Source organism: Anabrus simplex, chromosome 1 (genome assembly GCF_040414725.1).
Source record: "Anabrus simplex isolate iqAnaSimp1 chromosome 1, ASM4041472v1, whole genome shotgun sequence".
NCBI lineage: Eukaryota > Metazoa > Arthropoda > Insecta > Orthoptera > Tettigoniidae > Anabrus > Anabrus simplex.
In genome coordinates, this window is record NC_090265.1 from 586,996,222 (window position 1) to 587,284,579 (window position 288,358).

Genomic DNA, 288,358 nt, shown 5'->3' on the forward strand with positions numbered 1-288,358 from the left:
CGCATGACGAACTCGCTAGGTAAATATCTATGATAATCTTCTGTGAGTTTAGTACGAGCGTCAACCTCAGGGCGACTGAATGAAAATTTCATTAAAATCTGTCAGGACACTGCGACTGCAGACGAACACCTCTCATGCTGGAACCTACCTTGAAATTCCAGTGGGAGAAGCGATGTACCATAAGAAGGTCGTACCCAAAAATATAGCTGCTAGTTTGAATAGTAAGTCCCCCAAATAGGAGCCGGAATCCTGTAACGACAACTCAGCATGCAGTGCGGATTGTCGTCCCTGGAAGGCACAGTTCGAATGCACTACGCGATATGACGCGGCGCGGTATGGTATGCTCTGTCTCGCTATCATAATATCAGCGATAAAAGAAAAGTAAAAGTGACTAATGTTAACTGAAAAGTGAAAAAAATGCATCATGCACAACATATAATCACTTTATTACCACACTGTTCATCACGCTGTTTTTACCTTTGTTTCCAGGTAAGATTTTACAGGCACTATTGACTAGGGAGCCAGGTTTCTTGTATATCTGCTTGCAAACCAGGAATAATTTATAATGTTCAGGAGCCTTGGGGATAAAAATGATAATAAAAAGTTCAATTTGTGGATACTGTACGTGTGGAAAACCTCTTCGTGAATGTTGTCATCTGAAGATATTGCCACTTCTGTGAACCTTTATTTCAGCTCTTTATTTCTCATTTTTCCTGTTTTTGCGGCAGTAACAATAATTTTATTAGCTTTAAATATATACAGAATGTCCCAGGAGGAATGGTCACTATTCAAGGATATGACAGGAACGATCATTTGAAGCAAAAGAACTTCATATAGACATAAGCCCTAATCCGAATTGTTATGTGTCTTACCCAGCACATTATTACCTAGCCGAACCTACCTCGTTGCTTCCAACCTCTTTGCTCGAGATAATAAAATAATAATTTCGTGTAGCTATTTCTAGCCGAGTGCAGCCCTTGTAAGGCAGACCCTCCGATGAGGGTGGGCGGCATCTGCCATGTGTAGGTAACTGCGTGTTATTGTGGTGGAGGGTAGTGTTATGTGTGATGCGTGAGTTGCAGGGATGTTGGGGACAGCACAAACGCCCAGCCCCCGGGCCGTTGGAATTAACCAATGAAGATTGAAATCGCCGACCCGGCCGGGAATCGAACCCGGGACCCTCTGAACCGAAGGCCAGTACGCTGACCATTCAGCCAACGAGTCGGACTTTGCTCGAGATGTCTTTTTGCCACTAAACTAGACCGTTGAGTGTGAGTTGCGAGTGAAGTAGTGAGAGGGATCGAGAGTGTATCAGAGAAAAGCATCGATTACCTGTGTTTGTACATGCGCTGGCTAAAAACGTCTTCACTAATGATTAGTATGCAGATATGGTGTATGTTTACGGATTCTGCGATGATAGTGGTCCTGCTGCTGTCGAGGAATACCGTCGGCGGTTTCCGACATGTCGAATCCCTGTCCGTAGAGTGTTTACTAGAGTTTTCAGCACATTGCGTGAAACAGGTGTCCTTTCCAAGTTCCCATTTTTCTTCTGTACGTGTAGTTCAATAATCTGTGCAGGAACAGCAACACATTGTTGAAGTGGTGCAGAGTAGTCCTACTACCAGCACACGGCGACTTTCTGCACGTATCAGTGTCCCACAACACGTGGATGGCGAACAGTATATGCAGAAAACTTGTACCCATTTCGGAACGTCAGAGACACATACGTGTGCGCCGCTAGCCCGAAAACAAATGTACAGTAAATATGTTCTCTCTCGGAAACCATTCGATCAGCTCCTGTATAATTACTTTCAACCAGTTCTATCTTTCTCTTCCATGTTTGTATCTTCGGTAGAAGGAAAATGGTTTTTTTTTTTCCGCTGAAATAACTCAATACGAACTCAATGATGAGCCTTCCCTGGCAAGACCTAGAGCTTACAGTGCACTGTGTCTTCTCGTGTGGGCTAGAACAAATTTGTTACTTTCATTGAGCTGTCTCAGTCTCATCCTTGGCTTTGACAACATGAAAGTGACTGAGGTATGAGCGATGCTAGTAATGCCAATCCTTATGCAACCAGTCCCTGTTATGAATGGTGTGAAAATGTTGATGCGGGCATTTCAGTTGGTTTGGCAGACGGAGATGTAATAGCAACTTCTGGCTCAGTGAGTAAAGCAATGAGAAACTACCTCACTCCTCATTTCCATAGCACGACTCTTCAGTGACGCCTGGGCACCTATGAGGGTTGATAGCGTAGATGTTGAGGTCCAAACCAGCCTCCGGGCTGTGGGTGCTCAACCCACAACAACAACTTTTCGCTTGCAATCAGTGCAACACATTGTAACTGTTCTATCTATTTTAAACTACCCTTACAGTATGTATTAAAGGATTAAAGTTATTTCTCTGATAGTACTGTAAAATGAATGCCAACAAACGACCAATTTTTTGTCAACACAGCTCGCTCACTTCCTTTCTCCTGGGAGGGCATGGCTGATCTCTATTTTCCTCTGCCTCCATTCGCCGTGCAAACTTCAAGTAGGAGTCAGGGGATTCCAGTCCAGCCAGTAAGATGAAGTGCTATTTATCTGTACGTTAAATGGGCACAACTTTCATCAATAATATCATCCACATATTATTAGTATTCTTCTTCTCCTTATTCTTCTTCTTTGTCTTCTTCTTGCGTTAGGGCTTACTAGGCACCAAGTTCCAATTTCAGTTCTTCATTTTTTGTTGTTGTTTCTTCCTTTTCTTCCAGTATTCCTTCTTTGCTTCAGTATGTTTCTTCTTTCCTTCTTCAGACCACTTTGTGCCCGTTTTCTTTGCTTCCCTCCCTTGGAATTCTTCCATCTTTAAAACTTTCTCCCTGAAAATATCTTTCCATTACTTCTTCTTCTCTGATGTTGTTTCTTTCCAAGTCTTTTTTGATCTCTTTAATCCAGATGGTTGTTGACTTTTTCTTCCAAAGATACGTGAAGATCTTTTTGGTTAGTCCACTGTCGTCCATTCTGTAAATATGACCAAAATAGCAGTCTCCTCTTCCGTACTGTTATAGGTATGTTTTCTAAGTTCTGATAAATTTCGTTATTACTTCTTAATTTCCAAAATTCTGTCGTTTTTAGAGGGCCTAATATTTTTCTTATAATTCTTCTTCCTAGTACTTCCAATCTTTCAAGTTTATAACTCAGTACTAAGCATTCGCTGGCATATAAGCATTCTGGTTTCACAACTGTGTTGTAGTGCTTTGTTTTAGGATTTTTAGATAAACATTTTTTGTTGTATGTATTTTTTGCTATACCATATGCTCTTTCCATTTTGTGTATCCTTGCCTCTATAACATATTTTTTTAAACCATTTTCTTGGATTATTTCCCCCAAATATTTGAATTGCATTATCCTTCGATTGAACCAACATCTGTTCCTAGAATTTTGGAGCATATTTTATTTTCGTCATTAAGTTTGTTTTCTCTGTCAAAATTATTAAGCCTGCCATCTTGGCTGTCTCTTCCAAAAGATTTACTTGTATTTCTGCATTAGTCAGGCTTGCAGAGAATGTGGCAAAATCATCTGCAAATGCTAGGCAATTAATTGCAACACCTTTGTTCTTCCTCCCCAGCATAAGTGGTAATATATTATGGTGCTTCAGTTTTTCGTTCCAAATTCTCACAACGTTTTCCATGATACAGTTGAAAAGGAGTGGAGGTAAGCCATCACCTTGTCTGATACCTGTTTTTATTTTGAAAGGTCGTGATATCTCACCCATAAATTTAACTTTTGAGACTGTGCCTGTAAGGCTTTCGCGGATAAGGTTTGCCAATTTGATTTTAACTCCAAACTCACGTATGGTTTTATCTAGGATTTATCTATCAACAGAGTCAAAAGCTTTTTTAAAATCGATTAATGTAACGACTATGCCTTTCGAGTTCATTTGTCTGTGACGAATTACTGACTTCAAGTTGAATATCTGTTCAGAGCAGGACCAGCCCTTTCTAAATCCAGTAGCTGTGATTTTTCATAGGATCTTTTGACACTCCTTATAATTATTGCTGTTTCTTTCCTTTGTAGCTTAAATAATTCATAATGTTCATTCTTTCTAGAACATTTCCATATTCTCCATGTCATTCCACCAGACCTCTTTTTTTGTTTTAGCTGACCCAAATATCTTTCTTGCTGCGTTGTTAATTTGTTTTGACACTTCTTGCCAGTTACCACGTTGAGTTATTTTAATTTCTTTCTGAAAATTCTTAATTGCTTCTTGAGAAATGTTGAGTTTGTCTGTATTATATTTCATTAGTATTTTTGGTTTCTTTTGTGTTTTGGTTGGTAACAGTTTCAGCTTAATTTTTGAAGGAAAGTGTTCAGAGTCAAAATCCCCACTTCTTATTACTTTAACATTCATAACTTCTCTAATATTATTTTGAGAAATCGCTACATGGTCTAATTGGAATTCGCCTAATATCGGATTTGGAGATCTCAAGATTGTAGCTTTTCTTGGGAGTTTCTTGAAGAAGGTTGACATTAACTTCAGTTGGAAGGATTTAACCGATTAATAAGTCTTATACCATTCGTTTTGGTTTTTCTGTGTGCTGGATGTTCCCCTAAAGTTTTTCTGAAGATCTTTTCTCTGCCTATTTGAGCATTAAAATCACCCAGTAGTACGATAACATTTGATTTTGGGATTTTAGGTACTTCATTGTCCAACAGACCCCAGAATTCTTCAGTTTTACTAGGATTCTTCTTCTTATCTTCGTTTGTTGGTGCATGACAGTTGACAAATGTGTACTTTTCGTTCCTACCCTTAATTGTGAGAAGAGATAACCTTTCTGAACTTCATTTGAACTCTAATACATTATCAACTATTGTTTTGTATGTTGTATGTTGGGTATTCAGCCCGAAGGCTGGTTTGATTCTCTGCAGCTCCGCCAACAGCTGTCATAAATAACCTAGGCGTCACTGAAGAGGCGTACCTAGGGAAATGAGGAGTGAGGTAGTTTACCGTTTCTTTCCTCACCGAGCCAACAGCCGTTATTACATATCAGTCTGCCAAGCCCATTGAAATGCATGCACCAACCGACCCTATGAGCGATAGTTTCACACCATTCATAACAGGGACTGGCTGCATAAGGAATGGTATTACTAGCATCACTCATACCTCAGTCACTTTCATATTGTCAAAGCGAAGGATGAGACTGAGACAGGTCAATGAAAGTAACAAATTTGATATAGCCCATACCACAAGACATAGTGCACTGTAAACACTACATCTCGCCAGCAAAGGCGTACTATTGTTTTATGAACATAAAAGGCGGTGCCTAGTAGTGGCATTCCTTTCATAATTTTGATTGCTGATTTACCCTTAAAGATTCTATAGCTTTCGTTTCAGTCACATTCTCTTCCACAAAACTTGTTTCTTGAACTGCTAGAATTTGGATTTCATGTTCATTTAACCATTTTTCCAGTTCTTTCTGTTTGCCAGTTTTTAGCAAAGAATTTACATTCTGGGTTCCTGCAAAGAATTTCCTCTGAAATTTAAGGCCGGAAGGATTCCAAGGATGTCCCAACTCATCCTCATTACAGATGCTGGGACTCCCCATAACCCTAGGTCCCGTTGCATTGCATAGCGCAGTGGTGGATTTCTCATTCGAGCTGCCACCTAGGGTAGTGCTATCTTTAAGCGGCCTTTCCATTCTGCAATTGAAATTGTACATTGTACAGAGTGGGAACCGAAATTCCAAGTTAAGATCGGATTGTAAGTCCAAAATGGTTATTTTTTCGTGGTTTACTCCACTAGGTTCTTCCGCTCTGTCTATCGTTGGGAATCGAGATTCCTCCTCCGCCTTCAAGACCGTTGACCAAATATTATTATTATTATTATTATTATTATTATTATTATTATTATTATTATTATTATTATTACAAATGAGTATTAGCCTGTGGTATTGGAGCTGTCCTATCACGGGAAGTACGACATCTCTCATGCTGAAACCTACCTTAAAATTCCAGTGGTAGAAGCGAAATACCATAAGAAAGTAATGTCTAGAAAAGCAACTTCTCGGCATTCAGCTGCCGATGAAGCTGAAAAATAATTAGAAGACAGGTCTACATTGAACGAAAGCATTGATCCAGGTATAATTGTAAATACAGTGTGTGCATATATATATGTGTGTGTGTGTGTGTGTGTTGGTATAACTTACGTTATCAAAAGCTAAAATATTTAATTCCGTAAGAATATATTTTACTAATGGATCAGTTTTGGCCTAAACTGAAACAGTCCACTATTATTCCTAGACGACTATTTACAGTAGTTTCAACATATTATGGGTTGAAGTATCGTTTTAATAGGAACATCCTTAAAATGAATTTGTCATATTATGTTTAATCGAAATTTGATCAGGAGAGTGGATTTATTAATACCAATAAAAAGATTGTTCACCTCACACCTGTTACCTTTGAGGACGCTGGAGTCATCCTGGTTAATTTTTGGGTTTTGGCTGGGTGTTAAATGCCTTTAAGTTCTGGTGTTATCATCGTATGCTCAGAATATCTTGGTTATATCACGCAACGAACAACGTGGTTATGCAGCGCACGAGAAAACAATTAGAAGTAACAAAGGCCATAAGAGAAAGGAAGACAGCATACTTTGCCCACATTATGCGTAACGAGGTGAATTATCTAATTCAAGAAAAAGTAAAAGGAAGACGACGCCCTGGGCGGCGACGTATTTCCTGGTTGGGAAACCTCCCCCAGTAGTCCAATTCATCATCAGCTGGCTTATTTAGAGCAACTGTTAGTGGGGAGGCTTGGACCAGCTTGACCGCCAACGTTCACTGAGGATATGGCATTCCAGAAGAATAAGTTAACTCTAGATTCCTTTTTGACACCACGTCGTATTTTCAGGCAAATTCCACTCCGAAATCAAAAAGATTCGAACTTCAGTTGACAACTGGAAATCTAGCGGTTACGCGGCCCTCCCCTGAAAGCATTTCTTCCATTGTTTAAAACTAGCTTGAGTGCTGCAGGACGTTTGAAGCAGTCGCTCCTCAGCCATATATCACTACGGTTAGCAATAGTTGGCATTATCGGAGTGAGAAAATATGGAATATAAGCGGTTCATCTTTCATATGAATCCTGGATGAAATCAGTGAGATGGCTTACGGCTACAAGATTATGTTCACGATACACACCTATAAGGGTAAAACGTTTGAATTATTCAATTTATTTTTGTTTATAGAACGCACTTTCTTCCTGAATCCGGCGAAAACATCTTCACTACTTTAAGAGAGGAGCAGGATAAGATTACTTAGGAGAATAATGGAATCTGTTACGGAGGGTAAAAGAATTAGAGGGAGACGAAGACGACGATGGTTAGACTCAGTTTCTAACGATTTAAGAGGTATGGAAATAAACGAGGCCACAGAACTAGTTACAAATAGAGGATTGCGGGGTGGTTGGTAAATTCACAGAAGCTTGCAGACTGAACGCTGAAAAGCATAACAGTCTATAATGAGGATGTATGTATGTATGCATGCGAGATGAGTCAGTACGACGTAAAACCGATAGCAGAAAAAAAGAAAAAAGTCCCATTTTCGAGTCCCGGGAGGTCTTTTAATTTTCACATCTTTATTGGTCTTTCCCTTTCTCTTACCGATGTCTTCTCTCTTTCAGAGGTCGAACCTCCTCTTTTTCCTCTTGTGATTTAGAGTTAAGAGGCAATTGTTACCTAGTCGTACTGCTCCTATAAATACAAATCACCAGTACCACATAATCAAATGTACGTCTACCTCCCGTCGTGATCTCGTTGGACTAATTTCTGCTTTTATAAACACTTGAAAGTCCGTCTCTGTGGTGTTCGATTCCCGGCTCTGCCACGAATTTTGAAAAGTGGTACATCGGACTGGAACGGGATCCACTCAGCCTCTGGAGGTCAACTGTGTAGAGAGGGGGTTCGATTCCCACCTCAGCCATCCTCGAAGTGGTTTTCCTTGGTTTTCCACTTTTCCTCCGGTACGTAACTTAAGACCACGACCGTTTCTTCCTTCTTCCTTGTCTATCCCTTCTGATCTTCCCATCTCACACAAGGCCCCTGTTCAGCATAGTAGGTGAGGCCAACTGGACGAGGTACTGGTCCTCCTACCCAGGTATATCCCCGACCCAAAATCTCACGCTCCAGGACACTGCCCTAGAGGCGGTAGAGGTGAGATCCCTCGCTGCGTCCAAGGGAAAAACTAACCTTGAACGGTAAACAGAATAAGAAAGAAGAAAGAAAGAAAGAAAGATAAACAAGCAGAAAATAAACGTATAATAATATCCATCAAATTCTACAAATGATATAATCGACAAATGACAATTATAATTTATACGCGAAAATTGGCACTCGATAGTGAGGCAATTGACTTATCGACATTTTAAAATTACAAATAGATATACATAATATATCGACATTTTATGCTATCGATATTGGAATTCACAAATACCATCGATAATATATAAGAATGGCGGGCCGAGTAGCTCGGACGTCAGGGCGCTGGCTTTCTGAGCCCAACTTGGCAGGTTTGATCCTAGCTCAGTCCGATGGTATTTGAAGGTACTTAAATACGTCAGCCTTGTGTCGGCACGTAAAAGAATTCCCTGGGTATCAAAATTCCGGCACCTCGGCGTCTCTCAAAACAGTAAAATTATTTAGTGGGACGTAAAAATCGATAACATGATTATGATATTAACAGTCACTGAGCTATGTCATTCTAATGCGGTTCGATCTTTGATTAATTTCAGGTGATATGGCAGTTTCGATGTATTGAGAAATGCTCTGAATGTTTACATAAAGTGATGTGGAAGACGGAAAGGTGTTAACCGACCTAGGAGACACGACACAGAGTGTGACCGGCTACTGTATTGTATGAAGTCCAGTTTCCTCCAATTGTGACGCCAGCCTTCCGTGAGTTTCACTTCCTTCGCGTAAGAGGGAAGAACGACGAGAGAAAAGTGGAGCACGTGATAAGACAGGCAAACAGATTGCTGTTTTATGTTTATGAGCTTAACATAGAGGTCATCAACCCCTCCCGCCCCTTGAAGAATTGGATTAATTGGAACATTGTTTTAAGCAGTGGACATCGATGCCACTGTATTTGTATTCAGAAGAAATCCCATCGTATCCCCTTATGTAGTAGTCTACAGTTGGTTGAGCGTTTGACTCCCCTGCTCAAAGTTTTAGGATCAAACCTCGACAGTCGATTGCATATTTGAGTGCCTTTATGCGTGAGACTTCTGTCAAAATACTTCGTTGAATGTTAAAGAATGTTAAAAAAAACTTTCTCTCAGAACAAAATGTCGACACTTCGCTGTCTCTCAGGCAAATAACAACCGAAGAACATGTAATAAATAATAATAATAATAATAATAATAATAATAATAATAATAATAATAATAATAATAATAATAATAGTTTTTACGCCCCATTAACTACTTTTACGGTTTTCGGAGACGCCGAGGTGCTGGAATTTAGTCGCGCAGGAGTTCTTTTACGTACCAATAAATCTACCGACACGAGGTTGCCGTATATAAGCACCTTCAAAATACCACCCGACTGAGCCAGGATATAACCTGCCAAATTGGGGTCAGAAGGCCGGCGTCTCAACCGTCTGAGCCACTCATCCCGGCTATAATAATAATAATAATAATAATAATAATAATAATAATAATAATAATAATAATAATAATAATAATAATAATAATAATAATAATAATAATAATAATAATAATAATAATAATAATAGTTACGGGGATACCTGTAGAGCAGAAAGAGGCGAAAGAAGGTGCTGGGGTGAATGGGTCTATCTACAACATCAAAATTAATTTAAAACTTGGACTGAAGGTTGTATTTCTTCAAAACAACAAACTTAAATTTTCACTTGGTGAAAATAACAATATCTCAGGTACAACGCCAAACAAGGGTGGAACACCCCAGAATAGGGAATTTAACAATTTTGGGCTTCAAGCCCTCAATTTACAAGTTCTGAGTTACAAGCTCAAGTTTACAAAATTTACAATTCAAAATGAGGAATAATTTAGTCAAGGGCAGAAATCCCCCAATTCAAGAGCACTTGCTCCAAAATTTACAATTTCTAGCCTTCCAGAGGCACCCCTCACAATTATAGAACTACGAATAGAGCGTACATGCCCTCCAACATTAACAAAGTTCTTACAGCCTACTCAAGGCCACATTACATCAAAAATCGTACAATCTTAGGGCTCTCTGGGCGCAATTTACAGTTGACAAAAGTTAGTTAACAGGGGTATCTAGTACCCAACCTACTGGGCCTTCGTGGAAAAATAATAACAGGTAAAATTAATGGCCAGAACACAAAGTGAATAGAGGCGTATACTTGCACTCCTAAATGAAGAATAAAATCCCAACGGGGCCCAGTGATACAGGGGCTAATCCCAACCTACTGAGGTGACTCGAATGAAAGTTACTTCAAGGCATTACAGAAAAGAAGAAACAGTTACAAAGTCGTAGTCACCTCGAACCAAGTTGAGGGGGAACTCGAGAGGGTAATGCACTTTCTATCCCCGAATTACAGTTAAAGATTTTATGAAATTTTTACATTAGCCGAACGAAAATTTATATTTTAGAAAAGGTTAGTTACATAGTTAGAAATTCGGACCTTCCTCTTGGATAAGTTGCGGAGACAGCTACAGAAAACTAAATCTTGTGGTCATTACCTGACTGATGTTCTGCCTGCCGAAGAATGAGGCGTCCCGCCTCCTGCCTTAACACACACACACTCAGAAAAACGATCAATGAGACAAGGAAACTAGAAAAGCCGCAACTTACAGTATATACCCTCAGGGAAGGTTCGAGAGGATTCTGGAATAATCGGGACACACCCTCTTAATTTTTAATGGTTAATAGAAAATGAACAAGAAATGCGGGATTGGTTGAAAATTAATTACAAAAATTCGTGATTGGCCAGATTCAAAACTGGCGGAATGAAAAAGAAGTGTTGCCAACCCAAAAATAAATGAACATTGATTCAGTTATGAAAATCTAGAAATACAAAACTTCTTTAAATTACAAGTTCTTCCACCTTGCACCAGGGTGCATGACCTCAGTTTTTGTAATGACATCTATGGAGAAAAGTTCAAACTTCTTGAAGTAATCAAACACAAAGCAAATAAATTCAGTCAGTTTAGGCAACTTCACAATAACACAATTACTTAATACTTCGGTAGTGACATCTTCTGATTAAAGTTCCAACATTATATAGTAGCAGTTTCACATTTGTTGGATAGATAGAGTTCATTAAGGCGCTTGTTTTGAATGTGCGGAGTTGAGGTGTACCTCCCGGTACAACAACAACAACAACAACAACAACAACAACAACAACAACAACAACAACAACAATAATAATAATAATAATAATAATAATAATAATAATAATAATAATAATGGTTTTACGTTCCAAACCAAACACCTTGACGCTAAAGGCCTGATGGACCTTGGCCTACCAATAAACAGATGTTCAGCTTAAAGACCTGCAGATTACGAGGTGACGCGTGGTTAGTGCGACGAATCATGTCAGCCGATATTGACTTTCTAGAGCGGAGCCGCTGTATCACTGTCAGATAGCCTCTCAGTCTGTTGTTCTCACATTTGCTGAATGGAGTCTTTAGGTCGAAGTATAAAATATCTGACCTGGCCGAGAATGGACCCGTAGCCTCCCGGTAAGGGGCAAGCTCGCTATCCCTGGAGCGCGGGACCGGTGGTTTTACGTCCCACTAAGTATTTTTACAGTTCTCAGAGATGACGAGGTGTCGGAATACTGTCCTGTCGAATTCCTTAACGTGCTAGTAAATCTACTGACACGAAGCTGACGTATTTGAGCACCTTCACATCCCATCGGACTGAGCAGGGATCGAACCCGCCGGCATGAAGTAATCTTCTTCTTCTTCTTCTTCTTCTTCTTCTTATTATTATTATTATTATTATTATTACGGGGATACCCGTGGAACGCAGAGGTGAAAGAAGGTGCTGGGGTGAATGGGTCTAACTACAATGTCAAGAATTGAATTTAAAATTAAACTGAATGTTATATTTTTAGAACTTCAAACATAACATTCTTTTTCATGACAATGTTACAGGTACAAGTAGCAATCATTAAACAAGATGGGGAAAAATCCAAGATTCAGAATCTTAACACTTTGGGCTTTAAGCCCCTAGCTTTACATTTCCTGAGCTACTAGTTCAAATTTACAAAAGAGCACAAATTTATACAAAGGCAGAAATCCCCTAATTCAAAGATCACTTGCTCCCAAAATTACAACATCTAGCCTTCAAGAGGCATTCATAAATCTTACAAAACCTTGAAAAAGAGCGAACAGGCTCTCAGTTTTCCAAGCCTACTCGAGGCAACCTCAACTTACAATTACAGGCCTCTCAAGGCACTATTTACAAATGGAACTTATTTTTACAGGTGTATTAAATACCCAACCTACTGGGCCTTCGTGGGATAAGAATAACAGGTAAATTGATGACCCGAACACAAAATGAATGGAGGCGAATACTTGCACTCCTAGATATGGACACTTAAACCCTAAAGGGTACTAGGCCGATGAAACAGGGGCTATTCCCAAACTATGGAGGTGACTAGTATAAGGATAAATTGATGCATTACGGAAAGTAAGAAAAAAAGTTGCAAGACGTAGTCACCTCAAACCAAGATGAAGGGGAGCTCGAGAGGGTACATCACTCTCTATCCCCGATTTACAGTTAAAGATTTTATGGAATTTTTACATTAGCCGGCAGAAAGTTACATTTTTAGAAAAGAAGGTTACATAGTTAATGATTCGGACCTTTTCCTCGGATTAAACTGCGGAGTTAGCAAGAAAGAAAGATGTTATGTGGCCATTATCTTGTAGGTGTACCGCTGACCGATGAAAGAGGCCGCCCGCCTCCTGCTTTGACACACACACACACTCAGAAGATGACGATCGATTGGCCAAGAAACGTGAAAATCCGCAGTTTATAAACCCTCAGAGAAGGTTCGAAATCATTCAGGAATAAACCAGCCACACCCTCTCAATTTAATTGGTCCAATTCAAAGTTACACTTCAGGATCGAACAAGAAGCCAGTGATTGGTAGAAAATTAATTACAGAACTTAGGGATTGGCTAGATTCAAAACTGGCGGAAATAAAATGGAAATATTGCCAACCCAAAAATAAATGAATATCAATCAGTAAAAAAAAATATTAATATAAAACTTATTTGAATTATAAGTTCTTATACCTCGTACCAGGGTGCATGATCATAGTTTTTAGTAGTGTCATCTGTGGAATAATGTCCAAACTTCTTGATGGATAGCAAACAAAATTAGTAGAAATTCAGTCAGTTCAGGAAACTTCACAATGAGAAAAATACATCTTATTTCTGTGGTGACATCTTCTGAGTAAATTTCTAACTTGGAGTAGTTTCAGTTTCACCAGTAGAGGAGTTCATATAGGCGCTAGTTTTAAATGCGCGCCATTGAGGTGTACCTCCCGGTACAATTATAATTATTATTGTCGGTACCGCGGCGTGCTTGCTTCTTATTCGGAGGCCCCGGTTCGATTCAGGTCAGGGATTTTTACCTGGATCTCAGGGCTAAGGTCCACTCAGCCTACGTAATTATAATTGATGAGCTATCTGACGGTGAGATGGCGGCCCCGGTCTAGAAACCCAAGAATAACGGCCGAAGGAATTCGTCGTGCTGACCACATGACACCTAGTCATTTGCAGGCCTTCGGGCTGAGCAACGGTTGCTTGGTAGGCCATGGCCCATTGGGGCTGTTGTACCGTGCAGTTTGGTTTGATTTATTATTATTATTATTATTAGTAGTAGTAGTAGTAGTAGTATTACAGACTGAACGCTGAAAGGCATAACAGTCTATAATGATAATGTATGTATGTATGTATGTATGTATGTATGTATGTATGTATGTATGTATGTATGTATGTATGTATGTATGTATGTATGTTATTATTAATGAAATAATGAAGAAATGAAATGTCATATGGCTTTTAGTGCCGGGAGTGTCCGAGGACAAGTTTGGCTCGCCAGATGCAAGTCTTTCGATTTGACACCCGTAGGCGACCTGCGCGTCGTGATGAGGATGAAATGATGATGAAGACGACACATAGGCTACACCCAGCCCCCGTGCCAGAGAAATTAACCAATTATGGTTAAAATTCCCGATCCTCCCGGGAATCGAACCCGGGGCCCCTATGACCAAAGGCCAGCACGCTAACCATTTAGCCATGGAGCCGGACAATGAAATAATAATTGCTACTCAAAGAACATGAAGTTACGGTACAAGCTCGGCATTGAACTAGTTGTTGAACAGGTAAAGTTTGATGTAAGGTGTAAGGTGAAAGGTGAGATACTTTCGAGTCGGACTCTGTACTAAATACTGTACTTGCACCCCACTTGAAACACGGCTGCAGGGTTTATAACTCTAGGTACGGCTTAAATTATGAAGGTTTCTTCTTAAACTCTACTACATTACGTCAGCTCATACTCCTCAACGCACTTCCGCTTTACATCCACCGACTTTCTCTTGTCGCAGTCCATCCGACTTCCTCCCTAAGGCGTGGTCTGCTAGCTTTATGGTGATGAAACAGCTTTTTCTCCAACAAAGGAAGCTTTGATAGATAAACTGAAGTACAAAGGTGGTAAGAGAATGTCTATGAAATACAAACTTCAATCTCAGGCCTTGTCCTCTGACCTGGTCCCTGGTCCTCTGACCAGACTATCTGTTTGTATGATGGAATAAATCAGCCCAATGTAGAGTACTGTACGTGCATCGACTGAACATACGGGGGTTGTACATAAAGTAGTGGCAACGTAGTCCAGACACTCACAGAAGATCAGGCATGCGCAAATAGGATATGGGATCGGTCAGGCGGCGCAGTTGTCGATGCGCAGCATGCATTTGACGGGCATCGAGTTGCGAGTGTTGTTGCTGAGTGGCGTTGAAGTGAAGAGTGTCGATTTCACCGCTCTAAAGCATGTTTTTAAAAGGTGATTAGCCTTCGTGGACTAAAATCAATGCATCAGAATGTTATTGGCTGTGCGGCGCAAACGTCGACCGGTACGTTTATTGTGAGACGATCGCCCAATCGTGTTACATGACAACGCACGTTGTCATGTCGCAAACAATGTCAAGCTCTTATTGCAACGGTGGTATTGGGAGGTCCTGGAACGCCCTCCGTACTCAACAGACATGAGTCACTGTGACTTCGACCTGTTTCCGTAGATTAAGGAACCTCCGAGGCCGCCGATTTCCTGACGTGCTGTCTCTACTCCGCGCAGCAGGGCACTTCGTCGCTGTCATCAACAGAGAACGCCTTGCCAACGGTACCCAACGGCTTCCCGACATTTGGCAAAAGGCAACAGATTTTGCGGGTGACCACAGTGAGGGATTGCAATGCAATTGTGCTTGTTAGGTCATTATATATTGCGTTCTATCAACATTGCAACAACTTTATTTACAACCCTTGTAAATGTGTGCTGCGATGGACACTCCAGGGATGAATAGCGTGCCTTAGCTACTTTTACCGACGCCTAAAGGAGTTGTGAAATCAGATCGTCAGTATGTATCACTATAAAGACATGTTATTTCTTAGGTAGGGTGACCAGACGTCCTCCTTTATCACGACATATCCTCCTTTTAAGACCATCGTCACGGGTCCCGGTGGATTTAAAAAAGGCGAAATGTCTTCCTTTTTAGTGAATCTGATTTTTTTGTAATATGTTTTACTACTTCGTTTTTACAAGTATTCTTTATTACGCTACGGCACCATCGATATCGTATAGATATATAGAAATGTGATTATGGATATGCAGTACATACGACTTTTCTATGCGCGCCTTGTATTGTGATAACAGACGTTATTTACCATTCTGTATACTGCATGCTTCTGTCTCAGCAATACCACGTCAGAACACCGCTATGTTAAAGTTGACAGCTGACAACCTGAGAATGGATAGGAGATCGTCTGGATTTGAGGGAAATCTTTTGATCAGTTCTCCAAGTGGTGGTGGTGTTTATTGCTTTAAGAGGAAGTACAACTAGGCAACCATCATCTATTAGCACTAAAACCAAACCCCATGGTGCAACAGCCCCGAAGAGCCAGGGCCTACCAAGCGACCGCTGCTCAGCCCGAGGGCCTGCAGATTATGAGGTGTCATGTGGTCAGCACGACGAGTCCTCTCGGCCGGTATTCTCGGCTTTCCAGACCGGTGCCACCACCTCACTGTCAGATGGCTCCTCAATTGTAATCACGTAGGCTGATTGGACCTCGAACGAGCCCTCAGATCCAGGTAAAAATCCCTGACCTGGCCGGGAATCGAACCCAGGACCTCCGGGTAAGAAGCAGGCACGCTGCCCCTACACCGCGGGGCCGGCTCTATTAACACTAATCAGAGGAAAAATGGAAGGCGTCTAACACTTCAACGAAGAAAGACAAGGACCACGAAAGGCGTGAAAATGAAAGACTTCCTAGGCTTCAAAACCTAATACCGTCGGGGTTGGAAAAGAATAACGGTTGACCAAGAGAAGTCGGATAGGATAAATGAAAGTAAGAAGGCCGGCACAAGTAAGTGGAAGCTATACCAGGACTCAACTGAGGGCCCCGAGTTAAAAGCCCATGGGCCCCTTTTAGTCGCCTCTTATGGCAGGCAGGGACTACCTAGGGCGTTAAGGTAATCGCCCACTACACCGCGCCGCGCCGCGCCGCGCAGCCGAGAAGAAATTTCCGTGGTCTGCTTCTTGTGAAATGAAATGGCTTAACGCCCACTGCAGGGAGCCGCGCCGCGCCGCGCGGAACAAGCTTGTGGAATTTCCGCACCAGAAGCCCCCAGGTTTCTGGAACGGAACTTTTTCCTTTCGGCGCGCTTGTATGGGCGAGGGTAGAAGGAAGGAATAACGGAAAGAATGTGGTTTCGTGGCGTTTCGGCAGTCTTCGTGAGTCCTCGACTAGTGCCAGCACGCTCGTACCTTCACGCGGTTAGTGGTATTGTGCACTGTACGCCTTTCTCGGCGAAAGGTGATATTGTTTTCTTGCTCTACACACGGCTTTTTTTATTTGCTAGTTGCTTCACGTCGCACCGACACAGATAGGTCTTATGGCGACGATGGGACAGGAAAGGGCTAGGAGTAGGAAGGAAGTGGCCTTAATTAAGGCACAGCCCCAGCATTTGCCTGGTGTGAAAATGGGAAACCACGGAAAACCATTTTTAGGGCTGCCGACAGTGGGGTTCGAACCTACTATCTCCCAAACACTAGATACTGGCCGCACTTAAGCGACTGCAGCTATCGAACTCGGTACACACGGCTTAACTAGGTTCAATAGTTCATAGAATTTTTCTTGGGACATACGAAAGCAGTGGGAAAATTTACTTCGGTTCTTTAGTAGATCAGGAAATAAATGGTGAAACTCTCCGTACGTTTCCCTTTTCTCATAAATGTTGTGGACCCAAACTTTTCTTTCGCGTTTTTCTTCTTCCTCATTTGCAAATATCGCAACCGCAAATAATAAGTCCTCCTCGGAACTGGAACTCATATTTCTGTGTGAGCTGCAATTCCCCACTGGAGAGAGGCGGCGCGTTGAGGTGTGCTGTATGGGCGAAGTCTCGGAAAATGGCCCGTGGAATGTTCCACAAGCTTGTTCAGCGCGGCGCGGCGCGGTTCCCTGCAATGGGCGATTACCTTTATTCTGCCACCCCATCCTAAGGGGACAGTTGTGCAATTTCAAACAATTTATGAATGACAGTAGTGATGACTCTGAATATAATAAGTTACCTTGTACCCTAGTTAGAAATGGGCTGAGTTGATTGTAGTTCAGAGTAATTAAAACTAATAATAATAATTGTTACGGAGTTATCCGTGGAAGTCAGAGGTGAAAGAAGGTGCGCGCTGGAATGGGTCTAACTACAAGTTCGAACGATGAATTAAAATTTCAATAAAGGTTATATTTTCAAAACTTAACAATGGTAACATAGAATTTTGAGCGTACAACAAATAACAACAAGTTAAATCAGGTACACAATCAAGAAGTCCAAGATTAGATAAAAACTTAAACCAGTTTCCACTAGGGGAAATAACAAAATCAGGTACCAGAGTAGATTTACAAGAAAAGCCCGAGTTTCGGGTTCTTACAAGCTCTGGGCTTCGTGCCCCAAGTTACAATTCCTGAGCCCTCAGCTCATAACCACAAATTACCAAAGGGCAGAAAACCCTTAATTACATGGAGCATAAGCTCCCAACTTTACATCTCAAGCCTCTCTAAGGCACTTTTACCACAACACCATAAAGAGCTGACCCGCTCTCGATCTTTCAAGCCTATAAAGGCAATAACAGACTTTTACACAAACTGCCATCAAGCCATAATAAGGAAACAGGGGTATCTCGTACCCAATCTACTGGGCCTTAGTGTGCAAAAACTAGGTTAATTTAAATGGCCCAAAACAAAAGGATGGAGGCGTGAATTTGCACTCTTAAATCTACATTTTAAAACCTAAGTGGCTCTAGGCCGATACACAGGGGCTAATCCCAAGCTAGGGAGGTGACTCGTATGAGAAAACTTTAATACATTAAGGAAGAGAAGAAACGGTTACGAAAACGTAGTCACCTCAATTTCAAATGAAGGGGAGCTCCAGAGGGTAAAGCACTCTCTATCCCCGAATTAAAGTTCAAGAAAACTGAAGTTTACCAGGAAAAGGGTTTACATGTTGAATAGTTTACATATTAAAGGTTTCGAACCTTCCCCGGGAGTTAAACTGCTGAGCTAGCAAGAAATAAAGATGTTAAGAGGCAATTACCTTGATGAAGAGCTGCTGCCTGAAGAACGGGGCGCTTCCCGCCCCCTGCTACATATCCACACACTAAGCTAGATGTTACTGAAGTGGCCCGGAGACAAGAAAATCAGCAGTTTTATACCCTCGTGGAAAATTCGAGACCTTTCAGGAATGAGTAGACATACCCACTCAATTTTTATTGGTTGACTAAGAATTACACATGGAAATTTGAAGAAGAAAGCAACGATTGGAGGAAAATTAATTACAGAAATTTAGGATTGGGTAAATTCAAAACAGGCGGAAAGAAAACTTAATATTGCCAACCCACCAATGACAGAACAAAATTTAGTAAAGACAAAACTTATGAATAAAAAATTTCTTCAAGAGAGTTCATTCCATTGCACCAGAGTGTATTGCCATAGTTTTTAGTAGAGACATCTGTTAGAGAATGTCCACCCTTCTTGATCAATGAAAAACAAAAGCAAATCAAAAACACTCAGTGACATCTTCTGATAAACCTTAGAGTTAGTTCGGTTGTTAAAGTTGCGGGTTTCTCCAGTAGAGAAGTTTCGATTGGCGCAAGATTTGAACTTGCGTCGTAGAGGTGTACCGCCCGGTACAATAATGTTATTTTTTTTACGTCCCACTAACTACTTTTACGGTCTTCGGGTAATTAAAACTTGCAGAATATACAAGGGCACAATGAAAATGTAGAAAAGAGTATTTTCATTCATCTCAGCACAATGGACTGGTAATAGGAACCGTTCCAAAGTAGAATCGGCAAAAACCCTCTTAATGGTTCTGTATAATCTAAAGGAATTTACATCTGTATATGTTAGACACGTCAAAACTCCTAAAGGCAACTGAATCTTTTAAAAAAGTACCAGCGAGGTGTGTAAATTAAATTCACTGTTTAATTTTTTAAGAATTTACTGTATAATATGGAAATTGATAAATTTTGTTTATGTATGTGAAAAATCTAAGTCTAAATTCAGACTCTCAATGGAGGACTTTTGTGTCCTCTTATTTTCGTCATTGTCCTCCTATTTAAATAGTTTTGTCCTTCTTTATATCTATTTGTATCTGGTCACTCTCGTCTTAAGTAACCTTCTGGATTTTATAGACAGAAAGCCATGGAGCAGATGCTTCAGGAACAGATGGGAAAGCTACAAAGATGAACCTAATCCTGAATACATAATATTTCGACGGAAAACAGGTCAACACTGAATAAAATTGGACAAATGCAGTATTCCACAGCGTCACATTGCATGTCTCCTATGCTCAAGGTTATGGGATCGAAAGCAGGCACAATGGTTGCTTAAATGCTGTAGACTCCTATCAATGCATTTATCGACACGTTAACAGAACTCTTTTTCGAGGCAAAATACTAGCAGTCCGCAATTGGCAATTGAAGGGTTGTAACTTTAATACTTAAGCATAAAGGATATCCGTAAACGGCTGTTTTCTTCATACCAAAAACAACTTTGAATGCACATAGAACAATGAGGTTACATAGCGGGGACACATGTTTCTTCTTAATTCTCAATCCGATGAGGGTGGTCGGCATCTACCATGTGTAGGTATAGTGTTATGTGTGGTGTGTGAGCTGCAGGGATTTTGGGGATAGCACATTACCCAACCCCCCGGGACATTGGAATTAACCAATTAATGTTAATATCCCCGATCCGGGTGGGAATCGAACCCGGGACCCTCTGAACCGAAGGCCAGTTCGCTGACCATTCGGTCAACGAGCCGGACACCCTTTTCTTGTAATAGGCGATCTTTGCCTGTACAGTTTTGCTCTTTATGCTGGCTGAACTTTTTTCCATCTGAAGTTATTTTACTAGTAGGTAAAGGCATTTACTTGTCTGAGTGGTAAATCATTCATTCTTACGTCGACTGCAATATGTTAGCGGTTGTATACAATAATTTCAGTCTTCTTTGTATTAATTTTCATGTCATACTTCATTCTTATTATCTTGTTTTTTTGTTTTTTGTTTTTGTAATTTATCTTTGTTCTCCTCAATGACAGCTATGTAGTCAGAAAATCTTATCATTATGACTTCCACATTTTGACACATGTTTAGGATACAGGAAAAGCAAATAAAAGTCCACAGTTCTAGCCTTTCAGGCAAGCAACTCAATGTTGAAAACATCCTAGGGATATGAGCTACGAATTTTAGGTAAATAAAATAGATTATAATAAAGCATGAGAATGTATTCTTTATTTATTCCTAAAAATTACAACCCTTTTCTTAATCATCGTTATCTGGTCGATTAGATTAGCAATTTGCCTTTTTCTACCACTACGGGCGCTAATGTGAGCCAATGCAGAGTTTCACTTAAGCCCTAATAAGTACATTTGGTGTGGACATTTTTCAAAAACTCAAGAAACGCATGAAGGTTGAACCAAGGAACACATTACGCAAAGAATTATGTAATGAAGTTAATTTGGCTAGAAGTTGAATAAAAAGGAAAACGGGTAAAGAAACAAGCGATTTTAGGCTATTTTTTCCGGAACTGCATTTAGGCAAGAAGTGATTTTTGATTCTTTTTAGTTTGATAGAGCTATTCAGAACTCACAATTTGAAACTTTTCCGGGCCCTTTAGCCCTTTAGCCCTTTAGCCCTTCAACTATCGGCACAATTGAGGAAATTGCTTAATTTTACGTTTTTCGTAGTGTGGGGATCCCTACTTTGCCTGCTAAGAAATGTTTTCAGCATTGAAATGATGTGAAGCGATACCTGAAGTAGCAGAGAGGAGGGATCCTTCCTTTTGGTTTACCACGGACCCACCTGGAGAGAAGTTTTTTTTTTTTTTTTGCTTTACGTGGCACGGACACAGATATGTCTTTCGGCGACAATGGAATAGGAAAGGCCTAGGAATTGGAGGGAAATGGCCGTGGGCTTAATTAAGGTACAGCCCCGGCATTTGCTTGGTGTGAAAATGGGAAACCACGGAAAACCATCTTCAGGGCTGCCGACAGTGGGGCTCGAACCCACTGTCTCCCGATTACTGGATAGTGGCCGCACTTAAGCGACTGCAGCTATCGAGCTCGGTAGGAGAGAAGTTGACTTCGGTCTTCACAATGTGTTTTTTGAAGCAGAACTACATCTCCTTGATTGTCATTAAACGCTCTTACAACGTAGCCACTTTATGATCTGCTTATGATCTTGCCATATAGAGACCTACCAATCCGCTCCTAGAAGTATTCTTGCTTATGTAGAAGAATTAAAACCGAGACTGTGTAAATCTGCGAAATGCGACCATTTTGTGTGTTGCGATTGTGTAATTGGGATGAAAATCGCATAGCACGCAAAGAAATAAAATTAAATATTACGAGGTGATGCGCTTTCTAGACCGGCACGGCGCCACAATCCCATCAGATAGCTCCTAAATTGTTCTCACGTAGGTTGATAGGTTGATTGGCAAATAAACTCGAGGTACAAGGTCAATCCACAAAGGCTAAACCACGCTTCATCAGTGAAAAGCGTTCCGTCCTTGTCAACTGTTGAACGACAGGAACCTCTGCCAATATTGTACTCTTTTCTCATGATTTGCTTCTTTTAATACGTGGACAGCTGTAAGTTTATACGTTCCTTACGAACTGCTCTACGTGTTGACCGTACAGAAACATTCATCTCCTGTGCTAATTGCCGCACTGATTTGGTGGGGCTCCCCAACATCACATAAAAAAGTTCGTCCAGTTTTGCTTAGGTTAAATTCTAGGCCTACCGTTTCTCGGTGCGTCATGTACAAATCCGGTTTTCACGAAATGTACAAATTAAATCTCTTAACATGATATCGAATTTGGAAAATGTTGACGATAATTTTTTTATATTTTCCGAAAAATGCACCTTTCCGGAAGACATATTCCACTACAAACCCTCATTTCAATTGTTAACATAGTGGTATTTCCTTCAAAAGCGAAACTACCTATTAAAAGCACAACTTCCCCACTAACAGTAAGTTGGAATACTATTCAGTTCAAAAATAGTACTTTCCATTCGGGAGGGAGTGGGTTAGAACCCCACTGTCGCCAGCCTTAAAGATGGTTTTCCGTGGTTTCCCATTTTCATACCAGGCAAATGCTGGGGCTGTAACTTAATTAAGGCCACGGTCGCTTCCTTCCCACTCCTAGCCCCTTTTTATCCCATCGCCACCATAAGACTTATCTGTGTCAGTACGACGTAAAGCCAATTGTAAAACAAACAAAAAATAGTACCTGCTGGAGGTACAAATTCATTATTCCGTTGTCTCGTTGTTGCCAACTTGAGCGCACCTGCCGCGCCTCTGAGTTCACAGCGGAGACAGTTTCGCCACGCACTGTAAATTTCTAATGGGTTAAGGGTGAAATAATGATTCGCGGTTTTTTGTGAGCTACGTCTCTCGTTTCTTCTTTTTCTACCGCTTTTCCAACACCTGTGGGGTCGCGGGTGCGAACAGCGTCATACATGTGGATTTGGCCCCGTTTTAGGGACGGATGCCCTTCCAGACGCCAACCCTATATGGAGGGATGTAATCACTATTGTGTGTTTCAGTGGTGGTTGGTAGTGTGGTGTGTTGCCTGAATGTGGAGAAGAGAGTGTTGGGATATACAAGAACATCCAGTCCCCATGCCAGAAGAATTAATGAAGCGATTAAAATCCCCGACCCGGCCGGGAATCGAACCCGGGACCCTCTGAACCGAAGGGCAGTTCAGCTAACGAGTCGGACTGAGCTACGTCTTTCTGGTTTCGGTAATCTCCACTCTGTCACAATCTACTTTACTTTGCTTCCATACTTTCGAGACGGTCTCGTTCTGTGATGAGAAAGGTAATTTATAGTCTTTCTCCCTGTTATCATTTTAACCTCTAAAGGCCGATAAACACTATGTTAGATCCCTTACAGTAGCAATCATCATTCGTAGGCTTAGTTAATTCTCTTACTGTGGAGTCAGTTGTTGACATTGTCATTTTTTGGCTCGAATGGGACATATATTATCCAGATGAAACCTCCGTGGCTCAGGCGGCAGCGCGCCGGCATTTCACCGCTGGGTTCTGTGGTTCAAATCCCGGTCACTTCATGTGCGATTTGTGCTGGACAAAGTGGAAGTTGAACAAGTTTTTCTCCGGTTACTCCGGTTTTCCATGTCAACTTTTATTCCAACAAAACCCTGCTGAACTGGGTACTTGTTGGGGATGGGAAGATTGGAAGGGATAGACAAGGAAAAGAGAAGAAAGCGGCCGTGGCCTTAAGTTAGGTACCATCCCGGCATTTGCCTGGAGAAGAAGTGGGGAACCACAGAAAGCCACTTCGAGTATGGCTGAGACGGAAATCGAACCTCTACCCAGTTCAACTTCCGAGGCTGAGTGGACCCCATTCCAGTCCTCGTATCACATGGTGAGACAGACTTGTAGGTTTGCCTCGTTCTATGTGATATAGTGCTGTGTTATGTCCTTGTTTTGTATTGGGGTGCCGTGAGGCTCCGACCCCAGCTCACAGCCCGTGGCAACCTACCTGTTTGACGAATGACAGACAAGCGAGTACTAACGCAGCACAGGAATAACTGAGGTGGAAACGCTAGTCTCTGCCAGCTAACTTCCACCTCTCCGTAAAGGAGAAGTTATGGGAAATCTTCCTAAACACACCAGGCAATCCCATATCGGCACTGGTTACGCTGTCGCGGTCGTAGCAAGGCATCCCCGGCGCTAGACCACTCCCGCTCAAGCGCCAGTGTCGCCCCTGCAAGGCTTTCAAGGTGAAAATGCGAAAACCTACCATTAGGTAGTCAAAGAACAAAAATGTTGGCGTGCGGTCAAGAGAGAATTGATCCTAGAAAAGGTAGTCTTGCAAACGCCCATGTAGATGGCCAGTCATGCAGTCAACTACTTCGCATACCCCCTTCAAATTAGTATATTATTGCAGCCATTTCTTATAACATTAAGGACGAACCGCATGGAGAATGTGGTGCCACGCCATTGTTGTCACACATGCAAGTTAAGGTACCTAATAACCAGGGGTTACATCCGTATACTAAAGCTTCCACAACCTTTATATCCTGTAGAGAAGAAATAATTAAAATGGCAAGCATCACATCTCGACTGGTCTTCTTGATGTAATTCCCCGCAATATTCATATTGCACTGCTGGATGTTTGACCAGCAACTAACGAATGGCACAGCAAAAGGTATAAAACCCTTTTCACTGCCGGAAATTTAAAAGCTTCTCTTCAATAACGTTAGTGAGAAATAGAGTAATCTGAACTGAAGCATAAATGGTTACTCTTAAAAGACGTACAACTAGGCTAACATCTCCTCTTAACGCAGCTGTATTGCAACCCACAAATATAAGTCCGAACTGTGCGTAATACACGGGATGCAGACTTAGTTTATATTGCAGAAGTAATTTCCAATATTCAATTCTCCTATAATAGCTCCTTCGCCGCTTTCTCCTTGATTTTTTGACTGAAAGTAATCATAAATATTCTAAGGATATAAAGCGCTTTTTTTCTAAAGAAATGTGGAAATCTGTTAAATTGCAGGATAACAATGGCATGCCAATTCTTCTTCGAGGATGTAAAAAAAAAGATCCTTCATACTCATGTATTGTGTTGTACAGTTTATTTAGAATGTAAAAAAAGATCTAAATTTAGAGAAGAGGGGATAGTGAACTTTCACCGCACGCAAACTGCCGCGCGGTTAATAATACGGAACGGAATTCTCTGTTGCTACATGAAGCTACCTGTAAACCCGCACGCGAGCCTTCATTGTTGATGTACGAGTTATGCAATACAGTGTGTTCTGCTTAGTACACATTCTCGGCCACGAAAATCCTGACAGTCTTCAGTGACCACATGACGGAGGACTCTTTCATAAGCATGACATGATGCATTAAAAAAAAGAGTACATTTTCGAATGGCATGTTTCTGCTAACGATTTGTCATTAGTGTTCTTCAGTGAATTCATTAAAGGGATCATCAAACGATATACATAAATATCCATTTGGTGATGAGAATGCAAGTATCCAGAAGAACGAAAAGTGGGCATGGTATAATATGGTGCAACAAATGAAGAAATGGAAGTGGAAGAAGAATAAATAGAAACAGAAGAGCAAGAAGGTGACACGGCAAAACTTGTAGAAGATGGGAAAGCTGAAAGTAATTCTAACTATGAATCTGTATTCGAGATAAATGCTGTTACAGTGATAACTTTGAGAATTTAAAGGTGACGTTTATTTCCGAAACATACCATTTCCAAATAATTTTGCTGTTGAAATTACACAAAAATAAAAAAAGGGAAGCGTTTCTTTGCTTTCGGTGTTGCATAAAGATAAAATGAAAAGGAAAGTGTGCGTCACTTTCAAAAGACTAGATTTTACAAAGTGACGTCAGACGGCGAAAGAATTCTATGGTCATCTACAGTTGGGCATTGCAGAATACAATGTATTTTAGCAAATCCTGATTTTTTGAGGTAATGTGGATCAATGATGCGAGGATTAGGTCAAAAAGTAATTTTCCCTGAATAGGTGCCGAGTTATGCGAAGTCGCTCAAAAAATAAAGAAAAAATGAACGCATAATATCATATATAAGTTCTTTGCAGGTACGAGTACTCTCTTCTCTTAGAAACACACTTTCCTCAGAAATAATTCTTTCTTTCTTTCTTAATCAGTTTACGCCCCCACCCCCGGGTTTGTTTTTCCCTCGGATTCAGCAAGGGCCCACCTCTACCGCCTCAACGGTAGTGTTCTGAAGCGTGAGACGTTGTGTCGGTGGGATACAACTGGTGAGAAGAACCAGTAGCTCGCCCAGGCGGCCTCACCTGCTATGCTGAACAGCCTTGTGGGAGAATAGAAAGATCGGAAGGGATAGACAAGGAAGAGGGGAGGAAGCGGGCGTGGCCTTAAGGTAGGTACCATCCCGGCGTTTGCCTGGGGGAAAAGTGGGGAAAAACGGAAAACCACTTTGAGAATGGATGAGGTGGCAAAGGAAACCCCCTCTACTCAGCTGACCTCCCGAGGCTTAGTGGACCCCGTTCCAGCCCTTGTACCACTTTTCAAATTTCTTGGCAGAGTCGGGAATCGAACCCGGGCCTCTGGAGGTGGCAGCTAATCATATTAACCACTACATACCAGAGACATATTTTGATAATAATAATTACAATAAAATTATTCCGCGCCAACTTACACTTTAGATATCGGAAAAATATCCAGATATCAAAAAATCAGAAAAGGCGTAAAGCAGGCCTGCTCTCACTCTCACCGCACCTCTTTAATGAATTCATTGAAGAAAACATAATTTTTAAGGCAAATACAACCAATCCATTCGATTTTCAGATGACATAGCAATTGTAGTAGACTCCGAGAAGGAGTTGTTCAAGATGCTGAATGTATTGTCATCAGCATTGTCAGATTCACGCTTAAACATGAATGTTTTTTTGTTTTTTTTAACTGCTACTCTACAACTTGCTTTACGTCGCATCGGCACACATAGGGTTTATAGAGACGATGGGTAGGAAAGGGCTGTGAGTGGGAAGGAAGTGGCCGTGGCATAATTAAGGTACGTATGGTTTTCCGTGGTCTCCCATTTTCACACCAGACATTTGCCTGGGCTGTACCTATCTGTGTCGGTGCGACGTGAAGCAAATTGTACAAAAAAAAATATATATATATATGTGTCGATATGTGTCCTGTCGATAAATACTACTTAACAAAAGTTGTATGGAATACAATTTTCGGTCGTTTATATCTTACACAGTTTTACCGTACCGGCTATAATAACAGAGATATTCATGAATTTAGACTTTTGTTGCATAGTCCTTTTCAACGCCGAGCATCGCTAACATAGAAATATTGTTCAGTCGTGTTAAACTGGCGATGGTGGTGGATTTTGTCGTGTTTGTCTTAAGGTGAAAAACCACGTTGACATCAGTCTATATCGACATGGATAATTGTGAAGTAGATTATGAAAATGAGAAAAAATCGTAAAGGATCGATCACTCGAAGAACATGACAAGACGGTGTAGGGGGCAACGCGTACGCCTGTCACCCGGCGGCCCTGGATTCGATTCCCGGCTGGGTCAGGGGTTTTTAATTGTAAATGATTAATATTCCTGGCCTGGGGACTGGGTGTTTGTGTCGTACTTAACGTTCCTTTCCTCACATTCAACACTCTACATTAGACGCTCTAATATCACAGAGTTGAAAGAAGGCCTACAATATCGGAAGCCCATAAAACTGATCAACAATAACATTACATGAACTATTGCTTGTTGTGATGTGTCTTGTCTTGTCTGGAGCCACTTTTTTTTTTTAGCATGCCATTTCTCTGGCTCATACATGTTCAGATAATTATTGGCATATCTGCAAATAGACTACATATTTTTTTACAGTGTATATTATTATGTTATTGGTATTTATTTTACAAGTGCTTTACCTTCTGATGATGCAGGGATATCATGCCTCATGGAGTACACACATCAAAATGACCAAGTGGTTGCCAGCAAAGGAAAGCAAAAGAGGCACAAATTAAATCACTCAAAATTATTTTCTGGATCCATGCTTCAACATATCCAAACACTGAGTGAAGGCCAGGGATCATCAAAAGATATACACAAATACCCAATTGATGCTGAGAATGCAAGTATCACACGTTCTCCAGAAGAACGAAAAGTGTGCATGGTATAATATGGTGCAACAAATGAAGAAATGGAAGTGAAAGAAGAATAAATGGAAACAGAAGAGCAAGAAGATGACACGGCAAAATTTGTAGAAGAGGGGATAGCTGAAAGTAATTCTACAGTAACTATAAATCTGTACCTGAGATAAATGACATTATAGCGACAAATTTGAAAATGTTAAGTGATGTTTATTTCTGAAACATATCATTTCCATATAATTTTCGTGTTGAAATTATATTTAAACATGAAGTTTTTTTCTTTCCAGAACGAATTTGGTCCTTTTGATGTCGCATGAAGACAAAATGGAAAGGGAAATGTGCGTCAACTTTCAAAAGACTGTATTTTTGCAAACTGATGCCAGACGGCGAAAGAATTCTACGATCATAAATGGTTTACTTACTCGTCACTGAGAATTTATATTGTTTCTCCAGTCGATTTGCTATTAGCGTTAAAGGTACAAGGTAGACATCACTTTTTTTCTTGTAAAACAGAATCTAACATTTCGTAGTTATAGGGAAGGTGAGTCTTCATTGAATAAGGGAAACTTTCTTGATATCTTTGATATCTCTGAGATCTTGTCAAAGTGAGATCTAGCGTTGAAAGACCACGTAATTAAATTACAAGTAAGTAAATGTAAACTCGAATCATCCGTCTCATCTTTCACCTGAAACACAGAATGAGTTTATTAGTACTTTGGCAAATCATGCGAAAGAGAAACTTGTCATGAACATAGAATCGGCAAAGTGAATACTGAATATTGAAAGGAATACACCAGAATTGCACATCAGTAAAACAAGCAAGATGCTATCTAATAAAATAACTATACTACAGTTTTAAACTGCACTTAAGATAAAAATTCAACCACTTAAGCCTACGTCCGTACCAGAGGTGGCTTGCTCTGGTATGGACTCATCAAAATGGTCAAGTTAAGTAATCTAAGGCTAAATTCATCCCATTATTCTCCCTCAAACCAGCTTTAAATTATTGGAGAACCGAGAATCGAACCTGGCATAATATTGAGGAGTGGGTGGGGAGTAATTTATATTTTGGGTTAGTCTCTTCATCAGTACCTCCGGATCTTCAAGTTTTCTCATAACTCCACGGTGTATCTTGAGCTTGGAACCAGCCTTCAGGATAAGAATCTACACCCAGTTTCTCGTTAACATAACATATTACCTATCCTCAGTCTTTCAATCTTCGCACAATCCTAAGGTAAGAGTCTCAGTACCGTGGGAGTTTGAAGGGATTCTCCAACTCTTCAATGGCGTAATCAGTACATGTACAGCAACCACAAACATCAAAACTAAAAGCTTCATATTTCGTTATTGTGAGATATGTAATGGATAGCATTCACAATAACTTAATACCGTGTTAGAAACAGTTAGTTTTTCTGTAAACATTGTGTTTAATAAATCTATTTTTTTTTTTACATTTAACATATTGTTGTAAATCCATACTGACATTTAATTATAAATTATCAAAATATTCTAACAGCACAATCAAGACTTGGAATAAATAGTTAATTGATTTTCACAAACTGCGAATGATTATATTTGTAAGGGAAAATGAGGTCCGCCTCTGTGGTGTAGTGGTTAGTGTGATTAGCTGCCACCCCCAGAGTTTCGGGTTCGATTCCCGGCTCTGCCACGAAATTTGAAAAGTGGTACGAGATTTGGAACGGGGTCCACTCAGCTTCGGGAGGTCAACTGAGTAGGTTCGATTCGCACCTCAGACATCCTAGAAGTGGTTTTCCGTGGTTTCCCACTTCTCCTCCAGGCAAATGCCGGGATAGTACCTAACTTAAGGCCACGGCCGCTTCCTTCCCTCTTCCTTGCCTGTCCCATCCAATCTTCCCATCCCTCCACAAGGTCCCTGTTCAGCATAGCAGGTGAGGCCGCCTGGGCGAGGTACTGGTCATTCTCCCCAGTTGTATCCCCCGACCCAACGTCTGAAGCCCCAGGACACTGCCCTTGAGATTAAGAAGAAGAAGGAGAAATGAGAAGATCTATTAGAGAAAGTTTAAAACTGAGTTGAATTAATTAACAAGTGCCAGTTTATGGTGTACATGTACCTTAATTGTACAGTGCATTAATGCATTTTGTTGATTGTTCGAAGTGTAGTATGACATCCTCCGTATGTACCCCATGAGAGCATCAGCAGGAAAGTTCATACATAAATAACGAGCTTATTGCGTGTTTTGTTCCGGACATAACCTGAACATCCGCCAGCACTACACTATGCATCAAGATTAGGTAATATCTGCAAACACGGATCTCAAACAGACTGCAGCTCATCCGGAAGACGAGTTTTGCAAATCTAGGCCTCACATAATACCTCACTGTAATAATATGTGTTTAATGTTTCTTCTTTTGCTAACGATATTTTAAGAGACGGTGTTGTACCGAAATGTTATCACGCAGTTCTTTTGCGTACCGGAAACCGATGACACGGAGACATTCTCCAGTGCTACCGATCTCAGCCGGGAATGAACTCACTACTTTGAGCATAGAAAGGCAACTACTAACCGACTGTACCTATTATTATTATTATTATTATTATTATTATTATTATTATTATTATTATTATTATTATTATTATTACGGAGTTATCCGTGGAAGGCAGAGGTGAAAGAAGGTGCGGGCTGGAATGGATCTAACTACAAGGCCGAAAGATTAATTAAAATTTAAATAAAGGTTATGTTTTCAATAGACAACAAGATTTAACAAATTTTCACTAGGTGAAATAATAAAAAACACAGGTACAAACTTTACAAACGAAAGCACAAGTTTCGGGGTCTTTACAAGTTCTGGCTTCGAGCCTCAGTTACACAACCCTTGAGCTACTAGCCCAACATTACCAAGGTACACTCATTTATTCAAAGGGCAGAAAACCCCTTCATTCAAGGAGCACTTGCTCCCAACTTTTACCCTCAAGCCTCCCAGAGGCACTTTTCAAACACAAGAAAGAGCTGACCCGCTCTCAATTTTTCAAGCCTATTAAAGGCAATACTAGACTTTACAAAAACTTGCCATCGAGGCACAACTTACAAGAATTAAACAGGGGTATCTCGTAACCAGCCTACACGGCCTTAAAAGAAAAATAATAGGTTAATTAAATGGTCCAAAATACCAAGATGAATGGAGGCGTTGCTTGCACTCCTACATGAAACTTTATAAAACCTAAGAGGCACTAGGCCGATGATACAGGGGCAATTCCCAAACTAGGGAGGTGACTCGTATAAGAAAATGTTAATACATTAAGTAGAAAATCGGTTATGAAAACGTAGTCACCTCAACTCAAAATGAAGGGGAGCTCGAGAGGTAAATCACGCTCTATCCCCGATTTACAGTTAAATAATAAGAAACTTTTACATAAGCCGGCACTATGTTACATTTTTCGAAAGGTAGGTTACATTGAAAAAGTTTCGGACCTTCCCCGAGGGCTAAACTGCTGAGCTAGCAAGAAATAAAGAAGTTAAAAGGCCATTACCTTGTAGAAGAGCTGCTGGCGGATGAAAGAGGCACTTTCCGTCTCCTGCTATACTTCCATACACTAAGCTAGATGTTGTACGAGTGGCCGAGAGCCAGGAAAATCAGCAGTTTTTATACGCTCGGGGAAGATTCGAGACCTTTCATGAATGATTAAGACACACCCACAGTCGTTTATTGGGTAGGTTACAGTTACATATCAACATTGGGGAGGAAAGACGCCATTGGCTGAAAATTAATGACAGAAATTTACGATTGGCTAATTTCAAAACTGGCGGAAAGAAAGATTAATATTGCCAACCCACAAATGAAAGAACAACATTTAGTAAAGAACAAACTTATAAATACAAAATATCTTTAAGAAAAGTTCCTTCACTTCGCACCAGGGTGCATGATCATAGGTTTTGGTAGAGACATCTGTGAGAGAATGTCCACACTTCTTGATAATTAGTAAACAAAAACAATTCGAAATTAACACAGTGACATCTTCTGATAAACGGTTGAATTAATTCCGTTTTAAAGTTCAGAGTTTCAGCTGTAGAGGAGTACTTTAAGGCGGAAAATTCAAATGTGCGGCGTATAGGTGTACCAACCGGTACAATTATTATTATTATTATTATTATTATTATTATTATTATTATTATTATTATTATTATTATTATTATAATTATAGACTGGCTGTAGTACCCGGCGTTGCCCGGATAGTTTTTGAATGTTTACCTTTAAAATTTGTATTATCAGTTAATTATGTGTGAAATGAATTTTTTATAGAATTCCTTTTTGACATGCTGATTTCTTTTTAAGATCTATTATTGTGTAGTTTTAGAGTTATTTAATGTGTTTTATTGCAAGTTTTAGACTACTTAATTTGCGAGTCAAACTTTGTCCCTATGGAAGTTCGAATTGACTGGGAAGTATTTGATCCCGTCAAAAAAAATGTATATGTTACAACTAGGAACCTGCAGCCGGCCCCGTGGTGTAGGGATAGCGTGCCTGCCTCTTACCCGGAGGCTCCGGGTTCGATTCCCGGCCAGGTCAGGGGTTTTTACCTGGATCTGAGGGCTGGTTCGAGGTCCACTCAGCCTCCGTGATTAGAATTGAGGAGCTATCTGACGGTGATATAGCGGCCCCGGTCTAGAAAGCCAAGAATAACGGCCGAGAGGAGTCGTCGTACTGACCACATGACATCTCGTAATCTGCAGGCCTTCGGGCTGAGCAGCGGTCGCTCGGTAGGCCGAGGCCCTCCAAGGGTTGTAGTGACATGGGGTTAGTTGGTTAAGTTACTAGGAACCTGCATTTTTCGCGTTTGCGATAACACCGATTTTTTTAAAATATTCCCTAAAATGCTTGGGAAACAGTTACCTATACATAACATTGTTAACAACTCGAAAATTAGGCAGATTTATCTCGCGAAATAAAACAAAATGAACCAATAATGCGAATATCTCAACATCATCAATTTTATGTGCATAATAATGCAAATTCGTGGTGTTTGCCCTCTTATAAAGGTTTATCCACCGCCAGAATAGACCATCGTGATCATCACAGTTTTACATGGGCAACTTTTTCTCCCAGTTCATCAACTCGACTTATGCGTGTGCGTCATTCTGCTTAAAATTTGGTCAGTAACAGTCTTATTGTTTTCTCTGCGTGTTCTGTTACTGCTAGTATTATGCCCAAGGTGAGCGTTAGTGGGGCTCTTGATTAAAAAAATGACGGATTATATGTATCCGATTCAAAAACCATGATGTGTCAATACTGTAACTGTACATTTTGGGATAGAAAAGATACGTGTACCAAGCACGTGCGAAGTGAGAAATACCAACGAGTGAACAGATCATCTACAGCCAATACATCCTCTTGACATAAGAGGCAACAGAGCATTGTACAGTCTAATTTTGCTTCAAACAAAAGAGTTATTGCAAGGGATAATTTTGCCAATAGGACTACGGAGTCTTTTCTTAAAACGAATATACCACCAGAGATTTTGGAGCACCCTGCTTTTATAATTGATGCATGAATTCACTGAAGGTATGTTGAATAGATTACTGTCTAAAATATTATTATTATTATTATTATTATTATTATTATTATTATTATTATTATTATTATTATTATTATTATTCACTTCAGAAACAGTACTTTTTAACATTAATTCCTGACATATTTTTAACAGGTGCTGGAAATTTGCCGCAAGTTAGACTGTTAAGAGAGAATTATGCTCCATTGCTGAGAGAAGAAAGTGATCAACAAGTGAAAGAAGCAGTCTGTGGCCAGAAGATTATGTTACTATGTGACGAAAGGACAGATCGGTTGGGTCGATGTGTATTTGTTGTTTGCCGGGCTGAGTGGCTCAGACGGTTGAGGCGCTGGCCTTCTGACCCCAACTTGGCAGGTTCGATCCTGGCTCAGTCCGGTGGTATTTGAAGGTGCTCAAATACGTCAGCCTCGTGTCGGTAGATTTATTGGCAAGTCAAAGAACTCATGCGGGACAAAATTCCGGCACCTCGGTGTCTCTGAAAGCCTTGAAAAGTAGTTAGTAGACGTAAAGCAAATAGCGTTATTATTTGTTGTTTAAATTCACCTTCTTTGAACCAAAAATAGAGCAGGAGTTGTATGTTGCTGATGTACATGTTCTGGAAACAGTAGATGAAAAATCGTGCAGCAGGGCAATACTTGATTCTCTACAGAAGTATTCTATTAACTACGGCCATTTTCTACGTTGAGAAGCATCTTTGTGATATAATTGAGTTCGTGCAGTTACGTGCAATGCTGGTGTCGTCTTCATGACATCACTGATGAATGGTAAAGTAAGTATAATTTCAGCAGAGACAATATTCGTCAAGGGACATGCCAATGATTGAGTTGAATACATCCCTGAACTAGAAGGATCTTCAAATCCAACAAGTTTCTACACTTTATGGAGAACTCAGGAAAATATTGCAAAATTTCAAAGTAGCAAAAGAAGGGAATTTTTATAGTGAAACAGAACAGAAGCTAAATTGCATCAAAAGCGCAGATGTTCAAGGAGATGTTAGATCTGCTGTGAAAAACACTGCAGCATAATTGCAGTTACTGATGTTTGAAGACCGTGATAATAATTTGTATTCAGAAGTTGAAGTGTTTAGTCCAGTATTCATCATTAACAATAATGTCGATTCAGCACTAGTGAAAAAAGTGAAGTCTATTCCATTATTTAAAAAATGAGAAGGATTCAGTGATCACAAAAGGGTACAGTGAACTTCAAGAGCAAACCAATCAAATTATGTTGCGTGATGGTAAAATAAATATTGTGAAAGTTCTGATTAGTTTGCCTGACAGTCATTCTGAGCTTAGTAGCACAGCTCTCCAGTCAGTGTGGTATCCATGTGCTAATGTTGACTGTGAAAGTTTTTTTCTTGCTACTCAGGAGGTTTGAGCGACTTCCGTTGTAACATGAAAGAAAAAATGCAAACATTATGACAATGTTCTTGCTTGATCGAAAACACAACATAATGTACTTTTATTCTATTGTATTATGCTCATTTCACTGAGACTTAACAGTTAGTCATTGTAGTATCACTGTGTTAATGTTGACTATGAAATTTTATTTTCTTGTTCCTCAGGAGATTTGAGCGACTTGCGTTGCAACAGGAAACTGACAATGTTTTCCTTCGACAGTTAGAAAACTTATGTATTTTCCTTTATTGTATGCTTTCTTCAGTGATAATTGAATGATAAAAATATGTGTGTATCTAAACATAAAACTCCATATTGTTCTTCAATAATTTATTTACATGATAAAGTGCTTTTAAATTCCCAAAATATGTAAATAAAGTTATTAAAAATAACGCAAAATTCTAAAAAAAATGCGAAATTCTTCAAAAATAACCCTGATTTTCACCAAAAAATAAAACGTGTACCCATACCCATATGTACCCGTCGCACAGTAGATACGAAAACGATTTTAGCTGTCATTCAGACTGTCACCAATCAGCCTTGCGACCCCAGAAGCAGTGGATTCAACACTAATCTCTGTTATTTTAGACTATTTACTTTTAAACCCGTCTCAATGAAGCTGAACGTGGACTCAAACGCTATCCAGAGCGTCACAATTCATCTCAGCGACACATAAACAATGGATTCGACATTAATATAGGTTATTTTCCATTATTTTTACATGTCTACCCCTCTCAATCCCCACCCTTAGCGGGATTTGGAATGTTTCATCTCCATTTTTTTTCAGATGGTAAGTCATATGTACAGTGTTTCGTTGAGAGCTATTCTGAAACATACCCACATACATCCATAATCTCGGTCATTTTCATCCCTTCTCAACCTCCATTCTGATTGCGGTTGAAGTATGACTTAACCAGCATCCAGAGTGTCATAATTCAAATCAGCGACCTCGTAAAAATGCATTCGACATTAATATCAGTCGTTTATTTTATTTTTGTATTTCGCTCCCTCCCTTAGGATTGCTAGGGGTGTTTTCCCCCAAAAGTATTTTTTTCAGATAGTAATTCATATGTGTATTTGAGATTATCTGAAAGCTATACTGGAACATACCCACATACATCCTTAATCTCGGTTAATTTTACATTCATTTTTCATCCCCTCTCAACCTCCATTCTGATTGCGGCTGAAGTATGACTAACCAGCATCCAGAGTGTCGCAGTTCAGTTCAGCGACCTCGTAAACAATGGATTCTACACTGATATATTTTTGTTGTTGTTGTTGTTGAGGGCGAGTAGATGGATAGTCCCAGGGTGAAAAACTGTGCCCTTTTACTCATCTGTTTCCAAGGGCTACCCGATGAGTCGGAAAATCTCTTTTATACTACACTGGCGGGGAAGAAAACAATCTGACATGGAGGTGGTATTTACCTCCAGCCAGAGCTGAAACTCCCTCCAACATCGATATCAGTCGTTTTCGTTTATTTTTATACTTCACCCTCTCCCCTAGGAGTGCTATTGGTGTTTTTCCTCAACAGTATTTTTTCAGATAGTAAGTCATATGTGTACCCATACTGTATGAGGGTATGCTGGAAGAAACACACACATACCTGCGTAATTTCGGTCATTTTGGACATTTTTCTTTTCCCCCCTTCTCATCCCCATGTAGATGGGGGATGAACATAGACTTCAACGACATTCAGAGTGTCATTATTAACCCGCAAACTATGGACTGTGCATTAATATTCGTCGTTGTCTACTATTTTTATATTTCACCCCTCTTTCCGTATTTTCTATAATTCAACTCCGCCCCTAGGGGTGCTAGCAGTATCTTATCCCATAGTAATTTCTTCCAGATAATAAGTCATATTTGTGCCAAGTTTGGTTCGGAGATATGCTAGAACATACGCACATACGTCCATAAACTCCATTACTTTGGACAGTTTCTTTTCTTCACCCGTTCTCACACTCCTACCGATTGAGATTGAACTTCGTCTTAAACGGCATCCAGAGTATCACAGTTCATCTCAGCGATTCCGGAATTATAGTTTCGGCACAAATATCGGTCGTTTTCGATTATTTTCGCATTCTCTTACCCCCACAGTTTTTTTTTTCAGATAGTAAGTCATACTTGTATCAACTTTAGTTGAGAGCTATGCTGTAAAATTATCTCGGTCAATTTGGAAATTTTCTTTTTCACCTTTCCTCACCCCCTATGCAAAGGTGGCTGAAACTGGACTTTACAAAAATCCGGGATGTCACTATTCATTTCAACGACCCTAAAATTGATGGGTTCGACACTATTTTCGATTATTATTTTTATATCGCCCCCTCCCATCCCCACGCGTGCTAGGGCTGCCATATCTTCACATAGTTTGTCTCTTGATTGTAAGTCTTGGGTGTACTAAGTTTGGTTGAAATCACTCCCGTAGTCCCGAAAACTATGGATTCAATAATAATATAGGTCTTTTCTTGTTATGTTTCACCACTTCCCTAAGAGTTCTAGGGGTGTCTTCCCTTCACAGTATTTTTTCCAGTTAGTAGGTAATATTTTTACAAAGTTTAGTTGACAGCTATGCTGGAACATACACACAAACATCCATAATCTCGGTCACTTTAGAGATTTTCTTTTCTTCGCCTTTTCTCACCCCTCCTGCCGTTTGGGTTTAACTTGGACTTAAACGACATCCGGAGTGTCAATATTCATTCATCGACCCCGAAAACTATAAATTCGACACTATTTTCGATTATTTTCATATCTCACCCCCTCCAATCCTAACCCATAAGATTGTCATACCCCTACGCGGTTTATCCCCTGATAGTAAGTCGTAAATTTACCAAGTTTGGTTGAAATCACTCCAGTAGTCGCGAAACTATGGATTTATCGTTTTCAAGTTATATTTATATTTCACACCCTCCCCTAGTGGTTGTATATTTTCCAGATAGTAAGTCATACTTTTATCAATTGTGGTCGATAGCTATGTCTGTTATCTCGGACATTTTTGACAATTTACTTTTTACCCTTCCCCAACCCATATGCCAACGAGGACTGAACTATGACTTTAAAAAATCCGGAATGTCACTATTCATCTCTGCGACTTCGAAGACTATGAGTTCGACACTATTTTCGATTATTTTTGTATCTCATCCCCTCACCCCCACCCCTAAGCGTGCTAGTCTCTTGATAGTAAGTCACAAGAGTACCAAGTTTGGTTCAAATCTCTCCAGTAGTCCCGAAAACTATGGATTCGACACTATTATTTGTCGTTTTTTAGTTATATTTATATTTCACACCCTCGGGTAGTGGTTTTAGGGGTGTCTTGTCCCCATAGCATTTTTCACAGATAGTAAGTAATATTTGTACCATATTTAGTTGACAGCCATGCTGGAAATACACATATCCATCCATATTCTCGGTCATTTTGGTAACTTTATTTTTTCATCCCTTATGCCAAAGGGGGATGAACTTGGACTTTAAAAAGTCTGGAGTACTACTATTCATCTCAGCGACCCCGAAAACTATGGATTCGACACTATTTTCGATTATTTTATCTCACTCTCCCCTCGCCAACCACCCAAACGTGGCTGAACTTGGACTTTTTAAAAATCCGGAGTGTTACTGTGGATTCAACGCTATTTTCTATTAATGTTATACCAGACGCCCTTGACCCACCATCCCTAAGGGTGCTAGGGATGGCTTAAACCCCCGCAGTGCTCGTCTCCAGATAGTAAGTCATAAGTGCACAAAGTTTGGTTGAAATAGCTCCAGTGGTTTAGGAGATGTGTCATTTACACACGCACATGCATCCATTTTTATATAGTAAAATAATTCACAATTTTACAATTGAGTTTATGTGTTCCTCGGTACAATGTACATGGGAGAAGTACTATTTAGTAGGCCTACATGCGCACATATGCTCCATGGTTGCTGGAGGGTATTTACAATGTAGAAAAATAAATTTGACAGATATTTATAGGATACTTACTATACGTAAATAGTCAAAATAATTAGTACACGATTTTCACTAGTCCTCTGTATATGATGGATGGTGCATGCCAACAAACTTCCTTACTATATGGCAAGTGGGCAGGATTGCTGCTTTTTGTAATTATCTGTAAGTGAGAGGGTGGAGATAAGTGCTTCAATGCTGCTGTGAAGTGTCTTTTGTATAATACTATTACATCCAACTTCCTCATGGTTTTTATTTCTGTGTTCAGATTTGTGTACTTGGATTTATCTTCTCTCTGTGCGTTGATTGTAGATTGTGCGGATTAGGGCAGGCTATGTCAATTATGAAGCACATTTTTTCTTGTATCTACAAAAGTTATATCTGGTCTATTGCAGGTAATAGTTTTATCAGTGATGATACTTCTCAAAAAAAATTTAATTTTCACTTTCCGAGACTGATTGGGGTTTGTATTTCCAATAGGCTCTAGTACAATGGATTCGGTTTTCTTCGGGCTAATTTCTGTTGAATAATTTTTGCAATTTGGTCTTGTCTGTACTTGTAGTCTGTATTTGCAACCTGAGGTTATGTGCTGGATGGTTTCTGGAGATGTATTATTACATCGTCGGCATTGATTCGAGTAGACAGATGGATAATGCAGTATATGCTTTCTGTAGTTCCTGGTGGCAATGACTTGATCTTGTATGGCGAACATGAAGCCCTCTGTTTCTGGATATTGTACCAGGAACGCACGGTACATACCGTATTTATTAAGAGCTATGTCGTATAATCATCACGCGCGCCGAGAACTCCAAGCTCGATGTATTTATTATCCGCACACATCTTGGTACATTTGTGTACGGGGTGAGGAGTAAGGAGGGAGCTGACCCGGTATCGATAGTGCTGCCTGGTGCTGCCAACTGAATGAAAATGAAATATGAATTGAATCGAGAATATGATTGATCGATATGAAATTTCTAAACCGTTATCATCTTAAGCCAACAACTATGTCACATGCACATTATACCGAGCTCGATAGCTGCAGTCGCTTAAGTGCGGCCAGTATCCAGTAATCGGGAGTTAGTGGGTTCGAGCTCCACTGTCGGCAGCCCTGAAGATGGTTTTCCGTGGTTTCCCATTTTCACACCAGGCAAATGCTGGGGCTGTACCTTAATTAAGGCCACGGCCGCTTCCTTCCACTTCCTAGGCCTTTCCTGTCCCATCGTCGCCATAAGACCTATCCGTGTCGGTGCGACGTAAAGCAAATAGAAAAAAAAAACATACACATTATATAACATTATAAAACATTCCTCGATGCGAATCTTGTTCCTAGCATGAATTCTATACTTTGGCTTTGTTGTGTAAACAACAACAGTACTAGTACGTAAAGTGTACGCCAGATGTCGCACAACGATGCTTAAACGATTCATAGTTTGTGTTTCAAAGGTTGCCAGTACGAATCTCGAAGATCGCCGAGGTCGACCGATTCAGCACTAGGGTGTAAATGCACCAACATAAAGTGTACGGATAATACATCTGCCAGGATGAGCGAGCATGAGAGTGACGTAGATGCAGGAGCGAGGTGACTAACGCGCCCAAACTCATCAGCTTGCCTCGTGACAAGGGATGTATTTATGGAACCATGCTTTTTTGCTAGTTGCTTTACGTCGCACCGACACAGATAGGTCTTATGGCGACGATGGGATAGGAAAGGCCAGAGAATGGGAAGGAAGCGGCCGTGGCCTTAATTAAGGTACAGCTCCAGCATTTGCCTGGTGTTAAAATAGGAAACCATTGAAAATCATCTTCAGGGCTGCCGACAGCGGGGTTCGAACCCACTATCTCCCGGATGCGAGCTCACAGCTGCGTGCTCCTAACCGCAAGGCCAACTCGCCCGGTCTGGAACCGTGAATCACACATTCGAGAAGTTTTGATTTAGAGATTTAGAAAACTTATTTAATAATGGTCGTATCGTCTTGGAAGATACGCCATTCTGTAGCCAATTACAAGAACGTCTCCACTATCAAATCTCAAGATAATCCATCATGGGATTTTCATGAACATCCACCTTTAAATAATCACGTTATCTGATGATGTGTAGTCCTTGAACATATAAAAGGGAGGCTAGCCAGCAATAGACAAGCATTCTTCGACAAGGGCTCTCGTCGGTAGGTGCAGAGTGGGTCTCGACCCATAAATGGCCACGGCTGGTCCGTGGTCCAATACCTCTGCACTCTGACCGGCCAACCGAGCAGAGAAGGGGGTGGCTATGGCTCTACTGTGGCTCTACGCCTCTGCATTCGGGAGACGGAACAGGGCTGGACCTCACGGCTGGTCCCAACCGTCGGCTGTGCTGAGAATGGTTTTCCATGGTTTTCCATTCTCCTGCACTAAGGCGAATGCCGGTACAGTTCCTAGTATAGGCCACGGCCACCAACCCCACCCCCTCACCTTCTCCGAGCATCTCCTACACCATAACAAATCTCCCGGCCTGAGAGACGGCTTCACCGTCAAAGAGGCCCGCCTCCCCCTTCAGGAGAGGAATGAAAACATTGTAGTAGTAGTAGTAGTAAGGGCTCTGTATGGCCAGACCCTCTGTTATTCTGTCCGTCAACAGTAGAATCAAGTGACAACGTAGTAATTATCAAACGCGAGGTGTAAGTTCTCACATCGAGAACCGAACTCAGTGTAATCTCAAACTACGCAACTTAATTTTTCTTCGGTCAGAAACCAAGTGAAGAGTTTAACTTATTCCATTGCTATGCAAGCATTAGAAAATTATTTCAGTAACTGTGATATTAAAATGTTTAAAATATTTCATCGTTATAACACAAGTATTGGACTATTCTTTGCAATTCAACACTTAAGTTCTGCTTAGCTAGTGATGAATTTGAGTTCGATAAACTGTGCCAACCGCACTGTTAAAAGTGAGCGACGTAAACTGATAACTGATTTCTGCTCATACTTGTACATAATTACTTCTAAATATTCTTCAGTGACTTTATTATTTTACGAGACTCACTGTGCTAAGAGTGACTGACAAGTTATTTTTTTATTTCATAGCTATTAGCAGTGTCTTGCGGATAAACTCTTAAATAGCCTTTTTGTGTCAAGTACGGCAATATTATTATTCGTTGCGGCAAGTCACCACAGACAGTGCACTACAAGTGAACGGTATTTAGTTTCATCATTTTCAGTGGTAAATAACCATGAACTGTGTTCCCATCATTTCGTTTCTTAAATCAATGCTATTCGCATTTTCAACTTATGAAGTGACATTCAATAATTTCTATGTGCAAGTGTCAAGTGAAGTTTTGGCATATTTCAAATTACGTGTTGTGAGCCTACATCAATTAAAGTCAGTTTTTGGTGTCAGGTGATTCTGAACGTGTCGCGGGACTGTACGAGTGTGAACACTCGTATAAAGTTAAATCACGAGTGTTTACTCCGCGTCAAGACCGCCGCAGACCTTCAAGAAATTCGAGACCTTCAAGTACGAGCCCAATTCCATGGTGACGAGAGAAACCGGGAGTACGAGTTTGCCTAGAGAACCATTCGGGAGATGGCGGTTCACTGCATCAAGGTGATATGAATTTCAACTTGCCAATATTTTTGAATAAATTAAATGTTCAAAATACATCTTCACTTATTGTAGATAGAACCTAGCCTTAACTATTTTTGCCTAGGAAACTCCTTGAGAACTTTCATCCACGTTCTTTTAAATAATCAGTTAGGACGGGCTATCTTTTACTGGTACAGTATATTATTATTATTATTATTATTATTATTATTATTATTATTATTATTATTATTATTATTATTATTATTATTATTTAAAATTGATCAATTTTCCATTTTAGAACATTGAAAGAAACTCATTTTACAAACATTTAATTATAAATTACCCAAATACGTATTCTAACAGCGCAATAAAGATTTGGAAAAAAATACTTAATTGATTTTCAAAAATTATCCTTATGACTTCTAATATAAACCAACAGGTTAATTAAGAACATTTTGTATAGAAAGCAAGAACATTGGGAAGGGTTTCATTCTCGTTGTAGTGTCGTCAACGGGTTTCTTGGCTTCTACCACGAATACTGCGTGCGGTCTGCGATGATGTTGTAATTAATGTTTATTGTATTAGTCCATTGAGATGAGCTAAGGTCTCTTTTAATGGAAATCCAGATATAATGAAATCTGATGCTGAGTACTCAATACGTCTCCTACAGGCGAACAAAGCGCCAGGTCGTGATGGCATTAGTGCTGAGTGGCTATCATTCTTGACATTTGCAACAACATTTTTCGCACAGGCTGTTGACTCTACTGGTCAAGGACGGTGCTGAACTTTGGGATATGCTCCAACTGATCACTGGTCCATTTTTATTCTACTCCGCAAAAGAGGCTCCAAAGTGAAATAATGCCTGAACTATCGCACAATCTCACTCATATCACAAGCAAGCAAAGTTCTTCCTCAGACACTAGACAAGAGGCTGCAAAATTATCTATTTAGAGTACCTACCAGACACTGGTTGAACGAGCAGGATTTACGTTCCTTTGTGTCCAATGGATGATTGAGATGGGAATCCCTAAGCATCTTGTATACCCGATTCAAAAACGTTATGGTGCAAAAAAGTGGAATCGTCTGGGTAGAAAATAATAAATCAAAACCCTCCACCATCGAAAAAGGTGTATGAAAAGGCTGCATTCCATTGGCAAGAATTTACTGTATAATAAGACGAGCTTTTGAGATCTTTGAAGGGAGCTTGTTGATATGAGGTCAGAAGTTAACTAATCTACGATATGCTGACGATATGACTCTACTGGCTAAGAATGCTGCTGAACTTCGGGACATGCTCCAGCTGATCACTATTGAAAGTAATTTTGGACTGGAGATAAACATGGAAAAGCAAAGCTAATGATTGTCCACGGGGCTAATTCACTCCAATTGCAACATTTGCCACCACAAATTGAAGTTGTTAATTTAATTATTCTACCTTGGATCATTAATTTATATCCACGGCAGTTGTGAGGCAGAGATAATGCGGCGTATAGCAATTGCCCGACACGCAGTGGTCAGCCTTGTAAAGATATGTTCCGATAAAAAGATAACACAAATTGTAGACACACTGGTGTTCAGCATGTTTCTGTATGGACAATGAAAGCACCAGATATAAATCGAACAGATGCCTTTGAAATGTGGTGCTGGCAGAGAATAATCCGTATTCCTTGGACAGCCAGAAGAACTATCATCTCTATTTTAAATGAGTTAAATATTCAGGACAGCCTGTCCACAATTTGCCGACGTCGCATTTTGCAGTACTTCGGGCATGTGATTCGCTGTGAGTGAACCAGTCTTGAGAAACTAGTTGTCAAAGGAAAGGTAGAATGAAAGCGGACCAGAGGTAGGACAGCAAGTAGGTGGTTGGACCAGATTAAGTTTTTTGCAGACTTCTATTAGGGAAGCAGACTATCGGCTGAAATGGAGAGAGATAGTGATTAGGTGATTAAGTGATAGGATCACGATTCCCCAGCTAAGGGGATAACGAATCAGAGGAAGAAGCATAAGAAGAAGATTCACCACGACCACCTTTGATGCTTTCGAAATGAGGGTCTATAACCGAATGTTCCAAATTTAAAAAAAAAAAAAAAAAAAAAAAAAAAAAAGATTGCCGAGAAATTATGAAGAATAAGAACTGGGTTGAGAGTCATTGCAATGGATAAAATGTCGAAATCTGGAACATTTCGTTCACATAATGCGAGAAAACAAATAGCATCTTGTATAGCTTACAGCCTATTACGAGAGAAAATCAAGGGACATCGTAGAGTTCGACGCAGAAAGAAGCTAAATGCCTTCGAGGAATAGACAGACATTACCCAATATCTTTTCAACTCACATACGATCTCTCTGGTCAACCAACGTCTAGGGGATCAAGCACGGCACATGAAAAGAAGAAGAAAAATGTTCATTTTTTGGTTAATGAATATCACTACGGGTACAAATAAGAAAATATAAGTAGCCTACTTTTGTAAAACAGCACTTTTCAATTACGATTTGCTTGTGGGCGAGGGCGATAGAATAACACCCATGGTATCCCCTGCCTGTCGTAAGGGGCAATAAATGACGCCCCAGGGGCTCTCAACTTGGGAGCGTGGGTTGGTGACCACGGGGCCCTTAGCTAAGTTCCGGCATTGTTTCTACTTTCTTGTGCCAGGCTCCTCACTTTCATATATTCTATCCGACCTTACTCGGTAAACTCCTGTTCTTTTCTGACGCCGAAGGGTATTAGGTTTACGAGGCCTAGAAAGTCTTTCATTTTCACGCCCTTCGTGGCCCTTGTCTTCCTTTGGCCGTTAAATTAATTTTTCGAAGTGTCAGATCCCTTCTATTTTTTTCCTCTGATTAATGTTAAGATAGGATGGTTGCCCAGCTGTACTTCCTCTTGAAACAATAATCACCACCACCACCTTAACGTCAAACCGACACAGATAGGTCTTATGGCGACGATGGGATAGGAAAGGGCTGGGAGTGGAAAGGAAGCGGCTGTGGCCGTAATTAAGGTGTGAACATGGGAAACCCCTGCCGACAGGGGGGTTCGAACCCACTATCTCCCGAATGTAATCTCACAGCTGCACGACCGTAACCTTACGGAGAACTCGCTCGGTGGCCCTTTACAAAATAGAACGGTAAACCTTAAGGGTAGCAATAGCCTATGCTTTTTACTCAACATAGGCCTACACATTTTTATTAATTTATGTTAATATAAAGATATATTTTACGGGCACTCTTCTAAACGTTAAGAGACAAATCCCGCCTGCACGATGTAGTGCTTAGTGTGATTAGTTCCCACCCCCGGGGGCCCGGGTTCGATTCCCGGCTCTGCCACGAAGTTTGAAAAATGGTACGAGGGCTGGAACGGAGTTCACTCAGCCTCGCGAGGTCATATTGAGTAGAGAGGGGTTTGATTCCCACCTCAGCCATCCTGGAAGTGGTTTTCAGTGGTTTCCCATTTCTCCTTCAGGCAAATGCGGGGATGGTACCTAACTTAAGGCCACGGCCACTTCCTTCCCTCTTCCTTGTCTATCCCTTCCCATTTTCAAATCCTCCCCCCCCCCCCACAAACCACGAGGCCCCTGTTCACCATAAGCAGGTGAGGCTGCCTGGGCGATGTACTGGTTCTCCTTCCTAGTTGTATCCCCCGGCACAAAATCTCGCGCACCAGGACACTGCCCTCGAGGCGGTAGAAGTGGGATCCCTCGCGGAATCCGAGGGAAAAACCAACTCCGGAGGGCAAACGGATTAAGAAAGAAAGAAAGAAAGAAAGAAAGAATTCTATAAAACGATGTATATGATAGAACTAAAATATACCTGAACACAACAGAATTCGCACTAATGTATGAACATATCATAGTGTAGTAGGATATTAAAATTGGCTGAATGAGTTGATGAATAAATTACGGGTACTGTATAATGCTTATTATCGACAAATGTTCTTGCTACAACTACACGAGAACGTCTCGTTTTATATGGTTCAGTAACACCTTCACTAATTAAGACTTTGAAGGAATTTTTAAAATGTTAAAGTGTTGTCTTCTCCGGGTAGGCTACTCCGGTTTTCCCTGTCATCTTACATTCCAGCAACGCTCATTGTCGCAGAGGAGTGCGATAGGCTTCCGCACCCGACACAATTCCTATCCTCGCCGCCAGATAGGGGCTTCATTTCTTCCATTCCTGACCCGGTCGAATGACTGGGAACAGGATGCATATTTTTCAGTCGTTTGGGGAAGAGGAGTTAGGAATTGGAATAATTTACCAAGAGAGATGTTCAATACATTACCAAATTATTTGCAATTATTTTAAGAAAATACTGCCACCTTGGCGACTGCTCTAAATGCAGATCAGTGGTGATTGACGATGGGACTGCAACTGATATTTTCGCATCCATTCACCTTGTTTGCCTTTCAAGACATGGGGTAGGCTATAGTTACAGTTACAGTAAATTTAATTGACAACCGTACTCCACTGATCCGTTCATCACCGGATACCGCTGACGTGACTTTCAGGAGAGAAGCAAGGTTTGTTTGTTTGTTTGTTTGTTTGTTTGTTTGTTTGTTTGTTTGTTTTTTCTTCTTTCATTCCGTACTCTGAAGGAGTACGGCAAGCCACTTAGAGGGTAACCCTTCTCTGTGGGCAGGAGATGTGTTGTGATTTCCGATGCAGTTAAGGACGAAGGAGAAGAGATTGGTTGTGGCCTATAAATAGGAACTGTCCTACCATTTATTTAGAAGTGAGAATGGGAACCCACGGAAAACCATTCTCAGGGCAGCCGACAGTGGCGTTTGATCCACTCCCCTCCCGACTGCAGAGCTGTGCCACTCAGCTGCACATGTAGCGTAATTGTTCGAACTCCATGAGTTGTCATTCCAAGTATCGTGAGTGAGGCTATAGTGTTTTGTTACTAGCTGCTTTACGTCGCACCGACACAGATAGGTCTTATGGCGACGATGGGATAGGAAAGGGCTGGAGTGGGAAGGAAACGGCCGTGGCCTTAATTAAGGTACAGCCCCAGCATTTGCCTGGTGTGAAAATGGGGAAACCACGGAAAACCATCTTCAGGGCTGCCAACAGTGAGGTTCGAACCCACTATCTCCCGGATGCAAAGGCTATAATGTATACGTACACCCAACTATTCCAACTACAAAGTACTTTCCCAAGATGTTTCGTTTTACTATTGGTTCTGCGTCGCACTGACTCAGACAAAGGATGGGATAGGGCTAGGACTAACAAGAAAACGACCGTGACCTTAATTAAGATACGTTACCAGCATTAACCGTACGTCTCCGTAGGGTAACAGAAAATATTTTATAACAGTGCCACAAAGACTGGAATCGACTTAACATTCTGGGCTAAGGAGATGATTTATTATTTATCTAATCCCTTTACCATCCAGGGTTGATTTCCCCCCCCCCCCGGACTCAGCGAGGGATCCCACCTCTACCGCCTCAAGGGCGGTGTCCTGAGACATTTGGTCGGGGATACAATTTGGGAGGAGGACCAGTACCTCGCCCAGGCGGTCTCACTTGCTATGCTGAACAGGGGCCTTGTGGGGAAGGGAGGATTGGAAAAAATAAGCAGGGAAGAGGGAAGGAAACGGCCGTGGCCGTTGGCTGGAGGAGAAGTGGGAAACCACGGAAAAACACTTCGAGGGAGGGAATCGAAGCCCCCTATACTCAGTTGACCTCCCGAGGCTGGGTGGACTCCGTTCCAGCCCTCGTACCACTTTTCAAATTTCGTGGCAGAGCCGGCAATCGATTCCGGGCCTCCGGGGGTGGCAGCTAATTACACTAACCACTATTCCACAGAGACGGACGGGCTAAGGAGATAATTGAAAAAATAGTGACATTTCTTCAACATGACGAGAAATTATATATTTTAAATCATGTTTAGCTATATCGGTATTCCAGTCGTACACTTTATACAGATCTGAGAAAGTTTATTGTCAAGTAAATGTAAGTGAAGGTTATAAGTTCTGGGTCGTGTGTAACAGATCTAAACTCCTTGCGTGTTGCAGAAGTATTAGAATTGTTTGGATAATAGTGGAGGATCTGGAGCATGAAATTATAATATGCAATGCTGCAGGTTTCACTATCACTGGATCTCAAACAACAGTAACGCGCCAATGTAGGCATGAAAGTCACTACATCACTAGATATCGTTCAAGTGGCATTACTAAGCGGGACAAGCAACAGGGGGATCCACCCTTGTGTACACATGGTAATGTTATATGGTAATGGCTCAGTCCGGTGGTATTTGAAAGTGTTCAGGCCTCGTGTCGGTAAATTTACTGGTAGGCCTATGTAAAATAACTCCTGCGGAAATACACAAATTCCGGAAAGAAGTTAGAAAGACGTAAAAGCAATAATAATAATAATAATAATAATAATAATAATAATAATAATAATAATAATAATAATAATAATAATTGTTACGGAGATCTCCGTGGTAGTTAGAGGTGAAAGAAGGTGCGGGCTGGAATAGGTCTCAACTACAAAATTAAAGTTAATTTAAAACTTTAGCAAAGGTTATATTTTCTTTTCAAAATCAACAATTAACAGAGTATAACAGGTACCAAGTAGCAGATCAACAAATTAACAAATTACAGTTCGTTACAGGATTTGGGCTTCAAGCGCCAAGTTTAATTCCTGAGCTCTCAGCTCACAACCACAATTGCTGAAGGGCAGAAAACCCCTAAGTACGAGGAGCACTAGCTCCTAATTACAATGTTAAAAAAAAGAGCAGACCCGCTCTCAATTTTACAAGCCTGTCAAAGGCTACAACAAACTTCATTTCTATCTGCCCTTAAAGCACACAAGGAAACAGGGGTAACTAGTACCCAATCTACTGGGCCTTCGCAGGAAGGAAAACAAAACGGGTTAAGTAAATGGCCCAAAATACAAAATGAATGGAGGCGATAACTTGCACTCCTACACCAAGTTTGTCTAAAACCTATGTGGCGCTAGGCCGATCATACAGGGGTTAATCCCAAGCTAGGGAGGTGACACGTATGAGAAAACTTTACTACATTAAAGAAGAGAAGAACGGTTATGAAAACGTAGTCACCTCCTTTTTCAAAAATGAAGGGGAGTTCGAGAGGGTGAAGCACTCTCTATCCCCGCTTTACAGTAATTTATAGATTTTACATAGGCAGAAAATAATTTACATTTTAAAAAGGAAGGTTACATACTAAAGGTTTCGAACCCTCCCCGAGAGTTAAACTGCTGAGCTAGCAAGAAATGAAGAAGTTAACAGGCTATTACCTTGTAGATGAACTGCTGCTTGAAGAAAGAGGCGCTTCCTGCCCCCTGCTACATATTCACACACTAAGAAATATGTTACCGAAGTGGCCCCGAGACAGGAAAATCAGCAGTTTTTATACCCTCGTGGAGAATTCGAGACCTTTCAAGAATGAGTAGACACACCCCCTCAATTTTATTGGGTCGCTAAAAGTTATACATCAACATCGAAGAAGAAAGACACTATTGGTCAAAAATTAATTAAGGAAATTCGGGATTGGCTGAGTTCAAAACTGGCGGACAGAAAGATTAATATTGCCAACCCCAAAAATAAAATAAAATTTAGTAAAGACAAAACTTAAGAATACAAAATGTCTTCAAGAGAGTTCATTCCATTGCGCCAGAGTGTATTACCATAGTTTTTTTGGTAGACACATCTGACCCCCTGTGGGTGGGAGCGGTAGAATAACACCCACGGTATCCCCTGCCTGTCGTAAGAGGCGACTAAAAGGGGCCCCAGGGGCTCTGAACTTTGGAGCGTGGGTTGACGACCACGGGGCCCTCAGCTGAGTCCTGGCATTGCTTCCACATACTTGTACCGGGCTCCTAACTTTCATCTGTCCTATCCGACCTCTCTTGGTCAACTCTTGTTCTTTTCCGACCCCGACGCTATTAGGTTTGCGAGGGCTAGGGACCCTTTCATTTTCACGCCCTTCGTGGCCCTTGCCTTTCTATGTCCGATATCTTCATTTTTCGAAGTGTCGGTTCCCTTCCATTTTTCTCTCTGATTAGTGTTTTATAGAGGATGGTTGCCTAGTTGTACTTCCTCTTAAAACAATAATCACCACCACCACCAGAGACATCTGTTAGAGAATGTTCACACTTCTTGATACGGAGCAAACAAACACAAATCGAAATAGACACAGTTCAGAACATTACCAAATTTAGAGTAGTGACATCTTCCGAAAAACCGTTGAGTTAATTCAGTTGTTAAAGTTCAGGGTTTCTCCTGTAGAGGAGTTTCAACTGGCGCAATATCAGAATTAGCGGCGTGGAGGTGTACCGCCCGGTACAATAATAATAATAATAATAATAATAATAATAATAATAATAATAATAATAATAATAATAATAATAATAATAATAATAATAATAATAATAATAATAATAATAATAATAATAATAATAATAATAATAATCATAATAATCATAATAATCATAATAATAATAATAATAATAATAATAATAATAATAATAATAATAATAATAATAGCAACACCAATGCTCCACATCCATCGAGACAATACAAAACATTACTTTTGGATGCTGATTATTGGTAAACGGGGACTACAGATACAGGCACGATCAAGTAGCGAAAATCATTAACTCACTAAGTACTCAACATCTTACTGGTAGAACACACCACTGTCAGTCCTCGAAAATATGTCCTGTAGTCTTAATTAGGATAGAAGAATCATCACTGACAAGAAAGTTCCATGTAATAGACCACACATCGTGCTACGTGATAAGACCAAGACCGGGCGAGTTGGCCGCGCGGTTAGAGGCGCACAGCTGTGAGCTTGCATCCGGAAGATAGTGGGTTCGAATCCCACTGACGGCAGCCCTGAAGATGGTTTTCCGTGGTTTCCCATTTTCACACCAGGCAAATGCTGGGGCTGTACCTTAATTAAGGCCACGGGCGCTTCCTTCCCACTCCTAGCCCTTTCCTATCCCATCATCGCCACAAGACCTGCCTGTGATGGTGCGACGCAAAGCTGTTACATCATTGATATTGATTGCCATGGTTCCCACAACTTGCAACGCACATACAAAACATATCCAAGTGCACTTATTTGTCGGTGGAAATTAAAACAATGTGGAGAGCCAAAAAAGTTATGACAGTGCCAATAGCCATAGCGTGCAATGTTCTTATCCAAAGACATTGATTAGTCTTAAAATTCTCACTCTGCACCTCTTCATCAACATAGAGCTACGCCCTCGGACAAGAATGAACCCAGGAACAGAACTGAAATTAAATTTTGGAAAATCCACCGTAAATTTAAATACCAAATTGACTTAAATTGGGGTGTAGAATTACAAAATGTAGCTCCAAAATCAACTAAACATTTTCTTCAAAAAACAAATCCCGTATCTACGGACTCGAACAAGGTGGATCCAGGAATAGAATTCAAAATAAATTTTGAGAAATCCCCCGTGTTCATAAATGTTGTCTGCCTGTAGTGGTGGGTGTGAAAAGCTATCACCCCCAGAGGCCCGGATTCGATTTCCGGCTCTGCCACGAAAATCGAAAAGTCGTACGAGGGCTGGAACAGGGTCCACTCAGCCTCGGGAGGTTAACTGAGTAAAAAAAAAAAAGGGGGGGGGGCTGGTTCAGTTGCCACCTCAGCCACCCTCGAAGTGATTTTCTGTGATTTCGTACTTCTCCTCCAGGAAAATGCCGGGATGGTACCTAACTTAAGGCTACGGCCGCTTCCTTTTTCTCTTCCTTGTCTATCCCCTCCGTTCTTTCCATTACCCCGCACCCACAAGGCACCTGTTCAGCATAGCAGGTGAGACAGCCTAGGCTAGTTACTGATGCTCCTTCCCAGTTGTATTCCCCGACCCAAAGTCTGACGCTCCAGGACACTGCTCTTGAGGTGGTAGAGGTGGGATCCCTCGCTGAGTCCGAGGTGAAAACAACTCTGGAGGGAAAAAGGATTAAGGAAGAAAGAAAGAAAGAAAGAAAGAAAGAAAGAAGAGGGCCCGCCTCTGTGGTGTAATGGTTAGTGTGATTAGCTGCCACCCCCGGCCCGGGTTCGATTCCCGGCGCCACGAAATTTGAAAAGTGGTACGAGGGCTGGAACGGGATCCACTCAGCCTCGGGAGGTCAACTGAGTAGAGGTGGATTCGATTCTCACCTCAGCCATCCTGGAAGTGGTTTTCCGTGGTTTCCCAGTTCTCCTCCAGGCAAATGCCGGGATGGTACCTAACTTAAGGCCACGGCCACTTCCTTCTTTCTTACTTGTCAATCCCCTCCGTTCTTTCCATCCTCCTCCTCCCACCCACAAGGCCCCTGTTCAGTATAGCAGAATAGACAGCCTGGGCGAGGCACTGGTCATCCTCCCCAGTTGTATCCCCCTACCCAGAGTCTGAAGCTCCAGGAAACTGCCCTTGAGGCAGTAGAGGTGGGATACCTCGCTGAGTCCGAGGGAAAAACCGACCCTGGAGGGTAAACAGGTAAAGAAGAAGAAGGTAAGTTCATAAATGTTAAAACCTGGGAGAAGTCCTCGCCCTCAATGAGATTGAAAGGGAGGGACTAATCTATTTTTATTTTTCGCTAATGGTTTAACGTCGCGATAACACATCGAACGATAGGATGGGAAAAGGCTAGGATTAGAATGGTGCCGGCCGTGGTCTTAATTTAAGGTACAGCCGTAGGATCCGCCCAACATAAAAATACGATACTATGGAAAACCATCTTCAGGGCTGCCGACGGCGCGATTTGAGCCCACCACTCCCGAACGCAAGTTCCTTGATTGTTGTTTTAAAGTGAGGTACGACCACCTCTTAATTCTAATCAGAAGAGAAAAGAGATGTTTGACTCATCGCAGAATGATGGTATCGGGAAAAGGAATAAGATGGTGGTAGTGGTGATTGCTTTCAGACCGAGTGTGTTGGCCGTGCGATTAGGGGTGCGCAGCATTCGGGAGATAGTAGGTTCGAAACCCCTCCTCCCCCCCACACGCACTTCCAGCCCTTTCCTATCCCGTTGTCGCCATAAGACCTACCTGTGTCGGTGCGACGTAAAGCAAATTGTTAATTATTTTCGGAGGAACTAAAACAGGGCAACCATTCTCTCTCCTAACACTAATCCGAGGAAAAACAGGAAAAGATCTGATGACCTTCGAAGAATGACGATACTAGCAAAAGAAAGGAGCAGCTACGAAGCATGTGAAATGGAGGACTCCGCTGGTCTCACAAACCCAATAGCGTCAGGGCAGGATGGTCTTTTTTTTTTTTTTTTTTTTTTTTGCTAGTGGCTTTACGTCGCATCGACACAGTTAGGTCTTATGGCGACGATGGGATAGGAAAGGCCTAGGAGTTGAAAGGAAGCGGCCGTGGCCTTAGTTAAGGTACAGCCCCAGCATTTGCCTGGTGTGAAAATGGGAAACCACGGAAAACCATCTTCGGGCTGCCGACAGTGGGATTCGAACCCATTATCAAGGATGGTCAGATTGGAAGTAGTAGTCTAGTACAAGTAAATGGAAGCAATGCCAGATTCAATTAGGGGGCCACGAGGTCCCCAACTCACACTACCTGACGGTACGCCTTTTAGTCGTTTCTTATGACAAGCAGGATATGTTCTACCGTCTCCGCCCGCAGAGGGTAGAAGGAGTCAATGAGAGCTGTGAAAATGAAAGACTGCCTCCGCCCCCCAAACTTATTACCGTCGAGGTCAGAAAAGAACAAGAATTGACATGATAGGTCAAATAGGAAAGACAGGAGCTTGATACAAGAAATTGAAATCAATGCTAGGCGGGACGTGATCGACTCCCCACACCCTCAAGTTGAAAGCCTCTAAGGACACTTCATATTCTTACAAACATTATAGTGACTATAGATTCGAATTATTTAGTGTTGGAATATTTGTTACATACACAAATTAACGTAAGTCCTATGCACAGGGACTGTTTAAATTAAAAGCCTTCTGTTCATATGTTTATTCTTTCTTCCTTAATCCGCGAGGGATGCTACTGGGCAGGGGATACAACTGGGGTGGAGGACCAATACCTCGCCCAGGCAGTCTCACCTGCTTTGCTGAACAGGGGTCCTGTAGGCGGGGTGTAAGATTGGAAGGGATAGACAAGGAAGAGGGAAGGAACTGGTCGTGGCGAAAGGAGTCCTTAAGTTACGTAGGTACCCGGAGAAGAAGTGGAAAACCACGGAAAACCACTTCGAGGCGGGAATCGAACCCCCTCCACTCAGTTAACGCCCCGAGATTGAGTGGACCTTTCCAGTCCTCGCATCACTTCTCAAATTTTACTGGCAGAGCCGGGAATCGAATACCGACCTTCGTAGGTGGCAGCTACACCACAGGGGCGGACTTTGTTCGTATATTCAGAAGTAAATCTTACTGGGATGATCTTAAACTAGCCAGTGGACCACTAATTCAACAGGTGCCTCGAAGCAAATCACACCATCAGCCGTTTTAAATGGTCATTTGTCGTTTCCCATTCCAGTACAGTAAAATGTTCGTATTATTTGAAATTTCCGCAGGCCTCGACAGTTGTCCAGGAAGTGATCCTGGGTCAGAGCGATAGTGAAGCCGAGACTAGGGTGCAAACATATTAAGTAAATAATGAAGTACAATAGGTACAATGTACAACGAGCCAGAAACTTATATCAAAGTCCCACCCTATGGAGACCGTTGGTTTATACAACCCACCCAACAACGGAGATATTCAAATTTAAAAGAACGTTGAGTTAACCTACCTTGACCTGTAATTTCCTATCCTCGCTACGAGATGGCAGGCAATTTCTTGGCACCACAGTCAGCGACTGCAGCGCTCCTGCGGTTAAGTTCTTGTTTACTGTGTCGCTCCTAGATAGCAGCATCAACAGCGTACTTGCTGGCTGCGGCGTCAGCCTATGTTTTGGCGGCAAAGCTCTACTGCTGTGTGCGTAACTAATTTAAATGTAAATGAATACACGTGTGCTAACCCCGTGACAGCTGATTCCCCGGGCTGTATTTTAAACCAGTTAAAAGACAAAGACTTAGCAAAAACATTTAACCTATGGTCACCGTTTAAAAGTAATTCATATAAACTGACATTTTTCTGTCAATGTCAGCTTTTCCCTCGGACTCAATGAGGGATCCCACCTCTCCGCCTCAAGGGCAGTGTCCAGGAGCGCGAGACATTGGGTCGGGGATACAAATGGGGAGGAAGTCCAGTACCTCACCTGCTATGCTGAACAGGAGCCTTGTGGGGGGATGTAACTGGAAAGGAGGACGAGCACCTCGCTCAGGCGGCCTCACCTACTGTGCTGAACAGGGGCCTTGTGGGAGGGGGGGGGGTGGATGGAAAAAATAATAATGGAAAAATCGGAAGGGATAGACAAGGAATAGGGAAGGAAGCGGTCATGGCCCTAAGTTAGATACCATCCCGACATTTGCCTGGAGAAGAAGTGGGAAACCACGGAAAACCACTTCGAGGATGGCTGAAGTGGGAATCGAACCCTTCCCCCCCTCTATCTACTCAGTTGACCGCCCGAGGCTGAGTGGACCCTCGTACCACTTTTCAAATTTCGTGGCAGAGCCGGGAGTCGAACCGGGCCTCCAGGGGTGGCAGCTAATCACACTAACCACTACAACACAGAGGCGGACATTATTATTATTATTATTATTATTATTATTATTATTATTATTATTATTATTATTCCACCAGTCCCTTTGATTAATGGTGTGAAAATGTCATCAGTAGGTTTGCTTGGTGTGTACACATCTGTGGACTTGACAGACTTACTATATATTGTGTTACTGTTAAACAAGTTTAAAACATCTTTTCGTTCACCGAGGAAAGCGCACTTTCCAGGTACACCTCTTCAGTGACGCCTCGGCTGCCTCTGTTGGTATCTAGCCGAAGCCAGCCTTTTAACTGAGGACTGGGCAATATACAGAGGCTACTCAATGTTTCAAGACAAACACTGATTGACTTAATACGCTCAGTGCAGTCCTTTTTTATTTTGCTCAATTTTCGCCTTGGCTCTTTTATTATAAACCGAGACGCCAAATTTCACGATGAATTGTTTTCTTCTCCTATTTGTCTACGTGACATCAAACGTCACCATCTATCAAAAACCTATTCTTTTTAATCTAATATTTTGTCTTGTGTGTAAGAACGGTGCCATTACGTTTTTCGTTCGGGTTGGAACAAGTTACTGTTGTATGAACATTATGTACAATTTATAATAATGTTAGTGTTTTTACTTTTTTGACGGTTTTCGGAGACGCCGAGGTGCCGAAATGTTGTCCCGCAGGATTTCTTTTATGTGCCAGTAAATCTACCAACGCGAGTCTGACGTATTTGAGCACCTTTAAATACCACCGGACTGAGAAGGGATCGAACCGGCCAAGTTCGGGCCAGAAGGCAGCGCCTCAACCGTGTGAGCCACTCAGCCGGGCTTGTACAAGGTGATGACATTTCGAATACGTTAGTTACCTGGGAGGTGATGAAGATAATAATAATAATAATAATAATAATAATAATAATAATAATAATAATAATAATAATAATAATAATAATAATAATAATATACCATAGGCGCCGAGTTTTGTAAATTCTCTAGAACCACTCTTCTCATGACAAAAAAATTAAAGCACGTTGGATATAGACTATAGTACTGAAGTATTATAAGTATCTTTCACCGCAGTTAGTGTACATATGATATATTGCGTTCTGGGCACATGCAGCGTTACCTTCGTTATCAAGTTTAGCGCATAAATTAAAGTTGGGAACAGAAACTTAATTCCTCTGATACACAGCAAAATTGTTGCGGCGTACTGAACTCCGGTCAATGAACTTGTTACATACTTAGTCAATGTAAATGGAATTAGTTATCTTAGGCGAACATGAAGCATAGCTAGATTATTGACGCAATCGTGACTCATTATTGACCGTTGAAAAACAGAAATTGTAGACTTCTAAACTTCATTTTTACATCGCACAGACACAGATAGGTCGAATGACGACTAGAGTTCTAAACTGATGTAACCATTATCCATTTCACTGCTCAACAATTGTCATAAAAAAGCATTTCGTCCGCCTCTGCGGTGTAGCGGTTAGTGTGATTAGCTGCCACCCCCGAAGGGCCGGGTTCGATTGCCGGCTCTGCCACGAAATTTGAAAAATTGTGTGAGGGCTGGAAAGGAGTCCATTCAGCCTCGGTAGGTCAACTGAGTAGAGGGGCATTCGATTCCACCTCAGCCTTCCTCGGAGTGTTTTTCCGTGGTTTCCCACTTCTCGTCCACGCAAATCCCTTCCAGTCTTACCAACCCCCACAAGAACCCTGTTCAGCATAGCAGGTGAGACCGCTTGGGTGAGATACTGGTCCTCAATCCCAGTTGTATCCCCGACCCAAAGTCTCGCGCTCCAGGACACTGCCCTTGAGGCGGTAGAGGTGGGATCCCTCGCTAAGTCCGAGGGAAAAAACCAACCCTGGGAGGTCAAAAGATTAAGAAAGAAAAAGCATTTAATTAAATGTATTAGTGTACTTCACGCACAAGTTTAAAAAACTAACTGGAACGCGACTCTTCTACTAAGTGGCTGGTGTGTTGATAATTGGTAAACGTAGGAAGCAACATACTGGTTTTTCTTTTACAGACATTAAATTTCATTGATTCCAAAATTCGGCATATACATTTAAGACCTTATATTAGTCTTTCCATTTACTAACTTCGACAATTAATGTGTTTTTCACTCTTATCTACTGTGTTTTCATATCTGCGTCCGCGCGTAGATTATTTCCTGTGGTTGTAGGGACAAGAAAAATATGGAGGGCTACGTACTTAATCACACCCATCTGGAACTAATCTATCGAGTTAATCTGACTTTGTTCATATCCGCAAACGGTAGGTGAACAATGCACCGTCAAATGTTAAAAAAGTAACTAATGTGTTTATATTTTTACTAGACATAAATTTTGTTAAATGCAGGTCTCCGGTAACAGAAGTAAGAAACATCATAGGATTTTAAACATATGCACTGCTGCACGGTTCAAAAAAAAAAACAAAAAAAAAAAAACAACCAACAATCCAGGCATCTGGAACAATGAAGATTATAAATTTCAATGAAATTAGACAATTAATCGCTTTTGATGGAATTAACCGAGATAAATTGTAGGGTCTATATAGGCTATATATAGTTGGATTTGCTATTTCTTGTCTATTTTAACGATATGACGTTAATATGTAGATCTTATTTTCAAGTTCAGTTGCGATTTATCGGAAGCATGCTTTTTCCGTCGTAAAACAGATAGCAAAAAAAAAAAAAAAAAAAAAAAGCATGCTTTCGAAAAAGAAGTGAAATTTGTCACGTTTTATTTGAAACCTAATAGGCCATTTCTAATTCCACTCAAACTGTTTTTAACAGTTAGACCTTCGTCTTTCAAATGACTTCTCCTTCTTTTCGAAATCTTAAAAAATGATCAAATTATAGACGGAACACGGTTGCCAAAAAAATAAATGTTTCACGCGACCTTGCGCGGAAACTTCCTATACCCATGTACGGAAGGATGAATTATTTATCAAAAATATGGAATATGATATTATTGTCACACATTGCCGGCAGCAGACACGACATTTTGCAGCTTGTACTACAGTATATGATAAAATGAATCCTTCTTTGATTTTATCGTTCATCAGCACTAACAATGCTAAGTGATAAAACCAAGAATACAATATGAAATTATAACTTGATGTAATGCGTTCTTTTCACATAAAGTAGCTTTAACATTTGCAATACATAAATAAGTTTCTTTTTGCTTTTTCGAACGTCATGCACCCTAGCGACGAGGTCCTTACCCCCTCTTACCCCCATATAGTCGGCGGCTATTGTTGCCACGTCCCACTAACTACTTTTTTCAGAGAAGCCGAGGTGCTGGAATTTTGTCCAACTGGAGTTCTTCAGCATGTCGGCAAATCTTCCATTTTTTTTTTAAATTTTGCTTTACGTCGCACCGACACAGATAGGTTTTATGCTGACCATACGATAGGAAAGGGCTAGGCGTGGGAAAGAAGCAGCCATGGCCTTACCGTACTCTATACAGAATAACATCATCTGCAAAATGCATTATCTCTGATTCCATCAAGAAATATCTCCAACATTTGCCTGGTGTGAAATGGGAAACAACGGAAAACCATCTTCAGGGCTGCTGGCAGTGGGGTTCGAGCCCACTATCTCCACTATCTCCCTAACCGCACGGCCAACTCGTCCGTTCCGACATGAAGCTGACGAATATGGCACCTCCATATATAAGTTACTGCCAGACAGTCGGGACCTGGGAGGCTTGTCAACTCGGACCGGAGAGGCGTATATCAGTCTCCTGTATAAGGAACACTGTGATGTATTCGGATCATCGGCAACCTATACGTAATTTATGTAGAACAAGAGCATGGTCTAACCCGAATAAATAAGGTGATTGTCAACTTCGTTTCAGGAGGGCATAAGAACCCTTCCCTCATACTACTACTGTAGAGTGACAAGCACTGTTACCAAGCTTACGGAGTACTATTTCGCTGTCTCTCTTTTTATCTCCAGTGGGTCCTTTTCTTACAGTTCCTTACAATGCGCTCTAGAACATTAAGTGAAGGCCGTTGTAACAAGACCATTGTCCGCAAGGGAGAGTATTGGCAACGTTGATTTTTGAGAGGTCGCATTGCGGTTTCTTTGTGGTCCCCTTGCTATAATTGGTGTCACGCACCCGTCATATTTATAGCTTATTGTGAGACTGAGTTCTCTACTCATGAAACGAAGAATAGTTCATCAGACTAAGAAGGAACCTATCCATGGAAAGCACGATGTTGATTAAATTGTTCAAAGCTCCATACAACATGCACAGCGTTTTACGTGTAAAACCTGACCGCTCGCAGGTGGTTGAGCCAAGGCTGAAGTTTTACGGACAACTTCAGGGAATGGACAACGGCAGGCTTACGAAAATCTTCCCACTCATCCAAAGCTATAAGATTAGAAGCAGGTGGCTCAATGAAGTTAGAAAAGACTTAGCTTTCGCTGGAATTTCTTATACTGATGTCTGAGACCACCCTAAATTTTGTAAAATGGTCTCCTCTACCAAAGGCTGTTAAATCTCCTAAATCTCTTTCGCAGAAAAGAAAGGAAAAAGTAATAGCAGGACTCAAGACGTATTGGGAACAAAGACGAGCATCCAAAAAGAGCTAGTCATAAGCGCGCCCTAGTAGGCTTAAATCACTAATAATAATAATAATAATAATAATAATAATAATAATAATAATAATAATAATAATAATAATAATAATAATAATAATAATAATAATAATAATAATGTCCGCCTCTGTGGTGTAGTGGTTAGCGTGATTAGCTGCCACCCCCGGAGGTCCGGGTTCGATTCCCGGCTCTGTCACGAAATTTGAAAAGTGGTACGAGGGCTGGAACGGGATCCACTCAGCCTCGGGAGGTCAACTGAGTAGAGGTGGGTTCGATTCCCACCTCAGCCATCCTGGAAGTGGTTTTCCGTGGTTTCCCACTTCTCCTCCAGGCGAATGCCGGGATGGTACCTAACTTAAGGCCACGGCCGCTTCCTTCCCTCTTCCTTGCCTATCCCTTCCTATCTCCCCATCCCTCCACAAGGCCCCTGTTCAGCATAGCAGGTGAGGCCGCCTGGGCGAGGTACTGGTCATACTCCCCAGTTGTATCCTCCGACCAAGAGTCTGAAGCTCCAGGACACTGCCCTTGAGGCGGTAGAGGTGGGATCCCTCGCTAAGTCCGAGGGAAAAACCGAACCTGGAGGGTAAACAGATGATGATGATGATGATGATAATAATAATAATAATAATAATAATAATAATAATAATAATAATAATAATCCTCTACAGGAGAAACTCTGAACTTTAAAAACTGGATCAACTCATAAGTTTCTCAGAAGATGTCACTACCGTAAATTTTGTGATTACGAAGTTGTCAATACTGTGTGGATTTCAACTTGTTTTGTTTTCCATTGATCAAGAAGTGTGAACATTCTCTTATACAGTAGATGTCTCTACAAAAAAAAAAAAAAAAAAAAAAAAAAAAACTATGATCATGCACCCTGGTGCGAAGTGAAGGAACCTTTTTGAAGAAATTTTGTATTCATAAGTTTTCTGTTTACTAAATTTCGTTCTTTCATTTGGGGGTTGGCAATATTAACCTTTTCTTTCTGCCAGTTTTGAAGTTAGCCAATCAATTATTTCTGTAATTAATTTTTGACCAATCGTGTCTTTCTTCTTCGATTTTGTGTGTAACTGTGTACTGTAGCCAATAAACGCCTGTGGGTGTGTCTTAACACTTTCAGCCCCACGGGTATGGAAAGCACATTCCCTCCCTGCCCACGATGTTTTAATTAGCAGTTGCTCAGCGCCGTGTGAATCATTCTGATACACACCAAGTTAGGCGCTCAGCCCCATGTGCATCATATTGACACACATGACAGGGCCTTGTTCTTCAAAGTGTGAGGCTTTCAGATTCACACGTACATTGAAATAGCATAGTGTCTTCTTCTCCCTGGGGCTGTGGGACCACAGGACAATGCTGGGTCGTATATTGGTTTAGGGTTGGCAGCACTGCATAGCCTTTTCTTGTCTGCCAGTCTTGCCTCCAAATAATATTGTTTACTTTCAGTGCTGGTGTTTTATTGCAGGGATATGGATTCTGATGAGATAAGAGACGAAATAGAAATGTATTCAGACAGTAGTGGTAGTGAACTTCGTATTTTTAGAAATATGAGTGACTCAGAAGATCCGACAGTGTACTTGTCCAGACCTTGATTTCGACAGTAGTGATAGTGATAATGGCATTTTAGATCTATTGATCAATGAAACTAATAGGTATGCTGAGCAAAGTATTGTTGATGCCATATTAAAGTAAAAAAAAGGTTCTGTTTTAGAGAAATGGTATGATGTTACAAGGGATGATATGCTTTTTTAGGTTTAGTGTTATGGACGAGTCTAGATAAAAAAATAAAACTAAGGAACTATTGGTCTAAAAATGCAATTTACAAGAGTACATTATCCAAAGCTATTAGTCGTAATAGATTTGAAATGATTCTTAGTTACTTATACATTTCCAACAACTAGATTGCCCTACCAAATGACCGATTGGCAAAAATAAGACCGTTGGTCAGTGCACTAAATGCTAAATTTCAAAATGCTATGAACCCGCAGGAGGAAATATGTACTGATGAGTCAATGATTCCGTTTTGTGGTAAGGTCAAATTTCGCCAATACATCTCAAACAAAAGGCATCGGTATGGGATGAAGTTATACAAGTTACGTCTGGCACTTGAAAGTATATGCTGGAAAAGAAAACATCCTACGTGGCCAGTTAGCTTCTGCTAATACATTTATGGGATTAGTGCGTCCACTGTTAGGAGAAGGACGTACTTTGTACACTAACAATTTTTATACGAGTGTCCCACTGGACCACCAGCTACGTGATAAACAGACACATCTAGTTGGAACCCTTTGTAAAAAAAATGAAAAATGAACTCTAAAGTAGTCGAGAAAAGTAAACTTCACAGAGGACCGATGATTGTCAAGGAAAACAACACAGGAGTAATAATGGGAAAATGGAAAGACAAAAGGGATGTGATGTTCTTAACAACAAAACATGTTCCTGAACTAGCTGAAACTACTACCAAACAAGGTGTTACAAAGAAACCATACACAGTTTTGCAAAACAATGGAGGAAAATCATTCATTGATGTTTCAGATCAGCTATCATATTATGGTACATCCGTACGTCAAGGTGTAAAATGGTACAGAAAAATTATGTTTGAGCTCTTGACTAATACAGCTGTTGTTAATGCACACGCAATTTACAAGTCTACTGTTTTTGCACCAAAGGACATTGTATCATTACGAGAAGAACTTGTAACTTAACTGCTTTTGGAACGTATTCGCAACAGTGAGAAAGACGACCTACCGAAGAACCACAAATTCAAAACCATTGAAGATAGGCCCAGAGGTAGATGCACTTCTTGCTACCATCCGCACGTGAGGGGAGGAAACTAGCTGCTAAGAGATGCTGTCAAGTAAAAACAATGTGCTTTGGTTGCCCAGAATACAAGTACATGTTTATGGACTGTTTTTTCAAGAAACATAGATATGTAATGAAGTAGCACAAAGTAAAATGTTGCTTTTAGTAAAATGTAAAAGAAATCAGTTGAAGGAATCTACTGAGTATTGTATGTATTTACGCCAAATGCCGATTCCGATGAATTTTATTTTGGAGTAGTCGACCAATAGTTATTCCCTTCGTGTCATTTTCCCATGCCCTGATAATTTCAACCACAAGATTGAGCAATGACGGAGATAAGCCATTATTATTATTATTAGAGGACCAGTGCTGCTCCGTAGCATTCATTATAAATAGGTCAGATACTCGTCTTGATATGCTTGACATAGTCGTATTGTCTTCCTGCCCTTCTTAATGGTTTTACGGACACTTCATAAGATGCGTGTCATGGTATGCCGCAGTTCGTAGTCGGAATTCATCCATTCTGATGTCATCATGTCGTCTGTTTGATAAAATGAATGAATGAAAACCGACAACCTGCTTTCCAGTCTTTGACCGGGTCAGGGATGTAATGAATGAACCATATATAGGCTGTTAGTACGGTGGTGTCGCCACTCCCAAAGTGATTTAATAATGAGTGATAGATGTTATGAAATGAGAATGGAGAGTGTTGTTGGAATGAATGATGACAGGGAAAACCGGAGTACCCGGAGAAAAACATGTCCCGCCTCCGCTTTCTCCAGCACAAATCTCACGTGGAGTGACCGGGATTTGAACCAGGGTATCCAGCGGTGAGAGGCCGACGCGCTGTCGTCTGAGCCACGGAGGGTCCTCGTCTGTTTGAAAAATCTATCCATAATTTCGCTTTTTTATCCTGCATTCTTGATGTAAAGCTTGGTATTGTGCCGTAGAAGACAATGGTATTTTTAATCGCAGTTCTATATACTGTAGAACGGTTGTCTTGTGAGCTCATCGGTTAGTCTCGAGGAGCGTTTTTTGCCAGGCAGAGAATTTTTTTAAAGATGCATGGCCTTCACTCTTTCTGGTGTAGCTAGGTTATTCTTTGATAGGTGTTCCCAGATAATGTCTACGGCGTATGTCATGATGGGGTCTGTTTGTACGTAGACTTTTTCTCTTAACAGCATGTAAGTTATTAGGAACGCTCTGCCATCTGTTGAATATATTTGGAAGCTGGGAAATATTAGAGAATGAAAGAGTATCTAGCAGGGAATAGTATTCTTCCACGATCAGAGTAAGTGTATACTCTGTGGCTTGACAGGCACTAAATTAACATGGCAATGCCATTACTAAGGATGAAAATCACATGTACTGTATCAGAATATTAACGGAAGTGTTGGTCGCTTAGCAACCTACTAAGTACAGAATGTATTAGCGCAGTCAGTCATAGTAGAGGGCGATGGTTAGGGTAAGCCTTCACTTGCAATATTTTTGGAGTGATCATTTAATGATTTGATTTTATGATTACTCAAAGTTGGCTGAACTTAGAGACCTATCACTGTCTCATGACTCACCGGCAGGTAGTTCTGGAGAGAATAAAACAGAAATGAAGCAAATCTGTCCAGTAGAACGGACGGACGGATTTGTCAAATCTGTTTTAATGAACTCTTTTAATGTATAAATTATTATTATTATTATTATTATTATTATTATTATTATTATTATTATTATTATTATTATTATTATTATTACTCTGCCTGCTGTCATTTCTTGATGGATACAGTACTTTTGCATCCATCTCTTGGCACAGGCCAGAGTAAAGTGTAGCTTCCACCGAAGTCCCAGTCTACATCCATGGCTGTGACAATATGGAAGTTGCTGGGGTATGGGTGGTGCTGATTAATGACATTCAGAGCATGACTAGTGCATCTGAGTGTTATGAAAGGTGCTGCTCATAGGGTCAGTCGTGCTGCAATAGTACTTTCTGACCCAGTGAGGAAAGCAATGGCAAACTACCTCACTCCTCATCTTGCCTAGTACGCCTCATTTTGGTGCTGCCATTGGTTTTTGGGGTTTCCTTATAGCCGCATAACCTTTGGTGGTGCTATTTGAGGATCCAACCAGCCTCTGGGCTGATGACCTAACAGACAGATTACTATTGTTATTGAGCTAGTCGTTTAACCTCGTACTAACTCGTAAGTTTTCGGTGATGGTGGAATGGGAAAGGGCTAGGACAGGGAGGGAAGGGAAGGCAGGGGCTACAGGCCTGACGTTTCCGTGGAATAAAAACGAACGACCATGGAAAAATAATCTTCACGGCAACGTTCGGTAGGGTTCCACCATCTCCGAATGCAATTTCAGATGATGATGATGATGATGATGGTTGTTGTTTAAAGGAGTCTAACGCCTAGGTCACCGGCACTATGAATTTCTGAGCTATTGGATTTTTAGTTCCATGTATCAAGAATTATGAGGATCTATTCTAATATATTCGTTTCATATATTAGTGTGTACTGCTACTAATGACTTGGCAAGCTAAATAAAATAAAGACCGCACGAACGAACGTTGTATTTCCTCTCATCCAGCGGCCACCAAAATAAATTACAGTGGTATATTTAGATGCAGCATTTCATCAAATCAGTAACATTTGGACGACATTCAGGCGATGCGTATGATATATTACCTTATCTCTGTGTTTGTGTGGTACGTTTTATTAATTCAGATGTGTGATTTAGTTATTTATTAGCGATTGCTGACTGCATTGTGTTAACAACGCTATCCGGGATCATGGCCTGCCGGTTCATGATTATTATTCATTACGTGCTGCCGTGCTCGAGTTTTTGTTTGGCTTGCAAATCACAAGGGCTCTGGCAGGCTCTGTTGGAAGGAAGGATATCAATACTTCAGTCCAGCACGCCATGTTACCGCCCTCAGAAACAATTTCCCTCACAGGGAAAGAATTTGTCGAATGAAGCTTTTACTACGGATACCATCCATCCGTGCGTGTGCCAGTTTTTGTAAGGTCTAAGCATAGACGAATCCAGAGCTAACTAGTATTTCACTGTAAGCATGGCTCGTGATGATGGTGATGATTATAATAATAATAATGTTATTGGCTTTACGTCCCACTAACTACTATAGTTTCCGGAGACGCCAAGGTGCCGGAAGTTAGTCCCGCAGGAATTCATTTACGAGCCAGTAAATCTACCGACACGAATATGCAGATTAACCTAAGGTTCAGTGATGAAAGAAAATTTATTGTATTGCAGTAAGATTAGGCTACAGAACATAATTCAGTTTTGCTCTGTTGATCAATAATCACATGTATTATTCTTTGCATTTATAGAAGTGCAATACCAATGCAGAACTCTTGCAGTAATGGTAAATATGGACATTTGATGCACATTATCTACTCAGAAGTATTGGAAAACCTATGTTACCGTATTATATAGTAAGTTGTGGACGTAAAATACTGAAGTTCAAGATCATTATGGTGTTAATCAAAATAATACGAAGTACTCTACAAGTTCTGCTGTATGTAAAAGATAAGTAGTCCTACATTCTTGCCTACAACTACAGTCATGCAATAATTCATACTTTAAGTAGATTAATAATATTACTTGGTTCTCTTTATCGTAGGACCATCCAATTGTTCATGTTCAGCAACTATACAAAACTAATCCCATAAGTACTAAAAATATTGGAACATCATGTGTACTCTTCCGATTGAAATTCACAACCAGACAGGTTCTGTGATTTAGACTGACAGACCAATGGTCGTTGTTTCAGAGCTCGGAACGTCGAGGTTCACAAGAGGAGGCTGCCTTTCTGGTGCAGGCAGAAACCTTGCCTTGTTTGGCAGATGGAGTTGAACTTGAGCAGGAACAAACAGCACAGTTAAATATACATTTCAAGACTCATTTGTAAGAAGATGTAACACGGAAGAGGATGCAGTCGCCTGTATCCCAATCGTTACAGAGAAGTTTTTGTGCTCAAAACACTGTCACTGGTAAAGTCAGTGTATTTTGAAGACAAGTAAAATCCATATATTTAACCGAGCTCGATAGCTGCAGTCGCTTAAGTGCGGTCAGTATCCAGTATTCGGGAGATAGTAGGTTCGAACCCCACTGTCGGCAGCCCTGAAAATGGTTTTCCGTGGTTTCCCATTTTCACACCAGGCAAATGCTGGGGGCTATACCTTCATTAAGGCCATGGCCGCTTCCTTCCCACACCTAGCCCTTTCCTGTCCCATCGTCGCCATAAGACCTATCTGTGTCGGTGCGACGTAAAGCAAGATAGCAAAAAAAAATCCATATACAGGGTGTCCCAGGAGGAATGGTCGATATTCAGGAATATGACAGGAAGGATCACATGAAGCAAAAAACTTCACAAGGACATATGCCCTATTCCGAATGGTTTCCGAGATAGATACTGTACAGTACATTGGTTTTCGGCTAGTGGCGCGCACGTATCTGTCTTGCCCATCCAACTTCATTGACGTTTTATTCTAGTCTACCTCTTTGCTCGGAATGGTCTTTCTGCCACTTAACTAGCCCGTTGAATGCGCAGTTGTCCATGGTGTGTTGTGAGTGAAGTAGTGCAAGTAACTGAGAAGGTATCAGAGAGAATCATCGGTTAACTGTGTTTATACACGCCCTGGCTAAAATGCCACACTTCTACACTAGTGAAGAATATGCAGATAAGGTGTTATGTTTAAGGCTTCTGCGATGGTAGCGCTCCTGCTGTTGTCTAGGAATATCGTCAGCACTTTCCGACACTTCCAATTCTTGATCGTAGAATGTTTACCACAGTTTTCAGCACATTGCATGAAACAGGTATTCTTCCAAGTTCCCATTTTTCTTGTGAACGTGTTTAAAAACCTGTGCAGGAGCAGCAACACATTGTTGAAATGGTGCAGCGTTATCGTACTCCAGCACACGGCAACTTTCTGCACATAGCAGTGTTCCACGAACACGTGTATGGCGAACATTACGTGCAGAAAACTTGTACCCATTTCCAAACGTCACCGAGTTTGGGTGGGCAAGACATGTACGAGCGCGCCGTTAGCACCGAAATAAATGTACATTAAATGTGTTCTAGCTGTCCAGTGATCCCTGGGATCTACTATCAGTTCACCTGATGTACCCAACACTGTTCATTTCCTTATTGCCCCGCCCCCCTCTAAGATTCTTTATTACTGTCCAGAAAGATTTCCCTGCCGCTTGATCAACTCTTGCCAGGTTATTATAAAAATCTTCCCATCGCTTCATGGATTCAACAATTATTTGTTTCGCTGTGTTGCTTTCATCTACGTACAATTCCCTATCTGCATCAGTCCCTCTACACAATCAATCACTATTGATCTGCATTTAGGGCATTCGCCCAGGTGGCAGAATACCTATCTGTTGTTTTCCTAGCTTTTTTTTAAATGACTGCAAAGAAATTGGAAATTTCTGAACATCTCCCTTGGTAAGTTATTCCAATCCCTAACTCCCCTTCCTATAAACGAATATTTGCCCCAATTTGTCCCTTTGAACTCCAACTTCATCTTCATATTGTGATCTTCCCTACTTTTAAAGACACCACTCAAACTTATTCTTCTACTAATGTCATTCCACGCCATCTCTCCACTGGCAACACGGAACATATCACTTTCTTCCAAGTCTTCCCAGCCCAAACTTGGCAACATTTTTGTATTGCTACTCTTATGTCGAAAATCACCCAGAACAAATCGAGCTGGTTGGTTTTCTTCAGTTCTCGATTCAAGTAATCCTGGCAAGGATACCGTACACCGGAACTATACTCTAGTTGGGGTCTTACAAGAGACCTATAAGCCCTCTCCTTTACATCCTTAATACACGCCTAAATACCCTCATAACCATGTGCAGAGATCTGTACACTTTATTTACAATCCCATTTATGTGGTTACCCCAATAAAATTCTTTCATTATAGTAACACCTAGGTACTTACAATGATCCCCAAAAGGAACTTTTACCCCATCAATGCAGTATTTAAAATTGAGAGGACTTCCTATTTGTGAAACTCATAACCTGACATTTAACCCCGTTTATCATCATACCATTGCCTACTGTCCATCTCACAATATTATCGAGTTCATTTTCTTCTCACAATCTTGTAACTTACGTATTACTCTATACAGAATAACATCATCTGCAAAAGCCTTATCTCTGATTCCATTTATTTATTCATATCATTTATATAGGCTACATAAGAAAACATAAAGGTCCAATAATGTTGCCTTGAGGAAATCCTCTCTTAATTATTACAGGATCAGATAAAGCTTCGCCCACTCTAATTCTCTGAGATCTATTTTCTAGAAATATAGTCTCCCATTCAGTCACTCTATTGTCCAGTCCAATTGCACCCTTTTTTCCAGTAGCCTCCCACGATCTACTCTTTCAAATGCCTTAGATAGATCAATAGCGATACAGTCCATTTGACCTCCTAAATCCAGGATATCTGCTATATCTTGCTGGAAACATACAAGGTGAGCTTCAGTAGAATAACCTTTCCTAAACCAGAACTGCCTTCTATCAAAGCAGTTATTAATTTCACAAGCATGTCTCATATAACCAGAAAGAATAATTTCCCAAAGCTTACATGGAAAGCATGTCGAACTTACTGGCCTGTAATTTTCAGTTTATGTCTATCACCCATTCCTTTATACACAGGGGCTACTACAGCAACTCTCCAATCATTTTCTATAGCTCCTTCATGCAAACAATAATCAAATAAGTACTTCAGATATGGTATTATATCCCAACCCTTTGTTTTTAGTATATCCCCATAAATCTTATCAAACTCAGCTCCTTTTCTAGTTTTCAACTTTTTTATCTGATTGTAAATGTCGTTGTTATCATAGGTACATTTTAATACTTCTTTAGTATTAGTCAACTCCTCTATCTGGACATTATCCTTATATCCAAGAATCTTTACACACTGCTGACTGAATACTTCTGCCTTTTGAAAATCCTCGCATACACACATCCCTTGTTCATTAACGATTCCTGGAATGTCCTTCTTGGAATCTGTTTCTGCCTTAAAGTACCAATATGTACTCTTCCATTTTCCACTAAACTTTGTATGACTGCAAATTATTCTTGCCAAAATGTTATCCTTACCTGACTTCTTTGCTAGATTCAATTTCCTAGTAAGTTCCTTCAATTTCTCCTTACTTCCACAGCCATTTCTAACTCTATTTCTTTCCAACCTGCACTTCCTTCTTAGTCTTTTTAATTCCCTGTTATGATATAGTGGATCTTTACCGTTCCTTACCACCTTTAAATGTACAAACCTATTTTCACATTCCTCAATAATTGCCTTCAACCCATCCCAGAGTCCGTTTACATTTTTATTTACCGTCTTCCAAAGATTATAGTTAATTTTTAAAAACTCCCTCATGCCTGTTTTATTAGCCAAATGGTACTACCTAATAGTCCTACTTTTAAGGCCTTCCTTTCTATCACATTTATTTTTAACTACGACAAAACAACTTCGTGATCACTAATACCATCTATTACTTCGGTTTCTCTATAGAGCTTATCCGGTTTTACCAGCACCACGTCCAGAATATTCTTCCCTCTAATTGGTTCCATCACTTTCTGAATAAGCTGTCCTTCCCAAATAACTTACTTGCAGTTTATTGGTCATGCTTCCTGTCGTTCTCGCATGGATGCACCTCGATATATACTAACCCTTCCAAACAAATTTCCTAACTTGTACGTACCACTGCGGTTTAAGTGATGGGCATCTGAGCTCAGATCCCTATCTCCTACCCACCCATTAGTATATAGAGATTTCACTCCCAGTTTCCCCACATACCTACTCCATAGTCTCATTTAAATCCCCAATCACCTTCCAGTCAGTATCCTTCCTACACAGTATTCCACTGATAACAATCTCCGCTTCCGTAAACTTCACCCGTCCTGCAATTACCAGATCCCACACATCCCCAACTATGTTGGTACTTATACTGCTTACCTTACGTAGGTGGTACCAACGTGAAACACTGCCACCTTCTCCTTTCCCCATCAGTATCTTCTACTTTCCTTCTACTTTCTGCCTTAACCTAATTCCTGGATAACACTCTACCCTGGTTCCCTTTCCTCCATACACCTTCCCCACATGTCGAACAATGGAATCGCCCATGACCAGAGCCCCAACCCTATTAACCTCATTTGATCCCCTTCCCTTCTGGTCAGTCCTATCTTTCTTGACGGCTAAAGAAGCTATTTCCTACTCTCTTTTCTCCCTCCCATGACCCTGTTCCACCTGTCTTTTCCTATCCTTTATTCTACATTTCTCTTACCTACCTATTCCTTTCCTCCTACTTCCAGACTTCTCACCAAGAGTTCCCTCTTCCTCATCTTCCCTCTGTTGTTCTACCTGCAGTGACTCCCACCGATTTCTCACAGACACCTGTCCTGAATTCTGATCTTGAATAGAACCCTTAGCCTGCAGTTTCCTCGAACTATTTCTGATACATATTATTTTTACGTTTACAAGCTGCCCTCACTGCATCATTCCACCAAGATGTTCGCTTCTTCCCATCTTTACACACACTTGTTCATAGGCATTCCCTTGCCGTTTCTACTACAGCATCTCGGCATGTCTCCCGTTTTCTTTCCATATCCTGAACCTGCTTACTGCCCATTGTTTGGAACTTTTCACCAATGATATCCATGTACTTCTCTCTCGTTTCCTCGTCATGGAGATTCTATATCTTCTTCGTTGCAGACAACTTTCACATTTTTCCGTGGTTTCCCATTTTCACACCAGGCAAATGCTGGGGCTGTACCTTAATTAAGGCCACGGTCGCTTCCTTCCAACTCCTAGGCCTATCCCATCGTCGCCGTAAGACCTATCTGTGTCGGTGCGACGTAAAGCCCTTAGCAAAAAAAAAAAAAAAATCACATTCTCTATACTAGGCCTATATATACTTAGTTCACTGCAGATCGAACCCGCAACTTGAGCTCACAAGGCCTGCGCTGTTGCGCTCTACCATCTAAGTTACTCATCTCGGTGCTGCTGCTGCTGCTGATCTCACAACACACGTTGTCATGTATATTCTAGACTCTCTGGTACACAAGTTTGATGTCCAACGCCCCTTAATTCGAAACACTAACAACAAGTGCTGATATGTTCGAGAAAGTGCTTACTGTTTTCTGCATCCCTCTTCAACTCCTGACATTATGTTGCTATTGCCTTTCCACCCACCGAACCTCCCACGTGCGCTCTGTGTTGTGTGGGTGGCGTGATAGTCTTGCCTTATCGATCCCCCATACCACCTAATTCCTTGGGTGACATTTGCTTTAAAGGTTCGCACTCTAACTTTCTTCTCAAATAACGTTATACACCCTTCTGTTCAATACCAAGGTTGTTAGATACAGTCTAGTTTTCTTTAAGCAGCCTTGTTTTTTTTCACAGCAGAATACTCTGGTGTAGCTGAAGTAAATTTTGTCTGATGTAGACGGATGTGAATATAATTTTTAAAGTTCTCTTGAGTAGGGAACATGTACAGAACTTGCGGAAATAATCACTAACGTAGATCATTTTTTACGGCAGGCTGAGATGGTTCGAGACCTGAACCTGGCACCCTACATTCAGAAAGTAGTTCACCTTTGTGCGGATCTACTTTCCGATTTCTAACCCATATACAAAATTCACAATTCTAGGCCTTTGAATAAGCAACTGAACATTGAAAATATTCCTTCACGAAATGTGGAAAAGGGGACTTTTAGGACTTGAAGGAGAAGTAAACCATGAGATTGCTTACAATGTACACAATACTTATTACTATAATTATATACAAATAAATACGTCTTTTGTCAGACGTATATGACTTTCTTTCTCTTCAAGCGATTTAGCTTGGTTCTTGAACTCCTCGCTAATGTCTATAAACGTCAATTGTTCCATCATCTGCCGGACTCGTGATTGATACATCCTCAACATGTGATTTATTTTGTTTAAGTACCGATACACGTATCGCTCTGTGGGTGCTAAAGTATAATACATCATTTCGAGTGGTGTCATCTTGATGAAAACTACATCGAGAGTCGTTCCCTTACGAGTACTGATCCCCAAGTGTTTACTAGCATAGGCCTACGTTAAACGATGCTTCTCGTGTAAATAATTAATGACCGTTTGTGCAGCGGAATTCGACCCTGGTTCATCACTATGTTTCACCAAACGACGTTTACGTGTTGGCGGCATAATGGCGCACGACATACTCACGTGATTCATTGTTAGATAACATAACCTCAAACCTGAAACCCATTGGTTGGCTAACACTACCGTAGTAACGCTATTGTCACATTATATATGACCCCTTTCGAATCGAACTGGAGACCTTAGTTTTGCGAAATTAAGAAATCTGGCATACGATTTTTTAACGAAGAATCAATCTATTTATAGAAATATTTAAAATAAACATTGGATAATAACTGCGGGACAAGTTAATTTTTAAAATTTGCCACTTTTAAGGGGTTTTCGTGAATAATATTTGGACCGGATATTACTTCCAAAATTTTCTTTTACCATTTGATAAAGCTCTCCAAAACACACGTTTTGACACCTTCACCATTTTCTACCTTCAATACTTTAGTCAAAATTAAGTGAAATAGCTTAAATTTTCGTTTTTGCTAAAATGGGACCCTATGTGTGATCTAATAAACTCTTTCAATGTTAAAATAAAATCTGAATCATTAATGGATAATATGTACCGTGCTTTCTGAAGAAAAGTTGCGAGCCTTTGCTTATTCTATGACAGTATTTCTCTTCTTTTAAGAAAGGGGAACGGCCTGCTGCAAAATTCGGAACTGTGCCGTTACAAGATCCTAGGCACTATCCTGAGTGAGGCTATTTCTCGAGTACGTATGAAACGCACAGAACAAACCAAGAGTCCAGCACGGGAACAAGCACACACAGTCACTTGTAATAAATTGAATTCGGTCCTTTTACAGCCGAAATAATAATCGTGTACTGCACTTTCTTGCGAAAGAAACCCAACGAGATCTTTATCAACTTTGGATATAGAGAACATTGTAAATCACTCTGTGAGAGGGTAATTTTTTCTGTAAACCGTAAAATTATTTATTATTATTATTATTATTATTCTCACTGCAGACTGACAAAAATAATGTATAGGCTAATTTTCAAAGCATGACAGTGAAAGTAATAATAAAAATGTCTTATTGTACGCTTAATGTCAGAAGATCTGCTCTTAAAAAGCAGTTCACCGAGCGAGTTGGCCGTGTGGTTAGGGGTGCGCACCTGTGAGCTTGCACCCGGGAGAAGTGGATTTGAGCCCCACTGTCGGCACCCTGAAGATGGTTTTCTGTGGTTTCCCATTTTCACACCAGGCCAATGCTGGGACTGTACCTTAATTAAGGCCACGGCCGCTTCTTTCCCACTCCTAAGCCTTTCCTATCCCATCGTCGCCATATAATTTATCTGTGTCGGCGCGACGTAAAAGAAAGTGTAAAAAAAATAAGCAGTTCAGCTGGTTGGCTCAGAATCATGCAAATTTATAATGTGGATGATTCTTTGAGTAGGCCTAGTAATGTTCACATTTTTTTAAATCATGTATTTCGACTATCTGACATGTTCTTAGACAGTGAAAGCAATAACGAGAAACCTGCAGACTTAATACTAATACCAAATGTGAAACATGGAATTATCATTACCCCTGTATCACACAAACACAAACAACTGATAGATTTGAAATATTTCACAAGATAAGATTGCACACAGACATGCAGTAGACCTAAAGCATACAGCCCTATGTATCATAATTATTAAACCTCGAACGAGCAACACTCAACGTTTCCCACTGAAAAGCTAATCAATGCACATTCTCTGCATTTTTAGTACTCCCTCGCCCTCCAATGTACAATGTAGAAGCCGTAGTGTGGGCTGGCCTCTGAGATTGATTACCCGCTTCCGCAGCCACAGGGCATTGGGATTTCGAGTTCACACACTATGTCTTTGATTAGTCACTTTATCAAAGAAATCTCCTTCTTATATCCTCAGTCTCGGATTAGCGCGTGGCAATATTCTAGAGTCTTCAGAGCTTGCTGCCTAGCTTTCTCTTCTTCATTTTGCAGTGACGTCCAGCTACTTGTTCTATAGATGTTTTTCTTGACCGTCCTCTGTATTAGTCTAATTTCTAGTTTTAATTCTGTAATATCAATCATGCACTGATTAAGCCATGTTAAGTGTCTAATCCATTTATTCGTTCCCCACTTAAAAGTTTCCACAAAGCATATGAGCTTTTTAATTAGGATTCCATTAATAATTTCGTGTGGCTATTTCTAGCCGAGTGCAGCCCTTGTATGGCAGACCCTCCGATGAGGGTGGGCGGCATCTGCCGTGTGTAGGTAATTGCTTGTTATTGTGGTGGAGGATAGTGTTATGTGTGGTATGTGTTGCAGGGATGTTGGGGACAGCACAAACACCCAGACCCCGGGCCATTGGAATTAACCAATTAAGGTTAAAATCCCCGACGCGGCCGGGAATCGAACCCGGGACCCTCTGAACCAAAGGCCAGTACGCCGACCATTCAGCCAACGAGTCGGACAATTAGGATTCCATTGAAGATGATCATGTTCTCGTGTACTACTTCCCTCCCCAAAAAAAAAAAAAAACCAATACCAATGTAGTAGATGCAAAATAACTGCCTTGGTTCTCTCGTGAATTCCCAATCCATTCCATTGTATGTATGTTCAGTCTTCAGCCTTAAGGCTGGTTGAATCCTCAAAAGCTCTACCATCAGCTGTCATAGATGGCCTAGGCATCACTGAAGAGGTGTACTAGGGAAATGAGGAGTGAGGTAGTTTCCCGTTGCTTTCCTCGCCGAGCCAGAAGTTGCTATTACATATCAGTCAGCCAAGCCCACTGAAATGCATGCACCAACCGACCCTATGAGCAACATTTCCATACCATTCATAGCAGGGACTGGCTACAGAAGGAATGGCATTACTAGCATCGCTCATCCCTCAGCCACTTTCATATTGTCAAAGCCCAGGATAAGACAGAGACAGATCAATGAAAGTAACAAAATTGCTCTAGCCCATACCAGAAGACATCGTGCACTATAAACACTAGGTCCTGCCTGCAAAGGCATTCCATTCCATTCCATTATGTTATCATATTCCTGAATTGGTAGACTCTAAATATAAGGTTTGGGATAAGACGTGCGGGAGTATTCCCGTTATGAGTTAAATAAGGGAATACACAGATATACCCTAGAACTCTTCCTGATCCTTTCCTTTCCTTTGTCAATATCCTTATTCTGAATAATAATAATAATAATAATAATAATAATAATAATAATAATAATAATAATATGTTATGTATGTATGCCCCTTTAATTCATTTAAGGGAACCATGCCTGTAAATGTTGTCCCGCAGGAGTTATTTAATATTCTGGAAACCAACGGCACGGAACTGTCGTATTTAAATACTCTCCGACACCTCCAACCTCAGCCGAGATTGAATCTGCTATCTTGAAAATAGAAGGACAGCGTCTCTCCGGCCGCGACAGTATTGTCGAAACGTCTGAAAAAACTACGTTATCGAACCGGCATAGCATCTCCTGATATTCGACGCGAGAATATCATGGCATGAAGACCCAAAGTCCATCCTCTGTATGGTTATATCAGCCAACATGATCATGACTCTAATCAGGAGAGTTTGTTTGAAGGACAGACCTTGACGTAACACCACATACATTTCTTAATAATTGTTTAAAATTCGGTTTACGTCGCACCAACATAGATAGGTCTAAAGGCGACGATGGGATAGAAAAGAACTAGGAGAAGGAAGGAAGGAAGGAAGGAAGGAAGGAAGGAAGGAAGGAAGGAAGGAAGGAAGGAAGCGATCGTGGCTTTAACCATGAATGTAGACTAATGTAGCTTACAGCCCCAGCATTTTCCTGATTTGAAAATGGGAAACCACGGAAAACCATCTTCAGGGCAGTAGACAGTGGGGTTCGAATTCACCATCTTCCGAATGCAAGTGAACATGTTTTCGAATAGCTTACACCGGATGAAGGACTTCTCAGAGTCACGTACGAAAATGGATAACGTGGGCTTCAGTAGAGAATAGGCTCGTGAAACGAGATACATGACCAAGCTGAGCATGTGGGGTTTCCCATTCAGAGTATTTATGGGTCAGCGTGGCGTCAGACCACCGCCCCTCCATGTCGAGGCACACCGAACAAACTTGGCGAAACTGAACTATGAACATTTCATTTCATTTTGATTTTCTCTACCTGTGGTCCGGAGTAGTCTCACTTATTGTAGCACTCGTCTGAGGCGAATGTGGAAAAAAGAACAAAAGAACGACTCAGCACTGACGTTAAAATTCACCATGATCCTGAATGGTCAATTAACTTGGCCTCTATGATCGTCTTTCGGTATGTTGGCCCTATTAGGTGAAAGCAGGTAACTTCATGAAGGTTAGAAAATATCAATTTCCATAATGTTGTTTGTCGGTAAAAGAGCGACTTCGTTGGAGTACTTTTAGCAGCTTTGCTCAGTCGTCCTCGGCACCTGTACAAGTGCTCACCCGGCAGGAGGTGGGTTCGATTTTCTGCCAGGAAGTGGAGTAATTTAAGCAAGGAAACTTGTAGTTTTACGTAATTGTTGGTATCGTGATCTCCAGTTTTACGTAGAATCCGAACTACAAACGCGACATTTCAAAAATCTCACATGAATTGACCGAGATGAAAACCTTGGCCGACTTCTTGAGAAGCCAGTTGTAATCACGCCGCCTATTGAGAAGTTTAGAATTGAGACTATCACTTATAGAGATGTTTGAGGGGGAGAAGAGGACGCTTAGTCGAGGAAGTAAAGGCTAACATCTGGCAGAAACTAAAGAAGTTTACCCAGAAAAATATGGATTTGATTTTCTCTGTCAGAGAGTTGAGTAAAAACCGGGACTGCTACTCCTATAGAGGCACATGCTCCTCGGGTTCACTGAGCCTTCACCAGAAATGAGTTCCAGGTTAGTTCTTTGGTAGTAAAGATGGATAATCATAGAACTAAGGTTCAATCAATCAATCAATCTGTACCGGGAGGTACATCCCAACGCCGCCCATTTAAATCTAGCGCCTAAATGAACTCCTCTATTGGTGAAACAGCGAAACTGAAACTGCACCAACTTAGAAATTTACTCAGAAGATGTCACCACTAAAATATTATGTAATTTGGTTAATGTGAAGTTTCCTGAACTGACTGTATTTCTACTAGTTTTGTTTGCTATCCATCAAGACTTTTGGACCTTCTTCCACAGATGTCACTACTAAAAACTATGATCATGCACCCTGGTGCGAGGTATAAGAACTTATAATTCAAAGAAGTTATGTATTCATAAGGTTTTTTACTGATTGATGTTCATTTATTTTTGGGTTGGCAATATTTCCTTTTTATTTCCGTCAGTTTTGAATTTAGCCAATCCCTAAATTTCTGTAATTAATTTTCTACCAATCACAGTTTTCTTCTTCGATTTTGAGTGTAACTTTTAATGTGACCAATAAACGTCAGATCTCGAACTTTCCCCGAAGGTTTATAAACTGCGGATTTTCTCGTTTCTGGGCCACTTGATCGTCATCTTATTGAGTGTGTGTGTCAAAGCAGGAGGCGGGCGGCCTCTTTCATTAGTCAGCAGTACATCGACGAGGTAATGGTCACATAACATCTTTCTTTCTTGCTACCTCCGCAGTTTAACCCGAGGGAAAGGTTCGAATCTTTAACTATGTAACCAGCTTTTCTAAACTGTAAATCTTCTTTCGGCTAATGTAAAATCTTCACAAAATCTTTAACTGTAAATCAGGCATGGAGAGTGAAGTACCATCTCGAGCTCCCCTTCATCTTGTTTGAGGTGCCACGTTTTTGTAACCTTTGGTTTTTGCAATGTATTGAAGTGATTTCCATGTGTGCTACCTCAGTAGGTTGGGAATAGCCCCTGTTTTATCGGCCAAGCGCCCTATAGGTTTCTAAATTTTTGGAGCTCAGTCTTTGCCTCCATTCAAATTGTACTCGGGCTGTTTATTTAACTTGTTATTCTTCACTAAGGCCCTGTAGGTTGGGTACTGGATACCTCTGTGTAATAAGATTTCTATTTGTAAATAGTGCCTTGTAAGGCCAGAGATTATCAGATTTTCATGCAATGTTGCCTTGAGTAGGCTTGAGAAACTGAGAGCACGTTAGCTCTTTTTCAAGTGTTGTAAAAGGTGCCTCTGGGAGGCTTGATATTGTAATTTTGGGAGCAAGTGCTCTTTGAATTAGGGGACTTCTGCCCTTGTATAAATTTGTGCTCTTTTGTAAATTTGAGCTAGGAGCTCAGGAAAAGTAAAGTGAGGGCTTGAAGCCCACGATCTGTTAATACCACTAATTTGTCCTTCCTAGACTTGTTTAATGTTTACTACTTGTACCTGTAAAAATTGTTAAGTTTGAAGTTTTTGAAAATATAACCTTCAGTTTAAGTTTTAAATTCAATTCTTGACATTGTAGTTAGACCCATTCACCCCGGCACCTTCTTTCACCTCTGCGTTTCACAGATACCCCGTAACACAATCAATCAATCAATCAATCAATCAATCAATCAATCAATCAATCAATCAATCAATCAATCAATCAATCAATCAATCAATCAATCAATCAATCAATCAATCAATCAATCAATCAATCAATCATCTGTATTTAGGGTTGTCGCTCAGGTGGCAGTTCCCATATCAGTTGTTTACTTAGCTTTTTCTTAAATATTTTCAACGAACTTGGAAACTTATCGAACATTTTCCTTGATAATTTATTACAATCACTCACTCCTCGTCCTTCAAATTAATATTTGCCCCAATCTGTCCTCTCGAATGCCAACTTTACCTTCATATTATGATCTTTCCTATTTTTAAAAGCTCCACTCAAGCTTATTTTTCTACTTACGTCATTCCACACCAACTCACCACTGACAACTCGAAACATACCACATAGTCGAGCCCAAAGTTTGCAATACTTTCGTAACACTATTCCTTTGTCGAAAATACCCCAGAACAACTCGTGCAGTTTTCCTTTGAATGTTTTCCACTTCTCGTATCAAGTAGTCTTGGTAATATAAAGTAGTCCTGGTAGGTTACAGATAGTGACAACCAATCTTTACGTTCCTCTCCTCCAAGGCCCTGTTGTTGCTTGTTTTTGGTGCTGCTCGTTTCTGTAAATACATTTGTCTCAGTGGGATATATGTAACTGCCCGCCTCCGTAGCGTAACGGTTAGTGTTATTAGCTGCCGGTCCTCGGGGGCCCGGATTCGATTCCTGGCACTGCCAGAAATTTAAGAATGGCAGGAGGGCTGGTATGTGGTTTAAATGGTACATGCAGCTCACCTCCAATGGGGTGTGCCTCAAAAGAGCTGCACCACCTCGGGATGAGGACACGAGTTTTGTCCGACTTGTTCGGTTCAGAGGGTCCCGGGTTCGATTCCCGACCGGGTCGGAGATTTTAACCTTCATTGGTTAATTCCAGTGGCTCGGGGGCTGGGTGTTTGTGCTGTCCCCAACATCACTGCAACTCACACACCACACATAACACTATCCTCCACCACAATAACACGCAGTTTCCTAGACATAGGGGCTGCCTGGCCGAGGCGGTAAAGGCGTGCTCGGTTCACCCGGAAGGACGTGGGTTCGAATCCCCGTCAGAAAGTCGTAAAATTTAAGAAACGAGATTTCCACTTCCGGAGGTGCATATGGCCCTGAGGTTCACTTAGCCTACACCAAAAATGAGTACCAGGTTAATTCCTGGGGGCAAAGGCGGCCGGGCGTAGAGCTAACCACTCTACCCCATCACGAGCCGAGGTTAACAATGGTGGAAGCCTTTACCTTCCACTCCTCCAAAGGCCTTCATGGCCTGTACGGAGGTGACTTTGCTTTGCTTTTTTCCTAGACATGGCAGATGCCGCCCACCCTCATTAAAGGGTCTGCCTTACAAGGGCTGCACTCGGCTAGACATAGCCACACGAAATTATTATTATCTGTAACTTTTTATAATTTGTGTGACACATAGGTTTTGCTATACATTATAGGGTTACATCGCCATAAAAATGTGGAGAATTTTAGTTTTTGGGACCACATGCTTATCAGTCTATCGGTACTATTCCAAATGAATTTTACGGTAAGATTAATGTTTTCGATTTTGTGTGTTTGTCTCTTCATTCATCCCGAAGGCTGTTGGATCCCTAACAGCTCCACCACCAGCTGAACAGTTATACACACTGTAACAATAAGATATTGACCGTAATGATCTATACATAATCAGTAACCAGTACTGAAATCAAACTGTAGATGTTAAAACCGAGTAAGGAATTTCACAGACAGTTTCTATCAGGAAAGGTGTCCGTTAGGGTTTGTTTAACATTTATTCTGAGGTAATTTTTAAGGAGGATCAGGAAAGATCATAATATAAAGTTGGAATTCGAGAGCGTAGATTGGGGCAAATATTATTTTATAGGACGAGGAGTGAGGAGTTGTAATAAATTATCAAGGAAGGGTTCGATAAGTTTCCAAGTTCGTTGAAAATGCTTAAGAAAAAGCTAAGTAAACAATTGATATGGGAATTCGTCGGACAGTTCAGGATCTCTCTCATGTCATCATTCTCTCCTACTGACATCGGAGAATATTTTAATACAGAGGAATTGACTAATCCTACTGCACCAAACACATTTTTGATGCGATGAATGTTTGGACAGATCGGACTAATCCTACTGCACCAAACACATTTTTGATGCGATGAATGTTTGGACAGATCGGACTTATTCTACTGCACCAAATTCATTTTTGGACAGATGAATGGACTGATGCAGCCTCCGTGACTCAGGCGGCACTGCTGGATACCGTGGTTCAAATCCCGATCACTCCATGTGAGATTTGTGCTGGACAAAGCGGGGGCGGGACAGGTTTTTCTCCGGATACTCCGGTTTTCCTGTCATCTTCCATTCCACGAACACTCTCCATTAACATTTCATCTGTCAATCATTAATCATTGCCCTAGAGGAGTGCGACTGGCTTCGACAGCCGGCATATTTCCTATCCTCGCCGCTAGATGGGGACTTCATTCATTCCATTCCTGACACGATCGAATGACTGGAAACAGGCTGTAGATTTTCATCATCAATAGAATGATGCTTACTGAAATTTTTCACACCTTTTCGGCATTTTCATTTCCCACATACTACCTTCGAATGCACATTCTGCCGATCCGAGTGGCTCGAACAGAAGAGTGCTCGCTACTGAACCTTAGTTGATGGGTTCGATCCCGGATCAGTCCGGTAGTATTTGAAAGCTGCTGTATTATTTTAGCCTCGGTATTATCGGTTGCATTACTGATCTTTAAACGAAGTCCTGTGAGACAAAATTCCGGCACCTTAGCGTCTCTGAAAACTGTTAAAAGTAGTCAATAAGTCGAAAAACCTAACCTAGTGGTTTAACGTCGCACCACCTAAACAGGTTATTGGGCGATGACGGGATTGAAAGGGCTAGGGCTGGTAAGAAAGCGATCGCGGTCTTAATTAAGGTACAACCCCAGAATTTGGTGGTGTAAAAATTGGAAACCTTCAAGGCTGTCAATCATCAGGTTCGAACACGACTTTTTTATATATATAAACATAATACGAGTATAATCCATATTCTTAGCTCTCGTGTCAAACTCTTTGCTATCGTTTCGAAGACGTGTAGTAAAATGAAAGAGAAAAATAATTAATTAACAGCCTTCTACTCATACAGTATATACCTCGCTAATAAAATACAGGCATTAGCTTACCTAGAACACCGTAAAATATTACTTGACAGACAGGTATTTACCAAGCAAGTGGCCTTGTGGTTTCGGTCACGTAGCCATGAGCTTGCGTTCGGGAGATAATGGGTTTGAACCCCACTGTCGGCAGCCCTGATGATGGTTTTCCGTGGTTTCCCACTTTCACACCAGGCAAATGCTGGGGAAGTACCTTAATTAGGGCCACTCCTAGCCCTTCCATATTCCACCATCGCTATAAGACCTATCTGTGTCGGTGCGACGTAAAGCTAATTGAAAAAAAATCTTAAGATTTCAAACGGTTCCGCCAGAATAAGACCTAACTTGAACTTCACATTCCCTCTACATTACATTTCTTATCTTCAGATAATGAGAGAGAGAAATATCATACGGAAAATCTATCCCCTGTTTGTAAAACTGCCGGGACTTCGGATCGTATCCAACGTGGAGAAAAGCTTCAGTAAAATTCACCTTTGAACACAGCGTCTGTCACGCCTTAGAGATCTTCCCATCTGAGTGCCGCAGGTGTCGTTTAATTACTGTACCTTTCTACGAACGAGTGTCTCTCCTCCCTGACCTACTGTACAGCCCGAACCACCGCCCACCCAACGTCTCTGTTCCTTTCTCCTGAGTCAGGTAGAACTTTCGCACGTCTCTACATCCTGAGCATCTCTGAGGATGGTAAACATTGCCTCAGTGTGATACTTGGTTTCGACAATATGAAAGTGGTTGAGGTGTGAATGACGGTAACAGCATCATTATTTATAGATAATACTAGCAAATGTACCCGTGCTTCGCTACGGTATTCTACACTGTATACGGATATCGAAGTAAATTACTGTACATGCAGTGAATACGTTTTTTTTTAAATTGCAGGTATCTTAGCGTTATCCAGAAACAGCAGGGGGGGGGGTTCCCATACGTCGTTTCCAATGTAAAGTGTTAGTTACGGAGTTGTGATGATGACGGCAGGCTTACTTGCCTACTACCATTCACAATCGAGTAGGTAAGTTTTCATTATAATGGGAGGCCTCATTACCTACTGCGCGATCACAATCGATTTTGAGGAGTTTTCGTTACAGTGGCAGGCACTCTTTCCCACGCCCAGACAGATTACAGTTGAGGAGTTTTTATTATAATATCAGGCACCTTCCCTACTGCCAGTCAAAATTGACTTGTGCTGTTATCATTATAATGACAGACCCCTTTTCTTAATGGTAGTCACACCGAGTTGGTGAGTTTCCATTATAATAGCAAGGCCACTATGCCTAATGCCAGTGTATAGGCTTCGACAGCAAGGGAAATTACAAATCGGCACTGCCAACCTCAGAATTACTCCAAAATGTATGCAGCAAAAAGTATCCCCAATTGTGAATAATAGCGGTTAATGGTTTAATCAATATATGAGAACAAACCTATTACCGGTAAATGTTATTGTCAACATCGTGTATTTGGTAACCTGTACGATTGTGGTGTTTATACCGGAGAGTATATTTGTAATTAATTGAAGTTATAATTGGCATGGAAGCGTCCGTAGTGTATATTTTAGGCACCGTCTAGCCAGTCACCTAGAGATGTAATTGGAAAACACACACACAAAAAGCTTCCAGGATTGACAACACTATTATATTAATCATCTCTCTTGTCAGCTGTTTTTCCGAAGCTGAGTGCATTTCGTTCACATCCTCACAAACAAAGTTTACATTCGTGGCAGAGTCGGAAATAGAACCTAGGCATTCTTTACATTTTAAAACACACTTCATATCGACAGAAGCAATATCTACGATACATGTAGTTCGATGAAATGTGATAAGCATGACTGCGATTTATATGTAAATATATTTTTCATTAGCTAAACTATCCGCTTCCTTAACGTAACGGTTAGCACTATTAGCTGCCGTCCTCGGTGGCTCGCGTTCGATTCCCCGGTACTGTCAGAAATCTAAGAATGTCAGGAGGGCTGGTATGTGGTTGAAATGGTTCATGCAGCTCACCTCCATTGGGCCTGTGCCTGGAAAGAGCTGCACCACCTCGGGACGAGGACACGAGTTTTGCCCAGTTCCATGCCTAAATGGTTAGCGTGCTGACCTTTGGTCCAGAGGGTCCCGGGTTCGATTCCTGCCCGGGTCGGGAATTTTAACCTTCATTGGTCAATTCCAAGAGCTCGGGGGCTGGGTGTGTGCGTGCTGTCCTCATATAATATAATAATAATTTTGTGTGGCTATTTCTAGCCGGGTGCAGCCCTTGTAAGGCAGACCCTCCGATGAGAGTGGGCGGCATCTGCCATGTGTAGGTAACTGCGTGTTATTGTGGTGGAGGATAGTGTTATGTGTGGTGTGTGAGTTGCAGGGATGTTGGGGACAGCACAAACACCCAGCCCCCGAGCCATTGGAATTAACCAATGAAGGTTAAAATCCCCAACCCGGCCGGGAATCGAACCCGGGATCCTCTGAACCGAAGGCCAGTACGCTGACCATTCAGCCAACGAGTCGGACTGCTGTCCTCATCATAAAAATTAATCATTGGAAGGGCCCCATCTTCATAAACAAGCAGGTCGTCTGTACGGCGTCAACTCCAAAGACCTTGACCAGCTCTCTTCTGAGTCCACATGCCATTAAGGGTTATCTACACTTAAGATGCTGGTGTATGTTTATGAATTAGGGTATTTGGAGCGATTATACGCATATTTATCTACATTTCCGGGCATAGTGCATAGGAAGCCTGCTTTTAACAACTTTCCAAATTCCTTACAGGTAGTACATGCTAACGTTCAAAGTCTAATTCCTCACTTCCACGAACTCCGTAACATTATTGCTAATGTCAACCCTCACATCGTCATGAACGGAGAAACCTGGATGAAACCGTGGTTGTCAGATTCTCTTGTCCACATCGAAAATTATACCTTGATCCGAAATGATCGCACAGGTAAAGCCGGCGGCGGAGTAGCTATGTATATTAGGAACGACTTAAAGTATAAAATAATTTACAAAACAACTAGTGAATACTGCGCAAGGCCCGAGTTCATGTTCATTGAAATTGAGGCTTTAGGTGTAAAGTGCTTACTGAGTGTTGTGTATCGCCCACCAAAGATTGGATACATCACCGACCTTGAAGACATCTTACTTGACCTCCTACCCAGGTATGAGCATGTTTTATTACTAGGAGACCTCAATACTGACATCCTTAACGACAAAATGAATGAGACTAAACAACTAATCAAGATATTTAAATCTTGTAACATGACGATTTTGCCACTTAAACCAACACATCACACAGCCACGTCACATACATTACTGGACTTAATTGTGACGAATAACCCTGACAGAGTACTGACCCACGGGCAAATGTCTGCTTGCGGACTATCCAATCACGACTTAATTTATTTAGCTTCTTCACTGAAATGCCCCAAGTACAGACCTAAATTAATTACATTCAGAGATCTAAAACGTATAAATAACGAAGCCCTATTAGAAGATGCTGCAAACATACCTTGGCATAATGTCCATATTTTAGACAATATAGATGATAAAGTGGAGTTCTTAAACACACAACTGCTAGCTCTCCTTAATAAACACGCGCCAAAACGCACTGCTCGTGTAACACGCCCTGCGGCTCCATGGATGACGCAGGAAATACGAGATTTAATGACAGAGAGAGACAAAGCTTTCAGAAAATTTAAAACTAGCCAAATACCAAACGATTTTGACCTGTACAAGACCCTTCGTAACAGAACCACACAGGCCGTAAGGAATGCTAAAATAAGACACTCACAGAACATTTTGCTAACCCGAAACACGACAACAATCTGGAAAACCGTTAAAAAAATTGGCATAGGCGGAAATAAAATACATACTGCTGACGTTAAAATATCACTGGATGATTTAAACCAATACTTTACTACAAGACCCGTTAACATTGACGAGACAACAAAAGAACAGACGATTAACAAAATTCTATACAATGGCAATACTAACAATGGAGGAGAACAGTTATATTTTTCCCTCGTAACTCCTGCAGAAGTAAGACAAATTGCACGATCAATAAAGACAACTGCGACAGGATGTGACGAGATTGTTCCACAGTTACTGTTAAAAACTCTAGATGTAATCCTACCAACTCTAACCCACATCATAAATACCTCATTGATAACCGGCATATTCCCTTCCCTTTGGAAATATGCAATTGTTCGCCCCCTCCCCAAGACCAACAATCCCGTGGAACCCAAAGACTATCGATCCATTTGCATTTTACCATTTCTGTCCAAAATTTTGGAGAAAATAGTTCAAAGACAAATAACCGCATATTTAAATAACAATATGCTTCTTGACAAATACCAGTCTGGTTTTAGAAGCAATCATAGCACAACTACTGCACTGCTTAAAGTTACAAATGACATAGGAGTAGCTATGGATAAGGGAGAAATTACTGTTTTAACTCTTCTAGACCTTAGTAAGGCCTTTGACTGCGTTGACACGGACATACTAATAGCAAAATTACGTGCTCTTAATTTCTCACAAAGCACACTATCCTGGATGTATTCCTATCTCTCTGATCGCCGGCAGTGTGTATCTACAGGTGAAAATTTCTCTTCATGGCAATCTGTAGAGACTGGAATACAACAGGGGTCAGTGCTAGCACCACTCCTATTTTCGATCTTCATTTCAGGACTAACACAAGTAATTAAACATTGTCAATATCATGTGTACGCAGACGACATACAGATATATACACATGCACACCTTCGTGACTTACCGACTGCAATAAATAATATGAACGACGACCTAGGAAGAATATGTAGGTGGACCGATGACCATGCACTAAAGATCAATGCCCAAAAATCACAGTGTATTCTTTTAGCTACCCAAAAAACACACGCACGACTTACAGACATCCATACCCACTCAGTAACATTAAGAGGCACTCAGTTACAATTCAAAGACACAGTTAAAAACTTAGGGATGATAATGGATAAAAACCTTAGTTGGAACGATCATGTAACAGGTATATGTCAGCGAGTGTTTTATTCCTTACATTCCCTTAAAAAACTCAGAGATTTACTCCCCCAAAATGTAAGAAAACTGCTTATCCAAAGTATGGTAATGCCAATATTCGACTACTGTGACGTAGTATACAGTAACCTGAATGCCTCACTTTCCATCAAGCTCCAAAAGGCACATAACGCATGCGTTCGATTTATTTCAGATATACCAAGGTTTAGCCATATTTCTCCCGCATTTGCTAGGCTTTCATGGCTACGCTTAAGAGAGCGACGAAATTTACACACTCTTTCCCTGTTACATCGTATACTGAACCTTAACACACCTGAATACCTTGCCACACAATTCCATTACCTAGCATCACCTTCTAGTATTCCTACCAGATCATCATCCACCGCAGTACTAAGCATTCCCATTCACCGCTCAACTGGCTACAGTAGATCATTTATAGTCGCCGCCAGCCGAATTTGGAATTCCCTACCTGCTGAAATTAGGAGCGTGTCAAACCACCTCCGCTTTAAGAAACTCTGTTAAACCTGGTTAATAAATAATAATAATTTCTTATAACATAGTAGGATTAGATCATAGTTAAGTTTTAGATTAATTAAAACATTTAATTGCTACCTTAAGATATTAAACTGTAGATAATTTAGTGTATATTTAACTCTTCATGTAGGTGTATGTATGGTCGGACAGAATAGCAGGCTTCATAGCCTGAGTCCCGCCATATAAAACAAGACAATAAATAAAAATAAATAAATAAATATGTTTACATAATTAAATATTTTATTTCAAAATATATATTCCATATCTTATGGTTTCGAACTTATTCTTGCTATAGTATCATTTACATTTTCTTTTAATAACATCAGTATTTAAAAGTCGGAATCTGAAATTCCTATGAAATGTGGAAAGCAAGTCCTGGTCTACATTCTCTAAACTCTTGTTCTGTGGCTTTCATCTTTATGCAGTAAATCCTTAACTGTACTTTTTTTATAAATATGAAAATTTATTTCACATGAGTCCGAGCCCCGCTGATGAGGAACATTCGAAATGTTCGTACGTATGGTCAATTTAGTTTCTTCTATTGAATGTTAAGAGAATGGAGACATTCCTTTGGGGAAAGAGAAGACTCATACAAAAGGGTGACAAAAACCCGTAACGAGAAAATGTAAAGATGTGCGATGAAACTCGGAGCACCTGGACTTGTATCAAAATAAACAAACATACACAAACCATGCAAATTCTCTTAACTATGAAGACAAGAATGCTAATATTAATTTTAAAATCTTACAACATATTCGTGTCAAAAAAAAAAAAAAAACATCTGTCTTTCAGTAGTTAATACCAAGTCCAAGTACGTCTGAGATGTAATGTAAGTAACCACGCCAGAGAATCTCTTACTCTTCTGTTTGTGATGCAGGAGATGACGAATCTTGTGTTTGAGTCAGAGTGATTCATACGTTGACTGGCAAGAGTGACCACAAGCTTCACGCAAAGGAAAGTATTGCCTTTCACTTTTAAAAATATTTACCTACTTGTTAGACGAAACTGACCGCAATATCCGCGAGCTGCACCTTCCATGGCACCGTATTAATTAACTTCATATTTCTGGATGGTCAGTACCTACACTTTCTGAAAATTCTACTTCATTGCGATTCCCGGTCAGACCGCGTTTATTTCATTACTCTATCTTGGGAGGCAGGATGCTTTTGTTTGTCTTAATGTACATCTTCACTCGCATAAAAGTCCTGCTCCGTGGCTAAATGGTTAGTGCGCTGGGGTCCCGGGTTCGATTCCCGGCGGGGTCAGGGATTTTAACCATCATTAGTTAATTTCACTGGCACGGGGCTGGGTGTATGTGTCATCTTCATCATCAATTCATCCTCATCATGACGCGCAGGTCGTCTACGGGAGTCAAATCAAAAGACCTGCACCTGGCGAGCCGAACTTGTCCTCGGATACTTCTTCTTTTCCTACCTGTGGGGTCGCAGGTGCGAACTGCGTAGCACATGTGGATTTGGCCCTCTTTTACGGCCAGATGCCATTCATGACGCCAACCCTGTATGGAGGGATGTAATCACTATTGCGTGTTTCTGTGGTGGTTGGTAGTGTGGTATGTTGTCTGAATATGAAGAGGAGGGTGTTGGGACGGACACAAACACCCAGTCCCCGGGCCAGAAGAATTAATCAGAAGTGATTAATATCCCCGAACCGACCGGGAATCGAACCCGTGACCCTCTGAACCGAAGGCCAGTACGGTGACCATTCATCCAACGAGTGGGACAACTTGTCCTCGGACACTCCCGGCACTAAAAGCCATACGCCATTTCATTTTTAACTGCATACAACACGTGACACTTGCAATCACCACAGAACACGCAGCAGTGATTACAGACCTCCACATAGAGCTGGCGTCAAGACACCGAGTAGTACTGGCTTCGGCTTAACAGCGGCTAGTTTTGAGAAGTCTTGCAGCTCTACATTCGGGAGGCGGAGGGGCTGGTCTACACCGTAGACCAGGGCCTCTCAAACGCCCAAAATCTCACGCGTGCAAACTGAGGTGCAGAGTTCCTGTGCACAGTGCATCGGTCCCACTCGGCTCGGCTCGGACCAACGCTTCGTCTCTGGGTTACTCGGCTAAGCTCGGCTCAACTCGGCTCTGATTTGGAGCGCTACGGAGCAAGTGAGGAAAATGGAGACAGGCGGAGCGAGCGAGACATGCGTGGGGAAAGAGAGAGAGAAAACGCTATTGCTCCAAATCGAGGAGTGGGGGTCTGCACTCTGGTCAACCAAGCAAAGTCGTCTTTTGCACCGTGCACAGTGCATTGCACAGGGCAAGGTGCAGGAGACGACTTCATTAGGTTGACCAGAGTGCAAACCCCTACTCCTCTTTCCCTACACCTGTCTCACCAGTTCGGCCTGTCTCTGCCTTCTTCACCTTCCCCTCTGATTCTCCCCTCACTGCGAAATGTTTATGTGCGGTGAGCGAACACACACTGCTGTATGGGACAATGTTACGGGTGTTAAAATACCCTTCCTTCAATTTGGTTTGAGCAGACAATTTATCTTCTTCTTTTCCCTTTTCTTTGCAATTATACCAGTAGTGTCTGGCTGACAGTAATTCTGAGAGCGTACTTTAAATTACAGTCATAAATACTCGCACGCAATCTAGTTGTCGTACAAGTCAAAAAAGAAAAAAATAACCTTTCACATATGCACGTGGAACCAAAGATGGAAATAAACTTAGCTGCTTCTCGATCTTCCCTCGACTAATTCTCGTATAATTCGAGCAAGGCCTTTGTATTGAAAAATAGATCTTTATGATGATCACGTAATTATTGTCCCACAGACTAAGCACTTGGCCTATCGTCACGACTGAGAAAAAATAAGAAAGTTCCCCGTTCGATTGAAACTGACTTTCGAAAGTCTTTGTTTCCTTCGAAACAGGTTGCTCCATTATTATGTTGTTGTCTTGCGCTTATCTATTTCACTGATAAACAAGCCGTCTATCACCGAACGCTTAGTCGCTCTCAGCGCACTACACCATCCGAGTCAAGACGAGTTGAGCCGAGTCGGACCGATGCACATTGCACGGAGTCTCTGCGCTTCGGTTTGCACGCATGAGATTTTGGGCGTTTGAGAGGCTCTGCCGTAGACTGCCCTGAGATTGGTTTTTCGTGGTATTCTACTCTCCTGCACTAAAGCGTATGCCAAGACAGTTCCTCACATTCTCCGCAAATCACAACACCGATACAAATCTCGCTGGCCTATGAGACAGCGTGACCATGTAGGATATGGAGTGAACCCTTTAAGTATTAGCAGAGTCAAGAAAGACATCCGGTCTTAGAACTGGGTTTGGTCTACACCAGTGCCGACCCTGAGTAAATTGGGATTCATGGAAGTGTAGAGAGTAAGAATGGTAGAGGAAGGCCAAGAAATAAATATGAGAAACAAACTAGAACGGATGCAGGACACAGGAATTAATAGTTCTGATCTGAGTAGGGCACTATTTCCAATTATTTGTGTTGAAATCCTTCCATTCGTCTCTCCCAGGCGATCTCCTTGGTCAACTCTTGTTACAAATCCTACATCGTTAAGGAAGCCGGAACAAAGAATATACGTTATTTTAATTTTCTTCCTCCAGGCCCTTTTATTTTTCACCCCCTTTGTTCTGTCAAGTGTTTATCACTAATTCCTTTTTTTCACACAGATGGTGGTTCGAATGCACCTGCATGCCTCACAACAACGTCCATCCTATTAAAGCTAAGAGGACAACTACCCTTAGAGACTGAGAAATGTTAGCTTACCGGGTGAGTTGGCCATGCGGCTAGGGGCGCGCAGCTGTGAGTTTGCACCCGGGAGATAGTGGGTTCGAGCCCCACTATCGGCAGCCCCGAAGATGGTTTTCCGTGGTTGCCCATTTTCATACCAGGCAAATGCTGGGGCTGTACCTTAATTAAGGCCACGGCCACTTCCTTCCCACTCCTAGCCCTTTCCTATCCACTCGTCGCCATAAGACCTAGCTGTGTCGGTGCGACGTAAAACAAATTGTAAAAAAAAAAAAAAAAAAAAAGGTGGTAGCTTGGTCCACTTCCTTGGATTCTTATGCAGGTGTTTTAGAGAACGACTCCGTAACCCGCGTCTTTCTTTCCTGCTCTTCCTCTAAATATTCAGAAATCCTTTGTACAATCGTTAGAGTTTTCTTTACTAGAGAACTCCTCTGTTGTTTGCAATGCTTTCCTTGATTCGTTAAGTACAAGATTTCATTGCACCGACTGTAATGACATGGCATTACATATATTTAAAGAAAGACAATAAATTTACTCACTTAAAACGGATGATTTTTCTGAACACTTTTGTGTGGAACAGGCCTTTGTATGGGAGAAAAATTAAACCTGACAATAACTAGCGCAGAAACAAAAACAATTGAAGCTTTTGAAATGTGGTGTTGAAGAAGGAATGTAAAGGTGAGGAGGATAGATCGGATCACGGAGAGATAGTGAATCAATTTCGTGAGAGGAGAGCGTTTTGGTGAAATTTCACCAGAAGAAGAGATTGATTTATGAACATATCTCTGACTTTACCTCTGATCTTAGAGGACGGAATTAAGAAGGGCAATCCCACATACATGGCGTTCGTAGATCTGAAGGTGATCGGGATCAGGTACCGAAAACGAACAATTATCTACAATCCATATACGTAAGAATCAGTCTGCAGTGATAAAAATCGAGGGATATAAAAAAGAAGCAGCAATCCAGAAAGGGGTAAGGCAAGGCTGCAATTTGTCCTCCCTTCTTTTCAATGTTCATATAGAACAGGCAGTAAGGAAATCAAAGAAGAATTTGGAAAGGGAATCACAATCCAAGGGGAGGAAATCAAAACCCTGAGATTTGCCGATGATATTATTTTATCTGAGACCGCAGAAGATTTTGGAGAAGTTGCTGAATGGTATGGACGGAGTCTTGGGTGAAGACTACATGATGAAAATAAATAAGTCCAAAACAAAAATAATAGAGTGCAGTCGTACGAAGTCAGGTGGTGCCGGAAATATTAGATTAGGAAATGAAGTCTTAAAGGAAGTGGATGAATATTGTTACTTGGGTAACTAACAATGGCAGAAGTAAGGAGGACATAAAATGCAGACTAGCACAAGGAAGGACGAGCTTTCTTAAGAAAATAATTTTGCTCACTTCGAATATTGGTACAGGAATTTGAAAAATGTTCTTGAAGACTTTCGTTTGGAGCGTGGCATTGTATGGAAGTGAAACATGGACGATAACTCGCTCAGAAAGAAAGAGAATGGAAGATTTTTAACTGTGGTGTTACAGAAGAATGCTGAAGGAGAGATGGATAGATCGAATCACGAATGAAGAGATACTGAATCGAATTGGTGAGAGGAGATAGTTGTGGCTAAATTTGACGAGAAGAAGAGATAGAATGATAGGACATATCTTAAGACCCCCCAGGACTTGTGCAGTTGGTTTTTGAGGGAAGTTTACGCGGTAAGAACGGTAGGGGTAGACCAAGGTGTGAATATGACAAGCAGATTAGAACAGATGTAGGATGCAGCAGTTATGTAGAAATGAAAATGTTAGCACAGGATAGGGTGGCATGGAGTGCTGCATCAAACCAGTCTGTGGACTGATGACTCAAACAAAAACATCCTGAGATTCTTAGGAACCCGTATCAAGACACGGGACTAAGGTGTAGATAAACAATTTGAGACACTCAGGATTCAGTTGGTTTTGGAGGAAAGGGTAGAGTGTTTTAGTCACGACTCGTGGTTCTATATACAATTTTATTTTCATAACCGCAGCCATTTCAACACGGGGCCCGCGCAGGTTTTTTTTTTTTACTTATTTTAAGACAATGGAAAACGATAGTCTACTAAGGATTAACACAAAACTAGCATCGGCATTACAAACCTACTACCGCTAATTACATTTGTTTCCACGAACCTGCTACGCTGCAGGGTGAGAGGTGATACTCCCACGTGGCACGTCCCAGGTGGCGGATAGGGGGGTCCTAACCGGCTTGCCGGCGGACTTGAGGGAAATAAAATACCTCTCGCGGACCAAACACACAACCCCCTGTGGGTGGGGGACGCAGACGAAGAATACACCCACGGTATCGCCTGCCTGTCGTAAGAGGCGACTAAAAGGGGCGACCAAGGGATGATTGTCTTGCAACCATGAAACTACTTGTGATTAGTACCACCACGCGGAGAACATCATGGGTCGCTTTCACTTGCGCGTAGTACCACTATATTAGGTACTAAATAGGTTTGTGATTAGCAGCACACAGGAGCACCGTGCGGTCGGTTTTTGCAGTACCTGTGATTAGTATCACCATATGAGCGGGACCATGGGATGATAGCTACCATGGTTCTGCCTTGCCTATGATTAGTACCCACTATATGAAGAACGCCACGGGATAGGAGAAGGTCCCTGTGGTTAGTACTCTTATGTGCTGAACACGTTACGTTGCCTGTAAATGGCACCCCAATGTGACAAAAACCATAGGTCTGTAGTATACGTCGAATTTCATAACCTGTGAGTAGTACCATAATGTGTGGAATACCGCGAGTCTCTGCTACTTTTGATTAGTACCGCAGCATGACAAATAACATGGTTCTACTTTTCTAGCGATAAGTACCGTTATGAGGGGCCGATAACTTGGATTTTGGACCCCCTTTAGACTGCAAGCATCATCGATTCAATGTTATGCTATAGCAGCAGTCCCTTGGTCAGTAATCATATTGTTTTACGTCAGAATCTGTGAATGTAAGGCATTGCGGGTCGCATCCACTGATTGTTTTAAATTCATCTCCATCCATTCATTCTTCGTCCTCACGTTTTTAATTCTGGTCAGTGGAGAATTTTAGACTTTTAATTTCTCATTCCATTTCGTCTCATTTCGTACCGTTAGGGGCCGATGACCTCGATGTTAGGCCCTTTAAACAACAATCATCATCATCATCATCATCATCATCATCATCATCATCATCATCATTAATTACATTTGTTTGTAATTCACTTAACAATTTCAAATAAACTGAAATTGTGAAAATATGAATATCAACATTACACTGCTATTCCAGACTACTTATTCAACTGACCATTCGTCTACTATCATATACATTTAATTTCATTAATTTCTTGAGCATTTCAAATTCGAGACAGTTGCATTACCACGTAAAAATAGTCAACTTGTTCAATAGTTGATTTAATCAATTACTACAATTTAATTATGACCTGTTAGCCCTATAATTCAATTTATCAATGAAATTCGAAGTAAATACTAACAAATATTTCAAATTTACTAGTGAAAGAGTTCACTTAGCGTGTACAAATTATAGATGAATCACCCGTTGGTTTTTAGAAAATGATTGTCAGTTATTCACAAAACAACTTTCTGTGGAAATTTCGATTATGAATAAGATCCATAATTTAAATGAATTCTTTTGTCAGCTTCTTTGATTGCACACGCTGTTCGTACTTAATTTTACCCAACCTCTTGATCTGTTGAATTGATCTCGGATAAACATGCATTCTTGAAAATACACTATGAGTTGGATTTATAAGTTGAATAATTCACTACCAACCTATGGCATGAAACTGTAATTATCTCCTGGTTCCATTAGGAAGATTTTTTTTTAATTTGCTTTACGTCGCACCGACACAGGTAGGTCTTATGACGACGATGGGATAGGAAAGGCCTAAGAGTTAGGAGGATGAGGCCGTGGCCTTAGTTAAGGTACAGTACCAGCATTTTCCTGGTGTGAAGACATGGGAAAACCACGGAAAACCGTCTTCAGTGCTGTCGACAGTGTGGTTCAAACACATTATCTCCCGGATGCGAGCTCAGAGCTGCGCGTCCCTAACCACATGGCGAACACGTCCGGTATTAAGAATATTTCTTTTTTCGGTTTAATATCGCACTAACTCTTTTAGGTTTTCAGCGACGATGTGATACGAAATATCTAGGGTTGGGAAGGAAGCAACCGTGGGGTTAATTATGGAACAGCCTCGGAATTTATCTGATGTCAAAATGGAAATCCACAGGATAAATTTCTTCAGAACAGTTGACGGTGAGCTCTGAACTCACCATCCCTCAAATACAATGTTGTAGCTTCACAAACTTGCACCGAGTAACCGACTGATTAGGTGTTAAGGGTAAACAGCGTGTCAAATATGTAGGCCCAATGCACGACTCTCTACCGCATATTCTGCATAAAGCTGATCGTAGGTCAAAATTTCTGTCTGTCGATTTGTTCCTTATAATTTACCAGTAAAACTATGTCTAACATGTGTTTGTAATAATGTTATTTGTTTATCATCTCTTAAATTGCTATAAATTATAAGAGACGCTGGAATGTCACAATGATGTCCTGCGGAAGTTCTTTAGAATACTGGAAGCCGAAGGGGGTGCATATAAACACCCCCAAATGCTGCTGACCTCAGCCGTGATCGAACCCGCCATGCTGGGTGTTGTATGTCCGGCGCTCCCTTCTCGCTCCGCCAGCCAGCTGCACGCGCGCCTGTGTATCATTCTGCTAGCTTCGACGCGCAGCCCTCAGTGCGCGTGCCTGACCATCGAGTGTACTATAAATAGGAGCTCCCTGCCTGCTCACTGGCCCACTTGCCCCGGTGTCCAGCTCCAGAATACACCCTACGTCGAGCACGGAGGCTACTCCTCTTGAAAATGTGCTTCGACCAGGTGGACTGAATTTCTGGCAGTACGAGGTTTCACCTCTGGTCACCGCTCCCTTACCTGTTTCCGCTGCCTATGTTCCGTAATTCTTTTACAAGCCATTTTCATTCCCTAACTTATGCAAGCTCCCTTAGTTTCGCTAGGTGGAATTTCTTCAATCAATTGAACTTGCTTTTTAGGAATTCAGGCACTTCAACAAACAAGGACTCTCATGAACATTTATGTTAGTGTGCCAGATAGTTCTCGACTATCAACGTGTCAATTCACAAAGACTATCTTTTCAAGATAGAGGTGTATATAAAGACTGTAAACCTGTACATATTGTATAAAGACAGACTTTTCTCAAGATTCAATATTCCTTTTTGCTTCAAAATAAATTTCAGTTATTTGTGTAAATGTTATAAAGTGAAGCAAATAAAAGTTGTGTTTTGTAAACTTCAACCTTGGTTACAACACAACTCTATGGCGACGAGGTAAAAAAGCAACAAACTACAATTCTTCGGCCCCAGTTGCCACCTCTATAGCGACGAGGTACACACGAAACCAACACTACAATTCAACGGGCCCAGTTGTCAACTCTACGGCGACGTGCTAAACCACAACGACACTCCAACCAGTTCTGACACGCAGCTTACCTTATTTTTTCTTGCACGCATCTCGCAATGGCTACTGCGGAACAACTCGCTACGGTCTTCCAAGCCTTACAGCAGCAACAACAACAGTTTATGCAACAACAACAGGCAGCATTAATTCAGGCTATTCAAGCTATTTCTGTATCTACCCAGCCATCAGCTATTCCTCCGTTCTCTGCTTTTGATCCGGCTAAGGAAGAATGGTCAGTTTATTTAGCCCGCTTGCAACAGCATTTCATCTGCCATTCTGTCACGGATGATCAACGCCGCCGCGCACTATTTCTTAGTTCGGTTGGCAATGCTACGTGTGAATTATTACGTAAATTAAGTCCAGAAGAACACTTATCTGAGGTACCCTTCACGCAGCTCTTAGCCCGTCTCACGGAACTCTATGCCAAAGCTCCTCACATAGTGGCTGCTCGCTATAAATTTTTTCAGAGCAGAAAGCAACCCCATCAGACACACACTGAATGGATAACTGAATTGCGTGGTCTAGCTAAACCCTGCCAGTTCATCTGCTCCAAGGACGGTTGTGGTTCATCCTACACTGATTCTCTCATTCGGGACATGATAATTTTACATACTCCTGAAGACAAAATACGTTTTGACGCTGTCAAGCAGAGTAACCCTTCTTTAGAAGACGTCCAGCGTATTGCTACGATTTATGAGCTTACTACCAAGACTGCCGCAGCCATAGCTTCTCCACACGAAGTTGCACAAGTCTCGCCTCAGGCCCGCAAGTCCTCTGCTACAGTGAACCGTACGGATAAGGCGCTCTCCACCAAGCATTCTCGCCAGGTTCCCTCTCGTAATGCTACACGGAAGCCCAATTCTAAAAGCACCTCGAAACTCCTGCCTTCCTGCCGAGGTTGTTTCAAGCATCATGAACGTCGTGACTGTCGTTTTTTCAAAGCTACTTGTCAACGATGTAATAAACTTGGACACATTCAGACTGTCTGTCAAAGTTCGCCCCGCCCTGCTAAGACTACTGCAGCGCGCCGGAAGCATATACAGCCCCGCCAAGACATGGAAGTTGATCAGATCAATCTTATTCTTCCCACAAAGGATTCTCACAAAATCATCATTCCTCTCTCATTCTCTGATCGATCTGTCGATTTTCAATTAGACACTGGATCACCTGTCTCTATTATTAACCTGACTACCTACCACGACTTAGGTTCACCTTCATGCTCTCCAGCTGACATCCAGCTCGTGACATTTAACAAGAAGAAAATTGACATCAAAGGTCAAATTAAGCTTCAGGCTAGTTATAAAGGAATTCAGAAGGCCATTCCTCTTCTCGTAGTTAACAACTACACTGCATCAAACATTATGGGCATGGATCTATTTAACTTATTTGGTTTCCAGATACATGACAACATTAACGTCGTATCTACACTGCAGCCTACTTCTGACGTTACCGCTCTCCTAGCGCAGTTTCCTGAAGTCTTCGACTCTCAGCTCGGAACAGCAAAAGACTATACAGCTCACATCCAGCTGAAATCCGGAGCTAAGCCTCGCTTCCTCAAAGCACGTCCAGTACCCCTAGCACTTCAAGACCAGGTCACGAAAGAATTAGAAAGATGGATACAAACTGGAATTGTGGTACCAGTTACTTCTAGTCAATGGGCTACTCCACTCGTGGTAATCAAGAAACCTGATGGTAATGTTCGACTTTGTGGCGATTTTCGATCTACAGTCAACGCACAACTCGAAACCGATATCTTTCCTATTCCACGTCCAGAAGACTTATTCCGTCGTCTCTCTGGTGGACAATTCTTCTCTCGAGTTGATCTTAAAGAAGCATATCTCCAGCTACTTTTAGACGAAGAATCTAAGAAATTTCTCACACTCAACACTCCTCTCGGACTGCTCCAGCTCCAGCGGCTCCCATTCGGTGTTTCATCCTCAGCGGCTATTTTTCAGCGCTATTTGGCTCAACTCACCGCCTCAATTCCCGGTTGTGCTAACTACCTGGATGATATTATTGTTACTGGAAAAGATCATCAGGAACATCTAACCAATCTCCGCCTTCTTCTCCAGAAATTGAAAGACAATGGACTACGAGCGAATCTCGCTAAATGTACCTTCTTTCAGCCTCAAGTTCCCTACCTCGGACATATACTTGATAAGAATGGAATTCGTCCTAGTATGCAGAATGTCTCCGCGATAGTAAACATGCCAGCACCTCAGAACCTCAAGCAGCTTCAGTCCTTCATAGGCAAAGCGAACTATTATAGTAAGTTCATTCCACGCTTCGCTACAGTAGCAGCTCCATTAAACGCTCTACGTAAAAAAGGTGTTAAGTTTCAGTGGACTCCGCAATGCCAACAGGCCTGGAAAACAATCAACAACGCCTTAATTCAAGCTATACAACTCACTCATTTTCAGCCCGACAAGATCATCACGCTAGCTACTGACGCTTCAGACTACGGTGTCGGTGCAGTTCTCTCCCAGAAGGATCGTCATGGACAAGAACGCCCCATCGCCTTCGCTTCGAAAACACTTAATGACCATCAACGTCGATACTCACAGATAGAGAAAGAAGCTTTAGCCATCATCTTTGGTATTCGCCGTTTCAATGAATATCTTTATGGCAACCATTTCCTGATCATTACCGATCATAAGCCTCTCGTACACTTATTCCATCCTGGTAATAAGATCCCAGAGAATTCCCTCAGAAAGCTTCAAAGATGGTCCATGTTCCTTTCTGATTATTCCTATCAGATTGTATATCGAGCCACATCCCAGCATTGTAATGCTGATGCCCTCTCCCGCTTACCCGTTGGTCCTGATACTGCCTTCGATTCTCAAGAATCTGAATGTCTTCAGTTGGACATCGAACTTGAAGATACTGTATCCAGTTTTCCTATTGATGCTACCTGCATAGCTAAAGCTACGGATAAGGACAGTACACTTGCTACTGTACGTACTTACATCCGCAACGGTTGGCCTCTTCAGAGCACACTTCCTGCCCACCTGGCACCTTATCATCGTATGCAGCATCGTCTCACGACTCGTGCCGGAGTTGTACTACTAGAAGCAGGCACCATCTTCCGAGTGGTTATCCCACTTAGCCTACAGAAACAAGTTCTCGAATTATTACACCAAAGCCATTGGGGTATCTCCAGAACAAAGCAACTCGCCCGTCAACACTGCTACTGGCCCGGTATTGATGCCGCCATCGAAAAGCTAATACGTCATTGTGAGCAATGTCAAACGAATCAGAACGCCCCGTCTTCTGATCTTGCTTCATGGCCTCCTGCTACTACTCCATGGGAACGAGTTCACATCGATTTCGCAGGTCCTTTCCTCAATTCCATGTGGTTAATAGTCATCGATTCACTGTCAAACTTTCCATATGTCGTGGATATGCATTCGACTACTACAACCGAAGCTACCATTCGTGCTCTCCAGAAAATCTTTACTACAGAAGGTTTACCGCAAGTACTCATTTCGGACAACGGACCTCAATTTACAGCTACTGCTTTTCAGAACTTTTGTACACATAATGGCATTCGTCATATCCTAGCACCACCTTTTCACCCTCAATCTAATGGTGAAGCTGAACGCTTCGTACAAACATTTAAAAGAAGTATGAAGAAAGCTGTCTCTTCAGGCTTAACTAAAGACCAAGCCTTGCTCCAACTCTTAAACAACTACAGAACTCTCCCCGGCGCTGATAATATCACTCCTGCACAGAAGCTCCATGGACGACCTCACAGAACTTTACTTTCTCTGTTACAGCCTCTTCCGGCCCAGCATAAGACCTCACCAACGAAGTTCTCCCTCAACGACAAGGTCTACACCAGGACATTCAAATCCAACCCACTCTGGATACCTGGAGTCATCTGCAGATCTTTGGGTCATCGTCTCTATGAGATACAGACTACGGAGAAACGTATCTGCCGCCATCAAGATCAGATACGTCTGCGCTACCGCCCCTGTCCAGCTATTGATGCTATTGCTAAACCAGATAAATCTATTGCTGAACGCGCTTTAGATCATTTAATAACAATGGGTTCCTTTCAGGACGAGACAGCGCCACTCCGCCCAGTTCCAGCTCCGGACAATACAACAGAGCCGTCAGCAGCTCCGCCCCAGCATCGCAGTCGCCGCCAGCGCCGCCGCCGTTTCACGCCGTACCGGCGCATTTAGGAGGGGAGGGTGTTGTATGTCCGGCGCTCCCTTCTCGCTCCGCCAGCCAGCTGCACGCGCGCCTGTGTATCATTCTGCTAGCTTCGACGCGCAGCCCTCAGTGCGCGTGCCTGACCATCGAGTGTACTATAAATAGGAGCTCCCTGCCTGCTCACTGGCCCACTTGCCCCGGTGTCCAGCTCCAGAATACACCCTACGTCGAGCACGGAGGCTACTCCTCTTGAAAATGTGCTTCGACCAGGTGGACTGAATTTCTGGCAGTACGAGGTTTCACCTCTGGTCACCGCTCCCTTACCTGTTTCCGCTGCCTATGTTCCGTAATTCTTTTACAAGCCATTTTCATTCCCTAACTTATGCAAGCTCCCTTAGTTTCGCTAGGTGGAATTTCTTCAATCAATTGAACTTGCTTTTTAGGAATTCAGGCACTTCAACAAACAAGGACTCTCATGAACATTTATGTTAGTGTGCCAGATAGTTCTCGACTATCAACGTGTCAATTCACAAAGACTATCTTTTCAAGATAGAGGTGTATATAAAGACTGTAAACCTGTACATATTGTATAAAGACAGACTTTTCTCAAGATTCAATATTCCTTTTTGCTTCAAAATAAATTTCAGTTATTTGTGTAAATGTTATAAAGTGAAGCAAATAAAAGTTGTGTTTTGTAAACTTCAACCTTGGTTACAACACTGGGAACAGAAGGACAACGACGAATGAGCCACTGAGGTTGACTATCTCACATGCAATTTGTCTTTCAAGGAATACGCATATCTATTTTTTTTCCATAGGCAGGCTACCAAGTATATGTTTGTTGTACAGTATGTATTTATGTTGTACACATATGTTGTCTGTATGTAGCCTACGTATGTTGCGTACTCAGTCCGAAGGTTGGTTATATCATCAACAGCTCCACCGTCTGTTGTCATAGATGGCATCACAGAAGATGCTTACAAGGGAAATGAGGAGTGAGGTAGTTTCCTGTTGCTTTCCTCACCGTGCCAGCCATACGTCTGCCAAGCTCACCAAAATGCTCGCACCAGCCGACTCTATGAGCAACATTTTCACACCATTCATAACAAGAACTGGCTGCATAAGGAAAGGCTTTACTAACATCGCTCACACCTCAGTCACTCCTCAGAGCCAAGGACGGGCCGAGTAGCTCAGACGATAGAACGCTGGCCTTTTGAGTTCAAGGTAGGGGGTTCAATCCTGGCCTAGTTCTGTGGTATTTGAAGGTGCTCAAATATATCAGCCTCGTGTCGGTAGATTTACCGGCACGTAACGAACTTGCGGGGTAAAATTTAGGCAACTCGGCGTCTCTGAAACCCCTAAAAGTAGTTAGTAGGACATAAATTTATTATTATTATTATTATTATTATTATTATTATTATTATTATTATTATTATTATTATTCAAAGCCAAGGATGAGACTGAGACAGGTCAACGAAAGTAATACAGGTTGTCCAATACAAGCATAGACTGGTGTCTAGATATATGCACTGAGTATATTAGTCAGCATAAACTATATTACAATGAATACACACTGATGACAGATCAAGAGAATCTGCAGATAATCACTTCTACAGGTTAGACACCTGTTCAAACACTAAACAAATGTTCCTGTACCCTCCAGAAAGAATGGTACCAGTTCCTGGTAGAAATTCTTTCACAGTGTTACGAGCCGCTTGAACGGTGAGAAATACTTTTTTTTTTTTTTTTTTTTGCTAGTTGTTTTATGTCGCACCGACACAGATAGGTCTTACGGCGACGATTGGACAGGAAAGGGCTAGGAGTGGGAAGGAAGCGGCCGTGGCCTTAATTAAGGTACAGCCGCAGCATTTGCCTGGTGTGAAAATGGGAAACCACGGAAAACCATTTTCAGAGCTGCCGACAGTGGAGTTCGAACCTACTATCTCCCGAATACTGGATACTGGCCGCACTTAAGCGACTGCAGCTATCGAGCTCGGTGAGAAATACTTATTCTTTAGGGCGTTCTTCAATGGACCAAACAGGTGATAGTAGCAAGGGGAGGTTTAAGCTAGGTGATTCATAAGACCGCATTGAAAGTGGCATCGACTGTCTAGCGTGTTGGCGTGCACTACCGTGTGCAAAAAAAGCATACCTCGTGACAGGTTTTTTTTTTTCGGCCGAAGGACCTTCTTTCCATAAGAACTGATTTGTTTTTGCTGTTGGTTTAACGTCGTACTAATACATCAAAAATTCCCGTCGACTAAATGGTCGGAAAGGGTTATGAGTGGAAAGAAAGGGCCGTGGCGTTACTTAAGGTACAGCCACATCATTTGTCCGGTGTGAAAATTGGAAACCAAGGAAAACCTTCATTGCTAGCGGTGGTGAGATTCCAACCCACCATCTCCCGAATACAAGCACACAGGTACGCGACGCTAACCGCACGATAAACTCGCACGGTATATGGACTGAATCATGCCACGTTGATTTTTTTTTTTGACTTAGCCATTAAACACGAATGGTGGTTCAACTTATTCTTCTACTTAACGGACACATACCTCAGACTGAGCTGTTACTACAAACACAAACCCAAGCAGTGCTGCCATTTGTTGGTTTTTCCGTAAATTATTTGCAGTATTTCCAGCTTTGTGTTATAACTGAGCATTTTTTTTAATATGAAGGGACATGTCGACACTAACACTTTATGTTGAAGATCGTATGTTTACTTTTAAAGCCCATAAAATAAAGTGATAAAATGAAGTCATTAAACTGAGTGGACATCAGACCGGTTGCCAATTAATTTTATAACCCATTCCCCTACGATGACGCCTACAGCTGCCGTCGTGCATTCAAATCAGAAAAACCGAGCGAGTTGGTGGTGCGGTTATGGGCGCTCAGCTGTGAGCTTGCATTCGGGAGGTAGTGGGTTCGAACCAGACTGTCGGTAGCCCTTAAGATGGTTTTCCATGGTTTCCCATTTTTACACCCGATAAATGCTGGTACAAGGCTGTACCTTAATTAATGCCACGGCCGATTACTTTCCACTCCTAACCCTTTCCTATCCCATCGTCGCCATACTGTAAGACCTATCTGTGTCGGTGCGACGTAAAGTAAGTTGTAAGGAAACAAAACAAAAATAACCAATAGTTTCCGCCCGGTAACTACGAGCACGGCATAGTACATGCGTGTGCTATATAGCTGTTGATAACGCTGTCTTTGTACCTTATATCTAAGTAGGTCCTATGATAAAACATATTCCACATTAATAATGACAGTAGTCCGCCTCTGTGGTGTAGTGGTTAGCGTGATTAGCTACCACCCCTGGAGGTCCGGGTTCGATTCCCGGCTCTGCCACGAAATTTGAAAACTGGTACGAGGGCTGGAACGGGGTCCATTCAGCCTCGGGAGGTCAACTGAGTAGAGGTGGGTTCGATTCCCACCTCAGCCATCCTGGAAGTGGTTTTCCGTGGTTTCCCACTTCTCCTCCAGGCAAATGCCAGGCTGGTACCTAACTTAAGGCGACGGCCGCGTCCTTCCCTCTTCCTTGCCTGTCCCATCCAATCTTCCCATCCCTCCACAAGGCCCCTGTTCAGCATAGCAGGTGAGACCGCCTGGGCGAGGTACTGGTCATGCTCCCCAATTGTATCCCCAGACCCAGAGTCTGAAGCTCCAGCACACTGCCCTTGAGGCGGTAGAGGTGGGATCTCTCGCTGAGTCCGAGGGAAAAACCGAACCTGGAGGGAAAACAGATTAAGAAGAAGAAGAATGACTGTCCCAAGGCTCTTTTTTAATTCGAGTTATTGTATGCTAATAGGTTAAAAATGGAGAGTAATATAACATGTTAAAATGTTTATGCTTAACTGGTTCCATTTAAAGTATTCACCATATGGAGGGAGATAGCACACGTGATGATGATAGACAGAAAGAGAGCTTGTATTAGGATTAGAAAGAGGGAAAAAAGAACGTTTGTTTGCCACACCTATTTGTAAGTAGGTGTGGAAGTTGTTCCCATGCAAGGAAACCGATAGCAGTTAAAGTCCCGGACGAGACGAAAGTGTGATGAAGGAAAGGAAACGATGTCGGCGCGGCGGCCGACTTATTCAAATGACTCCAACAGGTGAACCAGTCTTACAGTGATGGGTCGGGCTGGCTACGAGCCAAAGTAACAGGGCACAGATAATATGAATTAATGTTCAGTAGACCGGTTCACTAATATAAGGCTGTCCATTTGGCTCACTGGAGTAATGGTGGTGTACAGTTATACTGTTTCTCTGCTTCTACACAAGTTTCTGGTCTCGTTCACAAATACCTACCTTCATAGCCGTGCGCGCTGAAGACTACAGAGCTATAGTAATATGTTGAATGGTTCGATCACGAACTACGATAATATTCGAACAGCTGTCTTCCTCTGTTTACTTCCCCTTTCCCTCCTCTTCGAACAAAGAATGTGCCACTCCCTTCATACTGAAATGTATCTTGAAACTTCGGTGATACACGAGGGTTGTAAATAAAGTAAGGCAATATTGATAGAACGCAATATTTAATGAACTAACAAGTACAATTGTGTTATATTCCTTCAGTGGAGTCACCCGCAAACCGTTGGCAAGGCGTTCTCTGTTGATGGCAGCGACGGAGCGCCCTAATGCGTGGAGTACAGATACCTCTACGGATAATTCCCGGACAGTCCATTGTTTGTACAGCAAAACGAGACCACTCGCGATATCAGTCTGATCTTGAGGAATGGATGGCTGAACTGTGCGGTGCAAATCCACAGTCTCATTCCGACCAGCACGAAACGCATTGACACATAGTGCAACCGTCCTATACGGTAGTGCTTTCTCGTCACAGGCTATAACGTAACCCTCGATAACATTCTGATGCATTTTTACCACGGCAAATCTTGGTTTTAATCCACGAACGCTCATCACCTTTTTAAAACATTCTTTAGAGCGGTGAAACCGACACTCTTCACTTCAACGCCACACAGCAGCAACACTCCCAAATGGATGTACGTCAAATGCACACTACACATCGACAACAGCGCCACCTGTCCGCTCTCATATCCTATTTGCGCATGCCCGATCTCCTGCGAGTGTCTGGACTATGTTGTTACTTCTTTGTTCACAGCCTCGTAATTTATATGTAGAGCCCGGAATTTTAGGCAGTATTAGGTTAGGATGGAAACTAATTTGGTTATTAGGGGAAGTCTACCCGCTCCTCCGCAGTGTAGCAAGAGTAACATAAATTCTAGGGGTTCTGATGGGCCATATCCCTAAGGTCTATGCAATACTCATAGCTTTGCCGTTGTCCAGGCTAGACTATAGTTGTTACTCGCTTCAGTAACTTTGCATTCTAACCTATTACTGCATACAAAAAATAATATCCGTGCTCTACTGATATGCTACGAGAAGACCATGTGCAACGAATTAGCTGCCTGTTTCCTCTGAAAGATGTAGTCTCAGAACCTCCAAATTTACGTGGAATCCAAATGATAGGGACGTGGCTTTTCATTTTAAACATCTCACATTCATTGGTTGGGATTCGAATCACGAGTCATTAGGCCACTCAGATATAACTTCCCTTTCAAAACTTGAAACAATACAATTTTCGGAACACTACTTTCGCTTGCTGGTTGCTGCAACTAGTTCTAATTTCTGTAAGTTTTTTAATGCTTGCTTACCATGTTTTTACTGTATTGATGACTGCAGTTTAAGGTATAGGGACAGGAATGTCTACTGGGGGTACTTTTCAGACCAAAAGAGAGAGATTCCCTGAAATCTCGATTAATCACAACATGGTTGCACGCCTCTGGAAGGCAAAGGAGAACATTAAAATACACTCGAGGGTTTGAGCATCCTAACACCGTCAAGTTGCGAAGAGAAGTTGCGATCAAGAATGATTGGACAATAAATGACTGGTATATGAGAGATTCATAAATGTCTGACTCAGCTGCCACACATATTTCATAGTTTGTGCACTCTTAACACATTTTTTTTTTAATTTTACATTATACATATAATAATAGTATAGCTCTTTACTTGTTTAAGCTCGAATAACTTCTTTAAAACATCAAAATTACTATTTTTATTTCTAAATATCCTTTCTGTTACTGACTGAACTGTTGAATCGTCCTCTGCCGGGCTGAGTGGCTCACACGGTAGAGGCACTGGCCTTCTGACTCCAACTTGGCAGGTTCGATCCTGGCTCAGTCCGGTAGTATTTGAAGGTGCTCAGTACGTCAGCCTCGTGTCGATAAATATACGGGCACGTAAAAGAACTCATGTGCAGTTTCACTAATTTCTAACTTATCACGATACATTTATTATCTGAGCTGTGGTCGTCTTGGAAATTGGGATACATAACCTACCCTCGCTGTGTCAGAGAACACATGAGTAGCCCATTTACAAACGTATTATGTCCACTGCAAAGTAAATTTTATTTGTTTGCGTCGCTGTAGTTGTAGTACCTCCTCTATCGACAAGGCATGTTTATTTATATTGTTTTTTACGTGACCGTTGATGTAATCACAGGACCTCCGGTTTTACGTGGAAATCGAACCACAGGGACACAAATTTTCATTATCAGTTCTATGGTGGTAGATGAAACCTGGAGAAATCGTTTTGGAAATTGGGATACACGACATCCCTTTGCTATAGCAGAGAACACATGGAGTTTTGAACGTGTTTTCTTCGTGGCAGAAATGATTGCAGAAGTTAGGTACAGGTGCAAGGAGTGTTATATCCTTCGTATATCCTAAAGGTACATGATTCTGTGTTTCAGGGTGCGGATATTTCAATTGTCCTACTTTTTTCAGTGAGCGTCAATGTCCGACTCGTTGGCTGAATGGTCACCGTACTGGCGTTCCATTCAGAGGGTCCCGGGTTTGATTCCCGGCCGGGTCGGGGATTTTAACCTTCATTGGTTCATTCCAATGGTCGGGGGGCTGGGTGTTTGCGCTCTCCCCAACATCCCTGAAACTCACACACCACACATAACACTATCCTCCACCACAATAACACGCAGTTACCTACACCTGGCAGATGCCGCCCACACTTATCGGATCGTCTGCCTTACAAGGGCTGCACTCGGCTAGAAATAGCCACACGGAATTATAGTGAGCGTCAATGGCAATTAAAACTTAGCTTTGCCGAGCGAGTTGGCCGTGTGGTTAGGGGCGCGCAGCTGTGAACTTGCATTCAGGAGATAGTAGGTTTGAACGCCACTGTCGGCAACCTGAAGATTGCTTTCCATATTCACACCAGGAAAATGCTGGGGCTGTACCTTAATTAAGTCCACAGCCGCTTCCTTTCTACTCCTAGTCCTTTCCTATCCCATCGTCACCATAAGACCTATCTGTGTCGGTATGACGTAAAGCAAATTTATAAAAAGGAAAAGACACTGTACAACAGGATTCACGTATCTGTCTGCAGTGTGGTACTTAGAATTTGTTTTTCATTTCCCAATATTTGTTTACACAGACATAACAAGTACTGTAAATGGACTACTCTCACGTATTTACTGTGGTGACGAGGGTGCAGTGCAGCAGGAGCTGCTGCGTAGCGGATCAGGTAGCCTAAGGCGCTGACAAGATGCGATCTGGGTTACTGCTTGTTCATCCAGCGCAATTCTCGACCTGTTCTAGATGTCAGTAACAACAGATGCTCTCTCTTCAGACCTCAGGTAATGAAAATGTTATAGTTCTGCGGATATTATGGCAAACAATGACGTAGCGGTACCTCTATCAACACAAAACATACTTGAGGAAAGTCTCGTACCATGTCTCAAATACAGTAACTGGGTGAGTTGGCCGCACGGTTAGGGGCGCGCAGCTGTGAGCTTGCATCCAGGAAATAGTGGGTTCGAGCCCCATTGTCGACACCCTTGAAGATGGTTTTCCGTGATTTCCCATTTTCACACCAGGCAAATGCTGGGGCTGTACCTTAATTAAGGTCACGGCTGCTTCCTTCCCACTCCTAGGCCTTTCCTATCCCATCATCGCCATAAGACCTGTCTGTGGCGGTGGAACGTAAAAATAATAAAAAATAGAGAAGATAGTTTTATCAAGGTGAGTAAGTTGAGAGCATGGATTGGTGACCAGGGGGCCCTTAGCTGAATTCTGGCATTGTTTACATTTACTTGTGCCAGGCTCCTTACTTTCATCTACACTCGCCCTTTTATTATCATAATAGAATGACTACAGTGCATGGCAGTGGCCAAGTGGTTAGTTGCTAGTTTCCACGAGTTCGATCTGGTCGAAGTCGGTGGAGTTTTGAAGATGGGGATATACTGTATGTAGCCCTCTGTGTCGTTCTTGATGGAATGTAAAAGTTCTCTGGTGAAGACGGTAGGTGTCCATTAGACTAAATTTTCTCAGCTTCCTAATTCGTCTGCGTAAGTTTAGCTAAGGCAGATAGGAGTAGACTGCATTAACGGTTGCGGTACGACCTGTTAGTGAGAACGAAACATTCCTGACATAAAAACTGAGCAGACTTTTATATGGAAGAATCAGCGTCAAATGTTGCAAATCTCGTAACATGCTGTGGTTTTTCTTAAAACCACAACACAATCTAGGCGTTTTCTAAACAGTATTGCATTTGAAATGTATGCCCTTTCTGGATGTAGTGAAATAAAATTATTTTACAGCACATGTGCGATAAAGTAACTTTACCACACAATTCATGCTCTACTGCATTACGTTATCGCCATCACAATGTATCTACGTCATCAAGTTAGTGGTTATTTCCTGAGAGACAGCATTTTTATTGTTATAAAATATATTTCAAAAACTTTATTATATTTTGTACATAATCATATCTATTGTAGGATATTTTTAAAGAGGCCTATGTTTAACAACAATGAACAATTGAATGCAGTGTATCGTGATATTTTTGTTCCCCTTGACAGTTTATGGCCTATTATACTATACTATCCTGTCCTATACTATACATTACCGAGCGAGTTGGTCGTGCGGTTAGGGGCGCGCAACGGTGAGCTTGCATTCGGGAGACGGAGGGTTCGAGTTTCACTAACGGCAGCCCTGAAGATGGTTTTCCGTGGTTTCCCATTTTTACACCAGGCAAATGATGGGGCTGTACCTCAATGAAGGCTACGGTCGCTTCCTTTCTACTCCTGTCGTCGTCATGTGTCGGTGCGACGTAAAATAGCTTGTAAGAAAATATGGGCTTCATAAGACAACAATTATGCTGCATAATATCAAAGACTTCATAATTACTATAATGACGTAAAGGAAGAAAACTTTACCTCTTTTTGAAATAAAAGCTCACTGGGCAAAGAATTATTTACCCCTAGAGAGATCATTACAAGCATCACTTAATACCGTGTAACTCCACCTATGGACTTTATAACCGCCTAGATTCTGTTAGGAGGTGAGTGCACAAGGTTCTGCATGTACGTCGGATCCACGATTTGATCGTGCAACAATTCCACCAAACTGCGGGGTTGCTGATGTCGGCGTTTTACCCGCTGTTCCAACATGACCCACAGATTTAAATGGCCTTCAAGTCAGGTAATTTTGCAGGACAGTGGAGATGTAATAGGGTGGGGGAGTGCTCATAAAACCAATCACATATGCGTCGAGTCCGTTGAACTTAGCTGTTGCCATCTTGAAAAATCGGGGTATCAGTAGCATACTCGTCATGGAGATGTTGACTGAAAGGCAACACCTGATCATCCAGAATGTTTAAATAAACACGCTGGTTCATACTAGTGGTCACCTCAATGAGCGGGCCCATCACAGACCCACCTCCGGCTTGAACCTGAGCTTGCACACATCCAGGATGAAATATTTAACTTGGCCTTCAGTGCACTCGACAACGTGTGTTATTGAGATACAGGCAGAAATGTGATTCGTCAGACCACATTACGTTCCGTCAGTCAGCTACTGTCCACGTTCGATAATTTCTAGCCCATTGAAAACGCATAGCATTAAGTACCTGTGTGAGCAGTAGCCTCTTGCGAGGTGACCGATTCCAAATGTTCGTTGCATGCAGTTCCCGTTGGAATGTTCTCTGGCTAGCAGGTAGGGATGGACCTTCATTCACTAACTGTAGCAATTCCTATCGGGTTTGTAAGAGATATTGACTCACAAGCAGTGAAACGCGTCTCCGGTCCCTCTCAGTCAGGAGCTTTTCCCGACCACAATTCTGACATCGTGTTTCGTGGCCACGTGTAGTACACCACTGCTTGTAGACACGTTATTTATTTATTTATTTATTTATTTATTTATTTATTTATTTAGCTTATGGCTAGTACATAACTCTATATACAGTACAAACATTAAAAAAATATCAAACAATATAACACTTCAAACAATCAACCAATCTCAAAAACAGATCACAAACTCAAATCTAAACTGTCCAACGATTGTACAGCCCCGTCGGAAGCACACACAAACTCCTTCAGCTGATCGGAATATGACCTCCTTGGACATTCAATGGCAGTATGACGGATGGTCTGTTTCTTCTCACCACAGTCGCACTCAGGGGAGGAGCGCATACCCCACTTGTGCAGCAATGAACCACATCGACCATGATTGCTACGAACTCTGTTGAGAACCCAAGTTCTTCTCGGGAGATTAAAACCAGGTGGTGGGTGTTGAAGACTAAAGAGGCTCTGCCATTCATCTGGAGCTGTGTTGGTCCACTCCAATTGCCATTCATCAGAACCATTAAAGTTCCTATTGATGAGTTCCCTTGCAGTGTGAATGGGCGGAGATCTTGATTTCAGACGTCCATACCTTACAACCATATCTGCATGAATGGGAATACTCCGGTTCATTGTTATCTTCCTGAACTCGCGTATTAGGTTGTTTTGTCTGCGTATTCTTGGAGGTGTTATGTGGCTCAAGACACGTTGAACAGTCCGCTGTGAAACACCAACAAATCCAGCAACTTGATGCACTGTATCGCCATGGGCACGGCCAAACGCGGTTTCCCTTTTTCGCCACAATGTTCATTGCATGCATTTACTCATGTTAATGTCCGCTTGAAACATCAATATCTCACTGATCACTACTGCGTTGCGCGTGCGGTTCAGCACTGCACCATCTGTACAGGCTTAACGATCCATCTGTGCGTGCGCACTAGGGTGACTCATTTTTGACCAGTGAGCTTATCTTTCCATAGAATAGATCAAATTCTGTATGCGACTTGAGAGGTGTGGAAATTTTTGCAGTCTGTAATTTAAAATCATTCCACTCATACAAGAAAGATCCATTTTTCGCACAAGTTGCATTAATAACTATTATTGCCTTACTTTCTAACATGCATTTCTCCAATGTTTATTTTGCCAATGAAACTAATTTTATAACAGTAATGAGTGACATGTGGAACAGCTGACCTTTCTCTACTATAACTATATCGATTGTCTGGACATGTATGTCTGGAATGAATTGTCCGCTGGACAGTAGCTTGTTAGAGGAAACTGAATGGTATTTGCTCTTTGAAATAAAGAAAAACCCCAATCCATAACTCTCTAAAAACTTTCATAAAACTGTCAGCTCTGCTATGGTTTGTGCCGTAAGTCAAGGCCATCATAATCAACAAACGCTGTTTGAATCACCAGTACTGGAATAGTTTTATAATCATACCAGGCCCACTTACTAAGTCATAGCAACATTTGTATTCCACCGACTCCTAAAACCCCGTCTGAACTTTAGAGATATTTCGGAGAGGCAGCGTAATCCCGGGTAATCTTGACACCGCTGAATGGAAACAAAGTTTAAGTAGCCTATATCTGTAACTGGAGAGTGCACAGTCAGTACGTATGCAACTTTCGTCGGATAGGGAAGTTTGTCGGGTGAAGCAGGGTTCATATGTAAAAGTAGCATTGTTGCGCGGCAAAGACGCGAGGGAATGTCACCTAGAGCTTTCCTATATCGAACAGCGGCAAGGTAGGGAGCAGCATTCCGGTGTGCAAGAGTGGTAAATGCTGACAACGCCTCGCGCAGGATGCCTTTGTAACTGTTCGTGTCGATGTTGCTCGGGCTATGATCGTCCAGTGCTTCGATAACGATAGGTGATAATGCACTCTGCATGAGTTACTGGCACGTACATACATTAATCATACAATTGTGTCAAATGTGCACAAGATTTGCAGATTCGCAAGATTGCTGCAAAGTGAGTGCCACGTACACTGACCGAAAGAAAAATGATAACCCGTCATGAAGAGTTTCGTGTGAACTTGGAACGACAGGAATACGAAGGAGACGCCATATTTAACACGATCATTGCCAATGTAAACTTTTTTCTTTTTTGCTACTTATTGCACTAACACAGCGAAAGTTTTCTGCGACGAAAGGATGGGAAAGGGCTAGGAATGGGAAAGTAGCGGCCGTGGCCTTAATTAAGGTACAGCCCCATCACTGGTTACAATACTCCCGGCGTGTGCTGCACCTATAGTATTTACAGACATTATGGTGTAAGGGTAGTCTGGCACTGTAAATCTTGTATGAGCAAGCCCCGAACTATTTGATAAGCAATCCTCAAAGCCAGCAAATACCACGTAGTTCTGAATGAGCTGGTTGATGGAGGCACAAACAGTAACGGCTGCTGATTCTGAGACAATTACGGATTATTTTTTGGTTGGCCGTGTGGTTAGGGACGCGCTGCTGTGAACTTGTATTCGGAAGATAGAGGGTTCGAACCCCACTGTCGGCAGCCCTGAAGATGGTTTTCCGTGCTTTCCCATTTTTTTTGCTAGGGGCTTTACGTCGCACCGACACAGATAGGTCTTATGGCGACGATGGGATAGGAAAGGCCTAGGAGTTGGAAGGAAGCGGCCGTGGCCTTAATTAAGGTACAGCCCCAGCATTTGCCTGGTGTGAAAATGGGAAACCACGGAAAACCATCTTCAGGGCTGCCGATAGTGGGACTCGAACCTACTATCTCCCGCATGCAAGCTCACAGCCGCGCGCCTCTACGCGCACGGCCAACTCGCCCGGTTTTCCCATTTTTACACCAGGCAAATGCTGGGGCTGTACCTTAACTAAGGCCACTGCCGCTTTCTTCCCATTGCTAGTACTTTCCTTTCCCATCGTCGCTATAAGACCTATGTGTGTCAGTGCGACGTAAAAGTCAATTGTACATACAAATATGTTTTTTAGTCTTTAGACTACAGTTAACAAGTAATAAATGGCAACATTTTATTTTCAGTTACATGCAATTCATTATTTCACTAAAATCGAACGAATGAACACTGACCTACCACAATACCATCTCTTGTAGTTTACGCGAAGATCAAGAACCACTTGTGGTTCGTGAACCACTAGATGCCCATAAATGTTGTAAATAATATGAAAAAGTTGATGAGGTCTCTACTGGAAGAGTGGTGGGAATTATTGGTGAAAGAGGAAGTACAATTGGGCAACCATCCTTTATTAACATTACTCAGAGAGAAAAAATGGAAGGGATCCAACACTGCAAAAAATGAAGGTATTGCCCGAAGAAAGACAAGGGCCACCAAGCGCGTGAAAATGAGTCTCCCTAGGTCTCCATACGTAATACCGTCGGGGTGGGAAAAGAACAAGAGTTAACCAAGGGAGGTCGGATAGGATAGATAAAAGTGAATTGCTTGACACAAGTAAGTTGAGCAATGCCAGGACTCAGCTCAGGGCCCCATGGTCACAAATCCACGCTCCCAAGTTAAGGTGACCGGGAGGTGTGACAGGCTCAAAAATGTCAATTTTCGTTTTTGAGCTTAAATAAATCTCCAATCTTTTGTGAAGAACTTGGTGTACCAATTATTGTGCTGAAGTTATATTTGAGGCAATAACATTAGATTTAAACATAACTCTGCATGCTGAATATTATATGCCAGCTACCAGTCAAATAATCTGTTTGGATTTTCCGTAAGTCGTATTTTTTGAAACTTTGTGTACCTTTCTCTAATAAACTACCATATAAATGCATTTGAAACTTGGCAGTCTTTTAGTTACTATACATATCTGCTTGTGGAAATAAATTTAATAAGATATCTTGATTAGTTCATGGAGGCCAGCTTCAAGAATACTGAAAATTTTACAGAAAAATTCAGTTTTCAGCCAGGATATTAATAAAAGAAAATACTCAACTCCTGTAAACTGTAGGACAATAATTTTACTTCGGCAGGTCAAAAAAGGTTCAAACATTAGCATAGAAAATTTCTTGGGACTGGTTTAGAGTATTTTCTCAGAAAAAGGTACATCAGTTAAGGGAAGTTTTAACTATATATTTTTTAAAGTATTATTTTCATAATGTTCTTTCTGACACAAAATATTAAACATATCCTAGAAGCTTCATATTCTACCCAAATAATAACTGATGTATTCTGATTATATCAAAAGAACATTCAAGTAAATACCTCTTTTGGTTTCTGGGATAATGTAAGTAAACTTCGGAAGTTACATTTTTCTATCGTTTCACACTTCCCGGTTCCCTTAAGAGCCCGTGGGGTCCCTCTTAGTCGCATTTTTACGATAGGCAGGAGCATTCTACCGCCCACACCCACAGGGGGAATAGTTAGTCGTTAGTCGCTCTCCTTTTCGCTTCCGATTGTGGTTGATGGCAACTGAGTATATTAAAATGTGACACCTCCGTGTTGTTGTCACCTGGCCATTTAACTAACTCCTGAGGGAAAAAATGCCGACACGGGGCAGAGTGGCTTCGGCTGAACAGCTCTGAATTCGGAAGGTAGTGAGCTGTTCCTGAGATTTGGTTTTCGTAGTTTTCCATTGTCCTTACTAAGACAAATGCCGGGAGAGTTCCCTTTACTGACCATGGCCAGTCCCCTCTCACTTTCACCTCATCTCAGCCTCTTCAGGGCAAGTGTACGGAATCTGAAAAGGAAACAGCAGCAGCATAATGGCCGCAGTAAAATATACAGCTTTATTTATTTTTATTTATTTATTTGTATTTATTTATCATAAATAAATAAAGAAGGAATAGACTAACTGGGGTATGCGCATTGGCGTCCGTTCGCAATAGAAGGGTTTGGTTAGAGACCTCCTCCTCACCCGAGGTCAGCAGTACCCATAAAATCGCATATATCCACCCTCCATCACCAAGTGCTTCAAAGATCTTTGCATATATCTTTTTTCTTTCTTTCTTTGTTAATCCATTTATCCTCCAGGGTTGGTTTTTCTCTCGGACTCAGCGAGGGATACCACCTCTACCGCCTCAAGGGCAGTGTTCTGGAGCGTGAGACTTTTGGATCGGGGGATACAACTGGTTAAGAAAAACAGTACCTCGCTCAGGCGGTCTCACCAGCTATGCTGAACAGGAGCCTTGTGGTGGGTGGGAAGATCGGAAGAGATAGGTAAGGAAGAAGGAAGGAAGGAAGCGGCCGTCACCTTAAATTAAGAACCATCCCGGCATTTGCTTGAAGGATAACTGGGAAACCATGGGAAAACCACTTCGAAGACGCCTGAGGTGGGAATCGAAAACTCCTCTATTCAGGTGACCTCCCGAGGCTGAGTGGACGCCGTCCCAGCCCTCGTACCACTTTTCAAATTTCGTGGCAGAGCCGAGAATCGAACCGAGTGTCCAAGGGTTGCACCTAATCACACTAACAACTGCACCACAAAGGCAGATATCTCTTTCCTATTAACACTATTATTTTGCGACGTAATGGCCGAGAGGTGTGTAATACAGCTAATAGTCGTCACAAATATAATAAATACGTTCTTATTAAAATGAATCCATATCCTTATGAAATGATGGAGAGGTCTTACATACTTACCTGTGAATGAGGTGTTGTTGTTCAAATGTTTTCACTCCCCACCCTGAAGGGGTGGGGCGGGCCACCTAAAGGGTAACGCCCTCTCTCTGGCCAAGAGATTAGACGGGGTTTGGGAAGATGTGAAAAAAAGAAGGAGACGGGTAAAGGCGATTTAATTGAGAGAGGAGATGTGTAAGTGGGGTGTAGGTATTGTGACCGTTCATCACCATGCCATAGGCATGTTAGGAAGTTTAGTCAATTATATATGCCGTTTCCGCAACATTCTGCGACATACAGTGTCGTAATTATCAGTCTACATGCCGAACCGGGATGTGATTTTAGATATGCCAGCCCGAAGGGAGCAGTTTTCTGCGCTGTAACGAGAAAAGGATAGCGCAGTACTGCTGAACCTTGAAATCGCGCTCTCTTTTCGTGCAAGCGAGAAGGAGAGATGACGCTACGCGTGGAAATGCAGGTTGTCGGAGACCGGGCTGAATTAAGGTGTATTAACTCCTGAGAAATAAATGTCCTTTACTAATTCAACACCGCATTCATTGGTGCCACTTCACCATAATTTACTAAAACGAGGAAGAACACCTTCATCTGAGAGAAATTTTGGAAATTTATGAGTCAGGTCTCATTCGAACCGATGTATTTAATGCTAATTGTTGATGCATATAAATGCAATACTTGAATAGTGGATCGGTAACGACGTCTGTCATACAGTAGTACGCAGATTAAAGATGACTGCTGAAATCTGACAACGTGTGGAAAAAAGTGGGAGGTCTTGCGTGATGAACCATGACGCGTGAATTTCTAAAAGGACGCTTTTGAGATTGTGAATGATCCACTGATCGTTTAAGGTTTATATGAGATCAGTAGAAAGTAGGGGTCACAAGCTATAATTTGATTATTTTCACGTCGCTGAAAGATTCCGTTTACCGGAGCTTCATTTCAACCAGGGGCATGATTTACCATTCAGTTCGGATTCTATAAGTAGAAGCTGGACTTAGATACAGTATCCCATTGTCATTTGTGTAGCCGCAGTACTCACACGTTAGGAGTGAACTTGGATATCAGTGTATGAAGTGTTGTGTCAAGGAAGAGAAACACATCAGTGCGATGTAAAATATCGCGAAATAAGCCGCGTGGTATACGATAATGTGCAATGGAGATGAATAGAAGCCTTATCTCAACATTTAATCTTTTAAATATCAACTATAGTCAGTTGCGGCTCATGATGCAATCATTAGTGAAAGGACAAACGCATCAGGTTGTTTAGAGGTAGTGAGACAGCTAATTACGTTCAGTAATTAATAGTGACCGATCTAAAGCATTTTAAGAGTGACTGACGTTCAGTAAAATTAAAGAATTATTCCTGATAAAATTAGCGTTTGCATACTCCGTAGACACTCGTGGTGATAGACTGTGTGATTAATGGGGAAATGAACAGTGATTTCTATAAACTTGCCACTATTTGCATTAATCTATTTTAAGTTATTAGTGGATCTTATCACCAGTAGATTCCTTTGAAAGTACATAAATAGTGTTTAGTAACTGATTTCCCAGTTTTGCCTGTATGTTCGTGTGTGATCATCGAACCCAGGACTGAAGCCTACGAGAAACACGCCTAAGTCATTTCTACAGGGGACGTCCAGAGACTCAACTAAGAAGACCACAGTTCGAGACATGGATCGTGTTAGGATGAAGAGGAACCAAGGACTATCAAAGAGAAGACCACTCATCATGGTGGAGTAAAAATCTGTGTACCTCAAGATGACAGCAAACCATACCCAGCATTCGATAAGTACATTCAATTTGAATACATTAAACCACGAGATTTGCAATTTTTATTTTGTAAATATTAAAATGTTATAATAATAATATTAAATGTAGGGTACACTATACGCGTGCGACTGGGAAAAGATTATTTATTATTTTAATTAGGGTTTTCAGGTGATTTAAGAATAATCATTGATATTTAGCAGGCTTATTTGCATGAATTATTATATAGATCCCATAAATTCTTAGTGTATATGAAGCACATATTTTGAGAAGAATACGCTTTAGCTAAATTTAGAACTTCTTAGTAATGTTACTATCTGGTAAAGATTTTCATAGTAATTTGAATATAAATTATATGTTTGCTTTAAGGTTATTGAGGTATTTATAAATCCTATATGATAATATATGATCATTGAAGATGTCCGACTCGTTGGCTGAATGGTCAGCGTACTGGCCTTCGGTTCAGAGGGTCCCGGGTTCGATTCCCGGCCGGGTCGGGGATTTTAATCGCTTCTGATTAATTCTTCTGGCTCGGGGACTGGGTGTTTGTGTCCGTCCCAACACTCTCCTCTTCATATTCAGACAACACACTACACTAGCAACCACCACAGAAACACGCAATAGTGATCACATTCCTCCCTATAGGGTTGGCGTCAGGAAGGGCATCCGGCCGTAAAACAGGGCCAGATCCACATGTACGACGCAGTTCGCACCCGCGACCCCACAGGTGTGGGAAAAGCGGTAGGAAAAGAAGAAAAGAAGAATTGAAGATGTCCCAAACCGAGGTAATATGTGAATTATATAGATACGCGTATAGAATTAAATTAATTAGATAACCTGTGAGAATGGAGTATTCTCTGTAAATTAATAGAACGGATTTGAGATGCAGTGGTATGATGTGGAGGGTGAAGCTTGCGAGATGTTTGAGATGTTAGAATGATAAAAGATTATAATAATTACGGCTGTTGTGATATATTGAATTAGGCTGGATATATAGCCATATAATGAATAATAAGAATGATGGCTCTCAAATGAATGCGTACTTAATAACGAGCCGAGATGATATAAAGGAAAAAGAAAGAAAGAAAGAAAGAAAGAAAGAAAGAAAGAAAGAAAGAAAGAAAAGAAAGAAAGAAATAAGGAATACTTTGTGTTTTTGTGGCCCCAGAGCTGGACACACAGCTATTGTCATGAGTGACAAGGACGTAAGGACTTGTAGGGTCTCAGGGAGATTGTGTTGTTTCCAACGAGCCTAGAGTTTCACTGCAAGATTCTTTTCATTTGCCAGGGCAGTTTCAGTTCCATTCTAATGGTACGTTTTGAGTAACGCGGATAATTTTATGAATTTTGCGAAGGATAAACCCCTTCTCGTTTTTATGCATTAAATTAGCTCGTGATAGGAGTTTCAGATTTTTTTACCTCGGAAGCTGTAGAACCTGAGTTCGACTTATGTTGGGACCACGGATATAACCTGATACTATGGCTTGATTAAGCCATATCTTCAAGATGTATTGTGTGCTATATGTTTGATATTTTCTATGTAATGTGTTCACGTGTTTTATTATTCCCCAAAGTGTTTTATGGTGATGGATTCAATACCAGCGTTGGTTGATTTTTCTTTGAATATAATTTCTTAGGTAAACCCAGGATACGCGCATGTGTTCAGTGTAATATATAATTGTCATGGTCAAATAGACCCTGTGTTTGATATACGGCGATGCACTCTCGTGTGTAAAAGGAAATGTACTCGTGGAATGCAGACATTCCACAACCATGATAATTAAATACATGATTAATGATGATTAATGATAATTAATTAACAAGATGGATGCCATTTAGTATCCATTTTTGATCAGCTTATTCAAGTAATAGATGCCATTTAGTATCACTGTTATAGATAAATAAAACCACGTATCAGTGCGTATTAATCAAATGATTTAAGGTATGCCAAGCAACAACTACAACTGTGAATAAACTAAAAGGTCGTTAAGGCATACTATATATAATTATTGCTTCAGTCTTGATTATTTCTTTGTTTATCTGTTATAATATGGCATCATCTCGTGTACTAACCGTGTGATTTTATCAGTATAATAAAATGTTTAGCAAAAATATTTCAACGAAGATTCTTCTCATTTAATAATATTAGTGTATTCCTCTCACATTATAGAGAATCCTACTTTCGTTACATTTTATGTAGTGCCTATTTTCTGTTTCGAACATTCCACAGCCCGTATGCTTTATGAGCTCCAGCCGTTGACGCAATGAAAGTAGGAAGGACGAGACTTCAAGCCTGGGAAATGCCTTCTGAAGTTCTCACCCAGCAATTCCATCTATACGGTACATCTGTTTGTGAAATCGAATTATGTAATAGTTTCCCTAATATGCCCAGGATGGGTACAGTATATATAGTGCTTTATTGATAGAATTACAAATACAAGTGCTTTATAACTGAGATTAAAATAAGCGAAGGTTTAAGTTAGGTTGTTCGTTCGTTCGTAATCTGTTTACCCTCCAGGGTCGGTTTTTCCCTCAGACTCAGCGAGGGATCCCACCTCTACCGCCGGGCAGTGTCCTGGAGATTCAGACTTTGGGTCGGAGATACAACTGGGAAGAATGACCAGTAACTCCCCCAGGCGGCCTCACCTGCTATGCTGAACAGGGGCCTTGTGGAGGGAGGGAAGATTAGATGGTGACAGGCAAGGAAGAGGGAAGGAAGCGGCCGTAGCCTTCAGTTAGGTACCATCCCGGCATTTGCCTGGAGGAGAAGTGGGAAACCACGGAAAACCACTTCCAGGATGGCTGAGGTGGGAATCGAACCCACCTCTACTCAGTTGACCTCCCGAGGCTGAGTGGACCCCGTTCCAGCCCTCGTACCACTTTTTCAAATTTCGTGGCAGAGCCGGGAATCGAACCCGGACCTCTGGGGGTGGCAGCTAATTACGCTAACCACTACACCACAGAGGCGGACAGGTTAGGTTGTAAGGGATAAAATGAAGAGCAAAGGAGGAAAAGTTGACAAGTGAAGTGAGGAGAAGGCGAAGGATGTCAAAGGTAGATGGTGGTGGTGAAAAGTAACTGGGTTGGAGTGGGGGTGGGTAAGGTCGGAGATGTGGACTAGGTGGGCGGGGAGGTGAGGCAGGCCGGGGACAGCGACGAGGTGTTGCAGTGTTGGTCGAAGGTTGAGGGGGTGAACGTGACTATTCAACCTGGTGATGGTGGCCGTCGAGCTGTATCCCGTGGTTGATAAGTTGTTGAACATCTTCGAGTGTAGGAAGTTGGAGTCTCATGAGATACGTGGGTCCATCTGCACTGAAAATCCGGAATGCTCGGCGAACGATTAATCCGGCTTGGCGAAGTGCATGGACGATGGCTGCAGGTGATATGATAGGGTCCACGCCACGAGCGACGCAGCTGTAGGTGATAGAGCGGTCTGACGGCGGCGATGACGATGGTGGATGTTCCATAGCTGCAGGCATGTCGTTGGCAGGTCCCTCGACAGGTGACTGAAGTAATGTAGTCAAGGGACGTAGTTGGTAGGGGTGGGAGGGAGGGGATGCTTTCATGATGTGGAGGGGATGCGACATAATTGAAGTGGTTATGGGAATGTTGGTTGAGGTGTGAGTAGAAGTGGTGGTGGTGGCAGGAGTAGTGGTGTGGACAGTGGTGGTGTAGCTAGAGGAGAAGGGATGGGATAATGTTGGAGGGGTCGTAGTTGCTGCAGGCGATTCGGCGGTGACAGGCGTATCGGGTGCGGTGAAAAGTAGTTGAGCCATGATGTTCGGAGGGGTAGCTTCGACGCGACGGAGGCGGCCGTGGATACACGCCCTGTTGTCTAGAAGGTCGAAGTAGGCATCGGAAGAAGACGTAGGAAGATACAGAAGAACATCAGGCGATGGTTCTGGGCCGGCGTAGAGTCTGGAAGCAGAATGGACGCTCGCCGGGCGAAGTTCCGTGAGGATGTCTTCATCGGTGAGAGTAAGGTTAACATCACGAACCAGGAGAGTGTACATGTTGGGGAAGCCGACTTCCAGTTTGGTGTCTGGCCAATATGTTTGATTGAGGTCGGCTGGGTGCGAATTAAAGGTGCGGCGTCACCCGGCCGAAAAAAAAGAGTCGTTGTTTGGGAACAGCGTAGAGTCCTCAACAGAGGTCTGTGTGGCGGTTGATGTGCTGTCTCGTGTATATGCCCTGAATGAGATGGACCTGGGGGGATGTTTTCATTCCTAGAAGGTAACGTCTTCTCTCTGGCCAGGAGATTTGGCGGGGTTTGGAGGTTTGCTGGAGTTAGGAGATGGGTAAAAGGAGTGTGTGTATTGAAGGAGTTGTGGTGATATGGCCACTTGGCTAAGGTGCGTAGCTGTTCCGTGCTTTATTTACAATTATTCCGTGGTACAATTTTACAGTGATTAAATTGGAGTTACCTTAGAGATACATTTACCTTCATACAGATTGGTACGATTATATGCTGTTGAATGGAGCGGGGGTGGGTAGGTTCAGTTAATCTAGCATAGATGGGTTGAAATGCCTGGAAGTAGGTATGAGGTTGGGAGATGGAGAGTAGCTGTGCATTGTTGGAGAGAGGTGATGATGGGGCGTAAGAGGTCAGGTGTTGGTGATCGTGGGGTGATGTATCCTATGTTAGGAGGGGGAGATAAACTGGTGTATAGGGTGGGATAGGATAGGGGGGTGGTCGGGTGCGGCGGTGTGCGGTGTCTGGGGTATGGCGGGTGGATGGGGGCGGGGAATGGGAAGGTTCTACTCTATGATGTTGGCCGAATACTTGGGCTCCGGAACTGATGACTTGCTGGACGTGTGTTTCGGAGGCAGCTGGAGACGAACCATGTAGGTGGGACCGTGGTTGTTACGTATCCTTATGGCCCGTGGGGCTGGGATGGCTGCAGTACGAAGTTCCTGTAGTATTTCCGGTTCGGCGATGTTTGGAGAGATTCCACGTAGCACACAGCTGGGCCTGGCCTAGGGCGATGGTGGCTGCTGGGTCAATGTTGGTAGGTTCGAAGTGTTGTCTGACGGTGATGGCGGAGTTGATTCCTGTGGAGTGATAGGGGGTTGCTGGAGTGAGCGTGACGTGGGGTTTGGGAGGGATGATGACATGACTGGGAAGGGGTGGCAGGTTATGCTAGTAGTAATTACAGTTGAGGACGGAGTGCAGGGAGAAGTAGTGATTGTCGTGATGGTGGTAGTGGTGGGGAAACCAAATCAAACCCCATGGCACTACAGCCTTTGAAGAGCCTTGGCCTACCAAGCGACCGCTGCTCATCCCGAAGGCCTGCAGATTACTAGGTGTCGTGTGGTCAGCACGACGAATCCTCTCGGCCGTTATTCTTGGCTTTCTAGACCGGATCCGCTATCTCACCGTCAGATAGCTCCTCAATTCCAATCACGTAGGCTGAGTGGACCTCGAACCAGCCCTCAGGTCCAAGTAAAAATCCCTGAAAAGGCCGGGAATCGAACCAGGGGCCTCTGGGTAAGAGGCAGGCACGCTACCCCTACACCACGGGGCCGGCTAGTGGTGGGGAAGGTGGGTGTTATTGTCAGGAGGGTTGTCCAGGATGGAGGCTTATGGAGGATGGGTATGTATTCTGGCTCTTCTCGTAGCTGGTCTAGAACGGGCAAGGGCGGTGGTACCACAGCGTAGGTCTTGCTTCGAAATGTTGCTCCCGAGGTGAACAGGCGGCGCTGAGCTTCTTCTCCGTTGGTTTGAATCATGACGTGTGGTTTCTTGGTGCAGCCATCTATCGGTCTGAATACATTAACCACCTGGGCGTCTGCTGCGTGGAGCTCCTGGTATATATATCTCTTTCTGAGATTGAGAGGTCTACTCCTGGAATGAGTACATAGCGCATGGTGGATGGGGAGGCGACAGCCAACGAGGCGTCTGCCTATTTATGCTTTATTGCGTCCGCCCGGCCGAAAGAAAGTTCTAGGAGTAGGTATATGTGATGAGACCGGGGTGAATGAGGTGTATCTAATTGTCGATTTAAGTACTCTACAATTGTCATTCCCGTGGAAGCACTTTGGTGAAATATTTAGCTAGCATTGTGGGGCTGGCAGGAAGCTATACATAGCTTGTTGTCAGAATTACGAGGGAGGGAAATACACGTTTGGGAGGGCAATGCTTCTTGATAAGGGCTTCAGAGCGGCCCTACACGCACAAGGGGGGCCAGATAGCAGGAGAAGATTGGCTGCATTAACTGCAGGGTCGCCGCAATGCTAGGAACCATTGGGAGGAGAGAATCGTTAATAACCACACTGCAACTCGTACGGCACCAGCAGCATTCTCGTAGAATAATGTAACACGGTTTGTTAATACCGGTCTAGAAAACCAAGAATAACGGCCGAGAGGATTCGTCGTGCTGACCCCACGACACCTCGTAATCTGCAGGCCTTCGGGCTGAGCAGCGGTCGCTTGGTAGGCCATGGCCCTTCAAGGGCTGTAGTGCCATGGGGTTTGGTTTGGTTTGGTTTGGTTTGGTTTGGTTTGGTTTGGTTTGGTTTGGTTTGTTAATAACTCATTCTCAAAATAACACTAACACTAGTTAGAAATAAAGTACACGGTAAAGCCTAGTTTATGACAAAAACTGATATTGTGTTTGGACGTTCGTACTAGTATTATAAGTTATGATTTTTTTAAATAGTGATATGTTAATTTTTTTTGTAGCTCCGTCTTAACGTATTTTGATATCGAGTGAGTGGCTACCTCATACACGTCTCGTAGCTGTCAGCTTACATTCGGGAGATTATGGTTTCTAACCCCAACGTTGGCATTCCGAAGATGGTTTTCTGTGGTTTTTCGTTTTTATGCCAGTCTAATGCTAGGGGTATAGCTTAATTAACAAGGGAAGGGTCTGTCATGTGCCTCGCCGATTTTGATACAATTTTTCAGGGACGTTCTATATTGGAAGTAAAGAGACACGTGTTTCGGCGTTTTGCTAGACACTCCCAAGTTTTTTAAAAAATCGAGGTTAAATTTTATGACGCAAAATCGTATTTTCAATGCTATACATAATCTAAAAACATGTTTTATTAATATAATATTGGGTCCAAAGTTAATAATATTAGTTTTGTGTTTTCATGTTGTAGCAGAGCGAGGTCGGCGTCAAACTACCAAACCGCTAATCCGTGTCAGATTTTGGGCGTGGCTTTTTTTGGTTTTCATTCAATCTTTTTTTCGGAAAATGTGATAGTATTCTGATAATCAAAATAGTTTCCTTTGCCTTTTGTCGAAGTGAATCATAGGAAGGTGTGATTAACAATCTTCATGTAATGTTTAATAGTTTTGCTATATGCCTCTCGTGGAACCCTTCATGAGATGTTATCGAAATTATATAATCCATGTCTCATGGATTCTGATATAACCCAAAGTATCGTATACCTCTATTCCATAAGGTTGATGGTACTGACAAGTGAAACAATAATTACATTTTCCGTCATCAATTTTGACCTCGATTTTTTCAAAAACTAATGAGTGTGTAACAAAACGCCGAAACACGTATTTCTTTATTTTCAATATAGAACGTCCCTACAAAATTGTATCAAAATGGATGAGGCACATGTCAGACCCTCCCCTTGTAAGACCAAGGGCGCTATTTGGATTTCCAATAGCTCAAAATCTATGTATGTTACTGCGACATTAAAGGAAAAAAGTTCGTCGCCGTAAGACCTATCTGTGTCGGTGCGACGTACAGCTCCTAGCAAAAAAAAAAAAAAAAAAAAAAAAGAGGATTGTGCAAAGAACAAGTGTTACAAATAAATGAGAACGTGCACAAACCTTTCACTATGAATATTTGTACCAAAATACAGCACAGCACGAAGACAAGTAGTATTTTCTCTTTCCGCTATTTGTTTTACAGTGAGCTGACTCAGGTAGGTTATGTATCGTTGATAATAGGATAGAAAAGGACTAGGACTGGAAAGGAAGTGATCCTGACCTTAATTGACAGGTTCAAAACGGCATGTACATCGATGCCGTAGTGAAAGGACATACGTGCCTCTCGCTGCGCTCTCTCTCTCCTTGCCAGGCGCTCTGTACTTTTCAAGTATCAGCCAGGCACTTGTACTTATTAGTACATTTTCGAAGGAGCATTGTCTGAGCTGTAGCACTTCTCAGTGCTCGCTCTTTCTTCTGTTTCAGGTTATCTTACAGGAGGACCAAGATGGAGAAGCCGACCCCACCAGTGAGACTGGTCGACTACAACTACGAGGGAGCCGTCGACAAGCTGCTGGACGCGCTCGACGCGACGGATGTCCCCAGCTATGAACGCCCGGGACTGGTGGTGTTCAACCGGCTGGGAGATGGCAAACACCAGGGGACGCTGCGCGTCTTCGACAACCTGAATGCGACTGCGGAGTTCATCGGAGAGTCGTCCGCTATCAGCTGTCATAGGTGGCCTAGGCATCAATGAAGAGGCGTACTAGGGAAATGATGAGTGAAGTAGTTTCCCGTTGCTTTCCTCACCGAGCCAGAAGTTGCTATTACATATTAGCCTACCAAGCCCACTGAAATGTTCGCACCAACTGACCCTATGAGTAATATTTCCACACCATTCAGAACAGGGAGGGACTGGCTGCATAAGGAATGGCATTACCAGCATTATTCATACTTCAGTCACAGCCAAGGATGTGACTGAGACAGCTCAATGAAAGTATTATTATTATTATTATTATTATTATTATTATTATTATTATTTAACGTGCGAGGGTGATGATGAGGTCCCGGCTATGTTTACTATTTCACCTGCGATGCAGCAACCAAGGACTTTCTTGACGTACGTGAAAAGATCGGATGTCCGTTGCTTTTCGTCTGTTAGGTCAGCAACTCAGAGGCTGGCTGGATCTTCAAATAGCACCACCAGAGTTGGTGGTCGTGATTATTAAGAGGAAGTACATCTGGGCAACCATCCTCTATAAACATTAATCAGAGAGAGGAAACTGAAGGGGTCCGAAAATGAAGATATCGGCCAAAGAAAGACAAGGGCCACGAAGGGCGTGAAAATGGAACTCCCTGACACCTAATACCGTCGGGGTCGGAAAAGAACTAGAGTCGGATTGAATAGATGAAAGCGAGGAGCCTGGCACAAGTAACACCACAAGAGGTTGTGCGGTTGTAGGGAAGCCAACAGTGACACCAAAATGGGGCGTGCTAGAGAAGGTGAGGAGTGAGGTAGATTGCCATTGCTTGCTTCACTGTGTCAGTAGGGCCGGCCCAGTGAGTAGCACCTTTCACAACGTCCAGACGCACTGGTCGTGCTCCGTAAGTCATTACTCATACCTCAGCAGGTTCCATATTGTCACAGCCATGGATGTGACTGGGACTTCGGTGGAAGCTACACTGTGCTCTGGCCTGTGCGAAGAGACAGATGAAAAAACATGCATCCATCAAGAAATGGCAACAGGTGGTACTGCTTTTTATAAAATCCTTATTTCAATGAAAACACGTTTTCCTATGAGAATAATACTACTAATAATAATAATAACAATGAAAAAACAAAGTTGTCCGCCTCTGTGGTGTAGTGGTTAGCGTGATTAGCTGCCACCCCCGGAAGCCCGGGTTCGATTCCCGGCTCTGTCACGAAATTTGAAAAGTGGTACGAGGGCTGGAACGGGGTCCACTCAGCCTCGGGAGGTCAACTGAGTAGAGGTGGGTTCGATTCCCACCTCAGCCATTCTGGAAGTGGTTTTCCGTGGTTTCCCACTTCTCCTCCAGGCGAATGCCGGGATGGTACCTAACTGAAGGCCACGGCCGCTTCCTTCCCTCTTCCTTGCCTATCCCTTCCAATCTTCCCATCCCTCCACAAGGCCCCTGTTCAGCATAGCAGGTGAGGCCGCCTGGGCGAGGTACTGGTCATACTCCCCAGTTGTATCCCCCGACCAAGAGTCTGACGCTCCAGGACACTGCCCTTGAGGCGGTAGAGGTGGGATCCCTCGCTAAGTCCGAGGGAAAAACCGAACCTGGAGGGTAAACAGATGATGATGATGAAAAAACAAAGTTCATAACAAACATGAGTGATGCCCCGAAAAATATGACAATTCATGACAACACAATATGTAAAACTAATTGCTTTAAATACTTAGGAGAGTGGATAACGAATGACATTATAGAAACTAGAGCGCACAAAATGGAATGGATGTTTCACATGTATATAACAAAAAATCCTTATCCTGGAACACAAAATTGAGGCACTACCAAATAGCAGTCAGACCTGAAAATTTATATGCGGCAGAAACACTTAAACTAACAAGAATGTGAGACCTCAAAACAAGAGTTTAAAAGAAGAATTTTGAGAAAAATACTGGGAGCTAAACGAAACAATAATGCAGAATACAGGTTAAGACCAAACAGAGAGATATATTTGAAAATTGACGTAATGCGGAAAAGAAGACTACAGTTTTTTTGGACACGTTTACAGAATCGATGACAACAGAATAACCAAGCGCAACTTCAACCTTCTGAATAGTTACAAATCTAAACCCACATGGTTCACTGAAATTGAGATAGACATGACAAATGCTGGAATTAAAACAGATACACTGAGCTCGATAGCTGCAGTCGCTTAAGTGCGGCCAGTTTCCAGTATTCGGGAGATAGTAGGTTCGAACCCCACTGTCGGCAGCCCTGAAAATGGTTTTTACGCCAGGCAAATGCTGGGGCTGTACCTTAATTAAGGCCACGGCCTTTTCCTTCCCACTCCTAGCCCTTATCTGTCCCATCGTCGCCATAAGACCTATCTGTGTCGGTGCGACGTAAAGCAAGTAGGAAAAAACCCAGATACAATCAAAAACAGAACACTTTTTAGAGAAGCAGTTCAAAAGGCAGCGTTTCAGGAGCGGAAGAAACCAACAACTAGAAGAAAGTGGACTCAAGAAGAGAAGGAACGACACTCTCGAAGGATGAAGGAAATTTGGAAGCAAAGGAAATCGAACACAATGAAAAGTAACCAAAGTTGATTCTTCGTACCCTACAAATGGGTTATGCGAAAGAATAAGAGTAAGAATAATAGCGTGCGGCCTCCGGAAAGGCCTGCTATATTTATTTCGATTTGACGTCGTATAGCGACCTGTGCGTCTGTGAGGATGGGCCCCTCCCCCTACGTAAGATGAAATCTAATGAAGACAGTATAAACACGCAGCCCCCGCGCCATAGGAATTAACTAATGAAAGTAAATATCTCCGCCGACCCAACCAGGAATCTTACTCGAGATCCCATGGGCCAAAGTCCAGCACGCTAACCATACAGCCATTGAGCCGGACTTTTATAAAATATTAGACATACAAATGGTAGAATATCGAATATCCCTTAACGTCACCTTAATGCTCTCTTTATTCCCATGTTCTTGCAAAAATGAAACCTTAAGATTCTTGTGGGACATCATAGTTTTTAAGAGATTTCGGAATGGCTCGCAGTGTGGAATCTGAAAACCACGACGTATCGTCAGTGACTGCCAGAACATACTGTGGAGATCGAACACTCGCTGTGCCAACATTTGCAGTTTATAGGCGGCATCCCGTGTTAACTAACAGTATCAGGGCAGCAAGTGTTTGTTAATGGGGTAACGAGCGCGACCTCGCCTCGCTTTATTTAGTGGGTCCCTCGCCCCACAGTTTCGCCACTCTTGGGTGAAGGGGAGGACCCTCATACTTACCTCATGTATATTGGGCAGAGGGAAAGTTATATCATTAGTGAATATTGGCATTTGAGGGAGAGGTCGTTTATTAGTACAAAGATTTCGTTGTTAGATTTCTCCCTTTCGAATCCGGTGACTATGAGGTGAAAAATAAAAACTATATATTGTGACATTACAAATGTGAAAAATGAGAGTATCCTCCTAATTCAATACATCATATATTCCATCATTAGACGGAATAAACAAATTCAAATATGTTTCGGTTCGTTTGAGCCATCTTCAGTGAAAAATGAGGCGGTTGAAATAATTTACATAATATAAGTTAAAAATGCCAAAAAACATAATGAAGGAGCAAATGAAAAAAATAAACAAAAGAAAGCCTAGACGGAAACAAAATTAGCACAAATATACAAAATTTACATCATATGCGGAGCAAAAATCAACTCACTGCGACAAAACTCAGTGAAACAGGTGTTAATTTTAAAATAATAATTGAAACTAAAAACTGTGTTAACCTAAGAAACAAAGGAATGAAAAACAAATGATACAGACGGAAATGAACAATAGTAGCACATGGTGAGGTTGTAGACCTCACAGTTTACAAAATATTGGTTTTGTAACAATAACAAAACAGGTTGAAATCACTGTCGAAATTCATCCTTGTAGAAACCCATCACATCAAATTGGTTAGAAGGGGAACGGGAGCAAAAATTTTGAGAAACCAAGCCTGATATAACGTGCAGGCGAAAAGCCCGTGACAAGGAAAGACACCGATGAAATTTAAAGCTTTAGAGACAGCGGCATTCTTAATATCTTCTCAATCTAGCGGTCCCTTTCTTGATTATTTTTTCATAATGTTGGCTGTTTGGTTTGCCTTATTACAAAGGGTCGGGGGGGGGGCCGACATAAAATTGAGAAGCTGTGAGAACTTCATTGACGGTTTCCACTAGGTCACTCACAGTTTACTGTACATCTGTCGTCTACCTAACACAGCTTCTCAATTTTATGTCGCGGCCCCTTCTTGCCATTATTGATGGTTTTGGGAGTTATTTCTCGTCGTTGGACGTCCCATGTTATTTCGCTTGGTACGACCGATATTCACACCGTCACTGTAACTACTTCTGAAGCCCAAAGATCAGGGCCAGAATTTTGATGACCTAAACGTGTTTACAAACTTATCTATAAAATTACAGCAAAAATCCAGTAAAATGATCCGAAAACTTTAAAAAATGACGTAAATTTTAAATGAAATTTAACAATCAATTTACTAATCGAGATGGTAGGCCTACAGCCTATATTTATGTTATATGTATTATAATAAGCTTTTGGGATTTTGCCATGTCAAGGAAACGAGGTGAAATTCTTTACGTTTCGCAGAGAACTTTGTTTTGCGTCTTCAGAAGCAAATATGGAATTTTCACGAGGAAGACTACTCCAACTGAAGATGTCTCTCCTGGAACGTGGACATTTCCATGAAGTGGTGAACAAGGTTTCTTTAGTCGACAGATTGACAAAGCGTTGTGAAGATTCTCAAGTCTGCATATTCTCCTCACCGCACGCGTTCTGTAAATGTTTCAAAATACTCATGTAAGAAAATTACTCAAAGATAATAAAATAGTCTAATAAATTCCATAAAATGACCAAATAATGATGTATAATTGTAAAAAAATACAAAATGGCAAAACAGACCTAATAAATTAGCATTTCTGCAATGTCTGTTGCGAAGCAATTAAAAGATGATATGTCATCCTATGACACACATTGAATTCCCCGCTAAATCTTCTGAGACCGGGCGAGTTGGCCGTGCGTGTAGATGCGCGCGGCTGTGAGCTTGCATCCGGGAGATAGTAGGTTCGAATCCCACTGTCGGCAGCCCTGAAAATGGTTTTCCGTGGTTTCCCATTTTCACACCAGGCAAATGCTGGGGCTGTACCTTAATTAAGGCCACGGCCGCTTCCTTCCAACTCCTAGGCCTTTCCTATCCCATCGTCGCCATAAGACCTATCTGTGTCGGTGCGACGTAAAGCCCCTAGCAAAAAAAAAAAAAAATCTTCTTAGAAGGCAGAGAGATACGAGTCACTATGCAAGCGTGTACCACCGGTGGTATAATGCTGTTTAGAACATGTCACTTAACGTCACGGCCACTTGCTTCCCAGTCCTAGCCCTTCCCATCACCTTCGATGTGTTGTCGATGTCTTGGTGCGACATAATAATAATAATAATAATAATAATAATAATAATAATAATAATAATAATAATGTTATTGACTTTTACGTTCCACTAAGTGTTCTTTTACGGTTTTCGGAGACACCACGTTGCCGCAATTTTGTCCCGGAAGAGTTCTTTAACGTGCCCGTAAATCTACAGGCACGCGGCTGACATAATTGAGCACCTTCGAATACCACCGGACTGAGCCAGGACCGAATATCAAGTTGGACTCAGAAGGGCAGCGCTCTACCATCCGAGCTACTCAGCCCGGCTGCGACTACTAACTGTCTTTCTTTCTTTCTTAATCCGTTTACGCTCCAGGGTTGCTTTTTACCTGGGACTCTGCGAGGGATCCCATCTCTACCGCCTCAAGGGCAGTGTTCTGGAGCGTGAAACCTTGGGTCGGGGATAAAACTGAGAAGGAGGACCAGTACCTCACCCAGGTTGCCCCACCTGCTATGCTTAACAGGAGCCTTGTGAAGGAATGTGGAGATCGGAAGGGATAGAATAGGAAGAGGAAAGGAAGCGGTCGTGACCTTAAGTTAGATACCATCCCGGCATTTGCCAGGAGAAGTGGGAAACCCCGAAAACCACTTCGAGGATGGCTGAGGTGGGGATCGAATCCCCTCTACTCAATTGACCTCCCGATGCTGAATGGACCCCGTTCCAGTTGTCCTATCACTTTTCAAATTTCGTGGCAGAGGCGGGAATCGAACCCGGGCCTTTGGGGGTGGCAGCTAATAACCACTATACCACAGAGAGGGACTTAAACTACTAACAACAATAAAAATAAATGTTTAAAGAAAAATGCCAAAATATTCAGACGGAAAAGACACAAGAAGTGTTTTGATGTCTATGATAATGTTAGCCCATACTACTGAATTCACGCACTGCCTGCTGCGATTAATTGAGCACTGAGCGCTTTTCTTACAGCATTTTGGAGACTCGTAAAAGGAAGACGTAGTGGGAGCCAAATGAATGTCTTGACAAACGACGGTCATGAATATGAAATAATTATGTAAATCAGGTATCATTGTCTCCAAGAGTTTTTCCTCTAGCCTGATACAGTATGCTAGAAGGCGAGCATTAGCTATTCCATTAGTATTTATTGGCAATTAGCCGCGACATAGGCGACGACAAGGCTCCCAGGGAGTTTTAATGCCATTCATCTCACCAGGGAAATTAAATATGTTGATGAAAATACATGGCCCGTTCAACACACTCACCCACACCAGCAGACGCTGCCAAATGGAGATAAATAACGGATTTCATTAGTGAAGCCAGCCAGCTAGACGAGTCCACAACGTATGAGGTTATACGATTCCCTCTGTTTCCGCACCATTTCTGTTGTTCACGAGATAACATCTTCCTATTAACGGAGGATTAAAACACGGAATGGATGGGTGTATAAACGGCGAAGCGAGCTGGTCTGTTTCCAAATAATATGAAATGTTATAGCTCTGTGAAGCCTAATATTGAGATAGTTGTTGATGCCTAAGCAAGATAATTCAGCAGGAATGCATATAAATGGAAATTCTAATCCCCTAGCCATTCAGATTGATTGATAAATGTATTATTATTATTATTATTATTATTATTATTATTATTATTATTATTATTGAAATCAATGGGACAAAGAGAAATGCCAAAATAAGAAGAGGAGTTAGGCAAGGATACCCACTCTTTCCTTATCTCTTCAGTATGTTCATCGAAGAAGGCATCACAGTCATGAAAGAGAAAACAACTGAGTTCTTTTTTTTTTTTTTGCCAGTTGCTTTACGTCGCACCGACACAGATAGGTCTTATGGCGACGAAGGGGTCAGGGAAGGGCTGGGAGTGGGAAGGAAGCGGCCGTGGCCTTAATTAAGGTACAGCCCCAGCATTTGCCTGGTGTGAAAATGGGAAACCACGGAAAACCATCTTCAGGGCTGCCGAGAGTGGGGTTCGAACCTACTATCTCCCGAATACTGGATACTGGCCGCACTTAAGCGACTGCAGCTATCGAGCTCGGTACAACTGGGATCAAAATTAATAGTAAACAAGTACATTCTACAAGATTTGCTGATGATATTGCCATACTAGTAGAAACATCAGGACCGAGCTCGATAGCTGTAGTCGCTTAAGTGCGGCCAGGATCCAGTATTCGGGAGATAGTGGGTTCGAAACCCACTGTCGGCAGCCCTGAAGATGGTTTTCCGTGGCTTCCCGTTTTCACACCAGCAAATGCTGGGGCTGTACCTTAATTAAGGCCACGGCCGCTTCCTTCCCACTCTTAGCCCTTTCCTGTCCCATCATCGCCATAGGACCTATCTGTGTCAATGCGACGTAAAGCAACTAGAAAGAAAGCCTTAGCAAATGGAGCCTCAAAATTAATGCAAGGAAAACAAATACCATGACAGTATGTAATTCCGAGAAAACACCTGCAACACACATCAAAATTGACCCTGATAAAATGGAACAAGTGAAACAGTTTTGCTACCTAGGAGCACTAATCACCAGTGATAACTGGACCGTACAAGAAGTCACGAAAAGGGTACCAATGACAACGAGGGCCTTGGAAGATAAAAAACATCTGCTGGCCCACAAACATAGAGATATTCAAAACTCGCAAGGCCTCTGCAAAAGGCGAAAGTTGCGAAAGCTGGATTTTAGGAGAGCGGGAAAGGAAAAGACTAGATGTAACTGAAATGTGGATCTGGAGGAGAATGTAGAGGATAAGTTGAACTGAAATGAAGAGCAATACCGAAGTGCTTAGATAGATAGGAGAGAAACTGAGTCTGGCAACTGAAATTGAAAAACGGAAAATAAAATGTAGTCACATTCTGCGGCAGGAGGAACTCCTTTGCAACATCAATGAAGGAAGAATTGCCGAGAAAAGAGGAAGAGGACGACCCAGAGTGTCTTATTTCAATAAACACCTTCTGAAGATGAACTGCAAGACCTACACTGATTATTATTATTATTATTATTATTATTATTATTATTATTATTATTACTCGGCGCCATTTAGATGGCCACCGTTTTACTCCACTAGATGACAGGGAAACGAACCTCCGTAGGTCGAGCAATGTCTTAGTCTTTCATTAATTTGGTCGGGTAAACACCAAATGTGTCACGGGAGTTCATTTACATGCCGGCAATCGTACGATATGGAGTACCCAATGGACTCCTTACTGCCTATCAAAAATCTAACTACCTCTGCTAAGTCTAAACCCGCCAACGACATCGCTCGTGCCATGCCTTGACCCTTGTAACGGACATGCAGTGCCATTCTTCGATGAATTTCCGTTCTCCTCATTCCTGCTGTCAGGAAACGCTCTACACCCCTTTGCTCTTCTTTCGAAGCCTCCGTTTCACTGTTTTCTGGGTGCCGTGAACAATCAGCGCGTGCGCATGCTCACTCTATCGTCACGTGGTATGCACCCATGTCCCTCCAGCAGCGAGTTTATAACTTCAGCGCTTTTATAGGGACCGCACCTTCTTCCGCATACAATTGCATTACGATCCTATCAGCGGTTTTCCTTTTCAAAATCAAAAATCAAAATCTCTTTATTTGCAAATGAGGTGTCTACCTCGGTGGCAAATGGTACACTAAAATACATTATTGTCAAGCACTAAATTTTAAATTAACAAGAGACGAAGAAAATTTTCCTAGAATACAATATTATACAATTTACGCTAATAATTTGTTCTATTAAACACATACATCATCCTTAATAAATTTATATTGTTTACAAAATTCTACTTATAATATCTTACAAACATAGTCAACTCATATACAGTATGTGAAATTACTTCTGATAATAATATACAACTGGTATAAGATTAAAATTAACATTGAATTTATTTACATATTTATATTTTACCCATTTTGGAACCTAAGTAGCATAACGACCTGCTGCGTCTTAACCAGAGCCCCTTTTGCCACCACTTTTCAGAGTTCCTGAAGGGCCTTCACAGCTACCGTAGCGGTCCCAGGGCCCTCGAAGTCCCCACTGTACTTCACCCCTACAGGCAGTCCCGTACTTGGGCTGTCCAAACTCCATAGACCAGGGGACGGAATTAATTTAATCACGCACATTTATTATTTACAATATCCTGCACTGGTCGAATGCCCTCTAACATTTCATTTATTTTCTCTGTTGTTGTTTATTCTCTTCTTGAATATCTGTACAGATTTTGGAAAAGGATCAAACACTACCCCTGGTAAACTGTTCCACTCCTTCACGCCCTTCCCAATGAATGAAAATTTACCCCAATCGCTTCTGCTAAAATTCCTTCTAATTTTGTACTTGTGGTCAGTTCTACCAATATAATTATTTTCTAACTGAAGCCTCTCACGGATATCTCTCCATGCTTCTTCTCCTGTATAGGCTCTATATAATCCTATAAGTCTAGTTTTCTCCCTTCTCTTACTTAAAGGTTCCCAACCAAGTTCCTTTAGCATTTCTGATACACTACTCTTTCTCCTGAAATCCCCTGTTACAAACCTTGCTCCTTTCCTCTGCACACCATCTAGTTCTTTTATTAGGTATTCTTGGTGAGGATCCCAAACACTGTTTGCATATTCCAATAATGGACGAACCATACTTAAGTAACTTTTTTCTTTTAATTCTTTGTTGCATCCTTTAAGTAGCCTCATTATGACATGTAACGATCTGTATGCTTTCCCAACAATGTCATCAACATGACTCTTCCAGTGCAAATTACTTTCAAATCTCACACCTAAGTATTTGCACTTGCCATCTTTAGGGATAACTACCTCATCCAAAGTATATTCAAATTCAGTTTTAAAACTCCTGTTTGTAAATGTTGTAACAGTTGATTTGTCTCCATTAATCTTCATATTATTTTCTTCAACCCATTCTTGGATACTCTCAAGGTCCCTTTGTAATTCTGAGCAATCCTCAATGTTATTTATTTCCCTCCGGCTCATTTCTTTTTGAATGGCTCTCATGCATATAGCGGTTGAAATCGCATAAATGGATCTCGCTAAATTGCAGATCAGTCAGTGGGTGAATTCATAAATTACGATATTACGACAGCCTTGAATTCTGATAGAGACTAATTCGATAGTTCATTTTCCGATAACAGTTGTGAGAAATAAAAAAGAACGAGCGGTTTGTGTTGCTATGTCATCACAGACTAGTTTTCTTTACTGGAAACAAGATATTTGCTTCCCACACAGGTCCACAGATCTATGTTAGTAAGAGCGTAACCTCATTTCCTCCTCGTCCGCAGGAAAACTGGCTATAAAATAGAGCAAACCACTTGCTATATCTGAGGCTGGCTACTCGAGCCATCAGAATGGCAGTAAAATCCTCCACAAACTGGTGCTATCACACCCACTTCCCTAATTCACAGGTTGTAATCTACAATCTCGAAAGAAAACATGACAGCACGATAATACATGTTCAGTGCAGTGAATTTAAGTGGGCATTGCAATATTTCACAGTACAAATCTAGCAGAACATATTAAATGAATGCCACGGAGTAGGCACCATTAAACATGCGCCCAACTCTCACACATATATAGGCATTTATTTATTTATTTATTTATTTATTTATTTATTTATTTATTTATTTATTTATTTATTTCCATAATTTGCTTTACGTCGCTTCGAAACAGATAGGCCTTATGGCGACGTTAGGATAGGAAAGGGCTAGGTGTGGGAAGGAAGCGACCGTGGCCTTAATTAAGGCACAGCCCAAATATTTGCCTGGTGTGAATATGGGAAACCCCGGAAAACCATTTTCAGGGCTGCCGACAGTGGGGTTCGAATCCGGAACTCTCAGTAGGAAGAAGAAAAATGTCCAATGTTTATTAATTCATTGTAATATTTTATTAGGATGAATTATGGGCTAGTATCGTAGCATTCTCTTACGAGGAACCTATCCCATTTTTGAAGTCGGAAAAGCTGATATCATTCAAAACGCCATTTATTTCACATGCGAAATGTTAGAAGGGAAAACATTGCCGAGGTGTTTAATGAGAATGAATACAGTATATGAACGTATCCATGGAAAGGGACCTCTATCGTTTCAGCGAAATAGTGTCCAAGTATTCTGGAGTAAAACCATCGTATTTTGGAAAAATGAAATGGAATGGAGTATACAATATTTCCAACTAATCTGTTTATGCGTTGAGAAACAAAGACAAGGATATAGGCAATTTGAATCATAATCTGTTTACCCCATACTAATAATATAATATTTGTTCTTCCTCAAATGTTTGAGGTTGATAAACCGACAAGGAATATCATACAATATAAATTTAGTACCTAATTTAATTACAGTACAGAATAAGAACAATAATTATATTGATAATGTAGAGAAAATAATACTTAGTCACAAATAAGCAGTAGATACATTAATTTAATTAATTTTATTAAGTGGGTGGAGCGTAGTGGTGATGCCTCAAGATACTATCGAGGCTTTCAATGTTTGTTTGCCCCAGCTTACGCTGGTCTCATTCGGCACACCAAAGCGCCGTAAGTAGGTGACCAGTAGTTTAGAAATGGTGCCCCTTGCACCCAGCATGAACCCTATGACTTCGATGTCGTCAAGGTTGTACTTATTGAGGTAACAGGGAATACTTGGTGACTATATCCTCTTTTTTTTTCTTCACCGACTTCAACGGGCTGTGGTGCATGTGCTTCGAATCTGACTGTCGGGTCGAGAATGAAACATTTTTTGCTCCCGAGTTCGAAGGCGATCATTTCGTCTTGTTCCGCCGTCAACTACAAGGCCATGGACTAGATACCCGTTTTCACGTAGCGTATCGACCACGTATGTGATGGTGTCGGCTGTTCTTAGACAGCAACGCCGTCTCTCAGGCCGGGAGATTTGTTACGGTAAAGGAGATGCTCGGAGAAGGTGAGGGGATTGGCGGCCGTGGCCTATACTAGGAACTGTCCCGGCATTCGCCTTAATGCAGAAGAATGGAAAACCACGAAAAACCATTCACAGGACAGCCGACGGTGAGGACAAGCCGTGAGGTCCAGCCCTTTCCCGTCTCCCGAATGCAGAGGCGTATAGCCACGGTAGAACCGTGGCCACCCCTCCTCTGCTCGGTTGGCCGGTCAGAGTGCAGAGCTGTCTGAGCACGGACCAGCCGTGGCCACTTGTGGGCCGAGGCCTTCTCTGTATCTACCGACCTGTTTACCACATTTGTGTTAACTGTATGAGTACTAGCACAATCGGTTCGCAGTTAAGGGTGTCTACGAGAGATCCGTGTCATAGCGTGTTGAAGAACTCTATTTCAAGACGAAATTCCGGTACTATGACATTTCTTATAGCCGTCAGTAATTGAAGGAACGTTAAACATGCAACACCCTTTAATAAGAGAGTCGTAATTATCGGTTGGAAGAAGAAGTCGAGACCGAAAGTTCTTCCTATTGGCCTGGTTTCTCCGCTCACACAAGTGCACCTGGTGTTTGAGAAAAATGACAATTCACTGTTCACTCTGCCGTGTGTGAGACGTATATTTTTCTCCCTCTGTGCTCCGGTCTGTTGGAATGTAAATCTCTTGCATTTCTCTGCTTGTTTATTGATCTACTCTTTTTCTGAATCAGAAAACGAGCACAATTGTAGTTTTACGTGTCTGTTAATATCATAATCATAGTCACGGGACCTAAAGTTTTATGCACCACAAGGATGTTACTTCTCACTTCAGAAATCCCATATTTTGCTATTTGCTTTACGTCGCACCGAGACAGATATGTCTTATGGCGACGACGGGATAGGAAAGGCCTAGGAATGGGAAGGAATGGGCCGTGGCCTTAATTAAGGTACAGCCCCAGCATTTGCCTGGTGTGAAAATTGGAAACCACGGAAAACCATCTTCTGCTTCTTGCTTGTTGTTTTAAGGGGCCTAATATCGAAGGTCATCGGCCCAGAAAACCATCTTCAGGGCTGTCGACAGTGGGGTTCGAACCCACTATCTCCCGATTACTGGATACTGGCCACACTTAAGCGACTGCAGCTATCGAGCTCGGTAATCCCAGATTTAATTGGCCAAGATTATCTCTGCAGACACTTTAGCGAGAAGCCATCAACAACATTTTCGGCTATTCCTCCATCCTTCATGCGATCATTTTTGTCATAGAACATGGAGAATCACAATGAAATGTCCAAATGGCGGCTTTTTTTAATTAGTTCGTTCAACACGTCCTCTGAATTTGGAGTTTAATCCTTATGTACGATCAGGAATGTCAATCCATTTAGCTTTGTATTTCCCATGGAATTAGGCAAATCTGTTTCTAGACGGCATGATGTTGGAAAAGATAGTCCGTTTGTGCATGTTGACACCGAAAGCACGGCAAAAATTTCTAGCAATGTAAATATATTTGAGAAAATGTTGAGGCTTGCACATAGCTAACGTATCCACCACAGTTTATTACATATAAAATAGTATTACCATTATTATACAGAGTGGTCGGAAACGGCGTGAATTGGGTATATGAGCGTTAGAGGGTTGGTCATACTGATAAATAATTGGAAAAAAAAATAATAGGTATCTCGTGCCGTTGTCATTTTTGCTGAAGTTAGCCAATCAAGATTGTTTCGCGGGCGACTTCAGAAGGCTTTGCTGAAGCTTCACGTGGCTTATGACCAACTTGAGAGCGATAATAGAAGAAATAAACTTCTCCAAGGGAGGGACTTGAACAGATTTAGCAACACCGCCTCGTGAAGCTCATTTGAATTCGCGAAGCGATGTGATTGGCTATTGCTTTGCGTTTCAATTAAAGGAGAAGTTCAAATATTCAAACGCGGTGGAGGGGGGGGGGGTATACCCGAACGTACACCACTGTAATACCTACATAGTAGATGAGCAAAAAGATTCAGGAACAAGGGCTAAGAAGATTTGGCCACGCAGAGAGGCACAAACAGTGCATGTCAAGGAGATTGAGAGCGATTACTGTCACTGGAAGGAGGAAGACCCAAGGTGAGATGGAAGGCCATAATACGAGTAGCTGAGGATGAGAGACAAAGAATGGAAAAAATAGGAAACTCAGGATAGGAAGACGTGAAGGAAGAAGGGAACACCGAGCCTTGTATAAAAGTGAGAATTACGACAAAGGCAAAGATGTACACAACGCGCTCGATAGCTGCAGTCGCTTAAGTGCGGCCAGTATCCAGTATTTGGGAGATGTGGGTTCGAATCCCACTGTCGGCAGCCCTGAAGATGGTTTTCCGTGGATTTCCATTTCCACACCAGGTAAATGCTGGGGCTGTACCTTAATTAAGGCCACGACCACTTCCTGTCCACTCCTAGCCCTTTCCAGTCCCATCGTCTCTATGAGACCTTCCTGTGTCCGTGCGACGTAAAGCAACTTGTAAGTAAGAAGAAGATGTAGGCCTACTACTACAACATATATATTTTTTCTCACCATTTGCATGTTTATTAATTTATTTAAATGTGCATTATTTCCCTTATGTGCTCTTAGTGCAGATCAGAAAATTAGAAATACAATTCGCAAATGCAATGTGAGTTTCTTCTCTATGGCAAAACTCTGGGAGGTGACTAGGTGGATGATAAGGAGGATAGTAAGAACGAATATGGTCCAATACATCTCTCCTGTTTGTTAATTATAGTCCTTCGAAGCTAGAGAACGCTCATCCATTTCCGAAATAGGTCTACTCAACGTTGATTACTGCGAAGACATGTTAAGGAGACTGGCTGGAAAGCCCTCGGTAGGTTCTAATCGATTACTAACAAACCTTCGACATGATTTAAAAAAAAAAAATCATCAGAGCTCTTGTTCTGATATCGCAATACTGAAATGTCAGCCGCCATTGTAAGTCATCCTGTGAAAACGTATTTCTTAAAGAAATCAAACAGACAAGAAAAATAGCCTATTGCAGTGAAAACGAAAATACAGATAAACACATATATTATAGACATGATATTGTATAGGCTTTTGGGCTTATGCCGTGTCAAGAAAATAAGGTGAAATTCTTTACGTTTCGCAGAGAACTGTGCTCTGCGTCATCAGAAGAAAATCTTCAACAAGAAATCTTTCTCGTGGACAGTCGAGATTGTTTTTTTTTTTTTTTTCTGATGAAGCAGAGCACAGTTCTCTGCGAAACGTAAATAATTTCACCTCATTTCTTGACACGACATAAGCCCAAAATCCTATAAAGTATAATGTGTGTATAAGTAGGGGCCGTGAAAGCAACAATGGCAACACACATATTATGTTTAACTTTCTCGGCCTTCCTGAAGAAGTTCGATTTCTTCCATATCAAATATCAAGCGATGTATCCGCTCCAGTCTCATGAATCGCCTGTCCTCCGATCATTATCAGTAATGATAAAATTTTCAACAAATTCATCTGTACCAAGCGAGTTGGCTGTGCGACATGGCTCGCGTAGCTTAGATATTGCATTCGGGGGATGGAGGGTTCGAATACTACGATCGGCAGCTCTGAAGATGGTTTTCTGTGGATTGGATTCCCATTTTCGCCCAGATAAATTCTGGGATATTACCTTAATTAAGGCCACGGCGCTACATTCCCAATTGTTGCGTCGCTCAAAACATTTGATGTGTCAGTGCGACGTCAAACCACTAGCAAAAACAAAATCTGTTTGGCCACCCAGCTGCTACATATGTTGTGTGTCGAATGCACTTCTTACCACTCATCTACTGACACCTATTAATTGCTGAATCAGGCATATCTCGGAAGTCTTGCCCCCTGTGGGTAGGTGGAAGAATAACACCCACGATATTCCCTGCCTGTCGTAAGAGGTGACTAGAAAAGGGCTCCAGGGGCTCTTAAATTGGAGAGCGCAGATTGGTGACCACGGGGCCATTAGTTGAGTCCTAGCATTGCTTACACTTACTTGTGCTAGGCTCCTCAATTTCAGCTATCCTATCTGACCTCCCTTGGTCAACTCTTGCTCTTTTCCCACCCCGACTGTATCAAGGCCTAGGAAGTCTTTCATTTTCTCGCCCGTCATGGTTCTTATCTTTCTTTGGCAGATACCTTCATTTTTTGAAGTGCCAGACCCCTTCGATTCTTCCCTCTGATCAGTGTTAATAGAGGATGGTTGCCCAGCTGCACTTCCCTTCCTCTTGTAACAATTACCACTTCCACTATAGCAAGTCTTGTAATTTTCTTTTTGCTTTACGTCGCGCCGACACAGATATGTCTTATGGCGACGATGGGATGGGATAGGCCTAGGAATGGGAAGGAAGAGGCCGTGGCCTTAATTAAGGTACAGCCCCGGCATTTGCCTGGTGTGAAAATGGGAAACCACGGAAAACCATTTTCAGGGCTACCGACAGCGGGGTTCGAACCCACTATCTCCCGATTACTGGATACTGGCCGCACTTAAGCGAGTGCAGCTATCGAGCTCGGTTTGTTTTATTTTACAAGTTGCTTTACGTCGCACCGACACAAATAGGTCCTAGGGCGACGATGGGATAGGAAAGAGGTAGGAATGGGAAAAATCAGCGGTGTCCTTAATAAGGGTACCGCCTGGTGTGGAAACAGGAAATCACGGAAAACCATTTTCAGAGCTGCCAACAGTGGGGTTCGAACCCACTTTCTTCCGACCCAAACCACGCGACCACTTCCTCGGTTCTTGTAACTTGAATTTTGTGTTATTTCTTGCAACGTAACTCTTCACCTCACTTCATATGAGCTCAATGAGGCAAGAGTGCAATGGTAGGGCAGAGAGCGCAATAACCGCTGGTGTCTCACAGATCCAACCCGTTCAAGGAGTTCTACTTCGATTGCATCGACCTTGTATTTCACATGATGACCCGAGACAAACTATTATCTGATCTTTTCGCGCTGTCACTACTAGTATTCTTTCCACCTTCACAGAACGGTATACTGCATTGTCCATTACGAGTACGCTTCCACGATCGAGTTTCAAGACGGAAACCGTGACAAAAACACGTCGCTGCCTTGTCATTTCTTGACGATATGTTCGTGTCGTTTTCGATTCAAATATAACAGCACCAGAGTCATTGTTTTCATAATAAGCCCTACTATTTCCAGATGATTGTTTCAGGCCTGTTGAAAGTTCAGGGAAAATGAATTGATTCCTGGATTTTATGGTAGTATCAACCCATGCTTTTGAAGTTACATGTCCATTGTTGAGTCACGTTTTTATCTAAATAATAGTCCGGCTCCGTGGCTAACTGGTTAGCTTGCTGGCCTTTGCTCCCAAGAGTGTCGGGTTCGATTCCCAACCGGATTGTGGATTTTAAGCTTCTTTGGATAATTCCTCTGTCTCGGGGACTGGGTATTTCTGCTATTTTCAATATTAGAATTCACCCTACGCAGGGCTCCCCGCCTCAAACAGGCGCAGTTCGCCCATGGACGTCAATGCGAAATATCTGTACCAAGATTTAACGAAGGCCATACTTCATTATTATTATTATTATTATTATTATTATTATTATTATTATTATTATTATTATTATTATTATTATTATTATTATTAATTGTTTCTTAATCCGTTTACCCTCCAGGCTTAGTTTTTCCCGCGGATTCAGGGAGGGATCCCACCTCTACCGCCGCAAATGCAGTGTCCTGTAGCGTGAGACGTTGGGTCGGCGGCAAAATGACTTTAATCATAGGTCAAACTGGCGTAAATTTTTCTGGGGAATCCAAATCTGCAATAAAAATGGGCGTTCCTATTTAATATTTCCTTCTCCCTCCTCCCCCATCCCAGGGGGTTTGGGTAGGGGGTGGAGTTTGGTATCATTGGATGTCCCCTGCCGATACAAACAACTTTTATTACCCATTTCTTTTGAACCGATGTGTAGTTTTCGAGATATTTGCTCCGATAGATTTTTTTTTTTTTTTTGCTAGTTGCTTTACGTCGCACCGACACAGATAGGTCTTATGGCGACGATGGGACAGGGAAGGGCTAGGAGTGGGAAGGAAGCGGCCATGGCCTTAATTAAGGTACAGCCCCAGCATTTGCCTGGTGTGAAAATGGGGAAACCACGGAAAACCATTTTCAGGGCTGCCGATAGTGGGGTTCGAACCTACTATCTCCCGAATACTGGATGCTGGCCGCACTTAAGCGACTGCAGCTATCGCGCTCGGTGCTCCGATAGATTAAAATGGCCCACCCTGTATAGCAACGAATTATATTACCACAATAATTTAATAACTTACTGGAAACAACAACAGAAAATGAATTTAAAATGCGAGTACGGCTGAATGAAAATATCCCACATTTGCTTGATTTTTTTTTTTTTTTTTTTTTTTTGAGGGCGATAGGTTTAAATTTTACTTGTTGAAGTTGAACATTCACTGAAGCATAACTGTATAATAATAATAATAATAATAATAATAATAATAATAATAATAATAATAATAATAATAATAATAATGTCCGCCTCTGTGGTGTAGGGGTTAGTGTGATTAGCTGCCACCCCCGGAGGTCCGGGTTCGATTCCCGGCTCTGCCACGAAATTTGAAAAGTGGTATGAGGGCTGGAACGGGGTCCACTCAGCCTCGGGAGGTCAACTGAGTAGAGGTGGGTTCGATTCCCACCTCAGCCATCCTGGAAGTGGTTTTCCGTGGTTTCCCACTTCTCCTCCAGGCGAATGCCGGGATGGTACCTAACTTAAGGCCACGGCCGCTTCCTTCCCTCTTCCTTGCCTATCCCTTCCAATCTTCCCATCCCTCCACAAGGCCCCTGTTCAGCATAGCAGGTGAGGCCGCCTGGGCGAGGTACTGGTCATTCTCCCCAGTTGTATCCCCGACCAAGAGTCTGAAGCTCCAGGACACTGCCCTTGAGGCGGTAGAGGTGGGATCCCTTGCTGAGTCCGAGGGAAAAGCCGAACCTGGAGGGTAAACAGATGATGATGATGATGATTATGATGATGATGATGATAATAATAATAATAATAATAATAATAATAATAATAATAATAATAATAGTTTTATTTGGTTTACGTCCCACTAACTACTTTTACGGTTTTCAGAGACGTCAAGGCGCTGGAATTTAGTCCTGCAGGAGTCCTTTTACGCGCCAGCAAAAATCTACCGACCCGAGGCTGACGTATTTGAGCACCTTCAAATACCACCGGACTGAGCCCGGATCGAACCTGCCAAGTTGAGGTCAAAAGGCCAGCGCCTCAACCAACTGAGCCACTTAGCCTGGCAGATATAATTGTAAAACCAACAGATCTCTTGAATCTATTTTCTAAGAAGCCTCGGAAGTTGGGTTTTAGATTGCAATTTGAACACACCATTCGCTCTAAAACTGTTGATCTTGACCTACTTCAATCTATATATCAACATAATTCACTTATATCAGTGTCCTTATAATGACACTCGTGCATGTGCACACCATACACGCACAGGCATATTCGTTATGTTCTATCATCATTATCATTTTGTAACCATAACCGCCCCCCCCCCCAGTAGGTCGATCATGGCTACGCTACCGAGTGCAGTAATGTTATAATTTCCGACACTAAAGTAGCTAAACATATGATATATGGCATAGTGTAGGATAAAGATTGTTGTTGGGTAATATTCAGCAAGTCCGCCTCTGTGGTGTAGTGGTTCGCGTGATTAGCTGCCACCCCCGGAGGTCCGGGTTCGATTCCCGGCTCTGCCACGAAATTTGAAAAGTGGTACGAGGGCTGGAACGTGGTCCACTCAGCCTCGGGAGGTCAACTGAGTAGAGGTGGGTTCGATTCCCACCTCAGCCATCCTCGAAGTGGTTTTCCGTGGTTTCCCACTTCACCTCCAGGCGAATGCCGGGATGGTACCTAACTTAAGGCCACGGCCGCTTCCTTCCCTCATCCTTGCCTATCCCTTCCAATCTTCCCATCCCCCTACAAGGCCCCTGTTCACCATAGCAGGTGCGGCCGCCTGGGCGAGGTACTGGTCATACTCCCCAGTTGTATCCCCCGACCAAGAGTCTGAAGCTCCAGGACACTGCCCTTGAGGCGGTAGAGGTGGGATCCCTCGCTGAGTCCGAGGGAAAAGCCGAACCTGGAGGGTAAACAGATGATGATGATGATGATGAATATTCAGCAATATTTTTAATGCAAGCTCTCCATATGCAAGAAAGCTTTCAGAAAGCTGAACTCTGTTTGTCTGCTCTCCCTAGTGTGAAAAGGATACAAACTTTCGTCTCTTTACTGCAGAGCAAGCCAGGCAGAACTTCTAGTGGAATGAAGTCTAATTATGTAAATGTTTCACACCACTAGGGGAAAAAAAAAGCGGGTGTGATGTGGAAAAAAAAAAAAAACACAACACACTCCAAAACCCAGAGCTAATTAAAGTTCTTTTTTTTTTTTTTTCCTCCTACGAACAAACACGTGCACTCTAATTTACACCTTATCTTATTTGCTTTACTTTGTCTAAGAAGTACACTGTGACATTGTCTCCAACCTTTGATTAGCCTATATCAAAGGCCAGCACCTCGACTAAATGTCACGACGCACTCAATGCGCGAACGAGAAACGAAAAGAGTCTTATTATTGAAGACTGCTGCAAAGTTGAGATCACTTAAGAACATCATCCAGAAACAATGCTGAACAACATGCGGCTCTAATGCTTCAACTCTTCGCTCTTTGGTTATTGGCCTCGTTCTATCTGCAGCTGAATACTGCGCCCCCGTGTGGTTAAACAACCCTCACATCAGGAAGATTTATGCTGAAATCAATAAAACAATGCAATTGATCTTCGGTTCCAGTAAGTGCACACTTAATCAATGGCTTCCGTTTCTGAGTTACATCCCTCTACCTCAACTCCGCAGGTATAATGTTCTGGTCAAGGAGCAACGCAAGATACTTCAAAATCAACGTCGTCTTATTCATGCTGTCATATCTGATGCCTGTCTAACCAGACTTCGTTTAAGAAGAAGACAGCTGCGGGACTAATCAGTGAGAACATCGACCATAATGTTATTTGCTATACGTCCCACTAACTACTTTTACGGCTTCCGGAGACATTGAGGTCCCGAATTTAGTCCCACAGGAGTTCTTCTCCGTGCCGGTAAATCTACTGACGCGAGGCTGACGTATTTGAACACCTTCGAGTACCACCGAACTGAGCCAGGATCGAACCTGCCAAGTTGGGGTCAGAAGGCCAGCGACTCAACCGTCTGAGCCACTCAGCCCAGCTGAGAATTTTGATATGGCGTGACAGTGGTCCCGAGATTGGAAGACTTTCGCTCCTCAGGAATTTCAAGACATGCCATCAGTCACCCCTAAAGTTCCTGGATTTGACCTACCTCACGGGATATGGTCAAAACTAACTCGGATCAGGACTCACTCTGAGTTTGTGCAGACTCACTGTGGTGAAACTGGACCTCGGAGCGTACTGTAGCATTTGTTCAACTCGGAACCACGACGTGATAGGTCATGCCACGCGATGCCCCTCCTTTCGTCTACGCCATACCTATCGACAGCTGTAATAATACTTGTGAGAAAACTTGACTAGGTGCGTGAAAAATTCTGAAATACAGGGTGTTTCTATATTCCCATTACAGACTTCGTGGGTTTGCAGTGGGGACCAAGACGGTTAAGTTTAGCACAGGAACTTGTGTCCGGAAACGCACTGTCTTCCCGCTACCCGGAAAAAGCCACCAAAGCACACGTTGAAATCTCCCGCATTTTCGGCGCCACTGGCTAGAGTACGCACGTCATTGAACGATTACGTGATGCCCCATACCCCTACAGGTTTGTTGACATTGTATACCATTCAGTTGAGTGTGTGATCCGCACGGAGACGTGTTGTGCCTGCTGTTCGTTCATACTACAGTACAGCAGTAATTCTTTACTACGTGCACAGCAGTAAGCTGTACGTACAGTAGTTCACCTGCACCAAAGATTTGGGCAATAGTGGATAGGTCGTAGTGGTCCGATTGCTTGGCCCGCACGTTCACCCGACTTGACACGCTTGACTACTGACTGTGGGTGCACACGAAAACTTGATTTACGAGACCCCTGTGGAATCTAAGGAAGATCTAATGGCGTGGGTTATGGCTGCGGCGAATGTTGGAGGACCAGGTATTGATGATCATGTGTACGAGAACATGATACGTGGTCACATCGAGCCCCGCCTGTAATTGGACCCAGACAACAAGCAGCAGAAGTCGGACAGAGCACCGAAAAAGCGGGAGCTGTGAAAGTGTGCTGTGGTGGGATTTTTTTGCGGGTAGCGGGAAAACGGTACGTTTCCGGACACAAGTTTCTATGATAAACTTAATCGTCTTGGTCCCCACTGCAAGCCCTCATAATACGTAATGAGAATTTAGAAACATCTTGTAGTTGAGAATGTTGTGAACATTTCCAAAATGTCTCATCTTAATGGTGCCAAATTTCCCTTTGTGAAAATCAAATTGTCATAAATATATCTTATATAGGGTGGAAAAAATAAAACTGGCGCGGAAAATATGTTTAAGACTAATGCGGAGTTGACGCTTCTTAATGAACAGGAGAACCGCCCATCGCCGGAAATGCTGGAAACCGTAATTTCTGTACATCAGTTTGCACGGGTGAGATTTTGGGCGTTTGAGAGGCCCAGAGTTGAATGCAACAAAAATTGGTGCTCACGATAAAACAGCCCGTTTCCATTGTCGAGTGTTATGTGAATCACGATTCGTGGAAGACCTATGCAGAACTCTTCGAGCAAGAGTTTAATATTGGAAGTGTTTTGGCAAAACCTCAAGCAAAGTCTGCAGTGCAAAACTTAGTGGCGAAATGGCGTGAAACGGGCTCTGTAGCGAGTAAAAACCGTAACAATCCGAAAAGAGCCCGAAGAACCAGAAATCATTGCTCAAGTGAAGGAAAGCCTGGAACGAAGTTCGACGTTATCTCAGCGATGTTTACCAGTGCAAGTAGGAATTAAGAGACCGTCGTATCGAAACATTATTATAAAGGAACTGCATCGGTATTGTTAATATACTTTTGTGAATGTGTAAAGCGTCCGGACGAACCTTCGCGTCTTGAGTTCTTCCGGTGGTTTCTGAGTAAAGTGGAGTCATGACTTTTGGATCGTCAGTTTTTCATTTCTTCAGATGAGATCAGGCCATTTCCAGCATATTCTGTGATGTTCATTAATAAGGGCCCATCCCGCGTCAGTCGTATTGTAAATATTTTCCTGACCAAGTTTCCTTCTGCCCACTCGGTATGACACTGAGCCATGGCCATCCATCAACGGTAACATCGCGTCACACATTCTGCATCGCTAATATCAGATGAACCCCAGCCATAACACATTTCTTTTTATCAAAACGTCCAAGCCTAATGAAAAAGCAAGCTGAAAGAATGAATCAAAGAGAATCCAAAATGTGTTATACTTCAGAATAATGATATGTTCTCAGGCTTTTATACATAATCTTTGGTAAGCTATAATAGACCTCGTGCGAATGGATTGGTGAAGCGCTCTGGCGCAGTGTTGCCAACTTATATTTTAAAGATCCGCTAAATACTACTAAAAATCCGCTAAAATTCCCCCAAGAAATCAGATCTCAAATAATGAGCAATAAAAATTAGCAATAATAATAAATGTCCACACTCACCTGATCTGTAAGTTTCACTGAGATTAACCCCCTGCCTGCGAGCCGGCGAGCTAAAACTTGCAGGCGTTTTAGGCCCGGGTGCAAACTAGGTGAATCCCCTACTTCAAGGGCCACACATAAAACAGGCCATTTCATTAAACTGTCTTCCTTCATAGCATAAATATAAATGCTACTCTCTCACAGTTTCATTATCTGTCGCCATTCGTCAACTAAGAGAAAAGTACCCTTTCCCCACGCATTACAAATTTATGATACCATGATCTCATAACATCAAATCCAACTAGCATGTTTTCCTCATGTGACTGCTAACTCCTGATAAGAAATACGGAATGGCTTGGAGACAGACTGGAGTACAAATTTTAAAAAAAAACGTAAAATGGATAAAACACTAAATTCCGCTATAATAAATCTATAATTCCGCCAAAAAATCCGCTGTCCGCTAAATTATATATTTCTCCGCCGACAGACTTCTAATTCCGTCAAATTTAGCGGAAAATCCGCTAAGTTGGCAACACTGCTCTGGCGGCAAACGTGAAGTTCCTAATCGGGAGAGCAGTGCTTGTTTGCTCTATTGTTTCACGCGGTTTGCATTGATATTAGCTTCTATCTTTTTCTAATAGTAACAACAGTTATTGTTCCGGGAGTTGGGTGTAATCTCACGCACATCAATTCTCCTCCTGTACTAAGTTTTTTTTTTTTTTTTCAAGTTTCTGAACGACAAACTTAACGTGATCAGAAGGGAAGCGTGGACTAAATCTTTGAAACGAATAACGAAGGATGAAAAATCGAGGACACCTACGAACAATTCCAGTATTTACATCCATCATTTTGTAAAATGAATGCTTTGAGGAGATCCTGACAGTCCTGTGTATGTAGGTCTACTTAGATTACTTCTGACATTAAATTCAAACAGTAAATGGGAATTACTTGCTGAGTGTTACAAAAGACGAAAATTAAGGCATGACATAGGCAACACAGCCAAAATTTTCACAGGTATTAATGTCTGTTTAATTATTGACGCAAGTGCACGGGCTAGGAAGATAATTTTAATACCATGTTTTGATTATTAGAAAATAATGATGCAGGGATGCAGGGATGACTAACCTTCCAATGCAGTAACAGTTAACAATAAGATAATTACGGACAATTGACAATAGATGAAAATATCATAAAAGTATTGTATAACTTCTGTATCTCTTTCACATATCTCTGTTCTCGAGCACGCATTGGTTTTTACCATTGTTGCAAGCACGTAGTTTTGGAAGCGTCTCTCTCACTATTTAAAAATGAACACAAGGCAGCAATGACCTTGCACCTTTCTGATAAGCCTGCCTTACATAGTATAACCTTCCAATGAATGTCAGATTGGAGTTGGTGAAGACATTGGAAGTTTATGGTGAAATCAACATCAATGAAATCGCATGTCTGATTACTATACGTCCAGGTATGTCATAAACCCAAATAACTCGCTCAACTATATGAACAACAGGCAACGGACTGAAGGTATCGGCAAAAATGACAAGCTCTCAACCCCCGTGGTATCTCGTTAAATTACGGTGGATAATGAGATGTCATGGCACGTAATACAGAATTAAGTGAATATTGCAGTTTCCTCAAGTAAAGTTGTTAAATGCGAATAAATGGCGAGAATATCAATGATAGAAATGTATCGGAGGCCATGGAATGAGTTGAATTAATCGGGCTAAATTAAATCTGTATATGAGGGCCATACCCTGCTTATCTAGTCCGTTACGATTCGATGATCGAGACTGGTAATGAAATTGTCGATTGATAACCAAAACATTATGTGGCAGATTGTTAAACGAATTCCTTTGCCGACGTAAATGATCATACAAGAGCGCACTGCATTAAGAAGTCAAGTGTTTGACTGTCAAAAACCTATGGAAGCTGGAAAATATGGAGATGGCTAAAAAAAAGCAAACCGGCTGTTATTATTGTAATGTGGTATGAGATTTTGTTTTTAAAATAAGAGTAGACTTCAGTCCTGTTATAAACTCAAAGAGGATTAGAGTCGTTGCACACGAAGCGAAAGAAATCGGACGAGAAGTTAGATCACAATATGATATTTATTTATTTATTTATTGGTGACAAAAGGTCCCATGAGCCTCTGGCTCGTGATAGGGACAATACAGTACATACTTTTTTAAGGCAACACAATAATTACATTTCATATACAATGGCTTTTCTGTAAAGTGACAAGTACTTTTTTTTTTTTTTTTTACATGTTAGGATCATAATTTTTCAGAAGTATATTCAGATATTGCATGGCTGTAATATACTAAATATGGACAATATATATATATTATTGTATTAATTAAAGCAAGTTATATAGAGATTATATTAAGATATCTGTAAAAGAGTAATATTCCTTCAGTTTTTTCTTAAAACATATAACCGATTTAGAGTTCTTTATAACAGGAGGCAACACATTATATTCCCTAAACATTGATGATTCTATGCCTTTCACTCCGTACTTTACTGAGTTAGAATGAGAGCGATATATCCTTAATGATCCTCTAGTTTCATATCCATGAATTTCACTAAAATGGGAGAAGTTAACAGTAGAATGGGTTAATTTCCTGTCTAGCTTATACATAAAGACTGCTGATGAAAATGCAATTTGTTTATGGAATGGCAGAATATTTGACTCTGAAAAAACTTCATGTGATGGTTTGAGGAAGGGGAATCCATACATGATTTTGATGGCTCTTTTTTGTAGGATTTCCAAATTATTAATGTAATCTTTCCTACATCTTCCCCAAATAAAGCTTGCGTATGTTAGATGTGGGTGGATCATTGCATAATATATACACTTCAACTGTTGATGAGAAAAATTACTGTATCTTAATCTGTGCATTATTCCTATCAAAGGGGTAATTTTGCTGATTACATAATCAATATGGCTTTTCCAGGAAAGTGTTGAGTCTAATATTATACCAAGATACTTAGCTGAGTTGACTCGCTCTATTACTTGGTCCTTTAGGATAACAGTGTTAGCCGCTCTTATCTTATGGGCTGTTTTATGAAAGATTAGGTATTTTGTTTTAGTCACATTTATGATCATTTTTTTAGATAAAGCCCAGTCCGATAACATGTCCAAGTCACAATTTATGTCTTCCATAATTCGCGTTTCACATAGTCCTTTGTAAGTTATTAAGATATCATCAGCAAATACTTTACATTTCCCCTTTAGTGTTAGAGATTGTATGTCATTAATATAAATCAGAAATAGAATTGGACCTAGTACTGAGCCCTGCGGTATTCCCGTTTTTGTCTGCTGCTTAAACCTTTTAGTATCGTTAATCATCACATATTGTGTTCGATTTGATAAATAATTTTGGAACCATTTGTGTGCTAAACCTCTAATTCCTGCTAATTTTAACTTGTTCAGAAGTATTTTGTGGTCAACCAGGTCAAATGGTTTTTTAAGATCTATGAGTAGCCCTGCTGCTAATTTATTTTCATCTAAGGTCTTTTGAACCTCTATTACTGTATCAAATACAGCATTATCAGTTCCTCTATTTGGGAGAAACCCATATTGATTATTGGAAAAGTAATTAGTTTTACACAGAAAATTTACCAATCTAGTTTTTACTACCATTTCTATGAGTTTTCCAATTGCAGATAATATACTAATTGGTCTGTAATTGGATGGATCTGTGTTATCTCCTGATTTAAAGATAGGTACAATTCTGGCACATTTGAGTAATTGGGGTATTTCTCCACTGAGAATTGAACGGTTAATAATTTCCACAATATATGGCACTAAACTTTCAACACAGGTTTTTAACATGACATTGGTTATTTTATCTTCAGTTAAATTATTTTTATTTTTTAGAGAAGTGATAATTTTGAGCACTTCACATTCATCAGTAGGAGACATGAAAATACTATTAGTTTGACTTTCAGCTGTTGTGCTGCCATGAACTTGCTCATCTTCAGGAAGACCTTTTCTTATATTTTCAGCTACATTAACGTATAGTTCATTTAGGTTATTGCATATGTCCTCTGTGTTTGTAATGCTGACATCATTTACCACCAGATGGCTGATTTCATGTTTATGTCCAAGCTTCCTATTTAACACTTCATTGACTACATACCATGTTTCTTTTTGGTTTTTGCAATTCTGTAATCTGTGTTCATAATACCTTTTTTGTAACTCTCTCCTCAATTTGGTTATTTTATTACTGATTCTTTTGTATTCTTCAATTACTTCTGCAGAGGGGTTTTTTACTTTAGTTTTTGAAAACAGTGAGTCTTTGATGTGAATCAGTGTTAGTAATTCTTGGGTAACCCAAGGTTTTAGGGGAATGTCTTTGGGGTTCTTTCTTTTTATTGAAATTGAGCTGGTTTCAATTCCTGTGCTAATATACTCAATAAATTTATTATAATAAGTGTTTATATCCATTTCTTCACATTTAAATTTATTTTGTAGGATATACTGATTTAATTTGTTGTAATTTACAAATTGCTTACCACTATCTTTGATTATTGGTACTACTGGAACTGATTTTTCACTAGAAATTTCACATACCAGTAGGTAGTGATCACTTAAGTTATTTGTTATATTGAATACATGACATTTTTTACTACTATTTGTGACAAGTATGTGATCAATTAATGTGGAGGTTGTTTTTGTTACTCTAGTTGGGTATTTGTTATTACATGTTATATAGCCGTAAGTTGTTATTAAATTGTCATACAAAGTTCTGTTTCTGGAGGTAGAAAGCAAGTCTATATTTGTATCTCCAAGTATTATTGAAGTATGCCCTGAACTGCTATTTAGGATATTTTCTAGATCAAACAAAAAACTTGGAGAGTTACTATCCTGTGGGTTATAAATGGTAATGATTTCATATCTTTGATTTCCTTTTGTAATCATGACTTGCAGTATGCTATGAGATTTATTTATTTCATTTATGACCTATCTGCTCTCTTACCACATGATGAGAAGTGTAGTTTTTTATTTCAAAAGCGTGGGTTAGTTTGTTGGTTAACCAATTTTCGGAGATTGCAAGAATATCTACTTCTTTAATCTGATCTAAGATAATTTGTATATTATCAAATTTATTTTTCATGCTTTGTGCATTTATGTGTAGGCCTTTCAATTCACATGATCTACTTTCTGAAACTCTATCTTTAATATAATTATATAGGGTTTCACATTTAAATTCGTGTACTTCAAGAAATTTGTTTTCAGGATCCAGGTTTGGTTATGTAAGGAAAAAAATTTGAAATTAAGAAAAGAAAGCTTGGAATTGGAGCGGGCACAACACAATCAAAGGTTACCTCGTTGTTTCCAGATCAGCTGGAGTGAGCAAGTTCATGCAGAACTTCAGGGTTTGCCACTAGCCTCGAAGGACCGTCCTGGAACTTACGGATATACACTTTACAGTCCCTGACCCATGTGCCAAATATTTTCCCCTGTTGCCGTAGCTCGCGGCATTTTTTGGCGAGGGTCTCATTCCTAGGCGTTAAGTGCTCGTTGATATAGATGTTATTTACCGAGCTATATCCGATTTCGTTCGTTTTTAGTGTCTTTTTTTGTCGTCTGCTACTGAGGATTTCTTCTTTCTTCCATCGATTAACAAACTTCACGATGATAGGTTGTGGTCCAGGTTTCGTGGATGGAAGTCTGTGTGCAGCGTCAATATCTTCGGGCTTTATATCGACTCCCAGCGCCTTGCCAACTTCAGTTACTTTCTGGAACACTTTTTCATCCTTTTCAGCAGGAACTCCATACACTAGTAAATTGTTTTTGCGTTGATACTGCTTCAAGTCTTCTAGCTCGTTCACGGCTGCCGTTGTCGCAATTTCCGCATTTTTCTTATCTTTCCTCAAAGTGTCTAGTTCTTTCTTGAGGTCATCATATTTTTCGGAAAGAAAGGTCGCTAATTTCCGTAATTCTTTGTTTTCTTCCGTTAGTACTTTGAGGGACTCTTCCAGTTGTTTGGAGAAGTTCGCCATAACCTCATTTATGTTAGGTTGTGCAATGCAGTCTTCACGTTTACACGACCATTGGAATTGTTCTTCCTTACGGAAGTTTTGGAGAGTTTCTTTGTTCATTTTTACACATGTTACGTGGAACCAACGTTCGCATTTACCATCACAGCCTACAGCCTGTTGATTGTTTTTTATTTTCTTGCCACACGGGGAGCACACGAACACCATGATGTTGTTTATCTTATTTATTTAGTTGTAGCTGTTTGAGTGCTAATTAGATTTTGTTTTAATGGTTTCCTGAGTTATTAATGTTACTGATCTGCAGTATATTCCTGAAGAATTGTGGATATTACTCACATAAGTTTGTTTTTTCGTCACTTCACTTAATATATCACATACTCACTGCCGCCACTTACCAAGATGTTCCCAACAAAAGGGATATTGATAGATTATAACGAGAATAACCTTTGTACAACAAAATACGTATTTTGTTTTTTTTCATAATACTAAGGCAAGTGTTGTATGCGAATATTGTAAATAACAGTAATGCATATAACCCAACTCTAACGAATAATTATAAGTTTCAGGTAACATGAAGCCAGCAACCATTGGATACGATTATGAGATCCTTATGAGTCCCAGCATGACCAGATAATTTCCATAGGATCTCGAAAGGTCTGACGAGAGCTGAGATGGACACGAATGGTTAGAATTTAAACGCTGGTGAATGAGAGGTGTCTTCTTCATGAAGCCGTCGAAGGATGAGTATTTCAAGTCAATGTCTTACTATCCCGCTATGTAGCCGCTTTTTAAAGTAGAGTAGTATGTTTTTCTTTATGTCAATTTATGACATGCCAAATTATGCAACTTGAAGGCGACCGTTCTACTTGTCAATCATTGCTTCACAGTGGATAAGAGTGTTGTAAAATTGTGTCGTAAATGATCCTGAATCGCGAGATGCTGTGCGCTATGTCATATAAATCTAAGGGAACGCTAGCAAGGTTATACAGATAGACTTAGGTATGGATAACATTCGTATTAAATTGTGTCATCATGAAGATATCTTAGTCTAATTCGTGGTTCGAATACATTAGAAGGAATTGATAATCATAATGTGCGTAATTTAGAGTCATCAGCGATCATATTCTTATGTTGAGTACAGTGTTCGGGAATGTAATTGTGATGTTGTTGCGATAATATTGCGTTAATACGGCGATGGGATTAGTAATCTTCGTAACGTGAAGTGCCTGAATATATTTTCCGAATGAAATAAGAATTCGTTGAGCATGACATATGTGTGATGTGATGAAATGTTTATTATGATAGGATCGTCGAAATATGCAAATGGTTGATGTTATATGAATTGTCGTGTCATTGGGATTATGCATTTTATAGTATGATGCGTTATGGAAGTCCTGATGAGATTTATTGTGATAGGAATTGAATTAGTCATGCATGTGGATTCGATATTGCTATAATGAATGGTAATTATTTAGGCATGAGGCGGTATTTATAATAATACTTCAGGGTATTTCGAGAACACTGATAGTACGATCGTCTGAATTATATTAATTAAATACAATGTAGATGTTTGCGCACAGTATTGGATTGACATACAATCTTCACGAAGTAATATTACAGCATAGTTGAGAACCATGTCACAAGGGATGTGTATGATTTTCATTCATATATGGTGAGTAAATCAATTCCTCTTGCTAGCTGAATTTATTTTATAGCCTATTGAGTTTGACGCTTAGAGCTGATGTAGTTTTACAGGTTGATTTCGCGGAGGATACCAGAGCTGCAGAGTCATCGTAGTTTGAAATCATTGTAGTTGGTGTTGATTATATTTTCAAATGTCCATTATTTAGGTGCAGATGCTGGTGAAGCCCAGGAGAGATCGAGTTAATTTCTTATTTGCTTAATGTTGCGATTGACAGATTACGATGTTGTCTTATGTTATTTGATCATTTTCTCGACATGTATGATAATCATGAACGTAGATCACCGGTGTGTTCAAGTTGTTAGATAAATTTTCAACAAATTAAGCGATGATTTGAGTATAATAACGGGATGTTGAGATATTTACTGGAGTCAGAATAGCCGTGCCAAGCCAACAAGAATTAACAATATTTGATCATCAGTTTGAAGACAAAATGTAGTGAATGATGGACTGAATTTTAATTGTTAAGCCTTCAGCACTGAGATATTGATTTCTTTTGATTTTTTCGAATAAATCAATACTATCATTGAAGTATAAAAAGCGATATTAACAAGAGTTTAAGTAAGGTATTTTCTTTTCTTTTAATTAACATGCATTCAATTACTCCTATATCCATTTTTGTTGTTTTCATTTTATTAATCTTGTAGCTGTTATTTAAAATATATTTTTAATTATTAAAAGGAAAATCCTTCCATGAAAGTTATATTTTCGGTGTTCTCATTTTTCATAGTATAAGGAACGTCATGATAATAACCTATACTAGGATAGTAATTAGCAATCGTTTTCTCACGTCAGTCGAACCAACATAAATCCACCATATGATTCTGTGACCCAACTCGATGAAATTTCACGTCCCTTGAGTGGCGACTCATGTTTCTTCGCTGATACCGGCCGAGGCGCAGTTTTTAACATCAAGAACCCTGAACTAAGAGATTCGTTAAAGGTCACAATAGGCAGTTCGCCGGTACCAGACATCTATCCGAATCAGCCTCAAAAATATTTGCATATAGAAAATGTGTTAGTGTCTTTGAAGAGTGCTGTGTTTTGAAATTAGATAGTGTTCGTACTTCTGCTTTTATACTTACAACGTAGTTGTAGTGAATTAATAAATGGAACTATGCAACAAAAACTGATTTTTTAAAATCTTCTCAACACACGGTGATTTATTAATGATTGTCTCCCCTCAAAACATGCTCGATATTTCTCCCGATATTTCTTCTACGTGAAAAATATCGGGATTGTCATTCAACTGCTCTCCTTTCCTTACTGCAGAATCCTCGAAATAAGTCGGGCTTTTCACCATCTCTTCGAAATGCTCCCCAGACTAATGATTGTCTACTACGTGCGTTCGCTACTCTCCCGTCTAGGTTCGCCTATCCTTGTCGCTAGGGGCGCCATGAGTACCAAACAGCTTTATTCCCACACGGCCTATTGCATTTTCCTTGATAACTTGATTGATGAAAAACTTGCACACACTTCGGTTTATTGCGTGTTTGTGGGAGTAATTCATTTGATCATGGGCTCCAAGTCCCATAGTACCGGGCGAGTTGGCCGTGCGGTTAGCTGTGAGCTTGCATCTGGAGGATAGTGGGTTCGAACCCCATTGTCGACAGCCCTGAAAATGGTTTTTCCTGGTTTCCCATTTTCACACCAGGCAAATGCTGGAGCTGTAGTTTAATTAAGGCCAGGGCCGCTTCCTTCCCACTCCTATGCCTTTCCTGTCCGATCGTCATCATAAGACCTATCCGTGTCGGTGCGACGTAAAAAAAAAGTAACTCCCATAGTGGTAAGACGAAAAAGCGTAGCTTTTGTGGCAATCAGTATCAAAATGCAGGAGAAGGAACACAACAATATTTCCAAGGAAAGGACAGCTGTTATTCATACCAGCGAGCCAGAGCCAATAATTAGCTCTACAACTTCAAATACAAACTCGGGATACCTTCAGAAATTCTCCATGCTGTAAAACCCACATATGAGAGATTTTGTGATCCAAACATGCTGTCCAACTGGAACAAAATGACAACGAACCGTTCAACGGATTGATATGGTGACGATGTACGAAGGAGACATATGTCAGGCTTGCGACTCTGAAATTAGATGTTATGGATGCTATTTTGTACTTCACCCATGGAAACAAAGTAGAGGTTCTGGGAAGAATTAAGATTACACCTTGAAAGTATACTATGACTGGAGTGCTGAAAGCAGTTGAGCTCCGTCTACGTAGAAGTAAACACCAGACTACACTAGAACAATAAACAGCGCAGGAGGTGCCTTAAGGGAAGAATAAAGTTACAAGGGGATAAAAACTTGAAAATAAGAGGACCCGACCTACGGAGCAGGGGAATTCTAAGGATCGAGGTTGAACGGGGTCTTAACAATCTTAATGAGAACATGCAATCCTTGATTTTTTTCAGATTTAAGAAATTACTGCAACCTCCTGCCTTTCAAACAAAATAATTTCAGTATAAAATGTACGTGAGCCTGTGTAGAACGTAAGAAATCCGAGGCGCCGAAAGCCGCGAGCCACAGACAAGTAGGTGTTATCCGTTAAGCTTACGACTACAGATAATCCTGAAAAGGCCCAGAAAATGTAATCGAGTGGGTGGAGATTGGAAACAGTGTGATTTCAAAACATTCGCAAGAGGAGAGCCCAGTCAGGAAAGAAGGAATTTATCTAAACCTTAACTCTGTGCATTCGCTTATTTATAACGCGACGTGTTCTACGCCCAAAAGACCAGTGGCCATGGCATCAACAAATTATTATTATTATTATTACTAGTAGTAGTAGTAGTAGTCGCAGTAGTACAGCATTATTCATTCATTAATTCATTCATTCGATTAGGCCATCTTATAGCCACATAAAACAGTTTTCTTCTTCTTGCCCTCCCAAAACTTCATCCTTTGTCGGTGTTGTTCCGTCCATTTACTGCCTGATATCTTCTTGGCTTCCACTGGAAATTTACCATCAAATATTGCTTTCCCAAATTATTCCCTGTTTGTAATTTGTCAGCGTTAAGACCTTCGTTTCAGAGAGTCACGAATTCGATTCCCGGCCGGGTCTGGGAGTGTAATAGCGTCTGGTTAATTCTTCCGGCTCGGAGACAGGGTGTTTGTGCTTGTCCCAACGCTCTCCTCTTCATATACATTCAAATTACAAAACTACCAATCAGCACAGAAATACGCTATAGTGAATACATCCTTCCTGGCATCAGGAAGAGCATCTAGCCGTAAAGTGGACCAAAACCACATGTCTGACAGTTCGTACCCACGACCCCACCTGCGTATGGGAAAAGAAGTAGTAGTATTAGTAGTAGTAGCAGTATGCACAAGCCTCTGCTTTTTGTTTTATTTTGCGGAAGTATTAACTAGGGTACAAGGCAGGCTGGCAGTACTATTGATTACGAGATCACTAAGTTACATGACTAAATGCTGTAACACACGCGAATACTCCATTTCGCTATCACTAACTCCCCAACAAGCACCATTAACATTATCTGCCTGTCCCTTCCGCCACATTTGTAGAAAAATTTCGCAGTTTAAAATTATGCATTACCCGCGTGTGTTTGAATTATTGAGAGGTGTAGAGAAAGACAAGAACATGACAGCAGTTTTTAAGTAATGGGCAAAGCAAATTTATGACCTTACGTGACTGTTGATATCGTGTTCATAGTCAGAGGATATCCAGATACGTGGAATACGAACCACAAGGCCGCGACTTTTCAGAGAAGCCAGCGAAGGCGTCATTCGACTATCACTCCTCTTTAAGGTATACATGTATGTTTAGATGAAAAGTCCAAATTTTGAACCATATTAGCTGAAGTTTTTCCAAAGTTCTGATACTATTTTACTTAAAGATTAATAGTTGTAAAATTATCAATTGTAAAGGAATGTTTTAATGTATATATACGTAACATTTTTAAACCTCCTAGCTGTCTCAGATATTAATGGATTTTGATTATTCCTTCACAGATTTATTGATCCTTCTGCACATAATGTTGTGAGGCATAATCATCATTATTATGTAACTTTTAAAAGTAAGTGAACTACGTTTTCTAGAGAAATGTACAATTTCGACAGTTTATTACTTTACATTCCCCTCTATCTTGTTTTAATGGTGTACATTTCAACAACCGACCTTCATAACATACCCTAGTTCATGCTCTTTCATTTGATACTTGTAAACGAAACTCCTAAAGCAATTTATACTGACATTATTTTGTTTGAAAGGCAGGAGGATGCAGTAATTTCTTTAATCTGAAAAAACAAGGATTGAACGTTGTCATTAAGATTGTGAAGTCCCCATTCAACCTCGAACCTTAGAATTCCGCGTAGGTCGGGTCCTCCTTTTTTCAAGTTCTTATCCCCTTGTAACTTTATTCTTCCCTTAAGGCACCTCCTGCGCTGCGTTTTGTTCTGGTGTAGTCTGGTGTTTACTTCTACGTAGACGGAGCTCAACTGCTTTCAGCACTCCAGTCATAGTATACTTTCAAGGTGTAATCTTGATTCTTCTCACGACCTCTACTTTGTTTCCATGGATGAAGTACAAAACAGCATCCATAACATCTAATTTCACAGACGCAAGCCTGACATATGTCTCCTTCGTACATTGTCACCATATCAATCCGTTGAACGATTCGTCGTCATTTTGTTCCAGTTGGACAGCATGTTTGGATCACAAAATCTAAACCGTGGAGAATTTCTGAAGGTATCCTGAGTTTGTATTTGAAATTGTAGAGTTGGCTCGCTGGTATGAATAACAGCTGTCCTTTCCTTGGGAATGTTACGGGGTTATCCGTGGATCAGCAGAGGTGAAAGAAGGTGCCGGGGTGAATGGGTCTAACTACAAAGTCAAAGTTAATTTAAAATTTTAACAAAGGTTATATTTTTCGAAAAATAACAAAACTTTAACAACTTTTCACTTAGTGAAATAACAATGACATAGCAAAGTAGAAACAAGACTTAGAAGGATCCAAGATTTCCGAACTTGAACATACTTGGGCTACAAGCCCCTAGTTTTACAATTTTTGGGTTCCCAGCTCGATTTTACAAAGAATATACATTTACTCAAAGGGCAGAAATTCCCTAATACCTGGAGCACTTGCTCCCAAAATGCAATATCAGGCCTCCCAGAGGCAATCTTACAACACTAGAAAAAGAGCTCACACGCTCTCAGTTCTTAAGCCTATTCCAGGCAACACAATATGAAAATCTAATAATCACTGGCCTTACAAGGCACTATTTACAAATAGCCATCTTATTACACAGAGTTATCTAGTACCCAACCTACGGGGCCTTAGTGAAAAAGAACAGGTTCAATAAACGGCCCGAGTACAACCAAAATGGAGTCAAAGATTGAGCTCCCCCACAAAAAATTTGAAAACCTATAGGGCACTTGACCAACGAAACAGGGGCTAATCCCAAACTACTGAGGTAGCGCGCATGGAGATAACTTCAATACATCGCAGAAAGAAATGCGGTACCTCAAAACAAGATGAAGGGGAGCTCGAGAGGGTATATCACTCTCTATCCCCGGTTTACAGTTAAAGAGAGCCGACAGGAGATACACACTTTAGAGAAGTTAGTTACACATTTAAGGTTTCGGACCTTTCGCTCAGGTTAAACTGCGGGGCAGAGAAATAAATATGTTAACTGGCCATTACCTTACTGAAGAACTGCTGCCTGATGAAAGAGGCGCCTCCCGCCCCCTGCTTGACACACACGCTAAGTTAGACGACGATCAAATGTCCAGGAGACGAGAAAATCTGCAGTTTATAAACCCTTGGGGAGAGTTCGAGACCTTTCACGAATAAAACAGCCACACCCTCACAATTTTATTGGTGAATGGAAAGGTTACACTCAAAATCGAAGAAGAAATACGGGATCGGTTGAAAATTAATTTCAGAAATTTTTGATTGGCTAAATTCAAAACTGGCGGACAGAAAAGATAAATATTGCCAACCCAAAAATAAATGAACATCAATTAGTAAAAAAACTTATGAATACAAAACTTCTCAAAACAAAGTTCTTTCACTTCGCACCAGGGTGCATGATTATAGTTTTCTAGCAGTGACATCTATGAGAGAGTGTTCAAACTTTTTGATGAACGGAAAAAAAAACAAGTTGAAATTCACATAGTACTGGAAACTTCACAATAACAATAATTACGGTAGTGACATCTTCTGAGTAAAGGTTTAAGTAGGTCTAGTTTCAAGTTCAGTGTTTCTCCTGTAGAGGAGTTCTTTTAGGCGCAAGATTTAAATGTGCGGCGTAGAGGTGTACCTCCCGGTACAGGAAACATTGAGTGTTTCTTCTGCATTTTGATGCCGATTGCCACAAAAGCTACGCTTTATCGTCTTATCACTGTGGGACTTACTTTTTTGTTTACCATTCGTTTTACGTCCCACCGACACAGATATGTCTTATGGCAACGATGGGACAGGAAAGGCTAGGAGTGGGAAGGAAGCGGCCGTGGCCTTAATTCAGATACAGCCCCAGCATTTGCCTGGTGTGAAAATGGGAATTTCACCACGAATTTTTTTTTCAGGACTGCCGACAATGGGGTTCGAACCCACTATCCTCCAGATGCAAGCTCACAGCTGAGCGCCTCTAACCACACGGCGAACTCGCCCGGTACTATGGGACTTAGAGCCGATGATCAAATGAAATACTCCCACAAATACGCAATAAACCGAAGTGTGCAAGTTCTTCACGCAATCATCAAGGAAAATGCAATTATCGCTTACCAAAGATTATGCATAAAAGCCTGATCGTTATTCTGAAGTATAACACTAGTGTAATAAAAGAGCCATCTGTGAATGACAATTATGATACTATAAATCAGTCGCCTGACATACGGGAACCAATAAACGAGTACGAACTGGGAATGAGTGTTATTCATTTCTGGACCACGCCCTCTCCTTGTCATAAACCCACTTTAAATGCATTTCTAGTCGCCCTAGACGTATAGATTATGCCCTTCCTGTAAATACAGAGTTCAGCTTTGCATATGATGCTAAAAACCAAAAATGCAAAATGTAACCCAAACGTGCTATTTTGAACAAGTATGTATAGTATTTATTTATTTATTTATTTATTTATTTATTTATTTATTTATTTATTTATTTATTTATTTATTTATTTATTTATTTATTTATTTATTTATTTATTTATTTATTTATTTATTTATTTATTTATTTATTTATTTATGTTCAAGTTATAGAAACTGAACATCGCATGGTGGTGGTGATGATAACTGTTTTAAGGGAAAGTACGACTATAACCATCCTCTCTTAATATCAGAACAGTGAAGGAAGATGTCCAGTCCTTCGAAAAATGGATACATTGTCAAAAATAAGGCAAGAGCCACGAAGGTAAGGATGATTGCACTAATCAAAAGCGGGAAAATGATGTCTGATTCTATGCAGAATGAAGGTATCGACAAAAGAAACGGAAGGGCCACGAAGGGCTTTAAATGCAAGACTTCCTAGGCCTCGCAAACCTAATACCGTCGGTGTTGGAAGGCAACAAGAATTAATCAAAGGAGTTCAGGTAGGAAAAATAAAAGCTAGGAGCTTTGCACAAGTAAGTGGAAGCAATGCCAGACTCAGCTAGAAAGCCCGTAGTCACCAACTCACACTCCGAAGTTGAGAGCCCTTGAGGTGGTGTTTTGCACTCACCCACAATGGTTGAACATCATTGAAGCTCATCGTTTCTAACGGGGAGAGAGTTTGAGTGTTCTGGTCTTAGAATGATATGGGATTAGAGTTGCATAAGAGAAAAGTCTGTGGAAAATGTATGAAAAAAGAGAAAGACACCTACAAGGCCCGCTGCTGTGGTCCTGAATGACCTGAGTTCAACGCCTAGCTCTACGATGAATTTGACGTTGTCTTCAAGTGTGTGTAATGGGGTGAGCTTCGTGTAACCCTATTCAGAAGAAAAGTGGGTTAAAATCTCACTTTTGGCCAATGTAGTAATGCTTTTTCATGATTTTCCACTTCAATGCAGAATGAATACTAGGTACGAAACATTGTCTCTTCCTTCTTAAACCCAATCCTATCAACGACAAAGACACCACAACCACATTGGTTTTCAGACTCCTCGTGCACTAAATGCCATGCTGTTGAGTAGTATGCCAGGGCGTTGCCTACGAAATACACAAGGCCGGGACATAGCTACTAATTCATCTCTGAAAAAGCGGCCCGACCGTGTTCACGGTTTGGCCGCTAGATGTCAGGTTTCCGTTCTGTTCTTGGCGGACTTCAACATTGTGATATGCGGAGTAATTATGATGCTGTGCTGATTTTGCGCAATTTATTGTGAATATTGTTTCTGTCGGTGAATATCTGTAAGGTTGAGAAGAAGGTGCACTGTTGTGTACTTCTCTGTATTTCGGATGACACTAAAAAAAGCATGAAAATTGACGTTCCATAGTTTCCCTTCCGAGTGCGGTTTAAGGGAGAAATGGAAGCAAACTATTTCTAGGCAAGGTACCTAGCAATTCTTCTCACAAAAAGATTTCAGTGTAAGCACATCAATCAGACTTCCTTCTGTTTTCATTGTGTGTCCTGTTCACAAACAGGAAAATGTCAAACGCAGGAAGCGTCCGGCTCCCAAAAATGATGTATTGCCATCAAAATTTAGTAAAAGTTCCGATTCAGATAACAATGAACATACCATATCTTCATACGTCAGCCACCAACGAAAAAAGAGTACAGGTCTCGTTTCTATATCAAGGAAAGTCTACGAGTATCTCTGTAAAAATCTAAAAAATATATACGGATGAGAAAATTAAATACCAGGTTACAGAAAATAATGTGTAAATTGAGAAGTAGGATACGGGTAATGAAACCAGAAAAAAAAATTACGGTATCTGAACTTGACCAAAAAGCAAACCAAATTGAAAAGCATGCTAAAATTGGTCATTTAGGAGCTTTATTCCTGTTAGAACGAATTTTATTTTCTTCTTCTTTCTTCATCCGTTTATCCTCCAGGGTCGGTTTTTCCGTCGGAATCAGCGAGGGACCCCACCTCTACCGCCTCAAGGGTAGTGTCCTGGAGCACCAGACTTTGGGTCGGGGGATACAGCTGGGGAGGATGACCAGTACCTCGCCCAGGCAGCCTCACCTGCTATGCTGAACTGGGGTCTTGTGGAGGGATGGGAAGATTGGAAAGGACAGGCAGGGAAGAGGGAAGGAAGCGGCCGTGGCCTTAAGTTAGATACTATCCTGGCATATGCCTGGAGGAGAAGTGGGAAACCACGGAAAACCACTTCGAGGATAGCTTAGGTGGGAATCGAACCCATCTCTACTCATTTGACCTCCCGAGGCTGAGTGAACCCCGTTCCAGTCCTCGTACCACTTTTCAAATTTCGTGGCAGGGCCGGGAATCGAACCCGGACCTCCGAGGGTGACAGCTAATCACACTAACCACTACACCACTGATGCGAACACAAATTTAATTTTACGGGAAGAAAAAAGAGAAATACGGTGAAACGACGCTAAATATTTGCGTAAGGGGCATAACATCGCTCACCAAACAGCGGCTTCAATACGAATGTCAAAATATCAGATGTGCGGAGGAAAAAATTGGATCGCTGATAATTGGTGAAAGGGCGATTAAACCCGAAGTTATTTATGACCGCAATCTCGATCAGTTTATCGGATACTCTGAGGCACAATTAAAGGAATCGTTAAGAAGTGACAAACTCGCTATCAGATTTCTCTGCTTCTTTCGTGAATTACTTATTTCGTTTAAGCATATTGTACTAAATACGTTGTAGAAAATAAATCAAACAATTGTTCTTGGCCTATCTTTGATCTTATATCTGTTTGCTGCCTTCTGAAATTACTAGTTTTAATGAATTTGTATAGTTTTTCATATTCGAAAGTGTTGCAAGGAGCGGGCGAGACAGATCAGTAAAGAGAACTCTAGCGGCACTTGCCGGTAGTATCTCGAGGGCGAGTCTAGTGTGCTGTATTTCCCGGCCTTGTATATCTCGTAGGCAACGGCCAGGGCCGGCACCAGGAGTTTTGCCGCAACGTGTGATAACTGCGAGGGCCCCACCCATGTTTCACCCTTCCACACATAATCCATCTTTTAACCGCAATGTCAATCCTCCGTGGCTACCATGTGACTAGTTGCTCACTTTCACACTTTATAATTGTTTTTTTCACACTGTTTAATCACGGCGTATTTTTTCTTTGGTTGCATTCAACAAATGAACTAGAGAGTTTTTTTGCAACAGCAAGGAATCAGTTGACTATGGCCATGACGATGATTTGAACTCGTTTCTATTAATATACGGTCATACACAGAAATGGTATGGTCGTCTGACATCAAGTCGCGTGAATGCGGGGTAAGAGGTGCGAGGGATTAGCACGGCTGCTGCGCGCGCACCCATCTCAAGTCTCAAGGCCTGACAATAAACATCTGTTCCGTTCGCGGTGATTCTTTCGAATTGAGGTACTGTCGTGAAGTTTCAAAATGGTAGATCGAAGGTGTCTTAGTTACACATTTACTGTTTGTATTGCATAATGAACAGCTTGATAAGGAATATGTATTGATTCAGAGAGGTCGCATTGTCTGTCACGACTGATGTTTGTAGCTAAGAGCGTAGTATCTGTTACTCCTGCCGTACCTACAAGCTGCCGCGACTTCTCGTCAGACACAGATAGTAAGTTTAATTCATTCATTATAAGCCAGTTATTTAGTGTTCATAGTTTAATATTTTAACGCCCCTAAAACCTGCCGCCCTGGCTGTGGAACGACATGACACCCTACTCCTCCACCCCCACTTCCTTTGAGCCGGCCGTGAAGTAGGCCTGAAAGCTCTTTGCCTTCAATGGGCGGGATCAGGAAGGTACGAGAGTTTATCATTCAAGATTTTACAAGAGAGTTGAAATGACCTGCCTGACACGATTACAATATGATAACAATACCAAGACTGATAAACGACATACGACAGTAAACAACGCCCGACTTGAAATTACAAGACGGACACACTTATAAATTATAACGAGAATTCCCGTTTTACTTCTATAAAGGGTTCATTTCTATGTTGTATTTTCAAATTTCGAATTGAAGTCTTTAACCGGAAGAATCCCGCTCCTTGGCTGAAAAGCTAGCATAGTGGTCTTCGGTTAATAGGGATCTAGGTTCAGTTCGTGTTTTTTGATTCCTCTAGCTCGGTAGATTTGTGTTCGAGATCGTCTTAATACGCATCTTCATTTACATACGAATACTTTGCACTACTGACCACCACAGCAATACGTAAGATAGATTACATCCCTCCGCATAGGGTTAGAATGTGGAAGGGTATCCGGCCGTAAAACTGGACATCCACATTAACGCCGACCCTAGAGAACTGGGAAAAATCTCAGGAAAGAATTCTTTAACCAGGAGAAGTATACGAAGAAAGCCAAGTAATGTATGTTTAGTTTTAAAAAAACACACGCCTCACGCACTGGTTCAATGGGACCAGTGTTTAGGAATGTACAACAAATGTATAGACTTTGGTGATATCGATGTGATGATAATGGTGTTGATGCATGGTTCTCGCTCACTTCAAGAACATAACTACAGAGCGAGTAGGCTACGTGGTACTGTAATGTAGTTCTTGTGTGAAAATGAGAAACCACGGAGACCCATTCTTAGGGCTGCAGTCAGTGGGGATCGAACGCACTATCTCCTGAATGCGAGCTCACAGCCACGCTACCCTAACCGCTCAGCTAACTCGCTCGACAACAATACAGGAACGTCTGTTGTGTAATCCGGGGGCTACAGTATATTTATTTATTTATTTATTTATTTATTTATTTATTTATTTATTTATTTATTTATTTATTTATTTATTTATTTATTTATTTATTTATTTATTTATTTATTTATTGTGCTTCAGGCAACCTAATGATGTGAAACACATAATATACTATTGAATTAAATAAAAACAAATATCAACTTAAAATTATATTATCTCCTATGAAAGTCCTTGTAAAATAAAGTCATATATGAAATAACAATACACTCTTCAGTAGCATATCATTACAAATATTCATTTATGTATGCACATAATGTAACAAGGTATTTAAAATATTAAAATTATTTACTAATGACTTTAAACCTGTATTAGTACTGTACTGTAATTATACACGATGGAAGTGATTTTATCAAAGATGATAATGATGAAGAGTTACATGGTATTACTAGAAACTAGACAGTGAATTAAAACAACAAAGTGGGATTTTAATTTAGAACAGTAAACAATATTATTTGTTTAAATTGTTTTACTATGGAAGAGTATGTAGTTGCAAATATATCTAGTCTGTACTCATGGTATGCTTATTAAATATTTTCATTGAGTTTATGAAAGATAATGGAAAATAAATACAGCGATGACGTGCTGGACGGACTAGTTTAATTATTTATCCTTGTGACAGTTTCTGATATATAATAACGAGATACTTGAATAAAGCTACGTATATCTGAAATGCCACAGTGATTGTGGGAATCCGATGTCAGTATTCGTAGTGGAAAGTAGAAGAAACAGTCAAGCTAGTTCCTAAAAAGGACCGGCCAAGAATATCCAGCCACATTCTCAGACAGAAAAATTCCACGAAATGTTCGTGCTATGCCTACTTCTTGCTCGCCAACAGTTTGCACAGTTGTTACGCGTCTCTACGCTGATGGAATCCTTGCTATCTTCCTGCTCAAACTGTTATTACAATACCACTGATACAATTTGCCATGTTCTTTATGTCGGAAACTTCATCATCTTTAAGGCCCGTACTCACCAATGTCAGTTACTTTTGCTGTTATCGTAGGTTTCCAAAACTCGGATAATGAAATTATCTCGGATAACGCTCACTTCTGTATTTACTACAGAAGTTATTATCTCGGTTTACGAAAACTAAGTTTTCGTTTCAAATTGAATTTGAACCTTAAGTTTTCGTACCGACGCAATGGCTACGTGCTGCCGCCACTATCGAAATGTAAACAAGTTATTGATTCCATTCGGGGTTTGCAAATAATTTGTCCTAAATCATGTCCGCTATTGAGCAGAAACGAAAAAAGAAGCCTAATGCCGGTATGACTTGCCAAGAAAGAGAATTTTTATTGAATTTGGTTGCAGTAAGCATTAACATAATAGAGAATAAGAAAAAATTATAGCCTACAGATTGTGTATTTCTCAAAAAATAAGGCAGTATTCCTTACTGTACCATACAAGATATAAGCTATAATCGAGAATTCTTCTTATGCCTACTTATTTGTTGGGAATTCCAGGTTGTGTTCGATCATGGATAACACTAACAGTGTCGGAACTTTAGACAACCTAAAGTGTGTTTCAAAATCAGTGTCATCGTAGTCCCAAAAATAGGTAGCGCGTTCTTTTTATCCACCTAGGGCGTTGTTTATTACCTCTTATAACAGGCCCCTTCCAGAAATCTAGAAAACAATAGTGGTAGCAAAATAAGCCTTCCGAAATAAGAAAACTTATTGCTAAACAACTATCTCAGTTTGGAGGCCAGAAAATCATTTCTCAAGGCCTTTGCTTGGAGTGCACTGCTGTATAGATGCGAAACCTGGACATTTGGGAAACAGTAAGAAACAAAAGTTGAGGCTGCAGAAATGTGGTTTTGGAGAAGAACTGCAAAAACAGGTTGTATGGATAAAAATGACCTTGTTTTAAAAAACGTAAAATAGGATCGATGTTTATTAAATACGACAAAGAAGAGGAAAGCAAAATTCATTGGACACGTCCTGAGACGTAACACTCTTCTCCAAACCATCATCGAAGGCAAGGTACTGGGAAAGAGACCCAGATGTCATGCATCAGGAACTCTGTCGGTGAACTGGCATATGGTCCAAATAGCAATATGAAGAGGCTAGCAGATCGTCAAATGTGGCTACAGTGACAAGGCCTTGCCTTTAGTTGATGATGAGAAAGAGGGCGTTTTATTGCATAATCTCGGTTATATTCCTCGTCGCTGAGATTTTCTCTTTAAATATTCCAGCCGTCTACGAGCTGCCAGCTTGAAAGGCTATTATCTTAGATTTCCCGCTTTACCGGCCAACCTTTCTCCGCTAAAATTTTAAACCGTGATAATGCCCGTTATCCGAGATAATGTTGTTGGTGAATACAAATGCAACTGCTACTTCGGTTTTCTTAGCTTTAAACCAAGATAAAAGCTTTTACTCGCTTTGGTGAATGCGGACCTTACTAAAGGTTACGCGTTGTCGCTGTAGGGTAGGTTAGGGGGATAAAGTTTTCATTACCTCCTTGACGGTAACGCCGTCTATCTGGCCAGGAAGATTTGCGGCGGTGATGGTAAGGTTGGTGGTGCCGTGGCCCAAAACAGGAACTGTTCCAGGATTCGCCTCAGTGCAGTAGAAGAGAAAATCACGGGAAACCATTCTCAGTCATTGTAGCTAACATTATCTCTCCATTGCCAGCATAGACTATTAATTTCTCCATACGAGGTGCAGTTCGCTTGCATCATAAGGTCCTTGATATATGAAAGTCTCAGTCGCCTTCTTCCGTATTTTCCAAGAACATTCCCTTACGTTATGTTATTATTTATTTTTTGCTTTACGTCACACCGACGCAGATAGGTCTTATGACGACGATGGGATAAGAAAGGGCTAGGAGTGCGAAGGAAACGGCCGTGGCCTTAATTAAGATACAACCCCAGCATTTGCCTGGCGTGAAAATGGGAAACCAGGGAAAACCATCTTCAGGGCTGGTGACAGTGCGAATCTCCCGAATTCAAGCTCACAGCGGCGCGACCCTAACCACACGGTCACTCGTTCGGTCATTCATTATGCTTTAAATGAAACAAGTACGGCTCATTAGGTGTCCAAAACGTTATTTTTTTTCATTTCACTTATAAAACTACTTTTTTTATTTACTTCTCTCAAGACTATGGTGCTACTTCTTCTTTGAGTCTAGCTTGCTCGGTTTAATCAATCCGAAACCACATCTCAGCTGCTTCTAGCCTGTACTTTTCTTGTTTTTCTAGAGTTCGTGTTTCATTCGCATATAGTGAATACACCCCTCCACATAGGGCTGGCGTCAAGAAAGGCATCTGGCCGTAAAACTGGGCTGAATCCATACAAAGTGCCGAACCCAGGTAGTTGGAAAAGTTCAAGGAGAAGAATAAGAAATGTTAGTACAATCCACTTTTAAAAACAAACTTTCTCCTGGTTTCAAGACAAGTCTTTATTGTTAACAAGTTCTTTTTTTATTCTGGAATTCATTCATTTCCTTAGCTATCCTCTTTTTAACTTCCCCCTCAGGCTTCCGTTATCATTGAGGATAATTTACTAGCTAATACTTACAAGATGACAGAATTCTGAAATTTCGTGTAATTTGATTTTTCCAAGTCTCATTACTGTTTTCTTTTTTGCTTTGCTTGCCATCATTGTGTTAGTCATTTCTGTGTTAATTTTGAGGCTAGAGTCAGTATACTTCATGAATGATAGAGTAATAATGCCGTCTCCCACCTCCTAATAGTGAAAGATCTGTATCAATCTGTGTAACTGCAGCAATTATTTTCAACCAGGGCTGGAAAGTGCCCCGATATTAGTAATGAGGTATCATCTCAATATTTGCGCGCTTTGAGGATGAAAGTCACACTAAAAATTGTTGCCGAGGTGCGATTCGAATTCGAACCGCATTAGCGAGATTTCTTTTTACGTGTTTTTTTTTTTGCCTTACGTCCCACCGACACAGATAAGTTTTATCTCCATGGCTAAATGGTTAGCGTGCTGGCCTTTGGTCACAGGGGTCCCGAGTTCGATTCCCGACAGGGTCAGGAATTTTAACCATCACTGGTTAATTTCGCTGGTACGGGGGCTGGGTGTATGTGTAGTCTTTATCATCATTTCATCCTCATCATGACGCGCAGGTCGCCTACGGGAATCAAATCAAAAGACCTGCACCTGGCGAGCCGAACGTCTCCTCGGACACTCCCGGCACTAAAAGCCATAAGCCATTTCATTTTTTCAGATAGGTTTTATGCCGACGATAGGACAGGAAAGGACTAGGAGTGAGAAGAAAGCAGCCGTGGCTTTATTTTCTTTTTATTATTTTTTTTGGTAGTTGCCTTACGTCGCACCGACACAGATAGGTCTTATGGCGACGATGGGGCAGGAAAGGCCTGGGAAAGGGAAGGAAGTGGCCTACAGCCCCAGCATTTGCCTGGTTTGAAAATGGGAAACCACGGAAAACCATCTTCAGGGCTGCTGACAGTGGGGTTCGAACCCACTGTCTCCCGGATGCGAGCTCACAGCTGCGCGCTCCTAACCATACGGCCAACTCGCCCGGTCGTGGCTTTAATTAAGATACAGCCCCAACATTTGCCTGGTGTGAAAATGGGAAACCACGGAAAACCCTTTCCAGGGCTGCCGACAGTGGGCTCGAACCCACTATTTCCCGCAATGCAAGTTGGTAGCTACGTGGCTCAAACCGCGCGGCTACTTACTCGGTCGGCGAGAGGCGATCTGTACTTCCTAAGTGCAAGCCAGGCAACTGTACTTATTAGTACTCTTCCGAAGGAGCATTTGTCTAAGCTGAGCACTTCTCAGTATTTTCAGTATTTTATTTCAGGAGGACCAGGACGGAGAAGCTAACTACCCCAGCGAGACCGGCCGGCTACGACTACAAGGGAGTCGTAGCGAAGCTACAAGCGGAGCTCAGCTCGGAGGTCGCCCCCGACGACAGACTCCTGTCGCTAATGGTGTTCAACGGGTGGGAGATGCGTACTAACAGGGGAACGATCCGCTAACTCGATCTCCTTGGTGCGGTCGCAGACTACTGGGGAGAGTCGAGCATCGAGATCATCGGCGAGGTGATCCCTGGCTGGGCGGTCATCATCCGCCCCAAGGACGCAGCACACTTCAGGACCTACGAGGAGCTGGTATCCCACCAGTACCAGGTTACCCGGCTACCAGGACTCAGGGAGCACCTGGACGCTTCAGGCTACCAGGAGGTAGCCACGCAGACGGAGCTGAGGACCGAGGACGACGGCGGCGCTCCTGAGCGCTACGACGGCGCGACCCCAGTTGGACCGCTGTACTTTACGAAGTACACGCAGACCAACAGGGCCGCCAACCAGGATCGTCGACCACCTGCCAGGGCGAAGTGTACGTAGACGCAGGCCTACCAGGAAGGGCCTGTAACCCGGGCGCAAACCAGGAAAGCGCCCGTGAATGTGGATGGCAGCACAGCAGTGGAAAAGGACGCCCCTGACGTTCTGAGGCTGCTGTCCAGGCCCAGCCTGCCAGTATGTCTGTCGAGCTGCAGACCTCGATGCGCGCCCCACAGGTCAGGGAACGCAGTAAGCACCGACCGACGCCACCATCGCCAGCCAGGAGAAGGAAGAAGACGGCGACGCAGCGGAGCCACACGCCACCCTAGGGTCGCCAGGCCGGGAGGAGGGCCACCAGGAAGAGGCCTCTTCCCCTGCTGAGAAGAGATCCCCGGGAAGAAGAAGACGCCGCCCCAGGACCAGGAGGAAGAAGACGCCGGCCCACCAGGAGAGGGCCGCCCAGCTCCCAGGACAGCAGTCTACCGAGGAGCAAATCAGGAGAGGACCTCAGCGGGTAGCGGCAGTCAGGTGAGATTGAAACGTCCCCCTCAGAAGCTCTTACAGTGTTTCCGCTGTCTGAGGTGGGGACACCGGCAGGAGAGGTGTGGGCTCCAAGTGAAGTGCAACCGTTGTGGGGGTGATCACCTCTACATGGCCTGCGCAACGCTTACGGAAGCGCTAGTGTGCGCCAACTGAGCGGGAGGCCATCCGGCCTCCCATCGCAGTTGCCCAGTCTACCGAGCCATGGCACGGGCAGAGAGGAAGGAGGCCCAGCGTCATGATCCACCCCCTTCCAGGAGGCCCCCGCCTGGGCGGGCTTGGCCTCATTCTCCGGGATCGGAGACTGGGTACGAGGAACCCCAAGGAGCTGGTGCTGTGCGGCGGGCCCTAGTGGTACTCTACGCACGGCTCCGCAACCGGCAAGGCCCGCAGTAGTCACGACAGTGCCCAGACGGACTGATCCCCTGGCGGATGGAACGGCGAGACTATGGTTCATGGCTAGCTGGTGCATGATACCTCTTCTCAACTAACACTACCACTGGACCTTTTCCAGCCCACATCCTTGCATGTGCTATCACAAGATGTCAGGTTTTACATGTAGGCTATTTCTCTTTCCTGCCTATGTGGTTTTTCCCCGACCCTTTAATACCACACCTTAACACTATCCAACCATCACAAACTCTTGCCGCGGTAGCGAGTCTAACTCGGAAACCGGCAGATACTTCTTGTATCACTTTCCCACTCTTCCCTGCTATCTCTTTCTCCTTAGAAATTAATAGCATGTCAGAGGCCATGTAGATTGAGTCGGTGGTCACGGCGGGGGAGCGGGCTACGGGGGCCCCCGTAAAAAAAAAATCGGTCGGCGAGATTTCAGTCCAGCACTTCTGCAAGAGTACTACACCAGTTTAGCTGCACCTTTGCTTATAGTACGTATTATGGTCATTCTTCCGCCCTTTGTTTGAAGAATAGATTAAGAATAAAAACTTCCTATTAAAATATTTGGAATTCGCGCCAGGTTTTGTTTACGATGTATCCTTGAAGAGAATGGATTTGATCCTGGTTCTCTCACTTGCACTAATGCATAGTATTTAGCTTAACATGTGCAACGGCGGTCTAACACTTTTATATCGGTGAATATTATATTTTAGGATTAACCAGGCACAAAATTGAGCAGACTCTTGAACGAAAGAATCTGTGTCCAACTTTGTATTCTTCATTCCGTTCTATGGACTTCCGTAATGAAACATCTATTGTCTTGCGTTTTGATATACATTTGTATCATATACACTTTGGCTATAAACCTCCCCATGGCGCAACAGCTGTGATGGGTCTTGGCTTACCAAGCGACCACTGCTCAGCTCGAAGGCCTGCAGATTACGAGAATCAGCGTGATCAGTGCGACGAATCCTTTCGGCCGTTATTATTGGCTTTCTAGTCTAGAGCCGTCAGACCGCCATCTCACCATCAGGTAGCTCCTCAATGGAAATCACGTAAATAAAATGGACTCGAACCAGACCTCAGATCCAGGTAAAAATCCCTGACCTAGCCGGGAATCGAGCCCGGGGCTTGCGCTTAAGAGGTAGGCACGCTACATTTACATAACGGGACCGATCTTGGCTATAAACGTCCGTTGTTCGATTAAGTTTGGAGTAGTGGTTAAGGTAATTTGAAGGGAATGTTTTTTATTGGCAAACTGTAAGTAAAATTCTGTATATTCGCTAGCCAAGAAATATTGAACCCTTTGGTCCACTCTGAAGGATACCTACCTTCCTTACCTATCAGAAAAATGTCATGAGATCTGTCTCTTGGGTCGTATCGGATTCTTCGCCACTTGCTGAGGTAAAGGTAGGGTGCAGTAATCCTAATCTGTCTACTCAAATGAAAGGTCTTATTCATGAAATATCTGTATTTTTATTTGGAAAGATGCTACAGCTGAAGGCTAAACACAATTAAGTTACATCGGTTGATGACCAAAGTTTCCACTTTACTAACCCCAGCACATTTACTGCTCAATCAATCAAAGTCAAATAATGCAACAACAACAACAAAGCTCACAATACTTTGTGGCAGTAAAATCCATTACCTTCGGATATGTCAGCTTAATCGTGACGTTAACATTTAAATATTCCCAGAAAAATAAACTAAGATTTCCAGAATGCATCTCCAAGTTATTCACTTGCTTTAAAGTTATTTCACAAATACGGTTCCACTGAATTTAATAATTTAATAAATAAAAATGATTTAATGAAATCTTAATTAACAACAAATTCTGTCTCCACGGACGAATGGTTTCTTTCACAAGTCCCTACTCAGCGTTTGACGCAGTTATATTCAATTCATGTTTAATGTTTATCATCTGTCATGATTTGTAGCTGGAAAAAATTTACATCATTCATTTCCAGTATTTATTTTGTGAAACCTATCGGTCATTGTTATAGAGGCATGATTTTAGCCTGTGGTATCACGTACAATCAAGACCACCCTGAAGAACCTTAGAGATCCTTGTATTTTAATTTATTGCCTGGGAGAAGTTGAGTGGTGCAGTGCTCGTGGGAATGGAGCAGCTAAATAATTAGGAAATCTCTGGAATCTCATAAGACAAATTTATGACTCCAAGCCAAGCGCGTTAAATTAGACGCAGGACGCTAAACCCTTTACAAAAGGTGGCGCGTCAACAAAGATTTGGAGCGAAAAGGAAATTAATTTATACCTTAAAGCACAGAAGAAATGCATTTAATCTGAGAAGAAAATTGCAACCTCCATAAAATTAGCAAAATTTTGATATGCGACTTGGGCATTACTAAAAGTGCATATGCGAGATAAGTACTTAGCGCGCTTCTTGCAAGGAGACCGCCGGAGGGAGTATATCGCGGGGAAATCCTTAGCTTGGGCACGCGAAGCGTGTTATAAATATGCAGCGGTAGAGCACTCGTGACGGCACTCTTTGACTGTCTCGCGACTGCGACGGTGTGATACTACTCCAGGAGGACATCGTGAATCAGATCTAAGCGGCGAGCTGTTAACATCCAGCACAACCTACCAGGGAATAGAAGTAAGTAAATAATCTGCATAATCAAGTTGAATCTTTCAGACTACATGTGTCTGTTTGCCTGTCATGGAAATGTACTGCCAATAACTCCACTATCTCGCTTGTAATTCGTATAGTTTTTAGGGCCAAGTATTAGAAACGAGGTTCGTAATATTATTATAGCTCAGATGATTTCTGGCCGTTTGGAAAAAGATTTATGTGATAGAAAGACGGAATCTAGGCACAATATGTGAATATGTGAATGAGGGGTGTACTTGACGTCGTTCTAAAAGGAGCTTTAAAACGTGTGAAAGGGGCGTGAGTGGAGACTGACTGTGTAGCAGAACTCTTGGTAACTTATGTCTCTTTTACAGTTTCCCTTCGCGTATACAACGTGAGAAACATCGCAGAAAACGAGAGAGAAGAACAGCAAGCTGTAGCAACGGAGCAGCTGTCGAGAAAACCGAGCATCGACGCGGGGACTCCAGGAAGGCGGAGCTCACCACAATACCGGAAGAGACACTGGACTACCTTCACGGAATCTGTCGAAGAATCATTCACCAGCTAGCATGGATCCAGCGATCTACATAACTTTGCAGATGGCAATGTCATCTGTCACCATGCGATAAGTTCCTGGGTTCCATAGAGAGCCGCCTCACAATGTCATCGGTACTCCCAGGTCAGACAGATCCAATTAATTATTAGCATGGGCTAGATTAAAATGAAAATTCAAGGTGGCGTCAGCCACGACAGTTATGTAAATAATGGTTTGTATAGGACAGGTATGCACAGACCTCGAACTCTGAACGGTAGTTATGGTTGTATATTTTTATATTTTCACCTCGTATTATGTTAGTTTCTGTTCGCGGCATTTTTTATGCATTGGTCACGTTAGCTAGGTCTTTTTGCCAGACACGGGATTTTAGAAGCAGAGGATTTTTATTTCTTTGGTTATTGTACGTAAGTTTTTCATACTGGAGACAGATTCCTTGACTTGCACAGGTTGGCATGGCTGGAGGTGTTAGACATGATGCTAGTGCTTCTTATGGACGGTAGAGAGAGCTAATCGCACGCATGAACGTTATACGAATGAGTGCTGTTGATATGATGAATAATTTTGGTAGTGCCAGGGAATTGAACCCAGGTGTCATGATGAAAAGCCCTAGGGAGGCAAAGTATATGAGAGTTATATGAATGAGTGCAGTTGATACTGTGAATAATTTTGGTAGTGCCAGGGAATTGAACCCAGGTGTCATGATGAAAAGCCCTATGGAGGCAAAGTATGAGAGGAATATGTATGTCCAAGCCCTATGAAGGCAGATATGTTATGATTAGATAATTTCAGCACTAAGAGGTTAGATGTGTGTTTATGTAAGGGGATAAGAAGTCCCTGTAGTTGAACAGCTGTGCGTAGTGTAGGATGGCGGGGAAAAACACTCAGCCATGTGATTTGTGCGAGGCAGGGCAGTCGAGTGTGACGTCATTGACGGGAAGATATTGTCTCTGTCTGCGTGTTTGTTTTGTTTTGAAGTGCTTAGGGGGAGTTGCCCTCAGCTTGTGACCTTGAAGATAGCTGCCTGTTAGGACCGCAGTTCGTTTGTTTGGTTTATATTTTCTTGTCTACTTAATCTCACCACATGTTTATTTCGCTACGTATTGTTGGAGCGGGGATATTTATGGGTTTATTGATAAGTGTGTGTACCTTAGTTATGTTGGACTGTGAGCTTTCATCCAGTCCCGGTCCTGTACTGTAAAGCTTTGATTACGGTAGAGTATGGGTTCGAGGTCATGTGACGCAACATTTTTACGCACGGGAGATTGATTTTTGATTTTTCCTTTTGCCCAGATAGTTCTCTTATCTTCCTATTTCGACTTATTCTGTTATTCCACCCTTGTTCCAGCCCGGCAGACCGATGGTTTTGTGACGAGGAGGCCCTCGGCGATATCATATTGGAATTTATCAGATATTCAGACTCTTTGTATATATGATTTTGGCTTTAAATTTTTGTAATAAATTCATCACGTTATTTTATGAATGCAGCTTGGTGTCTCGTATTTTCTTCATTTCTTATTTTAGATTATTCTTACCTGATATGTCACATATCCTGGTGTTTATCGTAATTTCCCCCTTTGTTTCCATTGTATCCCTGAGATGTGCGTGACTGAGTTGCTGTGCGCGGATATGTGTTCAGGTAAGACTATGTGCACAAGCTCACGATTGTGGGAGTTTTTTCACTACTGTGCTCTGGGTTCGAGACCGGTATTCGCCTGGCCGGAACCACAGGGCCCTGTAGGGCACACTTGTTTCATGACTTCACACTTCATATCTAACCTAACCCTAGCCATTATTAATACTTGGATAATCCTAATAATCTATTACAAACCAAAAGTAACTCGCCATATAATGTCAGCAGATTACGATGTTATATCTTGTCATAACGTATCATAAAGTTTGTGCACCCTCACAAAAAAAACATTCATCACTACCATCACTCTATATTTTGGACCACCCTGAAATTGGCTAACCTCGCTCATTATACTCTAACTTCAGGGTTTCAAATATGCGTTACAACCTCAATTAAACAAATTCACAGTATCTAATAACCTACACGTTATTCCAGGTTGAAAATTTCAACTAGATCCCGTAGTTATTTATCTCCGTTGCCAAGAACGCAATCTCGTTTCAATACGTAACTCCCTACACACCTTCCGTTATACAAAAACTGTCCCCTATCGATCAGCTGGCTGTATCGAAACACACACGACTCTCCTCTGTCTGTCATTTCGACATGAAACACATGTCTTCGTCATACATGACTGGCTTCAAGGAATGAACACCTTTGACTTCGCAAAATAGAACAAACTACGATATTCTGACCAAACAAATATGCACACAGATTTACTTTTAAATGTCCCACAATAATTGTACACGTCGCAAATTAATACTGGCGCGGATTCTCGTACTCAACCTTCCATCCCAAACATTATAAAATCTTCCTCGGGCTCCCACGAGTCCCGGCTTCATCTACAGGTTTCCAATCACCTGATTCGCTAATCCTATCTCAAACTCATACGACAAATCTAACATCTGTTTCTCAAACTCGACGACTCTCACTGACAAAAGAACAGGAATTTAAAAAAATCCTTACTAGAATTCACGGCGCCTAATAACGCACAATGCTTTAATAATGAACAACTTCGCATAAAATGATCTCGTATTTTAAAAACTGGATTTTCACGAAAATGACTGACAAATTTATTGTTATTATTGTCACTCAGGCACGGTTTAAACGGACATAGAATACGTTACACTTCGTGACAAATTCACCGATCTGCATTACTCAACACTACGTACAGCGCTTCCATCCGATTGAAAAATGGGTAAACACGGATCCCTTTTGTAACAATTCCATCAAAATTCCAACTGAAAATTTTGCGTCGAGTAAACATCTTAATTTGACATCACAAACTATAAGCAATAAATACATGAAAAATGACGATCTACTTTGGACGTGATATCACTTCGAAACCCTCATTAATAACACGGCATTCGCAATACCTTAAAAATTTATCCAAGCAGAAAGTAAAACAGATGACCCTTTTCGTCATATTCTGACATTCACAAAAAACATGTGGGTGCCCAACTGCGTCATAAATACCCACTTCAAATACATATAAGTCTAACATCATGAAACAAGGTATAGTAGACGGTAAGATGGCGTGTCACCTACCTTAAGTCAACGTCCGCGTTCATCTTTGGGCTCACCTGCGACCCCTTTTCATTTATTTAGCCATTTTTACATTTTTGGCTGTACATTGCATTTTTCCCTGGAAATAAGGCATTAAAAAAAGAAATGCCCTTCACTTGTTTTTGTTGATCGCACTCGACGGATTGTATTTATTTCCCGCACACGAATTACTTCCTTTACCACACAACAATTTTATAAATATTTCTTCGGTATCTTGACCGTCCTTTTTATACAATTACTTATGCTCAAAGAAAAACTATCTCCATATGGAATCAAGACCCCAGCCACATCGGCTAAAATCTGTTGGTTGGACTTAGTCTACTTGTCGATCGATTTACAGAGAAGTTCAACCCTCTGCCTTCAGCCTCTGGATACAAAATGCAGGGGGATTTCAACATGGCGTCCCTTCTATATTTATAGACAGTACACCCCTCTCTCCAGGCATTTTCCCTTTGCCGCCAAGAAAATTTGCGTAACTTTTTCGACTTAAATGAACTGTATTTAAAAGAGTTTTGGATGTAACCACATACTTGCTACATTGCTATCTGTAGTGTTCCTGAACTTTTAAAATGTATTCATATTAAATTAACTGGTTAAATGACCTCATTTGATAGGCACTGTTTTTGTCGACTTGGCGTGGGTAAGCTAGACACGCGCGTCCATCTGAAATAATCCACAGAAATGGCTTAGCAGTCTCAAATCCGTCTCACTAAAGGCCAAGTGTCTTATAGATAAATACAGGACCCTCATTATATTGCGTTCACCACTAATTCTTTCATTTAATTATATTTATTCAACATAAACTTTCTTCTGTATCCTTCCTCATTCGACACGTGCGGATGACGTCACATCTCAGAGCGTGGGACGGAAAGTAGCTACCTCCTTGCTACGTGTCACTTCCGTGATATCAAGAAATGTTCAAGCTCCTCATCACAATTGACATGGGGCCTTATGCAGTAACTTTCATACTTAAAATTCTTAGGGCACAAAGGTCATGGGTTCAATATATATGATAAAGTGCTCCTTCCTTTCGATCGTTCCTTTCGTGGGAACTTAGAGGGTTTCAGCTGATCACCTTTTGTGACATGAAGTGCAGAAGGTGGAGGTGGTGCTGGTCTTGATGATAATAAATGACTGGGATAAGCTGAATACTCTGGTTTATAATACATGATGTAATGTAGGGCTTCGTGGTAAACCCCCGGCCTAAACCAAAATGTGCCTGGGTGGCTCTAGCTACCCCAGAAATACCTGGGATAAGCTGAAGACAGTTGACGTATTTGAGCACCTTCAAATTCCACCGCCAACGGCCGTAGCCGTGTTGAAACACCGGATCCCGTGAGATCTCCGAAATTAAGCAACATTGGGCGTGGTCAGGAGTTGGATGGGTTGCCACGCGCTGTTGGTGGGGGTAAGGGAATGGAGGAGCAGAAAGGAACTGGCCACCCTACCGCACGTAAACTCCGGCTCAGGAACACCTCTGCGGAGGTTCGGACCTGCCTTCGGGCAGAATAACCCTTACCTACCTTAAATTCTACCGGACGGATTCAGGATCGAACCTGCCTAGTTGGAGTCAAAAGGCCAGCGCCTCAAGCGTCTGAGTCATTTAGTCCGGCGATTTATTGCTCAGAACACTTATTAAATGGTATTTGATTCGATGCCTTGACGAGACCCCAAAACTCTGCACCTTTCATAGGCACGTCAAGTGTACCTTGTTTCTACAGTATTGCATAATATACATATCCTGTGAAAATCAGATGACTGTCTTAAACAGTCTCAATGTTTTTAAAACTATTTTTAAAGAGTAGCATATTTAAACCGATACCGGGCTGAGTGGGATCCTCTGTGGCTCAGGCGGCAGCGCGCCGGCCTCTCACCACTGGGTTCCGTGGTTCAAGTCTCGGTCACTCGATGCGAGAGTTGTGTTGGACAAAGCGGAGGCAGGACAGGATTTTCTCCGGATACTCCGGTTTACCCTATCATCTTTCATTCCAGCAACACTCTCCAATATCATTTCATTTCATCTGTCAGTCATTAATCATTGCCCCAGAGGACTGCGACAGGCTTCGGCAGCCGGCACAATTCCTATTCTCGGCACTAGATGGGGCTTCATCCATTTCATTTCTGATCCGGTTGAATGACTGGAAAAGGCTGCGAATTTTCATTTTCGCCGGGCAGAGTGGCTCAGACAGTTAAGGCGCTGGATTCCTGAGCCCCATTTGGCAGGTTCGACCTTGGCTGAGTCCGGTGGTATTTGAAGATGCTCAAATACGTCAGCCCGAATGTCGGTATATTTACTGGCACGTAAAAGAACTCCTGCGGGACGAAATTCCAGCACCTCGGCGTCTATGAAAACCGTAAAAGTAGTTAGTGGGACGTAAAAACAATAACATTGCAAAAATATTAAACCGATTGCTGCGACATGTGCAAAATAACAACATTTGAATAAATAGGCTATCCCCTTCCTCACTGCTGTATAATCTTATTGAAACCGAGCTCGATAGCTGCAGTCACTTAAGTGCGGCCAGTATCCAGTAATCGGGAGATCGTGGGTTCGAGCCCCACTGTCGGCAGCCCTGAAGATGTTTTTCCGTGGTTTCCCATTTTCACACCAGACAAATGCTGGGGCTGTACCTTAATTAAGGCCACGGCCGCTTCCTTCCACTTCCTAGGTCTTTCCTATCCCATCGTCGCCATAAGACGTGTGTGTCGGTGCGACGTAAAGCAAATAGCAAAAACAAAAAAAAAACAAAAAAAATCTTATTGAAATAAATATGATTGTGCATGTTCACGTACTGTTGGAGTGAAATGCGTATATTCGCTTCACCACAACGTATAGATAGCTATCAGTAAACAGCTCGTCCAGCTTGTGCAATGAAACCAGTATGCAAACTAATCCGATATACCGCCCGTGTACATGAAGGGAGCAAAGCGCACCACCAACTTTTGAATTTCAAATTCACCCTGTTTTTCATTTCGAGCTAGCTGTGCATACGTGCAATATACTGTTAAATACCACGCTTAGAGGGCACGTCATTGTTAATTAAGGGTAGGCTCTAAAGAACATGTTAATTCCACACAAGAAGCATTCATATTAGCAATGACGAAAGTAGTAATGTTTTCTTTTATTTCTGGTGGCGGTACTAGTGATTAATGTTTCAAGGGGAATTACAACTGGATAGCCATCCTCTCTTGAACTAATCAAAAATAAAAATTGAAGAGATCCGATCCTTCGAAAAATTAAAAAATATCTGTAAAAGAAAGAGAACTACCACGAAGGTCGTAAGAATGACGGACTCCTTGCTTGTTAATCGCACGGTCCATCGCACATAAATTCAGCATCATACTAATCGGTTACAATGGTTGTGTTTCCTGATAACCACGTTTGAGTGTTTCAAACCAAGCTCAAGTTTCCTATTGTACGTTCATCCTGAGCTGAGAAAAAGTTGCTTTAGAAAGCTGGCTAGAACGTGATTTTGGGGTGGTTGAAAGATTTGTAACTTGAGTATTACGCTACTAGTACATGTGTCTACGAAATGAAAATCCGCAGCCTGTTTCCAGTTTTAAATGGGTCAGGAATGGAATGAGCGAACCCCCCATCTAGCGGCGAAGATAGGATCTGTGCCGGCTGCTGAAGGCTGTCGCACTCTTCTGGTGCAATGATGAATGACTGAGAGATGTAATGAAATGATACTGGAGAGTGCTACTGGAGTACGCGGAGAAAACTTGTCCCACCTTCACTTTGTCCAGCACGAATCTCACATAGACTGACTGGCATTTGAACCACGGACCCGAGCGGTGAGAGGCCGGTGCGCTGCTTTGTCATTGCTATCTGACAAGTAGTTTCCCATGCATATATTTTTAAGTGCGCGGTTCCTAGAGAAGAAGCCAAACACGCTGTTCCCTGCTCTGTCCACGCTAAGGCTCGAGGAGTGGGGCTCTCTCGTTGCCCTCCTCTGCTGTGCACCGAGCAGAGAAGTCTTGGACTTGACAGCAAATACACTATAGACAGTACTGGACACTTCCGTATTCTCCCGTACTGAACTGAGAGACATGTTAACAGCGGCGCACCTGGCGGCCCGACCTTAAACATCAGGCGACAAGATTGAAACTGCAAAAGTTGCACTTATTTTTGCTTTGTTCTACTACGAAAGTTGAATGTTAATATTGATAGAAATGAAACTCAATAATGATTTCGTTTTGTCCGGACCCTTGGCTGAATGGTCAGCGTTGAGGCCTACGGCTCAGAAGGACCTGGATTCGATTTTAGGCCGGATGGGGGGATTTTAATCGCATCTAATGAATTCTTCTGATTCGGGGACTGGGTGTTTGTGTTTGTTCCAAGACGTTCTTCTTCATGTTCAGACAACACACTACACTTCAAACCACCACAGAAACATGCAATAGACATTACCAGACCTCGGATTTTTAGGTGATTAAATGTTATTAGAGCTGCCTAAAATAGACTCTCGAATAGGTTCTAAAATATATTTTGGCAGCTTCAATTTTAGGTATGTTAATAGGCATAAGTTAAAATATCATGCCTATTTTGCTAAATTGATAGTAGCTCCTTAGGGGAGAATAGAAAACAAGCTTCTTTCTCCTCTTTGCTGCGAACGTCACAGGATATATTTTTTTCGTCCGATGTAAAATGAGGAAACTCCTATACCCACTTTTTAATTAAAGACGACTTGGAACCTGACACTTTCGGCATATTTTATAGTGTATAGTGTACTACTACACACAGTTTCATGGCCGTCCCGCCAGATGCTCCGATAAACAATGTCTTGCGATATCTCTGAAAGTGGCACGTATTCTCTATAGTGTATCTGTTAACAGCGGCCAGTTTTAACTAGCCTTGCTGCTCTACATTCGGGAGGGGGAGGGGCTGGTCTCTACCGTCGGCTGTCCTAAGAATGGTTTTCCGTGGTTTCCCATTCTCCTGCACTAAGACATATGCCAGGACATACCCTTTTATAGACCACGGTCGCCACCCGTCGACCTTCTCCGCACCTCGAATCACAGCTTCAATCAAATCTCTTGAGGATGTGTTTATTATTATTATTATTATTATTATTATTATTATTATTATTATTATTATTATTATTATTATCAGATACATCACAACTGGGAAATATCCCACTGGCAATGATCACTTACTGTAGTATGATAATGAACTAAACTGAAAACTAGCTTAACATTACAACCCCGCCGTATACAAACTCATACGTGCCTTAAGTATGTCAATATTTTTGCACGAACTATTCTCTTACCATTATAAATACAACACGTTCATATACAAATTCACAGGTACTTTAAATAATTCAGGTCCCTTAATACCTTAATATTACAGTGGATTGGACGTTACATTAAAATATGACACGATAACATAGGAGTTTACACACAGTTAGCAGACAATTTACAGAATGCTGTAGTCTATTCTTGAAGCATCTTACATTTTTGGGAACAGGCTCTAAGACAGCTACAGGTAATGAATTCCAATCATCAATTCGCCGATTTGCGAACGAATATTCGCCATAGTTTTCTGCGATCTACCTTTTACTTAATGAGGATGATCTGCCCTGCATATGTAACAGGGCTTTTCTATTCGAGTGTTTCCGACTCGTTGGCTGAATGGTCAGCGTACTGGCCTTCGGTTCAGAGGGTCCCGGGTTCGATTCGCGGCCGGGTCGGGGATTTTAACCTTCATTGGTTAATTCCAATGGCCCGGGGACTGGGTGTTTGTGCTGTCCCGAACATCCCTGCAACTCACACACCACACATAACACTATCCTTCACCATAATAACACGCAGTTACCTACACATGGCAGATGCCGCCCACCCTCGTCGGAGGGTCTGCCTTACAAGGGCTGCACTCGGCTAGAAATAGCCATACGAAATTATTATTATTCGAGTGTTCATCCCCTTTGCTTGGGAGAGGGCGTAACCCTCTAGAAGGCCCGCCCTATCCCTTCAGGGTACGGAATGAAAACATTTTAGTAGTACCGCAGTAGTAGTAGTAGTAGTAGTAGAAGAAGAAGAAATAGTAGTACTAACAGTAGTATTAGTAGTAGTAGTTGTTGTTGTTGTGAATCTCGGAAAGTAACCAAGACATTAACGTGAAATAAATCCTGTCATCCACAATTTTGTGCCTAGTTTGTACTTCGGCAAAGAAAATACGTACGTTCAATTTAAAGAAATATAACGCTGTGTCGATCGGTGTATGTTCGTAGTTCACGGGAATGCGTTTACCCATTCAATTTGTGAGTTCTCTACGAGAAAACTATCCTGTAAAATCAGGTCTTCAATATTCAGTCCCATCTCGGAATTATTCCAAGTCGCAGAGTTAGGTGAAACACCCTGGATGATTAACAATGGAGCGCGGGATTGTGTGGTTGTGAAACAGAGCATAAAGGAAAAGAATAAAAGCCTTTGAACAGTGGAGTTTTAATATTAAACGTGAGATGGGTAGATCGGATCACAAAGGAGGTGATACTGAATCAAATTGCTTGGAGGAAAACGACCTGGTAAAGCTTGAACAGGGGAGAGAGATTGATAGACACTCAGGAATTCTTCAGTTGGTTTTGAGGGATTTGTGCGGAAAGGGAAGGAAGAATAACAGTTGAAGTGGTTTAAGATCGCTACAGAACAGAACAGAGGTGCAAGGAGTACTATATCATCAGTCTATGGCCCGTTGGTGGTAGAGATTATTGTTCTAAGGAGAAGTGCAGTACTGTAGGTATAGGTAAGCAACCATTGCCTTTTGACACTAATAGGAGGATTTTTTTAAAAAATTCTGAGGCTTCGAAGAATGGGGGTATTGGCCAAAGAAAAGGAAGGAGAGTGTTATGTGGGGTGTGTGAATTGTAGGGATGTTGGGGATAGCACAAACACCCAGCCCCCGAGCCACAGGAATTAACCAATGAAGGTTAAATTCCCCGACCCAGCCGAGAATCGAGCCCGCGACCCTCTGAACCGAAGGCCAGTACGCTGACCATTCAGCCAACTAGTCGGACATCCTCGAAGTCATTTTCTGTCATTTCCCATTTCTCCTCCAAGCAGATGCTGAGATGGTAGGGCCTACCTAACTTAAGGCCACGGCTGCTTCCTTCCATCCCCCTTCCCTATTCCTTCCAATCTTCCTATCCCCCACAAGGCGCCTGTTTAGCATTGCAGGCGAGGCCGCCTGGGTGAGGTACTGGTCCTCCTCCCTAGTTTTATCCCCGACAAAATATCTCACGTTCCAGGACACTGCCTTTGAGGCGGTAGAGATGGAATCATTCACTGAGTCCGGGGGAAAAACCAACCCTGGAGAAAAACGGATTAAATAATAATAAATAAATCTACCTAGCCGACGTGGTAAAAAAAGTGCTCGGTTCATCCTGAAGGACGTGGGTTCGATCCCCCGTCAGGAAGTCGAAAAATTTAAGAAACGAGGTATCCATCACTGGAGCGGCACATGGCCCTAAGGTTCACTCAGTCTTCACCAAAAATGAGCACCAGGTTAATTCTTAGGGACAAAGGGGACTGGGCTTAGAACTAACCACTCTACCCCACCAAGTGCTGAGGTTACGGATAGTGGAAGCCTTTACCCTCCACTCCTCCAAAAGCCTTCATGGTCTGTACGGAGATTATAAAAGGTATGAGGTCAAGAAATTGAAATTTTGAAAAAGGTATTAAGAAATACACGTATCACTCTCATCATCATCATCATCATCATCATCATCATCATCATCATCATCATTCGTCATGTCTATATATATATGTGAATAATTTCTATGCAGGCCTGGTGTGATAGTGTGGAGAAAATGAACGCCCTCTCCACCAGAAAGGCTTTCTTCCTGAACTGAGTGTTTAGCTATGACTAGATGATGATAATAATAGGGTCCGGATATTTGTGACCTAAAGAAGTACAAAATATGCCAATAAATATGCACTAATATGACTTAAAGTGTAAAATATGACTTAAGCATTTTAGGGATAGTTAGCAAGTGTTAGAGTATCATTAAATGTGCCAAAAGAGTGATTAGCGATAATACAGCAGACACATTTAATCATGTAAACTGTCACAGCTACAGTAGGTAAATTAAAATGTTATACATTCATTCAGTATCATAACCCTGAGTTGCAGTTCTTACTTTGATTGCCTTTTTTTCTTTAAGTATGAGCATGCTTTTTCGTATCTGTCGGCGTACGTTCGTACAGCTTCTCTTTCTGAGAATCGTGTTCTCTAAACCTGCTGCCTATCTCTTTCGGGAAAAGAAAGAAAAATACATCTACTACAATATTTTGAAATCCTGGGTTTGAAACCAAACGCAGATAACATGTACTCTGTTAAGACGATACCTTAATTCATTTTAAAAGTGCTCGAAATATAACCAAATATGAACTTATATCACTCAAATGAGCAAATAATGCCCGAAGCAATCAAACTGGCCGAAATATTCATTTATATGCAGCTAGATTTGTTCTGGGTGATTTCCGACAAAAGAGTAGCGTTACAAAAATGTTGCGAAGTTTGGACTGGGAAGAATTGGGAGAAAGAAGACGAAGCTGCTCGACTAAGTGGTATGTTCCGAGCTGTCAGCGGAGAGATGGCATGGAATGACATTAGTAGACGAATAAGTTTGAGTGGCGTATTTAAAAGTAGGAAAGATCACAATATGAAGATAAAGTTGGAATTCAAGAAGACAAACTGGGGCAAATATTCATTTATAGGAAGGGGAGCTAGAGATTGGAATAACTTACCAAGGGAGATGTTCAATAAATTTCCAATTTCTTTGAAATAATTTAAGAAAAGGCTAGGAAAACATCATATAGGAAATCTGCCACCTGGGCGACTGCCCTAAATGCAGATCAGTATTGATTGATTGATTGATTGATTGATTGATTGATTGATTGATTGATTGATTGATTGATTGATTGATTGATTGATTGATTGATTGATTGATTGATTGATTGATTGATAAAATTGCTTCAAGCGGGGCCAGGGAACCATCATTCATAGATATTTGTCAGATTTCGGGTAAAACGAGCTCAGGAAACAAACATGACTTTTCCTTAACATCCGAACCTTTAGTGATAACGCAGGATGGTTTCAGAGGTGAGGGAACTGCCTAGCCGAGGTGGCAAAGAGTTCACCTGCACGGACGTGAGTTTGATTCCCCGTCATGAAGTTGATAAATTTAGAAATGAGACTTCCACTTTTGGAGAGGTACATAACCCTGGGTTTCTTAAATACTGCAACGGAAATGAGACCAGGATATATACAATTTTATTTTTTGCGTATGGCCTCGGGGGAGGCCTGGTACAGGTCTTTCGAGTTGAAGCCCTATAGGCGACCTGCTGGTCTGTGAGGATGGGGCCCAACCTAAGATGAATATTATTGTTGAAGATGGCACTAACACCCAGCCCTCGAGACAAGGGAATTTACCAATGAAAGTTAAAACCCCGACCCACCCTGAAATCAAACCCGGGACCCCTTGGACGAAAAGTCAGCATACTAACACCTTAGCTATTGAGTCAGTCAGTACCGAATTAATTTCTGAGAAGAAAGCAGGCCGGTCACTGCGATGACCACTCTATCCTCCTTAGCGCCAATTTTACTGAAATTAAATGAAATGAAATGGCGTATGACTTTTATTGCCGGGAGTGTCCGAGGACAAGTTCAGCTCACCAGATGCAGGTCTTTTGATCTGACGTCCGTAGGCAACCTGCGCGTCGTGATGAAGATGAAATTATGATGAAGGCGACACATACACCCAGCCCCCGTGTCAGCGGAATTGACCAATTATGGTTAAAATTCCCGACCCTGCCGGGAATCGAACCTTGGACCCCTGTGACCAGAGGCCAGCACGCTAACCATGGAGCCGGACAGTTTTACTGAAAGTGGAAATCTTTACCTTCCATTGACTTCATGGACTGTACAGAAATGACTTTGCTTTGCTTTTGAGGTAAAATAAACTCAGTTATACTCAGTTTAATTTTCTGCTAACAAAATCACTCGAAAATAGTTGTTAAATACAAGGATGTGTTAAAAGTTAGGGTAGGCTGCGTCAGGACACGGACGTAACTTTTATGTATTACGAGTGAATAGAGGGAGGCAACTGTGTATACAGTTATTTCAGCATCAATAATACATCTGAGAGGGAGTTGAACCTCTATGGACTGCGTGGCAACAACCAAATTCACTTCAGTGTCTATTTCTCGTTCTTATTCCGGCTTTGACTTCCTGCCAGTATGTTCTGAGCCCATCAACAAGCGCTTTTTTGTGCTTTTTAGGCAGAGATCCCCTCCGTCTTGTGGAGTTTGATGTAATCTTAAAACCTTGGTAGCTGTTCACCAATTCATCCTGAAGCTGTGTCAGTAGAACAGCAGTCGCCTCTTCTTAAACGATGCTGTGATTAGTTCTATTGCTCTACAAATCTCCGTTTGATCTCAATCGCACTTGCCCATCAATTTATCTATTGCCTAGAATCTTCCTTAATTTGCTTCGCTCTCCTTTTACCAGCTGGTCCCCTTTCCCTTGTATACCCACAGTCAAGGTTTCTAAAGCTTTAAACCACCGAGTGAGTTGGCCGTACGGTTAGGGGCGCGCAGCTGTGAGCTTGCATTCTGGAGATAGTGGGCTCGAATCCCACTGTCGGGAGCCCTGAAGATGGTTTTCTCTGGTTTCCCATTTCTACACCAGACAAATGCTGGGGCTGTAACTTAAGTAAGTCCACGGTCGCTTACTCCCAACTTCTACCGATTTCCAATCCCATCGTCGCTATAAGACCTAGCTGTGTCGGTGCGACGTAAAGCCAATTGTAAAATTTAAAATAAACATATAAATCCTCAGTTTTAGTTCAAACTAGCTGATTTACCCGTGCTTTGCTATGTAATTCTACATTGTATACAGAATTCTGGGTAAAGATAACACTTTGTGGGGAAGATTTCATTAAATTTCATAGCTCTTAATGTTACCCCAGAAACGCGAAGGGGAAGTCACCATACGTCCTTTGTCATGTGAAATAATTTTAATTGTAATAGCAGGCCCTCTTGCCTACTATCAGTCAGAATCAAGTTGCGGAGTTTCCATTATAATGGCAGACTCTCACTCTCTACCTACCTTTTTACGTCCGCAGAAATACTGCCTTTGTGGTTTTTCCAACTGAAATCAATATAGGACATTACAATGACGTCAGTAGGAATGTCGCGATTAAAAGCAATGCTATCACACGAAATCTCGATCAAATGAAGAATCGCACATTTACTCGCTTTTAACGAATAGTCGAAAGTTCCAGAGCTGGAATGACCAGGCCGAAGACAGACGTGAACACTCCCCTGCTATTATTCCGTTAAGTGTGCACACTGCTCATTCCAATCAACGCCTCACAGTAGGTATCGAATAGCTGGAATACTATGATGAACCAGTGAGTTACATACTAGTAGTATCAGAAAATTTATGAACCAGAGGAATGGCATACTAAAGAAGAAAGTTTTCTAATTTCCCAGCTTCTTTCCGCCAATGTTCAGGCAGGCTGTTACTGTATACAAGACAACTCCAATCCTCAAACCTTAATGCTCCTCTCAATCGTTCAAAGATGGGGAATCGGGTAGACGGACATGTCGGAATGTGGGTTTGTTTCGGTTTGTTGCTATGGTATGTAGCTGGTGTAAAATTGACAATAAATGTTAGTTTCTTTGAAGAATGTAAATGTGCGAGTGTATTTGTATGAGTCAGTGGACACTTAGGATCTGTAATACGCATTAATGTGAGAATGTGTTATTTTGAACTTGTTGTGAACGAGGATTAAGTTAATCAATCAATCAATCAATCAATCAATCAATCAATCAATCAATCAATCAATCAATCAATCAATCAATCAATCAATCAATCAATCAATCAATCAATCAATCAATCAATCAACACTGATCTGCATTTAGGGCAGTCATCCAGGTGGCAGATTCGCTATCTGTTGTTTTCCTAGCCGTTTTTAAAATGATTTCAAAGAAATTGGAAATTTATTGAACATTTCCCTTTGTAAGTTATTGCAATCCCTAATAGGCCGGTCAAAATTGACAATAAATTAACAAAACATGATGTATCTATGATTTTTAGTATGTTGTTTGGACCCATTAGGACTATGTATACCCAAGTTTGCAACTCTCAAAAAATTGTGAAAAATTTTTTACACATAAAAACCGCGAAATTTTTGGACTTGTTTCAGATTCTGCACTATATCTCCTAATCCATACATTTTTCGTCGAAAGCTACTCTATACGTTTTATAAGAGCATTACATTTGTGACAAATTAAGCCCAACCGGAGCTCTGTAGGTCAATTGGTTACCGAATTACGGGTCATTGAAAATAGGCCAGTTTTTCAAAAATTGAAAATTTTAGTTTTAGACCTTCTTTTGACCGAAATTGATCCTACGAGTAGAACGTGTACAATACAGTTTATAGGCAATTTAATTAGCTTTAAATTAAGCGCAGAGCGGGATCTGTAAGCCTCCTAGTTCACTCAAAATCTCAAAACAAAGCAATAAAAGGTAAAATCGCATTTTCCAGAAATGTTCCATAACATTTCCTATCTTTTTTTTTGTTTGGTGAAGAAAAAGAAGTCATGCAATCATTTAAAAACGGTGAAATGTGTTTTAATATAAACCTTAATCAAAAGTACAGTAACTCAATCAATCAATCAACAATCAATCAATCAATCAATCAATCAATCAATCAATCAATCAATCAATCAATCAATCAATCAATCAATCAATCAATCAATCGATCGATGAATCAATCAAATTAGACACATAGTCAAACTCGTCGCCTTGTTTTTGATGGCCTTGGGCCGTCACTTTCGTTGCTCTCTTCAATAGGTAGGTCTTCGTCCCATATAGGTAGGCACTCCAGTATTGGCGGATCGTCAGGAATGTCTTAAGGCTCGTCATCGTCATCGCCATCCTCTTCAGTGATGATAAGGGCAGCATTCTGGCACGTTTCCCCAGAGCACACATCATAGAACATCTGAGCCCTGCTTCAGGCAAGTGCAGCGACCTCTGCACCCCTTCTTGCATTTGCAAGAGAGGGGTTTCAGGAGCTCTGCGAGGGGCAGGAGCTTTTCGACTGGTAATGGGGATGAGTCCAGCCGAGGTCAATTCCCAACCCCAGTCGGTGGCCTCTTTCTCCACCCCCAATCACTTTTGCACCTGGTGGTTTGTACGGTAGTGGTGATACGACGCAGCCTCTGTGGTAGGAGCAAACGGGTCAGATTCGCTTTGGCGTTGGCTGCTGTCTTCACAAAAGTACGGAAGCGTACATCGTTGAGGGTGTCTGTCGTATACCCTACGTTTGTTTTAGTGGATCCTAGACAGCAGAGGAGCACGAGCAAATCCACATCCTCTCCAAAGATGATGACGTGGTCACTGGAGGTACTTTTTTGTAGAGCAGTCACGACGATATCGCGGTCTGGGTCTTCTTTTGATACATTTGTCTCAATTCCCTCGAGAGCAAAAGCAGAACAGAGATGCTCAATGAGACGAACCTTGTTTTTGTCATTCGAGAGCATGTTCTTTTGGGGGACTGTGATGATGGTCGATGCGTCAAACACAGTTTCCGCTGATGCTGCAGAATACCGTCGTGATCGCTCTGCAAATCTGGTGCTCTTTTGGGAGCCATCCTCAGGATACCCGTCGAAGATTACACACACATTTATCCCAAAGTGGTTAAATATGTCGCTTATGTAGCTTGCTGTGATAGCCCTCACCGAATCATTCCGATGCCACACGACTTTATGGACGAGGTATCCTCCATTGACGACAGTAAATGCTTTTGTCTGCACAGTGACGTTCTCTGTGGCTTGAGTGAAGGCAGCGTAAAGAGCTGATTTTGTGCCTTTACGCATCCCTTCGTCGGAAAATAGGACCATTGGATATGGAGCGAGCTCGTATATGAAGTGGGCCTTCAACTGTAGGTCTGACTGTTTCATGACAAACATGCGCTGGAAGATGGTGAGTGGCTCAACATCGACTCTCTTCTTGTGGATCTTGATAAAGGTTGTAGGCGTTGCCAAAGAGAGGACTTTTTCTTTCCTAGAGACGCTAACATTCCCAAAAGTTTTTTCCAATAATTTGGTTCACCCCTTTCAGTTCTTCTCGGTCAGTGTGGCAATTTATGTGGGGCCCACCTACAGTGTAATTGCTAATGGATACGAGTTCACCTATCGATGGGAACGGTGGATGTTTATTGAACCAGGCTTTCAGTTTTTTCACATCAAAGGTATCTCGTGAAATTGCGTAGGTCACATATCGACACGCTGTTCACTTGTTGTGGAGAAAATATCCCAATACCCTTCTACCTCTTTACATATATTCAGCATATATACCATCCCGCCCGTCCAACGAGAGAGCACACTTGTAGAGATACCTCTGCCATGGTTTAGGCCACCCTGGCTCTTCATTGAACGCACAGATACCTGTTCAATTGTCAAGTCAGTCACAGACCTGAGCAAAATTTGTTGGATCTGCGTATGGTGAAGCATCCTTTCATGAACAATTGATATTCTGTTGGATCTATCCGATCTTGCAGAGTGCCCATTCATCACTTTTTCGACACTGGTTTGAGCATATATCGTGGTAAGGAGCTGTTTGAGGCCGCTCCCCGCCATGATATTGCCAATTGCTCCCATATACACTGACTGACAGAGCAAATGCAACACCAAGAAGGAGTGGTTCGAAAGGGATGAAAGTTGGGGAAAAAAACAGAGACGGCACGGACGAATAATTGATGTTTATTTCAAACCGATATGCAGGTTACACAATGCGCACGGCATCGACTCAGTAGGATGTAGGACCACCGCGAGCGGCGATGCATGCAGAAACACGTCGAGGTACAGAGTCAATAAGAGTGCGGATGGTGTCCTGAGGGATGGTTCTCCATTCTCTGTCAACCATTTGCCACAGTTGGTCGTCCGTACGAGGCTGGGACAGAGTTTGCAAACGGCGTCCAATGAGATCCCACACGTGTTCGATTGGTGAGAGATCCGGAGAGTACGCTGGCCACGGAAGCATCTGTACACCTCGTAGAGCCTGTTGGGAGATGCGAGCAGTGTGTGGGCGGGCATTATCCTGCTGAAACAGAGCATTGGGCAGCCCCTGAAGGTACGGGAGTGCCACCGGCCGCAGCACATGCTGCACGTAGCGGTGGGCATTTAACGTGCCTTGAATACGCACTAGAGGTGACATGGAATCATACGCAATAGCGCCCCAAACCATGATGCCGCGTTGTCTAGCGGTAGGGCGCTCCACAGTTACTGCCGGATTTGACCTTTCTCCAGGCCGACGCCACACTCGCCTGCGGTGACTATCACTGACAGAACAGAAGCGTGACTCATCGGAGAACACGACGTTCCGCCATTCCCTCATCCAAGTCGCTCTAGTCCGGCACCATGCCAGGCGTGCACGTCTATGCTGTGGAGTCAATGGTAGTCTTCTGAGCGGACGCCGGGAGTGCAGGCCTCCTTCAACCAATCGACGGGAAATTGTTCTGGTCGATATTGGAATAGCCAGGGTGTCTTGCACATGCTGAAGAATGGCGGTTGACTTGGCGTGCGGGGCTGCCACCGCTTGGCGGCGGATGCGCCGATCCTCGCGTGCTGACGTCACTCGGGCTGCGCCTGGACCCCTCGCACGTGCCACATGTCCCTGCGCCAACCACCTTCGCCACAGGCGCTGCACCGTGGACACATCCCTATGGGTATCGGCTGCGATTTGACGAAGCGACCAACCTGCCCTTCTCAGCCCGATCACCATACCCCTCGTAAAGTCGTCTGTATGTTGGAAATGCCTCCGTTGACGGCGGCCTGGCATTCTTAGCTATACACGTGTCCTGTGGCACACGACAACACGTTCTACAATGACTGTCGGGTGAGAAATCACGGTTCGAAGTGGGCCATTCGCCAACGCCTTGTCCCATTTATCGTTCGCTACGTGCGCAGCACAGCGGCGCATTTCACATCATGAGCATACCTCAGTGACGTCAGTCTACCCTGTAATTGGCATAAAGTTCTGACCACTCCTTCTTGGTGTTGCATTTGCTCTGTCAGTCAGTGTATGACATCAATAGGTGGAAGCCCCCTAATCGTACTTCCACACCAGTCAAGTCATCACCGGGACAGTTTTGAGGAATGTCCCTTTCTTTCATGTATAATTATTCAATTTACATACCTCCTATATGATCATAACACGTTTTTCATGTTCAAATCTCACTTCATGCAACAAAAAAGTGATTAGGTACATTTCTGGAAAAATGCTATTTTACCTTATATGGGTTTCTTTGAGATTTTGAGAGAACTACCAGGCTTAGAGACCCCACATTCTACTCTTAGGATCAATGGTTTCGACGCAATTTCGGTCCAAAGAAGGTCTAAAATTAAAATTTTATTTTTGGAAAACTGGCCTATTTTCAAAGTGCCGTAATTCGGTAACCAATTGACCTGCAGAGCTCCCGTTGGGCTTAATTTGCCACAAATTTAATGCTCTTAAAGAACGTACCGAGTAACTTTCGACGAAAATGCATGGATTAGGAGATATAGAGCAGAATCTGAAACAAGTCCAAAACGTACGCGGTTTTTCGCGTGTAAAAATTTTTCCACAACTTTTTGAGAGTTGCAAACTTGGGCATACATAGCTCTAATGGGTCCAAACAACATAACAAAAAATCAGAGATACTACATGTTTTGCGAATGTAGAGATTTTTTGTGTTGATTTTGACTGGCCTATAACTCCCCTTCCTATAAACGAATATTTGCCCCAATTTGCCCTCTTGAATTCCAGCTTTATCTTCATATTGTGACCTTTCTTACTTTTAAAGACACCACTCAAACTTATTCGTCTACTAATGTCATTCCACGTCAATTTCTCCGCTGACAGCTCGGAACAATGTCTCTATGGGAATGTCTCTCATACAACTATTCTTAAGTTTTCTACGGAATAAAACATTAAGAGAGAAATGGATTAGTAATATATATCGTGATTATTTTGAAGTCGATGACAAAACTGTAGTGTGCATACATCATTTTGAGAATAAGTCTGGGCTTAGAGAAGACTTTTCTCTAATTCCAAAAGGCGAACCTATTCGTGTTCCTCGAAAAATATTAATTTAGACAGAATATAACGTCAGTGTCTATGTGCTTCAAGGTGTCGAGTGATTTAGTTACAGGTGTATTTTACAGTAATATGTGCTTGCCTGCGGAAATGTTTGGCTGGATCCTGGAATATAACAAAACATATAAGTGTGATAGATGGAACAATCTGTATACTCTTACAATGAAGAAATTAGTATTTGGAGTGATTAGTTGGGTTTTTAACGCAGGGTTTTACACTACCAACACCTTCCGATTCATGTTGTGGTTATCTGTTATCAAGCAGACTACACCGAACTGAAGCTCGCCTATGTAGTTAAATATCAATGTTTAAAGTGTCCGACTCGTTGGCTGAACGGTCAGCGTACTGGCCTTCGGTTCAGAGGGTACCGGGTTCGATTCCCGGCCGGGTCGGGGATTTTAACCTTAATTGGTTAATTCCAATGGCACGGGAGCTGGGTGTATGTGTTGTGTTCATCATCATTTCATCCTCATCACGACGCGCGACGCGCAGGTCACCTACGGATGTCAAATAGAAAGACCTGCACCTGGCGAGCCGAACCCGTCCTGGGATATCCCGCTACTAAAAGCCATACATTTCATTTCTATGTTTAAAGTCAACGGAGTTTCGCACTCGTGTTCTTTAATGGGTAAAAACCTATTATACCTTCCGGCACCATGGCTAACTGGTTAGCGTGCTGGCTTTTGGTCACAGAGGCCCCGGGTTCGATTCCCGGCAGGGTCGGGAATTTTAATCATCATTGGTTAATTTCTCTGGCACGGGGGTGCGATCTTCATCATCATTTCATCCTCATCATGACGCGCAGGTCGCCTACGGGAGTCAAATAAAAAGACCTGCACCTGGCGAGCCGAACATATCCTCGCACACTCCCGGTACTAAAAGCCATACGCCATTTCATTTTACCTATTATACCTTTTATGTCTGAACGTTTCATTACTAAGGTTACCCTACCATCATTGTGTGAAGTGCTGCTTTGCCATGTCAACATTATATTAGCGTTACCAGGGCCGTTCATTGGGTTAACATAATCATTTCGGGTGTACTTGGGGAGTGAAAGTTAGGAAATTTGTTTACAAGAGTTATAGGGAGGTACATTCAGGGAAACGGGGTGGCCTAGCGAGCGGTAATAAGGTAACAGGGAACTGGAAGTCAAGTAGGGATGACATAGAAATTTTAGTGCTCAAATGTAGAAGTATTGTAAAGAAAGGAATAGAATTAAATAATTTAATCGATATATACTTACCAGATATTGTAATAGGAGTTGGATCATGGCTGAGAAATGATATAATTAATGCAGAAATTTTCTCACGGAACTGGAGTGTGTATCGTAGAGATAGGATAGGAATGGTAGGAGGGGGAGTATTCATTCTGGTGAAAGAAGAATTTGTAAGCTACGAAAAAGTTAAAAATGACAAACATGAAATTCTAGGTGTAAGGCTCATCTCTAAAAATAATAGGCAACTTGATGTCTTTGGAGTATACAGAACGAGAAAGGGTAGCGCTGACGCTGATTCAGAATTATTTGATAAGATAATCAGCTATGTGGGAAAGGAACGTGATTGTAGCGGATGATCTCAATTTACCAAATGTCAGTTGGGAAGGTAATGCGAACGACAGGGAGCATGATCAACAAATGGCAAATAAGTTTATATGGTAAGGGCATCTGATTCAAAAAGTGATGGAAGCAACTAGAGGGGAGAGTATTCTAGATGTGGTGCTGGTAAAACCAGATGAGCTCTATAGAGGAACCGAAGTAATAGATGGTATTGGTGATCACGAAGCTGTTTCTGTGGTACTTAAAAATAAATGTGAAAGAAACGTAGATATTAAAATTACGACTATTAGGCAGTACCATATGGCTGATAAAACAGTCATGAGGGAGTTTTTAAAAAAGTAACTGTGATCGGTGGAAAACGGTAAATAAAAATATAAACAGACTCTGGGATGGGTTTAAAGCAATTATTAAGGAGTGTCAAGCTTTGCGATTTCCTTGCGCGATTGTTTCGAAATCAGCTTTTTTTTTTTTTTTTTTTTTTTTTTACAGCTGATACAGAAATATCTTTCTCAGACTCAGCGCTATTTCCGTTTTTTGTCTGTAACATCTTCAAGGTCAGTGTCGTCATTATGCGTCTCGCCATCTTCGTCTGCTATTGCTGCCTCCATGTCTTCAATGTCCTCATCAACATTTTCACACTGGGCCTGTGACTTTTCATCATCGCTGACGTGCAAATTTACAATTCGATTCCTATTAACCATATATAGCAATAAAAATTCCTTCTGTTTCTTGAATTTTCATTCCTTTTAAGGGTCTCAGCTGCAGCTCCACTTGTAAGATATTTGCGTCGCCTACGAAGCGCTTCTCTATGACTGTACTTTGAACAAACAAATACAACGTGGTTCCAATTTGCGACGCATAGAGTGTCATATTCACACGTGGGAGAGTCGAACACTTTTATACGGCAGAGATGGTCGGCGTAACTTCCGTATCCGTGTCGCGTGCGTGCGTGTGAGGGATGTGATGTGACGTCTGGCGAGTTTGATACTGCCGAACCATGGCTTGTTAGGGATATAAGCTTGGAGTGCGGCATAATTTCTTTGAGCTTTCATATGGATAATGGGGGAAAAGTCTGTATAAGGAAGTTGGATTGCTCGTAAGTTGGCGGCAGTTGTACTTTGTTTACCGAGGAGGTCTACTGTTTCATTGTGTTCAATTCTGGCATGTTCTTTGATCCATAGAAAGTGAACTGTTGTTATTCCTCGGAGTTCTGCGTTTCTCACTAATTGCAGAATGTCAAGAATGTCGTTATTGGTCTTTGTGATCCAGGCAGGTTGTTTTAAACGTTGTAACACGCTGAAGAAGTCTATTACGATGAGAATTTTCTGGAATTGTTGTGAGGTACCATAACGTATAGCTGCCTGAATTGCTAGCATTTCAGCTGTGTAGATTGAAGTTGGGTCTGGTAGGGAACGTCGCTCCTTCTGAAGTTGTGGAGCCGTCTGTGTAGACGTATGTGAACTCTGGCCAAGCTGTTTGTAAGAGTGCCTTGACTGTAGTGTTCAGTAGTGAGGATATGAACTCATAGTCGTAGCAAAATCCAGGTATTGAAGCGCCCTTGAGTACAAGGAGGGAAATATACCATAGTTAGTGATAACTCGTCACCAGCAGTGGAGTTCGACAATTTCGTAAGTGCTGATATAAATCTATGAATCTGCTGAGGGTAAGTACTTTTAGAGAAAGAAGATTTTTGATCTGGGTAGCTCGGCGTAGGAAAAAGATATCTGATAGCATCTGTCGTCTGACTGAAAGTGGCATTTCGATGGCTTCGACTAAGTGAGCGTTCGTGGGTGAAGAGTTCATAGCTCCTAAACAGAGTCTGAATAGCTCGATACTGAAGGGTGTCAAGTTACGAAGAACGTACTTTAGTGCGTTGCCGAAGAAACTGCTTCCGTAATCCAGGACCGGTCGAAGAAGTGCACGATAGAGTGTTAACGTAGTGGACAGGTCCGCTCCCCACCACGAGCTAGTAGCAGCTTGAAGAACATTGAGCACACGTCCGAATTTTGTTGTTACGTGGTTCATATGTCGACTCCAAATCAGGTGCCTATCCAGATACAGACCCAATAATTTTTGGTTTTGTCTAAAGTTGATATGTATATGGACCTAGTCGAATGAAATGTGATGCAATTGACTGTTGTTTCCTCGTAAATATTACCGAGGAAGATTTAGCTGCCGAGAGACGGAATCCATTTTTAGATTCCCATGTGGAGAGAGCCTTTTCTGCAATGTCAAGCCATAATCGAGTGACTCAGAAGCATGATGAGTACGCATAGATGCAGATATCGTCTGCATACTGGAGGATATTAATGTTTGGTTGGAATATGATGTCTAGGTCGGCCATATACAGAGCATATAGTAATGGACTGAGGATGGCACCTTTCGATAAGCCTTTCGTTACTATTCGTGGTCCGTAGAGTGAGTTATCTCGTCGACGGATATATATCGTGCTCATCACATTAGGTCTCCGACTTTATTACCTCTGGAGCAGTCACCTCTTTTACTCGCGGTATCGAGCAAGTGGTTGTGCGGTTTGGGTCACGTAGCTATCAGCTTGCATTCGGAAGGTAGAGGGCTCGAATTCCACTGTTGGCAGCCCTGAAGATGGTTTTCCGTGGTTTGCCATTTTCATACCAGGAAAATGCGGGGGCTGTACCGTAATTAAGGCCATGGTCACTTCCTTCTCACTCTTAGCGCTTTCCTCTTCCACCCATAAGATCTATCTATGTCGCGGCCTTCTGAGCCCACGTTGGAGGGATCGATCTTGGCTCAATCCAGTGGTAACTGGAGGTATTCAAATACGCCAACCTCTTGTCAGTAGATTACCACCATATAAAATAAATCCTGCGGGACAAAATTCCGGCACCCCAGCGTCTCCAAAAACCGTAAAAGGAGTTAATGGGGAGAAAAACCATAGGGTGTAAAAACTGTGTTAAATATTTCGTGTGGAATAACTTCAGATTATGCCAAGTATCACAAACTTTAAGTGGATATTTATTAGGTCGATTTTATTGACATTCGACGACAAAAGTTTCAAGTGGCTATTCATTTTATGAGTTTGATTTCAGTTACATTCAACTCAGCTTGTTTAATTACCAAGTGGTAAAACTAACGTGCGTGTTCGATTTTATTGACATTCGGCCGCATATAATGCATTTCAAGTGATTAATGATAGAACACGGGATAGATTTCAGTGACATTCTACCGCGTGATAATTCTTCAGTTATACAGTTCTTATTTGTTATAAACCTTGTTAAAACCATTACTATATATTTTTCTCGTCTGTGCAGAAGCCGCTTTCCGCATTAAGACGTCCAAGGCTTAACTGGATGCGTTCACGTTACGTGACCTGTTTCGATACCCTTACTTCTACACCGCATAGATCTTCTAGACATCGTATGGATCTTCTAGAAATTCTAGATCTTCGAGAACTTCCATCGACTGAGGTGTCGTGGTTCCATGGTGCAGAGAGGAGAGGAGCAGCCGGAGTTCAAGGACATCACCAACCCTAGGAAGAGGAAAGAACACTTCCCAGTTTTCTTCTGTACAGAGATGATATGAAATTTAACATTTTTGTTAATAAATTCAGTCTTTTTGAATTGAACTTTATTTCGATAAACCTCTCTCCCTCTGTAACCACTCCAGTTCACTACCGTACACGCCCTGCGTTGAACCTTATGCTCTGCTGACCCAAGTACGGTATTTACTGTTACATTATGTACAAGTTGTTCGTATATTTTTGAATTGGGAATCCTTTAAAGATTTTTAATTTTTTGAAACAATAATTTATTATAATGCTACCTTTTTCAAAAATTCTGAAGGTATTAACTATGAATTTGGAAGACCCCTTTTAATTGATTAAGCGTATGAATTATTCTCATTTAACCTTTTTATTTATTTATTTAGATTAATTTCAGTTTGTTTTCTTCATTTAATGTAATTATTAATGTGTGTTATTATGTAATTATTTTTCTTATTCATTAATTTTTTGTGGTTTAAACTATCCACCCTCTGTTGAGGTTCTTTTGACCTTGGTTTGCCCAGATTCCATCGCATCCTGTCCTATTCTTTGTGTTTTGTCGAGGCCTACCTTAAGTTGTTGGCGTGATTTCGCGCTGGAATGGCCTCTAGGCTTTCTTGTGGTAGTGCTGGCAATCGACGCTGTGTGTTTGCGGTATTGTGCCGTCATGTGTTTCGTTGTCCTTGTGTTCAATTGTCGGTACGTCACAGTTTGTGTGACGTTGAACAAGCAGCAAAAATAAATAACTTGAATCGATTCTGCATGTGATTTTTTCCAAACCATTTCCAGCGAAAAGGCGGCTTTAGCTCTGAGTTGGAGGAAAATACTGTCTCCAAGCCAGGTAGTTTTTCCCCGCCAGTGCTGTAATATAGAGATTTTCCGATTCATCGGATAATCCTAGGAAACAGATGAGTAAGAGGGCATCGTTTTCGCCCAGGGACTCTCTATTTACTCGCCCCCAACAAAGAAAAGTGTTCACTACGCATTCTCCCAGTCGACTGGCCACCGATTCCCAGGTGTGATCTTCAACGTTTTCGAGTACAGTTCTTATTGGTGGACGCGTAAACTCTTGCCCTACGTGTGTTTAAGCAACTCAACTGTACTGTAAGCAGTACATATATTATAACGTTTTAAAAACTTCCCTAATTTCGTCTCGCTCACATTTTAGAATTGGTATCTCGTTTTATAAGACACAGGCCTACACTCAACGCACAAAAATTAGCCGGCAAAGAATTATTTAATTGTATACATTCCTGTGGATAGCCAGTGGCCGAAGAGCTGACACTTGAAATCCAACCACATGCACAATATGTTCGTCCTAACAAAAGGATTTTGAAAGAAAGTTATCTTCTGCAAAGGCCAATTTTTGTGCGGTTGAGTGCAAATGTTGATTACTCAGCCCGAAGGCTGTTTGGATTCTCAACAGCTCCACCATCAACTGTCATACGTGGGTGCACGGGAAATAAGGAGCAAAGCAGTTTCTCGTTGCTTTCCTCCCCGAGCCAGAAGTTGCTATTACATATCAGTCTGGCAAGCCCACTGAAATGCAAGTACCAACCGACCCTACGAGCGACATTTTCATGCCATTCATTCATAATGGGCTGTACAAGGAATGGCATTACAAGCATCCCCCATACCTCATTCACTTTCATATCGTCAAAGTGAGGTATGAGATTGATACAGGTCAATGAAAACAACATATTTGTTCTAGCATTTACCGGAACACATACTGCTCTGTAAATAGGTCTCACCAACAATGGCACTATATGAGACGTATTCATGTCAAAATACTTGTACAAAGAGATTTAATTTCTGAGATCATGGTAAGATGTACATGTGACATAAAATTATATTCTTTCTTCCTGGCAGCGTCTTTGTGACCCTTCTTCTTTAAGTGTTTTGTATAGGCTGGTGACTTGAGAAACTATCCCAGTTTTCTGTCGTGTTAAAAATTCCCTGTCGGGCTGAGTGGCTCAGACAGTTAAGGTGCTGGCCTTCTGACCCCAATTTGGCAGTTCGATCCTGGCTCAGTCCGGTGGTATTTGAAGGTGCTCAACTACATCAGCCTCGTGTCGGTAGATTTACTGGCATGTAAAGGAACTCATGTGGGACTAAATTCCGGCACCTTGGCCTCTCTGAAAACCGTAAAAGTAGGTATTGGGACGTAAAGAAAATAACATTAATATTATTAAAAATTTCTCTGAATACCAGTCCAGTTTTTACGTTTGGAACCACGATATCTATCAAGTACCAGCTCCCCAGTCACCTTCTACTTTTTCGTCTGTTATCAGCTGTAATAGCCTGTAGTTCCTATCTCTAAGGACACAACCTATATAAGCCGAAATCCTGGCCTTAATGATGTTCAGCGCCTCATCTCGCGCCCGAGTTCTCCTTAGGATCTCATTTTTAATTACTAGGAGTGTCCAGGTATTCTAAACATTCTTCAAAGGCCAGGTCTTTTTTAAGTTTCAACTACCGTCAAAGTATACAAACGTGTCGACCGGCATGTCACACTTCAGAAGCACTAACAAAAATGAAATTGTCTCCGAAAACTGGAGAAAACTTATCGCCTACGCCTTATCCGATAAATATTCTATGATGAGATGTCGGAGAGAGGTGATTTCTGTTTTAAGGGGAAATTAAGGGAGATAATCGCCCCCTCTTAAATCGAATTGTAGAAGAAAGGCGTACAACCCTTCGAAGAATATGTATCGACAAAAGAAAAGTAGGGACAGTGATTAAGTTTAAAAAGAACGATCCTTTACACCTCGCAAACTTAATTACCATTGGCGTATGAACAGAACGAGAGTTGACATAGTGTCAAACATGGAAAATGAAGAATAGGAGACTGTGGCGCGAAAACCATATCATTCTCACATGGCAGACCCGAGCTCATCACATTAGGTCTCCTAGTTTATTGCCTCTGGAGCAGTCACCTATTTTACTCGCGGTATCGAGCAAGTGGTTGTGCGATTTGGGTCACGTAGCTATTAGCCTGCATTCGGAAGATAGTGGGCTCCGGCAGCCCTGAAGATGGTTTTCAGTGGTTTGTCATTTTCATACCAGGAAATTGCGGGGTCTGTACCGTAATTGAGGCCATGGTTACTTCCTTCTCACTCTTAGCGCTTTCCTATTCCACCGTCCCATAAGATCTATCTATGTCGCGGCCACGTTGGAGAGTTCGATCCTGACTCAATCCAGTGGCAACTGGAGGTGTTCAAATACGTCAGCCTCGAGTCGGCAGATTACCACCATATAAATGAAATCCTGCGAGACAAAATTCCGGCACCTTAGCGTCTCCAAATACCGTATGAGGAGTTTATTATTATTATTATTATTATTATTATTATTATTATTATTATTATTATTATTATGGTTCATGTTTGTGGGTTACTATAGTCACGTCCTAGTTCGTGAACCATGGGCAACGGCTGAGTGGCCTAGTAAGTGGTCCTGAGAGTCGGGATACCAGTTGCTATGGAATGGGAGTGGGCATCTCGGACATATTCTGAGTCGTGGCCCTCCATGTGCTTAGGCGGCTAGGACTATACAATTCACCGGTGGTCCATAACCCGTTAGAGGAGAGATCCTCACTTGGACTATGTGCAAGTAGGGCAGCATCCTGCTTCATGAATTTACCGAGCTCAGAACACTTCAAGCAAGCCTCGGACCTATGGGAGTAATGGAGTCCCACTCCCATTTGACAGGCGAAGGACTCCTTGGAAACAACTTGGCGAACGAAATGGAATTCGATGGGGAGCTATCAATATTAATGGGGCTTATGGAAGAAAGAAAGTAGAACTGGCTGAGTCAGCAAAGAGGATGCATCTGGATCTGCTAGGTGTAAGTGATATTCGGGTAAGGGGAGATAATGAGGAAGAGATAGGAGATTATAAAGTGTACTTGACGGGTGTTAGAAAGGGAAGGGCAGAGTCTGGGGTAGGGCTCTTTATTAGGAATACCATTGCACGCAACATAGTTTCTGTTAGACACGTAAACGAGCGAATGATGTGGGTAGATTTGTCAGTGGGAGCAATTACGACAAGAATTGTGTCCGCGTATTCACCATGTGAGGGTGCAGATGAGGATGAAGTTGACAAGTTTTATGAAGCATTGAGTGACATCGTGGTCAGGGTCAACAGCAAGGATAGAATAGTGCTAATGGGCGATTTCAATGCGAGAGTTGGGAATAGAACTGAAGGATACGAAAGGGTGATTGGTAAATGTGGGGAAGATATGGAAGCTAATGGGAATGGGAAGCGTTTGCTGGACGTCTGTGCTAGTATGGGTTTAGCTGTTACGAATACATTCTCCAAGCATAAGGCTATTCACCGCTACACATGGGAGGCTAGGGGTACCAGATCCATAATAGACTATATCTTAACAGACTTTGAATTCAGGAAATCTGTTAGGAATGTACGAGTTTTTCGAGGATTTTTCGATGATACAGACCACTATCTGATCTGAAGTGAACTAAGTATCTCTAGGCCTAGGGTAGAGAAAATGAAATCTGTCTGCAAACGAATAAGGGTAGAAAATCTCCAGGATGAGGAAATTAGACAGAAGTACATGGATATGATTAGTTAGAAGTTTCGAACAGTAGACAGTAAGCAGGTTCAGGATATAGAAAGTGAATGGGTTGCATACAGGGATGCTGTAGTAGAAACAGCCAGGGAATGCCTAGGAACAACTGTGTGTAAAGATGGGAAAAGGCGAACATCTTGGTGGAATGAGGAAGTGAGAGCAGCCTGTAAACGTAAAAAGAAGGCTTATCAGAAATGTCTCCAAACAAGGGCTGAGGCAGAGAGACATTCGTACGTAGATGAAAGAAACAGAGCGAAACAAATAGTGGTTGAATCCAAAAAGAAGTCATGGGAAGATTTTGGTAATAACCTGGAAAGGCTAGGTCAAGCAGCATGGAAACCTTTCTGGACAGTAATAAAGAATCTTAGGAAGGGAGGGAAAAAGGAAATGAACAGTGTTTTGAGTAATTCAGGTGAACTCATAATAGATCCCAGGGAATCACTGGAGAGGTGGAGGGAATATTTTGAACATCTTCTCAATGTAAAATGAAATCATCATGGTGGTGTCGCAAACAGCCAAGCTCATGGGGAGGAGGAAAATAATGTTGGTGAAATTATGCTTGAGGAAGTGGAAAGGATAGTAAATAAACTCTATTGTCATAAGGCAGCAGGAATAGATGAAATTAGACCTGAAATGGTGAAGTATAGTGGGAAGGCAGAGATGAAATGGCTTCATAGAGTAGTAAAACTATCGTGGAGTGTTGGTAAGGTACCTTCAGATTGGACAAAAGCAGTAATTGCACCTATCTAAGCAAGGGAACAGGAAGGATTGCAACAACTATCGAGGTATCTCATTGATTAGTATACCGGGCAAAGTGTTCACTGGCATCTTGGAAGGGAGGGTGCGATCAGTCGTTGAGAGGAAGTTGGATGAAAACCAGTGTGGTTTCAGACCACAGCGAGGCTGTCAGGATCAGATTTTCAGTATGCGCCAGGTAATTGAAAAATGCTACGAGAGGAATAGGCAGTTGTGTTTATGTTTCGTAGATCTAGAGAAAGCATATGACAGGGTACCGAGGGAAAATATGTTCGCCATACTGGGGGACTATGGAATTAAAGGTAGATTATTAAAATCAATAAAAAGCATTTATGTTGACAATTGGGCTTCAGTGAGAATTGATGGTAGAATGAGTTCTTGGTTCAGAGTACTTACAGGAGTTAGACAAGGCTGTAATCTTTCACCTTTGCTGTTTGTAGTTTACATGGATCATCTGCTGAAAGGTATAAAATGGCAGGGAGGAATTCAGTTAGGTGGAAATGTAGTAAGCAGTTTGGCCTATGCTGACGACTTGGTCTTAATGGCAGATTGTGCCGAAAGCTTGCAGTCTAATATCTTGGAACTTGAAAATAGGTGCAATGAGTATGGTATGAAAATTAGCCTCTCGAAGACTAAATTGATGTCAGTAGGTAAGAAATTCAACAGAACTGAATGTCAGATTGGTGATACAAAGCTAGAACAGGTCGATAAATTCAAGTATTTAGGTTGTGTGTTCTCCCAGGATGGTAATATAGTAAGTGAGATAGAATCAAGGTGTAGTAAAGCTAATGCAGTGAGCTCGCAGTTGCGATCAGCAGTATTCTGTAAGAAGGAAGTCAGCTCCCAGACGAAACTATCTTTACATCGGTCTGTTTTCAGACCAGCTTTGCTTTACGGGAGCGAAAGCTGGGTGGACTCAGGATATCTTATTCATAAGTTAGAAGTAACAGACATGAAAGTAGCGAGAATGATTGCTGGTACAAACAGGTGGGAACAATGGCAGGAGGGTACTCGGAATGAGGAGATAAAGGCTAATTTAGGAATGAACTCGATGGATGAAGCTGTACGCATAAACCGGCTTCGGTGGTGGGGTCATGTGAGGCGAATGGAAGAGGATAGGTTACCTAGGAGAATAATGGACTCTGTTATGGAGGGTAAGAGAAGTAGAGGGAGACCAAGACGACGATGGTTAGACTCGGTTTCTAACGATTTAAAGATAAGAGGTATAGAACTAAATGAGGCCACAACACTAGTTGCAAATCGAGGATTGTGGCGACGTCTAGTAAATTCTCAGAGGCTTGCAGACTGAACGCTGAAAGGCATAACAGTCTATGATGATAATGTATGTATGTATGTATGTATGTATGCATGTATGTATGTATTATTATTATTATTATTATTATTTATTATTATTATTATTCCTTTCCATTGGGGACGTTAAGCCTTGTGCAGACCCCTTGATGCTATTCGACAGGATTAGGCTATGTGCCGGCACCAGGTTTCACCCTCTCCCTACTATCATATCACGTCATTCATTTCATCTCATTAACTCCTCTGATGAGGTTGACCTCAGAAAGGGCATCCAGTCGTAAAAAATCGCTTCGAAGTTTCATCGCCCCTCCTCATACCCGACGACAGAGAAACGGGATAATGATTGGACATACAGACATTAGCCCTTCCATCCTAGCGTCACAGACATCCTATCTGCACTAGAACGACGTTAAACCACAACACCAGCAGAGCAGGCAGAAGACAACGCCGTATAATATTTTTTCACTTAGCCTGAGATATAATGAATGTGGGCGGTATAATGTTTAAATAACAGACATCATTCCACGGAAAGGATTGTGTCCACAGAGAAGAAAAATGAGGTCTGAATTAATTTATTCAACCACAAAATTCTGCAAACAATTATCATAGAATTCAGAATCTTTCTTTGTAAAACATTGGCACATTTTAGGTTCGTAACCAGTAACACTTCAGTAAATATTGTAGGCATTATATTCAAGGACCACACAAACAGTAGGCCTAATTCTATTTCGGTGTTTTACTACAAGAAATCTAGGCAGTTTAATGAAATTTTAAATTTTTCACGATTTGGTGTTTATTGTACCATTCGTCCAACTCCTTAGCTGAAGGATCAACGTTGGGTCCCTTGATTCAGGGGAACCGAGGTTCGATTCCCAGTCAGGACGGCCATTTTAACAGCGTCTGGTTAATTCTAATGACTCGGAGACTGGGACATTCTTCTTTGTCTCGATACACGACTCTTAACATACACACCACCACCACCACCACCACCACCACCACCACCACCACCACAGAAACCTGCAGTAGTAAATATATCCCTGCACACAGAGTCGGCGTCATGAAGGGCAGAAGGTCGTAAAACAGGGCTTGATCCACATCTGAGACATAGTTTGCAACCTCACTAACGTGTGGGAGTGGCGGAAGGAGAAGAAGAAGAAGAAGAAGAAGAAAATAATTCATTTTGACATTTAAGAAACATTATGTAACAAAACAATGAAACAAATAGGCTGAACTTTTCTAGATCCTATACCCGCCTAGACATACACGCAACCAACTAGACGGTTATGCTACTCCTTCTAAATTCACCTATTTTTGCCAGTATCTAGGCCTAGCTAATAAATGTTCCTTCCTATCATCAGTTGCTTCCCCACTTTTATGCTGGCTGTGATGATTCACTGATGGTTTAACGCTGTACTAATGCATGTACGGGAAAGGGATAGAATTGGGAAGGTGGCGACCATTGCTAGAATTAAAGTTCAGCCTCAGCATTTTCCCAGTGTGAAAATGGGAATCTACGGAAATCTTTTAGGGCTGTCGATGGTGGGGTTCAAATCCCCCATCCCCCGAATGCAAGCTCACAACCATGTGACTCGAACAGAGAAAATTTAGATCAATTATATTTATGAGCTAGGGCATCCCCGGCTCAGGCGGCAGCGCGCCGGTCTCTCACCACTAAGTTCCGTGGTTCAAATCCCGGTCACTCCATGTGAGACAAAACGGAGGCGGGACGGAACAGGTTTTTCTCCGGGTACTCCGCTTTTCCCTGTCAACTTTAATTCCAGCAACACTCTCCAATATAATTTTGTTTCATCTGTCAGTCATTAATCATTGCCCCAGAGGAATGCGACAGGCGTCAGCAGCCGACACAATTCCTATCCTCGCCGCTAGACGAGGGCTTCAATCATTCTATTATTGGCCCAGTCGAATGTCTGGAAACAGGCTGTGGATTGTGGATTATCATGTTTCAATATATGTGAATTAATGCCGTGCAGCTTGGTGCATCTGCCCCATTTCTTTTAGCATTGCCATCAACAAGAATGTTTGACGTATGTACAGTAGCAGAAATAAGGTTCACCTGATGCCTTCTACTATAATGTTACCCTGTTGGATGATAAGTTAATATTTAAGTAGGACACGAGAGAACGAAGAGCGGGACGTCAAAGAAGAGTAACTGGGTCAGGAGCGAGGCTGTCACACCCCAGCAATAGACCAGCCCGATGGGCTCAATCGATGAGCGGCGAGCTCTCCTTCGGGTGGGTCTCAAGCGTGAATTACAAAATAATAATAATAATAATAATAATAATAATAATAATAATAATAATAATAATAATAATAATAATAATAATAATAATAATAATAATAATATTAATAATAATAATAATAATGTTATTTAGTTTACGTCACACTAAGTACATTTACGGTTTCCGAAGACGTCCAGGTACTGGAATTTCGTCCCGCAGGAGTTCTTCAACGTACCAGTATCTACCGATACGAGGCTGACGTATCTGAGCATCTTCAAATACCACCGGACTGAGCCAGGATCAAACCAGCCAAGTTGGGTCAGAAGGTCAATACCTCAACCGTCTGAGCCCCTCAGCCTGATAATAATAATAATAATAATAATAATAATAATAATAATAATAATAATAATAATAATAATAGCTGCATCTAGATTATTATTATTATTATAGATTGTTATGCCTTTCAGCGTTCAGTCTGCAAGCCTCTGAGAATTTACTAAACGCCGCCGCAACCCTCTATTTGTTTTGTTACTTGCTTTACGTCGCACCGACACAGATAGGTCTTATGGCGACGATGGGATAGGAAAGGCCTAAGAGTTGGAAGGAAGCGGCCGTGGCCAGCATTTGCCTGGTGTGAAAATGGGAAGCCACTATAAACCATCTTCAGGACTGCTGACAGTGGGATTCGAACCCACTATCTCCCGGATGCAAGCTCACAGCCGCGTGCCCTTGACCGCACGGCCAACTCGCCCGAACCGCCTCTTTGTAACTAGTTCTGTGATCTCGTGTAGTTCTATTTCTTTAAATCGTTAGGAACTGACTCTAACCATCGTCATTTTGGTCACCCTCTACTCCTCTTACCCTCCATAACAGAGTCTATTATTCTCCTGGGTAACCTATCCTCCGCCAAACGTCACACATGACCTCACCACCGAAGCCGGTTTATGCGTACAGCTTCATTCTAACTTAGCCTTCCGAGTACTCTCCTACAGCTGTTCCCACCTATTTATAATAATAATAATAATAATAATAATAATAATAATAATAATAATAATAATAATAATAATAATAATAATAATAATCGGGAACAGCAATAGTTCAAATCAAAACCCTCCAATTCGAAGCCACCAAGACTGGCATGCAGTTATTTTACGAGAAAACAGTCTTCATGGCCAACGACACATCAGCACCAGAATACCTTCTACACACAAATAAGGTCCAAAAAGTTAAGAGTTCAAATATCTAAGGGAGTAGATGAGTCAGTATTTCAAAAATAACAAAGCACTAGAGGAAAGGATCAGGAAAATGTATGCAACCTACAACCTATGCAGGAAGGTTTACCAAAAGAAATCCGTATCAGTCAATTGAGGCACTTGAAGTTCTTTACGCGACAGATACCCTAACCATCAACGATGAAAAATTGTTGCAGAGAGTCGAGATCAAGGAAATAGCAACCCTGAGAAAGATACTAAACCTAAGGATTATAAACAGAGAAAGACACTGCAGAACCTATGAGGAATTAAACTTAAAAGAAGAACGTTTAATGGACACTTACATGCCTCAGCTCTTATGGACACCCAGAAAGGGTATTCCGAACTGTCAGTGGAGAGATGGCGTGGAATGACATTAGCGGAGGAATAAGCTTGAATGGACCTTTTTTAAGAGTAGGAAAGATAATGATATGAAGGTAAAGTTGGAACTCAAGAGGACAAATTCAGGCTAATATTCGTTTATAGGAAGTGGAATTAGAGATTGGAATAATTTACCAAGGGATATATTCGATAAATTTCCAATTTCTTTGAAAAAGAACTAAGACTAGGTAAACAACTGAACGGGAATCTAGCACCTGTGTGACAGCCCTAAATACAGATCACTGGTGATTAAACTGAAACCCATGGAAGAAGCAAGACTAACCAATGTAATCCACATAATTAACTCGCGCAAGAAAACATCGCGTCCGCCTCTGTGGTGTAGTGGTTAGCGTGATTAGCTGCCACCCCCGGAGGTCCGGGTTCGATTCCCGGCTCTGCCACGAAATTTGAAAAGTGGTACGAGGGCTGGAACGGGGTCCACTCAGCCTCGGGAGGTCAACTGAGTAGAGGTGGGTTCGATTCCCACCTCAGCCATCCTGGAAGTGGTTTTCCGTGGTTTCCCACTTCTCCTCCAGGCGAATGCCGGGATGGTACCTAACTTAAGGCCACGGCCGTTTCCTTCCCTCTTCCTTGCCTATCCCTTCCAATCTTCCCATCCCTCCACAAGGCCACTGTTCAGCATAGCAGGTGAGGCCGCCTGGGCGAGGTACTGGTCATTCTCCCCAGTTGTATCTCCCGACCAAGAGTCTGAAGCTCCGGGACACTGCCCTTGCGGCGGTAGAGGTGGGATCCCTCGCTGAGTCCGTGGGAAAAGCCGAACCTGGAGGGTAAACAGATGATGATGAAAACATCGCTTTGGTACAAACAGGTCAAACAAAATATAGAAACATTCCTGAAAATCTATTATTTGAGAGAAAAGCTTTCCGAAAATTTATACAAGAAAACCCTCAAATCAAGTTCCAGAAAGGACTGAGATGAACGAGTGGAGTGAGTCAAAGTGATGTTTTCAGAGCTGGGAAAAATGTTCAAGGACACAAACGGTTTCTGTCCGACAACGGACGGGACGCCCACGCTAAACTACTCGCAGAGAGGGTCGGTGTTTGTTACTCTCAGCATGTCGTAGGCCTAATGCTAGTGATTAGACCACACCATAGAACAGCTAGTGTGAGATGGGTCAGGAACAGTGGAACCGTACGCTCCTCTATTTTCTGATGAGATAACCATAAAAGATCCTACAGACGACTTGATTTGTCTGCCCGACAGCCAGCCTGACCAACCAGGTGTCTGCATAAGTATTTGCCTGCTTTTGTGGTAAAAAACAAAAAACAAAAAACACGTAATGTTCAAGGGAAATTTATTTTTTGTCTATTCAAAATGTTGGCCATCGACTTCTACACACTTCGCCCATCTTTCAGGTAAGTTATGAATACCATGCCAGAAAAACTGCTTGTCTTTTGCGGCAAACCATTCGTGGAGCCATTTTCCAACATACTCGATATTGCTGAAGTGCTGCTCTGCGAGCGCGTGGCTCATTGATGCGAAGACGTGATAGTCAGATGGCGCCAGGTCAGGTCAGTACGGCGGGTGCGAAAGGATGTGCCATTCAAGCGATTTCAAGGTGTCTTTCACTGGTTTTGCTGTGTGAGACGGCGCATTGTCGTGTAACGGAATCACTTTGCCATGTCTTCTGGCCCATTCCGGTCGTCTTTCGATCAATGCGTGATTTAAATTAATCATTTGTTGGCGATAGCGTTGTACATTAACGGTTTCGCCGGGCTTCAAGAGTTCATAATACACAATACCGCTACCAAAGCACGCACTGTCTTTCACATTGAAATCACCACGTTATCATCATCAAATGATTTCATTCCCCACCCCTTCAGGGCCACCTAGAGGGTTACACCCTCTCTCTGTCCAAGAGATGCGGGCAGGTTGGGAAGATGTGCGGAAAGAGGGAGTTGGGTAAAGGATGTGAGAAATGAAGGAGCTGGAAGGGGAATTTATGACCATTGGGCTAAGTTTTATTGAATTTCATAATTGATTACAATATTGTTCAGACAAGGTAAATAATTAAATATATAGAAGTAGATAAGGACATTCAACATCAGTATATTGTTTCAGGAGTATCTTTTTTCCTCTCTTTTTTTTATTTTTTCCTTATAATCCTACGCCTGATATACATGACAAATATTAGGTTATGAATACATATACAGGGTAGGTAATTGCGTGGTTCTGAGTGCACTTACACCCAGTGGCGGCTGGTGCAAAATATCAGTTGTGTGCTGTAACCTATCCCCACTCCAAAAAATAAAAATATTTAGAAACATACCGGCATGTGGTTTTCAAGAACTCTCCACTGAGTTTTCCACACTGAATAAACTCGCAAACAACCCCAACACATATACACATTCCTCATAAAAAAACTATAAAACTATATAATTAAACACACAATACCACCTGCAATGGCAAAATATTCACGAACTCAAACACTTGGTGTGAGCGCGCAAAAACACAACTTCCCAATATTACCAACATCATTGAAAAAAAACAGCAACGTCGTAATGCAAAATTACATGTTATGTTTTTATAGTGACATTTATAAACTAGACATTTTTAATTAAAGAAAATCACAATATCATGTCCTTATTTTGACAACATAAAAAGTACAATATTTATAGTTCATCGATTTACAAATGTGGCTACGGAATAGGCAAGTTGGTAGTATTCTATCATCCTTGGTATTAAAAGACCTGGCGGGAACAGCTCTATAGTATTTTGTTTTTCCCGTTTGCTTTGAGCGATCCCCTCTTAAATACTACCGCTGAGTCAAGAGGGTGCGAACTGTCACGTTCTCATATCGGTCGTAATGCAAGTGTGACTAGTGCTAGTGCTGCCTCTCTGTGGTCGAACGAAGAATCGCTGTGAAGTGATGTCTTGGCTGTTGTTTCCACAGCCTATCGGAACACATTCTCTTTGCATCGGAAAAGTTCGGCACGCATGCGCAAAAGGCAGAGTTCCTGGTTTCTGGCTAAAAGTTTAGACATTCTCGCTGAGCTGTGATCGCACAGCACCCAGAATGGAGCGCACCGGTAGTTACCTGGTTGTGAGGGGAGTTGAATAATTTCCTATTCTTTGGCTGACGTCTTTTTCAATGCACTGTGTTTGATTGTAGATAATATTTTAAAACTAATTTATTTTTCCAATAGGCAATGTGCTGCAGCACTTCAGCACATGAGGTACGGCCGCCCCTGCTTACACCCCTATTTTATGCTTGATGTGGTTGTCCTTGATGCATGGCAATGTAACATGGAAATATATGATGTTACTGGATATGTGCCTGAGGCTGAAAATGCCATGAAAAGGGTTATACAAGAGTTTCTAAAGGTGTAAAGTTGAAATGGGTATTTAAATCGGAATGTGTTGTGAGGAAGTGTAAATTGAGCGTCTGATTTGCTGCAGCCTGGAGATGATTGAGAACTAGCGATCTATTGTATGGGTGGATATTGAGCAATGAAATTGTTACAAATCTGATCAGATCTTCAATTGTAGGATGGGGAAATAGTGAACGAGTTAGCGTGGTTGGTGGGTCGATAGTGCGAACGGGGGCTATTAATTCAGGGTGGTTTGGGAGAGGTGAGGGACGGCCTCTACATCGACGAGAATAAACTGCATGGTTGCCACCGCAGGTGTGACACCGGGGGGTTTGAAGGGTGTTGGGGCACTTGTTGGTGAAGTGATGGTGGGTGCAATGCCCGCAGATGGGATGATTTGCTTTGTACTTTGCAGTAGTGTGTTGATTATAACGGAGACATTTTTCACATCTGAGAGACTGTGGAGGTGGAGCGCGGGACGACTCGACTTTGTGATGATGACGATGGATTGAGACACCACTGGCAAGTAGTCTGTCCACGTCGGCAGATGTTGGTAGGATGATCCGCACCATGAATGTTGGCCCCGCCGCATTCCTGATGCGAAAGGCCCTCAGAGCTGGTATTCCCTCCGCGTTGAGTTCGGCGACAATCGTTTCTTCTGCAAGTGAAGGATCCACACTACGGATGACACAGCTTAGCTGATTATAACGGAGTGGTGGAAGTGGGGCTTATATGGGTGGTGGTGGAAGGGGTTGAAGAGAGGCATTTGATCCGAAGGGGGTTGCTCCGATTTGGGTGGCGAGTTGATTAAATGGAGTGTCTCCGTTGATTTTGATGATTATTACTTTTGATGTCTTCCGGATATCGGCGACGTCTTCTCGGCGCAGGTTGTAGTTGATGAGCGTGGAGAAAATGGATTGGGGGACTGAAGTTCTGGGGACGGATTGGAGAGAAGAAATGCATATGTTCCAGGGGGTGTTGGCTGGAGACAACGAAGGTGGGTGATGGGTCGTCTAGTAGCGGAAATGGAGGAATATGCGAGCCGGGAGATGGTGGTGGTAGTGGTGGCGGAAGCAGTGGTAGATGGTGGAGAGTGCTGTACTTCGGTATCCATGGGAGGAAATGTTGCGTCTGCTGTGGCCAAATGCGGTGCTGGCGCTAGTGCTGAATCCACTGCCAGGCGACGCAGTGCTCGTTCCTCTCTGTGGGCTGGTCGAGTGACCCTCCTCGTAGATGGTGCTCGGGAGGTGTAGGGATGATGAGCTGATGTCACAGGTAGAAAGCGGGCTTCATAATTCGGAGCTGCATGGCTGGACATCAGTGCCGTATGGAAAGCAACGGCGGCGGTGTCTGCTGCGAATTGTCCGAAGGTGGCAATGGAGGTAGTTGTAGTGCTTGTAGTAGCAGTAGTACTGGCAGGAAAATATGGCGTGTATGATACATGGTTGTTGACGCAAGTCCCAAGAGAGATGTAAAAATGCCGGAGAATGCGGATCGACGTTGGAATACAAGCTGATCCACATGCAGTACGATGAAGCACGTCCCGAGGCGAGACCACACAGATTTGCTTTCGTCCACCTGGCTAGTCCACAATTTTCAAGAGGCAATAAAACTCTGTGGCTGCTTGAAATGTTGCAAACAGTCGGACGTCGAAGGATGTCACCACGTTAAAATTGTCTCACATGTTCTAATCGATGGAGCGTGTTCATCATATGTTTTTACCAGCAAACAATGACTTTCCACAGCCTTTTCTTTTTGATTAAATAAGAAAAGCAATGCGTGCCGCATATGTTTTCTTCAGGCATAAACGTCGTTATGATCACTAAACGATACAACAGACGCTAGTGTTTGGAGGACTCAACTTGTGTCTGTTGGTAGGTTATAGCCAGGCGAATCAAATTCATACGCTGCGTACTGTTTGCTGGCGCCATCTCTTAGTGAAACCGGAAAAGACTTAATCATGCACCTAGTAATCAGGTGTTGTCAACAGACGGCCTGACTAAGCGCCGGATCTCATCAGTTGGCTTTGGCTCCTGAACAGAACACACACGTCATGCTTCCTGTTTTATCGAGACGCTAAAAGGTTGGGATCGCGCTTGTAGCATCGTTAACCAATGTGAGAAAAATAAACAAAAATATGGGCAAAGAAATGGCTAGTGGAACGAAAAAAATTAATCATACACTGACTGACAGAGCAAATGCAACACCAAGAAAGAGTGGTCAGAACTTTATGCCAATTGCAGGGTAGACTGACGTCACTGAGGTATGCTCATGATATGAAATGCGCCGCTGTGCTGCGCACGTAGCGAACGATAAATGGGACGCGGTGTTGGCGAATGGCCCACCGTGATTTCTCAGCCGACAGTCATTGTAGAACGTGTTGTCGTGTGCCACAGGACACATGTATAGCTAAGAATGCCAGGCCGCCGTCAACGGAGGCATTTCCAGCAGACAGACGACTTTACGAGGGGTATGGTGATCGGGCTGAGAAGGGCAGGTTGGTCGCTTCGTCAAATCGCAGCCGATACCCATAGGGATGTGTCCACGGTGCAGCGCCTGTGGCGAAGATGGTTGGCGCAGGGACATGTGGCACGTGCGAGGGGTCCAGGCGCAGCCCGAGTGACGTCAGCACGCGAGGATCGGCGCATCCGCCGCCAAGCGGTGGCAGCCCCGCACGCCACATCAACCGCCATTCTTCAGCATGTGCATGACACCCTGGCTGTTCCAATATCGACCAGAACAATTTCCCGTCGATTGGTTGAAGGAGGCCTGCACTCCCGGTGTCCGCTCAGAAGACTACCATTGACTCCACAGCATAGACGTGCACGCCTGGCATGGTGCCGGGCTAGAGCGACTTGGATGAGGGAATGGCGGAACGTCGTGTTCTCCGATGAGTCACGCTTCTGTTCTGTCAGTGATAGTCACCGCAGACGACTGTGGCGTCGGCGTGGAGAAAGGTCAAATCCGGCAGTAACTGTGGAGCGCCCTACCGCTAGATAACGCGGCATCATGGTTTGGGGCGCTAATGCGTATGATTCCACGTCACCTCTAGTGCGTATTCAAGGCACGTTAAATGCCCACCGCTACGTGCAGCATGTGCTGCGGCCGGTGGCACTCCCGTACCTTCAGGGGCTGCCCAATGCTCTGTTTCAGCAGGATAATGCCCGCCCACACACTGCTCGCATCTCCCAACAGGCTCTACGAGGTGTACAGATGCTTCCGTGGCCAGCGTAATCTCCGGATCTCTCACCAATCGAACACGTGTGGGATCTCATTGGACGCCGTTTGCAAACTCTGTCCCAGCCTCGTACGGACGACCAACTGTGGCAAATGGTTGACAGAGAATGGAGAACCATCCCTCAGGACACCATCCGCACTCTTATTGACTCTGTACCTCGACGTGTTTCTGCGTGTATCGCCGCTCGCGGTGGTCCTACATCCTCCTGAGTCGATGCCGTGCGCATTGTGTAACCTGCATATCGGTTTGAAATAAACATCAATTATTCGTCCGTGCCGTCTCTGTTTTTTCCCCAACTTTCATCCCTTTCGAACCACTCCTTCTTGGTGTTGCATTTGCTCTGTCAGTCAGTGTATGATGTTACTAAAAGAACTGGATCCTGATGAGTTCCGTAATTATTTGAGAATGGACTACGAAAGTTTGAGTACATTGTTACGCCTAGTGAGTCCACTGATATCGAAAGTAGGTGCCGTCATGAGAGAAAGAGTTACTGCCTTCATATTTTCTTCTTCACAGTCGGAACCGTCGCGTCGCTTTCTATAACTTCTAATTTCTCCAGCAGGAACTCATGAGCCTCATTTCTGGCATCCTTGTTACTATACTGTTTACTCGACGTATCCCACAAACAAGTAAATACTTTATATAGCTCCAAAAACTCCGTAGTAACTTCCCGCTCAGTAGTCACTGTTCTCATTGCGTGCTGTATGTAGGTCTGCTCATACCGAAGGCTGCTGGTCAACTACGAGCCGACCTACCTTGCAACGCTCCAGACGATTTGATTTGGCAAGGTGGTCAGGCGGTTGTGGCCACCTGACTTTACCCGACAGGAGTTTCGGCGGAAGACACAGCTATACACACTACCTGATTTAGCGGCTGATCTAACCAAAATCGACCTAACTGCCTAACCGAATCAGATCGTCTGTAGTGCCTTTATAGCTTTTACCCATACAATTGGAGCATTAGAGTCTAGAGACGATCCGGTGAGACTTGGTTCAAGCCATTCATCCTGGAGCACCATCATCAGCAAGAGAGTTCCGTCATGTTTTTGGGGTGGGTTCATGTTTGATTGACTTACGCCTATAATTCTTGTCCAGGGTAACACGACTGGTCTGGTATACAGAGACATCATCCTCCAATCTGCATTTACAGGAATTGCTGTCACTGTGGGCGAGAGCTTCACGCTAGTGGATGACAATGCTGGTATCCATGGAGTCAGAGTGGTAAATCAGTTTCTTGAGACACATAGCACACAGCGAATGGTGCGGCCAGCATATTCTGCGGACATGGACTGTGTTGAACATGCATGGCGTGAACCGAAGAGAACAACTCTCCATCGTCCTAATCCTCCTGCTAATATTCAGCAACTGACTGAAGATGCACCAAAAGTATTTTAATTCTTTGATGTTGAGTATGCCTCGTCATTTTCAAGCATGTGACTTAATTAAGGCCACCGCCGCTTCCTTCCAAATCCTGGGCCTTTCTTATCTCATCGTCGCCATAAGACCTATCTGTGTCGGGGCGACGTAAAGCCACTAGCAAAAAAATTTCAAGCATGCCTCGAGAAGGCTATACACGGTATTGATCTGTCACATAATGAACGATATTTTTGTGTTCAAAATCACATATCACCAACTACTGTATGTGCTTTTGTTGCGTTTCGTTACTTTTGCATAACTGACTGCAAGCTGGTTTTTATTTGTACAGTATATACCTCTCGTAATATATAATGTACTTATATATACATAGCAAAAAAAATGCACTTATCAGATTACACAAAACTTTTTGAGCCCTGAGTATTCAGTAACATACGTACATACATTTTTTATTGCTCGTAGTATTTCCTTATAGCATTCTGGTTCTAGAAGTATTTAATATTGTGTGAGAAAGTCTTCGAGTTCACTCCCTTCTTTTATTCTTTTCCTGTTCTTTAACTCTGCACAGTGTCAATAAGCCCGTCTTACAGGGCTTCTGACGGAGGAATTCAATTGATGTAAGACTTCCCGTATGGCAACTGCTTTATTGATTCTCCAATAGCTGCTTATATTCCTACATTTTTTGTCCTATTACCAGACAAAGAATTTCAATTCGATAATATGTAATAGAAATCCCCGGTAAGAAAATACCTGAGATATCTGAGTTCCAGTTACGTTGGCGATTAAGTGGTAATTGTCTTTTGGTGCTCGAATTAACGAGCTGTTAACTTTCCTGTTGTAGAAATATCTTAGTACAAAAGAAAAAAAAAACTTATGTAAAAGGATATAAAGATGCCAATAATTCACTAGATTTACTTCACCATGCATTGAGCTCCAAACGACGAAAACACCAGTTCAAAGTGTCGTAATTAATTTAATTTCGTGTGGCTATTTCTAGCCGAGTGCAGCCCTTGTAAGGCAGACCCCCCGATGAGAGTGGGCGGCATCTGCCACGTGTACTGTAGGTAACAGCTTGTTATTGTGGTGGAGGATAGTGTTATGTGTGGTGTGTCAGTTGCAGGGATGTTGGGGACAGCACAAACACCCAGCCCCCGGGCTATTGGAATTAACCAATGGTTTAAAATCCCCGACCCGGCCGGGAATCGAACCCGGGACCCTCTGAACCGAAGGCCAGTACGCTGACCATTCAGCCAACGAGTCGGACAGTGTCGTAATAATTATCTCCAATAAATAACTCCATTGCGGTCTTAGGTGGATTACAGTAAGAAGAAAATATAAATTCGTGGCCTCGGCCCATTTTAGGCACACCCCCAATGCAGATGAGCTACAAGTACCTTTTAAACCACATACCAGTCCTCCTGCCAATCTTTGATCTACGGCAGTACCTGGAATCCAAACCGAGCATCGGAGGACGGCATGTAATGGCGCTAATCGCTACATGACGGACGTGGACACATGGAGCGAGTTGGCTGAGTGATTCACGCCGTGTAGCTGTTATATGACCCCGTACGCCACCCAATCCATTTTAATATCGCCAGGAGATGGTGGGTTCGAACCCCCACAGTCGACATCCCTGAAGATGCTTTTCCGTGGTTTTCCTTTTTTCGCCATGCAAATGATGGGAGCTTAATAAAGGCCACGGTCGCTTTATTCCCATCCCTAGCCTTGTCCTATCCCATTGCCGCCATAAGACCAGACCGTTGTGATGTAAAACAATCGAATAAGGAAATATTTCAGGACAACCAAATGTGCCCGTGTTTCGCTACGATATACTACATTGTGAACGGATTCCTACGTAAATTACTGTACACGTATGATTAGCATTATCCAAGAAACACCGCCAGAGGTCCCCAGACGTTGTTTCCGATGTAAAGTGGGCGTTGGGGAGTTTTTGAGGTCACGTTTCCTGCTGCTATTCACAATCGAGTTCTGGAGTTTCTGCTATAACGGCAGGCTCACTTGCCTACTGCCATTCGCAATCGATATCGGGAGTTTTCATTATAAAGACAGACCCCTTTTCCCAATGCCAGTCACAATAGAGTTGGAGAGAATTGATTATAAATGAGAAATGCAGCTCTATCTAACGTATAAGGGATCGAGATACGACAAAAAGTCATAGGACCAAAGTTGCAGATGTCTCCAAATTAAGTAACGATCGTGCTATCTGTTTTGTGATACGACTTGCCGTTCAGTTACCAATTACCCAGAAACGAAGCTGTGCACCGTCATTAAAATTGCCTCGATATTTCTATATTTTTTGGGACCAAAGGAACATTTCAACAACTTAGAACGTTTCCTCAAAGGTTTCCTCCAGGTTTCGGGATTAGCACTCGCATACATACGGAGAAATTAAGGAAGAAAAGACTACAGTTAAGAAAGTCGACATTAATTGAAAATAGGATAATAACAGAGAACAGCCGGATAGGACAAATATGTAAATTCCAAGTGGATGTATTGGAAGAATGAAATCTCCCTCACTAAATTGAGATGATATGAGTTACGGATTTAAGAAAGAGGTAACAGACGAGCAAACAGAAGTAGAAGAGAAATACAGTAAAAAGTGTAGGCCTATCATATGCCAGAAAACACCTTACGGTGTGAAATAATGGGCTACACTTCGCGGTACTATTGAAATATTAACAGCCACCCTTAGTGCTATTCGAAGACGATTGTGAACTCGAACGGTTTTTCGCAAATATCCTGCAGAATGGCAGCTTGACGTCTCTCTCGCCTTCTACCCAAGGAACAACCACGAGTTTACAGGAATTATGACGAAAATGGCATTACGTTACTTCCCTGCCAGCAAGCAGCCAGGGACGTTGCTGTGGTAAATGATAGGTGGGTTGTCGATCTGCGAGGCTGTCCGCCATTCAAGGCAGAAAACAGTAATTTTCTCCGTCATCTGAAGAGTAAGCGAAATTATATACATAACAAAATTTGTTGAAAATGAAGAGATGTTTCACATATTGTCTACGGATTTTACAGAAAATCAATAGTATAAGAGGAAATTGAAGAAACCTGTTCTGGTTTTTCCTATAAACCCCCAGTCGGTTCAGTGATTTCTAAATCATATGCATCTCAACCTGCTCCTGTTTGAGTATACTCTAAATAATAAGGGTTAATATTTCAATAGTATCGCGGAGTGTACCCCATTATTTCACACCGTAAGGTGATTTCTGGCATATGCTACAATTTTTTTCCTGTATTTCTCTTCTCCTTCTGTTTTTTTTTCTGGTTTAATTTCTTGCCTCTGCCTTGCCTCTTTAGGCTTAAGTAATAACACCATAAATCATCTTATATGTTTACTTAAGAATCCCTGCGCATAAATTTCTCCTCTGTTACCGCTTTCTCAAATCCGTTTGATCGAGATCTATCCAGCAGTTTCACCGTGATGGTGGAACAGACGGACAAACAGACAGACGGAAGATGGACAAACAGATAAGAAAGCTGAAAATCACTGATACGGTCTTGAGTTGACCTAATACGGATACATAATCTGAAAAATTGGCAAAACAAACGAAATTACAGACAGCGGACCTCCTACAGCTTTGTTTATATAGATCGTACGATATCATGATGGAGGATGATGTAACTCACGTCCGTGAAACGCGTATCCCCTGGAGTAATAGCTATAAGATGTGACGAAACTGTCTGAAAAGGCATCCTAGGCGAGAACGTGAAGGGACTTCTAAAATCAGTCCTTTTCAGGATACTAAAAATAAGTCTGAAGGATTAGCTTCTCAGTCCAAAACTGCCACTCAACATTAAAGGCATCGGCAGGACAAAATGTGAATGCTTGGCCAAAATCCTGCAGGATTCTCGAGTTGATATCATAGCACTAAAAGAGATCCACGTAGAAGACAAAGAGCAACTACTGCCCAGAGGCTGGTTTCCAAGCTGTAAATTAGTGGCTTCTAAAAATCACTTGAAATATGAATGACGTACAGTAGCATAGCCAGGATCGACCAATCGGGAGGGGGGTTATGGTTACAAAATGATAATAGAACATAACCATTGTGCGTGTGCAATATAATCAAAGTAAATAGTTTTACGGCGAATGGTATGTTCAGGTTAGAATCTAAAATCCAACTTCCGATGCTTCTTAAAAATTAGACTCAAGAAATCTGTTGGTTCTACAACTTTGTCTCTATGAATATTCAAAAGAGCCAACACTTTGTGTCGACTTTCACTTGCAGTTTCATTTATTTTCTTTGGTAAAAATTCGATATGGGCGGAGGTCTAACCCCCAGTAACCCCCCCACCCCCACTGGCTACCCCCCTAATGACGTAGCAATTTATGTGAGAAATAATATCAGTAACTGTCGGGCTGAGTGGATCGGATGGTTGAGGCGCTGGCCTTCTGACTCCAACTTGGCAGGTTCGATCCTGACTCAGTCCGGTGATATTTGAAGGTGCTTAAATATGTCAGCCTCGTGTCAGTAGATTTACTGGCACGTAAAGGAACTCCTGCGGGACGAAATTCCGGCACCTCGGCGTCTCCGAGAACCGTCAAGTAACTATGAAACTTTTTTTCTAGTGGCTTTACGTCGCACCGACACATATAGGTCTTATGGCAACGATGGGATAGGAAAGGCCTAGGAGTTGGAAGGAAGCGCCCGCGGCCTTAATTAAGGTACAGCTCCAGCATTTGCCTGGTGTGCTGCCGACAGTGGGGTTCAGATCTACTATCTCCCGAATGCAAGGTAACAGCTGCGCGGCCCTAACTGCACGGTGAACTCGCTGGGTGATTATGTTATAAGTCTGTCATGAATTTTGGTATCCCTACCTTCCCATGTGTAGCGGTAAATATATTTTTTATATATACATTTATTTATTTATTTATTTATTTATTTATTTATTTATTTATTTATTTATTTATTTATTTATTTATTTATTTATTTATATGTTGGTTTTACGTCACACCGACTCTGATCTTATAACGAATTATGAGATAGTACAAGGTAGGGCTGGAAAGGAAGCAACCGTAGCCTTATTTAAGATACAGTCTCGGCATTCCCCAGATATGACATTAAGAAACCACGGAAAGCCTACTTCTGGGCTGCCGACAATGGGTTCGAACCCACCATTCCCCGAATGCAAACTGACACATACACGGACCGAACCGTCCAGCCAACTCATTCGGTGGTAAATAATCTTATGTTTGAATAATCAATTAGAAATTGCTAATCCTACACTATCGCAGTAGTCTAAAGAACGTTTCCCACTTCTGTACATTTAGTGAAAAATATCCACAGCCTGTTTGCAGCCACTCGACCGGGTCAGGAATGGAATGAATGAAACCCCCAGCTAGCGGTGATGATAGAAATTGTGCCGGCAGCCGAAGCAATGATTAATGACTGACAGATGAAATGAAATTATATATGAGAGTGTTGCTGGAATTAAACATGACAGGGCAAACCGGAGTACCCGGAGAAAAATCTGTTCCTCCGCTTTGTCCTGCACATATCTCACATGGAGCCACCGGAATTTGAACCACAGAACCCAGCGGATAGAGGCCGGCGCGCTGCCACCTGAGCCACAGAGACTTAATATTAAATTTAATATCTTCCTCATATTAAGCTCCGTGCTAGTAAACAAAAACAATACTCGAGCCTACTCTTGTTAGGGAACCCAGAGCGACTTCTTGTCCTCAGTAGCGGTGATTATATGGGGGGGGGGATCCGAGGGGTGGCAGTCATACTCCCCCCACACTTTCTGAAAAAAATATTACATTTTTATTTCATTATTTCATTTTGGTCAGCTGAAACAAGACATTATTAAAAAAAGCAATTTGTACAAACCCTGTTGTCTTATCAGCTAATTATTTTCTTCTTCTTCTTCTTCTTCTTCTCCTTCTTCTTCTTATTCTTAATCTGTTTACCCTCCAGGGTCGGTTTTTCCCTCGGACTCAGCGAGGGATCCCACCTCTACCGCCTCAAGGGCAGTGTCCTGGAACGTGAGACATTGGGTCGGGGGATACAACTGGGGAGGATGACCAGTACCCCGCCCAGGCGGCCTCACCTGCTATGTTGAACAGGGGCCTTGCGGGTGGATGGGAAGATTGGAAGGGATAGAAAAGGAAGAGGGAAAGAAGCGGCCGTGGCCTTAAGTTAGGTACTGCACCCGTCATGCCGGGCTCAGCTCGGCCGGTGAGCGAGGATCTCCAGGGGGTAGATCGTTCGCTTATCGGCTGTGCGAAAATTTTAAAGTGCAGGGATAGATGATGAACTAGTGGCAAATGAGAGAAAGCTAAATAGGTTTCACACATTTATTACAACTACTGCTCTTCTCAAATTCTACAAATAATTTACAAAATCTAGGAATTTTCATGTAACTCGTCTTCTTTTATGTCGTTACCAACATGGACACTCCATCGATAAATGGAACAGCAAATGCCTGAGTCTGTAAATATAATATTTAGATTTTTAGTTGAAAAATAATTAAATGATTAACAATAATCAATTTGAGATTATCTCTTCCATTAATAATTAAATGATTTGAAAATAAAATTTCCTTCCTCAATGGACTTAATTGAAATCGAGTTTGAAAATGATCATTTTCACTCCTTTCTGAAAATTAAATAAAAAAATTTTCTCCCATGAAATTATGGTTGAATCGTCTTCCTTGACCTTTAAACTGGTTAATAAATTCCCTTTTATAATTATTCAGTAGTTGATCTTCACACAACAATTTGGAATTTGACATCATGTCAACCTACATTTACCCATTGATTGAAATAATTAGTTATATTACTCTTACAACTTCTATTTTGTGAGTTCAATCCACTGACATGGCCTATACTTATTTATATGTATTCGCTAGTTAAGACCCTATTCTTCCTTAAAAACGAATAAAATTCACTAAAGGTTTATATTCTGTCAAACAGTGAACCATTAAAGTTGGCATAAAATTGGCCAAAAATCCACGAAACAGCGAAGAGCATCATCACAAATATGGACTGTAAAATTACAATAACCAAAATAAAGACAAATCACACACACTACATTCACACAAAGATACACGGAAATATTATATACATATTTACATGAATGCTAGCCCTTGATTATTATTTCCATGTTTAGTCAAAGTCAGGGAAAATATTCTCATGATGACAATATCGTGGGGACTTCCTCTCATCAACTTGAGATGTGATAGAGCAATGATTATCACTTTATTGAAGAACTCAGTCATACGACGATGTTCAGGGAAAATTTACGAGCAAAATCATCCGAAAATCATCGACAAAATTGCTTAAACACAGGTCAGAATTGTCATTCCGCGCGCACGGTTCATGAGCTGCGATATTTATTTTTACCTCTCCACCATAATTGTGGCTCTCAATTAATCTGCGCTCACAACGAAGAAATTACGTCAGGTAACATATTTTCTTCTTAAATTGACTCAATAATGGATGCACAACTTATCTGCTATTTCAATAATATCCATCTACCAGTCAAATAATTATAACAGCACAGCAAAAATATATAAATGTATCGGTCAGATACTGCCATTTCCCAGGCCTAAATTAATATAAATGAGCGCACATCAACCTTATTCAATAATAATTATTATTATGCTCATGGCCTTAGATGTTCCTTTACGCGATAATTAGGTTATTTTTATTATTATTATTATTATTATCCCTGGCCGCGCAAGATCATACATGCGGGAGCTACTGCACAACAATATCTCAGATGACTCTATCGCACTCGGAATCCAACCATACGTCGTATAATCGAGGAATGAACTCTGATATAATGGAATCCACGAAATTACTGTCCCATCTGATCTCAATTCAAGTATAAAAATTATTCAAATAGTCCTAGTTTAACGTTGAGGTCGTGTTACTTTTATTTCTCCTGCCACAATGAACTCGGGACAGTTGAAACATTTCTCGATGACATTCACACAAACAAGCTAATAGGTTCAAAATACACACTCATTCCCAAACTACCTTCACCAAGAAAGAAGAGGCGGAAAAAATTCTAACTAATAGAAATTCTTCTAAGCAAATAAGTAGAGGCTATATCATTACACTTTACATTTACAAATAGGAAGAAAGAATAACAATGTTTAAATATTACTTGGTGGTGACTGTCGATCGTAGAACCCGGGGTGATGACCTAGTGCATTACCACGTTACGCACCATCGATCCTGGTCTCGCCCGTCTGAGCTGCTTTACATTCTACTCGTTCATTGAGGACATGCTGGCGCGCTGGAAACCACACTATTCATCTCGTAGGAAGGCAGGCATCCTGACTTGCACTCGAACCAATAATCTCCTCTGTAGAAGTTCTTGCGAAAGCTGAAACTGAAAATTAGGTCTGAGACAAGTCCAAAACACACACCGCTGTTTGACGAGATGGAAAAGCAACTTATCTTTTAATATCTTCAGTTTTGTAAATAGAATTCGTGAATGTCTGAACTGCTATCTGCAACAAGTTGGAAGCTCTAAATAAGACGAAGTTCCCCAGTAAGCAAAGTGCGTCTTTTCACGTCTGTAGTTGAAGTCAGAATAATTCTCCACTCGTCGCGTTCAGAGGTAGAAAATTCAGAGTAAAGTTTCCTTAGGAAAATCCATAATTCACCGTCTTAAGACAGGGGTGCGTCTTTTCATTATACACGATTGGTCACTTCATTAACTTCACACCAAATTGATCACTTGATTGGCTGCCATAGTCAGACGTCATATAACTTTACTAATATCGATCGAGCACTTGACACACATTTCGCCTGATCACGTGGTATTCACGGCTGATTTGAAGGTTACTTGGCTAGCGGTATCTGCTCGCTCCCTCTTGCTCGCCCTTGGCTGGGATTTCCGTACACCTGGTGACTGGTTCTAGTCGACTCGACGTGCTAAAACTCCCTTCCTGGTTCACGAAATAATGTTCCAATTCACAGTAGAAATAAAATATTCTCCCTTAAATGATTTTTACCACTTTTGAAGGGGACAGTACCATCCCGGCATTTGCCTGGAGGAGAAGTGGGAAACCACGTAAAACTACTTCCAGGATGGCTGAGGTAGAAATCGAACCCACCTCTACTCAGTTGACCTCCCAAGGCTGAGTGGACCCCGTTCCAGCCCTCGTACCACTTTTCAAATTTCGTGGCAGAGCCGGGAATCGAACGCGGGCCTCCGGGGGTGGCAGCTAATCACAATAACCACTACACCATAGAGGTGGACTCCTTTATTTTCTTTAATTATTAACAAAATTATTAGCGGAAATACGCTCGAAATATCGTTCGACCCCGCTAACCGATTTGTATAGCGCCACTGCAAGCAGTGTAGACTTTGCATGTGCTGTGAGGAAGGGTAGCAGGGGTGTGTATATACCGTATACATATATTTGCCAAGATCACGGACACTGAGGTATGGTTCACCCGCTTGGCGCGCGCATTCGTCAATCTGGCAGTCTCTTTAGTGTCTGTAAGTTTCTTAGTGTGTAGTCAAATACTAAATTATTTTAATTGTATAATCGCACCACGTCTTTTTAATTGTAGTAAATGTGTAATATTGTTCCTTTGGTGAACATTTTATTGTACAGTATTGAATCAAAATCTCAAAAGAAAAACTATTATTATCGCACTTAAATTGGTAAGCTGTCAACCTTTACCTGTGTGTCAAAATTCGATCAGAGAGCATAAAAAACTTTACCCTTTTATAGCTTTTCTTTCTTCAGTTTACCGGGCGAGTTGGCCGTGCGGTCAGGGGCGCGCGGCTGTGAGCCTGCATCCGCGAGATAGTGGGTTCGAATCCCACTTTCGGCAGCCCTGAAGATGGTTTTCTGTGGTTTCCCATTTTCACACCAGGCAAATGCTGGGGCTGTACCTTAATTAAGGCCACGGCCGCTTCCTTCCAACTCCAAGGCCTTTCCTATCCCATCGTCGCCATAAGACCTATCAGTGTCGGCGCGACGTCAAGCAACTAGCAAAAAAAAAATCTTCAGTTTCGATGTATACCCCCCTTCCATCCTCCCCCCCCCCGCCCCCCCCCCACCTCGGACGCTATATCCCACAAACCCGGCTACTGTTTTGTTTGTTGGCCGTATATTATTTTCTTTGCCCCCGCACTTTTAATTCTCAATCGCCGCTACTGTTTGTCCCTAATGTAATCTTTCCCTCCCTACCTGCTCCACATGACCCAGTTTCACAACATGCCTGTACGAAATAGAACAGTACAGAGCGACCTACTGCACTTGTTCACTGCAGCTCACACGTTGTGTGGAGCGAGGAACGCAGCAGGGAATAATACATTTTTAATGAATGCTGCATCCCTCTCATCGCAGGCTACGTGATTCCAGCTTCAAGATCCTGATTCTCATGAACAGAGAGACAGAATCAAGTACAGTACATACATTCCAGAAAGTGAGTGGCGACAGTGGCTTGACTTAAGACACCACAACCCCGCAATGCGGGCGGGCGAGGCTTTATAGGAGCCCATGCAAAACATTTTCGGGTGAGACTGCTGATATTCACCAGGCGTGACATTTAGTATCAAAACTAGCTGTTTCGGTTTCTCAAGAGCCATCGATCTACATATGGACAAAATGTAACCCATATAACAATTCAATATTTTTTAAGAGTTCAAAAAAAACTCATCAATCTTAGAAATCGGTGCGAGGTAGTACAGCTCTTTTCATTCAACCCCCCCCCCCCCCCCCGATGGAGGTGAGCGGACAGATCTGTAGGTAAGAATATGTCACACTTCAACCGTTTGTATCTCAGAAAGTATACGATGAGGTGTAGGGATAACTGCACACTGGGGGGTTCCACAAACCCTACTCAAACGCAATCACTTCTAGAACAGACCTGTGACTGACTGATATTCTCTTTCTCCTCTGTAGTCAGTTGGTGCTCCTGCAAGCCACTTGTCAAGATTTCTCAAGGCCCCTGAGTATCACCGTGCAATTGACCCTACACATAATAATAATAATAATAATAATAATAATAATAATAATAATAATAATAATAATAATAATAATAATAATCCTGCCGGGCTGAGTGGCTCAGACGGTTCAGGCGCTGTCCTTCTGACCCCAACTTGGCACGTTCGATCCTGGCTCAGTTCGGAGCTATTTGAAGGTGCTCAAATACTCTAGCCTCGTGTCGGTAGATTTACCGGCACGTAAAAGAACTCCTGCCAGACTAAATTCCGACACCTCAGCGTCTCCGAAAACCGTAAAAGTACTTAGGGGGACGTAAAGCCAATAACATTAATTATGATTTATTTACCCTCCAGGGTTGGCTTTTCCCGCGGGATCCCACCTCTACTGCCTCAAGGGCAGTGTCCTGGAGCGTGAGACATTTGGTCGGGGATACAACTGAAGAGAAGAGCCAGTACCTCGCCCGGGCAGCTTCACCTTCTATTCTGAACAGGGGTTTTGTTGGGGATGGGAAGCTTGGAAGGGATAGACAAAGAAGAGGGAAGGCAGCGGCCGTAGCCTTAAGTTAGGTACCATCACAGCTAATGCCTGCAGAAGAAGGAGGAAACCACGGAAAACCACTTCCAGGATGGCTGAGGTGGAAATCGATGCCCCTCTACTCAGTTGACCTCCAGAGGCTGAATGGACCCCGTTCCAGTCTTCGTACAACGTTTCAATTTTCGTGGCATAGCCGTGAATCGTACCCGGGCCCGCGTGAATGACAGCTAATCACACTAACCACTACACCAGAGTGGCGGACAATGTATATTATTATTATTATTATTATTATTATTATTATTATTATTATTATTATTATTATTATTATTAGAAATTCGTGCGACTCCGTCCGCATTGAAGTCAGACAACTGTATGTGTGTACCGTTGATGATAATCGCGAGCGATCCAAAGATAGCTTATGCCTTTACGCCTGATCATCCTCTCTGTAAAATTTCATCACTCCTCTGAATTAGGATATCCAAGGCCGCAGCAAGGAAACACTGGTTTTCGTAGAACCTGTACTTCTTAATGGATTAGACAATATTATTCTCTATTCAGGGTTAAAAGCAAAAAGCAAAGTCGTCTCCGTTCAGGCCATGAAGGCCCTTGGAGGGGTGGAAGATAAAGACTTCTACTATCCGTAACCTCGGCACTTGGTGGGTTAGAGTACAGGGTCTCTCTTATGAACCCAGACCGTCCAGCGGCGTTTCTAATGACCGAGACCTAAGCAACTGTACGGGAGGCGCGCGCATAGTTCTTGACCTTGCAAGGTGCGTGCATTTGTTCCACCTAACATCAATAGCCAGTCTGAATCTCAGCTGTTAACATGGTGAGACAGTTATTATTACAACACCGTATTTTCGTACCCAAAAGTTATTTTAAGTACGAGTCGACTCGACGGGTATGCCGATGCATTTGTTCAGCAATTTCCTGGTGAAGTGCCACCTTCATGAGCACAGATTCACGTAATTGTAAATAAATTTGAAACTACTGGCTCAGTGCTCAATAAAAAAAGAAATAATAATAATAAATATGCGCGCACATGAACAGTTTTAACAGAGGAAAAGCTAAACGACATTGATGTGATGCCTTGATCCTTGCCTTTTGCCTCAAACTTCCTCTCACAGAAAAGTATAATGCTTGTTGGACTTTCACCATTAATGGATGCAAATAAAGATTTTCACCCTTAACCAACCAACTCTAACGTGCTTGACTAGCGAGTACACTTGGCTGCATGATCGAAATGCTCCTTCAACACCGTTAAGTACAATTTCCTTGCCTACCCATTAGAGTCAGAAAGAAAGTGTATATGCGCATTTCTATAGAAAATCCTGTATTTGGTGGGTTTCTGATGACGAACAGTTTAACCTTTCTTTTAATTTGTAATGGATAAAGCGTACACCGAAACAAAAAAATATTTTCTTCTTCTTCTTCTTATTCATCTACCGCTTTTCCCACGCCTGTGCGGTCCCGGGTGCGAACTGTGTCGCACATGTGGATTTGGCCATGTTTTACGGCTGGATGCCCTTCCTGACGCCAACCCTATATGGAGGGATGCAATCACTATTGCGTGTTTCCGTGGTGGGTGGTAGTGTAGTGTGTTGTGTGAATATGAAGAGGAAAACCAGAAGAATTAATCAGAGGCAATTAAAATCCCCGAGCCGGCCGGGAATCGAACCCGGGAACCTCTGAACCAAAGGCAACAAAATAATTTTATGGTTTGTACGTCCCACTAACTACTTTTTGATGGTTTTCTGGGACGCCGAGATGCCGGAATTTTGCCCCGCCGGAGTTATTTTATGTGCCAGTATATCTACAAACACGAGGCTGACGTATTTGAGCATCTTCAAACACCACCGGACTGAGCCAGGATCGAACCTGCCAAGTCGGGATCAGAAGACCAGCACCTCAACCGTCTGAGCCACTCAGCCCAGCGGTTCCTGAGATTACCCTCCATATACTAACAAACGCACAAACCTTCTCTTTATATTATTATCATCATCATTATTATCATTAAATAATGTTATTGGTTTTACGTTCCACTATCTATTTTCACGGTTTTCGTAGACGCCGAGATGCCGGAATTTTGTCTCAAACGAGTTATTTGACGTGCTGACGAGGCTGACCTTCAAATCTAACCGGACTGAGCCAGATTGAATCTGCCAGCTCGAGCTCAGAAGGTCAACGCTCTATCAATTATTATTATTATTATTATTATTATTATTATTATTATTATTATTATTATTATTATTATTATTATTATTATTATTATTATTATTTCTTTATTAATCCGTTTACCCTCCAGGGTTGGATTGTCCCTCGAACTAAGCGAGGGATCCCACCTGTTCCGCCTCAAGGGCAGTGTCCTGGAGCGTGAACCTTCGGGTCGGAGGTATACAACTGGAGAGAAGGATCAGTACCTCGCCCAGGCGGCCTCACATGCAATTCTGACAGGCGCCATGTGTGAGGGGATGGGAAGATCGGAAGGGATAGACAAGGCATTTGCCTGGAGAAGAAGTGGGAAACCACAGAAAACCATTTCGAGAATGGGTGAGGTGGGAATTGAACTCCCCTATACTGAGTTGACCTCCCGAGGCTGAGTGGGCCGCTTTCCAGCCCTCGTACCACTTTACAAATTTGATGGCAGAGCCGGGAGTCGAAGCTGGGCCTCCGGGGGTGGCAGCTATTCACACCAATCACTACAGCACTGAGGCTGACCTCTTTATTATTTTTATTATTATTATTATTATTATTATTATTATTATTATTATTATTATTATTATTAGTATTATTATTATTATTGGGTGAACTGGAGCCCAGTGTGCAGTCCATGTCACATTAACATACGGTAAGCGTGCTATGGAAGAGTTAAATATTATCTTTCGTAAGAAGCACCCACCACCACCACCCTACAGTTTTACCGCACTTTGAACCACTCACCATGCACTACAGATCCATTTTCCATTATTTACTGTAATTCCAGTTAAAACTCCAACAATACAGTCAACTCATTTCTGATGTTCTACGACTATTTATAGAAACACTCACACAACGTTCTATCGCTGATGGCACTTTCTTCGACTGTCACTCAATGTAGAGGAAGAAATCTAATTGGGTCAGTTCGCCAGTAGCGGTGACAAAGGGTGGCGAGGGGGGTGGGGGTGGGGAAGTCGCCTCCATCCACTTTGTGGAGAAAAAAATATTCCATTTTAGCCGTCTGAAATTAAGAATATAGGAGTATTATTTTTATAAAAGCACTTTGTACAAGCCCTGTTTTCTTATCAGCTAATTCTTTACTTTATTTTCGTTAATTATTAGCGGAAATACGCACAAAATGTCGCTCGTAGCGGCTAACTGATTCGCATAGCGCCACAGTAAGTAGTGGGAACTTTGCATATGCTGTGAGAAAGGGTACCAGGGGTATAATTTTTTGCCAAGATCATGGACACTGAGGTATGATTCACCGACTTGCCGCGCACATTCGTCCGTCTAGCAGTCTCTTTACTGTCTATTAGTTTCTTAGTGTATAGGCCTAGTCGAATACTAAATGATTTTAATTGCATAATCACGCCGTACTTTTATTTAATTGTAATAGATGTATATATTGTTCCTTTGGTGAAATTTTTATTGTATAGTCTATTATTGAATCAGAATCTCTAATTATTGCCACACTTAAGTTGGTAAAACATTTACCTCTCTGTGGAAATTAGCTCAGAGAGCATAAATAATTCCCACTGTGGAGGTTTTTTTTTTCAGTTTACATGCATACACCACGCCATCTTCCTCCCCCCCCCCCCCTCCCTAATATGCCAATAACCCATGTACTTCTTGTTGTCTGTACATCCCCCCCCCCCCAACACACACTTTAAATTCCCAATCGCCGCTACTGCAGTTCGCTACCAATATGCGCACTGTACCTCACATGATCCACACGCGTTCATTAAAGCAAACAAACAAAAAAACTGGACAGAATTAGTGACAATAATTGGCAATAATGAGATGAGTGTGTGACGCATGCATTAAGTCAAATGTTGAACAGAGAAGAGTGTGCAGATATGAGATAGCTTCCTGAGTGACGATGAACGACTTGCTTCAGCATTTGCTATTACTCCGTATTTATCACTGTTACAAGGAATAATACTGTAAGATCACGCCACTATATCCCAGTTTTACTTCAGCAGATAACCAGCCAGCTAGCCGTTCTCTCCAAGGTCTGTCTCTCAGCTTGCGTGCTATTGAAGCTGCTATCAAAGAGGCTAAAAAATCAAACCTAACGAATCTCAACACATTGAAGGTCATGGAAATACGCTTAACTTCCATTAATACAAGCAGAGTACTCTTCCGATACCATAACGTTCAAAATTGGCATTGAGGTTTATCACGAAGACCATCATGGGGGAACATCGCATGCAGTACTGAACCTTGGTACTATTTCCTCATTAATTATAGGGTTGTTTGAAAAATTGTATAATTATAGAAAACGTTCTTTGACGTAAAATTGAATTCTTGTTGAAGTACGTTTCATATTGAGCCAATAAGTAGTAAACTTAATGTTTTATTGTAATAAAAATTCCTTAACACTCGCATGTACTACAATATCAGACATGTATATATACCAACAGCAGCGAGTTTACAACTAGACAATAAGCTCTTTTTCATTTCTCTAGAAAGGGCTACTTCCCTCAAGGGATAGCCCAATGAGCCTAATTTAAACATAATGCAGTTTCGTTCCACTGTTCACTGGTGTTTGTGTTAAAGTGGACGATTCAATTAGACATAGCTGAACCGATATTTCAGAATATTCAGTTGCAGGAAGCATGAGCAAGCATATGATTATCGTCACGGATTACGGTTAGAGACGAGTTTAAATGATATTTCAGAATATCTGTGACCCAAAAATATCTGACTTTTACCTGTGATTCAGTCACAGAAAGCACGAGCATATGATTATAGTCACGGTCACTCTGGTCGCGGGCAGCCAGTATGGAAATACTTCTCGTTGATATGATGACAAAATCGGGTAGTATTTTTCGGAAGATTCGATATATTAGAGGTGGAAAAAATAAAATTCACATTTACAGTATAATTTGAAGTTTTTACAAGTTGCTTAACGTCGCACCAACTCAGATATGTCTTATGGCGACGATGGGACAGGAATGGGAAGGAGGTGGCCGTGGCCTTAATTAAGGTACAGCCCCAGCATTTGCCTGGTGTGAAGATGGGAAACCACGGAAAACCATCTTCAGGGCTGCCGACAGTGGGGTTCGAACCCACTATCTCCCGAATGCTAGTTATTGGCCGCACTTAAGCGACTGCAGCTATCGAGCTCGGTAATTTGAAGTTTTAGTAATACATAGGGGAAAGGTTGTTAACATGAAGCGCAATAAATTAGCAAGCGGAATGTGATTATCCGTGTCGTGTCTCCGGGATCCCAATTATTTACAGTACGTAATGTAGTTTAAAAATAATAAATTTATGAAATCAATACAAAGATTCCTCCCATATACAGGGCTATTCAAGAAAGTTCTCCACCTCAAATACCACGTGAACGGTTAAAGATATTGACATTTTGTTTTCACTTTCAGTAATGGTACCAAAGGGCAAATAATCGAACTTAAAGTACTCTGTCATGACGTTAATATTTTCTGAGATCATGGTACTAACCTCACTTTTTTAAACGGTACCACACTATTTTGTACATATAGCCTTAATCTACAAGCATTACCAATTCCGCACCGTGATTATTTTGAAAATCGGACAAGTACTTGTCGAAAAAATATGTATTCACACATGCCTCACTTGCCAGCTGACGACCAATCTGTTCGATTCGCGCTACCTATGAAACATGAGCTAGCTATTGACATATAGAGTTGCTATTAATAGATAGGTATTCGTCCGCCTCTGTGGTGTAGTGGTTAGCGTGATTAGCTGCCAGGCCCGGGTTCGATTCCCCGCTCTGCCACGAAATTTGAAAAGTGGTACGAGGGCTACTGGAACGGGGTCCACTCAGCCTCGGGAGGTCAACTGAGTAGAGGTGGGTTCGATTCCCACCTCAGCCATCCTGGAAGCGGTTTTCCGTGGTTTCCCACTTCTCCTCCGGGGTGGTACCTAACTTAAGGCCACGGCCGCTTCCTTCCCTCTTCCTTGCCTATCCCTTCCAATCTTCCCATCCCCCCGCAAGGCCCATGTTCAGCATAGCAGGTGAGGCCGCCTGGGCGAGGTACTGGTCATTCTCCCCAGTTGTATCCCATTACCGAGAGTCTGAAGCTCCAGGACACTGCCCTTGAGGCGATAGAGGTGGGATCCTTCGCTGAGTTCGATGGAAAAACCAACCCTGGAGGGTGAGCAGATTAAGAAGAAGAAGAAGAAGACGTACATAGAACGTAAATAAACCGGCATTTCATAAAAGCCGAAATACTGTTACCATCCCAACACGGACATGCACCTTTGCTCTCGATCATTCAGTTATAAATAATGTGTACCTACTTCAGATTAGCCCACATTTTAAAAACTGAATTTGAAGTCGACTATATTGGGCAGAATGGTATCTTGTTCACGAAATTCAGTCATTTCAATAAAGTTTTAAAAAATAACACCAGCCAATAAAATAAATTAAGATTCGGCTATTAACCAATCGGTGCGGCGTAAAGAAAATTGTGAAAAAAGTCAATAATAATGGAAAGTGGATCTTATACATTCTTTGCATAAGAAAGGTAACATGCAAGATGGCTTATAAGATATTTTCAACAATATTACTGAACAGGGTAGAAGCAACTCTTGACAGTCAATTGGGTGAATATCATAATGGATTTAGAAGGAGTGAAGTATCTAAACCATTCAGAATAAATAATGGTGTAAGGCAAGGTGATGGTTTATCGCCACTCTTATTCAATTGCGTTCTGGAGAAAATAGTAAGAATTTGTAACGAAAAACTGAAAGAACACAAGCTGTCACCAATAACACTGGGAAGAAAGAACAGAGGTGTTGAAATAAAATGTCTAGCATTTGCAGGTAATCTTTCCATACTTTCAGAAGACCTGAAAAGTGCAGCAATACAAGTCAGTCTTTAGGAAGAAATAGCCAACAGGGCAATTTTAAGAATTTCTGAAGGAGAAACCAAATGGGTGTGAAATAATAAAAATTCTCCAGAATTTCTAATAACAGAAATTGGTCGAATAAGGAAGGTAAAGAAATTCAGATATTTGGGAGAAACAATTCAAAAAAATGGTTTGGAAAAATTCGCTGTAGAAGAAAGGATACACGAGATGGGAAGATCATACGGTATAACTAGGAATATCTACAGCAAAAAGTGTTTATTTAAAAACCTCAATATACTGTACATCACTACAAGACAGTTGTCAAACCGGAATGCCTATACGCGAGTGAAGTCTAGTACTGAATTACAAGCTGGATAAATTAGAAGTACTGGAAAGAAGAATTGTACGGAAAATTCTCGGTCCGCTAAGAACAACAGAACTGTGGAAATCAAGAAGTAATGATGAAATATACCGGAACATAGAAAACATAACAAATACAATCCGTTAGAGGCGATTGATATTTTTTAGACATTTATACAGAATGGATGACAACAGGTTAACCAAACAGATCTTCAAATATCTTTGGAACAAGAAGTTAATTACAACCTGGATTCATGAAGTCAAGGAAGATTTGGAAAGGAACAACATAAGGGAAGAAGAAGCAACAGAGAGAGAGATTTTTAGAAATAAATTGTTAAAAATTGAAGGATACCAAGGTCGGAAGGGGAAGAAAACAGGCTCAAAATGGTCTGAAGAAGGGAAAGGGAGGCATCGTGAGCAGATGAAGGAGTATTGGAGGAAGAAGAAAGAACAAAAAAGGATGACGAATTGAAATTGCCTCGTGGTCGCTAGAAGACCCTAAAGGAGAAAGTAATAATACTAATAACTGAAAAAATCTACGAAGTAGGAACATTTCCTGACACAAGGAAAGAGTTGTGTAATTTAGCCTTAGGTTTCAAGAGGTTACGATCCAGTACACATTTCTTACTTCCATTGACCTGTCTCAATCACTGTACACTGAAGTGACTAAGCGAAGCAAGTAATGCCATTCTTTATGCAGCCAATCCCTGTTATGAATGGTGTGTAAATATCGCGCATAGGGTCGGTTAGTGCGTGCATTCCAGTAGGCTTGTCAGAGTGATATAATAGTAAACTTCCGACTCGTTGAGGAAAGCAACGGGAAACTACCTCACTGTTCATTTCCCTGTTAAGCTTCGTCAGCGACGCCAAAACTGAACAAATAAATAATGGTAAAATTAGAAGTGCTGCGGGAGTATCAGGGTGTGGCGGAGAGGTAGGAAGGAACGAAGCAGCGGACGTGAACCAACCGGGCTGTGTCGAGCTGCGCCCTCAGCCAGGCAGCGTATAGTTAGCGCGTCCCCCTTAACTTCCCGATCAGATGTGCAAAACGTTAAATATGAAAACAGCACATGAAACAAGTATACAAAAGACGATATTTGAACAACGATGCCAATAAGGTTTGAAAAATTACAATGAGTAACAAGAACTCGGGCGTAAATTTTTCAAACCTTATTGGCATCGTTGTTCAAACATCGTCCTTTGTATACTTGTTTCGTGTGCTGTTTTCATATTTAACGTTTTGCACATCTGATCGGGAAGTTAAGGGGAACGCGCTACTATACGCTGCCTGGCTGCTGGCGCAGCTCGACGCAGCCCGGTTGGTTCACGTCCGCTGCCTCGCTCCTCCCTACCTCTCCGCCATACCCCAATACTCCCGCGGCACTTCTAATTTTACGACTATTTATTTGTTGAATTTTGGAGTTTAAACTTGCGCTGGACACATGAAGTTTTCACCTTAGCATTCTACTGCCTTCCACGAATGTTCCTACCAAATTTCAACCGAATCCGAGTGTAACACATGTATGTGTTCCCTCGTAAGAACAGCCATGTATTTATTCAAGCTGAAATTTGCACCAGTAGCATTGAATGCAACTGAGATAATATGGCCGAACCTTTCATAACTTTCGATAGAACTAAAATCAGATACCGTACATAAACAGAGCACTCTGCATTTGTACGTTTTCACCAAAACAACTTGTATAACAGCTAGCACAAACACATTTCTTCAAAGACCTGATGACACCTTATAATCTGTCCGACTCGTTGGCTGAATGGTAAGCGTACTGGCCTTCGGTTCAGAGGGTCCCAGCTTCGATTCCCGGCCGGGACGTGGATATTAACCTTAATTGGTTAATTCCAATGGCCCGGGGGCTGGGTGTTTGTGCTGTTCCCAACATTCCTGCAACTCACACACCACACAAAACACTATCCTCCACTACAATAACACGCAGTTACCTACAAATGGCAGATGCCACCCACCCTCATCGGAGGGTCCGCCTTACAAGGGCTGCGCTCGGCTAGAAATAGCCACACGAAATTAATTATTATACCTTATAATCTGACATTAAAGCCAGCTACCAAAAGGTTCCTGACGAACGACTCCATAAAACTGCGAAAATAGGCCCAGAATTTTTTAATACTCCCGCCATGAACAATAATGAATAGAAAGCAGCCAATTTTGAGCTACGTCACCTCTAGACGAGATGAGCAATTCACGGCTTTCATCGCCGTATTTCGTCGTTGCGCCTAGAAAAACCGCTATGTGATAATATTTCGGCTTAGAACTCTGACCAGAAAGGTTCTGTCATCTCAGGTTCTATATTACATGAACTATATCAACGAATTTTCGTTCTGTGATACATGTGCTGTAGGTCAGTATTTCTCCCCTCAACATTGCCACACAGCGGTATTTCGAGGTGCAATGACAATTTGTAATAAGAAATATTTTCACCAGGTATCCAGTGACTGCGTTTGTGAAATCTGCGACCCACGGAATTTACTATACCGCCTGTTCGATTGCACACAAAGAACACTACCTTTTTCTCATCATGCAAAAGATGAAACCTTGCTATTTGCTTTACGTCGCACCGACACAGATAGGGCTTATGGCGACGATGGGATAGGAAAGCTCTAGCAATGGGAAGGAAGCGGCCGTGGCCTTAATTAAGGTACAGCCTGGTGTGAAAATGGGAAACCACGGAAGACCATCTTCAGGGCTGCCGACAGTAGGATTCGAACCCACTATGAAACCTTGTACTGACAGTGTAATTTTTTATATTTTTCAATCATATACACACATTGTGTTTAATATTGTTAATTTGAAGATGAAAGACTCAGCACTGGTGTTTCTGTTTTCCTCATTATTTCATGGCATGATGAGCTCTAATACGATGAGTGTATATTGTAATTAGGTTGTCGACTACATAGCTGGCCATGAGGGTAGAGTACGTGTCACCCTGTCCTGTGAAGGAGGAGAATAATATGGCGACAGTGACAGAATATGTGAGACCGGTCTGGAGAGAACACCAAGTGATGGATGGCTTTCGGGTCCTCCGCCCTCCTTCAATTACCGATACACCCCCTCTCATGTATAGTCGGGTCTAATAGTAACAAGCAATGACTCTGAATGGTTCTTAAACCATTCGTTTCATACAGCTGAGATACTTGTATTTTAATAGACCTGTTTATTGTGTAAGTATTTAGGCATAGATACAAATATGACTTCCCTATTCGTCTTTCTTCAGAGCATATTAAAATGGATTAAGTGGAGAAATGTTCAGCAGATAAGCATAATTTCCAAGTTGATTCTATTCTATGCCTTACTATTTCAACGCAATGGAGTGGAACTATTAGTGCATTTTTAGCATTACAGTAGCACGAGGAACGTGAGCTGCATTGTATAACTGGGTGAGTTCAGTGTTAAATATGTTTCCCCGACGCTAAACAAATGTTTGATTCACAATCCATGGATAACGATGAAGGCTGGGAATGAGACAGAGGGATGAGACTAAGTCCGACATCAAGTTGACAGTAGACTGGGACACCACTGAAGAAGAGAAAAGATGCAATAATCAAGCCCGGAAGAGAGGCTTCATACGCCGACCTTTGATGGAATGGAACTATGTTCGAGAGATATACATGCTTTTCAGTGTCGACTATTTAATAATAAGAATGGAAGAAAAGACATTCGGGAGATAGTGGGTTCGAACCGCACTGCCGGCAGCCCTGAAGATGGTTTTCCGTGGTTTCCCATTTTCACACCAGACAAATGCTGGGGCTGTCCCTTAATTAAGGCCTCGGCCGCTTCCTTTCCACTCCTAGACTTTTCCTATTCTATCGTTGCCGTCAGACCAATTTGTGTCGGTGGGACGTAGTCTAAAACAAATTGTAATAATAGAGAAGATCTTCAGCCGGTCGAAAACAGCTGTTAAATGAAGAGAAAAATTGATAATACAAGCCAGTAGCGTAGCCAGGATCGGCCGATGGTGGGGGAGGGGATTATAGTTGCAAAATGATGATAGAACACAATGAAGGTGTGTGTGGTGCGTGCATGCATGGCTTGTCGTTAGAAGGACAGTGACAAGTGAATTATGTTGATATGCATTACATTAAAATACACAGCAAGAACAATACGATCGAGGTCAACAGTTTCACAGCGAATGGTATGTTCAGTTTACAATCTAAAATCCAACTTTCGAGGCTTCTTTAGAAAGATTCAACAGATCTGTTGGTTCTACAATTATGTCAATGAATGTTTATCTAGTTTATTGTCAGTACGTTTATTTTCTTTTTTGTAAAATTTCCATTGGGGGTGAGGTTTCTAACCCCCAATAACCCTTCCCCCCAATCCCCACCCCCGGCTAAGCCCCTGATACAAGCTGATACAAAACAAAACCGATATTTAGCATGCATAACATTGTGCCATCACATCAAGTAGATATCCCCAGATTTTCAAACCACATCAAATACAAGTAAATATTAGGCTACCTTGCGCACATAGATGCAATGTATAAATTACAGTCAGTAGTCACAGTACTGGAGAAACGATTAAACAGTTGCCTGATAATGCTCTCACACCGTTTGTTAATCAAAAATCATTAAGTGAACTTTATTATTCAGAGTTTAAATTGTTACAATATTTAGCTTATACTGAAGTTCCTCTCGAGACCCACCTAGAACAAAAGTTTCCACTATTCGCAATCTCCATATTGACAAGAGGAGGCCACAGCTTTTGAGTTGCCGATTTTATTCAAACTTCGGGAGTTTAGGTCAACGTCAAAAATAAACTGATACGTGCCCGAGGGTTTGTGCCATTGGTCCTTTAAATTGAACAGCCTGCACACTTGTTGACAATTTACACATGAGTCTGTTTTAAGTACCGCTGGTTTAGAGGCCAACCTCCTTGGTGTCTCAGGTTCGAGGCGCCCCAGCGTTCATTTTACCTTTCTTCTCTTTTTCCTTTCTTTTTTTTCTTTTGTCTGTGGTTTTCTTTGTCTTTGAGGAATAGGAAATATTCAGATTAAGTATATGCTGTATCACTTAATCATTTACTTTTCTTTTTTTGCTGGTGGCTTTACGTCGCAACGACACAGATAGGTCTTATGGCGACGATGGGACAGGAAATGTCTAGGAGTTGGAAGGAAGCGGCTTTATAAATCACTTTCATTTGTCGTAGAATAAATCCGTGCGCGTGGACATTGTAGGATATAGCACACCTATGTATAATCTTCAAACAAATACATTATGAATTAGGCATGAACGCATTTTTGTTTTGTAACTAGTAGATTATTAAACAGCAAATTTTGTAACAAAAATTAGTACTTGGCAATACATAGAGCTGTTTTCTGAAGTAAATTATTGGGGCGATGCATAAATTCGTGCGGTTCTTATATTTTATGTTTTACTTTCACTGTCACGCACTGTAACTCACAACCACAATCACTCAGTGATATATTCACCTCCACTCTCTAAGACCTTCTGCCAACGTTCAGATAGCAATTGAATGCCTCGCCTGTAGAACTGTTTTGGTTTTGACTGGAAGAAATCTGTTAGCCACTGGTCAAGAGAAGCTTCGTCAGGAAACACTTGCCCCTGAATGTGGTTAGAAAGAGAGCGGAAAAGATGAAAATCTGAGGGGGCAAGGTCAGGGCTATACGGGGGATGAGGAAGAGGTTCCCAGCCAAGTTCAGCAATCACACCTTTGGTCAATTGCGCTGTATGCGGACGAGCGTTATCATGGAGCAATAAGACTGGTTGTTGTCTTTGTATCTTGTTGTCAATAGCAACGGCAAGCCATCTTAACTGGTCACTATACATAGCAGAGGTAATCGTTACGTTTTTCGGGAGAAATTCATGATGAAGAATGCCATCTTTGTTCCACCAAAACACACAACATGATTTTCTGTAAATGGGCACTATCCTTGGCATGGAGAATTGTTTTTGTTGTTGTTGTTGTTGTTGTTGATGGGCTGAGCCGCTTCTTCATGTTGACATACAAATACCATTTCTCGTCACCGGTGGCAGTGTTCGAAAGGAATTCTTCATGCCTATCACAAACCAACCGGTGCGGGGCAAGCAATGACGAACATATGTTTACTCGTTGGTTTTTGTTACTGTCACTAAGCACAAAATGTGGTACCCATATACCCAATTTCTGCACCTTACCCATCGAATGTAAATGGCGTACAATAGCTGACTGATCACATTCGCAACCTTGCGCCATTTCCCGTATTATTTGACGAGGATTCTCATGAAAGAACTCATTCAAGCGTTTTCCGTCAAAATCTGAAGGTCTTTCAGAACGTGGATCATCAGACAAGTCAGACCGTCCTGCTCGAAAGAGGAAAAACCATTTTTGTGCTTTTCTTTCAGCAATTGCTTCATTCCCGCCCTAGAATCTGTATGGTTGAGATAGGTGATTGTGAGGTACCGATGCCGGTGCTCCCTTCGGAGCTCCTCTGTCGGTCTATAGTGGGTGTAATTCAGTTGTGTGTTGACAGGGTGCGCTGTGGTCACTATTCCGGGTGTCCACAGCCTAGATTACTTAATTGTGTGTGAGTTTTTCAGTTGTGTGATTTTAATGATTTATAATTGTCGTTATCTTTATTGGTTAGTGTTAATTTGCATATTGCGGTTGTGGGATTTATGTGAAGGCGGCTAAGTATGATTATTATTTTGGGTTGCGTAATTTCTTCTTAAGTAATTAATTAATTAATTATTTAATTAATGTTGTATGTGTTGGGGTGTCCAGGGGAATGTCACATAATTTAGAATGGCTGACACAGTGAGTTCTGTATACGATGTGGATTAATTAGCTTGGTTTCCCAGGCAGTTTTAATCCTAGCTGATGTTGCGTTTGGAGATCTGCAACGCTGCATCGTATGTGAAGTCGCTTACTTATTTATCATGTAACTGATGATTTATAAGTGTTTTGCGGGTGGAATGTGTTAATTAACAGCAGGTTGGCAGCGGTGGTAGTTGGTATTTAGAAGGGCTTCACAGGGAGGATCGAAGTTGTGGTTGCCCGGATCGGGTGACCACTCCCAATGTTGCTTAACTGCGGGGAGATTGAGAGCAGAGGTTGCAAAAAACGGGTCTTATCTTGTGTGTGGGTTGTCCGTATGTGTGTTAATTTCTGTGTAGTGTGCTATTCTTGAGTTTTATTATTTCATTTCTAAAGTTTAGTCTGGGTTGGTAAGTATATCTTTGATTATTAGTACGTATTTCGGTCGTCTGTAAATAGTATCTCTTCTGTCTGCGACATATTGGACAAGTGAGTTTATTAATGGATTGCCGTGTTGTTGTGAGGAGTTGTAGAAGTTTGTGGTTAATGCGTGGACGTAATCCAGTATGTATGGGACTTTGGTTATCTCGTGTAGTTGTACAGTAGGTATGGTGTAGTCTTTAACTGCTAAGTGTAAAAGCCAGTTCTGTATTCTTTGTAACCGTTTTATATTTGTTATAGATAGAAAGCCGATGGCTGGGTAAGCGTATGTGAGAACTGGGCGTATGAATGTGGTATATATGAGTTTAATGTTTTTCTGTGATAGTGCGCTTTTTCTGTGAATGAGTGGGTAGAGCATTAGAGTGTTTCGTTTGGCGCGTTGTATTGTGTTCGTGATGTGTTCTTGTAGGTTGAGTCGAGAGTCGAGTGTGACCCCTAGGTATTTGTGACTGTTAACTTGTTGTATGACTTGGTTGTATAGTTGTAGGTGTTGTTGTGGTTGTTTACGTCGGCGTGTGAAGTGTACTGCTTTGGTTTTTTGTAGGTTGACTTCTATTTTCCACTTGGTGAGCCAGGGTTCGAGTTTGTCTAAGTGTTCCTGTATTCGTTGGTTGGCAATGTCTGGGTTCCAGCTTTTCGCCATGATGGCCGTGTCGTCGGCGTAGATAGCTGTTAGTGTTTTATTTGTGCGGGGGATGTCATTGATGTACTGGAGAAACAGGATTGGTCCAAGAATACTGCCCTGGGGCACGCCGGCGTGTATGTTTTTTGGTGTGGAATTTTTGTTATTTATTGATATGTAGAAGGTGCGGTTTAGCAGATAGTTGTGAATAAGTTTAATGTAAGTGGGGTGTAAGTGTAGTTTGATTAGTTTGTAAATGAGGCTGGGGTGGTGAACTCTGTCGAATGCTTGTTTATAATCTAGAAATACGGCTATTGTTCCTTGGTTGTGTTGTAAGCCTTGTGTGATGTGTTCTGTGACGCGAAGTAATTGCTGTGTTGTGGAGTGTTGCTGTCTGAATCCGAATTGCTCGTGAATTAAGTTGTTGAATATTGTGTGTCTGATACGTGTGTAAATTAGTTTCTCGAATACTTTAGAAATAATACTCAGTAAGCTGATGGGCCTGTAGTTGGCTGGGTTCTTGGGATCTTTGCCTGGTTTGGGGAAGCATATAATTTTTGCTATTTTCCATTGTTGTGGGAAGTATTCTAATTTTAACATGGCATTAAAAATGAGTGTTAAGAAGTTTATCATGTCTGCGTTTAGGTGCTTTAGTAGGGATGCGGGGATCTCATCTTGTCCAGGGGCTTTTTTCTCGGATAGCTTTTTTATTATGTTTTTGACTTCTGTTGGTTTGAAGGGGGGAACTGGTGAGTGGTTTGGGGTGTGCAGGAAGTTGTTTATTATGTTAGTTACAATGTTGTCGTGTTGAGGGTTTGTTCTGTTGGTGTTGGGTTTGAAGTTTTCTTTTAATGTGTCTGCGAGTAATTCAGATTTTTCAAGGTCTGAGAGTGTTTTGGAGCCGTCTGGTCTATTGAGTGGGGGGGTTGGTTGGTCTGATTTAGTGAATATTTTTGTGGTTTTCCAGAGGTTGTTTATGTAGTTGTTATTGTTGTTGTTGTTATTATTATTATTATTATTATTATTATTATTATTATTATTATTATTATTTTGAGTAGTTATTTCTGAGAGTTTTTTGTTCCAGGTGTCATTGGTGTGTTTAGTTAGTTCCTTTTTTGTTTTAGCATGTAGGCGGTTGTAGTGTATTTTGCTTTGTAGTGTTCGTGTTCGTTGAAATGTGGTGCGGGCTCTGTTTTTCTCTTGTATCAGTTGTGTTAAGTGTGGTGGTAACGTGTAGGGTTTAGTGTGCTGTGGAGTGTAGCTGGCTTTTGCTGCTGTGAGTAGGATGTTAGTGAATAGTGTGACCGCTGTGTCAATGTCGTCGGTAGTTGTGAGCGGGGGTGCTGGGTTCAGTTCCTTGAGGTGCTCTAGTTGTGAGGTGTAGGTGTCCCAGTTTATGTAATTTGTATTAATTACCTTGTGTGTATTGCGTCGATATTTTTTGATACCCAGCTCAAGTAGTACTGGTCTATGATCTGAGTTTAATTGTTGCATGGTGTCTATTTTTGCATTATAGGGTATGTTTTTTAGAAGTGCAATGTCATTAGTGTCTGAGTGAAGTGTGCCGTTGCGGGTCCAGTAGAATGTGGGTTCGAGCGGGGCAGTAATGAAGTAATTGTGCTGTATACTGTGTGCTCGTAGTTTTGTTCCGTGAGGGTTAATTGTTTTGCTGTTCCAGTCAGTCTCTGTGTTTACTGTTAAGGTCTCCGGCCAGTATGACGTGTTCGTAATCTAAGAGTAAGTCGAAATCTGATGTGTAGAGACGTTTATCTGGAGGTAGGTAGGCGGATATGATTGTAATTCGTTGGTGTCCGTCGTCTAGCTGTATTGCCGTGGCTTCTAGTGTGTGTGTGGCTGGAAGATAGATATGGTTATGGGCAATGCGTCTTTTAATCGCAATCAAGGTGCCACCACCGTCTCCATCTCTGTCTGTTCTGTATGTAATGTATCGTGGGATTGAGAATCGTTTATTGGGTTTGAGTTTTGTCTCTTGTATTAATAATATGTCGATGTCGTGTTCTGTAATGTGTTGTTTAAGCTCGGCCTTCTTTGCTGGGTTATTTAGGCCGTTGGCATTCCATGTGGTTATCCTGAGAGGTTGTCTAGCCATGGAGCTTGTTTATGATTGTAATAGAGAGCTGTAGAAGTGTGTTGAGTATGGACTGAATAGCTGTTACTGTTGTGGATACTAGTAAATTCATGTGGGCTTGAGTTTCTTCTATAAAGTATCTGATGTCATCGGGGGTGCTCGGGGGTAGTTTTAGTTTTGTGAATTGGTTTGTGAAGGAAGGCATGGCTGTGTGAGCAGGTGTGGGTGGGGCGGTAGGTGTACGTTTGGGGGCTGGGGAGGTGGGTTGAGGTGTGTTGTTGTCTGTGCTTGTAGTGATGGTACTAGTGGTTGGTGGGTCGTGTTTGTGAGGTTTGCTTTGCTTGTCACGTGGGATTGGTTGAGGGGTGCTTTGTTTGTCTCGTTTGCTGTGTTGCTTGATTGCCTTGCTGAAATTTAGAGATGTGGTGTTGGCGTGATTTGTGGTGTCGGTTTGACCACAGAGTGCCGGGAAGTCAAGTTCTGAGATGTGTGCACCTCTGCTGTTAGTGTTAATTGGTTCTTCTGGGCAGTCAGAATCATCGGTTTCTAGGGCAGAATATCTGTTAGAGGTGTGTACAGGGCTCGCGGCAGTAGTGGGGTTTTTCCCGGTGTTTGTGTTAGTGACTTATGGGTCAGTGTCTATTGTTGTAGTGTTCTGCGATTTCTCAGGGAAGCGTTTCTTGACGTACTTAATAAATTCAGGACATTGCTTGTGTGACGCAGGATGGCCCTGTCCCCCACAGTTGGCGCACAGTAGCTCTTCGGGCTTGCTTATTGTGCAGTCTTTGGGTTTGTGAGGGCCGGCACACTTCACGCATTTCGGGGTCATATGACACCCTGGTCGTGAGTGACCGAACCCTTGACAATTAAAACATTGGACAACCCTGTTGGCCTCTGCTGGGGGCCGCCTTTCTCAATGCGTACTGGTATTTTCAGTATGTTTGATAGAGTAGGGAGTTCTGTGTTAGTTTGCGTGTCTGGGTACGTTACTATGAAAAGAGGCATGTACACTCTTTCGGGTTTTTCATCATCTTGAGAGGTTACTTTGTACATTTGGGAGACATATGTAGGTGTGAAGCCCTTATCTTTCAGGTCATCGATTATTTCTGTAGGTGTCATGTCTAGGGGTAGTCCTCTGATGACTACTTGTTTATTAATAATGCGCTTTTTGGTAGCAAAGGTGTAGTAGTTTATTTTGTGTAAATCAAGTGCTGCAGTGAGTTTGCTGTGGTCTTCGAGTGTTTGTAGCTTTACATTGGCACCTTCTCTAGTGGGAGTAATCTCGTAGTTTTGATTAGTGACATTTTGTTGTATGAAAGAGCTTAGATCTCTCCACCTTTTATCAGACCTAATCTGAATAGGTGGGGGTTTTTCAGCAGCACGTTTATCACCGCACTTAGTCATGTTGAGTGATAGTTCATCTGTTTAGTGAGAATAAGTGAGAGTATACTGTAAATAGCAACGGCAGCACCGCGGCGCCTCGGGGGCCCTAAGCCACGATCCGGGCGCTGTGTCGAGCCAGGTATCGTTTTTAAGAGTGGTGTCCCCACGACAAGGCTCGAAACAGCGCACCGCGTGGGTGGTAACTAGGTGAAAAGATACCCGCGGAGCGAGGTGGATCTCGTAGTGGCGCTGTTGTCCGTAGTGGCGCCAGAGAGCGTGTTGCAGTCCGTTCGAGCGGAGCGCGCCCCTGAGAGCGTCCCCAGGCGTCGAAGGTAGGCGTAGCAGTTTGACGCAGTTTGTAGTAGCGGCGAGATGTCGTAGAGTGCCAGGCCCAAGCGCTCTCCCTAGCCGTAGCTGGGTGGATGTCAGGACGACCGCTCAGGATCTAGTAGACAGAGCCACACCTAAAGTGCCACAGCAAAGGAAGTGAGAAGGAGATGCAGCGAGTCAAAACCACGTCTGCCCTGCTCTCCGTTACACTACCGAATGTGTGTTGTGTTGCTTCATTCCCGTACACTTCACAAATTATTCTCGCAGCTCTTGCTGCACAGGATCCTCGGTTAAACTCAAAGAGTAAAATGTGTCGTAAATGCTCACTTTTCTCAACTGGACATTCCATATCCGTTTGTCTGAAATAAACACAAATTATGCGTTCACAATCAAGAAAACCTGTGTTTCACAACACACAAACTCCAAACTCAGTTAATACAACGGAATAACGATAAGAAATCCCTTCACGCCGCATTGTTGCTAACCCAAAAAAATATCGCATGAACTTATGCATCGAAACTATAAATAAAGAATAGGGGGAAGAAAAGAAGAAGTAAAAATGAAAGGTTTTGCACTCCTCGAATCCGAGACGTTCGTGGAAGCCACTTGCAGTGTAACAGGTACTAACAAGCAAATTGCCACCAACATGTATACAGGCTGTTAAAGGATCCCGCGGAAAAATTATGAGATAAAGCTCTCTGGCTAAATTCTTGAAACTTTATCAAATGATAGACCTGTATGTGCGGATCAAAGTACAAAAAAGTTTTCGAATTACAGCCGTCTGAAGATGACAACATTTTTACGTCTCGCATAAGAATGAGCAAATTTCGAGCGCTCATATTAAATTCATAACGGAAATGTATACACGGTGTATCTCATTATTAGACTCCCGGATTTTTATGCAGTTGCAAACTAGTCTGGTTATTAGGAAGTTTCGTCTAGCCCGTTCTTCCGTTGTGTAGCGAGAGTAACATAAATTCTGGGCGTTCTGATTGGCCTTCCGACTAATGTTTATGCAAAGCTCATAGCACAACCGTTGTGCAGGATAGACTATAGATACTTGTTACCCGCTCCAGTAAGCTCGCATTCTAAGCTATAACTGACTAAAAAGCCAGGCTCTACTTATTTCACACTTCGAGGACTTTCAGGGGGGACCGAGCAGGAACCCATGTCCAGAAACGTACCGTTTCCCCGCAACAAGCAAAACACCGACACGCGTTAAATGTCTGCGTCAATAAGCAGAGCGGAGTAGTACTTTGTTGTTATAGTGCTTCTGCGTCCACTTACATTTTTCTGCGGTGAATTTTCAACTTCTAATGGCTGTAATTATAAAACTATTCTTTTTAGACTTTATGTCTATTAACACCTTTTGATCTAAAAATTAAGGACTATTATTTCCGACTCCTTGGCTGAATGGTCAGCGTTGAAACCTTCGGTTCAGAGAGTCATGGACTCGATTCCCGGCCGGATCGGGATTTCAATCGCGTGTGATTAATTCTTCTGGCTCGGGGACTGGTTGTAAGTATTTGTTCCAACACTCTACTCTTCATATTCCGTCAGCACACTACACTACCAATCTTCACAGAAACAAGCAATAGTGATTACATCCCTTCACATACGACTGGCATCATGAAGGACAGCCGGCCGAAAAACATGGCCAAATCCACCTGTGCGATACAGTTCGTACCCACAGCCCCCACAAGATGTGGAAAAAGTGGTAATAGAAGAAGAAGAAGAAGAAGAAGAAGAAGAAGAAGAAAGACTATCATTTATCAAAGTTTTGAGAATTTTGGTCGAGAACCATTTACCATAAGACTGTCAAATTCAAACAGTTCTATTTCGAAAATTATTTTATTTTACTTTGTGCCTACTGACATTTCTTTTGCTAGTTGCTTTACATCGAACCGTTACAGATAGGTCTTATGGCGACGATGGGGCAGGAAAAGCCTGAGAATGGGAAGGAAACGCTCGTGGCCTTAATTAAGGCACAGGCCCAGCATTTGCCTGGTGTGAAAATGGGAAACCACGGAAAACCATCTTCAGAGCTGCCGACAGTGGGGTTTGAACCCACTATCTCCCGGATGCGAGCTCACAGCTGAGCGCTCCTAACCGTACGGCCAACTCGCCCGGTATTGACATTTATGATTGACAGAAATATTAAGGACAAAGTCTGGAGAATTTTGGCCGAGAGCCATTTATCATAAAATTGTCAACTTGAAAAGGCTGTAATTCAAAATGTTATTTTCTCTTCTTCTTTTTTTTGACTTCGTGACCAGTGATACATTTAATCTACTCATTAAGGACCATATCATTTTCGAAAGTTTTAATTTTCAAGGACCATTTTCTCGTTAAATAAGGGTTAATGGCACAAATCCTCAGATATGAAGGCCTACCTGTTTATTTTTGACGAATATCAACTTCCTAAAGTTTGAATGGAATCGATGACCCCATAGCTGTGGCCTCGCTTAGGAAATCGGATAAATTGGTTATTTATATACCTGACTATCTTTGCCCCTGATACTCATTTTTAGAGTAGGCTGTGTGAATCCCAGGGCCGTACCTCTCTTCAGAAGTGAAAGCCACTTTTCTGAGTTTTTCGGCTTCCTGAAGAAGAATCGAACCCACGACCTTATGGGTGAACCAGGCATATCCCATCCTAATAATAATAATAATAATAATAATAATAATAATAATAATAATAATAATAATAACCGAGCTCGATAGCTGCAGTCGCGTAAGTGCGGCCAGTATCCAGTATTCGGGAGATAGTAGGTTCGAACCCCACTGTCGGCAGCCCTGAAAATGATTTTCTGTGGTTTCCCATTTTCACACCAGGAAAATGCTGGGGCTGTACCTTAATTAAGGCCACGGCCGCTTCCTTCACTTTCCTTTCCCTTTCCCATCCCATAGTCGCCATAAGACCTATCTGTGTCGGTGCGACTTAAAGCAATTAATAATAATAATAATAATAATAATAATAATAATAATAATAATAATAATAATAATAATAATAATAATAATAATAATACGTATCTGTCGTTCCTTCAACTGCTTTCAAAAACGACGTCTTACTATCGAAATTTCAGAATTGAATAGGAATCTAGTAAACCAAACTAGAACGAATGTGTAGTTCAGTTCGGATCTACGGAGTCACCTCACACTTCTCATTAGTTGTTAGCCCTTGAGCTGGAGCAGGGGGATTAGAGCCCGGATAGCTAGAACTCGGGGTCCTGGTGTTAGATGCTCTGAGAAGAGAAGCTACTCTTCCCTTGTTAGTGGAAGCAAGTGTACCGCTCTTATTCGATTATCGATATGTCACTAGGTCGATACAGCAGTGGGGAACTTACTCTGCCCAGACGATCCAGTAACGCTCACCACATAATTAAAGTACATACAGTAGAATGCGAACGAATTGTGTGGAATAAAGATCCTCAGGAGCTTCTTATTAGAATGTACAATTCATGTGAGGGGGTGGGGGGTGGAGGGGTACTAATAAGTTAAATGAGAAACCATGTTCTACACACACACACACACACACACACACACACACACACACACACACACACACACACACACAAAGGGGAAGGTGGGAACTTAGTCTTAGCACGTAATTAATATTCAGTTGGGTTCAGAAGCCGAAGGTGGCAGTTAGCGGCTTCTGGGGTGTTGTGGATAATAAATGGAAGAAGTAAAATGCCGAAGGGAAAACAAAAGTTTGGCAAAAATTCAGAACAACTTACCATTTTCCAGCGCACGCATCTAGGCGCTATTGCAATTTCATTTGTTTCTCTCTCGCTCGCGTCTCGCGAAGGGCTTGATTGTGCGGTGGACAGAGCTGCCAACGGTTCATAAAAGAAGTAGGGTGCAGCGGCGCTACTTTTGAATTTACGAATCTCGTGACAAAGCCATTGTCTCGTGACAAAGCCATTGGTCTGGATCAACCAAAGGGTGTCTGAGGGCACAAGCCCCCAGGTTAGAAGCCGCGGCCCTAGGCCTCTAGCATCCCGCGTGACACCTCCATTGGTCTGGATTGATTAGGGTAGGTTAGTGACAAAGCCATTGGTCTATGAACACGAAGGATTCGTGCACCTTCGCGTCAACCATTTAATTCAATTCATTGATAGCAGGAGGAGTGGTCATGTGAACACGGGTAACAGGAGGGTGATGTCAAGGAACAGACCGCCGGTACACACCCAAAATATCGAGAACAGGTGAAGGCACCTCAAGCACGGGTCGTACTCCATTCCTGGCTTCGGGAGAAGGAAAGCCCACTTTGCCGGCTACTTGGCAGAGTTCCTGTATTAAGACGAACTTTCCTGCTGACACGAGGGTGCACGAGGTTTTTTTTTTTTTAAGCTACAAGCATGCTGTACCCTCTCCTGCATTAAGGTGAGTTGAATAGAGTTCTTTCTTTACAGATTGCATTCACTTGTGTATTTATTTTGCAGTTGTGTATTTCTTGTGCGCGGGTTGGTAACGCAATTCATTTTACTTCATTGCTGGGAATGACGTCATATCCCATTGTGTCTCACCCAATGGTAATGCTGGTACGTAGTTAGGCGATGGACTATGGCGCGTGATAAATTGTATTAGGTTATAAAAGCAAAATTACTTCTGGGGAACGGCGGGTGGGTTCTTAACTGTTGCAGTGAACACATCTCTCCTCTACAAGGTATTCCACCTAAGATTTCCAACATATTACATCCTTATCATGCTCTAAAAGTAATGTAAGTCATTGAAATTTCAATTACGTTAAAATAGGAAATGTTTAGAATTGGAAAGGAAGCATTCATTATTTTAATTAAGGTACCACGGAAACTACCGGTAAATGAAATCCTCTTCAGTGTTGATAATAGTGGGATTCGAACGCAACATTTCTTATAGCCATAAGAACTGCACCGCATTACCAACTCGCTCGATTAAATCTAATGCCGTGACTCCTCCACATACTAAGGACATGGGAACAAACGATGGCCAAGTGAGGAAGATGGAAAGGAGATGAAGTACAGAGCTCGTCTCAAAGTCACTAGTAAAGAAGAAAATAGATCCATTAGAAGAAATATGAGGAGGGCGATCTAATGCGAGTATACGCCTTTTTATTGTTCCAGGCTGCAATGAATGACGATGCTCTGCAATATTACTCTTCAAAATACAGTACTATGATTGCACTTCGGGGAGGCGGCGCTAGTGTTTGCTTATCGTAATCGGTAGAGGACAGCGGTGCGAGCAGCACGCACGTCAGTGGACCGAGTACAGACAACACATGAGTCTATCTTGTTAAGTCTCAAGAGAGGAATTTTATTTAGGTTAAATAAATTAATACACTTTCAGCTATAGAACTCTGTTTTAGATAACCTAACAAACTCATTGGATAATGATAGCTATTCTTATTTTCAAACCAGATATTGATAATGGAGGACTGAAAGCTTTCAAACCCATTTTTTTCTCAAAATTAATGTATTTGACTTAATGTGTTTTGATTACTTATGAAAATAAAACTTAAATCAATAATCCTTAGTTTATCATTACTTTAAAAGCCCTCATAAACAGAATAATGATAGTCACATAATTATATACTCATAATTTACAAACTGTCTAGTGCTCTTGCAACTTCACTATCAATCAATCAATCAATACTGATCTGCATTTAGGGCAGTCGCCCAGGTGGCAGATTCCCTATCTGTTGCTTTCCTACCCTTTTCCGAAATGATTTCAAAGAAATTGGAAATTTATTGAACATCTCCCTTTGTAAGTTATTCCAATCCCTAACTCCCCTTCCTATAAATGAATATTTGCCCCAGTTTGTCCTCTTGAATTCCAACTTTATCTTCATATCGTGATCTTTCTTACTTTTATAAACGCCATTCAAACCTATTCGTCTACTAATGTCATTCCACGCCATCTCTCCGCTGACAGCTCGGAACATACCACTTAGTCGAGCAGCTCTTCTTCTTTCTCTCAATTCTTCCCAACCCAAACATTGCAACATTTTTGTAACGCTACTCTTTTGTCGGAAATCACCCAGAACAAATCGAGCTGCTTTTCTTTGGATTTTTTCCAGTTCTTGAATCAGGTAATCCTGGTGAGGGTCCCATACACTGGAACCATACTCTAGTTGGGGTCTTACCAGAGACTTATATGCACTCTCCTTTACATCCTTACTACAACCCCTAAACTATACGAAGGACGAAAAATATCCACTGAATCTCAAGATCATTACGTCTGGGATACCGTTCTTCTGTCGTGGCTGGAAGAGAACATGGATTGGTCTAGGGTAGTCGGAGAGAGAAGATTAAATATAGAAGCCTGACACAAATAAGTAGGGTAATACTCCATGTTCGCCAAGAACGTACGGCCAGTTGGAAGTTCCTGCAGGTAGACAAATACCGACAACGTGCGTGATCTTGGTTCAAAACCCATCATTAGCTGGACTCTACCGCATATGTTGTGCTTGTGTTACAAATCATTGACAGACTGACCATATTATGATTTCCGCAAATCAGGATACTGACCGTATACAAATATTTATCTTGCAGGCAATATTCCACAATCATGGGTTCAGATTTCTAAGCTTAACTATAATATACAAGACAATAACTGAAATGAAAATATATTAATGTTGCATTTTCAGTTGACAACAAAATAATTGTACTTGTAAGCAGGTTCTTCCAAGGGAAGCAAACAAAATAGGCATACAGATAATTTAAAACATTGAAGTGCCAATTTTATGAGTTATGTATTTTTAAATATTTCTTTTGTTTCTAGAATAAACCATGGGGTGAAATATTAGTCTTGTCTAAACCCCACAACTACTTTGAACCAAGAACTCATTCTGCTGTCAATTCTCACTTTAAGAACGTTTTTATTCTCTATGAATGTTGATGAATTATTTTAAACAGTGTTCATAATATGTTGCTGCGCAGTTTTTATTCCTTTTCGGCTTAGAATATCGCTCGTACACTGCTGTTTGAAGAAAGTGAAACACCAAGACCGAGAGCTGTGATCACAATGCAATTCATTCCACAGATTAGGGACAGGACAAGATACAAATGAATACAATTGCAGACCTGTAGATGAACGGTGACTGTGGAATTCCAGTACAGCATAGCGCCACCACGCGCTGCAATCACAGTCACTAGACATCGGGGCATGAAATCAAAGAACGCCTGAATACGCTGTTGGGGAATACTCTGCCACGCGGTTTGTAGGTGCGTCCACAAATCATCAATAGTGGCTGCAGGAGGACCTGAACGAACAAGTTACCGTCCGACCATATCCCAGACATGTTCGATGGCCGACATGTCAGGTGAACGGGCAGGCCAGGGAAGCAGTGGTACCCGTCGTTCTTCAAAGAAGGCTTGCTGCACATTCCTCGCCATACGTGGCCGGGCATTGTCTTGCTGGAATATGGCGTGTGGAACGGTCTGCAGGACGGGCAGTGCCTCGGGCTATTAAACCTCCTTGTTGGAGCGGTAGCTGTTCAGGTTGCCCTCAAGACGTAGGAGGCGAGATCGCATGTTATAGGCGATGGCGCCCCAAACCATCACAGCTGGTGTTTGCCCGCTATGCCGCTCAACAATACAGTCGGCCCGATTGCGTTCACCACGGTGCCGTCTAACACGTATGCGGCCAATTACTGTAGGTCAAGTTGAAGCAGGACTCGCCCGAAAACACTACAGTTTGCCACTCAGTACACCAGTGTTGGTGTTCACGTGCCCATTGCAGTCTGCGGCGTTGGTGGTGGTTGGTCAATGGAAGCTGACGCAATGGCATGCGTGCCACCAGTCCATCCCTCAGAAGACGGCGTCGAATCGTCGATGCAGACATGTCCACCCCCGTTGCAGCGCTCCAGCGTCAAGCCAACACTGTGGACGAAGCTGGTCCGTGCGTTACGGCCAAGCGGACATGATGGCGGGCATCTCGAGCTGTGATCACATTGTGTCGTCCAGTACCCTGTCGGCGCTGTTTACGGCCCTCTTCTCATCACTGGTTCCACATACGCCTCACTGTTGAAGCAGCGTGCCCTGTACGAGCCGCAATGTCACGGAACGACAGACCCACCTCCCGGAACCCAATCATTCTGCCCCGTTCGAACGGACTCAGATGCTGAGGTACAGTGGCACTTGGGTACACGTTTCCACTTCGTATGACGGATCCGCACCGACTGAACGTTGCGTAACAATGACCTAGCCGGTGACACACAGGAGGGCACTGATGGGCCTACGAGCACACCATATTTCTGCAATTTAGATCACTTATTACGGTCCCGCTCTTCTACACGTCCTCCGATTATGGCGTGTTTCAGACCATTGCTTCTGCGTGTTTCACTTTTTCCAAACAGCAGTGTATTTATAACTTGAGTGAATTTTCTCTAAGAAGGTCGGTAAATGCAGAATGGGTTTCGTCCCTTAAGTGGCCACGGCTGATCCGTGGTCCAACAGCTCTGTACTCTGACCGGCTACCGAGCAGAGGAGAGGTGGCCATGGCTCTACTGTGGCTCTACGCCTCTGCATTCGGGAGACGGGACAGGGCTGGACCTCACGGCTGGCCCCAACCGTCGGCTGTCCTGAGAATGGTTTTCCGTGGTTTTCCATTCTCCTGCACTAAGGCGAATGCCGGGACAGTTCGTAGTATAAGCCACGGTCCCCCCCCCTCTCCTTCTCCTTAACCGTAACAAATCTCCCACCCCGAGAGACGGCCCGCCTCCCCATTCAGGGGAAGAATGGAAACGTTAAGAACTGTGTGTTGTATTTTATTTCGTTTTCGCACTGTGAGCAGGTATTCATTTTACAATACAACAAACTAATACAATAAATTATGGTCCAACCGCAATCTTAGTGGCAGTAATGCAAATCAATTATGAATTCTAGGGATTTATTATTATTACTATTATTACCTTCCTGATGTGCTTATATTAATTCATTTAAACAGCTAGTGCTCTTGATTATCCGTGTATACGAATAAACAAGTATACGTGTAATAAGCAGTTGTACGATTGTACCACTATATGAAAACGTGTAAAAAAGAATGTTCAGTAAAATAATTGACAAATTAATCTCCTCCATGGAAGAGTGGTATCGCCCAGGAAATGAATAGTCATGGCGGGAAGGCGCCATACTCTTGTAGAAAATAGAGCCAGTGACGCGCGCCGTCGTATAGAATAGAATCTACGCAGGGTATACCCAGTGGCGGCGATTAGGGGACGGGGATGAGGGGGGCGAGTAACCCCCCTACCACACACACACACAAACACACACACACACACACACACACACACAAACACACCCTTTGTAGAGAATACATTGCATTGCTATTCCATTTTAGCCGCCTGAAAGTAGGAATTATAGCAATTATTAAAAAACTATTAACAAACCCGGGTTCTTTTTGTTGTCTGTAAATTTTTTACACCCTCTCTACATTTAATTCCCAATCGCCACTACTGGAAATGAACGTAAATGCTTCCGCGGTTAGTTGTACACATGTAGCCACGGTTTGAAAAACGTGTAGGTTGTATTCCTTTAAACGTTTATACACGTCTCCCAATCATCGCACTACCATTTCTTCCTATATTTCTGTATCTATGTTCCAACCAACAACGTTTCTAAAGTTACCACAAAAACAGAAATCCCGTTTTAAAAAGGAAACGTTTTTACGTTCGGTCACATCACGCTTTAAATGAGAGGAATAATGATTACTCCAAATTAGGCTATTAGCGGGTAGTCACAGCAAAGTATTAAAACTTCATGTTGAGCTATCTGTAGGTTCATTATGTGGCAACTGAAGGTCATCATTAGGTGCCTATGCATAGTTTATCTAGAGTTTTCTTAATGCACAATTAAATTATTACATATACTGCACCCATAAGCGAATGTGCATAATTAATGTATAAATTAAATGTTTAATAATTCGCATATGGGAATACTGTAGTATGCTGGGAAAAGCTTGCAGTCTCACAAAGCAACAGTCAGGCGCCGTTCAGACTGAAAATATATCCACAGAATACGTCTTAAGGCACGAACAGGAAGTAGCTAGCCTGAGTGGTACGTCCAATTATGTTTTATGATGCCGACGAGGAGTGGAAACTTTCTATCCAGTTCCCACGTGAATTCGCACGTCGAAATTTGCCCTGCCTAGAAGAGCGAGTGATACACGAATAATACCCGTCATCCCTTGGCAGAAAATGGAAGAGTCAAAACTACCAAGAGCGCGAACGTCTCAGCCAATCACAACATTACAAATTTTAATGTCTTGTCATAGCGGGAATCTACAGCTAGTATTGCGCGATTTGGTGACCGAAGTAGCTGTGAAAGATTGTGTCCTGACTTCCAAACAATATTTGAGGATTTATCAGTGCAAATGTGTGGTTAATCAGTGGTTAAATAAGAAATTTTCAATTTTACATGGAAGAGTGGTATCGCCCAGGAAATGAATAGTCATGGCGGGAAGGCGCCATACTCTTGTAGAAAATAGAGCCAGTGACGCGCGCCGTCGTATAAATTAACCTGTGATCGTTTCTCATAACGCAATGTAACACGTAAATCGGACCAAAATTAGGAATGTTTATGTACCGGGCGGTACACCTCCACGCCGTTAATTCAAAATTTGCGCCTGTTGAAATTCCTCTACTGGAGGAAGCCTGAACTTTAACAACCATGTTAATTCTAAAGTTTCTCAGAAGATGTCGCTATTGTAAATTTTGAAGAGTTCTGAACTGTGTCTTTTTCGATTTATATTTGTTTTCTCTGTAGCAAGAAGTGTGAACATTCTCTTCTAGATGGCACCACTTAAGAACTACAATTGTGCACCCTAGTGCAAAGTGAAGGAACTTTTCTTTGAAGAAATTTTGTAGTCATAAGTTTGCTCTTTGTTAAATTTCTTTCTGTCATTGTTTGTGTTGGCAACGTTAATCCGTTCGTTCCGCCAGTTTTGAAATTAGCCAATCCCGAATTTCTTAAATTAATTTTCGACCAATCGGGGCTTTCTTCCCCAACCTACTCTGTAACTGTGTTCGGTAACCAATAAAATTTTGTGGGCGGGTTGTAATCATTCATGAAACGTCTCGAATCTTCCACGAGGGTATATAAACTGCTGATTTTTGGGTCTCCGGGCCACTTCAGTAACATCTATCATTGTGTAAATTATGTAGCAGGGGGCGGGAAGCGCCTCTTTCTTCGGGCAACGGTTCATCAATAAGGTAATGGCCTTTTAATAACTTCTTTTCTTGCTAGCTCAGCAGTTTAACTCTCGGAGCAGGTTCGATACCTTTTACCATGTAACTTTCCTCTAAAATGTAAAAGACACTTTGTATAGATTCTATCTCTTTAAACTACATATTGGGATAGAGAGTGCTTAACCCACTCGAGCTCCCACTCCTATTGCTTTGAGGTGAACTTATTTTCACAACCGTTTCTTCCCTTCCTCATGTAATATAAATTATTTTCTTATATAAGTCACCTCTTTAGTATGGGATTAGCCCTTGCATAAGCGGCCTAGTGCCAAATAGGTTTTAAAGAAATGTATTAGGAGTGCAGTTTCGCCTCCTCTCAAGTTGGTATTTTGGAGGCCATGTAATTGTCCTGTTTCTTTATTGAGTAAGCCTCAGTAGGTTGGGTATTTTTACTCCTGTTTTCATGTGCTTGGAGGTCAGCTTGAAGGTGGAGTTTGGTGTGGCCTTTGATAGGCTTGAACTTTGAGAGCGGGTTGCTCTTTCTTAAATCGGTTTATGTGTGCCTCGAGCAGGCTTTACTGAGTAATAGGGAGCCAGTGCTCCTGGGCATGATTGGGGTTTTCTGCCCCTTTGTCAAACCTGGTATTTGGCTAATGTTGGGCTAATTGCTCAAGAATTGTGTGTCTGGCTCTCGGAGCCCAAATCCTGTAACACTGTAATTGTACATTCTCGATTTGTTGCTAGGCTACTGAGTACCTGTTATATTTGTTATTTCTTGATCTTAGAAAGAAAATATAACCTTGTTAAATTTTAAATTAACTTTAATTTCGTAAATTGAGACCTATTCATCCCAGCACCTTTCACCTCTGCTGATCCACCAAACAACGGTAACAGTTTAGAACACATTTCCTAGAATTCTAACCTACGGACATATGATAAATCGGTCCCAAGTGCAGGATTATTACGCCACATCCCTTCCAGAGAACTATTTTCAAAGTGGGGGAAGACTGTTTACAAAAACGGCAACGCCAGTGTGGTGAACTTCAGTCTCGTGAGAATTTCAGTCTTGTACGAAATCTCAGTCTCGTCAGAATTCTCAGTCTTGTGGTGAATCTCAGTCCTGTGAGAATTCACAATCTTGTAAGAATCTTCAGTATTATACAGTAGTTGGCATCCGAGTGAGTAATGTATTTATTTGTGTGAGTAATATCTTAGCCGAAATGAACACTTTGACAAACTTTTATTCAACTTTAGTTTATGCAGAGATAATCAGGCAATTAAATTAACAAATGACAATGGTAGTTATATTCTCAACACTTGCCTTGAACGAACTTATAACGTGCCAGGACCGGAATGAACAATGAATCTCGTCGTAACACGTAGCTGCATAACATTTTCCCTAGTTCATGTGTAGCTTGTATATTTCGTGGAAAAGTCATATTTTGGAGGACGATTATTATAAAATTCTTCACATCATCGGGAACATTACATTTAAATTTTTCCACACTCTCATAGAACTATTATTGCAATTGAGATATTTGGGAGCAGAAATAGTCAAGCCAGTTACAGGGAGAAAAACTTTGTTTCGCTTGTGGAATGCTGCCGCACTAAGACCTTGAGTCCAGTGTTATGGTCAGAAAAGGTGAATAACCAATAATCCTTTACACAAACAAACTGAGAGGGGTGAGAGAGAGACGACAGCAGGCAGGTAGCGGAGTCCAGACTTTCAACTTCACGTCAGGTGCTCAATGCAGTGTCATTGAATATTCTTCGTAGGAGTGTTAAAAATGCGAGTGCTAATATAAATATGGACGTGTGCAACGCTATTGTAAAAATGCATCAAGTTTGCGTGTGTGACCTCTTGGATAACATCAGCTTGAAGATGAAGTACTAAATTCATCATGACGGGGTCCGGAGGATGATCTGACCTGCCTCCAGCACAAATAAGGTAAATGAGCAAAATGTAAATATGTAAATATGTAGGACTATGAACACTCGATGATCAAAAATGTAGTTTAGAATTTTAGATAGGATTGTAAATAATTCACGGATCGGATGGTATTAATTATAGTTGGATATCATTTTCATTTTTCAGTTGAACGTGAGACTACGACAGTTATATCTGGCGATTCCGAATATAATATGAGTTAAATATTTGATAGACACCTTAAAGTCAATGTCAACTGGATGAATTAATAATTAACTAATTAATTACTGAATTTATTTTGAGAGGACATTTTTCCAAGGTATTGTAAATCGTTTATTCAAATGAGGCTGTATTTCTGACCAGTGTTTAAATGTGGTCATGTCATCAGCATGGAGACAGTGGTTCGATGTACTCCAGTATATTTAAATGTAATCGACCTTCAGTCGAAATTTATTAAGGCAGATAACTAACTTATTGTAATGCAGATCTTTTAATTGTTTTAAATTTTAATTTCATTCCACATCATTTTACTTTACACCAGTTTACTTTCATTTTTCACTTTGCAAATTTTTGTTAAATAAACCATTTTATTTATTTAAATTTTAATTCAGTCTTTGGGTACCGTCATTTAATAGTTTAGTTTACCCCCCGATCGACGTGTGGCCCATCAACCCGAGGGATCGAAGGACGCACAACCTCTGAGGAAGAAGAGTCTACATGAGGCGGTAGGTATTTTTAAATGTCATTATTTTCAGGAGCAGCCGGCGCACATATCAAGAAAAAAGACCACCGCCTTGGGTGCCTTTAAAAGGGCACAATACCAAATTGTGTTTAATCCCCCAAAGGAACCTAAAGCTACGCTGTAATTTTACCTTTATACATATCCCCAAGTGTTGTACTGTATGTTATTTCGAAGCGGTTGAAATAGAAATATTACACTAAAGTTACAAAAACTTACTACACTTCACTATTTACTGCAATGTCATGGCCACCGTTATCTTTGAAAATGCTACGAAAATATGGTATTCAGTCTTAGATTCACTTACAGTTCAAGTGTCTTTATAAATAAGTTCCACCGATCGAGTTGGCCGTGCAGTTAGGGGCGGACAGCTGTGATGCATCGGAAGATAGTGGGTTCGAACCCCATTGGCAACAGTCCTGAAGATGGTTTTCCGCGGTTTCCCATTTTCACACCAGCACCACTTCCTTCCCACTCCTAGCCCTTTCCTCTCCCACCGTCGCCGTAAGACGTAGGCCTATCTGTGTCGGTGCAATTTAAAGCCAATTGTAAATAAGTTCCAGTTCTAATTCGATAATAATAAAAACCAAAACCAAACCGCATTGCACTACAGCCCTTGAAGGGCCTTGGCCTACAAAGCTACCACTGCTCAGCCCGAAGGCCTGCAGATTACGAGGTGTCGTTGGTCAGCACGATGAATCCTCTCGGTCGTTATTCTTGGCTTTCTAGACCTGGGCCGCTATCTCACCGTCAGATAGCTCCTGAATTCTAATCATGTAGGCTGAGTGGACTTTGAACCAGCCATCAGGTCCAGGTAAAAATCCCTTACCTGGCCGGGAATCGAACCCTGGACCTCCGGGTAAGCACGCTAACCCTACACCACAGGGCCGGTTCCATAATAATAATACCAAGTAAAATAATCATGAAAACATAATTTAAGGTACAATAGTTCTTTTTTTATCTTTTTTTTTTTTCAATTGGGTTTATGTCGCATCGACAAAGATAGGTGTTATGGTGACGGTGAGAGAGGAAAGGGCTAGAAGTGGGAAGGAAGCGACTGTGGCCTTAATTAAGGTACAGCCCCAGCATTTGCCTGGTGTGAAAATGGGAAACCACGGAAAACCATCTTCAGGGCTGCCGACAGTGGGGTTCCAACCCACTATCTCCCGGATGCAAGTTCATAGCTGCGCGCCCCTAACCGCACGGCCAACTCGCCCGGTAATAATTCTGTTATAATCTTGAGAGTTGTGTTGTATATTTACAGTGATATACAAGTCTGAAAACAAAATAAATGATGAGCCGTTTCTTAAATGTTTATGAAGTGGCAAGTATTGCAGATGGGAAGGGCTAAGCTTTATGAAACGCTCCTATTTAAGAACATAAATATCCAATTCAAAAACCCACTGTGCAACAGCCCATTAGGGCCTTGGGCTGCCAATTCGACTATTGCCCATCCAGATGATCTATACTTACTGAGTGTACTTGGTCAACCTGACATTATCCTCAGTCATATTGTTTGGTTTTCTTGACAGGGACTGCTGTCTCTCGTACCAGCAGCTATTCAGTTGGTTACATGTGTCCGTATGAACCTCGTTCCAGGCCTTAGTTCAGAATTAAAACCGTGGACTGGGCAGGATTCGAACGCGGAGCCACCGAGTATGTGGCCACGCTAGCTCTACAACACGATTCTGGCATAAGCACATGCAAGCTTATATTTTCTATGTGCAATGAGATTTAGTAAATGTTAACCTGAGTCTTATATTTGTTCCGGTTACTGTAGTTTAGGTTCAATATACTGTGCGAAGTGTCAATTGCAAAGTAAAGTGTACATCAAAGTAAGGAATGCTATGAAATGGGATCTCCTTGACGATTTTCCTCAGACGATAGTGGCAAAAGAAGATGAAATTAAAATGAATAATTATTATAGCAGCATATCATGATAATACATCGTCATAATCACATAGTTGTGACACTAGTGATTGGGTGAATCTACTTCACAGTACCAACAGCTCCAGCAGAACCACCGGCGACGATGACATTGGTAACTATTCCACCATAGCACACGAGACAGTAGGTTATGTCCCCAACTTGTTGCTGCACGATGCCGTCCCATTACTCTTCTCGTATATGATCCTCCTTGTTCAGCTTTACGAACAGTTTGTTTCGTAGTATGATCCTTTATATAATATTCGGACCGGAATCGCAATTCTTGTAGCAACGTCGAGAAAATTCTAAATACCTTCGGAAACGCGTATTTTTATGCTAGAAGAAACCCATTGCTGATATGGAGTATTAAACCCCAATCCCCCAGCTGAGAAACCGATGTAATACCTCTCGGCTACTCAGTCAGTTCACGTTCTCCCAGTGTAAATATTAGTTTACGCCTGAGTTCTAAACGATCAGTCATTTGCATTTACGTGTTCAGTGAAAATCCATGTACATCGATTTTTTTTTTATATTTTTTTTTTTTTTTTTTTTTTTTTGCTAGTTGCTTTACGTCGCACCGCCACTGATAGGTCTTATGGCGACGATGGAACAGGGAAGGGCTAGGAGTGGGAAGGAAGCGGCCGTGGCCTCAATTAAGGCACAGCCCCAGCATTTGCCTGGTGTAAAAATGGGAAACCACGGAAAACCATTTTCAGGGCTGCCGACAGTGGGGTTCGAACCTACTATCTCCCGAATATTGGATACTGGTCGCACTTAAGCGACTGCAGCTATCGAGCTCGGTCATCGATGTTTTTGAGGACCTTCAAAGCGGTATGGTCAGCCTACCCATGTTGCACAAAGCACAAGCACACAAGCACAGACCTCCATAATAACACTCACCATTTAGCAGTAAACAAAGTCACACAGTCTGCAAGACACTGGCATCTTTGTTTCGCTCTTTAAAAGTATGAAATAATCAAATAACAAGATATGAAGCAACCTTAAAGAGCTCTTCGGAAGAATTTGTCAAATTCAAGTGGAAAATAATCTTCAGCTGTTCCCGACCACACGCAATTCGGGACTCCCGTCAGTGTACCCTCTATAGATCTGTGACGACCGTTCGTTTCCACTTCCGCCTGTCACGAAGAGGTAATAAATAAAAACTGCCAACGACTGGCAGAACGATCTCTAAAAGTGGAGTATTGGGGTGAAAGATTTACGAGGGTGGTCTGCCTGGAGTTTCTCTTAGCTGTAAACTCAATGCCAAAGAGAGTGATCTATTGTCTCTTCTTAACAGTTGAACGTTACATCTGTGTTCCAGAGATTGTTGAAATTTCCGTACTTAAGGGGACACTATTGCCTTGATGAGCTGGAGGGAGGGGACAGTTTTAGTCTAGTACTTCGAAATGGGTGGTCGGAAGTCTACGGCAAACACATTTCTCTTTGATGTTTTCTAAATTATATGCATCCTTCTTACTGAAAATAATTTCTCGAATGATGCTCTTAAGGCCAATATGCAGGATCATAATCCACCTCCCGACACTAACAATATTAACAGGAGACAAGAACTCGATATAGCATCGAATAAAAGTGTATTCGAGAGGTGTGTAAATAGCCTCTTAAAGATAAGTTGATGTGAAGGGATTATACCGCCATCTTGACCCACGACGACTTGGCTATGAATATGGACATTCTTATGGTTTTCGATTTGGACAGTTGTTATTAGTAGGCTGTGTACCTGATCTTGTTATATTTTGTTATGTTTGTTATATTTTATTATGAAAGTTTACGTTGGTTAAATAGTCTGTTGGCAGTGCAAGTGAAATTTGCGCAGTGTAGCTGTAGCCTACCTTGTGCTTTGTGAATAAATAAATAAATAAATAAATAAATAAATAAAATACAGAGACTTACCACTAAATTTCGAAAGTCCGTAACGACTGAATGGATCATTTTCGAATGTTTATCGTATACAGATCCAGACAAAATCCGTAACGACTGAATGGATCATTTTAAAATGTTTATGGTATAATAGATACAGACAAATTCAGATTATATTTTGAACCTCAATCTAATATCTAATTGTTTTAGGCGATTTTTGACTGTACTTTACGAGTAATATCCAGATTGTAAAGTTCAGGCGCTATTCCCATCATCCTTCTGTAGGTATCGGTTTGATGTTTTACTGCAGAGTACAGAGACAAGTTGGAGATTGATCATCCCCCTAATCCCTAACTATTTTTAACACCAGGTACTGTAATACCACTGCAAAAATTTCGGAGTACTTGGTCGGAAGGACGCAGCTCAACTAATTACTTAAATTCTAGAGTGGAAACACCTAAAACCTCGCCGAACGCAATTTAGTCTAGGAGTTTTTATGGAGGTTCTTACAAACGACATGTACAGAACATATAACTGCTCAGACGTTTCCAGTGCTTAATTACAGCACGTAGGCCTATACTGACATTTAAGGGCGTATATTTTGATCTTCCTACAAACAGGCTGCATTCCCTTAGTTCCCAATCCTAGGGCACACTAGAAAAATCACCACAGTAAAACAGGTTATTAGGTCTGCTCTACAAGAACGGTGGTGTTACCTGCGATGACGTACGCTCACAAAATAAAACAACGACGATTGTCTTTTTGTATTTGCTTGTTTAATCATCATCATCATCTGTTTACCCTCCAGGGTCGGCTTTTCCCTCGGACACAGCGAGGGATCCCACCTCTACCGCCTCAAGGGCAGTGTCCTGGAGCTTCAGACTCTTGGTCGGGGGATACAACTGGGGAGAATGACCAGTACCTCGCCCAGGCGGCCTCACCTGCTATGCTGAACAGGGGCCTTGTGGAGGGATGGGAAGATTGGAAGGGATAGGCAAGGAAGAGGGAAGGAAGCGGCCGTGGCCTTATGTTAGGTACCATCCCGGCATTCGCCTGGAGGAGAAGTGGGAAACCACGGAAAACCACTTCCAGGATGGCTGAGGTGGGAATCGAACCCACCTCTACTCAGTTGACCTCCCGAGGCTGAGTGGACCCCGTTCCAGCCCTCGTACCACTTTTCAAATTTCGTGGCAGAGCCGGGAATCGAACCCGGGCCTCCGGGGATGGCAGCTAATCACGCTAACCACTACACCACAGAGGCGGACTGCTTGTTTAATTCTACTACGAACATTCTGGTAGGCAACGACGAGATCAACCCTGAGATTAAAGTAAAAACGTATTCCGTTGACGAATACATAAGAAATTTTCAAAGAAAGAAAGATATGTTATAAGCCGGTGCAACGATTGTACCACTATATGAAAACGTGTAAAAAAGAATGTTCAGTAAAATAATTGACAAATTAATCTCGTCCATGGAAAGAACGAGCTGATGGCTTAAGGGGAAAATTATAGAATATCGAAGAGAAAACTAGGTCCTACTCGTAAGTCAATCAGGCTTGAAGGATAAATTGAAAAAGAAAGGAAGGGGCGGGGACTCACTGCATTTCTTAAAAAAGAATTAGCAATACGCACGCCATCTTTGATCTACAGGAGTACTTCAAGGTGAACTATTCGTATTGAAAAATTACAATATTTTACAGTGAAGGAGGGGAATCATTGTTCTTGCTGCTGTTTAATACACTCGTGATAAATCAAAGTAAGTTTTAAAAATATTTTTTTCTTTCTTTTTTTCTACTTGTTTAACGTCCCACTAACACAACGAAGTTTGTCGGCGACGGAAGGATGGGAAAGGGCTAGGATAGCGAAAGTAGCGGTCGTGGCCTTAATTAAGGTACAGCTCCAACATGTGCCAGGTGTAAACACAGGTAACCACGGAAAGACATCTTCATGGATGCCGGCGGCGGGATTGGAACTCACTCTCTTTGGAATGCAAACTCACAGCTGCGCGACTGTAAAAGCACGGTCAACTCGTTCAGTAAATCAATGAATCAATCAACACTGATCTGCATTTAGGGCAGTCACCCAAGTGCCAGTTTTTCTATGTATTGTTTTCCTAGCCTTCGCTTAAAAATGATTTCAAGGAAACTGGAAATTTATTGAACATCTCCCTTGGTAAGTTATTCCAATTACTAACTTCCCTTCCTATAAACGAATAGTTCCCCCAATTTGTCCTCATGAATTTTAACTTTATCTTCATATTGTGATCTTTCCTACTTTTAAAGACACCACTCAAATTTATTCGTATACCAAAGTTATTCCACGCCATCTCTCCACTGACAGCTCGGAACATACCACTTAGTCGAGCAGCTCGCCTCCTTTTTTCCCAAGTCATACCAGCCCAAACTTAGCAACAATTTTGTAACGCTATTCTTTTGTCGGAAATCACCCAGAACAAATCGAGCTGCTTTCCTTTGGATTTTTTTTCCGGTTCTTGAATCAAGTAATCTTGGTGAGGGTCCCATACACTGCAACCATACTCTATTTGGTGTCTTACCAGAGACTTATGTGCCCTCTCCTTTACATCCTTACTACAACCCCTAAATACCCTCATAACCATGTGCAGAGATCTGTACCCTTTATTTACAAACCCATTTATGTGATTACCCCAATTAAGATCTTTCCTTATATTAACACCTAGGTACTTACAGTGATCCCCATAAGGAACTATCACCCCATCAACGCAATAATTAAAACTGAGAGAACTTTTCCTATTTGTGAAACTCACAACCTGACTTTTAACCCGGTTTATCATCATGCCATTGCCTACTGTTCATTTCACAACATTATCGAGGTCATTTTGCAGTTGCTAAAAATATTGTAACTTATTTATTACTCTATACACAACAACATCATCCACAAATAACCTTATCTCTGATTCCACTCTTTTACTCATATCATCTATCTATATAAATAAAATTGTTCGTGTCTGTTTGTTTGTCTGTTTGTCTGTTCCACCATCACGTCGAAACGGCTGGATAGATCTCAACCAAACTTCATATTTAGAGTATACTCATCCCGGGGAAGGTTTCGATATGCATATCATTTTAAAATCTTTGAATACACGGGGGGTTTATAGGAAAACCAGAATGGTTTCTCCACCATCACGTCGAAACGGCTGGATAGATCTCAACCAAACTTCATATTTAGAGTATACTCCTCCCGGGGAAGGTTTCAATATGCATATCATTTTAATATCTTTGAATAGACTGGGGGTTTATAGGAAAACCAGAATGGTTTTCCTCCATTTTCTCTTATACTATTAATTTTCTGTAAACTTCGTTTACCGTACGCGAAACGTCTCTTCATAATAAACAACTTTCGTTATGTTCATAATTTACCTTACTCTTTACATGACGGAGAAATTTACAATTTTCTGCTGGTAACATGCTCTGCATTGAGTGACCAACAGACCGACAACGAACCTACAGGTTACCATGGCAACGTCTCTGACTGCATGCCAGCAGGGAAGTAACGTATTGCCATTTTCCTCATCATGCTTTTAAATTCGTGGTTGTTCCTTGGGTAGAAGGCAAGAGAGGCGTCAATCGGCCTATCTGCGGGATATTGGCGGAATACCGTGGGATGTTATAACCGCCTTCGAATAGATTAAGTAATAACACCATTAGTCATCTTCTTATTATTTGTTTACCTAGGAATCAATGGACCTGATTGTCTCCTCTGTTACCGCTTTATTATATCCATAACTCACACTAGCATAATATTGAGGGGCATTTGATTTTCCAATACATTAACTTGGCATTTACATATTTGTCGTTATCCGGCTGTACTCAGTTATAATCCATTTTCTATTACTTTCAACTTTCTTAACTGTATTATTTTCTTCCTTAATTACGCCGTATGTACGCGAGTGCTATAAACTACTGGATGTATTTCCACCATGACTCATATTTAGAATACACCTGTCCTTGATAGGTTTTAAGGCAAATATTGTTTCTAAATCCCTGAACTGACTGGGGGTTTATACGAAACCGAAACAGTGATTTTGCACTTCCACAAAATATACTCAACCAACGTTAATTTAAATCTACCTGCCTTGGTAGAAATTAATTTCTAAACCTTTTTTCTCATGCCCATCATTTCGATACGAGGATTAATAAGGCAGATATCATTAACGGACCGTTTTTTTGTACAAGTCCCATCGGACTTAACTCACGAGCGGGTGCGTGTAAAGCGTATTCCTTACAACTTGAAAAGTACTGAAGACATTCGAACCAAAATTCATATTTAGCATCCACCTGTCCAAAGGTAGGTTTTAAACGTAAATAACATTTCATGTTCCGGAATGGACTGGCGGTTTATAGGGAACCGAAATTGTGATTTTATTCTTCCACAATATATACAGAACAAGACCAACCTGACTGGAAATCGACCAAACGTGATGGAATTCCACCTCTAAACCTTTTTTTCATGTGCATTTTTTCGTCAGGAGGATTAATAAGGGAGATATCATGAATGGTCAGTTTTGCAGGTTAAGTCCAGCGGACATAGCCAAAAAGGTGTTTTACATGGAGCAGATTCCTTATCTATATAAATCCAATCGTAACGACTGTGTGCCTCTGCATAATTTTTGGTTTAGTTTCCTGAAAGTCCTAATTTTTACCCGCCTCGCCCAAAATCCAGATTGCGGCATAATCTGCCAGAAGAAAAAGAAGATAATTGAAATTTGACAAAATTATACGTTTTAGCCTGTAACGAACGGAAAACATCGAAGATCATTAAATTTTTCACTTTTTATCCCCGAAGAATATCGAAATATGCAGGCAATTTTAATGATGGTGCAGACCTTCGGAAATTCCTGTCACATAACAGATTGCACAATCTCCGTTCAATTTGGAATGATCTACAACCTTGGTCTTATGACTTTTTGCCGTATCTGTATCCCTTTTACGTTTGATTTTTCTCTATTAATGGATGTTAAGTCAATTTGAAATTTTCACATGCATAATTCATACCTTCGATTACTCATATGAAATACAGAATCATCAAACTCTTCACGAAAATTGGCCCACCCAGTAGCCATATATGAGCCAAATGCTATGTATGTAGCTGTCACATAATTATCCGAAAATTAATGTAATGTGAGATAATCTTACAAGAACGTTACCCTGTTCCACGTTTCTAACTCAATCTGACCCAAGAATAGATGACATATCATAGGACAGCCATTTAGGCCACTAAATCTGGCGTGTCTTATGGTATAATCCTTTGTCGATATGACGTACGTTTAGTAGCAGTTAATCTGTAAATGAAGGTCTTCAATATTGTAAACACGCATATACTTTCGTATGTCGATCTATATATATTCACTGATGTCGATTTGTAGCGATCGAGAAAGGGTGGGTCTGCTATTGTAATCAGTACTCCCCACACCGACTTTGACTGGCAGTATGAAAGGGTTCCTTCTCCAACTCCTGTGTAACTGTCATTAGTAAGGAAGGTCTACAATTGTAATGAATAGTTCACTTCTCGATTTGACTTGCAGAAGGCAAGTGAGCATGCAGTTTTGTTTAAAACTCCCCTACCCGATTGTGTTTGGCAGCAGGCAAGGGTGCCCGCCATTATAAAGAAATGTCCTCATCTAAAATGTGACTGGCATTAGGCATAGTGGCCTGCTTTGATGGAAACTCACCAACTTGGTGTGACTGGCAGTAAGCTGGCTGGAAGTAGGAAAATGGGCCTGGCATTATAATGATAACTGCACAACTCAATTTCGAGTGATAGTAGGGTAATTGCCTGCCATTATAATAAAAACTGCAATCTGTCTGGAAGTAGGAAAGGGGGGCTGCCATTTTAACGAAAACTCCCCAAATCGATTCTGTCCGCATAGTAGGCAATGGGGCCTGCAATTATAATGTAAACTTCCCAACTCGATTGTGAATGGCAGTAGGCAAGTGAGCCTGCCGTTATATCACAAATCCATAACAAACACTTTACATTGGAAACAACGTACGGGGACCTCCCCATGCTCTTTCTCGGATAACGCTAAGAGACATGCAATTTTAAAACAATCTTATTTACTGCATGCACACTATTTACTTCGATATTCGAATACAATGTAGAATACCGTAGCGAAGCACGGGTACATTCGCTAGTATATATATAAGAAAACAGAAACGTCCAATAATACTGCCTTGAGGAATACCCTTTTAATTATTACAGGGTCAGGTAAAGAACAGCCCACTCTAATTCTCTGTGATCTATTTACTAGAAATATAGCAACCCATTCAGTCACTCTTTTGTCTAGTTCAATTCCACTCATTTTTGCCAGTAGTCTCCCATGATCCACCCTAGCAAATGCCTTAGACAGGTCGATCGCGATACAGTCCATTTGACCTCCTGAATCTAAGATATCAGCTATAGCTTGCTGGAGTCCTACAAGTTGAGCTTCAGTGGAATAACCTTTTCTAAACCGAACTGCCCTCTTTCGAACCAGTTATTAATTTCGCAAACATGTCTAATATAATCAGAAAGAATGCCTTCCCCAAAGCTTACATGTAACGCATGTCAAACTGACTGGCCTGTAATTTTCAGCTTTATTTCTCTATTACCCTTTCCTTTATACACAGGGGCTACTATAGCGACTCTCCGTTCTTTTGTTATAGCTCCTTCATGAAAACAGTAATCAAAAAAGAACTTCAGATATGGCACTATATACCAACCCATTGGCTTTATTATATCCCCAGCAATCTTATCAATTCCAGCTGCTTTTCTAATTTTCAACTTTTGTATCTTATTGTAAATGTCATTGTTATCACCTTTTTAGTATTAGTCACCTCAACTATCTGGACATTATCCTTGTAACCAACAATCTTTACACACTGCTGACTGAATACTTCTACCTTTTGAAGATCCTCACATACACACTCCCCTTGTTCATGATTCGTGGAATGTCCTTCTTGGAACCTGTTTCTGCTTTAAAGTACCTACACATACCCCTCCATTTTTCACTAAAATTTGTATGACTGCCAATTATGCTTGCCATCATGTTATCCTTAGCTGACTTCTTTGCCAGATTCAAATTCCTAGTAAGTTCCTTCAATTTCTCCTTACATCCACACCCATTTCTAACTCTATTTCTTTCCAGTCTTCACCTCCTTCTTAGTCTCTTTATTTTTCTGTTATAATAAGGTGGGTATTTACCATTCCTTACCACCTTTAAAGGTACAAACCTGTTCTAACATTCCTCAACAATTGCTTAAAAACCATCCCTAAGTCTGTTTACATTTTTATTTACCGTTTTCCACCGATAATAGTTACGTTTTAAAATTTCCCTCATGCCTGCTTTATCAGCCATATGGTACTGCATAATAGTCCGATTTTTAATTACCACAAAAACAGCTTCGTGATCACTGATACCATCTATTATTTCGGTTTCTCTATAGAGCTCATCTGGTTTTACCAGCACCACATCCAGAATATTCTTCGCTCTAGTTGGTTCCATCACTTTCTGAATCAGCTGTCCTCCCCATATTAACTTATTCGTCATTTGTTGGTCATGCTTCCTGTCGTTCACATTACCTACCCAATTGACATTTGGTAAATTGAGATCTCCCGCTACGGTCACATTACTTTCCATGTCGTTTCCCACATAGCTGATTATCTTATCAAATAATTCTGAATCAGCGTCAGCGCTACCCTTTCCCGGCCTGTATACTCCAAAAACATTAAATTGCCTTATTATCTTAAGAAATAAGCCTTACAGCTAGAATTTCATGCTTCTCATCCTTAACTTTTTCGTAGCTTACATATTCTTCTTTCATAAGAATGAGTACTCCCCCTTCTACCATTCCTGTCATATCCCTACGATACACATTCCAGTTCCGTGAGAAAACTTCTGCATCCATTATATCATTTCTCATCCATGATTTAATTCCTATTACAATATCTGGTGCGTATACATCTATTAAATTACGTAATTCGATTCCTTTCTTTATAATACTTGTACAGTTCAACACTAACATTTTTATGTAATTCCCACTTGACTTCCAGATCTCTGTATCCTTACCACCGCTCCCTAGACCATCCCGTTTCCATGAATGCATTGTTCCTCCCTATAACCCTTCTGAACAAATTTCCTAACTTATACGTACCACTGCGGTTTAAGAGAAGGCCATCTGAGCGCAGATCCCTATCTCCTACCCACCCATAAGGATCTATAAATCTCACTCCCAGTTTCTCCATACCCACTCCATAGTCTCAATTAAATAACCAATCACCTTCCAGTCAGTTATTCCTCCTACACAGTACTCCACTGAAAACAATCTCCGCTTCCTTAAACTTCACCCGTGCTGCATTTACCAGGTCCAACACATCCCCAGCTATGTGGGCACTTATACCTGCTTGCCTTACGTTGTTGGTACCAATGTGAAACACTACCACCTTCTCCTTTCCCTCCTCCTTCTCTTCTACTTTCCTCAACAACTGCCTCAACCTAATTCCTGGATAACACTCTATCCTGGTTCCCTTTCCTTCACATACTTTCCTCACATGTCTAACAATGGAATCCCCCATGACCAGAGCCTCAACTCTACCCACCTCATCTGACCCCCTCCCTTCCTGGTCATCCCTATCTTTCCTGACAGCTGCAGAATCTACTTCCACTCTCTTTTCTCCCTCCCATGAACCTGATCCACCTGTCTTTTTCTATCCTCTACTCTACATTTCCCTTTCCTACCTCTTCCCTTCTTTCTACTTCCGCACTTCTCAACAACAGTTCCCTGTTCTTCATCTTCCCTCTGCCGTTCTACCTGGAGTGACTCGTACTGATTTCTCATAGACAGCTGTCCTGAATTATGATCCTGAATATAGCCCTTAGCCTGCAATCTCCTTCCCCTTAGAACATTAGACCATCTGTCTTCTACAATTCCTTCCCATCCCTCTTTTGTACCTGCTGTATCCTGTACATTGTTTGAGGGAGGCCTACCTTCCTTTCTGTCTTCTGAGAGAACCCTAATCATCTCCCTCAAACTCTCCAACTCCTCCCTCATACTTCTTAATGATTGGCCACACCCACATTTTTGACACTTACACTCCTTTGCCATTCTTTAAGAAAAAATGGAAAGGAAAGGAAAAGCGACCGCTGCTCACCCCGAAGGCCTGCAGATTACGAGGTGTCGTATGATCAGCACGACGAATCCTCTCGGCCGTTATTCTTGGCTTTCTAGACCGGGGCCGCTATCTCACCGTCAGATAGCTCCTCAATTCTAATCACGTAGGCTGAGTTGACCTCGAACCGGCCCTCAGGTCCAGGTAAAAGTCCCTGTCCTGCCCGGGAATCGAACCCGGGGTCTCCGGGTAGGAGGCAGACACGCGACCCCTACACCATGGTGCCGGCTAATTAACATACTACTACGCTAAAATACTACGTAGTCGTACTATATTCTCATACTATACTATATGTCCTACAACACCCTAACAGGATAGAAACTGCCGTTAATTACTGAATACCGAAAGGAATACACAATTCGAAACTGCAGTTAAGCCTATCGTAATTACAACAGAATTCTAGTAAGAGAGTTTCTTCAAATACTTCTACTATACTACACAAATATTTTACTAAAATAGAATAAACACGCTAATATTTCTAATAAGATACTACAATTCACTACAATCATTTTAAACTACGTTCAGACATATCCCAATTACAAGATGTTACTAGTTACTAAGCACAAACAGAAATGAAAATTGCAAGTTTGATATTCGCAAGAACTTCTCAAAGATAACCAACAAAGCTAAATGCGTAGACAGATTATTATAAGTACTATGTAATCGTACTATGCTCTAATAGATACACACGAATATAGCAAGCAAGATACGATTTACTGTAATATACCGTATCTACACTACACTTCTCAAATGAAATGTGGTTATATGATTTTTACACCTGGTGGATTACTGTTATTTCCCTTACTACACGGGACGGAGAATAAAAATGTCCTTAAATACTGAAATATAAGAGGTTGTCTGCAATAATTTCTAAACAAAAAAAATTGACAATACGACGCCGGGGACTTGAACTGCAATATTATTGAGATATATAGATTTCATTATTAACTTTTACTCCATGAATAAACGAAGGTGCAAAGTACAAAATATGCCGGGGACTTAGAACTACAAATTATCGGTATGAGAAACCATGGAAAACCATTTTCAAGGTTGTAGTTCTAAGTCTGACTGTCCTATGTTTATTTCTCGCAGACGACTCGCCGATGACGAAGCACAAAGCTGCCAACCACTGTACTTAGGAACTATTCCATCTGTTAGCAAAGGGGGTCTGTTGGGGGGTAAGCCCCCAGTCTGAAGTCGCGAACGGCAAGCAAAGGGGGTCAGGGGGCGTAAGACCCCTGGTCTGTACTGGTTAGGGTAGGGCATGGATAAGACCATTGGTCTGGATTGGTTATAGTACTGAGCCCTGGACCACAATTACCTTTCTTTTCACATATTAGGGCACTTTGCCCTGGACCACAATTACCTTTCTTTTCACATGTTAGGATACTTAGCCCTGGACCACAATTACGTTTCTTTTCACATGTTACGATACTTAGCCCTGGACCACAATCACCTTTCTTTTCACATTACTACACCACGGCATTCTATTGGGTTACTGGTCAGGAAATGATACGATTGATATAGCAGCAAAGCCTACTACGTCTTTCTTCGTACATAGCGCCTCCACATCTAGGCAGCAGTGCATCTGTATTGTTGATACAGAAAACATATCTAATTCTGTTGACATGGCATCGTGCGATGGATGCGTTATTAATGTTACAAGTTTAATTATTAGTGAATGAGAAGTTCAATCGTGTTGTTTTTTCATGTCGTCGCCGAGTACAAGGGGGTCGGAAATGTGGTTGGTATGCCAGTGCTAGAAAAAATACTTTCTTTTTATGGTTTGTAGTGTTTAGAATCGTAATTACTGCATCAAACGTCTCAACTATTTCAAGATGTTCTTATATAATCGTGGCTGGCGGTGGCACGAATGGACTGTGCCATCGCCTGAAGATTTGTCCTATGAAATGTCACTGCCATACTTCAAGATGGCCAGATATTGTTAATCTTATTTGTTTCATATGGTTATTCTTTTACATTGCCTCACTCTTAGGTCTTTTCATCGCGTAAGTTGGTCATAATTTCTGCCTGTATTGAAGTATGGGAACGACATTTCATTGGACTAGCCTTCAAACAATGGCAGTGTCCATTCGCCCACCGTCAGCCATGATTACTATGTTATAAACTTGCGTGAGTAACGCTGAATTCATAGAATGAAGTTAGCATGTATCGATCTCCTTGTGTACTTCTCTGTATGTCAAAAATCGTTTTCGGGTATTTCTGCCCTGATGGAAGGATACGGCTTTCGAGAGAAATAGATTTGGTGCATTCATCCCAAGAATTTTACTGTAGATAATGAAACTGTCGTGTCTTCTCCAGATTCGTCACTGCTGCTGTCGAATCCAGGGTTATTATTATGCGTTCGATGTCTTCTTGCACCAGTGCATCCCGTTTCCAATACATTTGTTGTACTACTTCTTTCACCTTTAGAATTGATTGTATCCAGTCATCAACTGTTGTAGATTCAATCATTTCTCTTGTCAATGCTTTCAGTGTTGACAGAGAAACGAGATAGACAATCTTATCAGCAATTTTACCTTTTATCCTGTTCCAGATTAGTTCGATAGGATTTAGGGCCGGATGATAGGCTGGTAATCTCATGGGTGTGAAGCCAGCATCTTCAAATATATTGTCAATACAGTATGTTATTTTCGGTCTGAATCGCTTTGCACGAATTAGTTCAGCTTTAGTCATTTCTTGGTCAAATGGTATATTGTTAACTCGCAACCAGGCAAGCAGGCATCAATTTTTTTGGTAGTGAGACAAGGTCTCTCATAGTGCATTGGCACTGCCGGTGGCTTTAAGTAACCTACGCAGTGGCCTCCACGGTATGCACTAGCCACGCGTCTTGGTAGGTGTGCTAGGTACCAACTGACGAACCCAACCTAGCACACGAGGGCGAAACGCTGGCAACCAGGAATGTGTTAGCTGGAAAATTTATAATGTCCAATAACCGACCATTTATATCGGTATTATAAATTTACTCATTCGTGTTTTTTTTTTTTTTTTTTTTTTTTTTTTTTTTTTTTTTTTTTTTTTTTTTTAGTGAGACAAGGTCTCTCATAGTGCATTGGCACTGCCGGTGGCTTCCAGTAACCTACGCAGTGGCCTCCACGGTATGCACTAGCCATGCGTCTTGGTAGGTGTGCTAGGTACCAACTGACGAGCCCAACCTAGCACACGAGGGCGAAACGCTGGCAACCAGGAATGAGTTAGCTGGAAAATTTATGTCCAATAACGTACCATTTATATTGGTATTATAAATTTACTTATCATCATCATCATCATCATCTGTTTACATTCCAGGTTCGGCTTTTCCCTCGGACTCTGCGAGGAATCCCACCTCTACCGCCTCAAGGGCAGTGTCCCGGAGCTTCAGACTCTTGGTCGGGGGATACAACTGGGGAGAATGATCAGTACCTCTCCCAGGCGGCCTCACCTGCTATGCTGCACAGGGGCCGTGTGGAGGGATGGGAAGATTGGAAGGGATAGGCAAGGAAGAGGGAAGGAAGCGGCCGTGGCCTTAAGTTAGGAGAAGGCATTCGCCTGGAGGAGAAGTGGGAAACCACGGAAAACCACTTCCAGGATGGCTGAGGTGGGAATCGAACCCACCTCTACTCAGTTGACCTCCCGAGGCTGAGTGGACCCCGTTCCAGCCCTCGTACCACTTTTCAAATTTCGTGGCAGAGCCGGGAATCGAACCCGGACCTCCGGGGGTGGCAGCTAATCACGCTAACCACTACACCAGTATATATCAGATTCTCTATGGGAATCAACATCTATATCATCTGTTATGGAGGGTAAGAGAAGTAGAGGGAAACCAAGACGACGATAGGTAGTCTCAGTTTCTAACGATTTAAAAATAAGATGTATAGGACTAAATGAGCCCACGGAACTAGTTACAAATAGAGGATTGTGTCGGCGGTTAGTAAATTCTCAGAGGCTTGCAGAATTGAATGCTGGACGCACAACAGTCTATAATGAATAGGTATATTATTATTATTATTATTATTATTATTATTATTATTATTATTATTATTATTATTATTATTATTACGACTTTGGTGGCGAGACCTAGTCCTTACAATGCACTATGTCTTCTGATGCGGGCTAGAACGAATCTGTTACTTTTATTGACCTGTCTCAGCCTCATTCTAGGCTTTGACAATATGAAAGTGACTGAGGTATGAATGATACTAATAATGCCATTCCTTACGCAGCCAGTCCCTGATATGATTGATGTACATAGGTCGCTCATAGGGTCGGTCGGTGCGTGCATTATTGAACTGGGTTTGGCAATAGCATCGGCTGACTCGACGAGGAAAACAACGGAAAACTACCTCACCAGTCATTTTCCTATTACATCTCTTCAATGACGCCTATTTGTACGCCATTTACGACAGCAGATGGCGGAGCTGTTGAGGATAAAACCAATCTTCGGATGCTTCACGTGTACGATATAGTTCCCTCCCACGACCCCCACCAGCGTCTGGGAACGAGGGGCAGGACAAGAATTACCTACTACATTTTATGGGAACTCTTGCCAAGTACTGCATTTAGTACCGGCGGAATCTTTTAACGTCCTAAACGCTTAAGAGACAAGTAGCGCCTTTTAAGTTTTATTGTACATATTTAGTAGTCTAGGATGAAGCAAATGAAGTTGGATAAGTCAATGATTTGCATTGTTCTCCATGTCTGTACAAGAAGAGAAGAGTAAAAATCACTGGAGGCGCCGGGTATCGATCCCGGTACCTCTCGCATGCTAAGCGAGCGCTCTACCATCTGAGCTACGCCCCCCCAACGACGATCTGTGGGTTTGAAAGCGGGATTAAAAGTTGACAGAAACTCCATGTATGTTCTTTCGGATTTGAGTTGAACTTCCTTAACGTTGCTTTTTCAGTCTATTCGTAATTAAATTCAAATTAAGATACTATATTAAGTACTTGGCTTTATAAAATAAGAAAAATAACATTAATATTGTTAGATATTTTGGACAAGAATTTATTAACTGGTACAGTTTAATAGATGTCCTTTGTCGGGGGGCGTAGCTCAGATGGTAGAGCGCTCGCTTAGCATGCGAGAGGTACCGGGATCGATACCCGGCGCCTCCAACCCCTTTTTCACAGTAAAAGATGGCGGACCATCAAATGAAATTAATTGATATTCTGTTTACTTAGGAACTGTATATTTTAGTACCGGCGGAATCTATGACGTTCTAAACGCTTGAGAGACAAGTAGCGCCTTTTCAGTTTTATTGTACGTTATTTAATAGTCCAGGATGAAGCAAATGAAGTTGGATAAGTTAATGATATGTGAAGCAGTCCGAAGATTGGTTTTATCCTCAACAGCTCCGCCATCCGCTGTCATAAACGGCTTACAGGAGATGTAATAAGGAAATGACTGGTGAGGTACTTTTCCGTTGGTTTTCTCGTCGAATCAGCCGATGCCATTGCCAAACCCATATCCATGCCTGTATATACAAGAAGAGAAGTGTAAAAACGCTGGAGGCGCCGGGTATCGCCTAGCAAATGAAATTAGTTGAGAGGCCTATTCTGCTTACTTAGGAACGATACAATTTCTAGGATAAATCAATATCGCTCAGCCCCCACTGGGAAATGGTATTTCATTATCCACTGTTAATGAAATTAAATAGGATTGCCACAGTAGCATATGCAAATTATTATTATTGATGTGC

General features: G+C 41.9%; 2 non-coding genes across 2 annotated transcripts; one reads left to right on the forward strand and one right to left on the reverse strand.

Moving 5' to 3' along the window:
• Window positions 1–287,387: 287,387 nt before the first annotated feature.
• TRNAA-AGC (transfer RNA alanine (anticodon AGC)) lies at window positions 287,388–287,460 on the reverse strand. Its single transcript has one exon. It is a non-coding gene; the product is annotated as a tRNA-Ala (tRNA).
• Window positions 287,461–287,701: 241 nt separating this feature from the next.
• TRNAA-AGC (transfer RNA alanine (anticodon AGC)) lies at window positions 287,702–287,774 on the forward strand. Its single transcript has one exon. It is a non-coding gene; the product is annotated as a tRNA-Ala (tRNA).
• The last annotated feature ends 584 nt before the right edge of the window (window positions 287,775–288,358 follow it).